At 45.6% G+C, this 265818-nt stretch overlaps 1 protein-coding gene and 1 non-coding gene across 3 annotated transcripts; both read right to left on the reverse strand.

The window, feature by feature from the left end:
* Positions 1-17620: 17620 nt before the first annotated feature.
* KCNQ3 (potassium voltage-gated channel subfamily Q member 3) lies at positions 17621-221229 on the reverse strand. Of its 2 annotated transcripts, none has more exons than XM_054985103.1 (15): positions 220895-221229; positions 58829-58919; positions 56593-56719; positions 54921-55093; positions 52582-52734; positions 50668-50778; positions 49463-49558; positions 46583-46681; positions 45324-45346; positions 26498-26685; positions 25309-25411; positions 23086-23217; positions 21905-22006; positions 19996-20080; positions 17621-18349 (listed from the first exon to the last, which is right to left on the reverse strand). In XM_054985103.1, exons 1-15 carry the CDS (start codon positions 221227-221229, stop codon positions 17621-17623), a joined length of 2547 nt encoding a protein of 848 aa, XP_054841078.1. The 2 variants fall into 2 exon arrangements, with proteins under 2 accessions (XP_054841078.1, XP_054841079.1); XM_054985104.1 differs by lacking the exon at positions 220895-221229 and adding an exon at positions 63605-63627.
* On the reverse strand, positions 33269-33340 carry TRNAA-GGC (transfer RNA alanine (anticodon GGC)). Its single transcript has one exon. It is a non-coding gene; the product is annotated as a tRNA-Ala (tRNA).
* Positions 221230-265818: the final 44589 nt, after the last annotated feature.

A 265818-nucleotide genomic window follows, 5' to 3' on the forward strand; every position in this document is an offset into this window, starting at 1 on the left:
TGACGTAGATATGCGCAGTGTTACAGTTTTTCTTTTTCATTTTTCTCTCAGTACCACTTTGAGTGGTGGTAGGCATAGGATCTTGCAAGCAGGATGCCTCCAGCCACAGTGGGAGGCCTGGCAAGCCTAATAATACAAAGTGGACGTATATCTTTACTTACAGACTTACCTTTAGTTTGTCTTTTCTTTAGAAAAAACTTGATGAAAATGATTGAGAGGTGACATTGAACTCTTTTAAGGCCGGCAAAGAGCTCTAATGCTGTAAATACTAAAGTTCTGGTTTTGTGCAGTAGACAAGACTGACTTCTTCCACATGTAGTGGACATATACACATGCCTCGAATTATTGGAAACAAGGGGTGAGGATTATATCAACCAGGTTGTTAAAACAAATTCCCTACAAACCAAAGACATGACTGCTGAATTATGTACCCAACATCCCTAGAGATCTTCAAATGGTAGCCTTACGCATTATTAATGCTGCCAGATTCATCTTTTCCTGGAAATGGAAGCCAAAGGCATGCCCAAGATTCCATATTTGCTATTGAAAGTAAAAGAGATCCACATTTTGGCAACAACAATAACAACAGCAGCAATAACTCGAGTTATGAAAGGACCAAAAAATTCCAACCCAAACATCTGATGGACTATGATAACATCAAAGAAGAAGAAGAAGCCATCAAGTCACAATCAACTTATGGCTACCCATCAAGGAGTTTTCAAAGCCAAAGATGGGCAGAGGTGGTTTGTCATTGCCTTCTTATACACAGAAACCCTGGTCATTTTTGGCGACCTCCAATCCAAATATTAACCAGGGCCAACCCCACTTAGCTTCCAAGCTCTGTTGAATTCAGGCTGGCCTGGGCTATTTAGGCTACTGGCAAACTCAGTGGCTTACCAAAAAAAATTCAGTATTTTATTCTGACTGGATTCAGTGAGTTATATAGAGGATAGAACTGAAGACAAGTAGAATTAAGATTGTTGATTGTTTATATTGTTTTTATGCTTAAGTGGACAGTAAGTGACGGGTAAATCTTTTGATGATGTACTTATTTGGTAAGTTCACATTCCTTTTCTATGTTTTTTGGCATTGTTGTAATTTGACACATTTTAACTTTTTTTTTTTAAATCAAGTCAGGTCTGATGGGTGCATCATTGTGCCAACATGGAAGATCCTTCAGTAGCAAAGTCCATTTTCCCAGTGTTAGGGAATTTCTATGACTCCTATTCTAAAAGACCTATCTATGAGCATTTATTGGAGTTGACCTGCTGCACAGAAGGCAAAAGTTGCTATTTGTATACTCTGGTTTCTCTTCAGATTGATTATTTGTAGGCAGATTCCTTCCTGGTGCAGTGGTTGAGTAGGGTTAGAAAGCCCTATTGCAAGGACAGTTTCTCTCGTTTTGAGTTTGTACTCAAGGATTTACCTTGGCTAAACACTCTCTCAGGAACACACCCAAGATTCCTTTGTGGCACCAGATATGGAACATCAGGGCTCATTTCGAGGGGGAACACGCAGGAACGCAGTTCCAGCAGTTCCCCAAAGAGGTCACGTCAGGTGGCACTGCCCACCTGACTCTCGGCCATTTTGGGCCTGTTTCAGCCTGGATTGGGGCTGAAACAGCCTGGATTGGGCCTCTGACGGGCGGTGGATCACTCTCCCACTGAGCAGCAGCCTGATCCTGACCATTTTGGGCCCCCTTGGGGCCATTTTCAGCCCCTTTTTGCCATTTTGGGCCCAATTTCGGCCCTGAATGGCCAGGATTGGGTCCAAAACAGCCAGGATAGGTGATGTCAGGGGGTGTGGTATATGCAAATCTGTTATGCTAATGACACACTTCCGGTGATGGCAAGGGGTGTGGCATATGCTAATGAGTTATGCTAATGAGTTCCTCCAGCTCTTTTTCTATGAATTGACCCCTGTGGAACATGTTTATATTACAGAGAGAGTTTACTGTCTTGTCAATCAGACTTGTTTTGTGTCATGTGTCTCCTGAAGAATTTGATTCTGAAGAATTGTTTGTATCTAGTTTTGTATAACAATTTTATCTCTTTTCCGTATACAATCAACTTTGGAAAGTATGTAAGATTCTCTGCTATGGCTGATCTTTACGCATGTGTCGGAGCATGGCACTGCATCTGGGTTTTATTGTAAACAAAGCTCATTAATTCTTTATGGATCACTTTTGGTGTCTTAGTTAATTGTGGGTGACGACTGTTGGGAAACGTAATCTGGAACGCAGAGTACCTTTAAAGAAATTTTTCCTTAACACCCAGCTTACCTGTTTCCTTCCGTCTGGCAAGATCCCTTCCTCATCTCCCTAACTATGAGGACTACTCAAATGGCCCTTTTCACAGCCTGCATCTGCTGAACTGGATGAGGAAAAAAAGATTCTCTATTGCGGACAGATCTTGATTAATTGTGGCTTGAGAGAAGCATCCTTTGCTGAGACATCTAATCGTACCCCCTTGGAGGTTATTGTTCCTATTGACCCTTGCTTAATATTTCATCAATTGGTTTAGAATGAAAGCATCCATAATAATGACCTATCATAAGCCTCTCCATCTGAGGAATAAAGGGTTTCCCCGGGATCCTGTCCAAACTGTTTGATGTTCAGATACGAAGGCAATTTGACTTTCAGCAGGATGTACATAACACATTTGGGGCTTTGCAATTTCAGCTGCACCAAAGTGATTTTCCACTAGATTGTCAGTTTGTTCCGCTCCAGCCAGAATACGAGAAACTTTATAAGGGCAATAATGTCCCATCTCCCCCCTCCCCCAATGGAAGCTAGGTTCAGATGAATCAGGTCAGGCATTTTCTCAGGGATATAGCCTTTGGGCTTTTCTGTGCCCTGGATCAGGAATGTTTCAATCAGAATTGAAATGACAAGGGGAAAATGAAGAAAAGAGTAACACAGAACATCCAAGGTCAGGAGCTCACAAATCATTGTTTGTTTTTTGTACTGCTTTTCTTATTAAAATTCTAGGGAGGGATGAGGTGTGCTATTAAACCAAGTACTTCAGATTTGAAGTGAAATGTGTACCACGTATGCAGTGGGTCAGGAGCCACATGTGGCTCTTTGACATGTCACCTGTAGTTCTTCTGACCACTGTTCCCCAATCTGGCACCTGCCCATGTTTCAAGCAAGTTGGCAAAGCTCTTGCCTTATGGGGCTTCAAGTTGACAGTTGGCTACCAGACCTTCTGCTATAGTGGAAGTCTCCTCCCAGTAGTTTCATTTGCCAACCATGGCAGGAGAAAAATTACAACCCCACCCCCCAAACCAGTGATATCAGCTATGTCGTGAAGTCACTTCTGCAGAAATCCCAGAAGTGACATAGGGTAGCTCTAGGATTTGCCAGAAACTCTATGGTTACTGGTGGGGGTGGAGGACTCTCTGCCCTAAGCTCCTGTTGTCTGCTGCAGCTCCAAAATCCAGTGGGGAAAAATAAAAAATGGTGGCATCACAGACATGATATTTCTGGGGGAAACCTAGAAGTGACAGTGGGTAACTCTAAAAATTGCTGTAAACTCTATGATTTAATAGGACTGTTAGACCCCACTGGTAAGCGGAGAGAGTGGTATAGGCTGGGGAGTGGTGGATGTTCACCTTAGTTGTCATTGCATTAGTGCACACACACATTCAAATGCAAATGTGCCACTGCTGCTCCACTATGTCATCACTTCCAGTACAACCCAGAAGTGATGGCATTTTTGCTACTTTTGAGGACGATTCCTAAATAATCAGGCCCAATGCAACATTTGCTTCCAGGTCACACCAGAAGTGACATTATCAGCTAAGGACACAGGCATCCTTGTGCCCATTTCCCCAGCCTCCTTGCCAGGTTCCTACAAACAATGAAGTACAACTGGACCACAATGTGAATGTTAGAAGTACCAAATGGCAGGCAATCTCCAGGCAGCCTGCATCCTTCCACAAATCAGCAGGCAAAGGCTACAATTCCCAAGAGTTTGCCCACCATTAGTGAGAAACCTAGCAAGCCTATAGTTTTATCATAGAGTTTCTGGCAGTTTCTAGAGGTAACCACCAACACTTCCAGGTTTTCCCTGGAGCTGATGTGATCACACCCACAATGCTGCCCCCGTCATGTCCTTGCCCCCAACCTTCCTATCAGTTGCCAGGCTCACCCTGACAACTCTTGACACAGCAGAACTTTGCCAATCTCAGGAGATGAGACTGAGCTTGACAGATCAAGAATCTAATTCACTATAAGGCAACTTTCTCTGTTCGACCACCTCCTGGATTTTCCTGTCCCCCCAGTGACGGTTCTGTTCAAATCATGACCGTTCCACCCTGCACAGATAACTCTGGTGAGAAACTACAGGATCTCCCTCTCAAATTCAAATTGTCTTCTCAGAAACCACACAGTGCAAAATGGTGCTCATTCTTAGTGGTGTTATTGCACCAATACACTTGTTTAAAAATGAGGCAACTGTTGCTCTGCTACAGTGCAGGTGAGTGGAAAGAAGATGAGAGCCAGTTTGGTGTAGTGGTTAAGAGTGTGGGACTCTAATCCGGAGAGCCGGGTTTGATTCCCCACTCCTCTGCTTGAAGCCAGCTGGGTGACCTTGGGTCAATCACGGCTTTCTCAGAGCTCTCTCAGCCTGGCCCACCTCACAGGGTGATTGTTGTTGTGGGGATAATAATGACATACTTTTAAACCGCTCTGAGTGGGTGTTAAGTTGTCCTGAAGGGCAGTATCTAAATCAAATGTTGTTGTTGTTGTTGTTGTTAATACAGAAAGTATGTATTATAATTGCATGTACAAATTATGGTAATTATTCTGCATTTGATGAGCACAGAGCCACTCCTAGATACTTTCTAAGTGGACATAGTAATGTCCTTCCAAGAGGCGCATGAAGATGCTACTTTGGAGGCGCATGAAGTGTTAGTGTGAGAAAAGGTCCCTAAAAGCCCCTTGTTGGAGTCCACCAACCATTGTTATCTCCACTTATCATTGAACTCACTGTGATAAGAAGACCCATTTGAAAATGAAACTCACTACACTGAGAATAATTGAAATTTCTATTTTATTTATTAAGTGGTGCAGGTTTTTTTTAAAGACAGAACATAAAAAAACAGGTAAGAAGTATTATTTGCATAATATATATATATATATATCTTGAAATAAACATATTAAAATTGTTCAAATGTTAGACAGTGCTGGAATATAAATTACACATACCGTTTAAAAATTACAATAAATAATATTAGAAAGAGCACTAAAGGCCACTTGTATAAAAATTGTGTTCCCTTGTCAGCCGGAATCTGAAAAGCATCTTGGTAGCATGGAGAAATTACTTGAGTGAGCAAGGCACAAACAAGTTATAAAGAACGATAGGCCATAAGCTAGAAAATAAAACACCGGTGATCGTCGGACATGAAGACTCGTTCAAAAGAAATGGATTGCACTTTGCAGCAAGACAGTGGGGTTAACAACTAGGATTCTGATCTGAGAACTTACCCTAGTCAGCGATTAATTCTCAACCGGGGTTATTATACTTTGGATTTAGCGGGGGCTGAAGGGTTAACAGTATTGGCTCCACTCACTGGATGACTTCCACCACTGCAGACAAAGGGCTCTTTAACCCCTTCCAACCCAGTGCAAACAGAAGTCCATTTAGAACGCAAGTCTATTGGAAGAGGCTGCCAGATTTTTAATTTTTGTACTTTGCCTTGCAGTTTTAGGTGCTGTTTAGATCAGGGATGTTCAACTCTTTTGTCATGGGACCCAACTTTGTTTGGTCTTGAGTACTGTGTAAATGATTACAATATGAAAAAAAGTAATACACGATCCAACTGCAAAGAATTGTAAATACTAAGAATTAATACTGATCAAATTGCTATTAATAACTTAATTAGTATTTAATGAATTTAATTAGTATTTAATGAGTTTGTGATCTCTGATATAAAGAACACACTAAAATAATAAGTATCACAGACACCAGGGCTCAGCAAAAGTCATTCTTAAAGTTCACATTTGGTAGGAAGAAGATAAAGATCCCTTTACCTAGATTTCGGCTCTTGCAGTGGTAAGTCTGGGACAAGTTGTTTATATATTTATTCATTTAGGGTACTTATTAGTTGCATTCTGTGAAATGCTCATTAACAGTTTATTACATTTAGTAATCCTTAAGATTGGAGGGGGGTTATGTTCAGGGCTGGATATAGCCCCGGGTATATCTTCAGTCCTCAACACTTGTTCTTGCAAGGGTGTGGCACTGATTCTAATGGGGTTGATCCTACCACTGTTCTACTGAACAGAGTTTTAACACCTTTCTCCAGCTTAAGCTGGGGCGTTAAACTTTGTTCAATAGAACAGTTCAGCCTGGGCTCAATTGGCTCCTAGCTGCTGGCAGCACAAGAGAATGTGATGGGCATAACATACCAATGACCCCATCTATTGCTATTCCACCAGCAACTGGAGTCCACGGCCCCACCTAGGTCTAAGGGGAGCACTGTGGATGCTTGCCTGGGAGCCCAGCAGTAGCAGGTGACAGAAGGAGCTTGCTTGGAGTGACTATCTTTCTGTATAAAAGGCAAGCCGTGTTGGCGACGACACATTTTTTTTCCTGGTGCATCTGTGAAGGAGCACCAAGATAAAAAGTGCATTGTGGCCAATGCAGCTTAAATGGGGAGAAGGCCAGGTGAGCTGGCCCGTCCCTCTGGAGGGCGCCACTGCAGGGGGAGGCCAGATGAGCCAGCCTGTCCGTCTGGAGGGTGCTGCCATGGGGGGGAGGCCAGGCGAGCTGGCCCCATCCCTCTGGAGGGCGCCACTGCAGGGGGGAGGCCAGACGAGCCAGCCCATCCCTCTGGAGGGTGCTGCCATGGGGGGGAGGCCAGGCAAGCTGGTCTGTCCCTCCAAAGGGCCCCCCACAGAGGGGGAGGCCGGGTGAGTTGGTCCATCCCTCTGGAGGGTGCCGCTGCGGCAGGAAGCCCAGCATTTCTGGGTTTTCTAGGGCCCATTTTTTTAAAAAAAACGGGCTCTGTTGCTAGTATACGTATAAGTAGCTACGGTCACAGTTTCAGAGTCTAATACTAAGCATATTTCCCCTGGCTGCATTTACACATCACTGAATATTACACCACTGTGGCAATAGAGCAAATATTCACAACTAGATTATCCTGTGAGGACACGACAATCAAGTTCCAAATGGCTGAGACAGCAACCCAGTTTCCCATGGTGGGTATACACAGCCCTGGAAGGAAGTCTTATTGCAATCAATGGGACTTAGTCCCTAATAAGTTTGCAGAGGCCTTAGAATCTTATTCTCTGTTTGTCTTTACAGTGCTCCTGTTATAAGATGGGTTTGAAAATGCTCTTCATTTGAGAGCCAAGCTACAAGAGACGAATTACACAAGGAGAAGCACGTGAAGGGGGTGGCACTGTTAGCTGGGAAGCTGAGTTTGAAAAGAGTTTGGAAGTCTTTGTCAATTTCCCCTCTCTACAGAGCCAGGTAGATCATGCTCAGAGGGTTTGTTAATTTCCTCTTTGCCTCTGGAAGGCTCTGTCAGTTTCACCTCCCCTTCTAAGAGGCCAAGAGGAAATAAACAAACCCTCTGAGGAGCCATTTTTGCTGCTTTGTAGAGAGGGGAAATTGACAAAGCCTTCCGATCTTTTAAAACTCAGCCTCCCAGCTAATACTGCGATTCCCTTCACGTGCTCCTCCTCGTGTAATTCGTCTCTTGTAGCTTAGCTCTGCGGTAGGCGCTAGAGCTGCCATTGCATTTTACCATATGTGAACCTGGGGGCTAATTTGGAGGGTCTGAAATACATGTTGGTAGGAAGATGAAATAATTTCATCGCTGCTGTGGTATGTCTCCATCCCCTAGTCTTCCAGGGGCTGCCAGTTCTAGGGCGCTTCAAAATATCTTTTGCCATCACCGAATACTGCCAGAACCCAAATTTCAAACAGAATGTGTGAGGTCCTTGTACATATCTGGCCTTGATGGCCAGATAGAAAGGTTTAAATTTCAAGCCTCTTTCCTTGATGTGTTTGTTTTCTACGTGTAGAGATTTCCTCGCAGTAAAAGTATTCAAATACAGATTCCTGCATTTTCTTTTTGAGATGTTTGAGTCCATTTATGCATTAACCAGGAAAAGTGGCTTCAGATATGTGAAGCCACTTTCTTACTAAGAATGGGGTTAACCTCAATCAGGATTGTTCCACTGAGTAGCACTTAGCCCTTTAGTATGTCAACGTTAGAAAATTAAGCATCCCTCAAAAATGAGGCCTTCTTGGATATCTTAATTAAAGAAAAGCATCATTTAATGAGAGAGAAGACAATATGGAGCATTCTTTAAATACGAAGCTCAGATTCGATCAGAATCTTCGGCCTTGTACTGTCTACTCTGTACAGCGGCAACTCCCTGGGGAGTTTTCTTTTTTACTTTGGCTTGATTCAGATGAGCCCCATGGTGCAGAGTGGTAAGCGGCAGTACTGCAGCCCAAGCTCTGCTCATGACCTGAGTTCGATCCTGGCGGAAACTGGATTCAGGTAGCCGGCTCAAGGTTGACTCAGCCTTCCATCCTTCCGAGGTCAGTAAAATGAGCACCCAGTTTCCTGGGGATAATGTGTAGATGACTGGGCAAACCACCCCGTAACAAAAAAAAGTCTGCCAAGAAAACATCATGATGCGATGTCCCCCACATGGATCAGTAATGACTCAGTGCTTGCACAGGGGACTACCTGTACCTTTTAATGAGAGAGAATATGGAGCATTCTTTACATACAGAGCTCAGATTCGATCAGAATCTTTGGCCTTGTGCTGTCTACTCTGTACACTGGCAACTCCCCAGAGAGTTTTCTTTTTTACTTTGGCTTGATTCAGATGTGTGCAAGCCAAGGTTTGACACTATATGAAGGAGACTTGGAAGCCATGGGGCCACCAGCTTCTTTATCCCTACCAGGAGCTACTTGGTAACTTGCTGGATTTCAGCAAGCTCTAGTTAGTCATCCCATCTAACAAAATATAGGTTGTGTCTAAAGATGGGAACTCTGAATCTCAAAAGCTCATACTCTGAAAATCCTCTTGGTCTCTAAGGGGCTACTGGACTCGAATCCTGCTGTTCTATTGCAGACCAACATGGCTACCCACCTAAAAATATAGCTTATATGTATCCTCTGAGTCAGAACTTCAATTCATGTTTTGTCCTGGCTTGAAATCCTGATCTTCTAGGCAAGCATAGTTTGCAGCTTCAGATTTACCAGTTAGCTGAAAACCGAGATGCAGCAAGCTACCAGAGGGAAGGAAGGAGAGCGAATCGAGCCCATTTCTATCCCATAAAGGTAACATCCAATGTTGCAAGTCAGGTTGGAAAATTCCTTGATGCACCTCCTTCTAATGCAAAGATTGCCACTCCTAGAAAATAAAAAGCTCCTGATCTACACTGCTTCCACACAGGGATTTTTCCTCGTGTGGAATGCACAAAGTATCTGCAAGTATTAAAGGGGAATGTTCACATGACATTGAGCTCGTTCTGAACATAACTCGTATGCTTCCTGAGGATTTCCCTTTTAGTTGCGAGGAGGGGAAAAAAACTTGTTTCCCCCTCTCTGGTAGAGCAGTCCAACACAAGATAGAGTTCTTTGACTCTGGGCTGCCAAATTAAAAGATGGCCCATTATCAAGGAAAGAGACGCCATTCAAATTGGGAGATTCTACATAGTTCTGCACTAATTGTGGGGTGGGAGGGCTGATTTTCTTTAAGAAACTTGCTGTTTGGGATGGAAGAGTGAAATCCTCTAGAAAAGCCTTCTTCCTTCAGCAATAGTTTATGTCTTTTTGCAGCCATTGTTTTCTTTCTGCTCCTTTGTTTTTACTTGAAAGGGTATCTTCAGTGCATGATCCCAACCAATCAGGGATCACATTGTGATGGCACAATCAGATTGGTCTATGCGACAGTGTGTCACTGAAGGCAAAAGAAGCCTCCCCCATTACTCTAAACTTGAATGGGAGACAAGAAGGAACATTGCCTCATTGACTAGAGAATCTGGCTGATTCGCCTACCTTGCAGGGGTGTGTTGGCAGTTTCATCACCTACTAGTGCTATTGTCAATCAAGACTTCCACTCCAGTCAAGCTCTGGCTATGCATGATTATCCATGCACATTCCAGCTCACATTGTGACCCAACTAGTTAGCACTGTGTGACTGGATTGTGGCACGGGAGCAAAGGCCCAGCTGCTTTTATAGCAGAGATGCACTTTCGTTCCAACTGCATATGCCACCCTTTACGAAACACAATCACCCACTTTCACAAAGGGATGCAAACAGGTCGTCACAAAGTGCACATTTTTCAGAAGACATAAATGTTCGTGGAGTGCATGCTTTCAGCTCTTTGTGAAGTCCGCACTTGAATGTTTTGATCGCAGCTGACCAGGAGGTGGGTTTGTTTGTGCGGCAAAATTCCCTTCCAGCTCCTAGATAACCGAACAGGAATATCGTTTGGCCATTCCTGCTCTACAGAACGCTTCCCTGTCCTATCACATACGGAATTAATGCTGCTCTCGCAATTGTACCTGATTTCTAAAGTGGCAGTGCAGTTTAGCTGATGTGTAGCTGTATATACAAAGCGTAGCCCAAGATTTATACTTTTTGAAGCCCATTGATGTCTGTTCGGCTGCTCTTCAAGCAAAGCTGAACTCAGTGGCCGGTGCATTGCGGAGGCCATTTTGTGACGATAGTAGCATTCATACGTAGAGATTTCAAGCGGGCTCTACTTGACAGCCGTACCACACAACCCGGCTCTCACTCAGCCTCCTAAATTGTTTTACTGTGTGTTTTTGGCCATGGACAGAAAACAGATTGAAGGAGACTATGATAGCTGCCTCAAAATAGAACAGCCTTAGTGGAGAAATATAACTGTATCCACAAGAGAATGACCTTAAGCTGCCTGAATCGCTTTTTCCATGTGCCTCATCTGCAATTCAAAAAATATATTTTAAATCTGATAATGGTTCTTTTCTGCATTCTGTTCCACCATGTACCGCTGACAAATCCTAGATATAAAGGGATTTCGGTACCACCTGGGCCAATTCCAGACGGCCCCCCGCCTCGTGAAACGTCGCGCGTCGTCGCGCGTCGTCGCGCAGAAAACGCGAAATATCGCGTTTTCTCGCGCGAGTTTTGCGCGACGTCACGCAAAACTCGTGCGAGAAAACGCGATATTTCGCATTTTCTGCGTGACAACGCGCGACATTTCGCGAGGTGGGGGGCCGTCTGGAATCGGCCCTGGTTCCTTGTCCACAGACCATGTACAGATATATTTCAATCAAAAAGGAGGATAAGAGGGACGTCATTCCCCTTGTCATGGTTAAATAAATCCATTTTCCCATTTCCAATTGTCTTCACAAGGACATCACATGAACTTTCATCACACATGATCATATGCTAGCATTTCCCACCATGTTATGGAATGACAAAGGCAGCGTCGTCAAGTTAAAAGCCAAGATGCACAACATTCTTTTATGGTCACAAAGGAAGTATCAGACCAGTATCATGGATCATGATGCCACAGCTGTTCTCAGGAACAGAAATTTGGTTAAATTAAATTAGTCACATTTCTAGGAGGTTGGATCCAGCCAGCTTTTTCACTCAAATCGCACTTAATTCCCCTCCTTACGACACGGCTTGGGTCTGTGCAGATCTCACAGTGCTGGCTTAAGGTTGACTCAGCCTTCCATCCTTCCGAGGTCGGTAAAATGGGTACCCAGTTTCCTGGGGGTAAAGTGTAGATGACTGGGGAAGGCAATGGCAAACCAGCCCATAACAAAAGTCTGCCAAGAAAACGTCATAATGCAACATCCCCCCATGGGTCAGTAATGACTCGGTGCTTGCCCTTTACCTTTACCTACCACATGGCTTGGGTCTGTGCAGATCCTACAGTGCCCAGCATAGCCTTAATGGTTTCGTGGGACCCGTTCTCTTTTTTCACCAGCAAAAAAGCTGTCTGTATCCAGCCTGGGGACTGTACTTAACATGGTGGTTTCTTGTATCTTGTCACATGACAACCATAGTCACAAGTTCAAAGAACATCCCATCCACACTATATATTCCTTCTTTCCATCTTGCGTGAATAGCATAAATATGTGAAACCATTTAGGGACAGCTATTACAATGTTGGTAGCATACCACTAGATGATAGCATATTACCGAGATCGTTCATACCCAGAATGCTTTGCACGGGCAAACCTATGGTAATGATTCTGGGCCATGGGAACACTTTGCCAGTGACCACTGGCGGAAAAGGAGCAGCATCTCATAAGCAACCAATGACTCTGCTGCGATTCCAGCACCTGTCCACAGAGATAGTCTTACGGCTGTGTGCTCAGTCCTCCGTGATTTATGCCTGGTTCAGTCACTTATCAGGATAGTGAGGCAATCTCATTGTTAATTGAACCATGCTCCTTCCCCTTCACAAATATAAGCCCTTTAACTATGACATTTTGTGTACTGAAATCTATGTGCATACAGGCCCAGACATATACCTGTGCATGAGCATGAGCTTGCTAGCATAGATTTTGTGCAAATGCAGTGGGCTGGATCTTCCACATTTTTTGCTTGATGGTGCCCAGTTTCTCTCCTCATTTCAGTCTCCACCACATGGTCCCACCACTGTCTAGGGTTGCCAGGTCCCTTGAGTCCCCCGGCAGAGGACTGGGAACCTGGTACTCACCCTCCACTCTCTCCTGTGTCCCTTCTCGTGCACGTGCATAGCACATGCGCGCTCCCAGCATGCATGATGATGTCACTTCCAGGAAATGACATCATCACATGGGTCAAAGGGCAGCCCGGCGTGCGCTCCTTCACTCGCCAAAGGGCTGAATTGCCCCCAAAGGCCCAATTTGGCTCAAAACAAGCCCATTGCAGGGCGTGTGAGTGCACCATGGCAGGGTGCGGGAGCATGCCATGCAGATGGGGGGCACCCCAGGGGCGCACCTCCTGCTGGCCAGGTAAGTGGGGTGGGGGGGAGGAGGTGGGAATAGGGGATCCCCCACCCTGGGGGAGATTGGCAACCCTACAGCTGACCCTATTTGGTGGTTAAAAAGGGACTCATTCTACCTCTTTTACCAGCAGAAAACGTGGTACGATCCAACCCACAGTTCATACATGCAGGCTCCATCTCGGAGATCTGGAACACCAGATTGTATCCAACCACCTTCACCGGTGGTGGGAAAGGGAGGAGAGAGTGAGAAAAACAAAAAAAAAGCTGTGCTGTGGAAGCTGCGGATCACGGCCCCTGCATGAACAAAAGCCATGTGTGACACGATTGTAATAAGGAGGAGAATGGGGGAAGAGGGAAGGGAAAGTTGGTTGGGCCCAATCCAATGCTTTCCTAGCATAGGGACGGAGTTTGTACAAGCAAACTTCAGACATGCGTAGACTGCATGCTCTCATACTAGTGGTCACATATCCAGACCCAAAGTGGATATCCACACTCAAGGGCCTCTAATAGAACATTCTAATATATGAAACATTATAAAGATTTTGAATTTTTAAAAATATTTTTAGTAATTTAAAGTGACCTTATGCATATAATATTAATAAATACGTAAGTTACAATCTCATACAAAACTACAATTTATTACGATGTCCACTAGAAGATGCAAGGATATGGAATGGAACATTTGAAAGGAAACACGCCAAGTAGCAAAGTTCATTACATCAATATCACAGCTTCTTAGAGAGTTAGAAGAAAGTTCTTTTGTTTATGGGTGCGAAGATGCCTGAGCCTTTTAAATGTTCCGTTGTATATCCTTGCATCTTCTAGTGAACTTTGTAATGAATTGTAGTGTTGTATAAGATTATAACGTACGTATTTATTAATATTATATGCACAAGGTCACTTGAAATTACTAAAAATATTAAAAAATATTCAAAATCTTCATAATGTTCCATATATTAGAATGTTCTGTTAGAGGTCCTTCGGTGTCGATATCCGCTTTTGGTTTGGCTGCTGATACTACGGGAGTTTTTGTTTTTTTCTAGAGATCACATATCGGCAGGGGCTTCTCCTCTTATATTTATAACTGCATCTGGAGAAGGCGACCAGGTGCTCCACGTGGATCCTGTGCAAGAAGGCCTGATTTATTATTCCCGTTAAAAATATTAACTAAAATGAATCAGGGAAAGGGCTTGGCCTCTATGCCCTAACTGTTGGCTCTCCAAGACAACTGGTTGTCCACTGTGTAAAGCAGATTGCTGGAGCAGATGGACCTAGGGCTGTCAACCTTCAGGTGGGGCCCGAAGATCTCCCAGTTACAAATGATATCCAGAGAACAGAGAACAGTTCCCCGGAGGAAAGTGGCAGCTTTGGAGAGTAGTTTCTATTGCATTACATCTCTGCTGAACTCCTTTCCTCTCCCCAAGCTCTGCCCCCAAATATCCAGGAATTTTCCAAGCCGGAGTTGGCAACCCTAGATGAGCCATTGGTCTTTGATCCATAGGGCTTCCAGCACTGCCTTAACAAATGCTGGATAGATTTGGTAGCATTTAACAGAGTCTGAGGATGATGTGATGTCACTTCCAGGTGATCCTCTAGGCTGCCTCCTTTAGTCTCTGTTGTCTTTACTATAGAGACTATGGGAAGTTCCTAGAACATCATTATGTGGAGGCCATATTTTTCTCTTGCTCCTCCATTCCTTAGAGGCAGGAAACTGGGGATAGGGACAGGTAATTTGCCACACCGGCCAAGTCAACAGGAGGCCTACTAATCCAGCAAAGCTCCTCTTACATTCTTAACAAGGTCCTTATGTTACCAATGGAAGGGCACTCTACCACTAAGCAATTTGCAAAACTAGCCAAATACGTGTCTGGACCAGGCATTATCCTCTGCAAGGATGTACAAGACTCCCAGGTAAAGAATAAGCAAACACCAATGCCATTCCCTTACAATGATCATATAAGTGAGCCCCCAAAGGGCCAGGCCACGGGTATAAAAGGAGGAAGGTCACATAACTTTCCCTTGAGGATTTCAAAGTAATTTATACCTCAATGCAATCCTATATGGTGAGGTATAATTAGCCCCATTTTACAGATGGGAAAACTGAGGCACAGAGAAATTAAGCCATTCATTTCTGCCTACTGACCAGAAGAAACTATCAGAAACAAATCATAGGAGATACCAGAGCTGTTATTCCTTTTGTGCGACCCGCTGGTTGAAATCTTGGCACCACTGAAACCCAAAGCAAAACCGTTGCTGGTCACCACAAGAAGAGGGCGCCCCCTCCCCCTTGCTGCGTCCAAGTGGACACCAGTTTGCTTTTTAAATTTTGTTTTGGTAGTAACAGGAGTAGTTGAAAAGTATGGCTCGATTGCAGTTGGCTAATGTTTTCCAGCCAGTCCCATAGGAATCATTTTTTAACAATTAAAATAGGAGATCCTCCAGGCTATTCCATAAAATTCATAGATGAAGTTGAAGTGGATTAAAAATTCCAGGAGACTCAATTGTAAAGAATGGCCAAAAACTATTCTGATTTGCAGGCCATGTCAAAAGAAGGAAATATTGTAGACTGAGAGCCGGACCACATGATACGAATTACACGCGAATGACACGAAAACTTACTTACACATGTTCCAACATTGTTTTCAACTACACGCGCCAGGACTGTAGGACCTCCACCGGACCCGTGTTCACGGTGGCATGGGTTTTCTTCGCGTACCTCCAAGATATCCCATCATGCATCTCCACTTTGCACAGATAGGAAGCGGAAGATATAGGAAATAAGGACGCTCTGCATTGCCGACTTACTGATCATGACTGCATACATGCACCGTTGCAGCTACACTGGAGCAGAAAATTTTGAATGTGTACCTGGACCAGGACACGTGCTCATCAACAGAATGCTGGACACGGGCATTTGGGGTAAGACAGGACTCCTGACACTCGCTCAGTCTCGTGTAATTCGTATCGTGTGGTTTGACTCTCAGACAGAATACACTTCAATATATGCTCAGTTGGACGGCAAGACAAGTGTCACCTATGACAGAGATGCCACTGGGCCCATCTGTGGATCTTCCTTCCTGCTGAAGACCCTTGAGCCCACTGGAATGTCAGAAGAACCTCAGGAACAATATAAGGGGCAACATCGGTGTCTGCAGTAGGAGAGGGGAATCGGTGAAAATCGCCACCCTCTTTTTTTGAAGGCTTAAATGCCCTCAAATCTTTGTGTGGTTGGATACATGCCACGATGCACATGAAAATCCCATTGAAATCAATGGCTCTTAAGAGCACAATGAAGCGTTCAAGTATCATAGAATTCCATGTAATCTAGGGCCAATTCACATTTATGGAGGCAGGACATTTCCCTCAATGGAGCAGGTGTTCCTTATTAGCAGTGTTGAAAATGTGAAGCAGAGAAATGGGCACCCAAATACACAGTAGGTACATGATAGGTGTTCACAGCCAATGGCAACTCTCGGTGTATGACTATGGCAGGTGCTCTAGTATTTGAAGATTCCTGTCTCTGCATCATGCTCGACATATGTTCCCTACATGAAACATAGGTATAAGTGCATCAAGCATGCCGGTGTCCATAAACTGTTTACTATGACTTCAGCCACAGGTGACAGAAGAGCCTCATAACCCAGAAAATGTGTGCATAAAAATTCTATGTAGATCAACGGAACTCAAGAGAAAATGCTTCAGAGCCACTGAGGTCAGTGAGAACGAAGCTCATAGGCGATGGAAGCATTGGCACAAACCAGAGAGCATTAGCCATATCTAAGCCCCACTGAAATACACAAAAATGCTTAAGTCCTATTGAATGCAATGGGATTTCCGTGCATCCACTCTTTATGGCTTAACACACGTAAGTAAATTCAATCAAGGGACATCCAAAATATTCAAGCAAATGAAAGTTTGGGTGAACGGAATTAGTACACATAGGCTGTTTCCACACTATTCATCTTCTTCCGGAATGCTGTGGAACATGGCAAAAAACCTGCGGAAGATAGCGTCTTCTCACGCAAGTTTTGTGCGACATCGTGCAAAACTCGCACGAGAAGATGCTATCTTCTGCGTTTTTTTTCACCACGTTCCACAGCGTGAGAAGAAGGTGAGTAGTGTGGAAACGGCCATAATTAGAACAGCATGGACTGAATGGATAACCAAAGTTTTAGACTCTGGGGAACATCTTTGTAAACATACATATATATTCTGCAAAGGGCATTTGCTCTGGAAACAAGTTTTTGATTTTGCTCTGCTTACAAAAACGTAGCATGTACCACTCGTATGTCTTTGTCCGGCATCGACCCAACTGTCAGTTATGCCGAATAATACCGCTTTCGCTATTTTTTAAAACCACCAAAGAAATTATCTGTACCGTTTAATAGTGTAAAGTCATGCAAAACCATGCTCAAAACTAAGCTGTTTAGTTTTGGCAGCATGAACAAAACCGCATTTAATCAGCCGTATGAAATGGTGCAGAATGACTACCACTAAGACCAGCATGCAGTGCAGCCATTGGTGTGTTTTTTTGTTTTTTGTTTTTGAGCTAGGAAGCTTTGGGCGTATAGTGAGATATACAAAGTTTATGTTTACATTATGAGAAGAAGCCAGCCAGGGACTCCCCACCCCACCCTACCTGGAGAATTTTAAACTGGCTTATTGGAAGGGGTCCATACCGAATCAGAAATCCCATCCCCGGTTGAAGACAGAGGCATAGAGCCACTGGGTGTAAAGGGGTCAGTATCGGTGTCCGTTTCACCCTCTGCTAAATACCTCTTCTCTTTCATCCAACTTGAACCACCATTTGGCCCAAAAGGGAAATCTTCTTTGTCCTGGGAGATGCTGAATCCACTTGGTGAGCGTTCAAGTTCCTCATGGTTGACAGAGAGGAGGGACAATGGGGTATCGCTGTCTCTTGTCAAGCTGGGTTTCTGCCTTGAAGAGAATCTCTCTGTGTGAGGACTACGGAGGTCTCTTGGAGGCGACTGGTAGGAAATGTGAGGGTCAATGAAAGTAAGTATAGGCAACATTGTTGGCCTCTCTGGGTATGACGTTGAGAATGGCGCGGGCGGCAACCTACCAGAGTTTTGATTGGACAAGGGCAATGGAAATGGGCCGCTATTCCGGTCCTGTGTAGAAAAGCCAAAAGGAGTAACTTTGTTCACTGGAACTTGATGGAAGCTTGGAGGCAATTCATGAATGGAAGGCTCAGAGTACTTGTAAAGGATGGATTTCAGTTCAGAATATCTGTTGTCCTCGGCTAGGGATGCAAGATCTTTAGGAGGGCACACCTCTGTGACCTGGACTTGCAGCTGCTCTACGTGTTGCATGTGCATATCGACTAAAAAATCCAGTTTCTTCCCCATGTCGTGAACCTGAAAGTGAACAAGCGTCAGACTGAAGAACGGCGAAGTGTCAAAAGTCCAGTAGCACCTATAAGACTAACAAAATAGTGGTAGGGTAGCTTTGGTTAGGGTAGGGTAGCTTTGGTAGGGTAGCTTTGGTGAGCCATAGCTTACTCCTTCAGATACAGCTAGAATGTGAGTCCATCTGTCCTTATATCTTGGAGAGAGGAGTGATTACAGAAACCAAATGATAATGGCTGATGAACGACAAAAGCCAGGGTGATTGAAAAGGATGCTACTGGACTCTTGCTCTTTTCCACTGCTACAGACAAACTAACACGGCTACCCATCTTGATGTAGGGTCAGTTTTTCAGTCAACAATGCAAACATTTTCTCCAGTAGGGTTTTCACTTTCAAGTTTTACAGCTTCCCATTGGGAAAAATCACAACACAAGTCCTACATCACTCACATCTTACCACTTCTTTGTGGTGAATTTCCATTTCATGGGCTGCAAACTTTTATAAACACCGTACAACATGGCTCCCTAAGGGATGCTCACAAGCAAGGCAAGGTAGAGAAGAGAGTCAGTGTGGCACTGTGGTGGGACTCAGCTCAAGGAGAATTAGATTCAAATCCCCATTTTCCATGAAGCTCACTGGCCAACCTTGAGCTACTTGCTCTCAGGGTGAGCAGCCTCATAGGAATGTGAGGCTATAGTGAAGGAGAGGACAAACATGTATGTTGTCCTGAGCCTTTTCAAGGAAGAGTGGGCTATGTAGAGATGAGAGCCGAATGATAAACTGAACTATCACCCACTTATCTTCAGCATTTGGCTACCAGTTGCATCCCGCCTTCCGAGCATAGCAAGTTCCTAACTGGTTGCGATGGCTCATAGGCATCGATAAAACTGTCTCCGCCTGAATCAGGCAAATCCATTTTAAAGGAATTGCCACAACTGGCTCTTGATCAACTGGTATAGTGGATCAATTAGAATCAACTATACATTAGGAAAGAAGCAGAGCGAGAGGGGGGTGAGGGTGACAAAAGGAACAGAAGTGGAACTTGGCCGAAATTTGGATTCTACACCCAACAGAGTGGCATACTATTGGGATTTTTGCAACTGTCAGATAGCTAGTTAGCAAGTGTCAGATAGCTAGTTAGCATAGAACCACTTAGGCCTCGAGTAAATGTTCCCACCATAGAAATGGGAGTCTTTAGTTCTAATGAAGGAATCTAGGCTAGTCTATTGGATGAACCAGTGTATTGGGGGGCAATTAACTAGGAACATATTCTAAAGTTTTATTGCTCTTTGTTCAGTATCAATCTCTTAAGTTTCTATCTCTAAGCTCCTAGTCTAGCCATCAAGATTTAGCTAGTTAGATATTTGTTATTTTCTTACCAAATGTACCCTTTTTCCTGTTATGTAGTAAAAGTATTTTTCTAGAGCTAAAACTCCAGACGTCTGTCTACTTATTTCCAATGCGCTAATAGCAAACGATGCTACTTTCTTGTCTCTTTTTAATTCTTACCACCAACACAGACCCTGAAGTCAATAGGCTGAATAGAATGGAAATTTAGGATTGCACTGTAGTCAATCCTGACAGAAGCAAATTGTCTGTACAAGGAAGATACACTCCAAAGAAGGCAAAAATGAACAAAATCTGAGAATTCATACCTGTCTTTCGACTCTGACAAATTTCCCCATCATACTTTGGTCTTCGGAATCTACTGTGGATGCTTTGGCTATGTACGGGTCATTCCTGAAAATGAAGAACCATACCCAGTTTAGAGGTACGCAAAAGCTTCCCTATTCTTTCCATGAATATTTCCACCTTACCGATAAGACTATTGCACTTCATGCATAGTAACAATGAGGGAAAGTGGTCCCCAATACACACTAAACAAAGGAGGAAATTCCTAAGAGACCACTAATACAATAATGAAGATTGTCTCAGTATAAATAAATACAATTTATAGGTCAAACCAAGTACAGCGATATTTCCTCCTCTGTTTAGTGTATTGCACTTCATGTCCAAGTGAACTGCAAAGAGACCAGCTGCTGTGGCAAGTCCATCAATCAGACCTAACTAATATGTATCCCCTTCGCTACTGAATGCCAGCGCTTTCAGTGCAGAAGAGTTCATTCCCACACAGTAATTCCCATACTGTATGCTAGGAGATGCTAGTGCGCAGCAATAGACTTGCCAGGGCCCGGAAGCAGATCTATCATTTAAGTCAATAAAAGGCTCATATGAACCAAAGCATTCATCCACATAGGAGGTGGCCCGATGCGCCTGTGCATGATTCACTCTTTGTGCCTCACATCTTTCCAATCAGTCCCCAGTAGGAGTATACGATTCAGAAACGTCTCTGCATCCAACGAGACTGAATAGTTCAATTGCTTTTGAATACAGAGATGGGGGGGAAAGCATGTCCCAATCAACGTCAGATACAGAAACAGGAAAGATGAACAATTTCGAACAAACCTTACCTACTGGAAAAGTAAAGCTTTTCAGGTGCAAGAGCCAAATCTGCTTCCAATGCTAATTCACCAAAGAAGTCAGATTCAGTTATACAAAACCTGGGAGACACTGGACTAGCTATTTGGCTTCTTTTCTGATCTATCCCGCCCTCATCAGCATTCTGCATTAAAACCACAGAATGGCTAGCTATTGTACATCCTTTTACTGTAACTACCACTCTTCATAGTTCTCCACTCAATTGCCCACTGATGTAGCCACATGAGGCTGGGTGTGGAGAAACGCCTTTCTGTTTGTGGAGTTAACTTTCTATGGGCTGCAGAGGGGAGGGGCCAGTTCTGGAGTGGAATGTGATTGGAGGGAGAGCGAGTCAGTTGGTGGAGGGGAGTTGGGAGTTGACAGTTGGTGGCTGGAGAGTGGAGGGAGGGATGGCTCTGAGGGGAGAGGGAGATCTAAGGTAACCCCAGGTATCAAAAGATTGGGCCTGCCCCACACAACATCTAATTAGGGCATGAGGGAGATAGAGGAGGGGTTTCTTTTTAGTTTATATTATTCCTTCCGTTCGCTGTATATTTACCTGTGCATAGTTAGACATTAAATAAATGAGTTTTGGAATTGATGAAGGAAGAAAGCTCTTCTGTTCCACATAGTCCCCCAACTGCTTGGACCCACTAGCAGAGGAGGGAGGTTAGGAGGCTGTCCCACCTAACCAGGACCCCATACAGGGACAGTGGTGGCAGCAACTATCCGGAGACGGGAGACAGCCCCTTCAGGTGCCTGGCCAGAGGCGAAAAGGGAGGGGTAGGCCGAGCGGGGTCTACCAGTGGGAGGAAAGGCCCCGTTTTGCCACACTGGGCAACAGCATTTGAAGATCCAGGAGCTTCCTTCCTTTGGGGAGTTGACAGCCTCCACATCCCTTGCCGTGCAAGAGTTATTAAATCTCTAGATTCCGTCTGGCAATAATGTGTTTTCCCCCAGCTAAGCAGCAATAGAATCCCATAATCAGCACCTGTCACCTTCATCGTGTTGGCATCGCTTGGATGCAAAGAAAGGACAGAAATTTTGATGTCTGTTACCAATGCTCTACAAACAGGATAACATCACCTTGGAGACTGTTGCTGTGAAGGGTAAGAGAACGTCCCTCCCTTTTGAGATTTCTTATGCTTGGGAGTCGATGGTGGCCCAGGAGCAAAAATCATATCGACTCTGAAAGGAAAGAAATTGGACCAGATGAAAGAACATCCATCCAACCATCCATCCATTCATTCCGTTTATAGCTTGCCCCCATCCCAAAAGGGCTTGGGCAACTAACAACAAGCATCACCAAACATCTGACTACAAGGACTTGATCAGGGCTTTTTTTATGGGAAAAGAGGTGGTGGAATTCAGTGAGTTGCCAACACAGGGGGCAACTCTTGGCAGGAGGTCGTGCCCCTGCTACCACAAGCTCCCAGGACTACACAATGACGCCACTTTGGGTCAGCTGGAACAATGGGGGAGTTTAAATTGCCCTTGGTGAAAATGGTCACGTGGCTGGTGGCCCCGCCCCCTGATCTCCAGACAGAGGGGAGTTTAGATTGCCCTCCGCGCCACTCAGGGGGTGGGGCCACCGGCCATGTGACCATTTTCAAGAGGTGCCGGAACTCCATTCCACCGCGTTCCAGCAGAAAAAAAGCCCTGGACTCAATCCAGGAAAAAAAATGACACTGATTTATTATAACTATGATTAGTTTGTGCAACTGCACGGTCTAGTTGGTATCCCAGCGTGCACTGAAGGCGGTACCAGAGGACAAGCCAGAATTGCCCTCAGATGTCCACATGAGAAACAATGGTTAAGATTCTGGTTAATAACACTAACCCAAGTTCAGCCCATGGTTTCTGATCCCCATTTGGCAGTCCCTAAGGAACTGTAGTTAGTGGAGTGGCCTACATTCAGATAACCACATCTGTCATCTATCAATCTAGCCCTCAAAATTTGAAGCGTTCCCCAGCCTAAGGAGAGGTCTTCTGACTTGCGTAGAAAGCCAGCATGTCTAGAGGCCTGAGTGTCAAGAGTCGGATCTAGGAGATTCAGGTTCAACTCCCCGCTCCCACCCCCATCATAGAGGCTTGCTGGGTGATCTTGAGCGAGTCGCTCAAACTCTCAGGTTTTTACGAGGATGAAATGGGAGAATTGTAAGGCGCTTTGGGTCCCCATTGGGGCCACCGGTGATCAGATTCAATGTAAGCTAGCCTCATATGTTCAAACCTCTGTGCAAGTTTAGTCCATGGCACAAGACTTTTACCTTGCTTGAAGGTATTTGATTCTGGAAAGCATGTCCAGGTGTCCCGCTGAATATTGCTCTATCACATCCTTTACATCATAAGGCCTCAAGGTCTCCTTGAATCTCTTCTTATAGAGGCGGAACTGAAGTATCCTGGTGTAAGAAGACAATGTTGATCATTGGGGCTTCCTCAAATGTTCTGGGATCCAGGTTAATTCTTCCAACAGCCTGGCAACTGGTGGGAGTCAAGGGGCAGAGACGTGGGGAGGGGGGCAGGGTGCTGTCTGGCAATGACGTAATGTTACTTCCAGTGAAAACTCAGAAGTGACAACACATCTCTCTGGGAATCACCAGAAACTCTATAGTAAAACCATAGAACATTTCCTAGAGCTGACTGATGTCACCTCTGAGTTTCCCCCAGAAAAGACAGAGCCAACGTCTCTGTCAATTTCACCTCTCTACACAAGGGTAGTTTAGAAAGATATAACCAGCGGAGATCGCTCCTCAGAGGGTTTGTTAATGTCATCTTCGCCTTTGGCTGTGTCTTTTTAAACTACACTTCCCAGCTAACATTGCGTCTCCCTACACTTGAGCGCCCCCGTGTAAGATATCTCATGTAGGGAGACTCTGAGTTATAGTTCTGGATTACATCACCCTTTCTGCTAGGTTCTTCATGTTTAATTGTAATTCCAATTTAATCTGTCCCCTCCCCACCCCACAAACTATTCTCATATTTTGCCTACTGCCTGATTATTCAGTGAGCCTATTCTAAGCGTTTGCTAGCTCAAACACCCATTTGCTACAGAGCCCAGACTGGAGGTGCTGGGTTGATCTTCCACTTTCCATTTAATAACAACAACAACAACAACAACAACAACAATATAACAACAACATTCAATTTATATAACACCCTTCAGGACAACTTAATGCCCACTCAGAGCGGTTTACAAAGTATGTCATTATTATCCTCATGACAATCACCCTGTGAGGTGGGTGGGGCTGAGAGAGCTCTTAAAGAACTGTGACTAGCCCAAGGTCACCCAGCTGGCTTCAAGTGGAGGAGTGGGGAATCAAACCCGGCTCTCCAGATTAGAGTCCCGCACTCTTAACCACTACACCAAACTGAAGGAGGCACCGCCCAAAGGAATCTTGCTCTACTTCCTATTATAAGCCTCCCTCAATCCCTCGCCATGGACCCAGAGGCTTCTGAACCAATGTATCATCTCCTTGCTCCTTTTAGACCCAAAGCCCTATGGAGATTAAGAAAGCCAGACTCCACTTTGTCCAGTGCAGCCTCTGCTTGGAGAAGACGACATTATTTATTTATTTATTTATTTATTCAATTTATATACCGCCCATCCCAGGGGCTCTGGGCGGTGAACAGTTAAAATTGATAAAAACAAAAACTAAAATCAATATACAAATAATAAAACAATTTAACAAGGTGCAGTGGTGGGGAGAACCTTCCCCACCCCAAAGGTGGGAGGCCGACATGGCACCGCCCCCTTCAATCACCAATCACCAAAAGACATCCATATGGTGTCGTAGTCGGAGTGTCAAACTAGGATCTGGAGACCCGGTTTGGAATCCCCATTCTGCCATGGAAGCCTGCTGGGTGACCTTGGGCCAGTCACATTTCTCAAGCTAGCCTATTGCAAGGGGTTTTGGTGAGAGTGAACTGGGAAAAGGAAGCAGCAGCTACTCTGCCTTGAGTGCCAGGTCAGTTGCCACATAATGTGGAGGGCAGCCCATCGCTACTCAGTACTGAATGGCTCACAGCTCAATGCATGAACTTTATGCATTGAAAAGTATTCGGTTGTACCCTACCATGCCTCTCAAACAAGTGAGGGATCTTCCACTAGCAGACAGAGCCCGCCATTATGGTTGAGGTTGGGTGAAACTTCTCTCTTGCACATTTTGACGTAAACTTTTCCACACAGGAAAGTTATCACTTGATGCCGCAGTCGTCCAGTGATGTACATCCTAACATTCACAAGGTTTAACTTTCCTGAGTATTGGAGCCATTTAAAGAACGCTCTGGGATCCTGGGATCCTGGGAATTATGCTTGTTGAGCTTGAACAAATGGGATAAATGAGATTGTGATTTTACTGATTCATTTATTGTAATTTTCTCTGTTGCTGTAACCTGCCCTGAGCCTGCTTGCAGGGAGGGCGGACTATAAATAAAATAAAATAGATGATGATGATGATGCAAAGCAAAATGACACCACACACAACATTTACCTGACAGCTCGGATGACCGCCTTCAGCGTGGGGATCATGTCTTCGATAAGGAGCTCGTTGCTGTACCCTCTGTCTTCTGCCAGAGGATCCCCACTCCCACCATCTAAACGGTGGGGCAACCACCCAAAATCAGAAGAGAACAGAATGTTAATGTCTACTAAATTCTTTTGATATTAGCTTCATAGCAGTGTGTACAATGAGTGTGGCGGTGGAGAGTGCTGTCAAGTCATAGGCGACTTATGGCGACCCCTGCTGGGGTTTTTCATGGCAAGAGACTAACAGAGGTGGGTTGCCATTGCCTGGCTCTGCAACCCTGGTCTTGGTTGGAGGTCTCCCATCCAATTATTAACCAAGGTTGACCCTGCTTAGCAGCTGAGATCTGACAAGGTCAGGCTCACCTGGGCTATCCAGGTCAGGGCATACAATGGGTTTAAGGGGAAGAATTACACCTATAGGCCCTGTAGCTTCTGTCGAGAAGTACTGAAGAAAGTGCAGAGGTCAAGGTGAGACCAGTGGGTGCAATCCTGAGCCTTTCTCCAGGCACTCATTGCACGGTGCACAAGCAGAGCTTGAGTGATTTCTAATGGGAAACTTTATCCCCCAAACATTCTTCAGTCAACAAACACAGAAGTCACCAGCTGCGTAGCCACATTGCACTGCGTTTTGCATTTTCCTTCCTCCTTTGAAAATAATGGGTTGAATGCAACCAGTTTTTCCACTGGAAAAAATGAAAGGAGAGGATCCCCTTTGATCACCAAAAGAGTGGTGCTGGGGACAACAGGTCATGCGTGGACAAAAGCCACAAGTGACGGGGGAAACCTGTAATAAAGGGGGCAATTCGGTGAGGCTGAGAGCGAAAAAGTTGGCTGGATCCAACCCAGTATCTAGGGGTCAAACCAGTATTCAAAGGTGGGACAGAGAGTTGTGCCTGGAACACGTGTCCCACATTTCATTCCAATATTTCAAAACTGAATCTGTATTACAAGCGCAAGGAATGCCGAACGGGCCGATGCTTTAGCCAAAGACCTTACTTCTTTACTGTCACATTTTAAAATCAGAAACTGAACATTCTAAAATTCAACTTTCCATATCAGAACTTTCGCTGAACCTAAAAACCTTGCAGTATTTTATTTTGACTCTAGTCTGCAGGCAACTCAGGAAAGAGAAAGAGAAGTGGAAGAGCATTTACCTTCAGAGGTTTGCCAGAATGCGTATGCTTTCATTCGGAACGCAGTACGAAAACGCTCCCTATTATTCAAGGCAACGCTCTTAGGCTCTTTAGAAGGGCTTTCTTCAATTGCATCTACATTCAGAGGGGTAAATAGCTTTCCTTTAGTATTGGTACCACGAACCCGATCCAAGAGACCCAGCTTTTGGCTAAAAAAATAAGGAAAAGGGATCATTTTTTCCCCCTCATTGAATGTAGACTTATAAGCCAAGCTGTATTTCACAGTCTCTAATGTTATATATACACTGAAGTAAATATATATACACATACCGTGGAGCAGTGATTCTAAAACAGAAAATCTTAAATTTTGCTAATTGGATAAAGCAAAATAATTTGCCAGCGTAGCAATAATTTCTTTGATCTTTTAATTGCCAAGTGAGATTTTGTGCATTGAGGATTATACTGTAATGAAATGTTAGCGCTATACTGTAATGAAATGTTTTAGATAGATGCTTTGGTCAAGGGATAAGGACTATGGACTATACTACAGTGTATAGTAAGTACTATATGTTGCCCTGTATGATCCTGCTATGCAATTTCTGCATCGTTTAATGTGTCCCATTAATACTTATGCTTGGTTTCAGATGTCTGCAATCCAAACCCTTCTGTCCTGTCCACTGGACATCCCATTCCTGTTGATTTAAATCGCCGCACACTGTGTGATCCACCTTGAGTCTCCGTGAGAAAGACAGACATAAAATAAATAAGCTAAGAGATACTAAAAAGAACACGAAGGTCGTTGGGATTTCCAAAGCTCCTGGTGTAGGATCACGTAACCATTGATCCAGGATAGTTGAAGACTGTTGTAGGTCACCAGCAGCAGGCCCAATCACACCAACTTCATTTTTACTCGGATCGGAGGGCTGTACTGAAGGGAGGTAGTCTCAAAGAGATGCTACACTAACAAGTTAGGGACCATAGATTTCACCACTATGTTGCCGTATGTACTATCAGTTGCTTTAAGTACGTGCTCCTATGTATCATCTGTTGCTTTATGTATGACCCTACTGGGTAGCTCTATGTGTTTAACATCAGTCCAAGAATTGCTCACGCTCAATTTCAGCATTTCTTCCACTCTGTATTGGATTTCTGCTAATGTTATGTCTTTGTAAACTTGCATTTATTTACCCTGTGGCATTGTTTATTGAAATGTCCTTGATATTGACTGTGCTAATCTCACTCTATGTAATCCTCCTTGAGTCTCAGTGAGAAAGGCAGACTATAAATGACATAAATAAATAAAATAAATCTACTGAGCATCCCAATAATAATATCAGTGGCTTGGTGGGGGGGGGGTGTCCATCAACAGGAGGCTATAGTACAAAAACAAGGTTACGTGTTCTCTTACTCATTGGTCCCCACCGTGGTTCCTGTGGGCACTATGGTACCCACCGGTGTTTTCCTGGTGCTCACTAGCTTATTTCCTAAAGCATGTCTTCCCCAAAGCCCAATCCTGGCTTTTCACTAGAGTAGAAGATACTTTGAAAAACTATAGAGGCATTGCTTTTGCATCTGCAGGGAACTCCCAAACAACCACATTTGTCATAGGTGTAACTTGCAACCTCCAAAACTTTTGTGGAACCGGCCCCCATTTTGTGATCAGACCCAGCGCCCATGGCAGACACTTGGCTGTTGTACCCTTTACTGCTTCTCAAAATTTTGAAAAAATGCCTACAGGTTCAACAAGGTTGGGGACTCCTGCTCCAAACTGATGAAGGTCCCACCTTGAAGGTCTGAAGCAGCTTCTATCCTGGGCAGCAGTTGATGTGAAGCAGAAGCACGTCCTGGAGTGCCCTGCATGGTAAAGATGGCCCTCGTTTGTGCCTAACCATGCCCCTTGATAGCCTTGGTCATGCCACTGGCGCAAGGAAAGAAGTATCACCCGTGCTTCCCAAAGACATCAACTGATTGAAAAGATTTTTAATTGATACTCTTTTCAATTCTGATTGCCTGATTTTGAGTTGGCCAGTTCCAGAACATTTGTACGCAGACTTCCTCGACTGAGCATACAATTGCACTGTTACTACACACGAATACACATGAAGCTGCCTTATACTGAATCAGACTCCCGGTCCATCAAGGTCAGTATTGTCTACTCAGACTGGCAGCAGCTATCCAGGGTCTCAGGTGGAGGTCTTCCACATCGCCTACTGCCTGGTCCTTTTAACTGGATATGCCAGGGATTGAACCTGGGGCCTTCTGCACGCAAAGCAAAGGCTCTTCCTCTGAGCCACAGCTCCTGCACAGCCAACATTAACCAGATGGATCTTTTGTTCCTCCACCACTCCTGGAGGAGTCAGAACCTGGATACTATATGTTGTACTCACCATGTGGAAAGGAGTTATGTGTAAGCCAGGAAATCACAAAAAGGAAATTGGAAGGCATCCAAGTATGCCCTCTTTGATGGCCATTCCCCCCTCCCCGCCCTGTCAGGAAGTAGGAAAATTAGCTGCTAAGGAAAAATAAGAGGGGATAAAGGGCCAAAGGAAGGCATTTCCTTCATTGGTTGTGTGATTTTTCTCTCCTCCAGCCTGCTGGTGGAGAAGTGTCCAAACTGTCAACTGGGAGGTACTTCTATGGAGTGTTGCCAGGTTCTCATTCTTAAGTACGAGGAACCTCTATTATCTGACAGCCATTGATATCAACCCAAAGGAAACATGAATATTTGAGTTTCTTTTTTGGCAAATTGGGGGTAGAGACAGTGGAGACTGGCTATCTGTGTGGCCTACACAGCAAGGATCTCAAGTGTTACTGAGTAGTCCGGCTATACTGAGCCAGACTTCCGATCTGTCTAGCACAGTACTTTGTACTTCAAGTGGCTCTCCAGCATCTCATACAGCGAAAGGTTTTTCCCAAGCCAGCTATCTGGGATCCTTTCACTGGAGTTGCAAGGGAGGGACCAAACCTAGATGCTTTTAACATGAAAATAGTGTACGTTACCATTAATCCATGGGCCTCCCCCAAGAGATCCCCTTTGTCCGGGGCAGGAGAAATTGCAATTTGCAGTGAAAGCATTCGTTGATTAAACACACAATGCAGTTGGCCAGACTAATATTTTCATAGGGCTTTGTGCTGCATTGATACTTTTCAGGATTGATTGCTGCCGGAATAAACTACCCAGTAGGATTATCTCATCAAGTTTAATGAATCCACTGGTTGCAGCTTTGTTTCTGCTATCCATAACGTGATTCCGGTCCTCTCGTGTCAATGACTTTGGTAGCCCAACACCCCCTCCTGGTGGTGAGGAATTAGTTCTAGTAGAATGCTAAAGGCCTTTGGGAAATACAGAAAAAGTGTACGCCTGAACAGACTCCCAAATGGCCACAGGGAACATATGAGCAAGAGGCATTCTCCTAAATGATGCCGCAATCAGAATGTGTGGTTTTTCTAGATGAGGTGGAATTATTCCCCAATGCAACCAAGGCCATAGTGTATCACAGAGACTCCAAACTAACTGTATGGGCTCAGGCAGAATTAGCTTCATGAGATGCCTAGGGTTAGAGACGTGAAAGGCTAAGAGGAAAAAACAGGGGGAAGTCCCCCTCCCAGGATTTCCCCCCAATTTTCCAAAGAAAAAGTTGGATTTTTTAGGTAGCTCTGGGAAAAAATCTTTTTCTCTTTTGGAACGAGAGATGAGCTTTTCGAGACAATGAGGCTATCGGGGCTCATTTCGAGGGGGAACGCACAGGAACACAGTTCTGGCAGTTCCCCAAAGAGGTCACATGTCAGGTGGCCCCGCCCACTTGACTCTCGGCCATTTTGGGCCCATTTCAGCCTGGATTGGGGCCAAAATGGCTCGGTGGTAGATCACTCTCCCGCTCATCAGCGGCCCGATCCTGACCATTTGGGGGCCTCTTTTCAGCCCCCTTTTGCCATTTTGGGCTCAATTTCGGCCCTGAATGGCGAGGATTGGGTCCAAAACAGCCAGAATAGGTGATGTCAGGGGGTGTGGCATATGCAAATCAGTTATACTAATGACACACTTCCAGTGATAGCAAGAGGCATGGCATATGCTAATGAGTTATGCTAATGAGTTCCTCCAGCTCTTTTTCCACGAAATGAACCCTGGAGGCTACCATACATCTTTAACATCACACAAAACTCATGGCACGAGGGCACATTCATGGCAAGATTTCTGATGTCATAGTGCCACAAAAAAGGAATCATGACGGGGTGACATCAGAAATCGCACCGTGAAGACGCCCTCATACCGTGAGTTTTGCGCGATGTTAGGACGTGTGAAAATGGCCCGATTCTGCTCGGGAAGTGCAGCGTGAAGGTTTTTATGTAAAACTACAACATTAGATTATAATAATCCCAGTAGATATACACAGTATTTCCAAGGATATGGTTCAAATGTGACTCATTTTGTCCACATTGAGTTATAATTTGCATGAGGATACACTATTGAATTGCTCAATTTTTAAACAGTTTAACTTGATATCCAATTATGCTGCAAGTTGATTGTACATGCCTGTTTCTATCCAAGTATCACACTTCCTTTGTTGTTTATAAGACTTGTGTTTCCTATTCTCAATTTTTATGCACTGTTAAATAGCAAAAGCTAAGATATATGTGTTAAGGAAGCCTAGGCTGAGGCAGTTCGCAGCTCTCTCTCTCTCTCTCAGATTGGGTGCATTTATAATTTTGCTTGTGGAAAACTAAACGAAGAAGGAACAGCAACTGATGCAAAGTGTGTCCTGTATATGCCCCTTATTGCATATTGGGACAGACACACCAAAAGGAATTTTGAAGATCCCCCTGACAAAGTCGATGTGAAATGCGTAAGGGTTACTTTATAATTAAATCAAAAAGAGTCCAGTAGCACCTTTAAGACTAACCAATTTTATTGTAGCATAAGCTTTCGAGAATCAAGTTCTCTTCGTCAGATGCCTGATACAGAAACTGGTCAAATATAGAAGAGGAGGGGGGAGGAGGGGAGGAGAGAGAAGATGCAGCAAAGGAATGTTTTGGTTGCATCCTCCCTCTCCCCCCCTAACTGCATCTTCTCTCTCCTCCCCTCCTCTTCTATATTTGACCATTTCTGTACCATGCATCTGACGAAGAGAACTTGATTCTCGAAAGCTTATGCTGCAATAAAATTGGTTAGTCTTAAAGGTGTTACTGGACTCTTTTTGATTTTGCTACCACAGACTAACACGGCTAACTCCTCTGCATTTATAATTAAAGAATTCTTCCCTTTGCACCAAGTGTTGTTCCTTCTTCGTTTTGCCTTGGAGTAGCCCCTCTTCTTCTTCATTGTGGAAATCTTAGGAATTTATACTTTTTGAATTCGTAACTATGCTAAACTGTGATTTGCATGCTGGCGAAGTGATGAACGATGCATTTTATGTCATTAATGCAGTAAAAGAAATATAGGCTTGATAGGAAAAGTACTGTTACATATAGTAATATAGTTTAATTTCCCCACAAGAGTCTGGGTTTTTCTTTCTTTCTTGAAATGTGTTTCCCCATGTCCTCAGAATGTCTGGACATTTCACACCTCTGCCTAGGAGTGTGTGGTAACCCTCAGAGTTCTCCTGAAGCATCGGAGGGGATCGGCAGGGCCGGTGCGTCAATGGAGGCAGGGCCGGCAATCACCTCCAGCGCAGAGGCGCTGGAGGGGGCGCAGGGGCGCGCACTGCGGAGCAACTGAGCGAGAGGGCTGGGAGGACGCACGCACGTTAAGCATTCCCCCCCTATCTAATGCCTGTCACATCACAAACTGGAAAGGAGGGAAAGTGATGTTTGTTTGGGGGGACTGGGGGTGAGGATGGGATGGAACAATGACAGAAGAAAGCAAAGGGGAAGGGAATGGAGAAGCCTGCTGGACGCGAGGGCACCCAAAGACCATTCCATGGTGGGCTGCTGCTGCTCTCTCCCAGGAAGCCCTCATGTTGGGGGTGGGGAGGGGGGGCTTGTGCCTGGAAGAAGGATTTGCGTCTTCAGCAGCTCATTCGAAGCGCACACCCTGAGGCGCAGCTGTTTCTCTAGGTCCTTCCCGCTTTCTCCTTTCCCTTCCTCTTTGATTTCTTGTCATTATTCCGTCCCATCTTTCCAAAAAAAACTTGCATGACCCTCATCTCATTTGGTCCAGCTCTAAGTTGCCCCATGCTGCTGCTGCCGCCGCTAGCATACAGCTGCGGGCCAGGTGCGGCAGGTGGCCAGGGCGGTGCGGGGCAACTGAGCAATCTGGGTGTGCGCATGGAGGCGGCAACAGCCCTGAAGCTGCCCTCGGCCTCAGGCGCCAGAAACTCTGGCGCCGGCCCTGGGGATAGGAGTCCATGTCATGTGCTCCTGCCATTACTAGGTAGCACGATGTTTCTGGATTCCTTAAGCGTAACATTACTACTAGTACTTGGGTGCTATGGACTGTGAACACACAAAGTTCAGCGAGAGGTAGGAAAGATCATTTCCATGGAGTCCCTCGTCCTTCCAAACACAGTCTATGAGGGCCAGGAATTTCCAACTTGTGCAAATTCATGCTGTAGTTGTGGAAGAGCTTGCACAAGAGTGATGGGAAATTCTTGATGATTGCCTTTCCAGCTGCAGCCACAAGGACTCATCCTGTATCATCCCATGTTATCCCCTGCTGGGCTCACAGACACATGAAGCTGCCTTATGCTGAATTAAACCATTGGCCCATCAATGAGTATTCTCAGATTGGCAACAGCTCACCAGGGTCTCAGGCAGAGAGTTCTATCATATCACCTACTACCTTATCTTGTAAACTGGAGATGCCAGGGATTGAACCTGGGAACTTCTGCATGCCAAGCAGATGCTCTGCCATTGAGCCACAGCCCCTCCTGACATTCCACTGTTCTACCTCCCTACAAGTACAAAAACATCACAGTATAGAGCAGGAAGGACTTTTTAAATAATTCCTCCGATAGTCGTCTAGATTTTTACTTACAGACAGGTTCTTTTTTTAACATAAAGGAAACGTTAAAATCATACACCCTCCCAACTGCAGCCTAAAGTGGCATAGTCCATTCCACTCTCTTAGGATGTTACACCATCCTGTTGCAGGTGAAGCTGAGGTCTTTGGTAGGCACAAAGGACAAAGTGAGTCAGTCCAGGGATGCAAGGAGCTTGTCGCAAAGTCAGAAGCAGGCAGCAGTCTGAGTTTCTAAGAAATCAGGTGAGAGTCTGACGGCCCAAGGCAACAGGCAGGAGAGCTTTGATTTCCAGGGAGGTAACAGGTAGAGCACAGAGGGCCGAGCAGGCACGCTTCGGCTCATTCTAGCCAAGACCTGCTCATAGCTTGACAAGGGAGCTATTGTAGCGCAGTGATTAAGTGGCCAAACTGCGAAGCAGCACTCTGCTAGTTCAAATCCCACTACTGCCATGAGCTCAGCAGGCGGCCTTGGGTAAGCCACTCCTCTCATCCCCAGCTCCCCAGCTACATTGTGGGGATAATAATAACACTGACTTTGCTCACTGCTGTAAGTGGGCACTAATCTATCTAGAACAGGGGTATATAAACACATTGTTGCTGCTGCCGTTGTATTATTATGTGTTGTCCAGAGGCCCTCTGCAAGGGGAGTCTGAAGTATCTTGCTTGGTCCAAGCTGAGATCCGGCTAGGTGATACCTGAAGCTGGAATGGAGAATGCAGCCCAGAGGGTGCTATTGGTCTGCATAAGCCCTGCATCCTCTGTGCCTTCTCTACTGTTGCTGGCCGATTAGCACAAGTTGTAAGGCAACGGAGTCAAGCTGGTGCGCTGCAAGGCCTGGTTCGAGTCCCTCTTGTATGCCCTGCCTAGTCCAGATGGGCAAGGCTTATAAGGAGTCCAAAGAACTGTCCTGAAGGACCTGAAGGACATGGATTTTCCCCTATGTTCCTCACTTCCCTTGATCCATGGAACTCTGATGCCTGGAGCCGAGGGACCCACGTGCACCAAAAGCCAGACCTGGGAGGGAGGGGAGAGCTGCTATGGGGAGGAGAATCAAGCAAAATGTTGGGGGGCTCTATTAGAAACTCCAGGCAGAATCTTTCTGGGGAATGGGATCTAAAAGGGTCTCTGTAGGAAGGGCAATGTGGAGTTTGTTGGATATTACCCATGGTCTATCTTAACCATTTTAGATATCTAATGTTTACATTGTGCTCTACAGTGTTTGATGAACTTCACTTACATTCTCTTAGTAACCCTTTGAACAGTACAGAAGATAGAGTGGTATTGTTACTCTTATGTTGCACATGGGGGAAACTGAGACAGAGGAAGAATCGCTTGGCAAAGTCAGGTCCATGCAGTGAGACGGTTAAATCGGGGACTTTGCATCTCACGCATCAGAAGCAGAAACTGTCTGACCTTATGAAAAGCACAGGGATGCTGCTTAAAAAGGGCAGCCCTGATCATGTTCTCATCTTCCACACCTAATAAAATTTACCCATATCCTGATATCATCCTGCTTCTATTTCTCAGCTTCCATCAGGGAATGATTTGGGGTACAAAAAGAGAAATACACTGCATGATAACATCAAAACGTGAGTACATTTCACTACACGTTATTGGAAGGGAGAGAACAAACACGGGGCTGCCTTTTTCATCAGCAACCCTGTGTTTAATATACCATCTAGTCCTGCCCTTACATTACCCCTCCTCTTAATTTTTATAATGTATGTTTTTCAAGGGATATTTCTCTACCACTAATCTGAATATTATTGAGTTTCTCAGAGCAAGATACAGAAAGAAGGGCGGTGGAGACCTTACTTTGGCCTCCAGAGAGTACGTACAACTGAATTTGAAGAAGCTTTCTGAACTATTCATGCAACAGCCAAATGCAATTCTGTCTCAGCATGCAAGCCAGACATTACCCTTTTTGTGATCTAATTACAAAATTCATAACCAAATAACAGTTGGGGGGTGGGGGAATAAAATAAAATGGCAGCATTAAGCCAAATGGCAGAGCAAAGCATGCCTCCTCCCCCATTTTCTAGGCCACCGTCTTTTCAAGGGGAAGGGCAAGGGGGAAGCGATATATCATTGAACAAAAATAAAGCGGCCATATTTGCAGGTTTTGTTTTGCAGCCTTAAAACTGGAAACACAAGATGACCATGCTTGCTCTGATTTTTACTACATTAGCAAAACATACATCTCAACATGGACGTGATCAGCTCCCAATGAGCTGTGCATTACTTTTTAATCAGGTTAGAATGATCAACTAACTAACTAACTAATACAGTATTCTGTGTGCCAGGACAAACTCTAAATAATAATAATATTTGATTTAAATACCGCCCTTCAGGACAACTCAACGCCCACTAAGAATGGTTTACAAAGTGTGTTGTTATTATCCCCACAACAATCACCCTGTGAGGTGGGTGGGGCTGACACAGCTCTGGAAGAGTTTGACTGACCCAAGGTCACTCAGCTGGCTTCAAGTGGAGGAGTGGGCAGGGAATCAAACCTGGCTCTCCAGATTAGAGTCCTGCCGCTCTTAGCCACTACACCAAACTGACTCTCCAGGCCTAAAAACCACACAACTTTATTTGTGAAGATCTGCCTGTTCCTGGGAATGAGGTGGAAGAATGGACCTTATCACTTCAGACTGCAGGTAGAAGATCACATTTTGGAATGTTCCACTCTGTTAAAATCTCTGCGCAAGCAGAAAACCAACACAGTATGCACAGAGAGAGAGAAAGAGTAGATGCTGTGCTCATTTCCAACATGAAGTGGGGGTTTTTTACTCATAGAAGATGAGATTCTGGAGTCTAAAGTGCTGTGATCCATTCTGCCACTGTAGCGTCTGCCAGAATCCCACACCTTTCCTGGAATGAGTAAACCAGGGCTCCATTCCCAAGAGAGGAAAGTTGAGCTTGGACAAACCAGGAAGGGAAAAGAAGAATGAGGGAAGAGAGAATAGTAGATGAAGGAGCAGGGCTGGTGCCCCCGTTGAGGCGGGGGCTGCGGGCACCGCGAGGCTGGAGGGGGTGCTGGAGGGGGTGCTGGGGGCGGAGGCATGCATCTCGTGCCGCCACCGGCCAGCCCTGCACCGCCGCCACCGCACGCCCCTGGGCAGGCACAGCAGCCACGGGCCAGGGACGACAGGCAGCTGGGGCGGCGCGCGGTGCACAGGAGGCCTCCTCGCACCACCCCAGCCACCCGCCGGCAGCACTGCATGATGACATCATCATGTGATGATGTCATCACACAGCCCGGGGCATGTGTGCACACAGTGCGCATGCAAGGCTGGGCTCCGGTACCAGAAACCCTGGCACTGGGGCTGTGAAGGAGGGGCACTAAAGGTAAGCAAGGGGGATGGGTCACAGCTAACTGGGAATGGTTGATCTTTATGCGATTCCTGTTTGGTGGGCATCAGGCTTGTTATCCTAATAAACTTCTCTCGCGTCAAGATATGTGAGCATTACCTGCTCTCGCATATTTCACTGTGAGAAGTATCACACATTGCTCCCTTGACATGTTGCACAAGAAGTATGAAAAGAGGCATCCCTCCTTCTCTTCCTTTGCTAGTGTTGTTTGGGGGCACATGAAGGCACTATAACAGTGACAAAAGATCACCCACAGCTCCTGCTGAATGCCACAACTGCTGCACAGACATCACATAAAGCAATGCCATCCACACACAAAAGTGACATGACATTGCTGCGTCGCTTGGAGCATTCTCTGCAGAGGCCGGATATCTCACGTGTCTTGGGCCCAGGGGACAAATCAGATTAGAAAGGAATCCAGTGCTTGTCAGGTGGATAGGGAAAGAGAATATTTAGGGGCGGGGGGATGAAAGAAAAGAGGTATTGTGGGAGGGGGAAATGTCCTCTCTATGAAGATAGGAAAGGAAAACTTTCCGGAATGATGTATTGAAGTCGGAACTCTTCGCTTTGTCTCTGGCAGAATGTTGGTCATTAGCTGCCACTGGGATTCCAGGGACAGGAAAAATATGCATTATCCCATCAGAATGAGGGTGATTTAATCCCATAATAATCAACAAGAAGAAACAACACTGGGCCACGTAAAACTGAAGGCTTAGGAGGGCATGAACTCTGTAGCCTGCTGCAGTGGCAACAGGGCAGTGAAGGCTTCACTGAAATGCAGCTTTCCTAGTGACTAAGGTTGCCAACTCCTAGAGATTTGGTGTGGGGTGTGAAGCCTGGGGAGGGTGGAATTTGGAGGGAAGGGACCTCAACAGGGTATAATGGTATAGAGTCCACCCTCCAAAGCTGCCATTTCCTTCTGGGGAACTGATCTCCATCGCCTGGAGATAGGCGGTAATTCTGTGAGAATTTCAACCACCACCTGGAAGCTGGCGACACTACTGGTGACACATATTCAAAGGGACTTGGTGTGTGTCCCTAAATAGCGGTAATCTGAGACTACTAAATAGCCTTTCTTTTCTCTGCTGGCCTCAAAATAAGCTGACACAATGGTCCATCTAGCCCAGTACCAGCTGACGGTGGCTTTCCAAGGACTTTGAGCCAAGCCACAAGTGACGCCTGACACAGGTTGGACACTTGTCAGCTTCCCTCAAGTTTTGATGGGAAATGTAGGCATCCTGGTCTTGCAGCTGTAATGGAGAGCCAAGCTGTAAAACCAGGATGCCTACATTTCCCATCAAAACTTGAGGGAAGCTGACAAGTGTCCAACCTGTGTCAGGCGTCACTTGTGGCTTGGCTCTAAGGCTAAGAGTTTTTCCAGATTTCCTTCAGATCCTTTTAAGCCGAGGATAAGGGGGATTGAAGCTGTTATGCCCATACATGTTCTTGCCACAGAACTGGGACACACTAAGTGCTTGACAATCTCCTTCCCTGTTTTTGTTGCCAGCACGTATATAGTGAGTCCTGGAGGGGCTTCCTTCAGCTGGGTGGGTCACAAGTGTGGTAGGCTTGTCCTTCATGGGAACGGTTTTACTGCCTGAACCACAGCTCCTCACAAAGCAAAGGTGCGGCCACATCTTTTCCTCAGCTCCCCACAGCAATTCTGCAGGCCATTCCAAGCAAAGGAGAAGGAAACAGCCATCAAGGAATACAGCATATATCTGATGGGACAGCTTTCCTACATGTCCCAAATTGATGGAATGACGTTGGGAGCAGTCATGAAACTACCAAATTCTGCACATGGGGCGGAGTATGGCTGCCAAGCTCCTGGAAGGGGCAGAGGATCCCCTACACTAAGTTCCTGTTGCCCACCACCAGTTGGAGTGGTGATGTGGAGAAAATAAAAAACTGGGAGGGTCATGAGCATTATGATGTCACTTCCGGGGAAAACCTGGAAGTGACAGCGAATAGCTCTAGGATTCCTAGAGCTACCTGCCAGCGTTTCCTAGAGCTACCTATGACTTCCAGGGTTTCCCCGGAAATGATGGTGACATGCTTATGATACTGCTGTCCCACCATCTCTTTGCTTCAAGCCCTCCCATTGGCCCAGCAATTCTAAGCAGAAGTGGCCATTACATCAGATACAACCTTCATCACATCCGGCCCTCTGCAGTCTAATACTGTGGGCAGAAGATAAACCTACCCTAGTTATTGCACTCAGCTGTTCCCCCTCAAAATAGTGGGTGTCAGTCCTACAAGGGGGACAGGTCTGTATCTAAAAGACAGTATACTGGCTTGCCAAGCAGTTCTGTTTGCAATGTCACCAGGGCCGTTTCCACACGGCTTACCTTGTTCCGGAAAACAGCAAAATCTCACATGAAATCGCGCGAGAAGATGCTGTTATCACGCAAAATCGTACGACAAGACAGTTATCATGTGAGAAGACACGATAACAGCGTCTTCTAGTGAGATTTCGCGCGAGATTTCGCTGTTTTCCGGAACAAGGTAAAATGTGTGGAAACGGCCCAGGTATTGCAGTCTCAAGTAGGTAGGGAGAAAAATTGAGCTTTCCCGTGTCCATGACAGGCCACCATACATCACTGGCTCAGCGGGTCCCCGTTGCGTAATCCCGATGTAGCTCACGTCTTACGTTAAATTTCAGTGTCAATTACCACATTTTGAGCTAGACATTTTTTTTGCCTTGTTATTGCTCTTGCTGTTTTTATCTAGTGGACTACTGTAGTAAAAATTGCCAAAATGAAACAGGGAGAGATTTGCAGGCAAAGGACAGCATGCAGCGTAGAGGAAAGATGCAGCTGTTACTCAGATGTATGTACCTAAGTTTTCGGGTGACGCTTGATCCAAAGAATGCTTCCCTACTAAACATGACATTACTGTAAATTGAAAAAAAGATGGCAACGTGAGTGGTTATTGTTCATTTTTCCGGAATAATCAAAGGTACGGAAACAGTTAGGAGGATTCGCTCCCTTGAGCCACTTTTCTGTTCTCCAGAAGTGAAATATGCTAACATTTTTACAGTTTTGCCATTGCAAATACACGGCTTTTAATAATTATTTTTAGCAATCACAACTAGATAAACAAAAGAACAACTCTAAGCAGACTATATACATAAAAATATCTGGAAGAGATATCATATCAGAGCAGCAGGTACTATACGGCATCGTAAAACAAAAATACCAGATTGTTTCATTAGGATTTTTGTGGGCAACAAGCTACTTCATGCGGTGTCTGAAATCAGAAATGAGCCCTGATAATACCGTCTTTCTGTCCCCATTCCCACTGAAGCCTCATATGACAACATTGCTTAAGAGGAAGAGGAAGCTATCTTCCGGGTCACATGATCGTTTGCAGCACTGATGTCATTGCGAGTTGCTTTCACAGTGACATCACTGCGGCACTGTGACATCACATTTGGCAACTGGTCATGTGACTGTGTTGACTGGCCTTCCAGTCACAGCTGACCAAGTTCACATCTGACCTATTTTGGGAACTTTTTCAAGATGTTGTTAATTGCAAGTTGGGGATGTGAGGTGCAATCCTATGCGGGTTTGCTTGGAAGTAAGCCCCATACATTCAACAGGGCTTATTCCCACACATGTGTGCATAGATCTTATGAGATTTGATTAGTAACAGCTATTAGTTTCAGTCTGATGGTTATCACATGGTAGCTGATGGAAATACATTCACGTGGCCATGATACCAAATAATAACATATAGAATCCATTTAGCATATAGATCACCCTTGCTGTATAATGCTTTCACACTGGTGCTGGGCACCCTGAGAAATGAACACAACTTGCACGGAAATTCCCCATGCCGCATGGGGTGATCCATGGTGTAAGTGTTTTCCTGTATCATGGCTGCCACATAGAGCCATTGTTGTATGGAAGCATTTGCCGTGGCTTCCTCTTGGAGGTCATCACATAAGAAACATCACTTCACTTAGAAAAGGAACCTTATGTGCAACCTCAACTTAAATGCAACTTATGACATGTGGAATAGTCCTTCATTAAGCATGTGACCAACCAGTGAAGCTGAAGTCAGGTCACCCTGCTCCGCAGTATGACTGCCCAATAACAGCTATGTAATATTTCAGCCACTTGCCCTTCTGCCTGGGTCAAAAAATATCTGTGTGTCTAAAGTTGGAAAGAGCTGTATTTGGCTGCAGATGTCACAACCTATGCAGGCCTAGCCTAGATTTGCTCCAACAGCTATAAACTCTCTTGGCCATAAGTAACCATCATTTGATGCTTCATATCAACATTGCCAGGCAACCAGTGGGAGCTTTGGGTGGGGAGGTAGGGACATGGGAGGCCATATCATCCTGTGCTCCATGACGTCACTTCCAGGGGAAAGCCACAGAGTTTCCAGCAATTCCTTGAGCTATCCTAAGTTACTTCCTGTTTGATACTAGAAGTGATGTTGCAACATGTAGAGCCGAAGGAGACAATTTTTCCTGAGACAACAAAATACCTTGAACCAGCCCTGACTCTGTATTATTTGCCTTTGGGAGTGCAGCATGAAATTTGTTTGCCCAAATATTAGGGACACCATCTGAGCAGTGTTGTCTCCTACATTAGGCTCCTGCCTGCTACAGATCCCGAATGCTGGAGATATCAGGTAGGGACTTGTCTATTCAAGAAAACCATTTAGACCTTCAAGAACCTGGTTTCAGGTGGGTAGCCACGTTAGTTGGAAGTAGGAGGACAAAATTTGAGTCCAGTAGCACCTTAAAGACAAACATTTCCCAGGGCATAAGTTTTCATGCATCAAAGTTCACTTCATCTAGGGTTGTCTGGTCCCTATACCCTCCTGTCTGGGGTGGAGGGTGGAAGAGACCTGGCATTTACTTTGTGTCTCTGGTACGGTCCTCCTCCCAGTGCATGTGTGATGACATCACTTCCAGGAGTGATGTCATTGTGCCAGCTGCAGGCAAGCTCCCATGCTTTGCATGGGGCTAATTCTGGCCCATTTGGGGGCCAAAATTGGCACCAGTGAAGCAAGGGAGCATGCTCAGAGCCGATACGATGATGTCACTTCAGCAAGTGACGAGCAGCTGGGAACCCTAACTTTGTCACCTGACATCATAGATCCAGAGGAGTTAGCTGTGTTAGTCTGTAGTAGCAAAATAGAAAAGAGTCCAGTAGCACCTTTAAGACTAACCAACTTTACTGTAGCATAAGCTTTGGAGAACCACAGTTCTCTTCATCAGATGCATGGAGACGAAGAGAACATGCATCTGACAAAGAGAACTGTGATTCTCGAAAGCTTATGCTACAGTAAAGTTGCTAAGTCTTAAAGGTGCTACTGGACTCTTTTCTATTTCACCTGACATCAGATACTGTCTGATGAAATGAGCTTTGGCTCATTTGTCATCACGCAGCAAGCCGGCCCCATTGGTGCAGCGGGTGGCTGGGATGGTGCGTAGAGGCTGCCCGCACTCCCAGTCGGGCATGGCGGGTGGCTGGGGAGGCTCACGTGCATCCTCCCAGCCCTCCCACTCCATTGTTCCGCACGCCACCCCAGACGCCTGCCACACCTGGCCCACGGCTGCTGCACCCGGCCGGGGGCGTGTGTTGGCGGCGGCGGCAGCGGGAGGTGGGAGGTCTGGCAGGCTGCAGCAGCTGCAGGCCAGGCTCGGCAGATGGCCAGGGGCCCCCGCGGGTGGCTTCCCATCCCGCTCAGCCTCCAGCACTGCCTCTGCGAGCTCCGCACTGCACAACCCCACCCCTGGTGCCCCACCCAGAGCCCCCTTCGGCACCTCAGCACTCAAGGGAGGGGCCAGACGTGCCTCAATGGGCGTGCCGGCCCTGAGTTCAGCAGCTCCATGAGTAAATCAGTTTGGACTGCAAGTAAGGTACTGCATGACTGAATGCCTCTTCAGAAGGGGAAAAAATCCTCCTTGCTCATAGAAAACTAGGAGCCAAGGAGAAGGGCCTGTCGTCTAATCTCTTCCCAGACACGCACGTTTTCCATGTTCAAGGAGGACTTTTATCTGGGCAACCTTCAAATAGGTGACGGACACGACAAGTACAATCTAAAGTGATATCCCAGATGTTTCCATGTGGTGAGTGGTTTAGTCAGCGGATGCTACCAGGGTCACGCTATAACAATTAATGTATATTCAAAATAAATATTTATTATACAGTTCACACAGTGATAAAATTTAATTTGAATTACAGATTGATGAGACGCACATCCAGAAATACTGGGAACTTAATATCCACAATAAAACGCCAGTGAAGAGTTTTGTGTGAGTGCAGTTTCCATGTGAAGGGATCCAACGTCGGCTGAATTAATTTCTATCACACCACACAATATCTGAGGTAATATCCTCAGGGCAGAATTGATATATATTGGTTTCTGGGTTTGTTTTTTGTAAAAGTGTGTATTATCGAGCACCGAGGAAGGCCCCTGGGCCGAAACGCTTAAGGTCTTGTGTTTGTCATTTGACATGTTTATCAACTGCATTCGGAAAAGATTACAGCTTATCTAAAGCGTGCTTTGATTTCTTATGTAGCCTGATATTCAAGCCCTATGTATTTAATTTTATTACTGTGTACAATGTATAATAAATATTTATTTTGAATATATTTTGTTATAGCTTGACCCTTGTAGCATCCACAGTATATTTTGGGTTGAGTTTTGGGTCCCCCTCCCCCTTTCTGTGTTCAAGTGGTTCAGTCAGAACAGTAATCTTCAAACCGTGGGTTGGGACCCTCAGGCGGGTTATGAAGTTCCTCTTGCCAGGTAAGCAGTTTCCAGAGGACCACCTTCTTTCCTGCCATTCTTTGTATGTATACTGTAAAGAGTACCCAGACGGAGAGGTGAGCTCTCTCAGCGATGGACAGAATTTCTTGCAAGCACTGATGAATTCAGCGACCCTCTCCTGCCTCTAAAAAAGCTCTCCTTTGCTTCTTTCTCTCCTCTTCCTCTGCCTGTTCTCTCCGTCCGCTATCCACTCCCAGACGTCAAGCTTCTAATGCTCTGTGCCTCTGCGTAACCTCAGAGCCTACCCCAGAGAGCTGATTATTCACAAGTTGGAGGAGGCTAGCATAGGGCAGGAGCCTTAAATGATTGTCAGGCAGTGGCCAAGCCACAAGAAAGAAGAGGAGAGAAAGAAGAGAGAAATTTGGGAGAAGTGTGACTCGGTACTACAAGCATGCACAGAGCAGGGATGGGAATTGGGGGGTGACCAGTAGGAGTGTGCACAGGAAAAAATATTTGGATTTCCCGCTTTGGTATTACTGAAGCAGGAAAAAAATTCGGAATAACCAAATCCCGAATCAATTTCCTGCTTCGTTTTCAGGTATGCAGAACCACTTTGGTATTATTCAGTAAGCTTCAGCCATTGTTTCCAATTGGAAATGCCATTCCTAGCTATCTGGGGGCTGGAGGGGGGCATTTTTTTACCGAATAATACCAAATTTGCTGTGGACCTACTCCTCACTGTCTTCTCACAACCAACCAACTTTCATAAAGACTGGACTTTGGGGGAGGGGGTCATTTTATGGGTCTGAAAGGTGAGTCCCAGATGTGGAAAATTTGACCGTCACTGATTGAGAATATTTTGGACTTCCTAAGAACAGCAATATACAAGTGATACGACATCACTGGATGATATGGGGTCTTTAGTTTTTCTCTGTAAACAATGACAAAATCAATTAGACCTGTTTCTAGGGCTCATCCATTTAAGTGTTTTTAGCACCAGTTAATTCACTAAATCCCACGCAAAGAACGCTTAAGCCTATTCCGATTTCTCAGATCAGAGGCGTTGCTTGGTCTTTTGTGAACAATACATCATCGGGGCACTTTCAGCAACAAGTTAATGCTAATCCTTGATTATCCCATCGAGAGAGTCTGTTTTCTCTCCTCATTAGAAGAAGACACAGAGAATAAACTATGACTGCTGCCGAAATCATTCGTCCCCATCTACAAGCTATCGTCTGCAGACTGTATTTGTCTGCCTCTGACCAAACGTATAATGAATTAATGATATGAAGTAGTGGAGGATGTGAATTACATACCTGGAGCCATCCACTTGCTCTTTCCTTTTGGAAAATTGGAAGCAATAGGAGAGAAAAAGCAAGAAGAAAGGGAGCATGTTAAATTCAGCTAGATCGGGCAGCCAATCATGGGCTGTTCGTCACCTAGCTATGAAAAAGTCTCCATTTGTTCCCTGGAGCTCCTTTCAGACCCCCAACTGGCAACAGAGTTTTCTCATTTGCAAGAGAGATGAGGCCCCTTCAAGTGGCAATTGTAGGGGGATGGTAAAAAGCAGGGTCGGATCTAGGGTTGCCAGCGCCCAGGGCAACCCCAGTCCGGCTTTCACTCTGTGCATCATCACGTAGGGCCCGCAGGCATGCCGACGGTGCGGCAAGCCGGCCGCCCCAGCACACAGTGCGCCGCAGAGCTGGCAGCGGAAGCATGGGTGGCTGAGTGGAGGGCTGGGAGCCCGCCCGCACCATTTGCCTGCCCCGCTGACGGGGCAACGAGCTTGCTGCATGATCCCTGTCCTGCGTGCGCGGCCAGCCAGCCGCCCCATTAGCGGGGCAGGTGGGCAGCCTCCCAGCCCTCTGCTCAGCCGCCCGCGCTGCCACTGCCAGCTCTAGCGTGCTCCCGGTGGCTGGCAGCCACACCCAGCACCCCCTCTTTGGCAGCGCCCAGGGGCAGACTACCCCCCCTGTCCCCCCGTCGATCTGGACCTGGTAAAAAGAAGCCCTTTGTATATTATTGCAACTTGGCTAGGGATCCTGATGGTGTTTTGCCATGTTCTAGATACATGTGTGGACAGGGAGCTAAGTGTGAATTTCCTGTATTGTGCAGGGGGTTGGATTACATGACCCTAGAGGTCCCAAACCTATGATTTTTTATGAAGAATGTGAAGAATGGCTCATTGTTATCTGATTTATTATTGTGTTTTATGTGCTACCTAAAAATCTCAAGGAGAACCAATTTGCTTTTCAGCTTTGGGTATCAAAAAGTTTGGGACCAACCTCAGCAGGCTAAATCTATGCTCCAAAATCTAAGCAATTTTAGGCAAACTTCAGAACTGTGGATTTCACCTATGGAAAACAGGGAGGAGAGGGAGTAGAATGTGATGAGTCTGCATAGCAACTACAGGCACTTCTGAACTAGGGGTGTTGGACCAAGCTACCCACAATGGTGGAATTCCATGACGGGAGATCCAAACATGTAATCTGGCCCTAAAGGCAGCAAGAAGGAAGCATCAGGATTGGGGCAGTGGCACTATGGAAAGGGGATACAGTCTTCCAGGTATGCCATTTCCCCAAACGGAAATTCCTCATCTCCAGGCAGTGTTCCATCAAGACACAATTGACTTGTGGAGACCCCATGAGGTTCCACCCCATCGGATTTTCAAGGCAAGAGGTGAGCAGAGGTCATTTCCCATTGCCTTCCTCTGCATAGCAGCCACGGTCTCACATCCAAATTCCAACCCGACTTAGTTTCCAAACTCTGACAAGATCGGGTTAGTATGGGCTCTTAGGGCTGCTACGATTTCCCCCCTAATCTGGCTGAAATTCAGTTCCCTATATTATGCCTGTCATTTGCACCCACTAAACTTAAAGCAGTTGGGAAGGGGGAGGCATTTGACCTGCGGCACTCCCTGCTGCTCCGTTCTTTCTCTGCAAAGCTGACTCCACCTCGTATCTCCTCCTTCTCAAGTTCTACCTGGAGAAGAGGGAGCTATTGAGCTGCATTAAGCTGGGGATCTTCTCAGGGCAGGAGACTTGCCTGAAATATGGGAATGAGACGATTGATTCATAAAACCTCCAAGTGGCAACGAGGTCCAGCCTGTTAGGATTCGTAGCATAGTACCTCCAGGCAGCCTAAGGAATGAAAAAGAAGTGACACAATCAGAAGGGAGAGCAAGACTGGGGCCCAACAGCACCTTAAAGACCAACTAGGTTTCTAGGGCATGAGCTTTTGAGTGTCAAATCTCCCTTCATCGGATACACAGAGCAGTTTCCCACTCATTCCTCTTAAATTTAGAGTGTTCTATCAAGATTTGGATTCAGTAGCATCTTAAAGACCAACTAGGTTTCCAGGGCGTGAGCTTTCGCGAGTCTCAGTATCTCAGGGGAAAATGGGGCTAGCAGAGGCTGACAAATTACTCCTCTTTGGCAGGGGATGCCAATGCAAATGAATTAATATCCCACTCCCTTGAAACAATTGGAAGGAAGAGGTTGATTTTGCTAGACTTTCACACAAACGTAGTGGGGTTCTCTCTCTTTCTATCTGGGCTTTCATCCAAAAGTTCAAAAGCAAATCAAGGTGCACAAGGTGATTGCCAGATTGGGGGTGGGGGGTGGGAATAAATGAACCTATTACGTTTGTTCCAAGTTAGAGATCAATGAGTGTTCTATTTTGCTACTATATTATTTATTTGTTTCATTTGTACCCTGCCGGTGTCCCCAATCAGAACGCTAAGCAGCTTTCATCGTTCTCCTCTCTTCCATTTTATCCACACAACAACCCCGGAAGGTAGGTTAAGTGGAGCGTGTGGGACTGCCCCAAGGTCACCCAGAATGCTTCCATGGCAGAATGAGGATTCAAACATGGGTTTCCCAGATCCTCGGCTGACATTCTAGCCTTTCACGGCTGTCTGCTGATCTCAGTGAAGTGTGCCTCCTAGAGTATGCTCAGACTTCCTTATTGTTTTGTTTTAAATTTGGCTCGATTTTCAGCATAATTTTTTTTGCATACCTGGGGAATCTCCTGAATACATAAAGAGCCCTTCTTTTTCTGGGTGACAGCCTGTTTCTGCTGCTTTCATAGTTGGCACAGAAGCCAGCCCCTTAACTAGTAAATACAACAATACCTCTAGATCCCTGTAGGAAAAGGCAGCAGTATCTCAGGGGGAAAATGGGGCTAGCAGAGGCTGACAAATTACTCCTCTTTGGCAGGGGACGCCAATGCAAATGAATTAATATCCCACTTTGCGTGCTTCCCGGGCTCAGCAGGCACTGAAAAGGGAGTCCATGGAGTTGTTAAGACGCTGGCACGTGCTCGCAACAATTAAACAAACACAGCTAATTAGCGCTATAGAAGAAAGGTAGAATTAGAATGATTTCCAACTTAATGGTCTTTATTTGTACGTTGCTGAAATTTATATCTTGGCTCAACTGCATGCACTCGCCAGCTAAGATATTACCGGCTACATAATGCCCAGTTGCTTCTGCAGAACTGGGCTACTGCATGCTGATTTTGTGACTGGGGGCTGGTTCTTACGCAGTGTGGTACAGTGTCTGGGCTGTACCACTTCAGGCCACGGATGAGGGAGGGGTCGGGTGATTCCATGTCCTCCCAACCAATCACTCTCTTTACATGGGAAAAAAATGTCAAGGAGGAGGAAGCTAGGCGAGAACTCTCCTTTCTGACACTCCAGGGCCGATGTTTTGCACTCGTGGTATGAATTGGACTTCCACAAGCCTGGGTAGTGAGTTCCCATTGGGGTACTCCCAGCACATGGCAGACCTGGACAGGACTAGAGGGCTTGGTAATTGGTCCTTAGGCATAAAGTTCTCTGTCTTGCAGCCTGGCTCCAGCATGAGCTATCCATGGTGCTGACTCTTGCTGAGGACCATGGACTCCTGCTATGCTTTTTTTAGCATGTTCTTGCAGGTTTTGACCTCAACTAGTTTGCCAGCAGCAAAGGAGTCATCAGGCATGGAGGGGAAAACAAGACTCTTTCCATTAGCAGGATGCTTGCATGCCCTAACCTCTCCCACTATGTTAGAATTCAAATGCATCTATTTGTATGCACGGTGCCATCTCCAATGGGAGCCCTCCAGAAATGTCTGCAGAATGGAGCTCTGACTCTTGGAAGCTTACACATTGAAAATCTTGTTGGTGTCTAAGGTACCACTGGACTCAAATCCTGCTGCTCAAGAAATGTACCATCACTGGGCCACCCTGGTGGTGGTAGAGAGTGTCCTCAAGTCAGAGCTGACATATGGCTGGGGTTTTCATAACAAGAGACTGTCAAAGGTGGGTTGCTGTTGCCTGCCTCTGCACCCTGGTCTTCGTTGGAGGTCTCCCATCCAATAACTAACCAAGGCCAACCCTGCTTAGCTTCTGAGATCTGATGAGATCAGGCTCACCCGGCCTATCCAGGTCAGGGTCTGGGCCACCCTGACCTGTAAGAAATAAGGTGTGCGAACACAAAATGTTCCATCTTCGATCTTGGGAGTTCCATACAAAGAGAGAATGTGACTGTTGCAACGGCAATAGGCCCTTTGTGGCCTCAGACCCTCAACAAATGCCCAGCCTTGCCCATTTCTACAACCACCCCTGCATCAATAATTACATTAACAGCAACAGTGTGGCTGATTAAGGCTGCAATCCTGAACACGTGCCTTTACAAAGGTGCCTCTGTAATCTATGGGATTTCATTCCATACCCATCTATTTTATATGCATCGGTGCTTTTTGAGGCCAATTTTCTTTGAATGCAGAATGGCACTTGATGTTCTGTTATAGCCTTTAATGAACAAAACTATCTGTAAACACGGAAACAGCTTCTACAGGATTGACCCACTGAGCAGTTAGTTCTCATGAATTTCAAAGGGCCTCAGATCAAGTGTCCTTCAAGCAGTAGAGTGTCCAAACCTGTATGAGTTCCGCAGCCGGCTTTCTCCTCTTCTCAAAGTGTTTCTGGCGATGCTGTTCCTGCACTTTCAAAGCCAGCCCTGAACCCAAAATGCCCTGGAAGCAAAAAAGAGAGCAATGGGAAATATCAAAACAGGTGCAAATGCGAGATGATTGGCGGATATGCAGAGGATTCCGGTTTAAATGAAAGTAAAAGCACTCTCCCATCCAACAGGGACCAGCCTTGTATCTGGTGTGGAGGGGAGATGAAACCAAGAGTGGCACATTAAATCCAGTCATGGTGCCCTCCTGGATGTCACAGCCCCCTAAATCCCACCAGTTTCATGCACTAAGGTTGATCTGGGTAGGGATGCGCACAAAAAAATATTTTCGGGTAAATCCGGATACCGAATCAAGAAAAAGTTCGGTATTCCCCAAAGTTCATAGAAATCTGCTATGACTTCATATTTGTGCGCTTTAACTCGTAGTTATCCCTATCCTCCAGCTCCAGTCACAGCTGGAGTTTCCCTTTCCACAAAGAAATGTCTTCCATAATATTTTAACACAGTACAGAGAATTGGTTTGGCAATAGATTCATAGACAGAGGGAGGTATTTCGTCACATAACGAACACACGAATCTGCCTTCTTCTGAAGTAGAACACTGGTCCATCAAGGTCAATATTGTCTATTCTGACTGGCAGATGCTCTCCAGGGTCTCATATCATCAAATATCATCAACTACCTGATGCATTTAACCACACATGGCAGGGATCGAATCTGGGACCTTCTGTATGCAAGGATCTACTACTGAGCCACAGCCCCACCTCATGTACAATTAACCTTGCCACATGACCCTTCCATGCCAATTATCATGCAGCTTTACAACAAGGATTAAATAACTTAATGGAGGACAGTTCTTTCTACAGCTATGATAGATAATGGGACTTTCATGTTCAAAAGCAGGATACCATTAAGTACCAGGCATTGCAATCACTTGAGGGTCATAGTTATGCCTTGCTTGTGAGCTTCCCAAGGCATCTAGCTAAGCTTCAAAGACTTCAAAGCAACACACGCAGGGTTTTCACATTTTCGTAAATCCTTCCTGGGCAGTAGACAAGAGACTATTTATTGCCCTAAGGCCATCCTGTGAGCTTCATACATGGCTTTCCCTCCCTCAAACCTTCCCATTTCCACCACTCCTTATGAGGTCACCAACAGGACTTACGGCTGGAAGAGCGAAAAACGAAACTCCAATGAGAGAAAAAGTCGCTGCTATCAGGCGTCCTTCCCATGTTTTGGGGGTCTTATCGCCATAGCCGATGGTTGCCAGCGTAATCTGCAGGGACAAGGATTGGGACAGTCTATCAGCCAGCAACCCAAATGGACAAAGAGGACGAGAATTTGTACAGCTAGAATCCCACTCCCAGAGACTTTGTCCTTTCCTTTATTCAGATAGTTAGACGGCAGGCTGAAACGCTGCCTCCAGAGCCCTGCTCATGGTGGCCGACGAAATCATTACAATCATAAAATGCTGCATCAAAACCAACTCATGGGAAGAAGCCCTAAAAAACCCATAGCATAAAAAGAATGTTCAGCAGTTCAAAATGAGAGTCATGAAACAGTCCTCAGGCTAGCAGAAGACCATAAAAACGGGGTGTTGGGTTTGGAACCCTTTACTGCAAACCTTGAATAAAAAGAAACAGTTTGATCTGGTATCTAAAGGAACATAAGGTAGGTGCTAGAAGGACTTTAATGGGCATTCTAGAGTAGGGTTGCCAACCTCCAGGAGGGGCCTGGAGATCTCCTGGAATTGCTACTAATATCTCCATATCAGTTCCCCTGGAGAAAATGGCTGCTTACAGGGTGGATTCTATGATCTTACACCCTGCTGAGCTCCTTTTTCTCCCCAAACCTCAATCTCCCTAGGCTCCATCCCTAAATCTGCCGGAATTTCCCAACTGAGGTTGCCAGCTCCAGGTTGGGAAATTCCTGGAGATTTGGGGGGTGGCACCTGGAGAGGGCAGGGTTTCGGGAGGGTACAACATTATAGATTTCATCCTCCAAAGCAGCCATTTTTATGAAGGAGAACTGCTCTGTTGTTTGGAGATGTGATTCCAGGAGAACTCCAGCAACCACATGGAGGCTTGCAACCTCATTCCTAACCTGGAATTGGCGACCCTGTTCTGGAAGCAAGGTGCCATCACTGATAAAGCCCTGTCTCTGATCACACCCACCTCACATTTGCAAGCAGGGAGGGCCACAGAGAGCAGGGCTCTGTAAGAGGATCTCTAGGGACAGACAGGGCAATCCAGACGCCGATGCAATCCTTCACATACCCGAGCCGCAAGCCGTAAAACCAGCACTCTAAACGGTGCCCGAAGATGCCAGGAATCCTTTCAATACTGATAGATAAGACTAATGTCCTCTGTAGGAATCCTTTCAAGGGATGCTCACCTGCAACATTGGCTTTTTATAGCCCCCGATCTCGGCTGTGGAGGACAGGCTTGAGCTATCTCTACGGAGCAGAGTTAAAGAGGCTTAAAAAGAGAAGGGCAAGGGTGAGTCCAAAGGATCCTGGAGGGGGGGTGCTGGAGGGTGGACCAGCGCACCAGGTTCCTGACCCTGTACCCCCAAACCTCACAAAATGGGAACGCTGAGAATGTACATGGTTGCAATGAATCATTATTAACATTATTCAATGAGCTAGCTATTTCCATTTTTTTTTAAAAGAGAGGCGGTGTTGGAGTAGGATCTGGGAGAACCTAGAAGCTCACCACATGACCCACACTCTCAGCCAAGCCTACCTCACAGGGTTGTTGTGGGGATACAATGGAACAGAGGAGAATTATGTAAGCCACCTTGGGTCCCCCCTGGGGAGGGAGGTTGGGTATAAAGGAAGTTAAATAAATAAGTAAATAAATAAACATATAAACAAATAAACAAACAAATAAAAAAACCCTCCAGCAGAAGGGGAAAGACATGGTGGCCATAGGAGGCTTAAGCAAGGAAAGTGCAGGGAAACGTTCATGTTGTTGCCACTGCGAACCCTGCTGCCTTCTCAACATCAGGGAGTGCTATGCAGAGAACCGTCTCTGTTGAGAGGCAGCCCAGACAAGAAAAAAGGGCTGCAGATACTGACCAGTCCCCACCATAGCGCATCAGCATAGGTTTCAAACTCCTTCGTTTCCTTTCCTTCTGCGTCTTTCTCAGGCACGTCCTTTTCCACCAGGTACACCAGGAATGAAGAGAGAATAAGAGTCAGGAATCCAATGTACCAGGCTGTGATGAGCTCCTAAGAATGAAACAGGTGGCCATTAACAGAAGCAAAGAACCCGGATCCATCTTTTGTCGGGACCTCCAAAACATCACCAGACGGATGGGAAGCGAAGAGCCAAAGTAGACGTTACAGTGGCCACGGGTCCAACCTGTGTACACTAACACTGTTTTAGGGAAGTTCGGGGCTGTTGAAGAAATGGCCTGAGAGCCCAATTGGGCTCACGGTACTTGGGAACCAGGAGATCTTGTTCCCTGCATCTTTTAAAGTGCTGAAACAGCATGGCCAGCACTACAACTATTTTGGCTAGTAAAGATGATCTTCCTCCACAAACCAGATCAAAGATCATATCAAATGACCATTTAGGCAGAACGATAGAGGGACCTTCTTACTGAACATATACCAAAAAGGGACAGAGACATAAAACCCCCTGTGAAGAAACTGACTTGCCCTGACCAAAGTTTGCTTTACATTTCAGACCTACCTGACTGGAATCTAAAGGCATTATGGGTAAGGATTGGTAATACTGAGTGAGCTCATTTCCAGAGGCATGCCGAGACTTGCTATATGTGCTTGAAATTGTTATGATGGGTTGTAGACGGAGCCAAGCGTTAGCTTATCTGAACACAGTTTCAATACTCAAGTAAAGCCGGTACAGTGATATTTGGGCGTGACGTAGCTGCAGAATGTCATCATATCTCATTGCCGGGCCGTGCTTGGTCAAGCAGATCTCCCATGTCGCCAGGAAAATGGGATTAAAAAAAATGAGTTGGGATATTCCTTTGTTTGGAGTCAAGGATTTAAAAAACGAGTTTGGGTATGCCTTTTTTTTGGTCGGGGCCCGGTGTGGAGTCCTGTGCTTGGCCCTCTGGACTTGTAACCATGTTTGAAGCTTAAAGACTCTGAGCCAAGCTACAAGAGATGAATTACGCAAGGAGGAGCATGTGAAGGGAGTGGCAATGTTAGCTGGGAAGCTGAGTTTTAAAAGAGATCGGAAGGCTTTGTCAATTTCCCCTCTCTACAGAGCCAGGGAGATCCCTACTCAGAGGGGTTGTTAACTTCCTCTTTGCCTCCAGAAGGCTCTGTCAGTTTCGCCTCCCCTTCTAAGAGGCAAAGAGGAAATTAACAAACCCTCTGAGCAGCAATCTCCCAGGCTCTGTAGAGAGGAAAAATTGACAAAGCCTTCCGATCTCTTTTAAAACTCAGCTTCCCAGCTAACATTGCCACTCCCTTCACACGCGCCTCCTTGTGTAATTCCTCTCTTGTAGCTTGGCTCTCTGCGGCTGAATGTTACATTAGACTGACAGACGTCTCTGCCAAGCATGTTTAAGTTTTACGTTATTTAGCTCTTCGTTATTTTGGCCCAGCAACCCTAACTGCAGTATGCGAATCTGGTCAAGGAAAGCTGCCAGAAATTCTGCAAGCAGCAGATGCCATCCTGTTGACCAATCAAAGGCACAAATACAGGCTTTCAGGATTTATTTCAAGGCTGGAGAATCTAGAGGATTCACAGCAGGAGTCATTTTGTAGAAAAAGAGCTGGAGGAACTCATTAGCATCGCTCATTAGCATAACTCATTAGCATATGCCACACCCCTTGACATCACCAGAAGTGTGTCATTGGCATAACTGATTTGCATATGCCACACCCCCTGGCATCACCTATTCTGGCTGTTTTGGACCCAATCCTGGCCATTCAGGGCCGAAATTGGGCTCAAAATGGCAAAAAAGGGGCCCTAAATGACTGAAAGTGGCCATTTTGGGCCTGGTTTGGGGCCAAAACAGCCCAGATCTCGTCAGTGCTGGGCAGGGGAGGGTTTCCCCGCCCAGCACCGATCCAATCCATCCTGTTTCGGACCCAAACCAGGCTGAAACGGGCCCAAAATGGCTGAGAGTCGGGTGGGCGGGGCCACCTGACATGTGACCTCTTTGGAGAACTGCCAGAACTGCGTTCCTGCGCCTTCCCCCTCGAAATGAGCCCTGATTCACAGTACGGGACAGTCTCAAGGGCTGATTTTACCCGGGCCTATGCTGAGTCCTCAGGAACGTGGCTTCAGTTTCAAGGTCCATCACAAGCAGAACCGCAACACTATTTTCAGTCACCGATCGTTTAGCTCAGCGGGATGCTTCCGTGGCCCTGATGCCCCTTGTGGTGGTATTTTCCTACACTCTGTACTCCTCCCTGCGTTCCCAGTTCTCACGTACTTTGCTGTGCGCACAGATGGCCGAGCCCAAGAGCTTCCAGGTGCCACCTCTCCTGTCCATCCGAAGCATCCGGAGGATCTGAAGGAAACGGAGACTTCTGAGCGATGTTGCTAGGACATTGCCTTGGTTTCCGACGGCCACCACGGGCACAGAGGCGATCAGCACAAAGATATCTGCGAAGCACAGAGAAGAAGGAGATCTCAGAGGTCCTCTGAAACCTGCATGGTAGTAAGTATAGGGGGGAAGAGCTTATATTCTTTCATTCTGAGCATTTTCTGAAGCTTATTTCTTCATGATTTTGTAAGAAAGACTTCTCCAGGGCTTTATGCATTGGAGCATTCCTATAGCCGGTGCCTCTTCCGAACTGTACGGGACTTTCCCTTTCATTAGTGCTCGTGTGTATTTTAAAATGGAAGATGGAGGCGGGAAAGTTGTCATCCAGGTTGGAAAGGTAGAGGCTAAAGGAAGGTCTCCAGGTGCTGTGGTGGTCCCCAACTTACATATTCGTTGGAAGCATGATGTGTCCTGGAGAATGCAACTAATCCTAAAATGTCCCCTATCCAAATGAACTGATTTTTGGATGAACCACTGGACATGCACTAAAACGGTTCAGAGAGAGGTTGCTCAACTTAGCACTCCAGTCTATCTTCAAGGTATATTTACCTGCCCTGTGCTGAGTTTTCACCTGTGGTGGGGTAACTAAGGGTCCCCTTAGGACATTTATGCCTTCATTTCTCCTGGTAAATGAGCTTGGGGGGGGGGTGATTTTTGAGCAAGAAATTACCAGAAGAGAAAGGGTTAAGCAGCATTTTCCCATTCAACCTTCATACCCAGGCGACTTTTGGTTTAAAACAATAACAGTGGAGAGTTTAATCATTTAACACGATGACCCCTAACCTGGTAGCCTTGGGTACCATGGTGTCCACTGATGTATTACATGGTGCCTGCTCATTTCTTCCCCCAAACATCTATTTCCAGAGCAAAGAGCCAGTCCTGGCTTTCCTCTACCACATGGCAGCAAAAAGTGCATTAGGTGACCCCAGAAGGCATTTGAAAATCTCTGCCCATCATAGGAGGGTGTTTGGCATCTCCTAACATTTTGTAATTGGATCCACAGTAGCCATTTTTATGATTAGTAACACCTTCCAATGCAGCCATATTGTGGCGACATTCACTACCCTCTCTCAAAATACCCAAAGTGCCCAGAGGCTAGAAGCCATAAGTAATATTTGAATCCAAGACAATCAAACATGGAGCTGAACTAAATGGTTCCCAGATATGTCATGTTCATATAGGGCTGCCACGCCTCTTGCTATTTTGGGAGGCCTCTCACCAGCAACTTTTGTTGCCCGCCACCAATCCAAGTGGCAGCAGGAGAAAAAAAACACTACGGCCATGACATGTCACTTCTAGGGGAAATCTGAAAGTGACATTGGGTAACTCTAGGCATCGCCAGTAACTCTATGGTTTTAACCACAGGTTTAACCATAGAGTTTCTGGCAATTCCTAGAGTTACCCATCATCACTTCTGGATTTTCCCTGAAAGTGAAGTCATGGCACACAGGACCCCATATTCTCCTGTGTCCTTGCTCTCGAAGCTCCTGCCAGTTGTCAGGCATGGCCTAGCAACTTTGTGTTCATAGTCACCAATGACGCGAGCATTTGTACTTACCCAACATACACAAAGGTTTCCTGGCAAACTTCAACCGCCCTCTCCATCCTTTGTACCGACAGCAGCAGCCCGCAGCCCAGATCCTCAAGGCAAATTCCGCGCCAAAGATGAAAATGGCAAAGGTTTCCTACACAGCACAGGGAAACAAATCATGAGTGTTGTAGTAACCAGAGTGGAACGCTTGTAAGATTCTGAAAGAAATTCTTGAAATAAGCTGCAAGCTGCGTACTGACCAGAGGAGTATCCTGGAAGCATCTACATCAAGGATACGCTACTGGCAGTCTAGGGGGCAAGCTCAGCCTGCAGAGACCTTCTGAGTGGTCACCAACAAGACCCTAGTTACCAGTGATCCACCAGCACCCTGCCCAATCACGCCTTATCCATTTCAGTAAGTTTCTCTTGAACCAACCTGTATGCCTAGGCAGACTTATGATGCATAAAGAGGAAAAAATTAACTAAAATACCTCATGATTCCAAAGCAGCCATTCCCCTAGAAGGCTCCCTGATGCATCTCTGCACGATTCACTGCTCTTGCTTTTGTTCCTGCCAATCAATGTCCAGGAAGTAAGGTGAGCACTTCAGCTGCGTCTCTGCATTGACTGGGATTGGATCATTCGGCAGGTTCTGCACACTGATGCAACGGAGCAACCTGTCCTCTGAAGAGGCTGCCTGTTGTACCTCTGCATGATTTACTGTTCCCAGGTGGCCCCTTTCCAATCAGGATACACAGAGAAATACACTGACTGGCCTGCTTGGAGGACAGCTCTTTTTTCCTTTCTGAAATCAAACCTTTCCGGATGCCAGGGGGAAAAAAGTCTGCTTCCATTATTAATTCAGAACACATGTACCTTTGCTTTCAGGGATTTTGGAAAACCATGGCAGAGACACAAGCCAGATGCTCTTGGAAATTGCCCCAAGGTACGAAGACCAACTGAAGCTCCCTGGATGCTTAGACCAACTGAAGCTCCCTGGATGCTTAGAATCACAGAATCATAGGGTTGGAAGGTACCTCCAGGGTCATCTAGTCCAACCCCCTGCACAATGCAGGAAATTTTCAACTACCACCCCTTCTCCCCTACACACCCAGTGACCCATGCCCAATGGCAAAACACTGTCAGGATCTCTAGCTGAACTGGCCTGGGGGAAATTGTTTCCTGACCCCCAAAGAGGCAATTGGCATTCCAAGTATGAAAGCCTTGAGACAGGCAAGTGGAAATGAGAAACGGAAAGACTTCCAAAAGTTCTGTGGTTTGTCAGCCAGGGAAAAGAGGGGTTTAAAAAGCCTCTGTGCCTAGCTCTTTGTCTTGTTCAGAACTAGTAGCCGGCCATGGAGCTCAGGACATCTAAAAGGCTATCTACCCCCTTCCATTTCACCCCCAGAATTGCCAGGGCCTATCCAATCCAGGTAACTGACCAAATCATTAGGGCAACAGTGATTGAAAGTACAAACAATGTTCCTACATTGAATGATTTCATGGAGGCAGTAGGGAGGCCAGGTCTTCTACTTAGCAGCACACCTCCCGGCCTGGACACCCATTCCTAATCATCCTCTTCAGAGAGCAGGGCAGGAGGGAATGGGCAGGTTTGGCAATCATGCTAATGTCCAATGTCACAAGTTACATTTAACCAGAGCTTTTTTTCTGGGAAAAGAGGTGGTGGAATTCAGGACCGCACAATGATGTCACTTTGGGTCAGCTGGAACAAGGGGGGAGTTTTTTAAAGTTTAAATCAGCCTTGGAGAAAATGGTCACATGGCCGGTGGCCCAGCAATCTAAACTCCCCTCTATCTGGAGATCAGGGGGGTGGGGCCACCGGCCATGTGACCATTTTCAAGAGGTGCCGGAACTCCGTTCCACTGCATTCCAGCTGAAAAAAAGCCCTGCGTTTAACAAAAGACAAGAAACATTACAGGCAAAAAGGGCCAGACGAGTTTGTAGTTTATTTAAGATAGAAAAAACAAGAGATTTGTTATACTATATAATGATTTTTTAAAAAAAACTAAATCAGGTTATTTAACCATCATGCCATGAAAAGCTTCGGCTCCTCATTTCCCCTCATTAAACCTCTAGGAAACAGAAAGGATATTTCCCCCCTCTCCAATTGGCAGCCTTAATCATTTATTAAGCAAATGTTGGGAGCCTGAAACTCTACGCCACAATCAACTAAAACAGCCTCACAACCAATTGCTCCCATTTTCTTTCTTATCCTCTTGCTTTTTCAGTCCTTCTGTACTTACCAATAATAACAACCAGTTTCCTGATACAGTTTCATACTCCTTGAAGGTTGTCAGGACAGCTAAAATCAAGCATCCGAGGACGATCAGAAACCTAGAATGTGATATGTGTGGAAAGCAGAATGTCAGAAGATGTTCTTTCCACGGGCAAGATCCTCGGGATTCTTTTCCTTATAGGGTGTTTTTCAGTGTGTGTATCTGGCAATGAATGGTCCAGAAAGAACAACGGCCCACTGCCCCAAGCCTGCCACAAATCAATGCATCCTGTTGTGTGTTACTTCGGGTCTCTCCATTTGGAAATATTCTATGATGAGAATGAGTCACTTCCAGGTGACAAAGCAAGGAAGAGCTTTGCATATTGGAAGTCACTGGCTCCTTTTTTCCTTTCAGACCATAAACATGCATTGAAAGGCATGGTTTGTCTTTGGCTTACAAACCAACATTCTAAAACGCATTTTAATCCCAGTTTTGAATCTTGGTTTGCAGGCAAGAAGCCAACCACCGTTTGTCAAAGCACCTGCATTTCGAAGGGGGGAATTGGCAGCATACTCGAAAAGGTTAGGGAATTCTTAGGCTTTCTCCCCATCTATACCCCATACAAGTCAAAGGACATAGTCTGGTTTGGCCACATGGAGGCAGCACGTCTCCACCTAAGGAAGACAGAAGGAAGTTTGAGGGCTCTGTCCAGAAGGGTGAAATCCAGAAATGCCAAGAATAGTGGATCTAGCAGAAGTGCAAAGACTATTCTCAGCTCTCATCCCACTGAGCTGCAGAAATATTAGATCTGATGCAAAACGAAATACCTTCAAAAGGTAAGGTTTATGGCTTTTTTAAAAAAGCAAGACTTGGAATGGCCCTTCATTATTGTCTGGAATACACGTTATGATAGCCGTGTAAAAACTCTGCACGCCACTCGTGTTGCAGGTCATCGTATCATACCCTTAACACACAGGGTTTCTATAACGGTGCAAAGGGATCAGGGGGGAAACACTCAGTCCAGAAGTTTGGGTAATTCTTTGACCTCTCGGCCAGATGTCCAAAAAAAAAAATTTAATATAAAAGTCAGCAAAAATGATCTGGTTAACCAACGATCTTTTTATATAAAAAAGACTGAAATGTAAATATAAATAATACATGAAATCCGTCAGCTCATTCTCCATACAAAACCCAAGAAAACATGTATTTCGGACACATTCAAGAAACAGCAGACTTTGGGGTGAGGGGGAAATGAAACATGCGTCAGCTGAAATTATTAACCTTCTTATTGTAGTTTTAGGGTTGCCAGCTGAGGGTTGGGGAAATTCCTACAAATTTAGGGGCGAAGCCTGGAAAGATGAGGAACTTCAGCAGAGTATAATTCCATACAGTCCTCCCTGCAAAGCAGCCATTTTCTCCAGGAGAACTGATCTCTTTCATCTGGAGATCAGTTGCAATCCCAGGAGATCTCCAGGCCTCACCTGGCAGTTGGCAACCCTAGATAGCATACAAGCCCCCCCCCCATCTTATGCTTACAACTACCTTGTATGATAGAGTAGTCTAAGAGCAAGTTGGACAGGGGTGCAGGAGGAAGACTACGTTTTGCGAGGGTTACCCCTCTGCCACCATGGCCTTACTGTGCTACTCTCTAGTCCCAGATTTCTTGTGAGGTGAGAACACTTGATGGATATCAGTGTGCGGATTTCAGGCGGCAGAGCAAGCAGAAAGCCAAAAGGCACCACAGGCAATCAGAAACAGATTGGCTTTTGTCTCTCTCCAAAAAAAGCAGCAGCGTTCTTGCAGTTATAGTTGTCAACTCCAGGTTGGGGAATTCCTGGAGATTTGGAGGTGAAACCTGGAGACGGTGGGGTTTGCAGAGGGGAGGGACCTCAGTGGGGTATAATACCATCGAGTTCACCCTCCAAAGCAGTCGTTTTCTCCAGCGGGACTGAGCTCTGTAGTCTGGGAATTAGTTGTAACTCTGGATGATCTCCAGGCACAACCTGGAATTCAGCAGGCCTGCTTGCAGCTACAATGCTCCCCCCACCCCAGCTCCAACCTGCTGCTTCTTGTCCCTACCACCTCCAAAACCTCAACATGTCTTGTCCTTCACTGGCTAAATTCAAACAATCTCTTCAGTCTGCCTGTCATTCCCTAGCTCAAACCTATTTTCAGTTCCTTGGTTCCTTGACTTATCACTGGACTGGTTCAGACATGCAAACCTGCAGCATCAAGTGATAACCTGCATGTATGAAGGAGTCAATACCTACCCAAAAACTCAAAACAGAGACTGAGTATCACCTTAGACAGATCAGGTTGGATCCAGCCAGCCCTTTCACTCAATCTCACCCATGCTCACATTTACAATATTTATACAATATTTTCGAGTGAAGCACTTCATATACGGTAGCTGCGGTCCAGTGGTGTGTAGGGAAAAACACAAACGGAATTCACATGGTTCCAGCTGTGCAAGATCTTCTGCAGTAGCTAACATTCTGCTTCATGTTTCGTAGAGCCCCAAAACTGCTTGTAGAACATGTTGCACAAGTGGAAAAATGACTCAGGGGTACACCACATTTAACTTAGTTTAAGGGGCCAATGAAAGTCTTTTTCTTCCACAAATCCATTTGGGCAAGGATCACAGTGCACAGGGAATTTTTTTCAGTTGATGCACGCCAATATAACAACAATCCTGTAAGGTTGGTCAATATTACTATGGCCCCGGCTAGCTTGATTGCGTCGGATCTCGGAATCTAAGCAGTCAGCCCTGGCTAGGACTTGGATGGGAGACCACAAAGGAAGTCCAGGCAGGCAACGGTAAACCACCTCTGTGTGTTTCTTGCCTTGAAAACAATACAAGGACACTATTCGTCGGCAATGACTTGACAGCACTTCACACACACATTCTTCATATAGCCATTGGAAGGGAGAAGGTTTGGGGAGTGAGAGGCAGTCTAAGGCCACCTAGCAAATTCATGACAAAAACAAGTTTTAAAAGGGAGCCTTCCCAATTCATAACTTCGTCTCGTAGCCGCTATGATACCTCTCATACTAAATTATTGCTTGTTTTCGCATGTGAGTGATGAACTGCAGATGTAAAGCAAACAAATCGCACCTTTCCCCAAGGCGAATGTTGGGCTTGGGATGCACTGGCCCTTCTCGTCATCAGAAGTCTGATTTAACACTTGAGCATTAACGCGCTATGTCTTGTACCCACGGTTTTAATAAAATCCCTTCCATTCCATTTGCCGTAAGCAATTAATCAGCATCAGTAAAAAGTCAGGGCACCCATCCATAAACAAGCAATCGTTTACAGGAAGTCGGAAGCTGAAATCTTTGCAGGAGGCTATCGGTCTTCTCCAGAGCTGCTTTAATTATTTTCCTGAAAGATTTCGGTAACAATGATTTTCGACATAACAAATGACGCTTCCATTCTACTGAATGGCACGTTAATATCTCAGATTGTGTTGTCCCTGTTTAAACTTGACATTTCCAAATGCAGACAGTTTTATCAAACTTCCAGCAGGGACTATGATTACCACATGGCAGGCGGCTTTATTACAATGCCATCCTAACCAGACTTATACGCTTCTAAGCATGGTGACTTCAACAGACTTAGAAGAAAATAACTCTGCTTAGGATGGCACCGTTCATGGTGTTAAATTTCCACTAAATCAAGTCTGCAGCTTCCGGGCAACATGCAGTTTGGAATGCTGAGAGAGACAGAGCGAATAAAGTCAACGGCTCACCAACAGGTAAATTAGCATAGCATCTCTCGCTGGCTCAGTTCAGACATAATGTGGGACTATGGATTAACTAAAACAAATACAGCGAATGTAATTGTCTGAATGGGGCCACTCCACTAACTATGATCGGTTGTGCATGTGTTACATGTGATCAAGTTGCTTTGGATTTAGGACAATCCTATACATGAAAGATCTCCAAAACGTCCTACCATTAACAGTAGAGATGGGCATGAACCAAAATATGAACCAACGTTTGGCACGAATCGGGCCAATTCGTGGTTCACGAACCAGCAGCTCGTCAGAGCCCATTTCTGATGAACCGCCACGAACTTTAGGCTGGATCGTTTGGTTCCTTTTTTGGTTCGTCACAGCAGACAGCCTGGCACCGATCAATCAGTTTCCTAGGCAACAGGGGATAGACTTCCTGCAGACCTTCTGCTGACCTGGAAGTGGCCTTCTGCAGGCCCGGAAATGTTTTGCTGACCCGGATGTGACATTTTCACGAACCAAACAAACAGGTTCACAGACCAGGGCAGGTTCGTGAAAGTTCGTGGTTCGTGAAATGCGATGAACCACGAACCGCATGGTTTGTTGTTTTCCGGTTCGTGCCCATCTCTATTTAAGAGATTTGCTCAGATCTTGCAAACTGGAAGATGTGGCTTCTCTTATTGAGTCAAGCCATCTCATGTTGGGTCTTCCTCTTTTCCTACTGCCTTCCACCTTTCTTAGCATTGTTGACTTTTCCAGAAACTCTTGTCTTCTCATGATGGGACCAAAGTATGATAGCCTGTTTCATCACTTTAGCTTCTACAGAGAAATCAGGCTTGATCTAGAAACCTACTTATTTATCTCTTTGGCTGTCCATGGTATCGTAAAATTCTCCTCCAGCACCACATTTCAAATAAATCCATTTCCTTCCTGTCAGCTTTCTCCATTGTCCCATTTTCATCAGTTAAGCTCCATGAAATCAGGATCTGTGGCTATAGTCTGCACTGCAGTTGGTTTATTAAATGCAGCTAGTCTTAACTACAGTTTTGTGTGACATGCAAAGGTAGACATTGTGGCGTAATCTGGCTTCATATCCTGGTGCTGTCCTCATGGACTTTTCCAGTGTGTTTTTCACTTGCTATGGTGTGAACATAATTAAGGGAGCTCAGTTTTATAAACAGTAGATCGGCTCTCTACTAATTGAGAAACTTTTGCCAACTATGGACAGCGTGGAGACTTTTTTTGTCCTTGCAAGTTACTGAATTGGCTGAGACACAAGTAATTTACTTTTGATTAAGTCTGTATAGAGTTGTTGCTTAGTCTTTTTTGTTTTTGTCTGAGCTTCACACTAAGTAAAAATCTTTTAAAAATAACTTTACTTAATAACAGTTCCAGTTCTGAGGAGACTGTCTTTATGAGTATTACTGACGGCGAGACTCTCTGAGGAAGATCTGACGGAAACGGGAGCAGAGCTCGGCGTTCTGTTAGCAGCTCCCCTTGGAATATAACTGATTAGCTTTATTTACAGCCTGGCTTTACTCACGACTAATCCAGTAGCTTATTGTACTACTCTGTTTACCTATTTCTTTTACTGTTCAGCCCTACTCATGATTCAGTCCCTTGTGTGAGGCTATTGTTTCAGCACAGCCCCAGCCAGTGAGATTTTTTTATATTATTGCCATTATATTATACATATTGTGAATTGGGTGCTTTTCTAAAGACGTCTGTATTGTTTGTGGTACAGAATTGTAATATCACCAGTGTGCATTTGTGTTAGTGTATAATTAATACTTAGCGGATTCATTCACAGATATAAATATATAATTTGAGATTCAATTGTTCTGTTTGTTATTCTTGATCTTACTGCAGTGTTACTTTTGTTTCTGCTACTGTTTATACTGCCTCCCCCCCTTTTTCCCCCTCCCCAGCAAGAGACGCTTGGCTCAAGTGAAGGCAATGAAACCAGCCAACCAGGATGCGAGTGATCATTCACGAGTGGAATCTTCATTTCGTATATTAATTAATCATGATAAAAAACAAACCAGGGGTTTGTGCTATGTCTCAGCCAGGCAGTTGTCAGTCCTCTGTATTATATTTACTTGTTTTAAAAATTTATTTACTTCCTTCATTTATACCCCACTTTTCGCCCTGATGAAGATCCAAAGTGGCTTACAACAGTGTCCCGATATCCATTTTATCGCCAAAACAACCCTGTGAGACAAACTAGGATGAGAGTGTGCGCTAGGCCCAAAGTCACCCACCCAACTGGAGGCCTGACAACAGGGTATATAGGCGAAGGCTCTGAGGTTGCTTCCTGGAACTATTTATTATAGTACTACTCAGGGCTCATTTTGAGGGGGAACGCGCAGGAACGCAGTTCTGGCAGTTCCCCAAAGGGGTCACATGTCAGGTGGCCCCACCCACCTGACTCTCGGCCATTTGGGCCTGTTTCGGCCTAGATTGGGCCAAAACGGCCCGTATCAGGCCTCTGACAGGTGGTGGATCACTCTCCTGCTCGGTAGTGGCCTGATCCTAACCATTTTGGGCCCCTTTTTGCCATTTTGGGCCCAATTTTGGCCCTGAATGGCCAGGATTGGGTCCAAAACAGACAGGATAGGTGATGTCATGGGTGTGGCATATGCAAGTCAGTTATGCCAATGACACACTTCTGGTGATGTCAAGGGGCATAGCATATGCTAATGAGTTATGCTAATGAGTTCCTCCAGCTCTTTTTCTATGAAATGACCCCTGCTACTACTACTATTACTACTGCTACTACTACTACAATCACCTTGTGCTTATATACCATCCTTCAGGACAACTTAAGACCCACACAGAGCAGTTTACAAAGAATGTAACTATTATCCTCACGACAAAACACCCTGTGAGGTGGGTGGGGCTGAGAGAGCTCTGGAAGAGCTGTGACTGACCCAAGGTCACCCAGCTGGCTTCAAGGGGAGGAGTGAGGAATCAAACCTGGCTCTCCAGATTAGAGTCCTGCCACTCTTAACCACTATAATTCAGAGGTCTGCTTCAGAGGCTTCAGAGGTCTACTGCCTCTGGATGTGGAGGTCCCCTTTATTCACCGTGGCTAGTAGCCACTGATGCAACTGTTGCATGCCAATGTGTGGGTGATGACTTTGCTCAGGGTTTAAATATTAAGATGCTTGGGCGTATTTGCATTCTCTTCTCTGGCTTTCTCAAACATCACGTTGAGAGAAGGGATGTCTGAGGGATACCGAATCACAAGCTCTTCCAAGCTGGAAATTCGAGCTGAGCAATACATTCTGAATCATCTCACATGAGGAGGAAACAGCTCACACTCTGTCCCCTTGCCATGTTGTAGCAGGAATGACAGTCGCCATATGGGGTTTGGTTCACCAGAAAAATGATAAGGGGACCCGAGTGCTGTGAAGTCACAAAGTACAGAATGATAACCTCCGCTGCAAAACACAATGTATTTTATAAATGCCAGCAATTTCCTTGTTGCTGCTACTATGGCTGGGGAGGAGAAGAGCGGACATGTTGCTAGGCCTCTTGAGAACGAAGAAAAGGGGAGAAACATTCTCAGCTTTCGCTACCAGCTTGGAAAGGGAAGATGCTCTGGTTAAGATTTCACAACATGCACGTGGGTGTCCAGAAGGAGGGGGGAATTCCCTTGTTAGAAGAATCTCTGCAGGCCAATTCCAAAACCAAGATATAACAAAAATCAGAAAAACAACAATTGGGATATAAACTTTTAAAAGATGATACGTAGCTGCCCCTTCAACCGTCTGATGGAACAAGCAGGTTTTTTATTGGATTGGCAGCTCCAGGTTGGGAAATTCCTAGAGATTTGGGAGTAAAGCCTGGGGAGCTCAGCAGCGATATGATGCCACAGAATTCACTCTTTGACAAATTGGAACGTGCGCAGACGAGAGTAACCAGGATGATCAGGGACCTGGGGATCAAACCCTGTGAGGAAAGACTGAAGGATGTGGGGATGTTCGGTTTGGAGAAGTGGCGGTGCAGGGGAGACATGATTGCTCTCTTTAAGTATTGAAAACGCTATCACTTAGAGGAGGGAAGGGAGCTGCTGCTGCTGGCAACAGAGGATAGGATTCGAAACAATGAGTTTAATCTATAGGAGAGGAGGTACCAGCTGGACACCAAGAAAAACTTCTTCACATTAGGCGTAGCTCAGCAGTGGAATCAGCTGCTTTGTCAGGGATGCTTTAGGCTGTTCCTGCATTGGCAGGGAGTTGGAGTAGATGGTCTGTACGGCCCCTTCTAACTCTATGGTTCTATGGTTCTATAATTCTATGAAGCTGCCATTTTCTCCAGGGGAACTGAGCTCTGTAGTTGGGAGATCAGTTACAATTCTGGAAGAACTGCAGGCCCCACTCGGAGGTTGGCAATCCTAGTTTTTTACCATCCTTACACAACTTAAAAAGAATGTTGCTTGGTCAGGATGAGGCTGCCTCCAATTGAGTTGGACCACAAATCTATCCAGGCCATTCTTGATTACTCTAAGTAACAGCAGCTCTCCAGAATCTCAGACAGAGCTCTTTCACATAATCTATTCCCTGATCCTTTTAACTGGAGATGCCGGAGATTGAACCTGGAACCTTCCCTCTGCATAGCAAGCAGTTGCTCTACCATGAAGCCACAGCCCCAGCCCTTAGAACTGCTTTCTATGGAATCAAACTGCTGGTCTTGTCTACTCTGAAAGGCAACAGCTCTCCAGGGTCTCCAACTGAGGTTTTTCATATCACCATCTACCTGATCCTTTAAACAGGAGACACCAGGGACTGAACTTGGGACCCTATGTATGTAAAAGATATGCTCAACCACTTATTCACACACACACATGCACCAGCTGCCTTGGCATACAGCAGTATGTCAGATGATTGGCCTATCAAGGCCAATATTGTCTGCTTTGATTGGCAGAAGCTGTCCAAGGGTTCCCAGGTAGAGATCTTTCACAACACTTCCTACCTGACCCTTTTAACTGCAGGTGTCAGGGGCTGAGCCTAGGATCTTCAGTATGCAAAATGGATGCTGTACCACTGAGCCATGGTCCCTGACATACAGCAGCGTGTCAGATGATTGGCCTATCAAGGCCAATATTGTCTGCTTTGATTGGCAGAAGCTGTCCAAGGGTTCCCAGGTAGAGATCTTTCATAACGCTTCCTACCTGACCCTTTTAACTGCGGGTGTCAGGGGCTGAGCCGAGGACCTTCAGTATGCAAAATGGATGCTGTACCACTGAGCCACGGTCCCTCATTAATCTATGGCTCCATCTTCTTTAGCTTTGCCTTTGATGAATACATCTAAAGAAGAGCACGAAGTACAGAGTTTAAAATGACCTCACTGCCCCACTGTGTTTCCACGGTAGATGTACAAGGCTTTCTCAGTAGAAGAGGCCTTGTTAAAATGGTGCCTTGGAGGTAGAAAGTTCGAACCGCTGGATTAAATCTTGTGTCAGACTCAGCTCTCGGCAAAACATCAACCAGCAATTAATTGAAAGCACTTTATCTGTCCTTCCCGACCCTGAGATGATTGCTGCGTAGGAAAATCACGACGGATGAAATAGCTCTTAGACGTTCAAAGAAACCCTATGCCAACCGAGTTCATGTGGGAGTTGAAGGGTTCGGTAGCCTCAGCACGCTGGCGATCTGCTCGAGACAAGCTCTTCGGAAGAGACACTCGGATCTTAAGGAAGAACAGGATGTACTGCAGTTGAGACACAGCAGTGGGTGTTTCTCTATGGCTCAGTTTTAACCCAATCTGTCGGAGTTTTTGTTACTGTCATTCGTTGCACGGAGAAGCCGCTCCTCAAGAAAAAGGAAGATAAAAGTCTCCTTTTAAACATGACGAACCAGTATTTCTCTCCATCTCTCTCTGTCTAGTATGTTTTATCCTACCTTCCCCTCCAAGGAGATCAGGGCTGTGTACCTGGCTGTTTCCCACACTTGCGAGGTTTTTTTTCACACCAACCCTGTGGAGTAGTTAGGCTGAGAGACCCTCTACGCAAGGCATCCGACATGTGAAGAACACGTGTCAGGAGATGCAATGGTAGCCAGGAAGGGTAGTTTAAAAAGACAGAGCTGGAGGCAGGGCAAAGCCTTTGCTATACACTGGAGCTGTGGGAAGGGGATGTGAAATGCCAGGAGGGAAACTTCAGCCCATTATAACCTCTCCAGGTCTAAGCTTGGCTCTAGAAGGTAGTTCCAGCCCATTTCCATTCCTCCTTGCTCTTTGGTTGCAATCTCACAGTTTTAGGCGGGAGGGGTGAAATTGACAGAGCCTTTGGCGAGGCAAAGATGAAATTAACAAACCTTCTGGGGAGCAATCTCTTCCGGCTCTGTCTTTTTAAACTATGCGCCCCAGCTAACATTGCATCTCCCAACGCTTGACTATCATGCATGTAGAGATCTGAGAGAGACTCACTGGCCCAAGATCACCCCATAAGCTTCAAGGAAGAGTGGATATCTATATATCTGGGGACTGGCATATACAGGGCTGGTTCCAGATTTTGGGGAGCCCAGGCTTTGAGTTCCCACAACCTCCTCTGCCCAGCATTAGGCCTTCTGCTTGTGTCCTCCTTCCCTCCCACCCACCTGCATTCCACATTCCTTTGACCTTCCCCTGCCCATCTGAGTGTACTTCCACTGCCCATGCTCACAGCTGCCTGTACTGCCTTCAGTCCTTCTCCTGTAACACTAAGCAATGCATATAGCTGGAATCACAGGTAGTGGCGCACAGGCAAGCGAATGGGTAAGTGGGGTAACCACCAGCACTGGGCCCTGCCAGGAACCCTCCACTGGGGCAACTGACCCATCTCAGAGAATGCTGGAACCAGCTATTTCTGTATAGACATTTTCAACCTGATCTCATCAGATCTTGGGAGCTAAGCAGGGTCAGCCCTGGCCAGCACTTGGATGGGAGACCACCAAGGAAGTCGAGGGTCCCCATGCAGAGGCAAACAATGGCAAACTACCACTGAATATCTCTTGCCTTGAAACCCCTTATGGGTTGCCATAAGTCAGCTGCCAATTGATGGCCAATTCTTTGTTTTAAATTCAGAAAGGGATTTAGCAGACATAAGGTAGGAATGGGGAACGTACAGTGAAAATTACAGTGATTTATACCACACACCACACCTTGACGAAGGGTTGTGCTTTTATTGATTGAAATATTCAGCTCCCATCTCTCTAAATATATTTGAAGTGGCAACTGTATAGTAACTGTATAGTAAAACCGACTGTATAGTAACTGTATAGTAAAACTAACTGTACAGCAAATGAACAGTAAAAACAAGGAAACATGGAATAAATATAGGAAAGAGACAGATAAAGCAATAGAACAGGAGAGGATCTTAAAACTTCCTTAAGACAGCATTAGATGAGCTGCTAATACTACAATACTACAGTAACTACAGCATAGGATTGCTAAAGACACCTGCAGAGAATCTAAAAAGCTTGAGAAAATAAAAACATCGTCAACTGGTACCTAAAAGAGAATAGATTTAGTGGCCAGAGCAAAGCCGTGACATTGTCAACTGGCACCTAAAAGAGAACAGTTTTAGTGGCCGGAGAACAGCTGTGAGAAGCAGAGTTGCCAACGAGCCTGGAGAAAAACAGTCCTGTTCCTTTCACGGTGGTTTAATGGGTAGAAATGGTAAAGATTTAGTGGCATGGAAATAAATAACATCCCATTGAACCTTGATGAAAGGGACAGGATATTTTTCTCCAGACTGGTGATGCTATAGAGTTCCTGCACTTAGGCACCACCACCAAAAAGACCCTGCCTCTACTGCTCGTTCTCCTAGCTTCACAATATGTTCCTCTGGTGGCAGCTGTTTCGAAGCGGGAACCAACTGCTAACCACAAGTCTTACTGGGCAAAGGCCTTGCCCACTTACCTGAAACCTGGGGCAGGTGCCACAAATGGGAAGGATGCTCAGAAGAGCCACAGGTGACATGTCAAAGACAGCAGATGCGGCTCCTGAGCCACCGAGTATCACTGGCATAAAGTACGATCCTTAAGACAGTGCACCTTTGCACTATGGTTGTTGTGGGTTTTCCGGGCTGTATTGCCGTGGTCTTGGCATTGTAGTTCCTGACGTTTCGCCAGCAGCTGTGGCTGGCATCTTCAGAGGTGTAGCACCAAAAGACAGAGATCTCTCAGTGTCACTCTCAGGACACTGAGAGATCTCTGTCTTTTGGTGCTACACCTCTGAAGATGCCAGCCACAGCTGCTGGCGAAACGTCAGGAACTACAATGCCAAGACCACGGCAATACAGCCCAGAAAACCCACAACAACCATCGTTCTCCGGCCGTGAAAGCCTTCGACAATACACCTTTGCACTGTTTTTCAGACATACAAATGGCTTGAAGGAAAAGCCTTGCTTTAATATATCTTAAAGAATCAGCCCTTAGAGTGCTTCAAGTGAAGTACACACAGAAGACTTTGTAGGAAAAACATCATATAGCTTTTCCGTGACAGCTCCAGCTGTTGTTTGTAAAACTACTGCACTTTTCTTTCCCCCAGAGCCAGGGCAAGACGCAAACTCTAAGCCTATGATTCATGCCAATTACTCATCTACGTTTCTCCAGGCCATGGGCCATATTGTGATGTCACCCTTTAGAGGGCAGGGAAAAATTAAATCTAGCTTTTTCTTGGCATGATGTGATGGATGGTAATCTTGTAAGCGCCTGCTGAGGCAAGAAAATCTGATTTGTATTTCATGGGCTCCTGCCCAATTTGCAGACTTCTGGCCATCGATAATTTAAGTCCAGCCAATGAGTTCACAACTTTTTAACAAGCTCTGAGGCTTTCCCTACAATTTAGCCATTTGCAAAGGTGATGCCGAAAGAGATCTTTGGATGCCGGATGCCGGTGGCGTTTTATTTCGCTGTTACAGCCAGGTGGTGGTTGCTTTTTTGGGAAACAAAAAAGAAATCATTAGCTTTTGCAAAGAGAGAATTAGATTCTGTCTGAATTCTCCCATTTGGTCTAAACACCATTATCACATCTCTGTTGAAGAGCACTCAAGGAACAATTTGCCTCTATCAGCAGATGGAGCAACTATAAATTTCACGGCCTCCAAGCACATTACCCTCAACCCTGCGTAGGAGAGGTGGCTCTGAAAACACAGGGTAGCAGATATTTTTGGCTGTGCGGAATTAACAGAGCCCCAAAGGGGTAGGCCACCGTCTGGTTGACAGCGATTCCATAGACTTGCAGTGTATCAAGGCTTCAGGATTTTAGTTCAATGTATAGGCAGGGTACTCTTCAAAGGAGATACATTGTGGGTTGGCCCCACGCTCTGAGGATAGAATCTGACAATAGATTCCAAACAGCATTTCATTTGCCTCTGTTGGCAATTCTGATTTCATACAAACATTTTTTTTCCAAATACTGCCTGCATGAATTAGCTTTTTTAATTTGGCTCAAATTGGTCTATGATGCAAATGGAGAGCTATGACATCAAGACGGTATGTTCAAGGTTTCACATAGGACAGAAATAGCATGAAGGACTCAAACGAGACTCTTTATAGCATCTCTTATGAGAAAAACTGTTCCTGAACTGTACTACTGTAGATAGAGTAACCAGGAAGTGGCAACTCTATCTAGAGTTGGCAGCCAGCAGGAGGTCTGTGGGGAAAGCATCAGCTGCAGCATCATGTCATTTCTGGTAAATAAACTCAAGTGACATAGGGTAGCTCTAGGAATTGCCAAAATTTCTATGGTAAAACCATAGAGTTTCTAGCAATTCCTAGAGCTACCTATGTCGTTTAAGTTTTTTTTACCCAAAGTGACGTGGCACCACGTGTGATGCTGTGAGGGTTTTTTTTTTTTAATTCTCCTTCTGTCACTCAGAGTTGTGGTGGACAATAGGAATGGGAGGGCAGACAATCCTCCATCAGGAGAATGAGACCTCTATCTCCAAGTCAAACATGGGGGATGTCATGAGTCAGCCTCACCTTGACGTGCACCAGCCTCACTCTGCCACCCTGCCACTCGTGCTAGAGTCCTCAGAGGACGAAGAACTGGAAGAGCTAGCAGGGTCTACTCTGGAGCCAGCCGTAGCTCCAGAGGAAACCCAGGAGGAGCAGCCAGGAACCTCTGGGGAGGCTGTTGTAAAGGAAGACTCCCACAGAGCTAAGGAGAAACCTGAGCTAGCTGAGAGAAGGAAGAACAAGGCAAAGGCAGCTGTGTGGGAAAGACGGAGAAGTGCTCATTTACAGGCAAAACAAAGGGCAAGGCTATCAGAGGAAGAGGCAACACCTGCACCTAGTTAAGATGAACATAAAAGGCAGATGCTGGGCAATACCCAGTGTGGAAGCAACTTTGCTCATCACTCCCTGCTGCCTGTAGCTCTGTACCTGGCCTTGCACCTTGCCTTGCACGGAAAGGACTTATCGGACTCTGGCCTCAGCCTGCCTCCTGGACTCTCCCTTCTGCCTGCTCCCTTATCTGATGGACTTATCGGACTCTGACCACAGCCTGTCTCCTGGACTCTCCCTTTTGCCTGCTCCCCTGTCTGACTGGTTCTTTGGCCCTGCCCTTTGGCTGAACTCTTGAACTCCCTGCACCTGCTCTACCGGGGTGCCACCTGCCTGCCTGGTGCCTGGGACAGGCGCTCTCACCTCAGACACAACAGGGGAACTAAATGTTTCCTGAATAATAAACTCCCTATACATAAAAAAATCCTAGACACCAAAAAAGACTCTAGCAAGATCCTGACATGCTAGTTCTCAATGCATACAAATGATTTGTTTTCCTCCAAAGAATACTTTTAATTCTAAAATATGTTTCTTCGTTGGCACACTGAAGTCCAAGAGCTGTTCTATCAGCTGATGAGGTGTGCATCTAGGCAGCATTTGCGACAGAAGTTGAGGGAAGGGGAGCAGAAGGTCTCTCATACCATGCTGGAATTTGAAGAAGATGACTGTTGAGTGAGAACCCTTGCCTGAAGGCCCGGGGTTGCTCTCCCTACGTGAGCTGGCAAGATGATTGATGGTGGCCTGATCATTACACTATTTCTCCCTACCCTTATCCTAGATCTGCCATAAAGACAGGAGAAAACACAATACCAGGACAACAGTGCTAGGGAACTGGAGGAACTCAACATGGAACGGCGCTTTTCATCAGGACTCCTGTGTTTCATTTCAGAGTTGTTGTTGGGTTTTTTGGTAACATCTAATTCCTTATTGAATCTCTGTGAGAAGACGGGAAAGAATTCTAAATAAAGCAGCATGCTCTAAAATGTGATCGCTAAATTGCTAAACCATCAGAAACAAAGAAGGGGATAAAAAAGGAGCCCAGCTTGTTTGCATGTATCAGGATCTAGGCAATTATCAAGATCTTGGTAAACAGTATGCTAAAATGCTGTGATAAGTTTGCACCTAACTCTTCATCTTACTTTTTAGAAATGCTTGGACAGTTGTCCAGCTGTTATCTCCCTTAGGGGCAGACACACTCATTTGATATCTGCTTTTCCCAGCTGTTTCACAGCCTGTGCTCACAGGTCAGTCTTTTCAGCTTTGGATGCAACCATGTAGAAAACACAACACAAATAGCATATGAAGTTCCCTCATACTGATTCAGACCGTTGGTTTATTAAAGCTAGTACTGTCTACTAAGACGGGCAGTGGCTCTCCGGGGTCTCAGGTGGAGATCTTTCATATCATCTACTACCTGATCCCTTTTAAATGGGGATGCCAAGAACTGCCCCTTGGATCTTCTGCACTCCAAGCAGATGCTCTGCCACTACGGGTCAGAAGCAGGAACGCCGTGAACGAAACAACAAGGAAGACCAGGAAAAGGACCACTCGCAAGAGGTCAGCACATATCCAAAGGAACAGTCTCCATTCTTGGGAAGAGGGCTGCTTATACCGTTGTAGAGGCATACGGGCTCGGAGAGTATGCTCAACCCAGTTTTTTTGTAGCAAACAATAAAGGCAATCCCCGGTAGGAACTAGCGCAAAAGAAGTGGAAAGACCACCCGGGAATATCAAAACAATAAGGGTGCATTCGCTAAGAACAATACTAAAGTATATTTAAAGTGACAGTGCTCCATATGATTCCATAAGTAAGGTCCAATAAATATAATTACAATAATACAGTTCATACAAAATACTTCTCAAAGACTATACCAGGGGACTAACAGCCCCGTTCCAAATGATTCTAGGAACAAGGACAAGAACTCCGAGTTCATAAATGAGGTAAGTCTGTAGTGCAAATATCTCAAAAAAGTTTATTTTCTTTTATGTTGCAGGTGTCTTCCTGTTTCTCAATTGGAGATCCTTCAAGGTGGTAGCCCTAGCTGGGGCCGGCTAAACGGCAGATTTCGTCACATGGACTTCCTCGGGGGCTGTAAAGGACCACCATGATCAATTTCATTATTTCACCGAACCCGGAGGGTGACGCAGATCCAATAAATCTCTTTGGCATTCTGCCATCTCCAATAATCCCAGCCTACATTAAACTCTTAATAGTTCTTCGCTATTGCAGAACATTTATGCGCACACTTCTGAATGCTGCCCCTTCAGCAGTTTTACATGGGAGATACCATAATATACCCTATTCAGATAGACTATGCAAATGCAACATGGAAAAGGTCAATTCTTTTCCCCATATAATACTAGAATGCCCTCGATATAGTTCCTATCGTGAACTGTGGATTACTCCAGTCTTAAATAAACTACCCCCTTTGGGTAGTTTAGTCCCTTATTTGCTGGTGGGTAGAGACCCAAGGATCACATTGGCTTTGGCCAAGTATCTCTCCTCCTTATTTTCCTTAAAGAAATAAAGACTCCGTATCCACTGCTCCAGATCATTGGATCAAAGGAGCTTGAAAGGAAAGGAATTGGTGTCTCCGTTCTTGGGAAGAGGGATGCTTACACAGCTGTAGAGGCATGCATGAGCGTGCAGAGTGGAATCCCAGCCAAACTGATGGCTGGTCTCTGTCTTTTCTTCTCTTCCTATCCTTACTTATTGGGGGGAAGGCTGTGTGTGGCTTAGAACAGGGATATTTGCATGTGGGCAGCACATTTGCAGCCTGTCCAGCCCTTCCCATGGAAATGGTAGGCATCCTGTCTGCAGCCCTGGAAGAGGGTCGCTCAGAACACATGGCTCTTTTGGGGATGCCCTGTTCTTGGGTCTTTCCTCCAGGGGTTGTTGGCAAGCGGTCTCCCACCATAGCAGGAGACCTGGCAAACCTGGTTGTATCCTTCTTTCCAATGATCCTCCCTTTTAAATCATCACCAAAAGGGGGCTGCCCTTTGCAATCCTGATGAAACTTGACACAAAAAGTCCTCCCACCTTTGTAAAGTCAAATCCGCACAGATTGAATGTGATCTCAGACTATGAAAAAGTATTGCATTTTAGGTGCTATCAAGCTTCTATTTGTTTTCTGACCTTCGGTGGCTCTTTTTCCATCACATGCTCGCCTGTCTGAAGTTCCCTCAAGTGTACTGAATACTAAAGAGATTTCCAAGCCCCCAAACAGTCCTCTTTCTCTTGAATCATTTATTTCAGCTATTTTCAAGCTGTACCTTCAAACAAAAACTGAGCCCATGTAGGTCAAAGGTCCAGTCTGGCTCTACGTGAGCTCCAAAATAGGTCAGATTCATTTTGATTCTGAGACAGTGATGTATATTTTAAAGTTTTCTGTTGAAGTTATGAGATTCATGCCCTACAAGCTCTGGACATTTTTGTCTTTCTCTTACAGTATAGGATCGATTACTGCCAGCTGAGAAAAACTTGCCTTGTGGTGCATGCATATTCAATTTCCAGTTAAAACCAGAAAGGCCAGTTTGATCAAGACCCGATGCATGGATTAATAATTGCCATCAATGGTTAGTCAGGAATCCAGCTCCTTTTGTGAGCACTCAGCTCCTTACCAAAGGTCTGTCTAACAATCTTGGTTTCCATATTTTCTCAGGGACAAATTAAGAGGAGCTGGTGGAATCCTGCAACTGGAGATCCAGAAGTATAATTTGGTCCTAAGAAACAACCACAAGAAAGATGGCCCAGTCTGAATCAGGGTGACGATGAGTAAGTGGGGTAAATTCTTCCCTGCTTCCTGACCACTACAATTGCCAACCAGCAATGGGCACTCAGCAGGAGACTGGGAGGGGCAAAAACATGGAGGGGTGCCATCATGTCAATAGCATCGCATCATTTCTGGGTTGAACTTGGAAGTGACATCAGTCCACTCTAGGATTCCGCAGAAACTCTGTGGTTTAAGTATTGCATTTTAGGTGCTATTAAACCTGTATTTGATTTTACCATGGATTTTCCGCTGAATCCTAGAGCAGCATGACATCACTTCTGGGTTCTCCCCAGAAATGACATTATGTCATCAATGTAACAGTGATTTCCCCCTTATTTTCCCCCCTGCCTGCCTACTGAATGGTGACAGGAGTCAGGGGGCTGCTGGCTGGAGGTCTCCCACCATAGCGGAAGACCCAATGGTGTGATGTTGCTTTTCAGGGAAAATGCAGAAGTGACATCAGTCCCCTTAAGGAATTACCAGAAATGTATGGTTTTACCATAGAAATTCTGGTGATTCCTAGAAAGGGCTGACATCACTTCTGGGTTTTCCTCAGACATGTTGTAATGATGTCATCAATAGCACCTCCATGTTCCCGCCCCCTTCCTTCTCCCATTGGTTGCAATTCACCAATTCACCTGGAGGTCCCATTACAGAATTCCAGCCCTGTGCAAAATTTAGCCCTTCAGAAATAGTATTCTGAAAGCTGTAACAGACATGGAAAGAGTCCACAAAATGCAAATTACAGGCCAGTGTAGCTTCCATGTGCCTTGGGGCCATATCACAAAGAAAGAGGAGGTCTGACCCTTCAACCTTCCAACTCCCCAGATTAGTAGTTAGCATTTTAAAAGAAAAGAGGCATATCCTTTAAAAAGACAACTTTCCCCCTTTAAAATGCTAGTAATGGATCAAGGAACATTGCCTTTTGCATTCTATAGAGGGTAGGAGATGTGTGATCTTTCTGTACTCCACTTGAATCCCGTGAGAATGTGACACAGCATCCTGAGTGTGCAAAAAACTTGCCCTCTTCTGAAATAGAAGCAAGGAAGACATTGATCTGTAAAAATGCTCAAGGCAAGCAAACAGCCATTCTGCAATAGAAAAAATCCATACCCAGGCCGTCTGCAGTTCTGCCTGGAACCCCTGGAAGAATTGGGGGGGCGGGGGTAGGGACCAGTGCACCAGCATTATGCCAGGGTGCAACACTGCTTTTGCCAAAATCGTGGAAGTGGTGTCATGATGTCAGGGGTGATACTCTAGGTTTTGCCAAAATTCTCTGGTTAAACAAGGGTTTGGGGCAAAACTTGTTGCCCCTAACACCATGATATCACTTCGGGTTTTCGCCCATTTCCCCCATGCCAGCTTTTGAGGCACCAGTAGGCACCAGATGAAATATCTGGGAGGTGTCCTGACATAGTGGAAGACCTGGCATTCCCAACTCCACACAAAAGCAGAAAAAAGACACTGTGTAAGATTGGACACATAATTCATCATCCCAAGGATAATACTTTAACTTTAAAAAAAAACCCTTCTAACCCCTATGACTATGATAGTATGTTTGCTGCGAAGAATTCCAGTGGTCTCAGGAGCAAGCCTTCTACAAGAGCCAGAACATCTTCTTTCTCTTCCCATTGCAAAGTGAAAGTAAAATGCATTTTCCAGAACCGTTTCAGAATCAGTGATGAACTGGGCTGCCAGGCTAAAATCTGGAAGTGGTAAGGGGTAGCTCTAGGAATCACCCAATGCTCTGTGGTTATTGCCCTGTCCCCATTTCACTATCTCAGCCCTTCCAGTGGTGATGAAAGCACCCACAAATCTAAACAAATCAGCCTTCCTCTTTGCGGCCTTTGGATATCAGTGGAAGTTTTTTAGTCTTATTTCTTGTTCATCAGACTTCTTGTTCGTTAAACTAGAGTAGGGGTGTTATGCAGCAGGGAATTTATTTTCCAAAATTTAGGTATAGTTGTTGGTTCCTCTTATCCTCTTTTTCTCTTCCCAGAGCAGGATTTCTCTTTAACTTCTCTTTCATTTCACTTCGAAGAGAAATCAAGACATCCTTTTGTATCTTCAGCTCTTGTCGTTTTTTTATGTTATATATCCCAGGGTGGTGTTCTAGCAGGAAAATAAGAGGACTTGGGAAGACATGGCCTGCCTCTGAGTAGAGTGAAATTCTGCAATTTTGTAGAACTTCATTTCCTGCCCCTCTTCTCTTGAAATTTCTATTTGAGCAAAAAGGAATTGATTAGAAACTGACTTCAAATTCCTAAAAAGAGGAAAAGAAAAGGATTGTTGGATTTCAAGAGAAAACTTGGTAGATTGGAATTAAGAGAATTTCTCTTAACAGTTCTAGGTAGGAGTACAAAAAGGAAGGTGTTCCTACTGACATAACAAGAACACAACACACAGAAATGAACACAGATTAAAATGAAGGAACCTAAGGTTGCCAGGTCTCCCTGTCCTCCCAACGGGAGGCAAAGGATCCAGCAACTATGTGCACGCTCCCAGGCCCACGTGATGATGTCACTTCCGAGAAGTGATGTCATTGCGCGGGGTGCAGCCACCCCCGGGAGCACTTCTGTGCTCTGTGACAGCCTGATCCAGGCTGATTAGGGCCTGAATCAGCCCAGATTGGGCCTGAATCAGCCTGGATTGACCTGGAACAGGCTGCTGCAGTGTGCAGGAATGCTCTGACGCTCCAGAAGATAGGGAAGAAATTTTGGCTGGCATGTCCTCTATTATGAAAGATCCGGAGAGTTCTCCTAAGGATGATTGGGACTCTTTAAAATTTCTCAAATGCAAAAAGGTTAAATTTGAACTGCATGCGGCCACCCTGTTTGATTATTTACAGGCTTCACGAATACCACGAGGCTTGAGGATCCAAAAGCCCCCAGGCATGTTTGGGTTTGATGAAGGTTTTAAATCAGACTGGGCAGCTATTCTAAATAAGTGCAGCTTGGATTTGATGTTGCTTATAGTTAGAAGGAGTAAGAAGGAGTGCGCAGAGCTTACCAAAGATATAGAGAAGATGACGGAGGCGATCCAGACGCCTTTACCTTCCTCAGAATTTGAGGCACGACTTAAGGAAATAGAACAGGAAGTCAAAGCGTTTGAAGCCCGTACCAGGGAAATTAAAATCAAGAAATATAAGAGGGACACCCTTGATTATGCCAACAATAGGGTATATTATTGGTGGGACAACTCGAATACTAACAAAGATACTCAACGCAGGGTGACCTGGGCAGAACCGATTAGATCCTTTTCGGACTTAGAGACATCGGGACTCTCTGATAGTTCAGGAGATGAGGGTCCTAGTGGACGTCATCTCCGGAGTAGAACTATATATTCCAACAGCAGGCAGCCTTTTTTGGGCAAAGGCAAGAGGAGAGGTTTCCACAAACCGAGATAAATAATGCCCCCAGGAGGCCCTTGCTTCCCCCGCTGGCCAGGTAAGCGGGGACAGGTAGGTGGAGGGTGAGGGTGGGGGATTCCCCACCCCCAGCGAGGGACTGGCAACCCTAGGTCTCCCACTATGGAGGAAGACCTCTTTCAGACACCCTTCTCTTCCTGCTGCTATTTGTTTGGACAGGAAATGAAAAACATTGGTGGCATCATATGCAACACGACATCACTTCCAGGTAAAACCCAAAAGTGACATCACGTCACTGTACAAATCGCCAGAAGCTCTAGGGTATTACCATGCTTAGAGCAATGAGAGTAATTCCTAGAGAGATTCACAGTGAAATTCTAATTGGAGTTACTCCAGTCTAAGTCCACTGAAATCAATGGACTTAGATTGGAGTAACTCTGCTTAGGATTTCACTGTCAGACAGGGATTCTTAAAGAGACATGACATCACTTCTGGGTTCCCTTGGAAGTGATGTCACAGAACACACAATGCTGGTACCCCTCCCCCACTGTCCTCGCCCCCCATCTCCTTGCAGTTGCCAGTCACTGACTGGCAACTCTAATTTAGAAAACACATTTTGCAACTGTCTCTGCATATCCCTACTTTTGTTCCAAACTTTCTCATTTTGTCTTTCGTAACTGATTCCAACCTGGCACTTGAACATCAGCTGGCCGTTTTAGTTTTCAAAAACCTTGACAAAGTGTTCCCGGGATAATTCTCCTCAATGGAAGGCCATGACATCTGGCTTTCGTTGGCAGTTCTACATCCAATGAGCTTTGTGAGCTGGGATTTCTTGTGTTAGAAAGACTGAAACGTTCGCCAGCTTGTCTGGGCAGAAAGAAACTTTGTTAATTAGCAGGTGGGAATTGCTCAGAGAGACCTAAGCCGGGAGGTGTTAAAAGTGAATTATTAATATGCAGAAAAATCGGTGGCAGTTATGTCCCATGTGGGACATAGACAGCCCCATGTCAGAGTTAATTGCCTCTGTTAATTACAGACAGAGTGTTTATGATGTTGATTTATTCTTCCAGCTTGGCCCCTGCAATATTGACAAATAATTTCTGTGGTGCGGGACAGGAAGCGGAGACTTCCCCTCAGGACTAATTACCTCACAGCCGTTAGGCCTTCCAGAGAATTTCTGCCACAGCACCGATCAATCCACAGATGTCAGTAGGCCCTAAAGCAGAGTTCCCAACTATCCTGCAATTTAAAATGGCTTTAGAAATTTCCCAAGCAATTCTGTCCCTTAGTTCGAAAGTCTGCCTTCTGACAGGGCCAGAAGAGTTTGGTCAAATATTTTTAAAGCTTTCACATGATTAGAATAAGAGAAAATACAGACTTTAATATCAGCATACTGGATATTATACAAATGACAAACTAGAGTTGTGGGGGGGCACAGGGGAAAATGGCCCTGTGCTGGTGGCACAACATCACTTCCAGCAAATACTGGAAGAGACATAATGTCATCTGTGTGATGTTTATGTGACACTCTAGGATTTAGGCAAAATTCTATGGTAAAAGCCTCGAGGAACTCATAGAGTTGCCAGCTTCCTGGCAACAAGATGTCACTTCCTGGTATAGCCCAGCACCATTTAAAAAAAATCATCCCACTGGCCTTCAGCAAGCTGACCAGCAACAAATAAGGTCTTCCTAGTCTTCTTACAGAAAACCCAAATTAGTCCATTGTTATTGTGAAGAAATGAAATAGAAATAGGAGACCTTGCTAATCCCTAGAAACAGCTTACAAAATCTGAAACAGAGATCATATATATTTAAAATTTTGCAAGTAAATTAGGGCTAGGAAAATTTGCTTGGGAACCTTTCCTTGAATTCACAGCATTTGTCAAAACACTTTCAACAACACCAGCAAGAGATGCATCTTTGACCCAGGTAGTTGTCAAGCTTTTTAAAAATGTATCTTTCCAGTACCAAACAAGTTAAAAAGCTAGTGATTTTTCCCTTCTAAGCAGATATCTTATAAGAGGGAAGGAGCCATGACTCATTGGTAGAGCATCTGCTTTGTATGCGGAAGGTCCTGAGTTCAGTCCCCGACATCTCCATTTGAAAGGATCAGGGAGCCAGTGACGTAAGAGACCTCAGCCTGGGACCTTGAAGAGCTGCTACCAGTGAGAGTAGATTATATGGCGCTCAAGAGATCGGTGATTCCACAGAAGGCAGCTTCATGTTAGTTCAAACCCTGATTTGAGAGCTCTGTACAGTGTGACTCCTGGGTCAATTCCTTTTGTACCTTCTGTGGTATTCGGTGCCTTTTGTCCTTTCCTAGGATTGGTCATTTTCCTCTTCTCAAGCACTACATTCCCCCACAGCTTTGTGAGTTCAAGGGAAACTCCCCCTCTTCAGCATGACAGAATCCTGTTTTACTGAGGACTAATATTTTGACTGAGACAGGTACAGTCGAATTGGCCATGATACAGTAAGTACCATCTTAAGATAATAAGAGGTTAAGTGTTCGCAAAAAAGAAGTGGTTGTGTCTTGAGACTCTCAAACTTTGGACGATTGTCATGTGGGGCTCGGAAGGCCGGTAGGCACAGCGACTGAGGGCCAAATGAGACATGACAAGAATCACGAGTCTCTGTCAAAATTAATACAAGTGTGTGCACAGCCATGATTCAGATTGAGGCTTCGCTAGAAGACAAAGTGGGTACTTGAAATTGGACTCATGCAGCAGTTTTAAGCAGGGAAGCTAAAACTACTAATGGTACAGGTTCCAGGTTGCAATTACCTATTTTGTACACTTTAAAAAAAAATCCCAGCCTCAACAGGTTTTAATGCCAGAGTCCATCCTCCAACCTAGCCATTTTCTCCAGGGGAAGTGATCTCTGTAGTATAGAGATCAGCTATAATTCTGGGAGATCTCCAGGCAACCCTGCTCCCATACTCCTTTAATCTTCAAACCAACCTAGGGCTGCGAGATAAGCACAGGCAACCAACAGGAGTTGTAGAGGTTAGGGATATGCAAAACAGGCCTTGCAGCACGCAGCGTCACTTCTGGCATGAACCTGGAAGTGACATCATGGCACCGTCGCAACACTATAGGATTCTACCCAAACTCTTATGTTTTACCATAGAGTTTGGGTGCAATCCTAGAGGGTTACAACATCACTTCTGAGTTTGTAGTAAAAGTGATGTTGCGGCATTGCTATGGTGCCTATTCCCTCCTCCCACGCCATTTTCTCCTCATTGATCTACCAAGTGGGGGCTCTAGGACAGGACATCTCCTGCTACAGCAAGAGTCCCGGCAGTGGCTCCCCTACACCACTTCTGTGAGGTAGGTTAAGTTGAGATGGACCAAGATGATCCTTTAGCCAAGAGGAAAGGGTGTAAGTATTTTAATAAATAAATAAATACTGAGCTTCATAGCCATGTAGGGATTTGAATCTGGTCTCTCGGATCCTGATCCAACACACTAACCATTACACCACACTGTAAATCATGCAAAACTGAGCAGAGCTTCTTCCCTCCCCACATGAATCTGATCCGAATCACAGCCGCTGATGTGTCGAATTTACCGAAGGATATCCATGATAAGTTTTGGCTCTGAAAGAGAGGATGAGATTGGGTCTAGGGAACTGCAAGAGAGACGAAACATCTCTGCCCACCAGTCAGGCATGAAACATGACTCCCCTCAGCACTCCGACAGTCTAATCACATTTACTAATTGCCCCACTGGCTTATGTATAATCAATCTTGAAATAAATAAGGCCTTCCTGAAAAGAGGTACACGCAAAAATAGATACTCTATCGAACGCTGGATCGACTGTGTTCTTGCAGTGCTGTTGACCAGAAGATAACAACGAGGACTCCAATTCCCATTCATGAACACAACCCTGAACAGAACTACTGAATAGCAAATTCAATTCCCAGTCTGTCAGCAGGGAGCTGGTCGCCGCCAATTAGAATTGTCCGTAAAATTCCACCCAACGGCAATCAATATCCCAAGGGAGATTTCATCTCCCCAAATGTTTTTTTTTTAAAAAAAGGTTGTTCCAGGTATTTGAAGAAGGGAGCTTTGATTCTTGAAAGCTTATACCCTGAAACTCTTGTTGGTCTCTAAGGTGCTACTGGACTCAAATCCTGCTTTAAAAAGGCTTTAACTGCTATTAGATTAGAAGATGGCAAAGCAAAACCATTGACAACTCTCACTTTTGTAAAGCTTGTGCACATCTTTGCATAGTGTTTTCACGTGGCCTTGTTTTTTTCTTCTTTTCATATGTGCTATACCAAGGACAAAATAGAAAAGAGTCCAGTAGCACCTTTAAGACTAACCAACTTTATTGTAGCATAAGCTTTCGGGAATCACAGTTCTCTTCGTCAGATGCGTCTTTCCATGTCTCTCCCTCCCTTTCCTTCTTTCTTTCCATGTCTTTCATATTTTCAATAAAAATGTTGGGGTTGCCAGGTCTGACTCAGAAAATATCTGGGGACCTTGGGGGAGAAGCCTAGCAAGGATGTGATGTCACTTTTGTGATGTCACTTCCAAGTCAAAGGTCAGGTGATAGCTCTACCCCTTCCAATGATGTCATTTCCAGCATACTGCACCAAAACCCCACCCCTTCCTGTGATGTCACTTTCAGGACACTCCCCCAAACCCACCTCCTCATCTGAAGTCACTTCAATGCATCATGTCTTGCGGCTCTCAAACATCTGATATTCATTCTATGTGGCTCTTACATTAAGTGAGTTTGGCCACCCCTGATCTATCCTTATATCTTATATGCATCTGATGAAGAGAACTGTGGTTCTCGAAGGCTTATGCAGCAGTAAAGTTGATTAGTCTTAAAGGTGCTGCTGGACTCTTTTCTATTTTGCTACTACAGACTAACATGGCTAACTCCTCTGGATCCACACCAAGGACAGACTTCTCTGCAACCTAATCCATTCTGTCTCACTCTTTAGAGAAGACAACGGATGGCTCTGATATATACAGACAGTGTGGTGTAGCGGTCTGAGTGCCCGACTAGGATCTGGGAGGCCCAAGTTGGAATCTGAACTCTGCCATGGAAGCTTGCTGGGTGACTTTGGGCCAGTCACACAGTCTCGGCCTAACCTACCTCACAAGAGCGTTGTCAGGTTAAAATGAAGAGGAGAATGATGCAAGCCACTTGAAGGTTCTCTTGGGGAGAAAGGTGGGGTGTAAATGAAACAGACAGACAGATGGATGGACCAATGGACCGACTGACAAGACAAAATTCTTGCCCCCCAAGATACAAGCAGATAGGACTGTTTTATTCATTTAAATACTTCTACCCTGCTTTTCAGCCCACTGGGGACCCGAAAAGGCTTATGGCACCAATCTCCCGTCCTCCATTTTCTTCTCAGAACAACCCTGCGAGACAGGTTAGACTGAAAGAGAAATACAGAGTGAGTGGCCCACAGTGATCTGACATGGAGATTCAAATCTGGGTCTCCTCAATATTAGTCTCGCTCTCCCACCACTACACCATGGTGGCTCTCCAGCCATACGTCTGTAGTAAAGAACGTCTGCCCAGACAAAAGGCCAAGCCATCAATCCTGCCAAAGACTCATACTTTTAAGGCTGCCGTCTTTTTTGAATACTGACCAGTAGATTGCGAGATCTTCTGCTGTAGTGGGATACCTTCCACCGGCAACCTCTGCTTTCTGCCATTGCTCTGTCGGCTGGCAGGAGAAAAATAAATTTAAAAATGTCCACAGGTGCAATGGCATGACATCACTTCAGAGGGTGAACCCAGAAGTGATGTCACACAGCTCTAGGAATCATCAGAAACACTATAGTTTTTACCATAGAGTTTGTGGTGATTCCTAGAATGGCATGACATCACTTCCATGTCTTCCCTAGAAGTGATGTCATGCCATCATGCTGACTGTGCCCCCGTCATCTTCTGACAGGTGCCAACCATTGGTTTGCAACCCTACCTACCAGGGTGTAAGCCCCATTGAATAAAGCTGAATTGTATAGTGGTTAGAGAGCCAGATTAGGACCAGGGAGTTCAAACCTGTGATCATGCATGAAGCTCGTTGGGGGACTTTGACCCAGTTGCTCTCTAACATGCCTCATAGGGTTCCTGTGAGGACAAAATAGGAAGAAGCCGTGCCCAGTACTCTGAGAAGAGCAGGATTAATATCACATTCATGGTATGTTATTTACAGAATTCACTAGATACTTCCTTTATGAATCATTCTTATAGCAACATACAGATTACTTTAGCAAATAATGATGTATTTCCAAGGGAATTAGACAGATTCGTGGAGGAGAGGTCCAGCAGTGGCTATAGCTATGATGACTAAAGGGAATCTCTATAAGCAATAAATCTGAATATCAGTCCTAGGAAACTCAGGCATCATAAAATGAAGGTCTTGGCCACTTTGCCCTGTTTCTTGGCTGATGTATGAAACAGGATGATGGATTAGATGGCTCACTCATCTCTGATCCAACAGATCTCTTCTTGTGGTCTCTTTGCAGATGCAGCATGCTGACTAAGAGAGGCTGGCAACTGGTAGGAGATTGTGGGCAGAGAAATGAGGGCTATACAACATCATCTGTGTTGCTACCTCACTTTGGGGGGAAACCCAGAAGAGATGTAGGGTAGCTCTAGGAATCACCAGAAACTCTATGGTAGAAAAACCACAGAGTTTCCAGAGATTCCTAGAGCTATCCCATGTCACTCTCAGGTTCCCCCTGGAAGTGATGTAGTGGTGCAGAAGATGCTAATGGGTTTTTATATCTCCCACACACACACATACACACTGTCATTTGGAGCTGCTGGTGGCAGCTGGAGTTGGGGGCAAGGAATCTGACCCCTACACTAGGGGAATGGCAAGTCTAGGCTGAGGCAAGGCTTGAATCAAGAGCTTCCTAACTTGAAATATTATCCCACAGAGAACACTGCCAGTCTCTTAGCTAGCGTTTATAATCAGTCAGTGATAAATAAATAACTCAACCCATCTACAAGGCTTCAAGGTGGATAACCATGTTTGTAGCTGTAGTCTGCATTTTACCTCAGAAGGACATCTTACTGAATTCAATAGGCCTGCAGCCTTTAAAAGATAGGTTAAAAATACATAGCTTTAGGACAGACAAGTCTTTAAACATGGATTTGTACTTGACCTGAAGCTGTTTAAATAAGATTTTTCTCTTAAAATATCCAGCAACGGGGAAAGCGACATATGCAGCTAGTTAAAGCTAATGAGTTAAGAGGGTCAGGTTTGGGGCAGAAAAATAAAGCCTTTAGTCTTAGATGAAGTTTCCCTACTGTCTCTCTGTTCTCATCCCCATATTTTCAGACTATATTTTCCTTTACATTAATCATGTTTAGACAAGATAATGATTGGCTTCAGTTGTCTGATGATTATAACAAATTCTATTTGCCTCATCATAATTGCCGTAACAACAGAAATGTTGGTATAACTAGCTATAATGACAGCCAATAAGGGGTAGGAGATGGATTGCTGGGGTTGTGAACTGAAGAGACCTGGGTTCAAATCTGCCCAGACATATCCACAAGATGCCTTTAGGCCAATTGCCGTTGAGCTAGCCTACTCTAAAGTGTTGTTGTGAGAGTAATCCCCAAACAGATTGTCCTTTGGCTTCCCAGTCGTCTGGGCCTGGCAGGGAATTCCCTGACTCCATCCCCAACCGCATGACCTTGAAAAATTGAAGAGCAGGAGATAAAAGGGCCTCCCTGGTGACACTCTAGGAATTTCCCCTAGTCTCTACGGTCTTTACCACAGAGATATGGGGACATTCCTACAGTGTCATCCAGAAGTCGCCCCACAATCTTCCCAAGCTCCACCCTCCCCCAACAATCTCCCGGTATTTGCCTAAGCACTATTGAGAACTGTCCTAGGAAGAAGGGTGGATATAATTATAGCCTCCATGTGGAGAGGGAGGGCTATAAATGGAATAAATGAATGTATAAAATGAACTCCACCCCACCAAGTCTGTTGCTTGTTGCCCGGTTTAGCAATCCTACCCCAACATACTGAGTAGTTTGACAATGAAACCAGTCATTAATAATAATAATAACAATAACATTTGATTTATGTACCGCCCTTCAGGACAACTTAATGCCCACTCAGAGCAGTTTACAAAGTCTGTTACTATTATCCCCACAACAAAACACCCTGTGGGCTGAGTGGGGCTGAGAGAGCTGTGACTGACCCAAGGTCACCCAGCTGGCTTCAGGTGGAGGAGTGGGGAATCAAACCCGGCTCTCCAGATTAGAGTCCTGCGCTCTTAACCACTACACCAAACTGGCTCTCCAAACTCTCCACCAAACTGGAGGCCTTAAAAAAAAAAGAGAGAGACTTGTGGTTCCCCTTTTTTGATATTTTTTTTATTTATGATGCTCATTATAAAAGGTTGATGCTTTGCCAATTGCAATGTGTCAGATTCCGTCTGGCTCTAAAAATCTGCAGAGGAATTTGGCTAAGTGATACTAGGCTAGTGTGCAGTTTGAAGCTATCATTATCCCATTTCGGCTACATTTATAAATTGCCATTCTTTTGCTCCTAAAGCTCTGAGACACAGCATTTCCGGCAGATATAAACAGATCAGCTGTAGCTTTGCACGAAACTTAAGGGAGATTTGCAGAATCAGACAAGCAGAAGCCAACTTCTATCGTTTAGCAGAACATCTGCTGTCCCTCTTCCAAAAAAAATTATAAAACAGCCTGCGAGATTAAAGGAGGGCTGGCCATCAGCTATGCTAACAACAGTTGTTCAAGAAGTAACATCGAAGAAGACTTATTGGCTTCAGTAGGGCCCACAGAGGTAGATTTCAGTGTGCAGAACCATCTAGGAGTGGCCAGCCAGGCTGGGGCGCCCGGAAGTGGGACTGGTAGATGACATCACTTCCAGTATAGACATCATCATGCTGAACAGGAGAGAATATGAAAAATAAAATGGTTAGTGCTGCCCCCCCTCAGGGTCTGGTATTATTCCGGACCCCATGTGGCAACCCCTATACATGGCTAGTGTATATGTGTGAGAGAAAACAATAAACTTACACTCAGAGCCTTGGCTTAGGTTTAGAAAAGGAATGAGAGTTCTTGATTGTAGGAACACCATACTCTGAAAGGAAAGAGCATAGATCCCTGTGCAGCTATCTGTAGTCTAAAGATGGCACTGGATAGGAGGACAAGTCCTATATCCATTCTACAAGATGGTAAGGAGAGAAGGTTGTGGAGATTGAGACAAGGAGAGGAAGAAGAGGAGCCATGACAATAGGGTTGCCAGGTCCCCCGACCCCCTGGGCAGGAGATTGGAGGCCTGGAACCTACCTTATGGTTTCTCCTTCTGGAAAGTGACATCATCGTGCAGGTCACCTGCTGCCCTGGGAGCCCTCCTGTGCTCTCCAAGGGGCTGAATTGGCTGAATCGGGCTGCTGTAGAGCACGGCAGCGATCCTGCACTCCGCAGCGGTCCAATTCAGGTCAGATTTGGGCTGTTGCAGCACACGGGAGTGCGCTACACAGCCTGGGAGTGCATCACGCCACCCAAGAGTGTGCTGTGCCACCTGGGAGCACACCCTGGAAGGTGTGTCCCTCCCATAGCTGAGCAGGTAAGCAGGGACGGGGGTGGAGGCTGGGAGTGGGGAATCCCTGGCCCCCGGTGGGGGACTGGCATCCCTACATGAGGAGGAAGTCCTGAGATTAGCAATCTACACATCAAATGATAGCTCAGGACAGTAAAGAATAAACAGATTCCTGACTGCTCTATAATTCAAACTTTCTGGTTTGTCCCCCTCTGAAACTTGAAGAAGGGAAAGTGTTAGTCTTTCTCTTCTAACAACAACGTTGACAGCACCCTCCACATCTGTTTGCTCACATTCGAGTTCACCGTGAAATTGACCAAGGCCGAACAACTCACACATGGGGAGTTTACATTTGTGTCGTGCCTCGCTTAACCTGGACTGCTTCTGAGGCAAAGCCACTATGGCACATTGTTTTGCCTAAATCAAGACTCATTCATTTCAATGGCGGAGGTAGCTCCACCCACACTGTAATAGCATACGAAGTTGTTCTCTCCATTGAAATGAATGGGAAAGCTGTTATGTGTAAAAAACTCCATGTGATACAACGGACACTATCAGTTTTATTCTCCGTATCTTCCATACTAAAACTCTCTGCACGTGTGCTGATTTTTTCCCCTTAACATTCTGAAGAGACATTGGTCCCTTCTCCATTATAACAGTAGCTTAGATCAATGCATTTGAGGAAGGGGGGAAAAAAACTTTCCATGAAATCTTTTTCTTTCTTTCCCCAGTTAGAATCAAGATAATTGCTGGGCAGGGAGCAGAAAGAGAGTGGAAATTTACTGAAGAAATGTATGCAGCTATCTAAGAGCGCGCTTGATCCCAAAGGAGAGGAGGTTGATGTGTAAAACAAAAAAGTGCTCCGTACGGAACATGAAGATCAGCCAGCAGCAAGAGCTGAGAAAGGATTTTGCTTTGGAAAAATGAAACCTTCACTACCAGCAGGGGATTTTATGACTTGCTATGGCACATTAAGTGTTGCCTTGACTCCTTTCCAATTTGGAAAGGATCCTCGAGTACAATCTAACGGGGAAAGGAGGCAAGAGAATGAGCGCCATTAGAGGATGCTCAGATTTGGGAGAGGGAAAGAAAAATGGGATTCTGTTGCGGACCAAAGGGCCAGAATTCCTCAAAGTGGTTTGCGAAGGCTCTCACAATGTTTCTGTGTCCATTCCTCTGGTGTGGCTTGCTAGGAGTCAGTCTAAAGGAATCTCTTATCACCAAATATCTCTGGGCTTTCAACCTGCTTTTCTGGGGAAGATGGCCTTACCCTGGAGATAGAACAATGGCAATGCTGGTTGTGTCCATGGAAACCATTGTATGTAAGGACACAGGTTGTACCTCAGTGGCAGAGCATCTGCACAACATAGACAGAAGCCCAGGTTCCGTCCCCTGCATTTCCATTTGAAGGATCTCATCTTTTTATTTGTTTACGAAATGTCTATGTCATCTCTCCAAAAACCTGCCCAAGGTGGCCCACAAAGTAAAACCTATCCAATAAAAAATATAACAATGGCATAAGAATAACCAGTAAGCAAAGCATATAAATAACATTCCGCAGCCTTAAACAATACTCAGAAGATGATATTCCTCTGGCTACAAGTGACTCTAAAAGCCATTAAAGAAGATGGAAAAGGTAAAAGGTAAAGGTAGTCCCCTGTGCAAGCACCGAGTCATTACTGACCCATGGGGGGATGTCGCATCATGACGTTTTCTTGGCTGACTTTTTACGGGGTGGTTTGCCATGGCCTTCCCCAGTCATCTACACTTTCCCCCCAGGAAACTCGGTACTCATTTTACTGATCCCGGAAGGATGGAAGGCTGAGTCAACCTTGAGCCGGCTACCTGAACCTGGCTTCCGCCGGGATTGAACTCAGGTCATGGGCAGAGGATTCCAATGCCCACGCAGCGTGAAGCTCACTGGGTGACCTTGAGGCAAGCACGTTCTCACTGCCTCGCCAACTTCTCAGGGTTGTTGTAGGTATAAAATAGAAGGGGGGATAACTGAGTGTTCAGCTCTGATCTCCTTGGAGAAAGGGCAGGATGGAAATACGATAAGCAGGCGCTGTATTAAAAATTTCCCTCTAGGTGACTTTTGCCAATCTTCAGGTTTTTATTCAGAGCTTGTTCACATGACTTCCCTTCTCTGTGCTTGTTTACTATAGAGCTGGTAACTAGATGCTGGATGTGTGAATTGACTCCATTGGAAAGTGCTGTGTACACAGTAATACGAAAATCCGTCCCCCGTGATTGTCCATTCAGACATTAGTCATCACTTGATAAACATGCATATGTGAACTGCCTTCAACGCCCCCCCTTGACCTCCTGCAAAGAAAAAGAGGATAAAATATGCTGTTTCTTGAGCACCGTAACAAGAAGCAAGACTACAGTGCCCCTTCCCTTTACCGTCCCGATGCAAATACAGCTTCAGATAATTTTCTCAGCTCTGACTGCTGGGGATAACAGCAGGAGCTTGAAAATAATGAGTACAGTCATGAGGCAAGGTGAAGACGCTACTTCATCTTGGAGGGTTTTTTTTGTGTTAAATTATGAAAGTCTCTCTCTGTACAAGAATTCCATTAACCCCCTACTGACAGCCCCAGAAGAGATGTAAAACAAAGATCTGAAACACAAAGATGAAAGTTGGAAGATACCATTTTGCCTACAATGTATCTTTTCTCAGGTTAGGAGCATGCAATCTTTGGCATGACACATAAAGTTGCCAGGTTCCCATACCCTCTGGGGAACGGGGAGACCGGGCACTTACTTGGACTCTTCTGAGTCATCTCTTCCAGGAGTGATGTCATCGTGCAGACCCCAGAAGTGCTCCCAGGATTCGTACCGGGCTGATTTGAGCCCACAACTGGGTTGAATCGGCTGGTGCAAAGCCCAAGAGCATTCCTGGGACCGGTGCTATGATGTCACCTCTGGGAGTGTCATTGTTGTGCCACGTTGAGAACGCATCCCAGGAGGCCTGTTCCCGCGGCGTTTCCCCTGCAGACCAGGTGAGTGGTGGGAGCTGGGGATCCCTCACTCCTACTGGAGGAACGGCAACCCTAACGACACAGGAGACTGTTGCCCCAGATAGTTTTCCCCATAGGTAATAATGGCCATATAAACCTGATCTGTCTAAGCTGAATCAAAGTCTTTTCCAGAGTTTGGAAATCCCAGATTTTTGAGAGAATCCCTGAATCCTGGATCCAGATTTCCTGGAATATTTTTTTGGAGCACATCACTAGTTGCCCACTCAAGAACTCTGGTGGATTATCTTGCTGAACAAGAAGTGGTACCAGAAAATCTATACTTTCGAGATCTGAATTTTTTTTTTTATGTCTGGGAATTCCCTAAATGCCTGTCCAATGTTTATTTGACAACAAGGAGAGCCTGAAGAGATTCAGTAGGTCATACAGGTTGCTTATTTTGTTATTGTCTGTTTTCTATCGTGCAGGTATTAATGTTGACACCAAGGGTTTTTTTCTGGGAAAAGAGGTGGCGGAACTCTCAAGAGGGAAATGAGGAAGAAACACATGGGATTCTCTGAAATAATATTATTTTCGAGCACTATTGCCAAGTATTTTCAAGAGGTGCCGGAACTCCATTCCACCATGTTTCCCTTGAAAAAAATCCCTGGTTGACACCATGTTGTACAATTTTTATTAATAAATTATTTGCATTTTATTAAAAAAAACTCTATGCAACTCAGAAGTTTGCCTGCCTGCCCTAGTGACAGAAATCCTTTCTGCCGACGTTGCAGCTTCAACCCTTTGGATCATCAATGGCAACCACAGCCTTCTGAGCAGTCAAGTGAAAGTTGAACGGCACAGCTTACTGTACAGTCAGCAGGCTCATAATGATCGGTTAATGGCCCATGCAACACAATGCCAGGTCATTTTAGCAGATTTCCCCTGCCCCCAGATCTCGAGAGAGTGAAACATGAAAAGCAGAAAGCAGATTTCACTTTCCATCTACAGCGCCGATACAAATTCTAGCGGGGCAGCTGAGTTAGTCTGACGTAGCGAAATGCAAAGTTCATCTTGTGGCACTTTAAACAGACAAACAGATTTACTGAAAACATAACCTTTCGTAGGCAAGAGCCCACTTCATCAGATGCTATCAGTCTGTCTGATTCCATAGGGATCTTCCAATATAATACGTTGATAATATTTCCCACCCCTCTCTGGACTTGAAAACATTCTGTGTTTGAACACGCTCTCTCGCATGGAGAGGAGACTCACAAAATATCCCCACCTTTCCTTCAAGGAGCTCCAGCTGGCATGCAGGATTTCCCCTTTTCAGCCTCACAACAACCTTGCAAGAAAGGTCGGGCTGAGTGCTGGCAATCAGCCCAAGAAACATCATCTGGTGATCTAAATAGAGTGGGGATTTGAACTCAGAGCTCCCTAGACCCCAAGCCACATTGACATCATATATAAATCCTACTGCACGATTATGCATTTAATTGCTAACACGTGCCTGATTTTTCACAGAACAAACAGGGGAGGGGTATTCTAAAATGGCTGTTATTTGGAAATATTAGTGAAACGTTAGTGATGTCACAAAGGACTCAGATGGAAAATTCCCTGCCTAGCAGATGCTGTTACTGGAACTGGTCTCTTTGCAATAAAATGATTTGTGGGGGGAATCAGCAAGCAAGGAGAATGTCTGTGCAAGAGGCCGGTAACTGCAGGGATCTATCACCAACTTCTATGGGGTCCCCTTCCTTATAACACACAAGGCTGGTGCTTAACATCAAACAACAACTTTTATTAAAGAACAAAACTGCATGCACATACACTCAAAATTACGAGGGGTAAAATAATTACACACACACACGCAGAGTCCTAGGAAGCATAGCCAGAAGGTGGGAACAGAGAGAGGGAGCAAATATATCTACCTATCTGATGAGCAGGGAAGTACGCGGAGGGAAAGCTTCAAACATCCAGCGTTCTCGGCCAAGAGAGCGAGAGGCTTAGGGCAAACCTCAAGGGAAGAGCGCTTCTGGAAGCGTGTACGAAGAGAGAGAGGCTTAGGGAAGCGACCCTAAGGGAGCAGCCTGGAAGCTTGCACGATTTGAATGAGGCCAGGGCCCTACCTTTATAGGTAAAATGTGCCGTGAGGTGGGAGAGCCCACCTAGCCATTAGAACAAAAGCTCCAATGGTCAGTTCCTGGGTTTGACAAAAGGTTTGATCGCCTTGATCGGTAGCTGCCAGGGTGTGTGAAAGCAAATGCAAAACATGTTCTAGCGCTGCACAAAAGGGATAGTTTGTTAGTGAATTCCACTGGAGCTAAGTTGATGGATTTTAGGTGGGGACTGTACTTTCCCAGGAACAGCTTATGAATGTCATTTGATTAGCTCCTCAATCAAGGACAGGAGATCTCATCACGGAAGAAGGGAAAGGAATGTGTTAAGTGGGGATCACTCTGCGAGACCTTTGTTGCACTGGCCACCTATGGGGCTGGGGGGACTGCAAATCCAATCACCTCTTAATCACTCCACATTCCTGTGCGGCATTCCATGCATGCCAGGTTCTCCCGGGCGGGACTCAGCAACTGTTGGGAGGCCCTCTGGTGGCAATACAGCTTCCATTTTAAATCCAGAGGCCTGGCGATGTTTAATATCACAAGCAGCCATATTAAAAATGGCTATTAAAATGGCCGAGGACGGGTCGACCATTTACAATGCCTCTAGCCATAATAATTCGATGTGACATAACGAGGTGGATCATATTATCCTGTAAGTGGCTCTTCTTCCAACTTAAGTAGTTCTTTCTCCAACAGAAGAGCCACTTAAGTTGGAAGAAAGCTCTTTAGACTGTAGAAAGACCTCAAAATTGAGGAAAAAACAACAACAAAGAGTATAAATATTTGGATGGACAGATGGATGGATGGACAAATGGACAAATGAGTTTCTCTATATGAGACATCTGACTGGTGAAGAATACATGGTGGGAGAGGTAATGTTAGCCAGGAAGGGTAGTTTAAAAAGACAGAGCTGGCAGCCGGGCAAAGACTTTGCTATAAACTGAAGCTGTGTGAAGGGGTTGTAAATGTCAGAAGAGAAACTTCAGCCCATTAGAACCTCTCCAGGTCCAAGCCTGGCTCTGGAAGGCAGCTTCAGCCCATTTCCATTCCCTGCTGCCCTCTGTTTATGATCCCACACAGTTTTAGACTGGAGATGAAACTGACAGAACCTTTGGGGAAGAGAAGATGAAATTAACAAACCCTCTGAGGAGCAATCTCCACTGGCTCTGTCTTTTTAAACTACGCTTCCTAGCTAACATTGCATCTCCTTACACTTGACGAACATGAGCGGAGACATCTCATGTAAAGAGACTCTCAGTGGAGTGGTAGGATAGGGTTAGAATCGACCACCACGTTTCAGTGAAAGGTCAATGCCCCTGAATTATTAAAACATTCATATCCCACATCTTCCTCTAAAATAGGGTTGCCAATCTTCAGGTAGCGCCTGGAGAGCTCCCAGAATTACAGCTCATCGCTTGATAACAGAGATCTGTTCCCCCATAGAAAATGGCTGCTTTGGTGGGTGGACTCTATGGCATTAAAACCTGCTGAGCCCCAACCACCCCCTAAATCCCACCCTCTCCAGCCTCTATCCTGAAAATCTCCAGGTATTTCCCAACCCAGAGCTGCCAACCAAAAAGGAGGGATAGTTACACAGTATATGCATCATTATAAAACCTACTAAAAGCAATAGGACTAACACAACTGTAACAAGACTAACAGGACTAACAGTAAGACTAACCACAAACCTGATTACAATACAGCCCTACCAACTGCGATATATATCCCTACAACATATAAATCCTACAGTAACGGTTATCACCTAATTCAGCATGAAGCCCTCTGAAGCCAGGTCGATTTGCAATCTTTCCTACACAGTTTTGCCAACTCTGGATTGGGAAATCTCTGGCTATTTGGGGTTGGAGAGGATGATGTTGCAATTCTCCAACAAAAAGGAGTTATAAGAATGTCTCTCTCCAATACAGAAGAGCACCGTGGCACAGAGTGGTAAGCTGCAGTACTGCAGCCCAAGCTCTGCTCACGAGTCGTGACCTGAGTTCAATCCCGGCAGAAGATGGGTTCAGGTAGCCGGCTCAAGATTGGCTCAGCCTTCCATCCTTCCGAGGTCAGTAAAGTGAGTGCCCAGTTTCCTGGGGGTAAAGTCCAGATGACTGGGGAAGGCAACGGCAAACCACCCTGTAAAAAGTCTGCCGTGAAAACATCGTGATGCGACATCCCCCCCATGGGTCAGTAATGACTCGGTGCTTGCACAGGGGACTACCTTTACCTTTACCTACCTCCAATACAGATTAAGAAAAGATCTCCTGGATTGCTTATACCGAAGCAGATAAAAAAGGCATCCCAAAAGGCAGGTGTATTTGGTCACGGAAAAAGCATGCGTATCAGCCCACCCAAAGTAGCTTTTTGCAATTAAAGTAGGGCTGCCAATTCCAGGTTGGAAGATTTTGATGTAGAGTCTAGGCAGAGTGGGCTTTGGGGAAGGGGGGAACTTTAGAAGGGTATAATGCCATAGAGTCTACCCTCCAAAGCAGCCTTTTATTCCAGGGAAACTGATTTCTGTAGTCTGGCGATCAGTTCTGTAGTTCTGGGAGATCGTCAGACCCCACCTGGAGGTTGACAGCGTTAAACTGAAACTTTTATCAGGATATGCAGTCTCCAACATCTCATATTGCTTGGCCGTTGAGTGAATTATAGGCTGATTCCACACACGTTGGATAATGCACTTTCAATGCACTTTATCAATCGTTTGAGGTGGGTTTTTTGTTCCGCACACGAAAAAATCCGTTCCAAATGATCTATAAAGAGGATTGGAAGTGCATTATCCAACGTGTGTGGAATCACTCATAGATCACTGAAACCAAACAGTGTCTGTGTAACTCCCTGTAGAACTAGTTGGTTTAGCTCAGTAAGGGCTGAATCAGTGTACGGAGTTCAGCAACAGAGGCAAAGGCTGGCTATTGGAGTGCTTGATAAAATTCTCTGGGCTCGTATATACGATAATCAGAGAACTTTGTATGTGGAAGTTATTTAGTACAAGGGGGTAAATTTAGTTTAGCTGGTATTATTGTAGTAATTCTATTGTTATTGCAGGGCTCTTCTCTTTTCAGCTGCAGATTGCAATCTGGTTAGCCCTGTTGTCCAGCTTGTTGGAACTGAATTGTTTTGAAAGAGAAGTGGAGAAGAAGAATCCTGCACCTTGGTAGACCTCAGAAGTGGGACTTAACTCACTCCAACGTGTTGCAAGCAAGAGCTAGTCATTTAATTGAATTCAGAGAGCTTGTATCTTGCATCTTCTGCTCACTGCTGTATTTATGTGTCTTGAGACATCTGTTTTGTTACATTGTTCTGTACGGTGGCATCTCTGACCTGGATAGCCCAGGTAAGCCTGATCTTGTCAGATCTCAGTAACTAAGCAGGGTTGGCCTTGTTTAGTAACTGGATTGGAGATCTCCAGCGGAGACCAGGGTTGCAGAGTCAGGCACTGGCAAACCACCTCTGTCAGTCTCTTGCCATGAAAACCCTAGTTGGGATTGCTGTATGTCAGCTATGACTTGAGGGTACTTCTCTCTGTATGGTGGAAAGGCTGAGTTAAAGAGAGTTTTATTTTATATCAATTTGCCTTGCAAGTTTTGTTCCTGAGTTAGCAAAGTCGGAGGTCCACCGCAGCTGCAAAGCTATTCCTCAACAACCTCTGAATGTGCAGCCCAATGCAATCCACGGCAAGGCCTTATTGCTGTGCTGATTGAATGATGCAGGGCCAGTGGCATCCCTTCCTCCAGAAGATGTCCCCTGAACCTGATCCAGCGGTTACTGCTGGTGCAGAATGCGGTGGCGCGGGTCATCACAGGAATACCGATGCGTGAGCATATAACACTGGTATTGCGTCAGCTGCACTGGTTACTGGTGGAGTACCGAATCAGGTTCAACATTTTGGTATTAACCTATAAAGCCCTATGCGGACTGGGACCGGCGTATCTGTGGGACCACCTCTCCCCATATGAACCTCAGAGGACTCTTCGCTCTAGTGATAAACATCTGCTAAGGGTCCCTGGTCCCAAGGAGGCCCGCCTGGCATTGACCAGGGCCAGGGCCTTCTCGGTCCTGGCCCCAGCCTGGTGGAACGCTCTGTCTAATGAGACTAGGGCCCCGGCAGGATTTGTTATCCTTTCGCCAGGCCTGCAAGACGGAGCTGTTCCACCAGGCGTATGGGCGGTGCTAGGCGGAGCCCCCGGCTGGTAGATTGCAGAATATGCCCTCCCTACTATCAGTACCTCCATCTAGCAAACAGTCCCCAGTAGGATGCTCTAGAGATGGGTGAAGGTCGGTCAGTTGGCTGCTGTGCCATTATGAGAGAGAGAGAGAGAGAGAGAGAGAGAGAGAGAGAGTGTGTTGTAACTGTGTCACTCTGACTGTTTTTTGGTTTTAACCGGTATCAATTATTTAATGTGTTTTCATTGGATATGGTTGTACTTCACCCTGAGCCTCCTGGTGTGGGGAGGGTGGAATATAAATCAAATAAATAAATAAATAAGTTTCCTATCTATTCCTCTGAAATGCAAAGGTTGAGAACAAATACAAGGGGAAAAAATGTCTTTTGCAAGTTTTGAGCAGGTGGGAAAAGCTTCTGTCGGCTGCCCCTGGGGAACGAAGGCCTGCTAAGTCCTCTTTTGAAAGCTCGGTAATGCAAAGCTTTTGATGAGCAGGAGGCAGATGTTGCGCACTTCGGAATCCATCCAGTGGCATCGCTTGGTCCTGAAAACAGCCGCAAAGCAACACAAGCGGAGGAATGAGATGAGCCCCTGGACTGGCTCCCTGCCAACCAGACTGCAGAAGATTTAATGAGGGGGAAATGCTAATAATAATTTAGCTATTGCATCTGGCTTTGGAGAAAAACTCAGCCGGGGGTCATCTTCTAAGAACATCAGAGACTTGCTAGACGAGACCAAACTTCAATTCTGTTGGCAAAGCCACGGACAAGCCTGGACGAGCTGCAGGTTTACTGGCTTGATCCTATGGACCTGTTCCACTAAATGTGGCAACCGTCTCTTGGCACAAGAAAACTTCATCCCATGAAATGGGGAAAGCACCACCAATAGCATAAGAGATCTGCCAGCTCCAACCCACTGAAATATATATTGCCAGCTGTCCAGCTGATGCAGATGCAAGGCTCATTTCGAGGGGGAATGCACTGGAACACGGTTCCGGCAGTTCTCCAAAGAGGTCACTTGTCTGGTCGCCCTGCCCACCTGATTTTTGGCCATTCTCGGCCCGTTTTGGCCTGGATTGGGCCCAAAATGGCAATTTTGGGCCATTTGGGGCCCAATTTCAGCCCTGAATGGCCAGGATTGGGTCCAAAACAGCCAGGATAGGTGATGTCAGGAGGTGTGGCATATGCAAATCAGTTATGCTAATGAGACTCCCGATGATGTCAAGGGGCATGACATATGCTAGTGAGTTATGCTAATGAGTTATGCTAATGAGTTCCTGCAGCTCTTTTTCCACAAAATGACCCCTGTGCAGATGTAATTTAGCTAAGGTTGTTAAGAGATATTCTCTTAATTCCTCTTTACCCAGTTTCTCGCTGAAATTGAACAAAGCTTTTCTTTCCCTCTTTTTAGGAATTTAGAGTCAGTTTCTAATCAATCCCTTTTTGGATCAAAGAAATGTGAAGAGAGAAAGGGCAGGAGATTCTGCAAAATTTCAGAATTTCACTCTGTAGATGCTCAGAGGCAGAAGTCTTCCCAAACGTTCCTATCTTCCTGCTAGAACATCACCTTGATGTGTGTAACATGAAACAACATAGTGTAAGGTCAATAATGGTCCACACAAAGAGACATCCAATAAGCACAGTGTAGCGTACATATTCAGTCAATATGACTAGACTTCAAATGAGCAATGTGTAACCCTAAGGTTACCAAAATCCGAATGAGCATGGCATATTAGGCATGATATAGAGTGTGGACATAATGAAGGAAAATGGTGTTACATCAATAGAACAAAGGGTGATAGGGGCGGCAAATTGATGATATGCCAGTAACACCAGTTCAAATCTTATACCCTGTTATCTACTGCTGCCTCCAAATACTAGCCTACTTTAGAGGGCTGTTGTAAAGATTGACCTATAATAAAAAATATGGAGCATTTTAAAAACCAGAAGTGTGACACAGATGTTACATTAAATACATGTCCTTTGCAGAATAGCCATCCAGTACAGGTAAGAAATTTGGGGAAGTTAGGCGATACTGGATTTTTAAACGAGGGTTTATGAGCGGATAGTTAGGTTCTGAAGGATGTCTGTTTTCTGCTCTTTGTCTTTTGTGATTTAGGTATTTTTTTTTTACTTATTTTAAATTTTGTAAACTTTCTTGGTCCATACAGGCAAAGCTATAATAGAAATCATTTAAGTAGGTACATTCAAATAAAAGAAGTGCAATTACTCTGTTCAGTGTCTCCGCTGACGTTATAATCTACAGCTGACTTGTATGTAGGGTTGCCAAGCCACCGGTGGGAGGGTTGGCAGTAGAGATATGGTGGTAGACAGCATCATGAGCAAGGTTTGACCATAGAGTTTTCAGCGATTCCTGGAGCTACTTTTCATCACTTTGAGCTTTACCTGGAAGTGACATTGTGACATCATAGCTGATGTCTTCCACACACACCCCATTTCCGTGCCCCCAACCCTCCAACTAGTCACTAGTAACCAGGTCCTTAAAACCAGCATGACAAAACCAGTAGGTGCAAGCTCATTTTCAACTCATGCGCTCACGGCAAAATGAATACAATGATGTGAAAGTCAGAACTCGCTTTTTTCCTACACAGGCTTCAGTTACCTGGAGTAACTAATGGCGACTGAAGGGTAGAACATGAGCTTTAAAAAGAAATGAAACCTTTCTCTCTGTGTGAACCAGGCTTAATTGAGAGCAATTTGCCCAAGGAAGGGCACACTTCCTGGGGGAGGAAGCCGAGGCCCAGTAAGAATATCTTCAAATTAAGCATGATTGAGAGTTGAACATATTGGAATCTGAGCTCCAAAAAGAAGAGAGGGAAGGGAAGCAGGTACGACTGACTGAGCTGTATAGTTTGAAACTGGTGAGACAAAAACTACAGAATGGGTAACTATTCAGCTGCCTTCCTGCAGTTCAACAATGTGCAAGTCAAACCAAATGAGATACAAGCACCAGCTCTCTTGCCATCTAGGGTTGCCAGCTCCAAGTTGGGAAATTCCTGGAGATTCTAGGGGTGGATCCTGGAGAGGGCGGGGTCTGTGGAGGGAAGGGACTTCAGCGAGGTATAATGCCCTAGAGCCTGCCTTCCAAGGCAGCCATTTTCTCCAGGGGAATTGATCTCTGTGGCCTGGAGATCAGTTGTAATTCGAGGAGGTCTCCAGCTACTATCTGGAGGCTGACTACCCTACTTAACAAATCACCTGAGTGACTTCTTGGGGTGGCACCGTGTGTGTGTGTGTGTGGGGAGGGTGCCAATGCACCATATTCCAGACCAATGGTGACACAGGAGGCAACAGGCATTGACTCCTGCACCCAGCCAGTGGAATCACGGGAGAGGGCAATGAAGGTACCATGCCAAGGCTAATATAATAACTTGAGCAAGCTTTGTGAGGTACCAGGAGAGTTCACAGCGACAATTTGACGAAGAGAGCTGTGGTTCTCTGTGCATCTGACAAACAGAGCTGTGGTTCTTGAAAGCTTATGCCTCAATAAAGTTGGTTAGTCTTAAAGGTGCTACTGGATTTTTTACTATTTTGCAACTACAGACTAACACGGCTAACTCCTCTGGATCTACGACCACAGCGGCAATGAATGCAGAATAGAGAATTCCTTACTATGTGGAAGAAGTCCCACGGTCAGACCAAGGAGCAGCAGAACATTTAGTTAGGCTCTCCACTTCATCGATCTCTCATTTGCTGAGGCACTGCATCCAGACATCACAGCAAACTGAAGCTTGATCAAACTGGGAAGTGTTTGATCCAGGGCATTTAAAAATGCAATCAAATCAAATATGTGCAATTCTCAAACAATATTTGTGCAGTTCAAGTTTTGCACATGCAGTGTTTATGGAAGCTGATGTAAGACATGGCAGATAACAAAGTGAAGACTTTTTCAGGCAGGTAGCCATGTTGGTCTGCAGTAGAACCGCAGGAGTTGAGTCTAGTAGAACCTCAGGGCCAAGCTACACATGACGAATGACACTTGAACGGCAAGTGGATTGAGTGGAGGGCAAGTGAACAGGGAGAAATACACTTGCCGTTCAAGTGTCATTCGTCATGTGTAGCTTGGCCCTCAGAGACCAATAAGATTTTCAGGGTATAAGCTTTTGAGAAAGCAAGAAAGTAAAAACGGAAGTCCAGGTTCCTCTTGGACACCAGATCTTGACCAAGCATATCTATTTCTTCTCTCCATACCAAAGACACTTTCCATAGTCTCCACTGCTAAACTCCAGATGATGGCCGTTGCCACACGGCTTACCTTGTTCTGGAAAACAGTGAACATCTCGCACGAAATCGCGTGAGAAGACGCTGTTATTGAGGAATATGGATTTGAAGAAAGAGACTCTGTGTCTTTAACATTATTGCGCGAAATCGTGCAAGAAGACACTATTATCACACGAGAAGACACGATTCTCACAAGATTCCACACAAGATTTCGCTGTTTTCCGAAACAAGGTAAGCCGTGTGGAAACGGCCAACATCAGTGAGGGCAAATTCCCAGCTCTGAGGATTTTCTCTCAAATGATGTAGGCATCTTTCAGCACAGTCTTATGTTGAGTACCACAGTAATTCCACATATGACTTTGCTGTAAATGTCATGGATCATGAATCTAGGCAACATAAAATGTTCCTTGCGGGCAAGAAAACTGTAAAGGTATGTTGAAGCCAAGTGTGCAGAATGCACACAAATTGCAATCACATACTATTGTGCAGTTAGGCTTGCCAAGCCTCCCGCTGTGGTGGGACACCTCCTACCAGCAAGCCTTGTTGCCTGCTGCCACTCTGAGTAGTGGCAGGAGAAAAATAAAATAACAGTGATGTGACTGATGTCACTATGTACTTCCGAGGACAATCTTGAATTGACAAAGGGTCACTCTAGGAATCACATTCACCACTCTATGATTTTACCATATAGTTTCCAGTGATTCCTAGAGCAACTTTTCGTCACTTCCAGTTTGTACCTGGAAGTGAGGTAGCAATGTCGCCGATGTCACTGAGGGCAAAGCTACAAGTGACGAATGACACTTGAACGGCAAGTGGATTGAGTGGAGGGCAAGTGAACAGGGAGAAATACACTTGCTGTTCAAGTGTCATTTGTCACTTGTAGCTTGGCCCTCTGGCAGCTGATACTGCTGTTATATGTACGCAACTCAATATGCATTTCAGATTTTTCATTTTTTAAAGTCATGACTTGAGAAGGGAGGTGTAAGGGGCACATGTGAGCAGAATGAAGAAGCTGAGTTCATGCATTCCAATAAGAAACTTTGGAGTTTGTCATGTCTGAATACAGGCTCGTTGTCTGTGAGATTCAAGCCAACATGCGTGAACTCTCAGAATCCCAGTACCTGATCCTCCTGCTCCCACCATTCAATCTAAAATGATGACAACGATGATAACTGTGCTTATATACCAATCTCCTAGACAGATTAGTGCCAAAATGGAGTAGCCCATTCTTGGTGCCTCAGCTTCTGAAGTTCAACACCTTCTCTCCAAATTGCAGCCCGAACAGAGGACAAAATCCTTTTTTTGTACACAGCACAAACATATGCTGAGGCTGCAGAGAAGGGAGACCATTGAATCTTTTCTGCGGAGAATAGCATTTAACCAAAAGTACGTCACTGGCTGGTGCAGACGGCCCACACAGAAGTAATCAGAAGAAATTAAGGAAATTGCCGGTAGCACCATCAGGAAGATGTCTTGACAGTGCGAGTGGATGGGTCGCAGATGGTCTTTATCATTAGGAAGGTTTGGAAATTAAGTTAGGCCAAGTCTTCCTGAAGGAGGGGCAGGAAGAAAACATCAAGTGTAGACCAGAAGTGGTAATTAGGAGTGGATACTTTCTGAAGAGCGGCTGTTTATCCCTCCCCAATTGCTATGGCAACATCATCCCGCTCCTGAATTCCTTGCCCTGGATCCTCTTCACACTGTCTCAATTGATTACCCTCTTTTGTCTCCCTGTCCATTTATTCTCTTTACGCTCTGCTCAAGCTAATGCAAAGACTAAGAGTGCCACGGATTTTGTCACGGATGTGTTTGACAGTTGAACTTACATTAAACGGTGACAATCGAATGCGAGCTGATCACCCTGTCTGTTCAGTTTGTGCCAAATAACTCGGGTTTGTACTGTGGGTTTTTTTTTATCACCAACAACACATGCACGAAAATATTCCGCATCCAAACAAATTGGCAGCCATTTATGTTAAGGACAACTTAAACCAAGGGTGCGCAACATGGTGCCTGTGGGTGCCACGGCAACCGGCAACACTGTTTCTAGAGCCTGCCAAGTCTTTTTAGAGAGTGGCCGGGGCCAAATTGCAGTTTTGCCCAGGAAAATTTAGAGATTTAATCAGCTGTGCAGATTTTTTTAAAAAACGTTGCTTCAGCAGCAGTTGCTACCACAGTACAAGGATCTTCACTGTGTTACTGAAGGTAAGTTGTGGCAGCCATTTTGTGGCTGGCCCCGCCTCCTGCAGCAGCCATTTTGTAGCTACACCCAGCACACTCAGAATTCCAAAGGTGCCTTCAGGCTCAAAAAATACTGGGGACCTCGGACTTAGACGGACACCTAGTGGTCAGAAGTAAGTTTGTTTCTATACAGCAATTATTTGTGACTGATTTATATGGCTTGTGATCAATTTGATGGTGGAGAATGCCCTCAGGTCATAGTTGAGTTATGTGGGTGACCACTGGTGGGTTTTTAAGGCTAAACACTAACAGGTGGTTTGTCATTGCCTGCCTATGCATAACAACCCTGCTCTTCTTTGGAGATCTCCCATCCAATTACTAACTAAAGCCGGCCCTGCTTAGCTTCTGAGATTTGAAGTGTTAAAAAAATCTCCTGATAACTGTCTTTTTGGGAATTTGATGGACTAAATTTATATGACTTCTAATTCATGTCTTCTGCAAATTGTTTAAAGGGCCTGACAAGTTCTTCATACTCAGATTTGTAGAAAGATCTGTCCTGTCAGTTCATGGCTCTAGTCTCTGGACTGAAGTATCCACAGATCTGGCCATGCTGAGACTGAGGGCCAAGCTACAAATGATGAATGACACAGGTTGGACACTTGTCAGCTTCCCTCAAGTTTTGATGGGAAATGTAGGCATACTGGTCTTGCAGTTTGGCTCTCCGACTGCTGTCCAATGGACTTTTCAACTGTCACTTGTCTAACATTCTGCCAAGCTGCCTACATTTCCCATCAAAACTTGAGGGAAGCTGACAAGAGTCCAACCTGTGTCATTCATCACTTGTAGTTTGGCCCTTAGATATATTGATAGGGATGACATTAACATGTAATACTGATGCTTGCTAGGGAGGGCTGCATTCAGGCATGATGGAGGTGTGTCCGCCTGTTTCCTAACCTTTCTCTGATGGCCTCAATTATGGCATCAGACGTTGGAGCTGGTTCCAGGCTGAAAGGAGGCTACCTGGCTACCTCCTCCAGAGATCACACTTGTGGCATCTGGAAACTGGAGGAAAGGGGCTCCCAGCTGGGGCTGTTTTCAGGCATGATGAAGAGTCTCTGGCTGCTTCCGCTTCTCTGGTTTTGGGGTAGGAGCTACTGGGAACTGACCTCAAGGTTCTCAGACCAGGAGCCGTGCTGAACCACATGGCAGGCCTCTGAGGCAGGGCATATGACCAGTTGTAGGAAGTATGAAGCAGTCTCCAAGAGGCTCCACCCCATGGACTGGGCCCGTTGGCTCCCCACCGCAGAGACTGTTCTCAAAGCCCAAGGGCAGATGGGGATTCCTGCCAGGGGCAGACTGACCATTTAACTGGCAAGGAGATTTCCTGGAGGACCACTGCCCTAAAGAGCCACTGGTGACCAGGAGCAAGCCCCTGAAATTCTGCCTGAGCCTCAGGGGCCATTTGGCCAAGACCCTTCATCAGTCACAGCAGTTGGTGTCAGCTCATTAACTGTCTCCTCCTGCCCTGCTTCTAGTTTGGGGGATGATGCAATGGGTACGTTCATGCTCATTGTCAGCCCCAATGTGCTGAGTGGCACTGCAGTTCTGGATTGCACGTTGACTTGCTCCAGAGCTGTTTTCTGTTCCCAATTAGCTCCCAATTCCTGTCCAGTCACCAGTTTTACTACTGGTCCTGATCTTCCGGCCTGTCTTCTAATTTATGAGCCTTGCCTTTTCCTCTTACCTATTCGCTCTGATTGCGTTGACCTACAGCTGCCAAGCCCCCAACAGGGGCAGAGGATCTGCCGCCCCGAGCTCCTTTTGCCTGCATGGCTCCAGTTTGAATTTGCAAAACAGGAGCATTGCAAATATGACATCACTTCCCGTGGGTAGCTCTAGTAATTGTTGGAAACTCTGTGGTTTTACCATAGAGTTTCCAGCAATTCCTAGAGCTACCTATTGTCACTTCTGGGTTTTCCTCAAAAGTGGTATCATCACAGTTGCAATGCTGCCGCCACCACCTCACCTCTGCCAGTTACCAGGCTTAGCTTGGCAACTCTACATGAACTGCTGAAACCCTTTTTGACCTTGCTCCAAGTCTCGCTTTTCCCATCCCTGGCTCTACCTAACTACAACCCCAGCCTTGACAACACGGCATACTGCTCACATGTGGTACAGCTGGCCTATCATCCACTTAGAAGTCACAGTGTCTCTCAGGACACACCCAATATTGTTCTGTGGTTGTGTGTTGGAGAGGAAGATTAGCAATGGAAAGCAAGGCACCTTTTGTATAAGCATGTCTTTTATTTTACTGAAAACTCCCTGCTGAACTACCCAAGGATATCTCAGAACATGGATTCGAAGTCATCGTCATCATCTCATATTTGGTATATCTGAAGGATTGCTCACAAGGGTAAATGTGCATTCAACGGTGTATGAGATGCCATATATAATACCCAGGGCTGGCGCCACCATTGAGATGGTGAGGTGGGCGCCACAGGCGCCAGGGCGCTGGAGGGGGCACCGGAGGGGGTGCCGGGGGCAGAGGCGTGCACCATGGAGCTGGCGTGCCTGACCCGTGGCTGCTACAGCCAGTCAGCCCCGCGCTGCTACCGCTACCGCTGCCGCCACCACCGCCACATGCCCCCGGCCAGATGCAGCAACCATGAGCCAGGCACGGCAGGTGTCCGGGGTGGTGTGCAGAGTGCAGGCAGCCTCACATGCCACCCCAGCCACCTGCCGGCCAATGGTCCCGGCTTTGCTGCATGATGACGTCATCACATGATGACGTCATCACACAGTCCGGGGGGGGCGCGCACACACACATGGGGATTGCCGCGGGCACCAGAAACCCTGGCGCCGGCAGTGATGATACCTGCCTGAAATCAAACTAATCCAGAGATGCCGATTCTGAATTTTCACACTCCCACGTGTCTCAGATCTACAATCAAAATCTGAATGGACAGGTAGGAAAATTCTGCACACTTGAAACATCTTTGGCTAATATTTATTCTTGTTCTACTGCGAGCACACCTTTATGAATAAGACACAGACATCAGGGCATATCCTTGTTAGCTTAGAAGATAATCTCACAAAAGAAATCTTCAGACAAGAGAATCTACTCCTTCGGGGGAAAAGGTTAAAAAAATCCACCCCGCTTTATACCTTGAAAACTCCTGCGACAGTACGACACTAGGCTATCGTGTGCTTCGCTGGCAGGCTCCCAGGAGGAGATTAGGTAATCTGTCTGCTCAATATTTCATTAGCTGTAAATTTCTAGCATTCCCCTTTGAATGTGCTGGGAATTGCAGTTTCGGGTATTAAAAAAATATGTTGACCTGTTAAATAAGCCATTTAGAGTGTTTTATTACAAATCCCATAAAATGGGTTGGCAGGAGGGGCGAAAATGTCAGTGGAACAAAGACTCTCAGGGACTCTAAATCTCCAAAGTGGAGCCATCTCGGCAAGGTGAGGGACAAAGAGATAAAACAGGTTTTTGTGTAGTCTTGGTCCAATTTTGCTAAGATTCTCCACGTTAGTTTTTCTGCCTCCCCCCCCACCCCCATAATAATATGGGGTAGTCAGAAAAATGAATATGGGGCCTACGTGAAGTAGAAATGCTTCCCAAATTCCTCTATCATATCAGGAATCTAATACTGTCTTTATTTGCATGTCCCCAAACCTGCAGCTCCTATGTCCTCCGCTCCACAAACACATACTATTGGTACATGTTATTCTCCAGTGCTCTTTTTATCTGGTGCCACGCTGGGACCTTCTACATCCTATATTAGTCCAACTTTCAGAGTTTTCTGATGATTTTAAGGTTCAGTTTCAGGTTCAGTTTTCAGGTTCAGTAAGGTTCAGTTCTATTTGTCTTCCCACAGCACAGGTAATATAAATAGGGAACCAAGCCAACAACTCTCAAAAACAGAGTAGGATCTAGCCAGCTTTTCTGCTGGAGAATAAAAGAGGAGAGGCCCCCTTTGACCACCCAGAAATGCTCTTCTGGGGACCATGAGATCTGCATTATAAAAGCCATGTGGAATGTAGTAAGGAGAGGAACCGGGGTAAACTGAATGGGAAAAGCTGGCTTGAACCGACACATTGACTTGCTTTGATTCAGGAAAGGAACTATTTTGGGGAGAAATAGTATTGCACACAGGCTGATGCATATTTGGAGGACTGTCTCTTCCTGCATTGTGAGGCTCACCTGGGTTGTCCTACACAGTAAACACGATATGCGAGGTAGAAGGACTTCTCTATGCAGAGCAGGTTTGGCATTTGCCTGCCCAAGGTGGGTAAACCCCTGCCTGTGGCCCCAATCCTCTGCCTTTTAAAAATTGAGTAGGAGAAAGAATGGCCAGAAAAAGACCCATATTGTGACACTCTAGGAATTTACCCTATCTCTATGGACTTTACCACAGAGATTGAAGGAATCCCTAGAACATTGCTATAGAAGTGTCACTACATCCTCCCCAAATGCCATATTCCCCAGACACTACCTTCAAAACCTCCCAGCATTTGCCAAGACAGCGATGGCAACTCTAACCAGGGGATTCGTGCAGTTGCACATGACTGGGTGGATCAGGACCACGAATTTTTCTGTGTCATTTACCATGGGTGGTTCTCACTCTCAGATCCCTGAGAAGTTTCTCTCCTATGTCCAAACAAATTTCCTCTGCAGAAGTCACTAGGACACCGTCCGGTAGACACTCGCCTCTTGTTCCTGAACCAAGAGGCTCTGCCTCTGGCACAGTGTCTAGTGCCTGGGACAGCCTGTTTGTGCTACTGAATGCATTAACAGTCCCATTGCGAAGTCTCCTTGCAAGCACAAGCCAGGCTGCCAAAACATGCTTCAGCTAATGCACAGGTCAGAAATAAAGCTTCCCGTTTGACCCAGAAAATGCCATACTAATAGGATCACGTTGATAGTGCTGATCATATTTTTAAATTGTCTGATTCTCCAAAGGTCTGATCAGTCCATGTCTCTATGATAACATAGTGCAGGACAGCAATCTTCCTTCCTTCCTTCCTCCCTTCTTTCTTTCTTTGGCTGAATCCACACACCCGCGGAGCATCCCGGCGTTGCGCTAAACGTTCGCTAAACACCCAGAAGTGTAGCTTCTTTCTAGCACGATTTCTGAATCACGCTAGAAAGATGCTACACTTCCGGGTGTTTAGGGAACATTTAGCGCAACGCCGGGATGCTCCGCGGGTGTGTGGATTCAGCCTTTCTTTCTTTCCTGTCCAATCCCTCTTTTTCTTTTTCTTTCTTTCCCTTCCCTGCCTCCCTCCCTCCCTTCCTAAAAACAAGGATTGCCAAGCATTTCTACACATGCAAGTGGAAGCATTTTCACCAATTCCCCCCTTATGTAGCTAGGGTTGGCAAACTCCCCTGCGGGTTCAATTCTCCTGGAATTACAACTGATCTCTAGACTACAGAGATCAGTTCCCCTGGATGAAATGGCATAACTCGGAGGGTGGACTCTATGGTATCACATCGCCACAAAGGCTTCCTCCCCAAACTCCACTTTTCCTGGTTCCCATATCTCCAGGCCTTTCTCAACTGGGAGTTGTCAACTCTTCCAGAAGCAGACCTTCACCCTTATGCTGTTCCCAGGGATTCCCTTTTGTGGGCATTTTGAGCAGCAGCAGGAGTGGAAAGGTGGCTGATGGAAATCCTTCCAGCAGTGGAGGAGTTTGATTGGATCCAAATAGGGTTTCCATCCTCCAAGTGGGGGCTGGAGCTCTCCTGGAATGACAACTGACCTCCGGACTAGTGATCAGTTGCCCTGGAGCACTTCAGTGGATGGATTCTGTCGCCACATTCACTCTGAGCTCTCTCCCCTCCCCAAATTCTTCTCTCCTCCCCAGGCTCCATCCTGAAATCTTGAAGAATTTCCCAACTTGGAGTCGGCAACCCTAGATCCAAGCTGAAATTCCTAGCTTTCATGGCTGTGCTCAGCTTGAAAATCCATGCCCAATGAATTTTCATTACCTAGCAATGGGCTAAGTAAAGACTGGCAAATAACTGTGTCCTCTCCGTTTGGAATCTCTCCAGGTCCCATGCCTAGCCAAAGCCCCGAGTAAAGCCAAAATACACTAGGGATTAAGTGGTATTTCATGCAACTGGATTTACTTCACAGTAAACATGGTTAGCAGCATGAGACAGTTGATTCAAAACAAGGGCACTCACCCAAGTCTGTTTGATTCATATAACTTGACCACATTTGACATTTTTTGGCATAAAGTATAGATAATTTTTTTTCAAGCGGATAGAAACACTTCTCTTTGGAATGTTGGATCCAGTATATGTGAACTGCAAGCTACAATGGTGTTAGAAATTTAATCCGGAGATATGCCCAGATAACAACAACAACAACATTCAATTTATATACCGCCCTTCAGGACAACTTAATGCCCACTCAGAGCCGTTTACAAAGTATGTCATTATTATCCCCACAACAAAACACCCTGTGAGGTGGGTGGGTTAAAATATTGCTGCCTGAATTTGTATCATGGGTTTATGTTCCCGCTCATTCCCTGTGGTTGTTCAGGGACAAAATTGGACTCTCTATCCCACCACTACCTCTTCTGACTGATAGTAGTTTTCTAGTGTTTTTTCCCCTGCCTTGCCATTCAGGACTGACCCTAGAATACTTTACATTAAAAGAACAGATTCCATACATTCACCTTCATCCTCTAAACAATCAGCAACTCTGTTCAGCCCCAACTCTGATGGTCCCAAGAAATTTAAGAAAATGTTTTAAAGCTTATTTCTATAATAAAGTAAGATCCAGAATACCAAATCTCTCACTTGCAGGGGTGATCACGGACACACACTTGAGCTAATAAACTGACAGTAAACCCAAAGTAAACACATTCTTCTAACCGAGTGCAAGAAGTTAAATGTATAACCTCCGAAGGCTTGTTTTGTTGAGATTTCTCAGCATGACTTAACCATAACATTTCTGTATTGTGAAATTCTATTTCCCTTATCAACAAGGTTTTAGCATTCCTTGAAAAACAAGTACACTTACTTGTCAAAATGCCTCTCACTGCCCTCACCCTCAGTTGCCCTCAGTTGCCTTGTGATGACATAGGTAGCTAAAATCATATTGCTTGTGTCAACCCATCTGACCTATTTGCATTCAGTGATGCACATAGTGTTTTTGTTACATCAACTCATTCACTATGTGATCCCTGATTGGTTGGAACCATATTTATTTATTTATTTCCCATTTTCTTTCCCCCTCATGGGGACTCAAAGCAGCTCACATCATTCCCCTCTCCTCCAATTTCATCCTCACAACAACCTACTGAGGTAGGTTAGGCTGAACGTGTGTAATTGGTCCAAGGTCACCCAGAAAGCTTTCCATTGTGGAATAGAGATTTGAACCCAGGCATTCTTGCTTTGTTCCTTGTCTGACACTCTAACCGCTATACATGGCTGGCTCTCATTGACTGACAATCCAAAGAAGAGTTAAATCCTCCCAACTCCACTGAAGTCAATGGACTTAGGAGGACATAAGCCTGCTTAGGACTGCACTGTAACACAGGAATGAGGAACCAACGACAGCCAGGTTACTGCTTGTGGCAAACGTCAGAAGACTTAGGGCGAAACTACAAGTGACGAATGACACAGGTTGGACACTTGTTAGACAAGTTTTGATGGGAAATGTGGGCAGCTTAGCGGAATGTTGGACAAGAGACAGTTGAAAAGTCCATTGGACAGCAGTCGGAGAGCCAAGCTGTAAGACCAGGACACCGACATTTCCCATCAAAACTTGAAGGAACTGACAAGTATCCAACCTGTGTCATTCATCACTTGTAGCTTGGCCCTTAGAGCCAAGCTACAAGTGACGAATTACACTTGAATGGCAAGTGAACAGACTCACGTGTATTCCTCCCTGTTCACTTGCCATTCACTTGCACTCCACCTGATCACTATGTGGTCAAGTGGAGAGCAAGTGAATGGTAAGTGAACAGGGAGGAATACACGTGAGTCTGTTCACTTGCCATTCTAGTGTAATTCGTCACTTGTGGCTTGGCTCATAGTTATTTAACTTAGATAAAGCTGGGGGTGGGGGGAATATTATTCCACCTGCATCACTAGTTTTAATTTAAGCAGTAGAACTTGTGAATATTCAGCCCAGCCACCAATATGATATCTATCTTGTTCTGAATGGCAAATGAATTGAGAGTTGGGAAGTGAATTAACTTAGTTCAGCGAAGCTATTAAACAGCAGACACATTTAATCAACTTGCCAGGGGCATAGCCAGTTTTTCCTGTGTCTAACATACTGAGAGCGCACTTGGAATACTAAATAGGCTTTACGCACAATGTTGGCATTATAAAGACAACCATTATCCAATTCTGACACGCCGGAACCTCCAGGAAGGGTGATAGAGATTTGGACTGTTAACAGGAGAGAGATCTGTTGAATCAGAAGTTACAGCCAGGCATGTAGTTCTTAATCTTTTGTGTCTTACATTGCCCCAACTGCTCTGTCAAAGATCCTGGACCCCGCCATGATAGAAACTAAAAGCCCACTTTCCCCGGGAAGAACATTTTTATGTTTATAGGTTGCAATGAAGAAATCAGAAGAAAACTGAGACTCAGAAGAGCAACTGTGAGGGAGCTGGATAAGATCCCTAAAGATAAAGATGTCTCCCTGAAAACCCAAGATCAAGGTGATCCAGACTATGGTATTTCCCATTACTATGTATGGATGTGAAAGTTGGACAGTGAAGAAAGCTGACGGGAAGAAAATGCATTCATTGAAATGTAGTGCTGGAGGAGAGTTTTGCGGATACCCTGGACAGCCAAAAAGACAAATAAGTGGGTCAAATCAAGTCTGAATCAAATAAGCAGATCAAATAGGATTGCCAATATGGCCGTATCTATGTGTGTTATGTGCCGTCAAGTCGCCTCCAACCCATAGCAACCCTAGGAATGAAAGATCTCCAAAACGTCCCATCATCAACAGACCTACTCAGATCCTACAAACTGGAGGAGGTGGCTTCCTTTGTTGAGTCAAGCCATTTCATTTTAAGTCTTCCTCTTTTCCTATTGCCTTCCACTTTTCCACTTACCACAGATAGCCAAAAGGACGAATAAGTGGTGCTGGAGGAGATCAAATCAAGGCTAGATCAAATCAAGGCTGAATTCTCCGTAGAAGCTACAATGACAAAACTAAGGCTGTTGTACTTTGGTCACATCATGAGAAGACAAGATTCTCTGGAAAAGTCAATAATGCTAGGAAAAGTGGAAGGTGGTAGGAAAAGAGGAAGACGTAAAACAAGATGGCTTGACTCCGTAAAGGAAGCCACGTCCTCCAGTTTACAGGATCTGAGCAAGTCTGTTAAAGATTGGATGTTTTGGAGGTCTTTCATTCATAGGGTTGCCATAGGTTGGAAGCAACTTGGTGGCATGTCACACACACAAAGGCATTCTGTTATGATACTTATTGTTTATAGTAAGTTTTAAGGACATCAAAAATTGCAGGAGCACAGGGTATATTCCCTGGTAGCAAGGGTCAAAAGGACGAGGCACATCAAAGACACCTGTTGGTTGGTAGAGGAAACTGGAAAGCTTAAAGGTAGTTTCAGGTGGGTAGCCATGTTGGTGTGTAGTAGAAGAGCAAGATTCCAATCCAGTAGCACTTTAGAGACCAACTTGTTTTCCAGGGTGTCCTAGAAATCTGGTTGATCTCTAAGGTGCTACTGGACCTGAATCTTGGAATCACCGAGTGTCCAAGATTACTACTAGCATGCCAGAAGGTCACAGATGGACAATTCATAGCAGCTAGGGTCAGCAGAAGATGGCACATCATATTTGCAAGTGATGGGGATGGAGGGACAGTGTTTAGCAACTGTTATGAAAAATCTTCTTCTGCATCCCATCGATACCAACAGAGAATCACTGCTGCAGACCACTACAGCAAGGGCAATCAGAAACACCCCAGGGTGAGGGGCAGAATCAGGACACGGGATGTTTTCAGCATAGTATAAATGGTTTTACTATTCCCTTTATGTTTATCAGGCTTCAGTCCTGAGGCAGGATCATCTTCTGCTATGAGGCTCCAAACCTTCCCTACCAGACTTCAGCCCCAATCAGCCAGGCACCACTTTTTAACGCCCCAATTCTACCCTCTGAGTTTCAGGATTTCAACTCATCCAACCTGCCAAACACAACTAGCAGGTCACTTTGGAAACAGATGGGACTTTCAAAAGCAGGCTGTGATATGGCACGGAGGGAGCTCTTTGGATCTTGATGTCTACTTCCGAGGCCCAGGGGGGGGGAGGAAGACTTAATTTGGATTGTAATCTGTATTTTGCAAGGTCAACCACTCCATCAATATCTTACAAAGTTTTAATTTTTTAATAATGGCAGTATGAAGGGAAAGCATTATTTGTAGTGTAGTGTTGTTATATGCTGCTGTTTTTTTTTCTTTCCTTCCCCTGCCCCCCTTCTTTCCCTCTGTATTGTTAGTTAATGTAGGTAATAAAAAAATAAAAATAAATTCAAAATGTCTACTTTACCACTGTAGTATCCTATTTTTGTTTTTTGGAAGATGCTGTGTTAAAATCGAATTCGTGTAAATGGCATTGCTCTTCTTCAGGTTTCAGCTTCTCCTCTACAAATTAATTTTCAGTTGGGAAGGGTTGCTTTTTGTTTGCAGTGTACAACCACGCCAATGCATGCACGTGAACACTAAGGTACCCTGCAATGCACCACTGTTAATAATGTATTGTGTCGATTCTGGTTGACCTCCACAGTATACCTGACAGCTGATTGGCATCTTCAGAGGCCCTTCTCCGTGTATCCCCACATACCAAATCAAGGAGGGGGTGCCCAGAGGCAGGGCCTTCTCTGTAGTGGTACCTGTATTGTGGAACTCCCTGACTGGCTCTCTCAGTCACCTGCTTTTGCTGGGCTGGCCAAGGCTAGCAAAACAGAAAGGCTGCAATTCCGAAAGTGGCCACTGTGTGGAATGGTGCTGTGGCTCCCAGCTCCGGCTTACTTGTGGCTGCAGTGATACAGGAAGTAATAAGCCGGGCCCTTGATCCCAAAGCCTTGGTTTGTGGCACACAGACTCAACACTCTACATTACTGCAAGGTAAAGAAATAAAAGTAGTAGATAGTAGATGTTGAAGGGAAATGCATAAAGAGTGGGAAGAGTGGGGTGTGGTTGGCGAAGTGGTCCTTGGCAGGAGAACAGAGGTTTTAGAAGCATGTTACTATTTTCGTCTATAAAATATTGAAGAGTAAGCTGGGGCACTCACTGCCACGTCAGGCTGCACACGGCCATGCACACTTAGTCATGCTAACTTTTGCTGCATGGTTTCCGACGGCAAATAGGATCCAATCTGGCAGTTACCCTGATTTCCTCTTTCCGAAAAATAATTATTCGCTTCTACAAACAAATCTGCCTAACCAGGAAGTCAAGAAAAACTGTGCTGCCCAGTTGTGACTTAGCAGAAAGGATCCAAAATTTCTTCTGCAGTCCAATAAAGAGGCTTTTCTTGCAGAACCAGCCAAGGTTCCTAAGGTCTTCCTGTGAGCCGCCAGAAGTATCAGCCAAGAGAGCATCCGTTCTAAGAGAGATTATTCACTGCTCTGTAAAGACTTGGTGCTTTACGCCTCTCAGATTTATGAGGCAGACAGATCTAAAACGTTAGCTGTGTTCTCATAAAATCTTTATTTTCAAAAAGGTTTTCTACTTCCATGCCAGTCTATAGGTTAGCAGGTTTCTTGGTTCTGTCTTTGAGAATGGAGACTTGTTAAAATCCTTCATCAGTCCTGGCCTGGGCAAGTGACGTCATTTTAGGCCTCTTCACGTATCTGCCAAACCAAGTAAACTTGGTACCCAGAGGAACTATGGAATCTCACCTGTCTGCCCTTCTCACTTGTAGCTGTACCTCATTTTCCCATATCTGATGCATCATCTTCAACTGATGGGACCCATACATGCCTCAGCCTAATGTGGGTCGCGCCCCCATCACGATGCTCATTTATTTTAAGGGAGGGGGAAGAAGGTATGGGAAAGAGAAGATGACAACGTATTATCTGGGATGTTATCTTTAATGACTGCTTAGGTGAGGGGAAATCAGCAACTGCCAGAAGCCAGTGTGGTGAAATGGTTAGAGTGTCAGACTAGCATCTGGGAGACCCAGGTTTGTTTCCCTACTCTGCCATGGAAGCTCACTGGATAACCTTGGACCTGTCATATTCTCTCAGCCTAACCTACCTCACAAGGTTGTTGTGAGGATAAAATAGAGGACAGGAGCCACTTTGGGTCCCCATTAGGGAGGAAGGCAGGGGGCAGATGAAGTAAATAAACAAACAAACATCAACATTCTTCCCTTTGTATTATTGTTAAGAGTAATTTGCTGAGTTCTGATTGAGAAGAGAGGCAGGGTTTTTTTTCAGAGTTGAAATCAATAGGAGGATCCAAAATGTAGGAGGCCCCAAAATATTTCTCCATACTGCCTAAAAATCTGATTTTTCACCTTTGACCTTCAGCGCAGTGTCCAACAGCAAGTCTATTTACTTTTGAAACAAATCGGCATTTGTGGTTATTAATAAATTTATCATAATGAAATGCTATAGACTATCGTATATAATGCGTGTATTACTTTGATGTTCTATTTACGTAAATATGCGATTTTATATAGTGACTGCATTTAGGTGGGTTGTAGGTAAAGGTCAAGGCAGACTTTTTACAGGGTGATATATTGTCGAAGGCTTTCATGGCTGGAGAACGATGGTTGTTGTGGATTTTCCAGGCTGTAGAGCCGGGCTGTATAGCCGGGCTATACAGCCTGGAAACTACAATGGCAAAACCATGGCTATACAGCCTGGAAAATCCACAACAACCATTTTTACAGGGTGGTTTGCCATTGCCTTCCCCAGTCATCTATACTTTACCTCCAGGAAACTGGGTACTCATTTTACCGACTACGGAAGGATGGAAGGCTGAGCCAACCTTGAGACAGCTACCTGAACCCTGCTTCTGCCAGGATTGAACTCAGGTCATGAGCAGAGCTTGGACTGCAGTACTGTAGCTTACCAGTCTGTGCCACGGGGTTCCTAGGGTTGTAGGTAGGATTATCAAATACAAGTTTGGGAATTCCTGGAGATTTGAGGGTGGAGCCTGAGCGTTGGGGAGGAGAGAGATCTCAGCTGGGTACAACGCCATAGAGTCTACCCTCCAAAGCAGCCACTTTATCCAAGTGGCTCTGTAGTCTGGAGATCAGTTGTAATACTGGAAGATCTCCAGGCTGCACCTGAAGGTTGGCATCCCTAGGTGCAGGACGATGCTCCCAAGAGCATGTTTTGCCCTGGGTTACCCCAGTATGGCCCAGGCATAAACTGGGACCTCTGTGCAGGATAAAAGGGAGTCTTGGAGTATTTTAAAAACAAACCTAGCCCTAGCCTGGTGGAATACTCTGTCTAAGGAGACCAGGGCCCGGCAGGATTTATTGTCTTTTTGCCGGGCCTATAAGACAGTGCTGTTCCACCAGGCATATGGTTGCTGCTAGGCGGAGCCCCCTTCCCCCATCCAGTCGAGCATGGTCTGTGCCCTCCCCACTAGCGACATCCTCCATCTGTTGAGCTCCACTGTAAATGCTCTGGTGAAGGTGAAAGGGAGGTGCCTTGTGTGTGCGTATAGTGCATTTTATTATGCCCTGAATATACATATACATATACATATACATATACATATACATATACATATACATATATATGTATGTATGTATGTATTTTAAATGTTAGGATGTTTATATATTTATAATTTTAAACTGTGTAAATTGTTAGATATATTTTAAATGTATGTAAATTGTAATCCGCCCTGAGCCTGCTGAGGGGGGAATATAAATCTAATAAATTAAATTAAACAAACAAAAAAAAGTCTTTATTCTAGCATACGATTCCACGGACAAAGGAACTTACGTTACAATAAAAGTTTTTGCTTTTAAGATGCTACAACACTCCCGTTTATTTCTGCGGCACCAAACTCACACAGCTACTTCTCTAGAATTATCTGCATAGGACTGCATTGCAATAAATGGAGCAATTTACTGGTATCAAAGGAGGGCAAGAGAGATAAAAAGAGATCGTAAGTAAATTAAGAAAATGATTCTTGCTTAGTCTGTTTAACCAGCTTTTGTAATAATCAGCGTGTCTGATAAAAATCTATATGGAAAGACTGCTAGCCCATACGGGAGAAATGGTGACTTTGAACTGCCTTTTAGTAAATTGTTTCCCAGGTTAGGACATAGGTTAACAGCCAGGCAGGAGGTTCTGTTTCAATGAGCTCAGCAAAATGTATCATTACCGCCAAATCTGACCTATTTCAGTCAATAATCCATTAATGTACAGAAAAAAACCACAATGAACGTATGGCTCTATATCAGATGCGACTTCCCCCCTCCCAAACTACCTGCTAGGGGATTATTATGTTTCCTGGGAAGTCAAACAAACCCAGTTGAAAAAAGTGGTTACTAGTAAGCCAAGTCTTCCTAAAGGTCATAAATTTCTGAATGGACTGTTGCTAGGTTCCATAATTTAGTTTAAATTCCCCCCAAAAGATTGGTCCAGTGATACATCAGTGCTGGTTCTCATCTGAACATTGAATTTCCTTCTCAAGCTGTGTAGATTCCAACACAGAAATGACACAGGGCCAAGCTACACATGACGAATGACACTTGAACGGCAAGTGTATTTCTCCCTGTTCACTTGCCCTCCACTCAATCCACTTGCCGTTCAAGTGTCATTCGTCATGTGTAGCTTGGCCCACAGTCTCTGTTTGTCACAGGTGGACCATCCCAAGATGTAGGAGTCCGGACGGGACAGAAAAGCATTGTTGGATAAATGAAATGAAATCCTGCCCTCAAGTCATAGTTGACATATGGCGACCCCTGGTGGGCAAAGCAGGCAAAGCTCTACAACCCACCAAATGTATGGGATGAAGAACACTGCTCAAGAGCTCTTAATGACCTGCTTAGACTTTCCTGAGGTAATGTCTGCTGTCTTGGCTCCCTTATTTATGCGTCACTGCAGATTATTTATGAACTAAGCAACCCTGGTTCTCCCAAAATAATTAACTCATTTGCTTACTTACAGAACTGAACCGCCAGACGGTGTGAGAAGTTCAACTATTTGTGATTGTTAACACTGCGTGAGCATCAGAAAAAGAGTCACGTGGTTCCCCATTTCACACCAAACAAGATTAAGTACAGCCTGCCTGGCAGCTAACTGTTTTGGTAGAATTTTACTCGTCAACAAGATTGTCCATCTGTTGCTCCTCTTTTCATTCAGACCTTCAGAGTGCTCGAATCTCAGACTGACTTGGACCGAGTACTTTATTCCTATACAAACAGCCTTGGATACTGCAAGAACTGCAAGAGGACTGCAATAAAAGAATGGTGTCCATAGTGAAACACAATCACAGGAGTCCACAACATGGTGCCCATGGGCACCATGTCGCCCACCAACGTCTTTCCTGATACCTGCTGAGCATTTTTAGAAAGTGAGTGGGAACAGGTGGGGGTTTTGCCCAGCAGGGTTTCTAATTGGCCATTGGATTATGATGGACAGGACTGGCTCCAGCTCCACCTCTCCTGGGAAACAGCCAATGAAAGCTGGTGGGCCAGCAACAGTTGAAAGTCCGTTGGAAGGCAGTTACTGGAGAGGAAAGGCTTTGAGGCTGCTAAAGAAAGGCAGCAGAGAGATAGCTGGCTGTTAATCTGTTCTGTTGCAGAGACCTGATGGGCTGGGCAGATTTTTTCAAAGTTGCTTTGGCAGCAGCTGACACTACAGCATAAGGATCTTCACTGTGTGGTTGGAGGTGTGCGCAAGAAAATACTTTAAACAATATGATTTGAGTCCGGTGGCATCTTAAGAGACCAACAAGATTTTCAGAAGATTCAAAGCTCCCTTTTTCAGATTCGCCCCACCACCACCTGGAGTTGGCAACCCTGTGTGAGTGAGCCACCACTGGCTGGTAAAAACATGCAGCTACCTTACACTGAATCAGACCATTGATCTACCAAGGTTAGTATTGTTTACTTGGATGGGCAGTAGTTTTCAAGTGTCTCAGAGTCTCTACACAAGACATCTTATATGAGGATGAGGTAGTTTAAAAAGACAGAGCTGGCAGAGATCGCTCCTCAGAGGGTTTGTTAATTTCATCTTTGACAGAGCCTTGGGGGAAGCGAAGATAAAATTAACAAACCCTCTGAGGAGCGATCTTTGTCGGCTTTGTGTAGAGAGGTGAAATTTAAACTGTGCTTCCTGGCTAACACTGCATCTCCTTACACTTGAGCGTCCTTGTGTAAGATGTCTTGTGTAGAGAGAATCTCAGTTAAAAATCTTTCACATCACCTCCACCCTGATTCTTCTTCACAGAGATGAGTGGACCTGGGACCTTCTGCATGCAAAGCAGAGACTCCACCACTGAGTCATAGCTAGACATGGGCATAAACAGAAAAAAACCCGAACATAGTGTTCGTTGTTCATTGCCATCCACGAACAACGAACAACAGTGACAAACATGATCCTGTTCACGAACATGTTTGTTGTTCATTGTTCGTGGGGGCCAGCAGGCTCTCCTCCAGCCATCAAGATCCCTACCGCACCATTCCCAGAAACCCTACCTGAACAGGCAGCAGGAAAGGTACCAATAATAAATAATAGCTTGGCCCAGAGCCAGGCAGCAGCCCTGGAACCTGAAGTGGTAGATCCCTATCCCACCACACACAAAGAAAATTCAAGCTCCAATGCACTCACCCTGTCTATCTAACAGCAGTTGTCTCTCCCTGAAAGCCAGAGCTGGGAGCCCCCCTCTCACCTGGTCTTTTCCTCTTGTAACAAATTTGGAGCTCCAGTCCACACTTGGAGCTAAATTGGTCTTAGATTGGGGTTTCCAGGGCAACAGACATAGTTCAGACAATCCCTGCCTAAGTTGCCAAGGGAACTGATTGCAGGTGCCCGGACTGTGTGGCTTGACGAACAGCAACGAACAGCAACAAGCAAGGCTTGCAACGACCACCTGTTCATTTAGAATGGGGCCTTGCGAACAGCTTGTTTGCGAACAGCAGATTGGGCTGTTGGTGGGGTTTTTTAGTTCATATTGCTGTTCGTGCCCATCTCTAGTCACAGCTGCACCCCTCCCCAGTTGCATATGAAGTCATTTCTTTCATCCTGCTCTTCTCTTTAGTCAAAAGGTTATTCCAAGTTATGAACGTGCAACAACAGCAGGCAAAGACAACTGAAGGGTAAATATGCAGTGCACTGACTCCAGCACCTCTCTCACCTTTGACTCTGTAGAAAAACAGAACTTTGTTACCCATCTCCAGCCTTTGTATCCCAGCCAAGAACAGAGAAGGTCCTTTTAAACATAAATAAAAGGCAACCTACACCTGTTCTTACAATGAAAGGACAGAACACATTAAAATGAAGAACGGATGCACATCAGGAAGGTACCAAGGCAAAGATTCTTTTGATAGTACACTGTCAAACAATGCTTTATTTATTCTGTGAAACCATCATGCATAATAATGTAGGGTTTTTTTTAAAAGGAGCGCTTGGAATTTTTAATTTATCTTTAACCGTTTCAATAGTGATTGATTACTAGATGTGGGTCATGGAACAGGCAGAATCAAAGAACGGGTCTTCGTTGAATAGAGCTCACAATTGCCCAATCAGAGAGCAAATCACGTTGTGGATTCATTAGTGAACTACTTTAAAGCATTTGTCTAATCTGCCTAATAGAAATGAGTCAAACAATCATGTCCCAGGCATGCAAAAGGAGCTGAGAGAAGACGAGACAGGATTGGCTGGGCTGTTACTGATGTCACAGTAACATGAGATATGTAAAAGCTGAGTCTGGGGGGAGATTTTCACCTTTTCCCATGTCACTTTACAAGTTTGGGCCACTGCTATCCTCAAAAGCAGATGTGATGGTTTTTTTGTAAAGAAGGGTCAAATCGTTATTGCACTTTGCATGCACATTATTAATAGTATATAGGGTTGTCAAATCTGGGTTGGAAAATTCCTGGAGATTTGGTGGGTGGAGCCTGGAGTGGGTGGAGTTTAGGGAAAGTTGGGGAGAGACCTCAACTGGATATAATGCCATAAAGTCCATCTTCATGGCAGCCATTTTCTCCAGAGAAACTGGTCTCTGTCACCTGGAAATCAATTGTAATTCTGGGAGATCTCCAGCCACCTCATGGATAAGACCATATTATTCAGAAGGCTGACTAAGCCGAAGCCTAGGTCAGGGCCATACTATCCATAAGGCTGACTAGGCCGAAGCCTAGGTCAGGGCTGTATTATTCATAAGGCTGACTAGGCAGAAGCCTGGGTCAGGGCCGTATTATCCATAAGGCTGACTAAGCCGAAGCCTAGGTCAGGGCCGTATTATCCGTAAGGCTGACTAGGTTGAAGCCTAGATCAGGGCTGTATTATTCATAAGGCTGACTAGGCAGAAGCCTGGGTCAGGGCCGTATTATCCGTAAGGCTGACTAGGTCGAAGCCTAGGAGCCCCGCAGGGACTAGGGGCCCATCAATTTTTTTTTTGCTGAGGCACACCCCACATAAATTACAATAATTTGATTCATATAACCTCTATTAATAAGGTAATTAACTGCTTCCTTACTGAAGCGAAACAAATTGTCTCTTATAACAATTATCCATAAATTATGTATTTTTAATAAATAATACAAAATTTACTCACTTCAAAATATTACAGTATTGAACAAGTATACCCCCAAAATGAAGAGTTCTGCTCGCGCAATAAAAATATTTTTAAAATTGTGAATAGAATTCTTCAGGAGACCCTCAAAATGGATATAAAGCTATGTACTGTGGTCTAGTACCTACTGTACCAAGGTCAGGCTGTCAGGTGTAGTGATTGCTGGAGGGGGCCCGAAATACCTAAGGAGGCCAACCATGGGTTAATATGGCCCTGCTCCTGGAGGCTGGCAACCCTAACAGCACGGCATTTATGTTCCCCAATCAAAAACAAAAACAGCCATACAAATAGCAATAGTCATCGCTGCAGGCCACATGGCAGATGTGAGGACTTTTTAATGTGCAAATTGGCCCTCTGATGTCTTTAAAAGTGGTGGATCGTTTTCCTGGTCTATTAGTGGCTATTAACTATAATGGCTAAAGGGAAGCTCAGAGGCAATGCATGTCTGAGCACCTGTTCATAAGGATCAACAGCAGGAGAAGGTCGCTTCAGTCCTTGTAATTTTCCCTAGGAGCATCTAATTAAGGATGCCAACCTCCAGGTCATGGCTGGAGCTCTCCCAGAGTTAGAACTGATCTCCAGGCCACAGAGATAGGTTCTTCTGGAGAAAATGGCTGCTTTGGAGGGTGGACTCTATGGCTTAATACCCCACTGAGCTCCCTCCCTTCCCCAAACCTCACTCTCTCCAACTGCACCCCTCAAATCTCCAGGAATTTCCCAAACTGGAGCTGGCAACCCCATATCTACTTGGCTTCTATGAGAAACAGGATGCAGGAATAGATGGACCTCTTGTTTGAGCCAACAGAACTTATATTGCGTGTTATCCCTCTAACAGGCAAGCCCAGTGCACTGCTGTGGGGGCTACCCACCCCGGGCTGCAAAGCTCTTGAAGAATCCCTGAATAGTTACAAGGTTTATCTCCCAGCATCGCAACAGATCGTGACTCATAAGCTCCAACAGCAGTCTGTGCAGCTTACAGGCCAACACCCTTTGTATCTTCCATGAAACTCAGTTGATTCTCTCTCACCCCATAATTGGCTGTTTTCTTTTGCTCAAGCACTTCAAACTGCCCCCCCCCCCCAACAATTTGCAAGTTAAGGGTATACTTCCATTCCCCCCCCATGCTCTTCTGCATATATCTTACTAAATCTTAAATTCTATTATGGACTAGTATTTTAACTTATTGAAATAGGAGACAGTCGAATCTGCCGTGATAAATGCAATCTTAATATCTGTATAGGGACAAGAGTTAGCAAAAAATAAAATGGTTGTGAGTATCTTGAGGCTCTCCAACTTCAACAAGATTATCCTTGGGGGCCTGCAAGGTCAGTAAGCCTGGCTACCCCTGGAACACAGAAATTGCCAAATCCAAATGCCCGTTTTGTCTCCAATATAGAATTTCGTATTAGAGGAGGAATGGACTTTAACCCAATTCTTGTCTAGCAGAAGGTGAGGAATACAGATGGTTTTTTTTTTTAAATCACATTTATGCAGCTGTGTTTCGTTCCTGTTTCGTTCCCGCTGCTTGTGTTTTGATTCTCGCTCATTTCAGTCCCCCGCAATATAAGGTATTTCATTTGCACAACACAAACCTCAGCACACATTTGCAGCTCAGCAACGTGCCGTTTCTGCAAAGCAGATCTCTCACACTGAATAGTTCTCACCTTTTTAATCACAAGATGCCAATGCTTCTCGAGAAGTCAGCTCCGGCTCATGCCTCAGTGTGTCTGTCAAGGCTAGATCCAAAGATTGGTTGCCACTGGCGGAAGGAAGAGGGAAAATTCTGCTACTTTCCCCCTCCTATTGCAGACCCCCACATTGCTGATCATGGTGTCCCTTCAGCCCTGGGCTGCAGTAGGTGGGGGAACAGGGAAAGTTCTATTCTATTCTATTCTATTCTATTCTACCTGTAGAACTTGTGATCCATCTCCTTGGCTCAGTTCAAATATTGGGCAAAACCAAAGGTAATATTAGTGAGATTGTCTGAATGCGAACCACTTCCCTAACTAGTACGAGTCTGTCACACCATGGTCTGAAGCCAGATCTGAAGTTTATTTACTAACCACTGTTAGTTGTTTACTAAGAGTTTTGCATAATGGGTGAGTGCAGACATCCTGGCTTGTTCCACAGCAATGCTCTCCGAGAGTATATGGAAAAGGCAATGAAACCAGTATTTGCCAATAGTTCACCAAGACTGGTACAATCGTCTGTGAGCTGAATACTGGTTTCATAAGTTAGCCACAGCAGATTTGACTAGTTTCATAAGCTAGCCATTGGTTGATTTATATACTGCCTTTCAGGACAACTTAATGCCCATTCAGAGAGGTTTACAAAGTGTGTTATTATTATCCTCACGACAATCGCCCTGTGAGGTAGGTGGAGCTGAGAGAGCTCAAAGAGAGCTGTGACTGACCCAAGGTCACCCAGCTGGCTTTAAGCGGAGGAGTGGGGAATCAAACCTGGTTCTCCAGATTAGAGTCTCACCACTCTTAAACACTACACCAAATTGGCTCTCAAATAAACCTAGGAAGGTTTTCCATCGCAATTGTCCTCAAAGCTGCTCAGAGCAGTGTATGTTGTTCTCTTGCCCTTCAATTTGCTCTCACAACAAGCCTGTGAGGGAGCTTAAGTTGAGAGAAAATAGCCTCTGGTCATCCTGTCAGATTCATGGCTGATGGGGGAATCTGACCCTGCATCTCCCAGTTTCTAGCCTAATAATCCCAACACCACATTGACTCTCCCAGCAGTGATGTCCCTGCCTTTGGATGCAACTTAGTTATTGGCTTGGGCAATTCCTGGAGATTTGGGGGCCGTTTGGGGAAGGGCACATTTTATGGACAAGAGTCAGTTCAGCAGGGAGTTGATGCCACAAAGTCCACCCTCCAAAGCTCCCTCCAGGGAAATTTATTATCTGCAATCGGGAGATCAGTTATCATCCCAAGAGGACTCCAGGCCTCACCTGGAGGTTGGTAACCGTAGGATGTCTCCCTTACTCAGCTAGGATGACACAATTGTGATAAAACCTGTGATTCTTCTACTGTGACGCGCTCGTTCCCTTGGTGATGAGTTAAGCTCGGCTACTGCATCTTGGCGTGTGTCAGTCAGTGGGACAGGAGAAGCAGAATCTCATGGCAGCAGCTGGGGTCTTCTCAAGAGGAAGTGGAGATTGAGAAAGCCGAATGGGGAATATCCAAAGAAAAATAACTTCCTGAGCCAACTCTTGCGGCAAATGATACAAAACAAAACCATAAGAACCAACAAAGCTACGATCGCGGTTTCGAAACAGCGGCCCAGGTGAGCAATGAAGAGCTCTCTTCCAGATTCACTGGACAGACAACTACACTTCAGGAGGGTCAAACCTCGAATAGCGATGCAGCTCAAACGGATGTGGAAAGATTTCAATAATAGATGGGATAACTATGACCCAAACAGTAGCATGCTCTTTTTAAATTGTAAAAATAAATTGCAGGACAGACTGGTGGAAGGCGAAATAAAAAAGGTATGAACCAGAATTTGTAGATTCTGCAGGAGTTTGGAACCTAATAGACAACGTGAGTATTACAAAATCTCTAAATCCCCCCCCCCTTCTTTGTACCACCCTGTAAATAATGTTTGGCATGACTTCACCATTGTAGGAAGTGTGTGCGAGCGCGAGTGTGTGCATGTAACAGAGACTTCACCAAGCAAGAAAATGGGGTTGGATCCAGCCAACTTTTCGCTCAATCTCTTCCTCTGCTTACTGCAGATTCTTTCCAATATGGCTTTTCTCCATGCAGGTCCCACAATCCCATTTTTGGGGTGGTCAAAGGGGGACATCCTCCCACTTTTCTCACTAGCAGAAAAACCTGACTAGCTCCAACCCAATACACTAATCCCGCAAATGCACAAACTTGCAGAGGAAAATGTAGACAAACTGCAACAATAAAACAAACCTTCATTTTTAGGAATGGCTCTCTGTGTTATCAAGAAAGGCAGTTTATAACGAGTTTAATAATACAACAAACCCATCACATGAAGGAAATTCCGATGAGAGATAAGAGGATAATTTATTCCGACGCTTCCAGAAATGGTGATGAAGTCCCCAAATGCCAACATAATATTATGCTCTCCGAAAGCTGGCAACCTTAGGAGCATCAAATATTTGATCCACTGATCTTAGCGATGCCCTAAGGATTACCTGGGAGGATCAGGGGGAGACGGCAGGAAAAAAAACGAAGTGACATCATGATGTTGGCGGTGATGCTCTAGGATTCGTCACAATTTTATGGTTAAACTATAGAGTGTGGGCAGAATTTTAGAACTGGAGCGGACCCCAGCCCAGGCTTCTAACATGGAGCCAGCTGTTAGCTTGACAGAATCTTCCAAAGGCCGTCACAAAATTAAGTTTCGTTTCTTGAGGGCTAGAATTCACCCCCACTTGTGAAGGAAACCAGATAGAGTCATAAAATAGCTACTAACTGGAAAAGGGTCTCTTGGCCTTCTTCACATGTAAATTGTAATAGGACAAGCAGATAAGCACCGGGGTTGTTGCCATCTCTGGGAGGAACAAAGTGACCCAGGAGAGGGGGGGGGGGACTGGCGAAGTGTGAAAATTCCTTTTGTAATTTATAACTGTAGTTAGGATGCATATCAAGAAAGCTGTCCATCTCCAAGAAGGGAATGTCCTGATGCCTTCCAACATCTCCACATCAGAAATACGTTTGAAGAACAAAGTTTGACGCAATTGATGAGGTTGTCAAACTGGGCATTCCTTTGATGTTTCTCTATAAAAAAGGGAAGCACAGGGTACTGGGTACCTTCCTCTTGCTAGGACACATAGACCTGTCAGGTCCTGTGGCCTGCAACGGGGGTGGGTGGGTGGGTCACAAGAGCTCTTGATTGGGGAAAAGGATACTGTAGTTATCTTGTAGTTTATAGTGTCTTGCATGCTTACTTGTGTATCTGTATCTATCTCTTGAGTGTCTAGTGTCTGGTGGGGACCGGCCCCAGGACTGGTGCCTTGCCCCACCGCCTTGTTATTCTCTTTTGCCTTTTTAATAAAGCTTCCAGACTTGGTTAAGAACTTTTCTGTGCTGAGTACATCACTCCTAGCAAGAACTTTAGATCCGTGCTAGGGACACTGCTCCACGTGGAGTATTCTGAGCATGTGGAGCAGCAAAAATTGGGGGATAGGGTTGCCAGCCTCCAGGTGGTAACTGGAGAGCTCCTGGAATTACAACTGTTCTCCAGGCAACAGAGACCAGTTCCCCTGGAGAAAATGGCTGCTCTGAAGGGTGAACTCCATGACATCATAACCCATGGGAGCCCCTCCCTGACCCAAACCCCACCCTCTCCAGGCTCCACCCTGCAAATCTCCAAGAATTTCCTAACCTGGGCCTGGCAACCCTATTGTGGGGGGGACACCACCCATGCTATTGTGACACAGGAAATGGCTGGAAAAGGGAGGGAGGAGCCCCTCCTTCCCCTGTAGGGGCATTCCAAGGCCGTTTGGGCTCTCCTTCATTTTTTAACAGCCATTTACTTTTTAGCTGCTGTACGGCTGCAGAAACTTGAGTTGGGTCTGAGGAACCCAGACTCAATGCTTTAAAATGTGCATGTCTAGAGAGACCCTTGGGGTCTCTACTGAACTTGACTCAATGGGACTTGCTCCCAAGAAAACATTATTGGGATTGCATTGTAAATCTGCAGTCCTTTGCACACGAGGGAATAAACTGAACGCAGAGAGATTTACCTCAGGCAAGTCCTCTTCTTCTCGCCATGCCCCATGGCTGTTCCCAAAGAGCTTTGGACAACAATTGAACTGGCTATTTGAATTATTCGTCCAAACCCATGAAGACACGACAGCTTGACTATGTATAAAGCACAGTTTCGGAGCGGTAAAATATTATTCTACAAGCTTACTGCATCAAAGGTAATTTCCCCCTTCATCTGCGCCCTAGATATGAGGAAGGACTCGGCAGGGAGAGCTGTCACTCTATGATGCATGACTCAAGAACTTTCTCCATCCATCTTCCCAAGGTGGTTACTCAATTGTCACCCAGCTTGAATCCATCTTGTCAGATTTAGTATCAAAAACGGATTTTTTTTAGAGACAGAATGTGGATAAAGATTTCCATACACTTTCTCCCAAACGAATCCACGTTCTGTTCCAAGAATCAAAGCTGCAATATTTATAATATTGCTACAGAATTTTTTTAAAAAGATAGAGAAATAGAGCCATTTCTCATCCAAGGAGGGATGTGACCGAAATGGGTCAGCACTGATATACGAGGATTGGTGCAAAAGAGTTTTATGCCTTATTCTCCCTGTTCATTGCACCCTATATTCGTTTGCTTATTTATTTAGAATATGAATATACTCATCTTTCTCCTGAGAATCTTAGTGCCCAAGTCAGGTAACAATACAGGATGATATAGAAATAATTTGATAAAGAAACATCAAAATAACATGTATAAAAACATTAAAAGACCATCTAAAAACACTTGTAAGGTATGCACCATTTGAAAGGCTCAGGAAACTTCCCAAACTCTCTGAAATAACTCAGTTTTACAGCCTCACTAGAAAGGCAGGAGGGTAGGAGCCCTATTGCCAACCCCACTTTGGCAAATGCCAGGCAATTTGGAGTGCGGTGCCTGGGGAGGGTAGACCTTGGAGGCAGTATCACTTTCTTTGTGCCCCTCTAGGAATGCTCCCAATCTTTATGGTCTTTACCATAGAATTCAAGATAATGCCTATAGTGTCATCATTGACACCGCTGCCCCACCTTTTTCTCCCACTGCTAAAATTAACAAGGGCAGGGGACTGAAGGTGGGAATGGGAAATCACCTGCTGCCATTCGGCCAAATGCCCTAAAGAGCTTCCCGGCTTCTTCCACAGGCATGGGGCAATCAGTGAAAAAGCCCGAATGCAAACTATTGTTAAACATGCCAAATAAAGGGGTACCAACAGTAGACCTTGCGGGGAAGAATGAAACTACTGCATGAGATAGAGTTGAGGAATTTCTGAAGATTCTGGAGGGGGAACCTGGGGAAGGTGGGGTTCGGGGAGGGGGAAAACCACGGTGTGGTATAATATCATAGAGTCTACTCTCCAAAGCAGCCATGTTCTTCAGGAGAGCTGATCTCTGCCATCTGGAGATTGCTTGTAATTCCAAGAAATCTCTAGGCCTAGCATGGGTACATGGATGCTCTACTCACTGTCCCTTCTTCTCTGCAGAGGCCACTGTGTATGTACTGCCTGTGCATTCCAACGAAGGCCCACTCAGGTTTTCCCAACTGGTGTAGGATAGCAGCTAGAGTTGCCAGGTCCATGTTGAAAAATTCCTGGAGATTTGGGGGGTGAAGCTAGGGAGGACAGGGTTCGGGGAGGGCTCTCAGCGGGGTATAACGCCATGGAATCCACCTTCCAATCACCCATTTTCTCCAAAGGACCTGATTTTTGTCACCTGGAGATCACTTGTAATTCCGGGAGATCTCCAGTCACCATCTGGAGGCTGGCAATTCTAATAGCAGCTAAGGGTCTGGGGAGGAGGCTCTGGATCTTGTCCACTGGAAGTACCACTGCAAGTAATTACTGAGTGTTTTGCAGTAAGAGAAAATCTACATGGTTCGCTTGCTTCTGTGTTTTCAGTGGCTACTCCTTTTTCCAGGCAATAGTCCATAAACCAGGCTTTTCTACTATAGCCCAGCGGCATGTACTCTTGAGTACTCTGGAACTCTAGAATTAACTTGAGAACCAGTGTGGAGTATTTACACTGTCGGACCAGGATCTAGGAGACCCAAGTTCGAATCCCCGCTCTGCCATGGAAGCTTGCTGGCTGATCATGTACCTGTCACTCACTCTCACCATAACTTACCACACAGGCTTGTTGTCATGATAATAAAATGGAAGACAGAAGAATGATGTTGTAAGCAGCTCTGGGTCCCCATCGAGTAGCCAAGTGGGTTTAAATAGCTAAATAAAATAAATGTCACCAAGCATCTTCATAGTTACGGAGCGCATGAGCTCAGCTGTCTAGGAAAAATTACCGTATAACTGAAGGCAGCGGAGGGGGGGAAATCTATTCAACGTGAATTCCCGTAGCTGGCAATAAATTTCCATCTATGTCCATCCAGCTAGCTCACCTACGACAAGATTAGTGTTTTCAAATGTTGGTTCTAGTCACTCACAGCTGAGAAATAGGTTTTGACATTGTACTCGGAGCTGATACTCTATTAGGAAACGGTACATAGCCATTGGGGATCCGGCCCAGCATTCTTAATGCTCCAAGATTAAAGCCACATGCTGTTTGTTGATACAACCTAATATTGACTCTGGCTCTGATAATAATAAAAAGCTGGAATATCTTGCCATTTCCTAGGGAAATAGTCGAAATGACATAATTCATGTGGGCACTGAAAAGTATTAAACTGCATAATGGCGTAACCCACGGAGTGTTACATTTCTATTTGATAACCATAAATATACTTTCTGAACAGAATGACTCCAATCAGTGGTTTTCAAAGTTTCTCCCTTTAAAGAACTCTTTCCGTATCACTTCTTCTGCCAGCAAATCAGCCATCAAGCCCCTCTGCGGTGTTCAGGATTCTGGGGGAAATTGTAAGATACACATCGGGCTATTGTGACAGACCTTATCAGAGCATCTCACGTGAACTGGGAGTGAATTGATTGAGAAGGGCCACACAGTATCTGTTTAGTCATTTATCTTCCCCAGAGCTGTGAGGGTGAGACTAGGGGAATAAAACCTGGGAAGCACTGGTCCCAAAAGTCTGCTGAGCTGGACAAGTTATGTAATTTGCTTTCAGATAATGTTTAGGATTACCAGGCCTCCTCCTATGGGGATATGGCTCAGGGGAGGGAGAATTTTTTTTAATACCGTGACATCATCTGTGCTGCTACATTACTGTCATGGAAAACCAGCGACGCAGGGTAGCTCTAGGAATTGCTGGTAACTCTATGGTAAACTGAGTTTTCCCCCAAAGTGACATATAAGTGATGCTATGCCCCTCATGTTCCCCAACCCTTCCACTAGTAGATGATGCTTAAGTTGGATTTGAGTGGTACAGAGGATGGCAGAGAGAGAATCAATGTGAATTCTGTGTTGAGCAGCAGCAACACTGGTTTTCAACATTCAACATTCACATATAAAATGCTAAAGGTGGGAAATTCCACTTTTCATATCCAAACATGTAGGCAACTGGTAGCTGAATTTTGCTTCATCTTATTTCCACGATGCTTCAACCACTCCCACCTTATTTATTTTATTTATTTATTTATTCAATTTATATACCACCCATCCCCAGGGGCTCTGGGCGGTGAACAGTTAAAATCGATAAAAACAAAAACTAAAATCAATATACAAATAATAAAACAAATTAACAAAGTGCAGTGGTGCACCTCCTGCTTACTTCTAGTATCAAGCTAGAAGCAGCCTTCCTATAGCAAGAGCGGTAGGGTTGGGGAGAGATCAGCTCCCCTTACAACTTTTGGTGTAAAAGCTGGACCCTGCCCATTTTCGACATTAATGTGGTAGACTTGTGAGCAATGAAGAAGGGGGGGGGGCACGCCAAGGCAAAACAAAGACAGACAATTGGTGCAGAGGAAAGAATAAACTTTAATAGTTGTACAACCCCTATGTGTTTCACATGCAGCTTCATCAGGGGGAATCTTCCAGATTCTTCTTAGTTCCGTTCCCAGAACTAAACAGTATATACGGAAACGGAACTAAAAAGAATCTGGAAGATTCCGCATAGGGATTGTACAGCTATTGAAGATTCTTTTTCTTCTGCACCAATTGTCTCTTTATCTAGCCTTGTGAACAAACCTACATAGCTGGTCTCCTCAAGGGTAAGGGCAAGAGTGGTGGTGAACCAACCCTCTCTTGTGGCTGCCCATTGCAGAGAAAGATCGGCAGAGGTGAGCCGTCTGCCTTCTGAGCTGACCTTCTCATTGAGGGACACTTGAAAGCAGGGCTTTTTTTCAGCAGGAACGCGGTCGAACGGAGTTCCAGCACCTCTTGAAAATACTCAGCAACAGTGCGTGAAAATAACATTATTTCAAAGAATCCCATGTGTTTCTTCCTCATTTCCCTCTTGAGAGTTCCGCCACCTCTTTTCCCAGAAAAAAAACACTGCTTGAGAGTTTGCATAAATCCATATCTTCGATCATCAAGCTCTGATTGTGATGCTCATAACCTCTGCTCAGCAGTAAACTCATCCAAGTCCTGCTTATAAAAGGTGGGTATATTAACTTCGCTGTCAATTACGTTGGTTGCATGTGAAATGCAGCAAGGTTAGGAATCATGGATTTTTACTAATCAAGGGATGGTTAAATTAATCCAAACTGGCATTGTAGTTATGAAAACACCAAGCATCAAAGGCTGAATCTGTGAATGCAACTCCAGCAGAAGTCTTTCACTTACTGAATCATTACTTCGGATTATACAACCATATCAATGTGGGCTAGACAAAACCATATGGGAATGGCCCTTGGCCCCTTTACTTGCCAATAGGGGGACGGCTCCAGAGCAAGTTAATCAAATGACCACAGGAGACGCAAACTCAGCCCACGTTTTTGCACGGCCTAATTCACCACCTTCATTTGCATACTGCTTTAACTTAGTAGCTTCACAGCAGCTAGAAAATTAAACCCCAGAGTACAATCCGATGTAGCAAAGATGTGCAGTTGCCACCACCTCTATTGTTTGTGAGAAGCCGAGCCTAAGATGGACACATACAATGCCCACCTGCCTGCCCTCCCCTTTCTAGAGCCTGTTGTATTTTTTCCCACAAGGGCTTTGTTGCTAGTTTTATATAACAAACCATGAAGTCTCTTGTTCACCGAATTAACTCATTTTCCCCCTCTAATTTAGTGCACATCCAGTGTGGTTTTTGTCATTTAACATTATCTCGTCAGCAGATGACTTTGGAAAACAAGAAAATGTCTGCAGTAGCACTCATTGGTGAGCCAGGGTTCAGGGGAAGTGGGAAAACAAACAAACAAAAACATGGTAAGGCAGACTTTCACCCTCAAAGTGTAACAGGCACTTAAGGAGCATATCAACTCTTGACAAAAAGAGGAATTTTCTGTCGACAAATCCAGTCTTGCATTTAACAAATTCCGTGACTTCCCGAGTTGCTGGGCAGTTATATGAAAGCGTAACAAATTCATCCACCCACTAGAGAACACCAGATGTGAAAAGTATGATAATCATCGAGTGTTTCTAGGGTTGCTAACCTCCAGGTGGAGCCTGGAGATCTCCTAGAATTACAACTGACCTCCAGATGACAGCAGTTAAGTTTCCCTGGAAAGAATTTTTAAATGGTTGAATTCAGTTCTAAAATGGTGTTGGTGTCCATGGGTTGGACCCGTAGATGCTATAATGTCTAGTTACACCATTAAAATGTTTTCATGTTGAAAAATATACACACAACAACTCTTTTCATTCTTTGAACTACACTTAATATGGAAATTGGTGGCCCTGTTAATCCACGCCCCTGTAACTTCAAGACTAGACTACTACAATGCATGCTGCATGGGGCTGCCCTTGAATGCGACCCAAAAACTTCAGTTAGTACAGAACATAGCTGCTTATCTACTGAGTGGAGGCTGGAGGTGGGATCATATAGTTCCCATCCAAAAATACCTTTGTTGGCTATCTGGGACTGTTTCCAGGTATACTTTGGATGCTGGTTCATACCTATAAAGCTCTTTATAGCCTGAGACCCACAAACCCAAAGGACTGACTCCCCCAGTATGAGCCTGTGTGCCCACTTAGAACTCTCTCCTAGTATTCCGATCCCTGAAGTCCACCAGATCTGCCATAGCTCAAGCACAGTCAGCATAATACTCACAAAATAGGTGTAATAGGCGTATTTCTACTGGCCCCAACTAGCAGTTGGGTTGTGGTATGTTGTATCACCTTAAGTTTCTGAGTAGTCTTTAAGAGTAGCCCACATCGAGCACATTACAGTAGTCTAGTCTCGCAGTTACTGCGGTGTCATTCAGTGTGGTCAGGTTAGCTAAACTGAAGAATAGTTTTAATTTAGAAATCAAGTGCAAATGGAATAAATGGACTCTTGGCTACTTCTCTAACTTCCTTCTCCAACAAAACAGGGGGATCCATCTGTGATGGACAGGACTGGTTCCAAATCCACCTCTCCTGGGAAACAGCCAATGAGAGCAGGCGGAATGCTAGGCTAATGACAGTTGAAAGTCCGTTGGAAGGCAGTTAGGAGATAGAAAGTTTTTTGGAAACTGCTAAGGGAGGCAGCAGGGATATTGTTGGCTGTTGAAACACTGCAATCATTCCCTGTTTAACCACAATAGATCTATATGTTTGTTTTAAAAAAATCACTCCTGTGTGCCATGTTGCAAATAAAATTTATTCTCGTCTCTGATTTAACCTTGTCTGGCTTGACGTTGTTGGCTATGGGCAAGTAAGACACACACACACACACAAACCTCAGAAACTCTGGTCATGACAATAGGCCAATAAATTTAAGTTAAATGGTGGCAGCGTGTATTAGGGAAGGCTTGTGGTGGGTGGTGGCGTGTAAGGGGGTCATATCATCCTTGCTTCCGAATTCCTCACTTAGTCAGACAAAGATAATGAAACTCCATCAGAGGTTGGGAAGGCCATGCCCTCTAAAGTCTCAGCCTTCCTGACCAGCATCACCTCCGTCTTGTCAAGATTAGGCTTTAGCTTGTTGACCTTTCATTATTTGACCATCGTGTTGGTCACTGACCCATAACTGAGACATCAGATAACAATAAACACAACAGAGTTCATTCTTAATCATAACCCAAAACTCCAAATCAGCTTTACCAAAGTTTGTATACTTATATTAAACTGTACTGGAGTTAATGTTGATCCCTGCAGGACACCAGAAAAAACATACCAAGCTTGTGCATTGCTCTCCCCAACAACCACCACCATAAGGCAAGACTTCATACTCTCACCTCCAGCTCCAGCCTCCTGAGGGGGGGATGGAGTTTCAGGAGGGAGTTACATCACTTCCAGGTGAGACTCTAGGAATTTCCCCTATTCTCTTTGGTAAAGGCCATAAAGACTAGAGGAAATTCCTAGAGTGTCACCATAGAATTCATCTCTTCCCTTTCCCCCACATACATTTTTTCTCCAGCTCATCAAATTATTGAAGGCTGGGGGCTGAAGGTAGGGTTGGTCTGCCCACTGCCAGTAGACACATGGCAAGCTTACACTAAATGCTTTAATAAAATCAAATGATTAACCATGTCAAAGGACAGAGACAAATCCAACAGCAGCAAGAGTGATGCTCAACCTTTAGGTCACCCATCAAAGTCTCAAGGGTCATCTTAGCCAGGCCTGAAGCCAGACTAAAAGGGTCAAGAGCTGACGTGCCCCTGGAGTTTCTCTGAGACCACACTCTTAATCATTTTCCCACATAATGGCAGGTTAGAAATGGGTCTTCACTCTTCAGCTCACCATGTCATCTAAATCTAGGCTTTATCAGCAGAGGATGAATAATCTGTTTTCAGAGCCCTTGGAAAGAAACCCTGATTTAATGAGCCATTCAAATTTTCCATTATAGGTTCATATATTTTCTCTTTCCAAGCTTGAATCAAAGATCGAATTTAGAAGCAGTGGTCTTCACCCCAAGAACCCTGTCAACATTTCGGGAGTAGGATGGCCAACTCTGGGCGGGGAAATTCATGGAGATTTGGGAGAGGAGCTTGTGGAAGGCAGGTTCTGGGAAGGGCAGGGATGTGATGCGTATGGTCCGCCCTGTGAAGTTGTTGTTTTCTCCAGGGGAGCTGATCTCTGTATTCTGGAGATCAATTGTCAATCCAGGAGAACTCCAGCCTCCACCCAAAGGTTGGCAACCCTATAAGAGTATAATGCCATAGAGCCCACCCTCCAAAGCAGCAATAGAGTTACAAGGAAAATGAGAAGCAGAGGTGGTTTGCCATTGCCTTCCTCTGCAGAGTTTTCCTTGGTGGTCCCCCATCCAAGTGTTGACTCTGCTTAGCTTCCAAGATCTGATGAGATCGGGCTATAACATACCATTCCTCATCCTGGGTACAACAAAGCATATCCAGCCTATGCTTTTTTCATGTATACAGCTAGAAACAACCTGCGCTAAACCCATGTTAGATATCATGTCCATGAAGTTCTGAGCCAAACCAGACACTCTGCGTGGTTATCGAAGCCCCCAAGATCAAGCAATCTGGGCTCCCCAAAAACCAGCCAGAGGCCACTTCTGCCAGTTCAGGCAGGACTTCTACTGGCATGCTCGGCAGACAGTACGTTAGAAGGACACCCATTCTGTCCTTGGAACCTAACACAAGAAATATACAATCAATGCTGGAGATAATTTGGACAGGGCAAAGGAAAAGTTTCACAGGCTATTACGGTTGCCTTATCCCCCAACCCATGTTCTACTTTATCGTTCATGTTATATAACAAAACCCGTTGGAGTCATTTGGGAAAGAAAAACAACTCACTGTGCCCCATTCATGAGTCTGTCAAGCAAAACAAGCCAACGAAACATTTTTAAAGGTATTGTTGAACAGTGCAACTATACTCCTTGTTAATGACATTACTCAGCTCCAAGGTCAGAGTGGAAGCAAAAGATGAATCCCACATAGCCTCACCTCTAAAGATGGGATGAAGAATAGATGAGGATAGAACACATGGTGAGAGGCGGTCCTGTTGATATGCTGGTCCCAGTCCGCTAAGGGCCTTGAAGGTCAAAACCCAAACCTTGAACCTGATTTGGAATTCCAGTGCAGCTGGCACAAGATTGGTGCTATATGTGACTGGAAACAAGTCCCGGGCAAAACTCACGCCACTGCATTCTGGACCACTTGCAACCTCCAGAGCAGGCCCAAGGTCAGCCAAGCATAGAGTGAGTTGCAGTAATCTAACCAGGAGGTGACCATTGCATGGATCACTGTAGCTAGGTCAGTAGGGTTACCAGGCCCTTTCAACCTCCCAGCGGGGGACTGGCTCCTTGCACTTACCTGTGGTGGTGGGAGTTGCGTGCATAGCACATGCACGTGCTCCTGCAAGCATGATGATGTCACTCTGGTAAGTGATGTCATCACGCAGCCCCTGGAGCGCACATACACTCCGTAGGGGCTCGGATTGGGGCCACTGCGGAGCACAGGAGTGCTCCTGCACTCCACAGCAGCCCAAAATGGACTTGATCCACACCAAAATGTGCCCCAAACTAGCCCAATTTGGGCCCAAATGAGTGCGTTTTGGGCCACTGTGGAGGGCCAGAGCGCTCCCGCGGTCTGCAGCGGCCCTGATCTAGGCCCAAATGGGCCCAATCCAGGCAGCTGATGCACATGGGCACATGCAGCGCCACAGGGGAGCACACACAGAAGGTGTACGCCCCCCGCTGGCCAGGTAAGTGGGGGCGGGGTGTGGGGGGCGGGGGATGCCCCACCCCCGCCGGGGGTCTGGCATCCAAATAGGTCGGAGATTGAAAGGTAGGGAGCAAGTTCCCTGTTCTGGTAAAGAGAGAAAAACACTGACTTGGGCCTCCACTGATAAGGAGGCACCCAGGATTACACCCCAGCTCCTCACCATCCCTACAGGTGTAAGTGGCACCCCATCAAGTCACATGATTTATATGAGAGTAGTTTATTCATTATGCTTTTATAAAAAATGACCTAGATTATGTGTTTAGATTTTATGAAATATGATGATTGCAATAGTGGGTGATTATAGAGGTATGATTTAGAAGATTGTATGGTTGCCGTTTGTGTGTTATGTGTTTGAGTTTATTAATTAAAAAAGCCTAGTTGAAAAAGGTGAACTATAAATAGGGTATATTGTCGAAGGCTTTCACGGCCGGAGAACGATGGCTGTTGTGGATTTTCCGGGCTGTATAGCCGTGGTCTTGGGTAAATAATAATCAATATGAACAGAAATCTAATAAGTAACTCAATATGAAGAGAATAAGCAATATGAAGAGAAATCTAATAAGCAACGCTCTAGGACTAGGTAAAGGTAGTCCCCTGTGCAAGCACTGAGTCATTACTGACCCATGGGGGCACGTCACATCACGACGTTTTCTTGACAGACTTTTTACTGGGTGGTTTGCCATTGCCTTCCCCAGCCATCTGCACTTTACCCCCAGGATACTGGGTACTCATTTTACCAACCTCGGAAGGATGGAAGGGTGAGTCAACCCTGAGCCGGCTACCTGAACCAGGCTTCCGCCAGGTTCGAACTCAGGCCGTGAGCAGAGTTTGGATTGCAGTACTGCATCTTACCACTCTGCGCCACAGGGCTCCAGTATCTTAACCGCTCTAGGACTAGGATTAAAGAATTCAGAATAAGCAGTGCCTATTCCTGAAGGTTAGAACTTCCTGACAGTTAGAGCGGTCCCTCAGTGGAAGAGGCTACCTTGGGAGGTGGTGGGCTCTTTGGAGGTTTTTAAACAGAGGCTAGATGACCATCTGACAGCAATGCTGGTTCTGTGAACCCAGGCAGATCATGAGAGGGAGGGCAGAAAGGGTTACATTAGTACTTCGTTCTTGTGGCCCCTTCTTACAGGCCCAGGGTAATACCGATCGCCACTTTAGGGTCAGGTAGCGATCTTCCCCAGGCCAGTTTGGCTAGGAATCCTAACAGTGTTCTGCCATTTTTTGGGCATGGAGCAGAGGTCACTGGGGTGGGGGAGGTAGTTGTGCATTTCCTGCATTGTGCAGGGGGTTGGACTAGATGACCCTGGAGGTCCCTTCCAACCCTATGATTCTAAGCATGATACAGAGTGCTGATATAATGAAGAATAATGGCATTATATTACTACGAAACAATGCATCAATGACAGTAATATCATGTGCAGCAAAGTGGTAATACGTCCTATACATACCGGTCCAGTCTGCAGCCCTTTATCCTTTATAGAGCACCTTCCCGATCCATTCTGTAATAGTATAGCTCTATTACCTGCAGTGCTTTCTCTATCCCTGAAAAAACCACCTACGCCTGGGTCTCTTCTGCAAGTCAGCAGATACCAGCAGCACCTTAATTGTGCTCCAGCTCTTTCTCGCTGTTCTAAAAATAGCCTTCTTTATAGCCAGATGTCAAAGATTAATTGCATTTGCAGAAATGGAGAAACCTAGAAACAACTTCAAAGGCTGACGGAGGAAAACACACTTCAAGAGGTTCCCTCCTATACATGTCATCAGTCAAGCAAGTAGGACCAATTAAAGGGATAAAAAATATCTTTAAAAACGTGATGGATTTGGCAGCGAAAATTCCTTCTCAAAGCTGTTGTAATTTCGGTGCAGTGCTTAAAAAAGGAAGTGTAATGCGCAGAAAAAGGACAGAAAGTCCATTGCTATTTATATTCTTCAAAACATTGTGCTCTGCTTCCCCAAAGGCAAATAGCTACTGCATTCTTCTTCCAAGGAGGTCAGGACACCAAGCGTGGCTTTCCTCCTCTTCCTCATTTTTTCTTACAACAACCCTACCAGGTAGGTTAAACTAAGAGAAAAATGGCCTGTCCTAAGGTGACCCAGAGAGCTTTTATGGCTAAGTAAGGATTTAAACTCTGATTTGCAATCAGAGGCCATAACTATAGCCACAACACAACACTGGCTAATAATAATAGCTTATGAGCTGGGAGGTCTATGAAGACTCACAGGTGGGGCAGGAATAAAAATTTGGGATATTTTCTCTCTAAAGGGAGGGGATTAGATTGCAAGAAAACAGATATGACCCAATAATTGCCCTCTTGCAATCTAGTGTTTTAGTGGGTTTTTTGTGTGTAAGAGCCAAGCTACAAGTGACGCCTGACACAGGTTGGACACTTGCCAGCTTCCCTCAAGTTTTGATGGGAAATGCAGGCATCCTGGTCTTGCAGCTGTAATGGAGAGCCAAGCTGTAAAACCAGGACACCTACATTTCCCATCAAAACTTGAGGTAAGCTGACTTCCGGTTTGGGATTCATGGAGGTCTAACGCAGCTCCATTTGCGGAGCTGACCGGACTGCCGTTTTAACCGGCCGGAGGGGTGAAAATAACCCGCGGCCGACTGCTCTCAGGCGGGGAGCAGGCAAAGAACGCTCAAGACCCTAGGGTGAGCTAGATCTCGGACGAGGGGGGGCTCTACTCAAGGAGTCTCCCCCCCGATCCTTGAGGTCCCACCTTGCGACGGGTCGGCTATAATCTCTGCGGCAGTTTTGGGGCCAATTCGGCTGGCATAAGACCTACATACCCAAGCTTCGATCGGGGAGGGAAGTCGAGAGGAGAATTTAAGATCGAAACAGCGATTACAACCCGAGAAAGTTGAAGAGAAGGTAAAGATCGCTATCTCTTGAAACGGGACAGATTGATAAAAACAGAGAGGAAAGAAAGTAGATTTTTAAACTGCAACAGACTAGTGAAAAGGAGGTGAAGACTCGGCAGGAGTTGTATTTTAAAAGAGACTAAATTTAAAGAAGTTATTGCAAAAATCGGACTATTGTTTTGAATACCTGTGGTTTTGGAGCTGTGGGAAAAAGACACCATCGCGAGACCTGCTGTGGGAAGACGTGAGACAGGAAGTGCGTAACAACAATAGAGTGGCTGGAGGGAAGCGGCCCTTGCCGACGGACAGGAAGTAGGGAATCGCCATTTTTGAAAGGGGAAGGGTCGCGGCTTCAGCGGAAGAGGAAGTAGGCCATCTTGGATTACAATAACATAGAGAAACCATAGAGAAAAGACGCCCGACATTTTGGATACAAAAAAATTAATTTTGGCAAAGATTGGGACATTTGAAAAAAAGGAAAACGTTTAAATATACGCCACGGAGCTAAGGAAGAGAGCAGATTCGTGGGAGCGAGCTAAAGCAAGCCCCACGATGTCGAAAAAAGAGTGGCAATCGGCAATAGAAAATTTGGACAAAAAACTTATAGACATGATGAAAGAACTTAAGGACACGAAATTGGAGCTTATTAAAGAGGTCAAAGAAGTTACACAGACAGTAAAGTCGGAGCTGTCAGAAGTGAAAAAAGGCGTGGAAACGATTAGTAGTGAATTACAAGGAACGCAGCAGAGAGTTAAAACAGTAGAAGACGCGATGGAGAATTTAATAGACACGCAACAAACAGAGATGAGACTGGTGAAGGGGAGGATGTCAGTTGCAGAAACTAAACACATGGAGAAGCAGCTTCGTTTTCGTGGTCTGCCAGAAGTGGAAGGGAAGTCAGCGCAAGAACAGATGACTGAGGTGTTGGCTGATTACCTGGGGAAGGAGGAGGAGGAAATTGTGGCTATCCTAGATGTGGCGTACCGTGTGAACTCGAGAATTGCAACCCAGAGGAAACTACCAAGGGATGTGATTGTGCAGTTTACAACTAGAAACATGAAAGAGAGGATTGTGACAAAACAATTTCAAGATCCATTGGAGATTGATGGCAAGACGATTATCATAATGAAGGAACTGCCCAGATCAGTGTTACTGGACAGGAAAAAATATAGAGTGCTAATTCAGACTTTGAAGGACATGAATATCAGATACAGATGGGAGTTACCGGAAGGAGTGTCCTTTGAGTTTGGAGGGGCAAAAAAACGCATCAGATCTGAGCGGGAGATGGAGAGATTTATCAAGGACAATGAAAAAGACTTACCAACAAAACCATGAATATGGAGTGTAATGTATTATCTTGGAATGTAAATGGACTAAACTCACCGAATAAGAGGAAAAATATTTTTCATTGGCTACTAAAACAAAAATGTGATATTGTTTGTTTGCAGGAGACCCATATTAGAAAACAGGATGTAAAATATTTAAAATCTGGAAAATTGGGCAAAGAATTTGTAGCGGCCTCTAACAAGAAAAAAAGAGGAGTGGTGTTGTACATAAAAGAGGAGCTGCAGCCAAAATTTGTTATGAGAGATGTTGAAGCTAGATTTGTAGCAGTGGAATGTAATTGGAATTTAAAGAGAGTGTTGGTAGTCGGACTTTATGCACCTAACGGTGCAAAGGAAAGCTTCTTTGAGGATTTAAGGAAGCATTTGGACGATCTTGTATATGACCAGATAATTCTTGCTGGAGATTTCAATGGAGTGACAGATTTGGAACTAGACAAAAAGACTACAACAGCACAAAAGAAAAGAGGACTATTGCCAAAGCTTTTTTTTGAGTTGATTCAACAAGAGACTCTCGAAGACGTATGGAGGAGAGAATATCCTAAAACCAAACAGTTTACTTTTTATTCTGCAAGGCATCTTACATTATCAAGAATTGATATGATCTGGGCCTCAAAGGACTTAGCGTTATGGACTAAGGAGGTAGAAATAATGCCGATGGTAGGCTCAGATCACAATCCAATTATGTGGAAATTTGGAAAAAGGAGAAAAAGGAAAGCCTGGAGAATAAATGAGGACTTGTTACAGGAAAGTGAGAATATGGAAATATTGAGAAGAGAGACAAAGTTTTTTATACAATACAACGTGAATAAAGAAGTACCAACCAGTAAAGTTTGGGACGCGTACAAGGCGGTTGTAAGGGGCATACTAATGGACTTAAATGGCAGAGCAAGGAAAAAGAAGGAGGAGAAAAGACAAGAGATTGAGGAGAAAATAAAGGCCAAAGAAGTACAGTTAAAAAAGAGACCAGGGAAAAAGAAAATACATCAGGAAATCAAAATTCTTCAAGAACAGTTAACAGCAATGAGTAATAAAGAATTGGAGTGGAACCTTAAAAGACTGAATCAAAAAGCTTTTGAGGGTGCTAATAAACCCGGGAAATATTTGGCATGGCAATTGAAGAAGAAAAGGGAAAAGAAAATAATAAATAAAATCTGTGAAGAAAATAAAACGTACCTGGAGCAGGCCACCATTAGTAGAGCCTTTTATAAATTCTATGCTAAGCTGTATAATAAAAAAGAAGTAACCAAAGAATCAATAGCATCATATTTGGAGAAAACCAAACTTCCAGAGATCTCGGAAGCTTGGAGAAATAAGTTGAACAGTGAAGTAACTGATGAGGAAATAAGTAAGGCAATACAATCCGCAAATCTAGGAAAGGCGCCAGGGCCAGATGGACTTACGGCTAAATTTTATAAGACAATGGCCAACGAACTGGCACCATTCCTAAAAGAGGTGATGAACGGAGTTTTTAGGGATCAAAGAATTCCAGACACTTGGAGTGAAGCGAATATATCATTGATCCCAAAAGAGGGCCAAGATCTGACTAACGTGAAAAATTACAGGCCTATATCATTACTTAACAATGATTATAAAATTTTTGCGAAGATATTGGCGGAGAGACTGAAGGGGTGGCTCTCGGAAGTCATAGAGGAAGAACAAGCAGGTTTTTTGCCGGACAGACAAATAAGAGACAATTTAAGGACAGTGATCAATGCTATTGAATACTATGACAAGCGTTGTGATAAAGAGGTTGGTTTCTTCTTTGTAGACGCTGAAAAAGCGTTTGACAATTTAAACTGGGATTTTTTGTTTGCCACTATGGAAAAGCTACAACTGGGAGAAAGATTCATCAGAGCAATTAAAGAAATTTATAGAGACCAGACTGCAGCAATTGTAGTGAATGATGAACTGACCAAGAAATTGACGATTAGTAAAGGAACAAGACAAGGTTGCCCGTTATCTCCATTGTTGTTCATTTTAGTATTGGAGATTCTGATGATACAAATACGACAAGATGAGGAAATACGAGGAATAAAAATAAAGGATTATTCATACAAGGTTAGAGCATTTGCAGATGACATAATGTTAATTGTAGAAGATCCATTGGAGAACATGCCAAAAGTGATAGATAAGATCAAGGAGTTTGGTGACTTGGCAGGTTTCTTCATTAACAAAAAGAAGTCAAAGATATTATGCAAAAACATGACTAAGCAGAAACAACAATTGTTAATGGAAACAACGGACTGTGAAGTAACTAGTAAGGTGAAATATTTGGGAGTTGAGCTGACTGCAAAAAATATAGATTTGTTCAAGAATAATTATGAAAAATTATGGACTCAGATAGAGAGAGACTTGATCAAATGGAATAGACTGAATTTGTCATGGTTGGGCAGGATTGCAGCAGTTAAGATGAATGTGTTACCAAGAGTAATGTTTTTGCTATAGACAATACCAATCATCAGAGACTCTAAACAATTTGAAAAATGGCAGAGGAAAATATCAGATTTTGTTTGGGCAGGCAAGAAGCCTCGAGTGAAAGTAAAAGTTCTACAAGATGCAAAGGAAAGAGGCGGAATGCAACTGCCCAACCTGAGACTTTATCATGATGCAATCTGCCTAGTTTGGTTAAAAGAGTGGATGACATTAAAGAATAAGAAACTATTAGCCCTAGAGGGATATAAAAAATTTTTTGGATGGCACGCATACCTATGGCATGACAAAGTAAAGGTCAACTCGATGTTCCTGCATCATTTTGTAAGGAGAAGTTTATATACAATCTGGAAGAAGTACAGAATTTACCTACAAGAAGGAACCCCCTTGTGGGTGGTTCCATATGAGGTGATAGATCCGAGAGCTGTTGATAATGAACAACAATGTTTAACGTACAAAGAAATAACTAAAACTGAAGTATCTAAACTTAGAATAAAGACGCAGGAGGAACTATCACCTAACTATGATTGGTTCCAGTACAGACAGATTAGAGACTTATACAATTCGGACTCTGCAAAAGGGGGCATACGAACAGAGAACTCGGAACTAGAGCAGACCCTTCTTAAAGAAGACAAGAAAAGAATATCCAAGGTATACCAAGTACTGTTGAAATGGTACACTGAGGATGAGATAGTTAAAACACAGATGGTGAAATGGGCTATAAATTTCAACAAAGAAATAACAATGGAGGCATGGGAATACTTGTGGAAAACTACAATGAAGATAACGACATGTATTAATATTAAAGAGAACATTTTCAAAATGATTTATCGTTGGTACATGACACCAAAGAAGATTGCGCTAGGGAACTTGAACACTTCTAATAAATGCTGGAAATGTAGGAAGCATGAGGGCTCCCTCTATCATATGTGGTGGTCGTGTGAGGTAGCTAGGCAGTTCTGGGGGGAAATAATAAGAGAAATGAGTGAAATTTTACAGTTTCAAATAAATAAGAACCCAGAACTCCTGCTGCTAAACTTGGGAATGGAGGGAATTCCAGCCCATCATAGGACGTTGATATTTTATATGACTGCAGCAGCTAGACTTTTGTATGCGCAGAAATGGAAAGTACAAGAAGTGCCAACTATTGAAGATTGGATCTACAAATTGCTGTATATGGCTGAAATGGATAAGATGACAAGAAAACTGAGAGATCTGGACTCAGGGCAGTTTAACACAGACTGGGAGAAGCTGAAACAATATCTGGAGAAGAAGTGGGAGGTGGGAGGAAAACTGTGGCAGTTTGAGAACTACTGAAGTACAATAAAAGCATAAAAGAGAGGGGTGACTTTACCGGGGGAGGAAGAGAAATGTGAAATTATAAGCAGTTAGATTAATTAATTGATTGAGATATATATAGATATGTAAAGGTTAATTGATAGAATATTGATAGAGAATAATTAACGGTTTAAACATGAGGATTGAGTAATTAACAATAATTTTTTTTTTACTTGATAAGACTTATATGCACCAAACTGAATGTATAGAAGAGTTAAAACGACTGACTATGTGATGAGTTATATAGAAATACTATAAAAAGAAGAAATGATTAATATATAGAGAACAAATCAAATTGTTTGATTTAAATGTGGGAAATTTTTATGGTTTATGATATATAGAAATATTCAAAACTGGAAAATGGGATAAATTGTTTATCTAAAGAAGTATAGTTTGGATGTATAATAAGCAAAAGAGTTAAAGATGTACTGCTTAATATAATGGAGAATATATATTTGTTTTAGACAGAGGAAGTTAATAGAAGTAAGGGAAAAGGGACAGAGGGTGGGAAAGCTGTTGGAAGTCAACAAAAGGGGGGGAAAGGGAGGGGGTTAGAAACGAAAAATTAGGGGAAAATTGAATGTAATGTAATGTAAAAATATTAATGTTCTAACCCAATAAAAAATTTTTTAAAAAAAAAAAAAAACTTGAGGTAAGCTGACAAGTGTCCAACCTGTGTAAGGCGTCACTTGTAGCTTGGCTCTGAGTCAACCAGTTATTCCAGCAATAGATGAGAGAATTTGACCCAAGATTACCTAGTGAACTACATGGCTGAGAGGCAATTCGAATCTGGACTTTCCATGTCCTAGTACAACATGCTAACCACACAACACCATACTGTGGTAAACACGTTGCTTCCTACCCTTGGGTTTTTTCCTGCATGTCACTTAGGGAATGTAGGGAAATGTCATGAATTAATATCCTCAAGAATTGTACCTTCTTTGCTGTGTCTCCTTCTTCTCTAAGGGCCAAGCTACACATGACTAATGACACTTGAATGGCAAGTGTATTTCTCCCTGTTCACTTGCCCTCCACTCAATCCACTTGCCGTTCAAGTGTCATTCGTCATGTTTAGCTTGGCCCTAAGAATCTACACAGGTTGGACACTTGTCAGCTTCCCTCAAGTTTTGATGGGAAATGTAGGCATCCTGGTCTTGCAGCTGTAATGGAGAGCCAAGCTGTAAAACCAGGACGCCTACATTTCCCATGAAAACTTGAGGTAAGCTGACAAGTGTCCAACCTGTGTAAAGCGTCACTTGTAGCTTGGCTCTAAGTTTCCAGCATGAATACTTGTCAGAGATGCTTTAGGCTGATCCTACACTGGGCAGGGGGTTGGACTAGTTGGTCTGTATAGCCCCTTCCAACTCTATGATTCGATGATGTTGGGAAAATAGTTAATAAATAAACTAGAAGAAAACGAACAATGACCTGGAGTACTTAACAGCATACAGACAGGTTAAGGTTGCCTGGTCCCATTACACTCCTGGCTGGAGGCGGGGGGTGGGGGGAACCTGGTACTCACCTTGAGGAAATCTTCGTGTGCGTTCTCCTGACAGTGGCACAATGATGCCACTTCCGGGAATGATGTCACTGCGCAGGCCGTGGTAGTGCACAAATCGGCCCGAAGCAAAGCACAGGAGCACGATGATGCCACTCCTGGGTGGATAGGTGGGGGGTCCCCCACCCCCACCAGAGGAGAATCAACCTTAGGACAGGTGCCAGATTTTTTCCCTTGTGCCTCCCATGTAGCCCCCCCCCCCAAAAAAAGAGCTCTTATCATTATTTCTTTAGGCACTTTGTGGAAAAAACCCTCAACCAGTGAGGAGCTCACCATCTTCTGTAATTCTGTATGTGACAGACAGATGGATTGTCAAGATGGAAAATAAACGCAGGGGCGGTTCGAATGGGCACTGAAATCCTATTACGCATTGCAGTCGCACAACGTCTGAGAAGGACTCCAGGGAGCAATCGAGAAGGTGGGTTACCCCGCGGCTGATTTATATCCCTGGCCAGACCCTCTATTCTGAGATTCTGTTCTGTTTACTGTGTTCACCGCTGCAGACGTGAGCTATATATAGTTCCGTACAGCAGGGATACCCCTGCTATTATGGCTGGATTTACGATCATCCATGAAAAGTTAATTCATCTTCAACTTTGCTTATAGAGCAGGGGGAAGCAGGTTCTGAATAATTCATCTTGATGTGCTCATCCCAGCCTTCCAGAGGGCCGGACAACCTGGGAAAACATCACATCACTAACAGCAGGAGGTCTGGCTAGATGCAAAAGGCCATTTCAAGGTCACCTGAAGCGGCGGCTATACAGCTACCAGAGCACTTCACCTGGCTGCCTTTGAAAACTGAAAGGAAATGGTCAAGAGAGAAGCATCAAGCCAGTGCCAGGTGGAGACGTTATTATCCAATGAATGCCCAGTCAAATGACTAGAGTGGTCAACCTCCAAGTGGAGCCGGGAGTAGGGTTGCTAGGCTGAGCCTGGCTAACGGCAGAAAGGTTGAGGACAGAGACATGGGGAGGCAGAGTTACATGTTTGACAATGTTTTCCTGGAACATGGTAGGGAACTCTAGGAATCACCGGAAACTCTATGGTTTTCCCCAGAAATGACATTGTCATGCTCTGCGTCGCCACCTTTTTATTTTTCTCCAGCAATGGTGGGCGTCAGGAGGTACGGGTAGGAAATCCCACACCTTGACAAGGGGCTTAGCAGCCCTAATCAGATCTCCCAGAATTACTACTGATCTCCAGACTACAGAGTTCAGTTCCCCTGGAGGAAATGGCTTTGGAGGGTGGACTCTATGGCATTATACCCCACCAAGGTCCCTCTCCTCCCCAAACTCTACCTCACCAAGCTCTATCCTCAAATGGCCAGGATTTTCTAGCCCTAGAAATGACTCTACACTGTTTAATCACTATTTTTCTGATTGACATATACATTGGATAATACAGAAAATAATCTGTGCATTTTAAGGCTTTCCTTGTATTTATGTATAACAGTTTTAAGAAATGCTGTATTATTATTAGTTACAGAGGGACATGCACGTAACCCTTGGCCATGATTTGGAACGGATCCTTTAAAAACGGAGTCATTTGGATTACTTTGGCCACAGGAAGGGCTGCCGGGTCCCCTTACTCTCCTGAAGGGAGAGGGGGAACCCGGGACTTACCCTGGTTTTGCTCCTGGCATGCTCCTCACACAAAGCAAGGGAGTGTGCTTTGGGCCATTGTGTGCGTGATTTGGGCCATTTGGGGCCCAAATCAACCCACTGTGAAGTGCGGGAGCACTCTAGGGGCGCCGCAAAGACATCATCATGCAGAAGTGCACCTGGGAGGCCTGTTTCCTGCCCACCAGCCAGGTAAGAGGGGGTGACAGTGAAAGGTAGGAACAGGGGGATCCCCAGCCCACACCGGGGGAATGGGGTCCCTAGCCAGAGGCCTGAAATTTACTTAATTTTAGGAAGGCTTCAAGACTTCAAGCATGGTTGAGATGCTATCAGGACTGTGATGGGCCCAAAGGCCTCCTTACAACTAGCCCCCCTCCCAGAACTGGGCCTGTCCCTTCTGCTCCTACAATACTCAGCTCTAAAGCAGTACCGATTAGGTGGGTTTACCAGCCTCCCGGTGGGGCCTGCCGTTCTCCTGGCATTAGTGACGTAGCGTGGGTTGAGTGTGCCCTGGGCAAGGTATCGTACCTTGGGTTTTGCTCTCCTGGGCCCACACAATGACATCATTTCTGGTGATATCATCACGCAGGGCATGGCCACCACCACCCCTCCACCACAGCATCCTGTGCCATTGCTGCCCTGCTGGGAAGATGTCTACCGACCTGCCCATCCCACAGCTCACCTCCAGAATCACTCCTGGAGCCACCGCATGGGGGCCCAGTCCGCATGCCTCCTCTGGTGCTGGGGGTCAGTACGGGGGGCTCTGGGCGGCTCGTGAGGCAGCGAGGGCTGGGGGCTGGTACCTCATTGGCTTTCCCACCACAGTGGAGGTCCAGGGAGGAGGCGAGGTGAGGCCCAGCCCGGGCTGCCTCTGCGCAGCATGGAGGAAGAAAGCAATGGCAGGCACACATCCCACCGATGACCAGCTCCACCACCGGCTGGGCCCGCCCCCCTCCAGTGTCAGTTGAGAGGCTGGGAAAAGAAGCCCCACCTCCCGCGACGGCCACCATTGGGCAGGAAAGAGGGAGAACAATAGGCAGCTGGGAAATGGAGGGTGAGGCAAAAGGGGGGGAAAGGAGTGCATGCTGAGGCACAAATGGGAGCAGGGTGAGGGCAGGGAGCACAGCTGCGTCACTGATCCGCATCTCTGGCCTTGTCAGTGGGGTGAGAGGGATGAATCATGAGGACAAGGGCTGACCCCGCCCCCTTTCTTCAAGGGAGGATTTGCCTTAGGCTAGCCCGCTTGGCAAGAGGGAATTGGGAGGAGTCGCCTGCCTGCCAGCTACCCAAGATGTTTCCCTGCTTGCAAGGGATGAGGAAGGCCAGCTCGGCACCCAATGAGCCTGTTGCCCCATTGGCATGCAGGCAGTGTGGGCTAGTTCCCTAAAGGCATGGTACAGTCTCTTGCGCCCCTATGAATTTTGTGCCTGGGGCAACTGCCCTTCTGCCCCCTCCCCATGCTACACCACTGCCTGGCATTACAGACTTCAGAGATCAGTTCCCGTGGATGAAATGACAGCTTCATACTCTAGAACTGCATGGCAATACATCCCTGCTCAGCTTCCTCCTGTCACCAAACTCTTCCTCCTTCCTGCATTGACCTCAAATCTAGCTGGCAACGTCACAAGCTGGTCACATGGAATAGTGTGAATGCCTGTGTCCTCCTTAGACTCTGCATCCTTTCTGATAAGGATGGAAACTTGACTCTGCCTCCAAAAAGTAACACAAAGTCAAAACAGTAGAGAGAATCCAGTACTTGCTGTCAACACTGGGAATAGGAGGGCGTTTTCAACCTCCACCCCATTTAGATTACAGTCTTGCAGAATGCCCCAAATCCATCAGTGTCACTTTGGATCTGATCTATGTGTCATCAAGTCACAACTGACTTAGGGCAATCCCGGCAAGGGGTTATCAAGGAAAATAAAAATCAGGGTGGTTTGCCATTTTGAGGGTTACCAGTCCCCTGGTCGGAGCAGAGGATCCCTGCTCCCAGCCTCTGCCTCCCCTCCCGATCTCACACATTCCTTTACAATCGAGCCCTGATGGTTTTCTTTTTCATTATATTTTTTATTTGGGAATTTCTTTGAAAAATGGTACCCTTTCCTAGAATTTATAGGAAAAAATGGTAAGTTGAAAAACTCTATTCCAAATAGTCTTAAAATTATTGCTATATATAAAACTGTTATACTATCCTAACTATACCTATTGTTAACCTCCATCCTATTGTTTGTTATTTGTTATTAACTTGAATTCTTGATATTGCTGTTTGGTTTTTATATAATTGTTATCTCTTGGAAAACTCAATAAATAATATATATATATTAAAAAGAGAGAAATAATCTTGTGTGTTCCATTAACCTTCTGCTAAGGAGATTGTTACACAGCATCAGCTTCTTTTTTTCTAAATTTTGATTTATTCTTTTTGCCTCTTACGAGCATTATTAACAATTTCAATTAATGTTGTTGTTGTTGTCTTCTGTTTCATTTTATATTACTTGTACACATTTGTCTCGGAAGAGGAAATACTTGCCAAAATGTATCGGGTGTTTGCACTTTTATAAAGTCTCAGTCTTGTATCACTTTGAGACTGGCCTTTTCGAATCTCAGATGCCACATACGAAGTTGAGCTAGGTCTTTGTTGGGCTATGCTTCTGGCTTTCTCGCTATTTCACTGCTTTGTTATTTGGAAAGGGGTAGGAAAAGAGAGAAGGGAAATCCCAGCACAGCCAATTCATTGGAATCAATATTCTGCTTGGCAGAAAGTCATGCATCAGAGGAACTCAAGGGAAAATCAAAGGGCAGAAAAAAGAGCAAGAAATGGTGAGCTTGTTTACAGGGTTGCCAACCTCCAGATGGAGCCTGGAGATCTCCCAGAATTGAAACTGATCTCCGGACTACAGAGATCAGTTTCCCTGGAGAAAATGGCTGCTTTGGAGGGTGGAGTCTATTATTATATTATACTCTGCTGAGAACCTGCCTTCCCAAATCCCATCCTTCCCAGCTTCCATCCCTAAATCTCTAGGAAATTCCCAATACGGAGCTGGCAGTCCTATGTTAGCATGAATCAGGGGTGTTGCACATCAAACACGTATGAAAATGATCATAAGCCACAGAAAACTGAACAACATTTTGTGCATGTTGCCTATGCATTTAATAGCTGAGTGAGAAGACAGAGTTTAAATGGAAAGACGTGTGAGATGCCATTAGTTTATGGAAAGATGGCCACCAAAAGATGGCTTTTTTAAAACAGTTAAAATTTTATTTATTATATAAGATTTTATTTATTATATAAGATTTTTAGTCCGCCCTCCCCACCAGACAGGCTCAGGGTGGAGTACAACATTTCAATTTACATAAATAACAGTTAAAAACAGATAAAACCATTCATAATTCATAAGGGAAGAGAATGACCAGAACGATGAAGCGACTAGAAATCAAGCACTGTAAGGAAAGGTTGAAAGAACTGGGTGGGTTTAGCCTGGAAAAAAAGAAGAGGAAGAGTAGGCGTGATTGACATCTTCAGATATCTGAAGGGCGGCCATATTGAAGACAGAACAGACTTCCTCCCTCTTGCTCCAGTGACATCAATCGATGTCATGATGCTGTAAGAAGTCACTGAAACTCTGTGCTTTTAACATAAGAGATTGGGGAAATTTCTAGAGTGTTGTGATGTGACTTCCTGCTAAAGCCCAGAAAACCCGGAAGTGACATCACAATATCAATTGAACCTTCCCCTCCCCCTGCCCTGCCTCTTAAATCGCTGGTGGGGTTGAGACCTGGTAACCCTAACTGACCATGCCATTGGCCTAAATGATCTCCAAGGCCCATTCCAAACCTCCAAGTCCATTGGAAATATAACTCTGACTGTGAATGCCGGGAATAAATTGGAAGGGAAGATCATCACGCCCACATGCTGGTTATGAGCCCTCAACAGGGTCTGGATAGGTGTGAACAGAATGATGGACTCACCAGAACATTGACTTGTTCTTCATGGTATGTTCTTGCTAATATGTTTTGTGCTTATTCTGGGAAAACTAGGGTTGCCAGGTCCAGGTTAGGAAATCCCTGATTTTGGGGTGGAGCTTAGAGAGGGCGGGGTTTGGGGAGGAGAGAGGTCTCAGTGGTGTATAACGCCATAGAGTTCACCCTTCAGAGCAGCCATTTTCTCCAGGGGAACTGGTCTCTGTTGCCTGGAGATCAGCTGTAATTCCAGGAGATCTCCAGCTGCTACCTGGAGGCTGGCATCCCTAGAGAAAACCTGGTCATTCGAATGCACATGGGCCACTCCTCATTGATGAGCTTGGTCATTTAAACTCAGATGTGTTGCAAACCCAAATTCAAAATGCAAGAGATGAGTTGGCCTTGAAAAGAGTTCGTCCTGGCCATTTTTGCTTGAAAAGGGGGCCTTGAAGATCAGCCACTACTGCCTTGTTCCCTGTGTCGCCAGACCAGAGGAGGGAACGACAGCTACTTTGAGCTGGGCATCATTACTACAGCCCAGAAGTTTCCTGGTCCTGGAAATCAAGGCATTCCAGAGAGCGAATGTTCTGGGCAACATAGATGAGAAAGCCTACTCCTACCTCAACCAGCCAGCAGTAAGTGAGTAAACGAAGGAACGAAGGAACGAATGAATGGAGGGTGGGAGGGAGGGAAGGAAGCCAGTTAAATGCCTTATCATTGATTTCCCAAGTTCAAATGAAGCACTTAAATACTAAAGAGTCCAGTAGCACCTTTAAGACAAACTATCTTTACTGTAGCATAAGCTTTCAAGTATCACAGTTCCCTTTGTCAGATGCATGGAGGGTAAGAAGAAACTGGTCAGATATACAGGTGGAAAGGGGAGTAGATGCAATCAGTAGCTTCTGATAATGGGATCAGTTTGCTTCTGATAATGAAATCAGTTACTTCTGATAGAGATAGCCATTCATGGTCCCTATTCAATCCAAGCCTGACTGAGTCAAATTTACATATGAATTCCAATTCAGCAGCTTCCCGTTGGATTCTGGTTTTGAAAGGTTTCTGTTGAACTATGGTGACCTTTAAGTCCTTGATGGGATGTCCCGATATATTGAAGTGTTCTCCCACTGGTTTCTGGATGTTGCCATTTTTAATACCAGAATTTTTTGTCCATTTATTCTTTTGCGCAGAGGTTGGCTGGTTTGTCCAATGTACAGAGCAGGTTTGTCCACCTATATATCTGACCAGTTTCTTCTTACCCTCCAAGCACCTGACGAAGAGAACTGTGATTTTCGAAAGCTTATGTTACAGTAAAGTTGGTTAGTCTTAAAGGTGCTATTTTCTATTTTGCTACTGCAGACTAACACGGCTAACTTCTCAGGATCTATGACCACTTAAATACTGTTCCTCTTCCACGCCACACTAGGGCTGCTTTCACACACGTCAGGTAATACACATTCAATGAACTTTAGCAGTCATTTGCAACTAGTTTTTCCTCGGCGAAACAGAAAAATCCACTTGCAAAAGATAGCTAAACTGCATAGGAAGTGCATTGAAAGTTCATCGTCCAACGTATGTGAAAGCAGTCTAGATGGGGTTAATACAAAAAGCGCTGAAACTACCCCGAGTCTTTCCACGAAACCACATTTCGTTATGGCAGTTGTGATTTATGGGGCTGGCCATTCGTGCTAGTCTCTCAATTTCGCTGAGCATGGGAAGGTTTCATAACATTATTGAGTGCACAGAATTCGCGGCAAAGATGCTGCGACTGCCATAATTGAGTTACTGGGCTTGCTGTTTTGCTTTTGCGCCTCGCGGCTCACAGCTCCACAGGCTGTGTTTGGTTCCGGAATGGCCGTTAAAGCCATCTTTCATTTGTCTCTCAACTCAAAATGCCACTTGGGAAGCCGTTATGGAATTCTACTAAGATAAGTCAGCTTTATTTGGTCAAGCCCAGACAAGCAAGACTGCTGTGGTTCGAAACGACCTTCAAGCTCCACCACAACTGCATCTCCTCTGCAATTTGAGGTATCTTCAGGTTTTGCTAGCAACCGAAGTAACCAATGACACTAGAGGAGACACCAATGGCAAAGCTAGGAGGTGCCGCTAAGAAATTAAGTTTGAGTTCCCTTTCACATTTCGAAGTAGAATGTAAAATTCCCAACATACACAGAGATACTTCCTTGGGGGAATTTTTAAATCACGCGCCCATAACTTCCCCTTCTGGCAAAGGAGAACAAATGGGTGCTTCATCCTTCCTGCACCCATCAGTTTCGCCTTTCAAGCCTGCCCACAGCTTAGTTTCTTTCCAGCTGATTTCTGGTTACAATGACATATTTCAGGTTTTACGGATGTACTATTCATACGCTCGGTCTTGGGCAAAAAGAAAGCTAACAACGAAAGGAAACAATTTTCCCCAGGCCAGTTTGGCTAGGGATCCTGACAGTGTTTTGCCATCTTCTGGGCATGGAGCAGGAGTCACTAGGGGTGTGTGGGGGGAAGGGGAGGTAGTTGTGAATTTCCTGCATTGTGCGGAGGGTTGGACTAGATGACCCTGGGGGTACCTTCCAACTAGGGTTGCCAGTCTCCTGCTGGGGGCAGGGGATCCCCGTTCCCACCCTCCATCCCTGCTTACCCGGCTGGCTGGGTGGAATGTGCCTCACCCGGCTCTGGCCCAAATCAGCTCAATTTGGCCCCCTGGGGTCTGCAGGAGCACTCCTAGGGCAGCCCGCAGCCTACACATCTTTGTGCAGGCCGGGAGCATGTGCAGATGTACACTTTGTGTGCAGCCAGAGAAGACAAGGTAGATGCTGGGCCTCCCACCTCCCACCCAGAGGATAGGGGACCCTGGCAATCCTACTTCCAACTCTTTGATTCTATGAATGAAGCAGGAGAATTAGTAAGATGAAGCGCGCACTCCTCCCTCCCCCAAATCTCTCTTGCTAATATACACCCCCCCCCAGACACACACACTGCATTAGCATTCCAAGACAAATACAAGCATTCAAAGGCTGTCTTTTCCTTGGACCATGCACTTCCCACTCATTTATTTACTTCACTTCATTTACTTATTTCATTTACTTATTTCATTTATTTGAATGAAATCCTGCCCTCAAGTCATAGTTGACTCATGGCGACCCCTGGTGGGGTTTTCAAGGCAAGAGACTAACAGAGGTGGTTTGCCATTGCCTGCCTCTGCAACCCTGGGCTTCATTGGAGGTCTCCCATCCAATTAATAATCAAGGCCAACCATGCTTAGTTTCTGAAATCTGACGAGAACAGGCTCTCCTGGGCTATCCAGGTCAGGGAATTTACTTTATTATTTATTTATATATACCCTGCCTCTCTCCCCAAAGCAGTTTACAACATTCTCCTCTCCAGGGCTTTTTTTCTGGGAAAAGAGGTGGTGGAACTCAGTGGGTTGCCCTCGGAGAAAACGGTCACATGGCTGGTGGCCCCACCCCCTGATCTCCAGACAGAGGGGAGTTTAGATTGCCCTACGCGCCGCTCAGCGGCGCAGAGGACACTCTAAACTCCCCTCTGTCTGGAGATCAGGGGGCGGGGCCACCAGCCATGTGACCGTTTTCAAGAGGTTCCGGAACTCCGTTGCCCCGCGTTCCTGCTGAAAAAAAGCCCTGCTCCTCTCCATCATTTTATTCTCACAACAATTCTGCAAGGTAAGTTAGGCTGAGAGTGTAAGACTGGCCCAAGGTCACCCAGTAAATTTCCATGACAGAGTGAGATTTCGAATCAGGGTCTTCCAGATCCTGGTCTCACCATCTAACCACTACTCCCCACTACCCCAGTCTTCGGCATTGGTAGTGTATCAGCTAAAAGGAGAGGACTTGTACCGGCTAGATGCCTTCTGTCTCCTCTCCAAATTTGGACCTAAACAAGAGCTCAATAAAGAGGAGAGAAAGGCTGCCCATCTTCTGTTTAGCAAAAGTCCAGGGCACTCTACCTTCAGAAGCAGATCTTTGGAGACTGAAAAGTCTATGGGAGCCACCCATGGGACTCCCTTTGAATGAAACTGCCACACAACATGGTGTGTATACGCACCTAAGCATGGACAACCAAGAGCCACTCAGATCAGGAAGGGTATCCATGGAACCCACTGCCTCCCCATGCCAAGTGAACTTCACAGTGGCCTGTGCACAAAATGTCCATGCACTGCATTGTGCTGAATGATAAATTCAACTGGAGACCCTGCACACCTCCCAGGCATGGGGTTTGGGTTGCAGATATGAAGATTTTCTAGGATTGCCAACAGGAACAAAAATGGAGAGCTGAGTGACGTTGCACGATGTCTTGTCACTTCCAGTTTTACTTGGAAGTGCCGTTAAAATGCTCTTGGAATTCCGTGGTCTCTATGGCAAGTAAAGGTGAAGGTAGTCCCCTGTGCAAGCACCGAATCATTACTGACCCATGGGGGGACGTCGCATCACGACATTTTCTTGGCAGACTTTTTACGGGGTGGTTTGCCATTGCCTTCCCCAGTCATCTACACTTTACCCCTAGGAAACTGGGTACTTATTTTACCAACCTCGGAAGGATGGAAGGCTGAGCCCTACTTTGAGCTGGCTACCTGAACCCATCTTCCGCCAGGATCGAACTCAGATCATGAGCAGAGCTTGGTCTGCAGTACTGCAGCTTAACACTCTGCACCACAGGTCTCTATGGTAAAAACCACAGCAATTTGAGGGATTCCTAGATTGTCATGCTATCACTTTCCAGCCCCCATTTTCGCTCCTACCGGAGCAAAGAGTAATGGTGAAGAGCCATGGTGGGCAATCTGGTAAGTCTAGGGTTTTCTCACCTAGAAGAAGGGATTCCAACATCCATGTGGAGCCTGGAGATATCCCAGACTTACAAGTGATCTCCAAATTTCAAAGACCAATTTCTCTGGAATAAAACGGTTGCTTTGGAGGGGGGACTTTGATACCCTGCTAAGGTCCCTCCATCCCCAAACCCTAGACTCCCCAGACTCTATCCCCAAATTCAAGGAAGTTCCAACTCAGAGTCAGCGATCCAACCCAGAAAAGGAATCTTGGACCTCTGGATTTGAGCACTGTCGTCCACTTGTATCTGACCTTGAAGAGCAGACCTTGAATTAAGCTAAATATTATAACTAGTTTTTAATGAAAAAAATAAGGAACACTCACTATTTCCTCTGCAGGGGGGTTATGCAAACACACATCTCATTCTCAGCTAAATGCATGACACAATCAAGAACATTTCTAAGTGCACAATCTTCTCAGCTGAATTCAAGTCTAAGCACGGTTGCTATTTACCCAAGGCAGAAGTAATTCTGTATAGCCAGTGTGGTTTTTTGGAAGCTGCAGATCTAATTAATCTCCTGGCAGAATTTTAAAAGTCGCCTTCCCGTTCTGCATACTCAAATCCTCCAGCATCTGCTGTGCAAATCTTTCCCCGCGTTTGTTGTCCTCTTGGCTAATGCAACTTCTTTCAGGAAGACTTACAGGGAAATCCATTGAAGGTATAAGCGTACAAAGTTACTTAACTAGTCCCACCTGCTCAAACATTCCCATGTGGGGCAGAATGACCGCGAGATACCCGCAAGCGTGGGTTTCCAAATTTGCCTTTGCCAATGTCAATTAAATCTGAGGATGGCCGTCTTGAAAAGAGATTAGAGAGGCAGATGTCAGGACTACTTGAACCTACTCGCACCCACCAATTCCTACCTGCAGTCGAGCAGTTTACCCCCTTACAGAAGTACCAAAAAGCATTGCTGAGCTGAACAAAGCTGCCACGTGGGCTCAATATGGGAAAGACAGCTTCCTGTCATGGCAACATATTCATCAGGTTTTATCTTTCTCCCTCTCCTCCCATTCTCTGAGAGCCAAGCTACAAGTGATGCCTGACACAGGTTGGACACTTGTCAGCTTCCCTCAAGTGTTGATGGAAAATGTAGGCATCCTGGTCTTACAGCTGTAATGGAGAGCCAAGCTGTAAAACCAGGACGCCTACATTTCCCATCAAAACTTGAGGTAAGCTGACAAGTGTCCGACCTGTGTAAGGCGTCACTTGTAGCTTGGCTCTGAGTCAACCAGTTATTCCAGCAATAGATGAGAGAATTTGACCCAAGATTACCTAGTGAACTTCATGGCTGAGAGGCAATTCGAATCTGGACTTTCCATGTCCTAGTACAACATGCTAACCACACAACACCATACTGCGGTAAACACGTTGCTTCCTACCCTTGGTTTTTTTCCTGCATGTCACTTAGGGAATGTAGGGAAATGTCATGAATTAATATCCTCAAGAATTGTACCTTCTTTGCTGTGTCTCCTTCTTCTCTAAGAATCTACTTCCGCCGCATGATGTGACATCATTATGTTGTGAATTTCTTTAGCAACAGCAATTATACAGGCACGGGCACAGAATTTTATAGTATGGGGATGGTGCCGTTAGAAATAGCAGGCGATGAGCATGTCTGCGGAGAACTCAAGGTAAGGAGAGCATTTTCAGCTTTGTATCTTTTGCCCCGCTGTAAGGATAAGAGACTTGAGTGACACATAAAGGGAAGCGACTGAAGCATTTGTTTTCTGAGCTTCCCGGATAACTGTCTGGTGAGATGACAGCAAATAGACAAGATAAGGTAACTTGTGATTAATTAGTCTTTTGGCTTTGAAACTCGGAGCAAATTTACTTGATGGGCACGGAGGAGGAAATCTTCAGTGCTTAACAGATGCCAGGGCTATTTTCGTATCCACAGTTGCAGTGGATTCCAGCTGATGTTTATCTCTCCCATTAAAATCAAGCCTCAGTTTATGCTCCAATGAATTGTCTGCTGAAGGAAGAAGCAATTCTACTGATCTAGGACTGGAGGAGATGAGAAATACAGGCTGCTCTCTGCGTCGCTGGCCTTCTTTTTCTCTCCCGAGAGTGAAAACAGCCTGTTTGCCATTTCTGTTTTCTACCTTTGACAACATCTGCCACTGATCTAACAGGTGAGTCCCAGTTGTGAATACACTTGAAGAAGACCATTCTGAGGCTCGGACTTGCAAACAGACTATGGGACCTAAGAAGTGCCTCCAGGGCAAGAGGAAGAAATTCAGAATGTATGGGTTGGTTAAAGGTATAGGGGGCATTTTAAGTCTATGAAGTGGATCCTACCACTACCCTACCAGTCCACTGAGCAACAATTATTTTTGTGTGTATTTAAATTACAACAACAACAACTTTTGATTTATATTCCACCCTTTTTGTGTGTATTTAAATAACAACAACAACTTTTGATTTATATGCCGCTCTTCAGGACAACTTAAATGTCACACTCAGAGTGGTTTACCAAGGGTGTTATTATTATCCTCATGGCAATCACTCTGTAAGGTGGGTGGGGCTGACAGAGCTCCGAGAAGCTGTGACTGTCCCAGGGTCACCCAGCTGGCTTCAAGTGGAGGAGTGAGGAATCAAACCCAGCTCTCCAGATTAGAGTCCTGCCGCTCTAGTCCAAGAAGCATTTCTCTAACTTAAGTAGATCTTCCATTGGAGGAAGAGCCATTTGAAATTAAAGGAAAGTTCCTTGGGCTGGAGGAAGGCTGCTTAGAAGATGGTTGGATCCACCCCAATCATTTAGGCCTGACAAAAAAAACTCTTGATCAGCCACAGGTAACATGAACACATTAAGTTGCCTTATACAGAATCAGACTATGGGTCAATCAAGGATAGTACTGACAGCTCTGACTGACAGCATCTCTACAGGATCTCAGGTCTTTCACATCATCTACTATCTAATCTTTTTAGCTGGAGATGTCAGAAATTGAACCCAGGACCTCCTACATGCCAAGTAGATGGTCTATCACTGAGCCACAGACACATCCCTCCACACCTGCCCTGCCTACAACATTGTCTGCCAAGAGTGGCTCAAAACTGAAATGTTCAAGCCTTCAGCTACCCCTCACCAACATCAAGCATCTCACTGCCCCAGGCTCCTCTCTCTCTCTCTCTCCTCATTTTCGTTCTCTTAAAGTCACAGCAATACAGCTATGGTAGCCATATGCCTTCTGGCATTCCCGCAGCTGCTGGGAGGCCAAAAACATGAAAAAAAATGCTAGTAGTGATAGCATGATGTCAATTCCAGGAAAAACCCAGAAGTGACATCACACCTGTCTAAGAATTGCCAGAAACGTTATGGTTTTATCATAGGGTTTCTAGCAATTCCTAGAGCTACCCCACCACACTTCTGGTTTTCCAGAAACACCAGTGATGTCACTGACAATGCATGCCCCCATCTCTCCACTCCTAACCCTCCCACCAGTTGCCAGGCTCAGCCTCTATGGCACATACAGTAGTCTTGTTCACAAGTGATGTGTGAGTGGAAGAGTGGAGAGGGAACGTCCAGGACCAAGAATCATTCAGGCTCGTTCACGTAGCAGAAGCCAATGTGTGAATTAGACAGATGCAAACAACACAAACCAAACAGGAATGTAAGTTGTTCAAAGGGTATGAACTAAATAACTTAATTACAGTGAATGTCTATTAAAGATGGGTTATCATCCCAGGGGCTTCTTGTTCTTTGATCTTGGCACGTGGCTCTCTATTCCATCCTCTCTCCAAGGAACTCATGTTGGCATACATGGTTCTCATCTCCTGCGTTTTAAACTTACAACTAGGGGTGTGCATCTAGAAAGTTTCCATTTCAGTTCTAGGGTTCCAAAACAATCCCGTTTCATTACCATCTTGTTCTGGATGGGCCAGTCCCAACTTGGAACTGATCCATTTGGGTTTATTCCTGTTTTGGTTTATTGTGTGGGCTTTAGCCGCACATGCTCAAACGAATGCTGTTCTTTTCAGGGTGGGTGGGTAAATGAGGTTCTGGGGCAGCTGTTTTCATGCTTAACCAAAACCAGCAATCAACCATTAGCTCCCCTTCTAGTCTAAATGACTGATCCACAAAGTTTTTCCTCAAGCATAATAACACACTCACAACAGACCCATAGAAAGTGAGTGTCGGTGGGTAGAGCAGCAGCAGCGGGGCATTCCCAAGGAGGAGAGCGCTCCAACAAGTGCAAAAACCTCCTGTTTCATGTTTTCTTTTTTCTTTTTCTATAGTCCTAATAACTTATTACCCTGACCTGGATAGCCCAGTTAAGCCTGACCTTGTCAGATCTCAGAAGCTAAACAGGGTTGTATTGGTTAATAATTGGATGAGAGGCCTTCAAAGAAGGCCCGGATTGCAGAGAGGTGGCAAACAACCTCTCTTAGTCCCTTGCCATGAAAACAGCATCAGGGGTCACCGTAAGTCAACTCTGACTTGAGGGCAATCTCTACCACAATAACTTACTACCTTTACATTCTGCTATTGCCTGTTAGTTTAATGTTTCCTTGTGCTTTGCTCCCACAATGAGGAGCAAATTCAAATCCTTCCTTTAGCTGCTCAGCATTCCCCTGCAAAACAGGGCATTCTCTCTGCCAGTCTTCTCCATCACTTAAGTGTATGGAGGCAAGCAGAATCACTGACTTACTCCCCGCCCAAAAAAATAGATCTAAGTTTTCTTTTTCCTGTGGAGGCAGGCAGGATTGTTTTTGAAAGAGAGGAGTTACATGTTTGCCAACTGACTCAGAAAAAGAGACAGTTCTGAAAAATTATGGAAGCAATCCTGAACAGGTGTACTCAGATGTAAGTCCCATGTTATTCAATAGTTCTTACTCTCAAGAAAGTGTCTTTCAAATGGCAGCCTATGACTGAACTCTCCCTTTCAAACATTTTCAAAGTTGATAGGAAGGGAAGGGAGGGGGCTCCCCTTGCAAGGACCTGATTGGCAGGTGGGGGGAATGCACCCAAGAGCACTGGTCTCATTCCCTCTTCCTGCCAACAGAGTTATTGAATAACATAAGCCCTCTCTCCTCTTGAGTTCTGATTGGTGCCGTTCAGGAAAATAAGGTGCTGCACTGCTCTGCAAGGAGAGCCTTCCCAGTTCCGAAGAAATGAAACAAAATAAAATACACAGACTTTTTAGTGGGAGGGACTCACAAGGCCTTTTTTCTGGGAAAAGAGGTGGTGGAACTCAGTAGGTTGCCAGCACACGGGGCAACTCCTCTCAGGAGGTAGTGCCCCTGATACCACATACGTACACACGAAGCACACGTGCACTCCCAGGACTGCACAATGACATCACTTCCAGGAAGTGACGTCATCGGTCAGGGACAGCCACCCCCAGAAGCACTCCCACAAGGGGGAGTTTAAAACACCCTTTGCGCTGCTTGCAATCTAAGCTCTCCCCTTGCTCCAGCTGACTGGTGCCAGTCAGCTGGTGCAAGGGAGGGTTAAAGTTTAAATCCCTCCACGCTGCTCCCACTCCTTACTGGAACAAGGAGCAAGGTGCTTCCTTCACCCGGTGTGAGAGGGGTGAGGGAATTCCCTCATCCCTCTGGCATCAGATGAAGTGGGCTTTTTTCAGTGAACTGATCTCTGTCTGGAGAACAGGGGGCAGGCCTACTGTCCACGTGACCATTTTCAAGAGGTGCCAGAACCCCGTTCTACCACGTTCTTGCTGAAAAAAAGCCCTGCTCATTTCAATTTAGTTTCCCGATTTTGGTTCAGTGTTCCAGAAGCTGCTTTAACGAGCGGAATCAGCAAGTTTCATACGTAATTTTGGCTCATTTTTTTCCATTATGCACACCCTTACACCTCAGTGACAAGCCTTGGGCCATCTGGTAAGCTGCACAGCAAGTGGCGATTTGAATTTGGATCTCCTCAGTTCCAGGCCAAACCTGTATCCACAATGCCATGCTGATGTAAAGACCAAGTATATCTTGGAGCAGCTCTGCCACCTGCTCTGGACTCAGCTCTCCCTCCACCTGCAATGGTTCTCTGCAGCCCAGGGACCCACCGCCGTGCTTGACTCACCCACTACATCAGGATAGGTCATGGGCAAGTGAACACCAGGTGGGCAGCAGCAACCAACTGCCTACAAGAGCATTCTGGGTGGTGTGACCATGCCACCTGAGCACAGGGCGGCCATGTGGTACAGGCACGAGATGGCCATATGGCTGCAGCATGGGCCTCCCTCGAGGCCAACAGGAGACATGCACAACAGCCCATTCACTGGCTTGCAGCTCATGATGCTCAGGACATCGAGAATGGTTACACCTGGCCTTTCCCTGCCTTTGGAATGGATAGAGATGCCATGTCAAGGGACAGCAGACTTGGAGTCCAGCCCAGCCTAAAACTCTGATTGCCCCACAAGACACAGAGGGCAGGGCTGGCCGCAGGAGGGAGCAGGGCTTGCCCCATATAGGGCTACACCTTCTGGCATTAGGATTGGCCAGTCCCTTGGAAGTGGGGATAGAGGCTGAGGATAAAAAGAGGGCTCCTCACTCAGGCTGGGGAGGAGGCACTGCGCCTCAGGCCCCAGGTACAGGTGTGTATGAGAGAGAGAAAAGTGCCCCGGCACCTCTCCAGGGAGGTGGCCAAAGTCCTGAGTGGTGCAACCCCGCCCTGCCCCTCCTTATCTGAGGCCTGAAGGAGCCCTCCCAGAGAAGAGGCAACAAGATGGCAGACGGCCAGGGACTGAGTGCTGAGACACGACCCCCCCCCCCCGGCTGCCAGACAAATTCTTCTTCTTCCTAAGCAGTTGCATAGAATAAAATCCATAAATTCCCCCTTGTTTTATATGATTGGTGTTTGTTTGTTTTTCGGCGCTCATTTGGCTGTCCCAATCAACTTCTTTGTAGGCTTCTAGCACTTCAGCACTTTGAGTTGATGTCCGCAAAGAAAACCCATTGATTTTTTTTTTTTTTTAGGATGACCCACATGGGGAATGATGGCAGCTGCCAAATCGGTCTCTAAATCAATGTTTACCTGGGCTGATGTTAATCGCGCGTGGTGTAATTGAGTCTCCCCAAGCGGCCAGCCAGCAGCCTCCTCGCTCTCAATCCGAGGACCTGCAGGTGGCTGTTATTTACTGCTGTGCTGGCACTTGAGAAAACGGGGTGAGGAAAGACTGTCCCACATTGAAATGCTTAGGTAATTGGGGGGAAAGCGCTGGAAGGCAGCAAGCACCGAGGGGGCTGCTCCAAGGCAGCAGCTGAGAAAAATTGCCTCGCATCTCTAGTGAGTGCCACGCAGAGCCCTGATTTAGAACCGACAGTTAAATTAAGACCTGTGGCCAGAAGAGATGGATGTTGTTCTTTGCATATCATGAAGGGCAGAGGGATCCCAGGCCTTCAAATTTGTGTAATGTAGTGGCACTGCCTGATTCAGAAAAGTAGATGGTTAGGAGGCTGGCATGGTTGAGTAGCTGCGCAAAAAAATTCAATGGATTAATTCAGCATTGGGTGTGCGCCGATAGTCAATCAGCCCACACCAGACCTGGTCCCAGGTTGCCAGGTCTCCCGCTATGACAGGAGCTGTTCTTGCTGTTTCTTGGAGAGGCAATGGCAGAAAAATAAACAAAAAAATCACCGTCAGGCCAATGACGTGATGTCACTTATGGGGAACACCCAGAAGAGACATCATGTCTCTCTAGGAATCACCAGATGCTCTATGGTGAAAACCTTAAGAGTGTCTGGTGATTCCTAGAGATGCATGAGATCACTTCTAGGTCTTCCCTGGAAGTGACATCACACTCCCATGTCTCAGACTCCCATCAGTTGCAACCCCTACCCTGTTCACATGTGACAGCGAATGCACAAAAACCTGCATTTAAGTGCATTCACCTGTTTGTAAGAAAGTGCCTATGCACATTCCCTTTGCAAATGAAACCAAGGACCAGTCCCTGGATAAATGTGGCATTTAATCAAATGTTCAACTGCATATGTGTTGTAAGCAACTTGAGAATTACTTAACGTATGTCTAAAGAACAATCAAGGGCTTTTCCGTACACTCGACATATTTTTGATTTTCTTAGCAATCGATCACCAAACACTGGAACCAGTTTGGGTACGATTCTTCTGCACCTGTATCTTCTCCTTGCATTTTTACAGTTGTGGAGTCAATTTATTTTGTTCCGCACATGCCTTAAATAATCAGGATTTTGAAGTGAGGATGCTGTAGCCATCGGCGGCATCATAACACCTTCCCTTTTTTATTTTTTGTGAATGCTTATAACATTGTATCGAGAGAAGGGCTGGATTTTTTAGAAATTATCAAAAATAAACACATGGGCAAGTCTTTGCATGGAGAAGCCTAAAAGGGGAGCACCTCCACCACACATACCTAATCCCCCCCTTCCAGCAACCCAAACCAGAGAGCTCCACCCAGGGAGACCTTGAGCCAGAAGACAGAGGCTGCCACCAGCAGGACGAACCGATCTCAGTCGAAAAGGAGCCTGGAGCGGCAGAGGCTACGTTCTTTTCAAACAGTACTACTTTTTTTGGTGCCAGAAATGGCTACCCCCACCTCCCCCGGGCTTCTCCATTTTTTTAAAATCATAATTTTCATAGTGTTATATTGACCCACCATTGTCACAATAGAGGCAGCAGATTCTCAGAATTCCCAGCGTTCATTAAAATAAAAGTCAGTCTTTAGCCCGTTTCCTTGCAGAGAATCACAGAAATATAGAATCATAGGGTTGAAAGGGACCTCTAGGGTCATCTAGTCCAACCCCAGAGAATGAAGGGAAAAGGCATACCTCCAGAATAAAATGAGCTAGAGGCTCCTTATTTTTTAAAAAAAATGGAAGCTGAGAATTTAGAAGATCTGCTGCATCTTTTGTTAAAATGGTAGGTCGATATAGGAATATGAAAACAACAATTAGCAAACAGAACATAAAACTAGGAGGGGGGAAAGGAAAGTGGGAGAAAGGAATGGTTTGATGATGATGATGATGATGATGTATATCCAATCATTGAAAAGTGAGCTGGAGGTGAGTGGGTGGGACAAAGAAGACCAAAAGAAACATTCCACATGAGGAAAAAGATTGATTCAGAATTGGATTCTGGAAAAAGATCAGGGTAAAAGTGGTCTCAAAAGAAGCCAGAAAAAAAATGAAGAAAAACCGGAAGAAAAAAAAAGAAGTGAAAACTTAAGGCAAAAAAATGTGTGCAGAAATCAGGGGACAAACTGAAGCAGTATGAGGCTAGAACTAAAGGGGGAAAAGTGTAGAAACCCGCCCAAGTTTACACTGTACACAGGCTATACATGCATTATTGAGTTGCCAGCCTCCAGATGGTGTCTGGAGATCCCCCGGAATTATAACTGATCTCCAGCCAACAGAGATCAGTTCCCCTGGAGAAAAAGGCTGCTTTGGAGGGTGGACTCTATAGTATTAGGCCATGCTGAGGCCCCTCCCCTCCCCAAACCCCACCCTCTCCAGGCTCCACCCCCAAAATCTCTAGGAATTTCCCGACCCAGAGCTGGCAACCTTAATGCATTCACAGTAACTTGTGAACAGGGCTACTGTGTGTACCACATCAGCAACTAGTTGAATATGCACAAATTATTGTCGAGGCTTCACTCTGGATGTATACAGGCTTGATGTCTTTAACTGATCATGATGGGATTGAAAGGAAAGAGAGAGAAATGCTTCTCCTCTCTTAGTTCCATATTCAGCAACGTTAGAAACTAACTAGCATAGGATCAGGAATGACCAAAAAAGTCCTTCTGAACAGAACATGTAACTACCTAACAGAAGTCTTGAACACAAGATATATTGCATTATTACAAAGACAGCGTGGCTCACAATGATACCTAAGAAAAAAGGCTGATTCCGCACACGTTGGATAATGCACTTTCAATGCACATTATCAATCGTTTGAGGTGGATTTTTTGTTCCACACACAAAAAAATCCATTCCAAATGATCTATAAAGAGGATTGGAAGTGCATTATCCAATGTATGCGGAATCACTCAGTAGTATCTAGATTGAATGTCTAGTTAAATTACTAGTTCAGATTTATTTACTTATTTCTTCATCTTTCTTTTTAAAACCAACACCTAAGGAGGCTAACTAATACAAAACATCCCAGTAAAATACAAGTATCAAATAATCAATCATTTAGTAGATGGCAACAGGTTCGAGAACGATCAAACTAAGTCCTTCCACATACCGCATGTATTTAGCGGATGGAAATCAATACCACGTGATATGCAGTAGCTTAGATGGTAGTAAGAGGATCAAAAAAATAACCAAACATAGTTTTTCTGCACCCAGCACATAATTAGTTTATGAAACAAGACAGGACGTAGGCTGCTAGCTTCAATTATTTTTTTCCCCAAAGGCATAGAAAAAGGAGAAAAGGAGTTTGAGAATTTAGAAGAGTTAGAAACACCTTCGGCTATCAATTCAGATCACTTGAATGCAGCCAGAGAAAGAGAGAGAGAGGTTTGCTTTTATTTATTTAGCTGATGAACAAGTAGTTCCTTTGGGAGACAGATAATGCTCCCATACTGTCTTATACTGAATCAGACCATTTGTCTATATAGCCCAGAACCTTCTTCTCTGATTGGCAGCGTTTCTCTACGGTATTCTAAAGGGGAATGTCAGATATTGAACCCAGGACTTTCCCCGCGCAAAGCAGCAGCGTCTCTATCACTGAGATATCCCACCTCCGCTATCAGCATCTATGCTTGTTTCCCATCTGCTCACCATGGTCCTTTTTTGTAAACATAACACACAAGATTTTCAAGGTATAAGCTTAAAAACCAAGCTTCTACACTGAAAATCTTTTTGGTGCCACTGGATTCAAATCCTACAAATCTTTGGCACAATCTATTGCTCATCAGATGTTACATCCAGGCACACTCAGAGCTAGGGTTGCCAGGTCCAGGTTGGGAAATTCCTGGAGATTTTGGGGATGGAGCCTGGATAGGATGGGGTTTCAGTGGGGTAGAGTTCACCCTTCAAAGCAGCCATTTTCTCCAGGGAAACTGGTCTCTGTTCCCTGGAAATCAGTTGTAATTCTGGGAGATCTCCAGCTACCTCCTGGAGGCTGGAAACCCTGCCCAGAGCCCAGCAACCACTAGGGTTGCCAGGCCCCCTCAACCTCCCGGCGGGGAATTGGGGCCTGGCGCTTACCTGTGGGTGGGGTGCACATGCGCAAAGTGCGCGCTCCCACAAGCGCAATGACGTCACTTCCGGGAAGTGATTTCATCACGAGGCCCCTGGGAGTGTGCCCACACTTCACAGGGGCCCAGGTTGGGGGCACTGTGGAGCACAGAAGTGCTCCTGCCCTCCACAGCAACCCAAAACGTGCCCATTTCAGCCTAGATCGGGCTCGTTTCAGGCCCGTTTTGGCCTGGATCAGGCCCATTTTGAACCACTGCAGAGCACGGGAGTGCTCCTGCGCTCTACAGCGGCCCCAAACAGGCCCAATCGAGGCCAAAACAGGCCCAATCCAGGCTCCTACGTATGTTAACTCTGGCAACCACACATATCGATATAACAATAGAACCGTGAAATCGAACTACATATATAACGATAAGCAGTAAACTGATTTCAGTACAAAGCCCGCTGATGTATCAATGGTTCTACAGTAATTGGGTATGTGAATGTTTACTGTAACCCCCAGAGTCCAGCGGGCCAGGTTCAGTTTCTAGAGATACGTCAACAAATTCAAAATGTAAATCCAATTTCTTTAAATATAACACAACTATGCAAACATTCCTAAAGTTATCAATACTGGGTCACTAACCAGTGACCCCAGAGTAGAGTCCTACTCACAAACCACTCGGTAGAGGGCGCAGGCAGTTGTGTGGGTTTGGCTGGAACCACATCCCAAATATCCAGAAGGCCTCGCAACAGCAGGACTCTTTTTGTGAAGATGCTGTATGAATCCTGTAGCTTGCTTGTTGCCCTAGGAGCAGTTCCCCTTTCCTCCTGGCAAGACGAAGTAGAGCAACTCTGTACTAGGGTACTGATCTCAAGAAGTCAATGAAGTGTTCAGCTGCCAGCAATTCCTTCTCTCTGCTCTTTTCTTGCTTCTTCAGCTCTTCCCATCTACTGCTGTTCTCCCAGGGAGAAGGGTTTGATTCTTCCCAGCTAGCAGTTTCAGCTCTGTGACCTTAGATTCAAAGCTTGGATAAAAGTTTTGCCTTCCAAAGAATACTAGCTTCAGCACTACTCTCTCCCTTCCACTCTTTTCAGCTAGCCTAGTCCTGCATTATACCACCTCTCAAAGTCATGGTGGCCTTTTCCAACACATGCCCCATGAGCCTTTGCTAAACATGCAAATTAATACAAACCTAGATACAAATCAGTTATCTGCTAGTCTGGTCTGCTAGTCTGGTCTATCTATGTATCTGCAGTCTATTCATCAGACCTAGGTCCTAGACCCCAAACCCTTTTTTCAGTACAGGCTTACATTAAAGTCTATTAATAGCTTTTGGAATACAAGTGAATTTTGTAATGAAATCAGTTTACTGCTTCTAGTTCTTACCATTATATAAGTAGTTATGAGATTTCATGGTTGTACTGTTATATTTACATAGAGTTTTCCCCATGATTACCTTTTTTGTTCACAACCACACATATCAAGCAGGGTTATGCAGTGAATGGGTTTCCAGAATGTATGGATGTAACGTCCAAAAAGAAACTTCTCTTTACCTGGAAAATGATTTAAAGGCTTTCCTAGTACTTTAGGAAATGAGGAACAGGAAATGGTATTATCGGGACTGATTAAAACTCACACATTAATCTCCAATTTATTTCATCCCAGCTTTCTAGAGATTGCACAGCCAAGAAGCCACATCTACAGAGAAGCAAGTCAGGCAGGCATGCTAGAATATAGTGGCTCTAAATTAGCCTTATCTCCATTCATAGGCACAACCCCAGGGGGGATTGTTGATGGCCCAGTCTAATTGCACATTTACCTCCTGGCAAAGGCCAGCGGTCCCAACTGCCACATCGGAGAATCAGGCAATCGCTCAACATATGTTGTCGTGTTCGCTCGGCACAACAGCCCGAGCCTCGATTTAATCTCTTGCCAGCTCGCTTGCACAGTATGTCATTGAAAGCCCCGTGGACCGGAATAGGGAGGATTCGGCGGCGCACAAGAAATGCTGCCCAATTGTAAGAGGTAACAATGTTGAAAACACAAGCGCCCTGTTCACATCTCACAGTGGACACATGCACAATTTGCGTGGAAAATGAAATCCCGCCCTCATGTCATAGCTGACTTATGGCGACTCCGGTAGGGGTTTCCATGGCAAGAGACTAACAGAGGTGGATTGCCATTGCCTGCCTCTGTAACCCTGGTCTTCGTTGGAGCTCTCCCGTCCAATTACTAGCTGAGGCCAACCCTGCTTAGCTTCTAAGATCTGATGAGATCAGGCTCTCCTGGGTGCCCAGTTCATAAGACAATGCATCCACTTGGACTGAATCGAGACAAAGGCTTCCTGTCTCATTACCAGTGCTGATTTCTCCACACCCACTACCCCTCTGCGTACTCCACCCTGTTCAATCACGCCTGCCTTTGTCATTCACCAGCTATTATCATTTGGCTTCTGTAATCACTGCACTCTCCAAGATATTGAAAGCCAGTTTGGTGTAGTGGTGAAGAGCGCAGGACTCTAATCTGGAGAACCGGTTTTGATTCCCCACTCCTCCCTGTGAAGCCAGCTGGGTGATCTTGGGTCAGTCACAGCTCTCTCTGAACTCTCTCAGCCCCACCCATCTCACAGGGTGTTTTGTTGTGGGGATAATAATAACATATTTTGTAAACTGCTCTGAGTGGGTGTTAAGTCATCCTGAAGGGCAGTATATAAATTGAATGTATTATTGTTGTTGTTGTTACTGTTATATAAGGACAAATGGACTCACATTCTAGCTGTATCTGAAGAAGCGAGCTGTGGCTCACGAAAGCTCATACTCTACCACTAATTTTGTTAGTCTTATAGCTGCTACTGGACTCTTGCCCTGTTCATAAGTTACAGTGTATGTACTGTACATACAGTCAACGTACACTGTAGGCTTGGTTTTTCTTTATACGTGGATCTCATAACTTATGTTACTTCAACATATGTACAGCTGAATGAGTGACGTACTTACATTTATCTGGGTACTAGTCCCTGGTTTCATTTATCAAGTGAACACATTAGCTGTTTCTAACGAACAGATGTAGAACGGTACTACACATGATGTCATTTTCTGGCACAATGGGGGAGCTGTGGGTTATGCTGAGGCTGTGTGTGTGTGTGTGTGTGTGTGTGTGTGTGTGTGTGTGCGCGCGCGCGCGCGCGCCATCAAGTCACAATTGACTTATGGCATCCCCAACAAGGTGCTTCCAAGGCAAATGAGAAGTAGAGGCGGTTTCCATTGCTTTCCTCTACAGAGTCTTCCTTGGTGGTTACAGGGGCGGCGCGCCTATTGAGGCCAGGTAGGCGGTGGCCGCAGGCGCGGGGCGCCGGAGGGAGCGCTGGAAGAGGCGTGGGGGGCGAGAGCGCGCCCCCCAAAGTAGAAGCCTCCTATTCCTCCCACCCTGCGCCGCCGCCGCCACCAGCACAAGCCCCCGGCCGGGCGCAGCCACCGCGGGCAGGCATCTGCTGCGGCGAAGGCAACCGAGCAGGAGAGCTCGGAGGCCGCCCGACGCAGCGATCGGGCCGGCGGAGGCACGTGCACTCCCGTGATGACGTCACGCATGACATCATCACGCAGGCAGGTGCACGCGTGCTCATGCGCGCGGGGGCGCTTGGCCGGCCAGCCGCGAGCACGGCAAACCCTAGCTCCGCCCCTGGGTGGTTACCCATCCAAATACCAACAACAGATGGGCACGAACCTGAATACGAACCAAAAATCCCACAAACCAGCCCAGTTCGTGGTTCACGAACCCGTGGTTCGTGGAAGCTCGTTTCCACAAACTTCCATGAACTGGTCTACTGGTTCGTTTGGTTTGTTTTAAAACAGCAATGCCCCTTTCCGTGCTGCTGCAAAGCGGCAGGGAAAGGGGCATTTAAACCCATGGATCAGCTGCTTGTCAGGGAGATCCCCGACAAGCAGCTGATCATTTAAACAGTGGGGCTTGGCTGGCTGCTGATCATTTAAACAGTGAGGCTTGGAACTCCCGACCAGCCAGCCAAGCCCCACCCGCAGTTTAAATGGCCACTTCCCTGCTGCTGGGAGCGGCCATTTAAACAGCACCTGTTTAAAAGATCAGCCACTTGTTGGGGATCTCCCCGACAAACAGCTGAACAAGGGCGCCTTTCTGGCTGCTAAGTGGCCAGAAAGGGGCATTTAAACCCAATGAACCTCGAACCACGAACTGGTTCATGAACTTGCTCCAGTTCATGAGAGTTCGCGGTTCCTGGTTCATGAAAATGCCATGAACCATGAAACACACGGTTCAGTTTTTTTGTGGTTTGTGCCCATGTCTAGTACCGACCCTGCTTAGCTTCCAAGATCTGATGAGATCGGGCTATACCATGCCACCTTCCTTCCCAACCCTACACAGTACTGTACTTAAATGAGCAAGTCTATTGAGCTTGTTTATATACATATTTGCAGACTGGATTCTATTTCATCTGATTCATGAAGTGCCATCTTCAGTTGACAGATTATATACATCACATTTGCGCTGATACAAAAAAATTGTAAAAGATGAGGCTAAAGGATCAGAAAATGTAGCTTCTGTCACATTTCAGGCAGAATAAAAAGATATAGAAGTGTGACCTATTCGCAGCAGAAACGACAGAGTACAATACTGTCTTATTAGGTTTGCTATGCTAATTGAACCCCTCAGGCAGGCAAGAAGCCCATGGTTACAATTAAGTCCAAATAGATTCAAATTGCTGATAAATTCAACTTCAGCAGTTTCACGCTGGAGTTTCTTTGAAAAAATTTTTTCTCAAAGGATGGTGATTTGGAGGTCAGAAGCAGCAGCGGGGAGAGTGAAAAGTTCACCTGCTGGCATCAGAGTGCTACCAGTTTTAATGCCATGATAAATCTGTTAGTCTTTAAAGTGCCGCAAGATTTTCTGTCGCTTTTGCTACAACTGTGGCTACCCAGCTAGAATTTGCTCTTACTGAGAGCCAGTTTGGTGTAGTGGTTAAGAGCGGCAGGACTCTAATCTGGAGAGCTGAGTTTGATTCCCCACTCCTCCGCTTGAAGCCAGCTGGGTGACCTTGGGCCAGTCACAGCTGTCTCAGAGCTCTCTCAGCCCCACCCACCTCACAGGGTGACTGTCATGAGGATAATAATAACACACTTTGTAAACTGCTCTGAGTGGGCGTTAAGTTGTCCTGAAGGGCGATATAGAAATCAGATGTTGTTGTTGTTGTTACTATTATTGTTGAAAGCAAAGCAAAAGAAGCACACTCCTGATCCAAATTACCAGCAGTAGACAAAATGGAGTTGTATGGTGCTGGAGAGTGCCCTCAAGTCATAGCTGACTTATGGTGACCCCTGGCAGGGTTTTCTTGGCAAGGGACTCACAGAGATGGTTTGCCATTGCCTGCCTCTGCAACTCTGGTCTTCGTTGGAGGTCTCCGATCCAATTACTAACCAAGGTTGACCCTGCTTAGCTTCTGAGATCTGACGAGATCGGGCTAGCCAGGGCTATCACGACAAAATAAATCAATTTTTGTTTGTTCTGAATGCAAGTTGCCTTTGTGCAGACTTTTCCTTTGGCGAGGGATGAGAGGGGATAGGAATGCTATGAGGCCACAGAAGACGGTAAGACTGAAGATTCAAGTCAAAGGGTTGGAGTGTGGGAGACCCAGGTTCGAATCCCCACTCTGCCACGGAAACATGCTGGGTGATCTTGGGCCAGGCACACACACTCTACCTAACTTGCCTCTCGAAGTTGTTACAAGGATTAAATGGAGGAGTGGTAGACAATATAAGCTGCTCTGGGTCCCCACTGGGGTCTGGGGAGGAAGGTAGGGCACAGATGAAGTTAATAAATACAATCAATATGCAGAGTTACACTGTTCTAAATGTGAGGACCGGATGTTGTTCCTTTCCTCAGGTTTCAGGGGGGGACAAACCAAAGAGAAAGACAGAAAGGTCAGGGCATTTATTTACCGTTTACTATTCTGACTATCCTTTGATGTGTAGATTGCTGTTCTCAGGACTTCCTCCTCATGATTCTTCTTCTCATCCTCTCTTTGTCACACAACTATCTCTTCTCTCCATCTTGCACCATAGATGCAGGACTTGTACTGCAATCCATGCCCATCCTTAGACTAGAAAGGGACACAGAAATTTCTTTCTCCTCTTTCCTATCAGAGTATGGAGTTCCTATAATAAGGAATTCCTATTTCGTTTCTAAATCTAAGCCAAGTGTAAGTTTGTTATTTTCTCTCACACACTGGCACCAGCCAGCATAAAAGCTCTAATCACCCATTGCACTTACTCTGCAATTGATATTACTCCGCTAAAGGCCCAAATATGGATTCCTTTAAATGGGCTTCTGGGGCCAACCTATTGCTCCCACTTTTAATACTTAATGCACTGAAGTCGGTAGACTGTAACTCTGTTTAGAACTGAATTGTGAGATCTCTGATAATAGTTCCTTCCAGGGGATGTTGGTAAATGCATTGCAAGGGATCTTGATGTAATTGAATTACTGAGGCGTGGGAGGAGGGGAGAAGTGTTGTAGCTTAGGACTTCAAAGGGAGCATTGACCTGAACGATGATGTTACAGGCTCATACAAGGAAACCTTTAGCAGTATTGGCTGAATAACAAGAAAAAGGCACAAGTATACAAATAGCATCTAGGTCCCAGAAGAGCTGCAGAAAACATGCATGGTGAGGGTCCTAAGGGACTACAACAGAACACTAGCAAAAGTTTATCGCACACAGCTGGAATCTGTGGAAATTAAGAGATTCCAAAGACATGACACCAGGCAATCTATCCATCCAGCATCCAGACTCCTGCAAACATCCTGGAGATGGAGCCGATAATTAGGAGGGAAATCTACTTCATATAGGATTGCCAACCTCAAGGTGTGGCCTGGAGATCTCCCAGAATTACAACTGATCTCCAGACTTCAGAGATCAGTTCCCCTGGAGAAAATGGCTGGTTTGGAAGGTGGACTCTCTGACATTATACTTCCCTGAGATCCCCTTCCTTAAATTCCACCCTCCCCAGACACTGTCTCCAAATCTTCAAGGATTTACAAAACCAGAGCTGGTAACCCTAAATGCAATCCTAAAAAGAGCTATGCCCTTCTTTAATCAATGGGCTTAAAAGGGTGTAACTCTGTTTAGGAATGCACTGTTAATGTCCACTGAAAATCAGAAAAGGGGAGGTGTATTTTGTTTATGGTATGTATTATCCTGTTCTTATTGCATTTCTATTTCTTTGTTTGTTTGTTGATATCATTTATGGTCTGCCTTTCTCACTGAGTCTCGAAGCAGATTACACAGAGTGAGTTAGTACATTCAATTTCAAAGTCATTTCAATAGACAATGTAATAGGACATATAAATTTGCAAAGATTTAAAATCAACAGAAATTGAATACACAGAGTTGAAGAAATGCTGAAACAGACCATTAGCAATTCTGAACAACATAGAACTACCCAGCAAGATCATACTTACAGCAACAAAGATAGTAGTACATAGTAGTAAAATCTATGGTCCCTATGTCTTTACTCATGCGTCTCTCTGAGGCAACTTCCTTACAGTACAGGCCTCCTATCTGAGTAAAAAAGCTCTCTTGAATAATTCAGTTTTGCCGTTTGCAGAAAACCAAGGAAGTGTGAGCTTTCCTGACGTCTTCAGGTGGGCTGTTCCATAAAGTGGGTGCCATCAAAGACAATGTATGTGGATGGGCAGCTGTTGATTTTGCCCATGTGGTAATCCTTGTCAGGGTTCATTTTGAGGGGGAACGCACAGGAACGCAGTTCCAGCAGTTCCCCAAAGAGGTCACATGTCAGGTGGCCCCGCCCACCTGACTCTCCGCCATTTTGGGCCCGTTTCAGCCTGGATTGGGGCCAAACAGCCCAGATTGGGCCTCTGATGGGTGGTGGATCACTCTCCCACTCAGCAGCAGCCCGATCCTGACCATTTTGGGCCCCTTTTGGCCATTTTCAGCCCATTTTTGCCATTTTGGGCCCAATTTTGGGCCTGGATGGTCAGGATTGGGTCCAAGACAGCCAGGATAGGTGATGCCAGGGGGTGTGGCATATGCAAATCAGTTATGCTAATGACACACTTCCGATGATGTCAAGGGGCGTGGCATATGCTAATGAGTGATGCTAATAAGTTATGCTAATGAGTTCCTCCAGCTCTTTTTCTACGAAATCACCCCCGATCCTTGTTATCTAGTTTTACTGCCCTGTTACATGTATTATACTATTTTATTGCATTGTTAACTAATTTTGTAATCCTGCTTTACTGCCCTGTTGAATGTATTATTGTTTGATTTCTTTAAAAAAATAATCCATCTTGACGCTCAGCACCAAAAGTGGACAAGATATGTAATTAAAATAATAATAATAATAATAATAATAATAATAATAATAATAATAATAATAATAATGGATACATTGTCCTAGTCCCTACCTCCTGCAGACATGAGGAGTTTACTCAACTGGAACTTTCCTGCCTTCCCCCAGACTCGGCCTCAATCCCCTGTAAAGTCACTGCTGAGGATCAGGAGATATCTGAGAACAATGTGCCAGGTGGCATAAGGTCATAATGCAGCATTAGACAAAATCACCCCAACCCTCACTCTCTTGCAAGCTTTGCTTTTGTTCATAGAGTCTGCTGAAGGTTGCCAGGCCCGGCCTGTCAACCAGCAGAAGAATTTGGGAGGATGGGGATATGGGGAATGGACATCACCGATGGTGTGACATCACTAGGAATCACCAGAAAATCTATGATAAAACAATAAAGTTTTTGGTGATCCCTAGAGAGGCATGATGTCACTTCCAGGTTTCCCTGGAAGTGATGTCACACTGTTGCTGCCACTGATTTTTAAAAAAATTATCCTTCAGCAACAGGAGTGCCGGCGAGCAATGCCTGCTGGGGACAAGAGATCTTCTACCCCTAGAGGGCAACACTTTTGCAAGAATGAGGGGATACTTGTTTCCAATTCCCTTTTCAAGATGGTCTCTTCCATGCACCATGGAATAGTATTCTTCAGCCCCTTCCCACCCCACAGCGGCAGCTTTAGGGAGGCCAGGGAGGTGCCAAAGGAATAGGACAGTGGGAAAGATCATCGCCACAAATGCCCTCCATTTGCAAGAGTTTGGAACCAATCCAGATCATTTACTTTAAAGCTCTGAGTATTAGAACAAATGTGGCCGTATGAACTAGTGTTTTCTGCTTCAGTGGAAACTGATCTCCTTTTGACCTAACATGAAAAGTGGTTTTTAAAAACTCTACGCTAAAATGAAAAAAAAAATGGGGAAAAATATAATCTGCGATACAATTTGCTTCTATTAGTATAATCTCCGTCATTCCATTTCTTCTCTTGGCAAACCAAAATTACCACTTAAAACATTAACAAAGGGGGGGAACCAGTTAAGTCTCTCCTTATATTTTTAAAGAGGAAAGGAAAACAAATGCCCCAATCTGTTTTCACTTAAAAGCTCTTTAACTGCTGCAAACATTCTATTAAAATCCCCTGCAGGCCAATTATGGGTAGTTCTTTCCCATGACTGCTTATCTACGAAGCATTGGAAGAAGAGGCAGGAAAAGATATACCCGTTGGACATAACAGCTATGAACTGGAGGCTCACGGGAATTCCATAAGCACATATCAGGTTTCTAGGAAGATTTCGGATCTTTTTTCTTTCCAAACTGTGTTCTGGAGAACCCTGGAGTGCCTTGGAAGCTTTTCAGAAGGCAGCTGACAGCCAAGCTACAAGTGACACCTTACACAGGTTGGACACTTGTCAGCTTCCCTCAAGTTTTCATGGGAAATGTAGGCGTCCTGGTTTTACAGCTTGGCTTTCCATTACAGCTGCAAGACCAGGATGCCTACATTTCCCATCAAAACTTGAGGGAAGCTGACAAGTGTCCAACCTGTGCCAGGCATCACTTGTAGCTTGGCTCTGTGTCATGGGGAACAAAAATCACTAAAACCCAGCTTTCCAACTATTCTGTACAGGCCACTACCATAGTAATTTGGTATATATTCTAGCATGCTGGCCAGGCCCAGTAGGTCCAGCCAATGCTTCCCACCACCAGTTGATTGGGCACCCCAGAACATCTTCCAAACACACTCAGAGGAAGGGTGTTTGGAAGATATTCCGCCTTAACTTGAAGGAAGATTACTTACGCCGGAAGAAGGCTTAGAAGTTTCGTTGACTATAGTAGTAAGAAATCCCCCCCACCAGTAGGGTTGCCAACTCAGAAAATTCCTGGATATTTGGGGGTGATGCCTGGAGAGCAGGGGTCATTTTGTAGAAAAAGAGCTGGAGGAACTCATTAGCATAACTCATTAGCATATGCCACACCCCTTGGCATCACTGGAAGTGTGTCATTAGCGTAACTGATTTGCATGTGCCACACCCCCTGACATCACCTATCCTGGCTTTTTTGGACCCAATCCCGGCCATTCAGGGCCGAAATTGGGCCCAAAATGGCAAAAGGGGGCTGAAAATGGCCGAAAGGGGCCCAAAATGGTCAGGATCGGGCCACTGCTGAGCGGGAGAGTGATCCACCACCCGTCAGAGGCCCAATCCGGGCCGTTTTGGCCCCAATCCAGGCCGAAACGGGCCCAAAATGGCTGAGAGTCAGGTGGGCGGGGCCACCTGACATGTGACCTCTTTGGGGAACTGCCGGAACTGCGTTCCTGCGCGTTCCCCCTCGAAATGAGCCCTGCTGGAGAGGGTGAAGATTGGGAAAGCAATGAAACTCATTAAGAATGTAGATTCTATAGCGTCCATCCTTGGACAAAATGAAATACTTCTTTTTACAAAAGGGTTGTCAGGTCCCCCAGAGCCCAAACTGGGGAACTGGAGAGGTTGGGGGGACGTGCACCTTAGGAGTACTTATCTCGCACACGTGCTCTCCCAAGCACTTTCTTGTCGCTCCGGGAATGACACCATTCTTGGAGTGACAAGGAAATAACCACCCATTTTATTAACAGTTAAAGGGGGAGAAAATATTAAATGCTGAAGATCGAGCCTGAATCCTCCCTAGAAACTAAAATGACAAAACTGAGGCCATCGTACTTTGGTCACATCATGAGAAGACAAGATTCTCTGGAAAAGTCAATAATGCAAGGAAAAGTGGAAGGCAGTAGGAAAAGAGGAAGACCTAAAACGAGATGGCTTGACTCAATAAAGGAAGCCATGTCCTCCAGTTTGCAGGATCTAAGCAAGTCTGTTAATGATAGGATGTTTTGGAGGTCTTTCATTCATAAGTCGCCATAGGTTGGAGGTGACTTGACAGCACATAACACACACACACAAGTCTGGGCCTATCCTGAGAACCTCTAATTTAAAATAAGTTTCTAGCCCTCATGACTTTGAAGATGTGGGCGACAGATGGTGAAAAACACCTGCTGAAATCTCAAAAGCAGCGGTTTGAAAAGAATCTAGTGAGTGGCACATCAGTGTGCGGTGTATTATTCCTCCCCACAATTAGCAAAAGCCTGAATAAATTATGTAAAAATAGCAACATGCAATAAATGAATAATTGCATAGTTGATACCAGCCATAGAATGCCGCTTTTCCTGGCACAAACTGTAGACTGTCCAGATGTGGAACTCTTTTTTTTTTAACACAATATCCACCTAGTCTTGGACGCAATGCTCCTTATTTGAAAATGGTTCTGGTTTAGGATAACGCCAGGCAAATCCAAAAAGTATGTTCATTCTGAAACTACATATAGTATCGTAATGGTTCTAGCTCGGCGCATTTTGGTACCTGGAACAGAAAATCCAAACAGTACTTTATCTCCCCCCAGCCCCACACCCCGAACACACATTTCATGGAGTTAATAGTAAACGAGATTATTGACATTTTCTCTCCTTGTACATGAAGAACACTGTTGATCATTTGAATGTGTCAAAATCTGTCAAGTGATGCTGATGGTCACACCCTGCCTAAATTGATAGATAGATGTGGGCTTAACCAAGTTATTTCAGCTTAAAGCACACTTCTTATTATTTTACTCCATTTATATGCCACCCTTCTCTCCAATGGAGACCCAAAGTGGCTTACATCATTCTCTTCTTCTCCATTCATCCTCATATCAACCCTGTGAGGTAGGCTACACTGAGAATGTATGACCAGCTCAAGCCTCCCCCCTCCCCCAGCCCCAGCAAGCTTCTGTGACTGAGTGAGAATTTGAACCTGGGACTCCCAGTTCTATTCCAACTGCTACTTCATACAGGCTTTCTTACCCAACAATGCCTCTGTAAAGGCTGCAAACTTTCAAACTTTTCTCTCTACCCTTCCCTTTAACATACATGTGATGCGCAGCAATTCTCAGGTTATTTATCTCCATTCCTTGAAAAGCTTCGGCTGCCCATTTCTGCATATTAAACCTCTGTTCTAGGGACAGAACTTTTTGTTTCTCAGCCCGCTGGCAACCTTCCTTCCACCGTGGGGATCGACCGTACCTGAGACTGCCTTTCTACTTTGGAACTGCAGAGTCTGAGGTCCTTCTGGCCGTATTTAGCTCAGGTGTTTCTTTTTTTTTTTTCTCCCCAAGGTTCTTCCGAGAAAGAGCCGTCAATGTAAACATACCCATAAACTACAACGTTCTGGAAAGCATTTGGTCTCTCGTGCCAGGTCTGGCTTCGAACCGTTCCCGTGCGCGAAAGGGAAGAGGTTTCTGGCACACATTACAGTCCTGGATTTATTGTTCACTCCATTCTTGGCTGGCTGCTTTGCCCCCAGTTCTGGATCACGCAGGTGTATCCACTGACCTGTCAGGCAACTATCAGAAGGGACTACAGCTGAATACCCATATACAGGCTTACTGGTCACTGCTGAAGCGACTCCCAATTTGGGAACATTCTTATCTATCCATTTCTCATCGTGTCCCTTCCTTGAAAGAACTCAGCATGCCACATGTCATCTCCATTGACTCCATTTCATTCTCACAACAATCCTACGAGGTAGGTTAGGCTGAGAGAGTATGACTGGCCAAAGTAGAGTTGCCAGCTCTGGGTTGGGAAATTCCTAGAGATTTGGAGGTAGAGCCTGGGGAGGGCGGGGTATAATGCCATAGAGACCATGTCTACCTTCTGAGGCAGCCTTTTTCTCCAGGGGAATTGCTTGGAGATCAATTCCAGGAGATCTCCAGCCACCACCTGGAGACTGGCAACCCTAGCGGTTTTTACATTGCTTTTCTTCTCCTCCTGTTTCTCCAGAGCCGTATTAACCCATAGCCGGGCCCCTAGGCTTTCAGGTATTTTGGTCCCCCTCCAGCATTTCAATCTTTCACCCCACTACAGCTGACAGCCTGACCACGGTACGGTACGTACTAGACCACACTACATAACCCTATATCCACTTTGAGGGTCTCGTGAAGAATTCTATTCACAATTTTTTAATATATTTTTATTGCGCGAGTAGAACTCTTCTGGAAAGCACATTTTGGGGGTATACTTGTTCAATACTGTAATATTTTGAAAAGAATAATTTTTTTGTTATTTATTAAAATATATAATATACAGATAATTGTTTTACTATAAGAGACAATTTGTTTCACTTCAATAAGGAAGCAGTTAAGTATCTTATTAATAGAGGTTATATAAGAGAATTAATTAATTGTAATTTATGTGGGGGTGTGCCTCAGCAAAAATATTGACGGGCCCCTAGTCCTTGCGGGGCCCCTAGGCTTCGGCCTAGTCCGCCTTATGAATAATACGGCCAGGGCTTTTTTTCAGCAGGAACGCGGTGGAACGGAGTTCCGGAACCTCTTGAAAATGGTCACATGGCTGGTGGCCCCGCCCCCTGATCTCCAGAAAGAGGGGAGTTTAGATTGCCCTCTGCGCTGCCACGCAGAGGGCAATCTAAACTCCCCTCTGTCTGGAGATCAGGGGGCGGGGCCACCGGCCATGTGACCATTTTCTCCGAGGGCAACCCATGGAGTTCCACCACCTCTTTTCCCAGAAAAAAAGCCCTGAATACGGCCTTGAGTTTATCCTCACACCAACCCTGTGAAGTAGGTTACGCTGAGAGTGTGTGGCCAGCTCAAGGTTCCCCAGAAAGTTTCATGAGAGAATGGGGGTTCGAACCCGTGTCTCTCAGATATTCATCTGGCATGCGGACCACTCTCTATACATCTAACACCGCCTTTCTCTTTTCATCAGGGATCGTTGCCCAAGTGCCGCAGGTGCACACGCTCTAACATATTAACAAAGGCCCCTTCTTGGCTTGCTGTATTCATTTACGGGCGTCTGAAGCGGCGATGCTGCAAGCTTTGTATTTGGATCTTTGTATTTGGAGAAGCGGGAGAGAAATTCTTTAAACAAGTCAAATGACGCACGTCGCTAAGCCATTTCCTTTCTCAAAGGGTGTTTAATAGACTGTTTAAATCTCACAGTAGTTCTGGTTATAATTACTATAGAATGGCTCCAGTTCAAACACATTCAGTCATAATGACTGCCAGGAGAGGCGGTTATGACAGCAGGAGAAGAACGGGAAGCAAACAAGTAGAAACCACCACCACCCCATACATGTTGAAGAACCAAGATTGCTGTTGGGGGGGTGATAAAATACTTCTTCATCCACCTGCTCAGATGGGCTTGCTGGCACACCTGCCAATTCCGGTTGGCACGCCAGCCGCATCTCATGGAGAAAAATGGATTTACTTCATTTATGCCCCACTTTTCTCCCAGTGAAGAAACTTCTCCAAAGTGCCTCACTGCATTCTTCCTGCTCTCCTTTCATCCTCATGATAACCCTGCAAGGTAGGCTAGACTGGGAGTGTGAGACTGGCCTGAGGTCACCGCTTGAACTTCCGGAGCGGGGGTTCAAATCTGGGCCTCCCATATCTCCTGAGAGCCAAGCTACAAGTGACGCCTGGCACAGGTTGGACACTTGTCAGCTTCCTTCAAGTTTTGATGTAGGCGTCCGGTCTTGCAGCTTGGCTCTCCATTTAATTGAAGTTTGCAGAGCGGCAGTCGATGGGAGGGAGAACATGCGGTTGGGAGGGGAGTGCAGGCGTCAAGGTCTTTCCAGGAGCCCCCCTTCCCCTCTGCTAGGTGTGTGGGGGCGGTTTCTGTAAACTTCAATTAAATAGAGAGCCAAGCTGTAAGACCAGGACGCCTACATTTCCCATCATAACTTGAGGGAAGCTGACAAGTGTCCAACCTGTGTCAGGCGTCACTTGTAGCTTGGCTCTGAGATTTCAATGGATCTCTGGACTACAGGAGAAAATGGCTGTTTTGGGGGGTAAACTGTGGCCGAGCTTCCTCCCCTCTATAAACGCTCTGTATTGTGTGCTGATCCTCTGAGAGTATGTAAAGTTGCATACTGGGGGCCTGTTTAGCTGGGAGTTGCTTATCTTACAGGTGCCTGCTGTGATGTCTACTTTCATTTTCACAGCCGCTTCAGAATGTGTCCTTGAGTGCCGGCTTCTTCCTGGGAACTGAAAATAACTTCATCTCTCCTACAGTTCCCTCCCTCCAACCTTACACACATCACTTCTGCCAATACCCTTGTCTGTGTTTGCTGATACTGATGGATCTCAAAGTAACTTTAACTCATACGCTGGGGTGTGTGCAGCGGAGTACTATGGGAATCTAACTGCCAGAACCTGACACAAACAGAGGTGGTTTGCCATTGCCTGCCTCTGCAACCCTGGACTTCTTTGGAGGTCTCCCATCCAATTACTAACCAAGGCCGACCCTGCTTAGCTTCCAGGATCTGACAAGATCAGGCTTGCCTGGACTATCCAAGTCACGGCCTGTTGACTGTAGATCCACTGAAGTTCTGGGAACTCTCCAGGCCCCATTTAGCCCCATTTGGAGGCTGGCGATCCTACAAATGACCCTCCCTTGGGGTTTTCCTTGGAAGTGACTTCTCCATGTTGACAAAGCCAGCTGTTTCCCCCAGCTGCCACATGGAGCAGCAATGGGCAATGATTAGGGTTGCCAGGTCCAGGGTGGGAAATCCCTGGAGATTTGGGAGGGGGTGCAGCTTGGAGAGGGCAGGGTTTGGGGAGGGGAAGGGCCTCAGAATGGTATAATGCCGTAGAGTCCACCCTCCAAAGTAGCCATTTTCTCCTGGGGAACTGATCTCTGTCACCTGGAGATCAGCTGTAATTCCGGGAGATCTCCAGCTGCCACCTGGAGGCTGGCAACCCTAGCAAAGATAGCTTCAGGTGGGGGATTCCCAGGTCCCACTGCAGGTTTGGTAGCTCTGCACACCCGGTCCCTTTCTCTGCTGAATGTATCGTACAGCAGAAAGCTAAACCGGAGGTGCATAAAACCAAAAAAGCAATCCTTGGTGGAGGGTGGGATTTAAAATGCAACAGACAGATGACCGTCTAGTATTATTTTGGGTTTCTATCTGCTTGAAACCGGTGAGGTAATATAATAAGCATTATCTGTTTCCATGGGAATTGGAAATAAAGTCTAATACTGATCAAGTTTATGAATGTTTAATTCTGAGGCTCAAATGTCTCCTGGAGAAAACGGCAAGATTTCTCGTCTACTGATAGAGCAGGGGGATTGATCTTTACTTTGTTGACGGCTAATTTTGCATTGGGAAGGTACGTCTTTAACAGCATGTTGCTTAATGCGCAAGGTCAATCAATATTGCTGTTCAGAATAATTCCATCTGATGTATAACAGAATGGAAAGAGATAATGCATTATCTCTTTCTAAAGTGTAAGAAGGGAATGGTTTTTATACTGTCCTTGCTTATTAGAATCAGTTATACTCACACAGGAAAACAACAACAATAAAAGTATGCTTATATTCTTCTGGCAGATTAGTGCCACGCTCATAGCAGTGAACTAAGTCAGTATTGTTATTATCCCCACAATACAACTGGGGAGCTGGGCCTGAGAGGAGTATCTTACCCAAAGCCACCTGCTTAGGTCATGGTAGTAGTGGAATTTGAACTGGCAGATTGCTGATTTGCAACCCAACCACTTATGCTACAGCAGCTCCCTTATAATAATAACAGTGCTTATATATAACCCTTGTGGACAGATCAGTGCCAAACAGAGCAGTGAACAAAGTCAGTGTTATTATTATCCCCACAATACAGCTGGGGAGCTGGGCCAAGAAGAGTGGCTTAGCTATGCCACCTGTTGAGCTCATGGAAGTAGTGGGATTTGAACCAGCAGAGTGCTGATGCACAGCCCTACCACTTCACCACTATGCTACAGCAGCTCATAATATTAACTATACTTATATACTGCTCTTCTAGACATATTAGTGCCCCACTCAGAGCAGTAAACAAAGTCAGTGTTATTATTATCTCTACAAGACTGTTGGGAAGCTGGGGCTGAGAGGAGTGGCTGATACAAGGTCACCTGCAGAGCTGATGGCAGTAGTGGGATTTGAACTAGCAGAGAGCTGATTCACAGCCCAACCACTTAACAACTATGCTACAAAACAATCCCCCCTTTCTTATCCAGGCTGGGTACCCCCAGATTTCTAATTAGGATAGGGGGAGTCAACAAAACACTAATGAAATATGACAAGACGTATTTGCAAAAGACAAGGTTGCCATCTCAGAATGCTTCTAAATGAGCTGCAGTCTTGTAGGCAGTTCAGCCCCAGTGATCAAACCACGGGATTTAAATTATACACAGCATTACATCATTCTAGTTGTGTACAATCTTGTGTTGGGTTGAGGATATGGTTGCCAACCTCCAGGTGGGGCCTAGAGCACCCCCCCCCCATATTATAACAGATCTCCAGACTACAAAATTCAGTTCCCCTGGAGAACTCAGCTGCTTTGGAGGGTGGACTTATGTAATTATACTCTGCTGAAGTTCTTCCTCTCCCCAAACCCCGTCCTCTGCAGGCTCCACTCCCAAATCTACAGGAATTTCCCAACTCATCAAAAAAGTAGAAATAGCCAGAAGTTCTGGTATTATGCCAAACTCCAGGTGGGCCTGGAGATCTCCTGGAATTACTGGAGATTTGGGAGATGGAGTCTGGAGAAGGCAGGGTTTGGCGAGGGAAATCACCTCAGCATGGTATAATTCCATAGAGTCCACCCTCCAAAGCAGACATTTTCTCTAGGGGAACTGATCTCTGTGGCCTGGAGATCAGTTGTAATTCCAGGAGATCTCCAGCCACCACCTGGAGTCTGGCAACCCTAATTACTACTGATTTCCAAATGAAAGAGATCTGTTCCCCTGGAGAAAATGGTCACTTTGGAGAGTGGACTATATGGAATTATAATCTGCTGAGGTCCCTCCCTTCCCTAAACACCGCCCAAATCTCCAAAAATCTCCCAACCTGGAGTTGGCACCCCTATAGAAGCTACGACACACCAGCCCCAGGTCCAAGCAGCAGGTGCTAGAGTCAGCCACAGAGAATGTGCTGTCACTGGAAATACAAAAGGACACACAAAAGGATACAGAGCAGGAGAGTGTAACCTTGAAAATAGCAGCACCAGGAGAAAAAAAATCACATACGCTCGAAAGTCACAAATGTCAGTATTCAGCGAATCCTGCAGGAGCGCATAATGTAATGTGACAGCAAAATATAGTTGGGGAACCAGGGAATTAATAAGCAAAGGTGTTCTATTGCACAGCGGTGTTCTGGAAGAATATACTGCCGCGTGATTGTTTTGGGTGTCTCTAGAACAAGAGTAGGGGCAGACTAGACGTGGTTCACAGGGAGGCAGAATAAAAGGTCTTGGACGCTGTTTATGTAGTTAAAAGGGAGGGGAGGAAGAAAGAAGTTGCTTCTTTCGGTTCTAGCTAGGCATTTGCCATGTGGCAAATTGGGGCCTTTCCTCCCACTGGTAGACCCCGCTTTGCCTACCCCTCTTTTTGCCTAGCCAAGCACCTGAAGGGGCAGTCTCCCTTTCCTGTCTCCGGGTAGTTGCTGCCACCACCGTCCCTGTATGGGGCTCCGGTTAGGCGGGACAGCCTCTTAACCTCCCTCTGGTTACGTCCCTTTGTATTCCTTGACCTCTCTCTCCCCTCCTAGCGGACCCAAGAGGTTGGGGACCTATGTGGAACAGATGGTCTTCATTCCTTCATTAATCAATAAAATTTATTTAAGATTATAACTCCACCCAGACAAGTATGCAGTGAACGGGAAACAATACGTAAGAAAAAAACAACACCCCTAATCTCTCTCCTTCTCTATACTCATGCCCTAGCTGGATGTTGTATAGGGCAGGCACGATACTTTGTTACCTGGAGTTTAACTCAGGGCCAAGCTACAAGTGACGAATGACACTTGAATGGCAAGTGAACAGACTCACGTGTATTCCTCCCTGTTCACTTGCACTCCACTACATGATCAAGTGGAGCACAAGTGAACAGGGAGGAATACATGCGAGTCTGTTCATTTGCCATTCAAGTGTCATTCCTCACTTGTAGCTTGGCTCTCAAACCTACATCTCCCCTCAGAGCCATTCCCTCTCTCTCTTCAGCCAACTGTCAACTTCCAACCCACCTCCACCAACTGACTCGCTCTCTCTCCAATCAAATTCCATTCCAGAACTGGCCCCTCCCTCCTGCAGCACCTAGAAAGTTAAATTCACCAACAGAATGGTGGCTGATTCCGCACACGTTGGATAATGCACTTTCAATGCACTTTATCAATCGTTTGAGGTGGATTTTTTGTTCCGCACACGAAAAAATCCATTCCAAATGATCTATAAAGAGGATTGGAAGTGCATTATCCAACCTATACGGAATCACTTGGTGTTTCTCCACATGCCGTGTGTCTCACTTGCATTAGAGCGGGGGAACATGTCATTGTGGTGGTGGAGATCTGCCCTCTTCCCTTCCAGCAGCGTGGTTTAGTGATCGGAAAGTTGGACTAGGATCTGGGAAATAAGAGATCAAGTCTTTGCTCTGCCATGACTTTCAGTGGGTGAACTAAGAACAGCCTCTCTCAGACTTACCTGCCTCACAGACTGTTGTGAGAATAAAATAGCAACAACAACCACCATTTTGGTGTAATGGTTAAGAGCAGTAGAACTCTTATCAGGAGAACTGGGAGATTCCCGACTCCTCCGCTTGAAGCCAGCTGGGTGACCTTGGGTAAGTCACAGCTCTTTGGAGCTCTCTCAGCCCCACCCACCTCACAGGTTATGTTATTGTGGGGATAATAATAGCACACTAACACCCGCTCTGAGTGGGTGTTAAGTTGTCCTGAAGGGCGGTATATAAATCTAATGTTGTTGTTGTTGTTGTTGTTATAGCCTCTCTCTCTCTCAGACTAACCTACCTCACAGATTGTTGTGAGAATAAAAGGAACTGAAAACCCCATTTTGCTTCATTGGCTTGGAGCACATTATAGGGAAGCGTCCTCAACATATAAATATGACAGAAATTCTGCGCAAGTGTTGAAAATGCAGAGTAGAACATCTGAAGCATATGAAACTAACCTACAGTGGACATAAGAACGTAAGAAGAGCCCTGCCGGATCAGGCTAGCATTCTATCTAATCCGACATCCCAGCTCACACAGTGGTTCTTTGCAGATCTTCTATTTAAAGTGATTAATACTTCAGATTCTCCTTGTTAAAATTTATCCTTGCCAGAAGGAATTTGGGGGTGTAATGCAGGGACGGATTTAGGGTTGCCGGCGCCTAGAGCAACCCTAGTCTGACCTCTCTCTCGTGCTCCCAGTGCTGCGTGATGACATCACTTCTGTGACATCATCACACACGGCGGAGTATGCCGCCCGCGCTGTGCGCTGGCGGAGGCAGTGTGCGGGGCAGGGAAGCCGCCCGCGCCATTCACCTCCCTGCATGACAGGGGGCAAGCCTGCCACCCCCTGTCCTACGGGGCAGGCGAAAGGCAGTGCAGGGGGCTGGGAGGCTGCCCGCACTGCCACTTGCACACTCCCGGCAGCTGGCAGCTGCTCCCAGTGCCCCCTCCCTGGCGGCACCAGGGGCAGACTACCCCCTGCCCCCCCCCTCGATCCAGCCCTGGTGTAATGTGACTGCGTCTTTCTTTGCCGCATACAGTGTGACAGACAGGAATGTAAGAATCATCTTGCCAAATCAAAGCAACGGTCCATTTTGTCTCCAGCACTGATCGAGGCAGATTCTTCTGGGAAACTTGCAAGCAAGTCACGGTAGTGGTGATTGTATGGTTGACAACTGGCCAGTTTTCCACTTTCATGAATACCCTCCCTCTTTTTTTGCAGTTGCCAGATCATGTTTCCTTGAGATTAGGGAGCAAATAGGACAGAGGCTCATTTTTAACTGTTCGGTGTCTTTTAAGGCAAAGGAAGGTGTGCTGCTGCACTTTTAAAACCTGTGAAGCTCTAGGCTTGCAACCCATTTTAACAGTGACATTTTGGAGAAATGTGACATCACTTCCAAGTGACGCTCTAGGAACTTGCCCAATCTCTATGGTTTTTGTCAAAGAGATTAGGTAAAATCCTTCAGTGGCATGGAGGATGTGATGTCACTTCCATATGGAGTACTGATGGACAGGATGTCATGTCTGGCCAAGCACTCTAAAAGCATTTTCATAAATAAAAAATACTTTTTCCAAGAGTTGGCAACCCTAGCGATAATCATTCCTTAGTATCTTTCCTCCACTATCTAGTGATCAGAGGTATGCTGGCTACATTCAGACATCACAAACTAGCCACTGTTTGTGATGAAAATGAGTCAGAAGGTTCTCAGATTTGCACGCTTCCTCCTGCATTCTCACACTATGCCAGGATGGTAGAATTTTGGGTTCAGTAGCAACCACAATGTGCAGTGATGTCTAATTTCAAGCACTTTAAGAACATGGCAGTTTGTTTCTTCCCTACAAAAAATGTAATTGAAGCACTACCAGTAACAGTGGTAGTGGACAGTGCCATCAAGTCATTGCTAACTTATGGCAACCCCTGGTGGGGTTTTCATGACAAGAGACTAACAAAGAGGTGGTTTGCCCTTGCCTGCCTCTGCAACCCTGATCTTCACTGGAGGTCTCCCATCCAATTACTAACCAAGGCCAACCTTGCTCAGCTTCTGAGGGCCAAGCTACACATGACGAATGACACTTGAACGGCAAGTGGATTGAGTGGAGGGCAAGTGAACAGGGAGAAATACACTTGCCGTTCAAGTGTCATTCGTCATGTGTAGCTTGGCCCTGTGATCTGATGATATCAGGCTCACCTGGGCTATCCAGGTGATGGCACCCAATAACAGACAGGATTATAAACCAGGACTGAACCATTTGTAGGCAAAAAAGAAGCCACTATTTGTTAAATGACTGAGTTAGGTGTCAAACCAGTATTTATTAAGGCCTTTCTGTCCCACTTTTCTCCCAGACATGCAACACTGCCAAAGAAACAAATCAGGAATATTTATTAACAAGCATTTCCTCAAGGGTTTATCATGGTAGCATCTCGGTAATTGTGCCTGTCAAAAATCGTATGTTCGCTCCTCAGCTCTCCGCATGCCTGATCTCAGGTGGTAGGTTGCACATCATGAGATCACTTCTCTTTGCCTTCATGTTATGCATCCCCAGAACACAGAAGGCGGACAGGATTTGGAAACGGGAACTTGAGAGAGGCGCTTTGCCCCAAAAAGGAAGCACTGTGCACAAACAGCCAAGGAGAACCACCACATTGTCAACACTGCTCTGCTTGGAATCCTTGCAGGTACTCCCCTTTGTGATACATACACCAAAATGGATGCTCTACTTCTCCAACTAGGCATCGTGACTAAAGGGAACCTCCGCATTCAGAGGCAGTAAAACTCTGAGTGCCAGGAGGCAATTTCAGAGGAAGGTCATGGCCTCTGTGCCCTGTTGTTGGCCTTCCAGAGTAGAATCACAGGATCACAGGGTTGGAAAGGACCTCCAGGGTCATCTAGTCCTACCCCCTGCATAATGCAGGAAATTCACAACTACTTCCCCCTCCCCCCCCCCCACACACACACCCTCAGTGACCCCTGCTCCATTCCCAGAATATAGCAAAACACCGTTAGGATCCCTATCCAAACTGGCTTGGGGAAAACTGCTACCTGACTCCAAAGTGGTGATTGGCCTTACCCTGGGCATGTAAGAAGGGGCCATGAGAACTATGCACTGATGCAACCCTTCCTGCCCTCCCTCTCATGATCTGCCTGGGTTCACAAAATCGGCATTGCTGTCAGATGGCCATCTAGCCTCTGCTTGAAAACCTCCAAAGGAGAGCCCACCTCCTCCCGAGAGAGCCTGTTCCTCTGAGGGACTGCTCTGTCAGGAAATTCCTCCTAGTGTTCAGCCAAAAACTCTTTTAATTTCAACCTGTTCATTCTGGTCCGACCAGAACCAGTTGGTTACTTGAAGGTTATCCTATCACCCCTCAGTCGTCTCCTCTCCAGGGTAAACATACTGAGGCCCGCCAACCTTTCCTCATAGGACTTGGTCTCCAGACGTCTCTCCATCTTTGTTGCCCTCCTCTGGACACATTCCAGCTTGTATATATCCTCCTGGAAGTAACTGGGTGGCCACTGTGTGAGACAGGATGCTGGACTGGATGAACCACTAGACTGATGCAGCAGGGCTCTTCTTATGTTCTTACTATGTCCATCTTGTCCATTATAATAGTAATCATGGTACAGTGGTTTGTGTGCAGAATAAAACATGGGTTCAAATCTCCCCGGGGGAGCTTTGGCCATTCCACCTTCTGTCAACCTAACCAACCTCACAAGGGTTTTGTTTGTTTGTTTGTTTGTTTAAATTTAGAAAAAGAAATAAGAATATAGCAATTAAAAGTGCATAGAACCTTATACAAAGGTTACATCAAAAGGTGTATATATATATATATATATATATATATATATATATATATATATATATATATATATATATATAATATATGATACTTTTGCTCCTACTTCAATTCTATTTTCTAGAAAAAAGAGAAAAGTGAGCTATAATACTTCAAAATATATTTCATATTATGTTAAAAAACTATTTAATGCTTTTAATTACTCATTTCATTATTCAACTTAACTGCCAGTCTATTTTGATATATGAATCATATTAATTGTAATTAGTTGTAAATGACAAAGTGTATAAGCTTCAAAATTAATTTTCCCCTCCTTCACCACTGTGATACATCTAAATAAAATATTTGCAAGGTATCTCTAAAAATTATCCCATAATGGAATTCCAAACATTTTACTTTCAACATGTTCTCAACCTTCAAAATTTGGTGTCTTAAATTGTTGATTTGATGGTCTTATTTATTTTTATATATTTTCATATATGCCAGATCTTCTAAATTGCCTGTTATATAACTCATCCAACATACTAAAAAAGAGAGAAAAGTTAAGAAACAAAATCCACAGAAATAATTATTTAGATCACCATTAATGGTAAAAAACAGCAAATAGACTCAGAATGTATCTTCACTTCCGTGATCCTCAAGACATCTCAACAAACAGACCCTCCTGGGTCATAATCACTTTGCACCTTCTTGTAATCTCCGCAAAAGCCCTACGTATAGCTTTGAAACATTTTTTTAAAACTCCCCTTCCTCATTTCCAAGCAAATAGTCCAAAGCAATACATAGGGTCGTTTTGATGACAGAATAGAGAAAGGGAGAATCACATCTCCCGACCTGATCTTCTTGAGAGTGAGGATGGAATAAAACAAAATCGGGAAAGAAACTGATGCCTGGAGAGCAGGGGTCATTTAGTAGAAAAAGAGCTGGAGGAACTCATTAGCATATGCCATTCCCCATGCCATCACCGGAAGTGTGTCATTAGTACAACTGATTTGCATATGCCACACCCCCTGACATGACCTATCCTGGCTGTTTTGGACCCAATCCTGGCCATTCAGGGCCGAAATTGGGCCCCAAATGGCAAAAAGGGGCTGAAAATGGCTGAAAAGGGGCCCCAAATGGTCAGGATCAGGCTGCTGATGAGCGGGAGAATGATCCACCACCCGTCAGAGGCCTGATCCAGGCCGAAACGGGCCCAAAATAGCCGAGAGTCAGGTGGGCGGGGCAACCTGCCATGTAACTTCTTTGGGGAACTGCCAGAACTGTGTTCCTGTGCGTTCCCCTTCGAAATGAGCCCTGACTGTAAGGGATGCCTCACCGTGCATGCGATTGCCGCAATGGGAAAAACACAACTTTATTTATATGCTTCGTTTATTTCCTGCCTTCTCCGCAATGGGGTGGGGATCCAAAGCAGCTCACCTCATTTTGCCAGTGGAGTATCGGATCAGGTTCAAGGTCTTGGTATTGACCTATAAGGCCCTGTGCAGACTGGGGCCAGCATCCCTGAGGGACCGTCTCTCCCTGTAAATTCCCCAGAGGACCCTCCGATCAGGAGAAAAGAAATTGTTATCAGTCCCTGGCTCCAAGGAGGCCCACTTGGCCTTGACTAGAGCCAGAGCTTTCTCAGTCCTGGCTCCTACCTGGTGGAACGCTCTGTCTACCGAGACCAGGGCCCGGCGGGATCTACTATCTTTCCGCCGGGCCTGTAAGACAAGAGTTGTTCCACCAGGCTTATGGCTGAGGCTGGGCCTCCGCTGGCTGGAGGATACAACATCTACTCCCCTCCCTATGAAAGCTGCCCACCAGTGTTTTTAAGCTGCTGCTATGTTCAACTGTACTGTTGCACTATTCGTAATTAACTGTATTGCCACCATCAAGAAAAAGAGTGCTATTTTTTTATAGTTTTGTATGATGCTTTTAAATGTTTCATATGGAATGTTTTAATTGCTGTTATCCACCCTGAGCCTGCTTGAGGGGAGGGCAGAATACAAATACGATAAAATAAGTAAATAAAAATAAATAAAATTTTCTTCTCTTCCACTTTCTCCTCACAACAACCCTGTGAGGTAGGAAAGGCTGAGAGTGCAGTCACCCAACGAGTTTCTGAGGCAAACCACTCAACTCCTTTTCCTGCAGATGGTAAAATCAGGCATGAGAGAAGAGCACCAGGGGGTTGTTTGTGTGGCTGACTGGCTTTCCTGAAGTTCTACTATGTACACACACAGAGACTCTCCTCCTTCCGATTAAGAACTTTTTGTTCCTTGTGAAGTAACAAGTAAAGTGAAATATTTGGGAGTCGAATTAACTGCAAAGAACATAGATCTATTCAAAAACAATTATGAAAAACTATGGACTCAGATAGAGAGAGACTTGATTAAATGGAATAGATTGAATTTGTCGTGGTTGGGTAGGATTGCAGCAGTTAAGATGAATGTGTTACCAAGAGTAATGTTTTTGCTACAGACAATACCAATCATCAGAGACTCCAAACAATTTGAAAAATGGCAGAGGAAAATATCAGATTTTGTTTGGGCAGGCAAGAAGCCTCGAGTGAAAGTGAAAGTTTTACAAGATGCAAAGGAAAGAGGCGGAATGCAACTGCCCAATCTGAGACTTTATCATGATGCAATCTGCCTAGTTTGGTTGAAAGAATGGATGACATTAAAGAACAAGAAACTATTAGCCCTAGAGGGATATAAAAAAATATTTGGATGGCACGCATATTTATGGCATGACAAAGTAAAGGTCAACTCGATGTTCCTGCATCACTTTGTTCGGAGAAGTCTATACATAATCTGGAAGAAGTACAGAATTTATCTACAAGAAGGAACCCCTTTGTGGGTGGTTCCATATGAGGTGATAGACCCGAGAGCTGTTGATAATGAACAACAATGTTTAACGTATAAAGAAATAACTAAAACTGAAGCATCCAAACTTAGAATAAAGACACAAGAGGAACTATCACCTAACTACGATTGGTTCCAGTATAGACAGATCAGAGACTTATATAATTCGGACTCTGTAAAGGGAGGTATACGAATAGAGAATTCGGAACTAGAGCAGACCCTTCTTAAAGAAGATAAGAAAAGAATATCCAAGGTATACCAAGTACTGTTGAAGTGGTATACCGAGGATGAGATAGTTAAAACACAAATGGTGAAATGGGCTATAAACTTTAATAAAGAAATAACAATGGAGGCATGGGAATACTTGTGGAAAACTACAATGAAGACAACGACATGTATTAATATCAAAGAGAACATTTATAAAATGATCTATCGTTGGTACATGACACCAAAGAAGATTGCGCTAGGGAATTTGAATACTTCTAATAAATGCTGGAAATGTAAGAAGCATGAGGGCTCCCTCTATCATATGTGGTGGTCGTGTGAGGTAGCCAGGCAGTACTGGGGGGAAATAATAAGAGAAATGAGTGAAATTTTACAATTTCAAATTAATAAGAACCCAGAACTCCTGCTACTGAACTTGGGAATGGAGGGAATTCCAGCCCAACACAGGACGTTGATATTTTATATGACAGCAGCAGCTAGACTTTTGTATGCGCAAAAATGGAAAGTACAAGAAGTGCCAACTATGGAAGATTGGACTTACAAATTGCTGTATATGGCTGAAATGGACAAGATGACAAGAAAATTGAGAGATCTGGACTCAGGGCAGTTCAACACAGACTGGGAGAAGCTGAAACAATACCTGGAGAAGAAATGGGAGGTGGGAGGAAAACTGTGGCAGTTTGAGAACTACTGAAGTATTGAAGTAGAGGGGGGAGACTTTACCGGGGGGAGAAGAGATAAATGTGAATTAATAAGCAGTCAGATTAATAGATTGACATATATATAGCTATATGTAGGTTAACAAACAGAACATAGAGAAAATAATTAATTATAAGGACTAAATATAAGGAGCGATTAACTAACAATATTTTCTTTTTTTTCTGACAAGTTTTGTACCAAACTGAATGTCTGAAGATATAGATGGGTCAAATTGATTGACTACGTGAGGAGAGATATATAGAACTATTATAAAAAGATAGAATGAGTAATATATATAGAGAATAAGTCAAATTGTTTGATATAAACGAATGTATGATCTATATGGTTTATGATATATAGAAATACCTGAAATTGAAAAATTGGGATAAATTGTTTATCTAAGATAGAAACAAAGGCTTACAGTTTGGGCATATAATGTTAAAAATAGTTAAGGATGTACTGCTTAGAATAATGGAGAATATATATTTGTTTTAGATAGAGGAAGCTAATAAAAGTAAGGGAAAGGGGACAAAGGGTTGGAAAGCTGTTGGAAGTCAACAAAAAGGGGGGGGGGGAAAGGGAGGGGGTTAGAGATGAAAAAATTGGGGAAAATTGAATGTAAATGTGGAAATAATGGATTCTAACCCAATAAAAATTTTTCAAAAAAAAAAAAAGAACTTTTTGTTCCTGCAAAGTTCATTCAGATCTCAGTGCTTGTTGCCATAGCAAGGGAATTGTGGGTGCTATGTTGCAAGTTATCAGCTCTAGAATGGAACAACGCTGCTTTGTAGACTAGAATCTTGTATCTTAGGACCGCATGGCCATCAAAGTGAATGGTAGCCACTGGAAAGGATGTCATGTACGGGGCCTACCTAGTATGTATCAACCACATGCAGGCAGAGCCATGCACAAGATTAAGCTTTTTTGCCACTGTAAAGCACCTTAAATGTGGGTTCACAGAGACAGAAAGAATCAAATGCGCAAATGAAGGCTATGCAATGAGGCAATAGTACCTGTGAAAAGGGTCTCCAAATTACAATGGTCACAAACTGAAAATGAGTCAGCAGTCTGACACAAGGGCAAGAAGAGCTCATATTAAGAAAAGAAGCAGGCTTGCCAACTTACTTGCTATAGCGGGCAGTCTCTGGCCACTGTTTCCTGCCCTCTATAACTGCTTGAATGGGTATGTGTGTCATATATGTGCTGACATCACTTCCAGCAAAAACCTGGAAGTGACATCACTGATGTCCTATGAATTCCCTGATCTAAAGATTTTGCCAATTTAGAGATTTTGCAAATCTAGAGATTTAACCAATCTAGAGATCAGCGAAATATTAGAATGTCAGTGACGTCGCTTCTGGGTTTTTGCCTAAAGTGCCATCAACACGATCACAACACCTAGTTTCTTCAGGCCCTGTCCCCCAAAGTCTCTTGGGGGTTACAGGTATGTGCCTGGAAACCTTAAACAGAAGCAGAGTCCAGGACTTGAGAATAGTAATTCCACTAGTCAGACTTCATCTGGACTACTGTGGCCTAGAAAATTTCGACTATGAGCTGAGGTAACTAGATGCATTTAGCCAGGAGAAGTCTGAGGGGAGACACAGTTGTACTACCTGAAGTCTCCAGGTGACAAAAAAAGATGTTATGGGAGGGCAGATTTCACCTGAACAAACTTCCTAATTGTAAGAACAGTTCAACAACGGAAGAACCAATGGCGAAGAGGGGTGGCTTGGCCATCCCATCCAACTTTGCTCAGAGTCACAAGATAAAACTGGTGACGGGAACTATGTATGGCAGCCTGAGCGACTTCAAGGAAGACTGGAATAAAATCTGATCAGCACAATTGATACTTGGTGAGTCACAGTTATATTACATTAGAGGACTGATATGCGTGGCAGACAAAAACCCAAAGAGACTGTTAATTGTATTTCTCTGCGTGGACTTGTAGGGACAAGACTTGGAACACAACATCATAAAGTTATCTCAGAAGCTGGAATCTCGGGAACGAAACACAGCCAGCTTGCTAAGTGGATAATTCGAGGGGTGGGGGGGAGACACTAAGACAGCGAGAGAGACCAGACATACTCTTGGCTCTGTATTGTTTATATTGGTTTGTGGGTCAGAATTAAGTTTGCAGAAATGATGGGGGAAAGCACAAAGGAGATAGAGCCAGACAGTTTGTTTAAGTGATAAGAATGACCACCAAGAATGAAAAAATCCGCTTAAGGAAATAACAGACAATATAAGACTTCCACTGATTGCATTCGGAATCTTCTTTTTCTTGGATCCCAGTTCCTGTAGACCGCTCACTTTTCACATGGAACAGTAAAAGAAGTGAAAGACCAGGGAAGAAACAAGAAAAACCGGGGTGAATCTTTCCCCCAAAAGATTCCTCCACCCCGATTTTATTCTATAGAACAGCTGGAATCTGGAAGAGGGAAATCTTCTCGACTAATTTCTCTTTAAGAATAAGCAACATGGTTTTTAAACGACAAAGGTTTTAAAAAATTATTTTCAGCTGACCTGTACTGTTTGATGTAGTGGACAAGAGTGTGGGTTTGATTCCCCACTCCTCCATTTGAAGCCAGCTGAGTGACCTTTGGCTAGGGACTCTAATCTGGAGAGCCGGGTTTGATTCCCCACTCCTCCACTTGAAGCCAGCTGGGTGACCTTGGGTCAGTCGCAGCTCCCCCAGAGCTCTCTCAACCCCACCCACCACAGAGGGTGATTATTGTTGTGGGAATAATTATGACATACTTTGTAAACTGCTCTGAGTGGGTGTTAAGTTGTCCTAAAGGGCGGTATATAAATCGAATGTTGTTATTATTATTACTCTCCAAAAAACATTTTCTAATAAATAGGAAAGACAATCCACACTCTTTAAGTCATTACAATTCCTGCAGAATAACCCCCTACTTCAGATTGCATGCAAACCAGATGTTCCATCATTGAGCCATGGTCCTATCAAAGACATGCTCTTTAGGATCATTTAACTTCCAGATGAAGCATATCCCATTTTGAGGAACAGCCTCCTGTATCTGTTTTTTTCCTTTTCCCATACGTATTTTTACTTCTGAGAGCATATTCCATTTCATTTAATATCTGCATGCTATCAGAGGAGCCATAATAACCACTTGGGGGGGAATGGTGTATAAGCACCCTAAGCAAATAATAAAACAGTGAAAAATGGGACCCTCCATCCTCAGGGGCCCTGACCTGAATAGCCCAGATGAGCCCAATCTTGTCAGATTTCAGAAGCAAAGCCTTGGTTAGTAATAGGATGGGAGACCTCCAACGAAGACCACGGTTGCAAAGGCAGGCAATGGCAAACCACCTCTTGCCATGAAAACCCTACCAGGAGGCACCATAAGTCAGCTATGACTTGAAGGCACTCTCCACCACCACCATTCTTTGGGAGGGGTTGTGGTTCAGTGACAAAGACAATATTCTGCACAATAATAATAATATTTGATTTATATACCGCCCTTCAGGAAAACTTAATGCCCACTCAGAGCGGTTTACAAAGTATGCCATTATTATCCCCACAACAAAACACCCTGTGAGGTGGGTGGGGCTGAGAGAGCTCTGAGAGAGCTGTGACTGACCCAAGGTCACCCAGCCGGCTTTGAGTGGAGGAGTGGGGAATCAAACCCAGCTCTCCAGATTAGAGTCCCGCACTCTTAACCACTACACCAAACTGGCTCTCATACAGGTTGAATCCCTGGCATCTAGGGCAGGGAATTATTTCTCTCTACCTGAGACTTTGGAGAGGATGCTACAAGTTGAAAGCGGCAATAGTAAGGTAGGGAGATCAACAGTCTGACTTGGTCTACGGCAGTGTCCCATGATCAAGTCATTCATCTATAATGGAAGCAATGCTTTCTTTCAAAACAAGCGTGAATTTCACAGGCCTTCCAGTCTGAATCTCCTTTCCTCGATTCTACTTCTGCCTTGTCAGGGAAATTTACCCTCCAGCCTTCCCTTTTTACACCAGCTTCTTTCTCTTAATAATAATAATAATAACAACAACAACAACATTCGATTTATATATCTCCCTTCAGGACAACTTAATGCCCACTCAGAGCAGTTTACAAAGTATGTTATTATTATCCCCACAACAACAAACACCCTGTGAGGTGGGTGGGGCTGAGAGAGCTCCGAGAAGCTGTGACTGACCCAAGGTCACCCAGCTGGCTTCAAGCGGAGGAGTGGGGAATCAAACCCGGCTCTCCAGATTAGAGTCCCACGCTCTTAACCACTACACCAAACCGGCTCTCTTAATGCCATATGATTCCCGTTAACAGTTTTCGACCTTTGAGTCTAGTAGCACCTTAAGAACCGACGTTTTCCAAGGTATAAGCTTTCAAGAGTCAAAGCTCACTTTGTCACAAAGTGAGCTTTGACTCATGAAAGTTTATACCATGAAAAACGTCCGTCTTTGAGGTGCCACTGGACTTGAATTTCGTTCTACTACTACAGACTAACACGGGCTACCCACCTAAAACATCTTTCCATATTATTTTTGCATCCTTTGCATAGAAACGGTGTGAAAATGGTATGACGGAAACAAGAGAATCGTTGACAGCATGAAAATGAAATGAACCAAAACCACCAACAGTGACAACGTGAAAATGAAAAGAAATGAAAGCAACCGTGTCGACTCATCTCTCGTTGTCTTCTTATAAATATACTCCCGGGCCAAAGTATCTGCTTGAATGGGACGGTGAAGGTCAGCTGTAATGTCATTTAGAATATCAGACATTACAAAAAGGCACCACTGCGTGCTTTCTCGCTCATTAGTCCCACCAACTGCACACGCTCCAGCTGTGCAATGCAACAGGGCATCAAGGACACATCTGGATTGGTGTCGGCTGTTGATATCCATGGAAAGAATAGGCACAATCTGTACCACATCTGACACTGTTTGAGCTATGCTTCCACGTTTCCTCATGCAAAATCTGGCACTTCATTAAAGAGGAACTAGGTTTTGGCACAAGTGGACTGGGCTGAACTGTTCCGCCTGTCCTTCTTCACTTTTGCGATTTTTCTTCTTTTCTTTTTCTCTCTTTCATTCCTTCTTCCTCTCCTCCCTCTTTTCATCTTTCTTTCCTTCTTCCCTCCCTTTTCTTCCTTTCCCCTCCCCTCCCCTCCCTTCTTTTCATACTTTCCTCCCTTCTGTCCCCTTCAATCCTTTTCTTCATTCCTTACTTTCCTCTTTTCTTTCCTTACTCTTGTGTTCCTTCCTTTCCTCCCTTTTCTTCTTTCCTTCTCTCTTGTCTTTCTTTCTCCTTCCCTCCCTTTTCTTCCTTCTTTTAACCTCCCCTCCCTTCTTCCTTCCTTCCTTTGACATTGTGCCAGTGCCATTTTCAGATGTTAAAAATACCAGAATTTGCACATTTTGCAATACCATCTTGAATGGTTCAAACCGAGAGGGAGAGAGATGGCACACTCTGTCCCATTTATTCTGACAAGTCCAGATGCAGATTTATCTTCCTCTAGAGTCTGCTGTTCCACGGGAAGGCAGCTGCATTTAGGAAATTTGCAAAGAAAAGACTATTTCTGGGACAGCAACTCAGCAGGACTTTCTTCGCAGTAAACTTGTTTGGGACGAGGCTGAACCAGCGACGAGGAGTGATGGTGCAAACACTCCCCAAGTGCATTTGTGTTGTTGTGGATTGTTTCACAACTGTGGAGCTCCTTTTCCATGTACACTCACCAATGCCTGATCCTAAGCATCTGTTGGAAGTACTGTACGCTCTGCTTTTGTTGAGTGGGCTTTTGATATTGGCAATTTTAGAAAGGCCCTGACCTGGCCAGCCCAGGTGAGCCTGATCTTGTCAGATCTCAGAAGCTAAGCAGTGTCAGCCTTGGTTAGTAATTGGATGGGAGACCTCCAACGAAGACCAGGGCTGCAGGGGCAGGCAATGGCAAACCACCTCTGATAGTCTCTTGCCATGGAAATTCTAGCAGGGATTGCATTTTTAATCCCACCCTCCCCCAAGGATTGCATTTTGGCTTTACAAACCTCCAGTTTATCTTTCTGCTATACGATAAGATTAAGCTGAGAAAGGGATACGGAGTGCAGAGCTACCAAGCCTGGAGCAGGGGACCCCGGCTACAAGCTGTCGTTTCAAGCAGCAGCTGGGGAGAACTGCTGGGTTTGTCAGAGTGGAGATGTCACTTCCAAGGAAAGGCCAGAGGGAGAGTCGTTTGTATGGTCGCCAGCCTCCAAATGGAGACAGATGGAGGCTGAAGATTTCCCAGAATTTCAGTGGATCTCTAGTCAACAGGCCCTGGATAGTCCAGGCAATCCCAGTCTTATCAGTGTTGGAATAGGCAACTCAGCCTGCCTTTGGACACTGGGGGGGTGCTGCATGTCTCTTTGCATGTAATGTATAAGTCTAGCAATCTGCCACTCTCTTGTCTAAGGCAGGAACGCCAACTGACTCCTCCTCTCTTGCCTCTGTGCCTCTTGGGAGATTTCACACCTTCCCTCATGGTCGTGCAAAGAGAAAAGATGTAAAGCCACCATGCTCCTTATGGAGCCCTTCTTTTTGTCCACAGACCCACTTCCAGCCTCGCTGCCTAGTTTCAGGCCGTGGCATTAGAATAGGGAATATAACTCTTTAGATTAGGATCTTTCCCTTCTTATTACCAAAAGATATTGCTATGGAAGAAATCTGCTACAATAAAGTGTAAGTTCTATCTTTCTATGAATTTTGTCTGAGGATTAATTAATGCACGTTTGTAAGGGTTTAAACGCTTCTGACTAAATTGCTCTGCTATGTTACACTGCTAAGTTACTAAACTAAACTAAAACTAAATATATAAATACATAATCCCAACGATCAGATCCCAGTTAGTATTGGATAGGAGATCTCCAATGAAGATGGGGGTGGGGGGTATGCAGAGGCAGGCAATGGTGAACCACCATTAGTCTCTTGCCTTGAAAACCCTAGCTGGGATCGTTATAAGTCAGCTACGAGTTGATGGCGCTCTTCACCACCATCACCAATTAAGGGAGGGGAATGGTAACATCTGTAACACTGTATGTGAAATACATAAGCAGAACTCAAGAGAGAGGAAGTAGTCCAGCCACTGTATCCTCAGCTTTCCCAATTAGAAAGGATTTCAGGTAGCTGGGTTGCAGAAACCAGGGTCGAATCCACATTACTCATTCTAAGTCGCATGTTCCCCGCATTCCCCACGCAATCCTGAGTGCCGGTCACATTACCTCATTAAACAGATGCATTTCATTCGCATTTCTCCCGAATATGTGGTCACAGGTTTTCAACGGGAGTTTCACGGTGGCCGTGAACGGGCCAATGCACAATTTACGCGTTTTTTTTAAAAACCACCCCCCTTCCTGTCTCTCCGGCCGTTCCGAGAGTTCCTATTGGCTGATTCAACTTGCAAGTGCTCCGTAGTCTGCAAAAGACTGTTTTTGACTTCATAGCATTGGATGTATTGATTATGCTGTTTCTGAATCAAATCTGGTAGTTTGAAAAATCATTTTGGGGTGAATCCATCCTCAGAACGGACTTGCGAAACTTCCTTTTTAACTGTTTATTTTATTTTATATTACTGTAATATCAAAATTATGAAATATCAAAATAATGACACTCCAAGGAAGTGAAACTTCAGTAAAATTCAGGCACTGAACTGTCCTGCATAGGAAATGCCCACGAAAGCTTCCCACATGCTTCCAAATTTCCAAAAAAGAAACAAGAGAGAGCCACCAGTGCTGTCAGTGGGGGAAAGAGAGGCATCATTATCTTCAATGATGTTTCTTTATAAGGCAAGATCGAAATAACGGAAAAGTGCACTAAAAAAATTTTTTTTAAAATGGGCGGGGAAAAAAGGTCCCGCCCAAAAAAGCGGTTTTCGAGCGGCCGTGTGACCAGAGGGATGCGCGAGAAAGACGGATTGGAAGCAGGAATGTGAACGAAGAGGAAAAAATCATGGATTGGAGGCAAACGGAAGATATCCGATAAACATGCGGGTAATGGGTGAATGTGGATTCGACCCTGTTCTGGAGACTGTAGGTTGCTATTCGCAGTTGGGTTAAACACTGTTGCTGGATCAAAGCCCGAACTCACTGTAAAGCCATTTTATTGTGATCATCAAGGTTTGAGTCCAGTAGTATCTTCAAGACCAACAAGATTTTTAAGGGAACTTCAACTCTTGAAAGCTTATATCCTGAAAATCTTGTTGGCCTTTAAGGGTGCCACTGGACTCGAGTCTTGTTCTACTGCAGGCCAACATGGCTAACCACCTGAAACTATCTTTATTGTGATCATGTGGTCAAAACAAAGGTCTTTATTAAAACCAACTAGTAAACTGTGTGAGCTTTCAAATTACACAAAACCCCTTCTCAAGGAGCACATAAAACAATGCAAAAAAAATTAATCTGGTCTTATGATGTTGCTAGTAGAGGGCTCAATAAACTCAGGCTAAGACCGGAGTTTTCTCTAAAAGATTACACAGAGGGAGTTTAAAAAGCCATGAGGGGATGTCTCATTCAAAAATATAAAAGCATTTTTCAGAATCTATCTCAGGATGCTGAGAGACAACAGAAAAAGAAAACATGGCTGTCTTGATGATGATGATAAAAACATTCAATTTATATACTACCCTTCAAGATGACTTAACACTCACTGAGAGTGGTTTACAACGTATGTTATTATTATCCCCACAACAAAACACCCTGTGAGGTGGGTGGGGCTGAGAGAGCTCAGAGAGAGCTGTGACTGACCCAAGGTCACCCAGCTGGCTTCAACTGGAGGAGTGGGGAATCAAACCCTGTTCTCCAGGGTTAGAGTCCCGCGCTCTTAACCACTACACCAAACTGGCTCTCCAGTTATGAGCAGGTTTATTTTTTGAAAACATTTTGGGTACAGAGTCCATAAAATCCCAATTGGGTAGCAATAGTTATTGGTCAGAAGGATACAGCAGTGTTGAGTAGTGGTTAGAAAGTCAGACTAAAATCTGGAAGTCCCAGGTTCTAATCCTAACCCCCACCCCCAGGCAAGTCTCGTACTCTCAGCCTAACCTCTCTCATAGGGTTGCCATGAAGACAACTTGGAGGCAAAGAGAACAATGTGGGTCCCTGTGGGGAGAAAGGTAGGGTACTAAATAAATAAATTGGTACATACTTTATCTGAGGGCAGTGGTAAACCATTAGAAATCCACCTCATTGACATAGAAGAACAGTGTGGACTCCACAACTCTTTCTCTTGGGGGATCACTAGAGAATAACATGAGATGTTTTCGGACTGTCTGCTCTGACCCCCAAGCGCAGCAATGGCGGCAATTCTCTGGCCGCTTCCCCAGTTTGCAGCAAAGATTTAATAGCAGAAAGCATGCGGTGAGGTCTCAAATTACCAAGACTTCATTATTTTTACAAAGTAGGCTGCCGAATATTTATTAGTGCATCATGCAGTATTAGCATCAATAATTAAAACTGAACGAAGCACACGAGAGCCGGTAGGGCCTCTGCTAATGCAGCATCATTGCGCGGAGGGTAGCTGCAGCTAGAACCAGGGGTGAAGTTCCATTACGGCTGAGAACAGCAGGATTTGAGTCCAGTGGAATCTTAGAGAGAACAGGATTTTCAGAGTGTAAGCTTTCAAGAGTCAGAGCTCCTTTCTTCAGACTAGAGATGGGCACAAACAGCAAGACGAACAAAAAAAAACCCACGAACAGCCCAATCTGCTGTTCGTGAACAAGCTGTTTGTGCGGCCCCGTTCTAAATGAACAGGCGGTTGTTGCAAGCCTCGTTCGTTGCTGTTCGTCAAGCCAGACAGTCTGGCACCTGCAATCAATTCCCTTGGCAACTTAGACAGGAATTGTCTGAACTCTGTCTGAACTCTTGCTGTTGCCCTGGAAACCCCAATCTAAGCCCAATTTAGCTTGATAGGCAGGTCTTCCTTTTAAGTGTGGAGCTCCAAATTTGTTACAAGGGAGCAAAGACCAGGGGGGAGGGAAGCTCCTAGCTCTGGCTAGTCTTTGCAGACAGTGGAGAGGGAGAGAGACAGCTGCTGTTGGCATTTATTACTGGTACCTTTCCTGGTGCCCGCTCAGGTCAGGTTTCTGGGAGTGGTGCAGTAGGGATCTTGACCAAACTTGGATGATGGCTGGAGGAGAGCCTGCTGGCCCCCACGAACATCCAACCACGAACATGTTCGTGAACAGGTCATGCTCGTAAGTGTTCGTGAGTCCCTGTTCGTGGATGGCAACAAACAACTAACATCATGTTCATTTTTTTTTCGTTCGTGCCCATCTCTACTTCAGACACAAGACTGGGCGTAAGTCCGGCCCATATCCCATGTGCCAGAAGTAGACTGTCTGTGCTCCCTCAGGGGCACTTCACTGCCAAAGTTACGCACACCTGTACCAGTTTTTAACATTGGAAAAGGAAGGGATATGACAATGAAATATGGTAATCATCTTCTTGTTATTTTCCCTATTCTAGCAGCTAATTACCTTCCACGGGATGGATCCAGAGCTACATAGAGAAAGCTGTAGATAGTTTTGGATCTTTTTTGTATATTCCTGCTCCCAGCAGTTTCTCAACCCAGAGAACAGTAGGATTTGAGTCCAGTGGCACCTTAGAGACCAATAAGATTTTAAGAGTAAAAACTAAGCAGGGTCAGCCTTGGTAATGGGATGGGAGATCTCCAACAAAGACCAGGGTTGCAGAGGCAGGCAATGGCAAACCTCCTCTGCCATGAAAACCCCACCGGGGTCACCATAAGTCAGCTATAACTTGAGGGCACTCTCCATCACCAAGCTTTTGAGAGTCTGAGCTCCCTTCTTCAGACACCCTCGGACTCTCAAAAGCTTACCTCCAGAACATCTTGTTGGTTTTTAAGTTGCCACTGGACTAAAATTCTGCTGTTCTACTGCATACCACCATGGCTACCCCCTACATTCGACCCAGAAAAAGTGTGTTGGCAGGCAGTAGCGGGAAGTAGAGAAGTGAAGAAATTGCCTTCTAGCCTCTTGGACACATAAAGCTGAATCAGACCCTTAGTCCATCAAGGTCAGCAACAACGCTCCAGGATTTCAGACTGAGGTCTTTCATATCGATGTATTGTCGATGCACTGCGACACTGAGATCTCTCTCTCTTTTGGTGCTACACCTCTGAAGATGCCAGCCACAGCTGCTGGTGAAACATCAGGAACTACAATGCCAAGACCACGGCAATACAGCCCAGAAAACCCACAACAACCGTCTTTCATATCGTCCGCTATCTGATCCTTTTCACTGGAGATGCTAGGGATCGAACCTGGGACCTTCTGCATGCCAAGCAAATGCATTGTTCAGATTTTTCTACCCATCTTCGTTGCATTGTTTGTTGTATGTATGATACCATTCTACTAAATGCATCATACCGTTATAGCGATCAGCTTGCTAATTTATGCAATCCAGTTTAATTCCAACTGTTAGTTGAATGTCTTATACTGCTCATGAAACTGTTTATTTGTATGTAATCTGCCGCAAGTCTCAGCAAGAAAGGGGGACTATAAAGAAAATTAAACAAATAAATAAATGCAGCTTTAATACCTTAGGAAAACTAAATCCTGTAATGTGCATGCATTAAAGCAAATCAACATATGTTAAAGTCAGTAAGTTTGTTGATGAATGGAAACCCTTCACAGACTATTTATATGAAATAGATAACGATTTGATGATTTATGGATTAAGGGATTTTGACATTAAAAAAATCTTAGAGAATGTGTAGATTTGACATGATATAAATATTTGTTTTGGAGAAAAACAGAAACTTTTTAGTTTAGATGGTTTGTTTTTGTTGTTTTATTTCTGTATTATGTATGTTTTGGTATGTTTAGTTGTTTTCGTTTGTTTTATTAGTGTATGTGTAATTGTAGTTTTTAAGGTTTGTTTTAATTATATAAAACTTCTAATTAAAAAAAGCAAATCAGCATATGTTGGATAACATCCTTTTCTGCCAATCATGGGCAGAAAGCTAGACGAAAGGCTGCCATCTGCTGAAAAGGCTTTGCAGCCCCCTTTTCTCATTCTTTTATATTGCCACACATTCACCACACACATTGAATCCTGTTTCTGCCAACTTCAGGACTAGTAACTTGCTCATCTTTTTATTTAAAAAATCCTGGAATTAAGCATTTTTAGAATCCCAAATTTTGCATCGAATTTCACACTTGCACGGGGGGATTGCAGAATGGAAAACGACACGGAGCCCCGCCGAACGCTTCCCTTTTCAGAAGGCAGAGTGGCAGAGAAACAACCTCCTCCATTATCTGCTCTACAGATGAGTCACCTTCACTGTTCCAAATCACGTCTCGTTTTTATTCATTCTGCTTTTAACTTCCAGTCCCCGTTTTCTTTTTCTTCCCGTCAGTTGCAAAAACAGAGCTCTTCATGGCGTCTGATACAGACGCTCTTCCCTGCTTTTGACAACCTGATGAGAAAGACGGGGCGTGGTAAGAAACACACTTTTAATACCAATAAATAAATGCACAGTTGCTAGTAATGTGCCTTGAATTACCCCACCGTGGGGTTTTCATGCCAGCGTGACTCTCGGGGCCACGATCAGGAGCCACCTGGGAATCGGAGGGGGGAGTCTGGAAAGGAGGCTTCTTCCTGAGCTTTCTGAAGTCACTGTAGCAAAATCTCTTTTACATCACATCAATGGGGAAGGGGCTTAGGGGTGATTCCGTGGCTCAGTGGTAAAGCTTTTGCTTGGCATGCAGGAGATTTCAGGTTCAATTCCCAGAACAAAGAACCAGGTAGCAGGTGATGTGGAAGACCTCATGCTGAGACCCTGGACAAGTCAAAGGAGACAAGATGGATAGGGATAGACCAATGGTTGGACTCAGACGAAGGCAACTTCATGGTTAGATTTTCGTGGTAGACCATCTTGGTTTGTACGCAGGTCCCAGTGTCTGTTAGACTAGACCATATTGACCTTAATAAACCAGTATTCCAACTCAGTGTAAGGCAACTTCCATGTGATGGACACCAGACCTACTTCCGCTGCCTTGTGGGTAACATGTGTGAATGTTGTTGTATCTCACGGAGAAGGTGGAAAACCAAATATGGTGAACAAAGGCAGAGGTCATCTGCTTCTCATCTCATTATTAGTACCAATGACATCCTGAGATTTAACACATGGCAGGTAGGACTGAAAAGTCTCTTGGTTTCACGTGAATCTTCAAATTTCTTCTCAAGGTTCTGTAGGCAGGACTAAAATCTTTGGGTGGTAGGTGAGGATCTCCATACCTTGGTCTCTCTATATACATTTATATCCCACACTTCTACCAAACTTTTCAGGGCGGCATCCACGAAACTCCCCCTCCAGTTGTATCTCACAATAGTACTCGGTATTAGATTAGGCTGAAAGAGCTGCTGTAGCACAGCGGTGAAGTAGTGGGATTGTGAATCAGCACTTTGCAGGTTCAGCTCCCACTACTTCCATGAGCTCAGCAGGTGGCCTTGGGTAAGTCTCTCCTCTCAGCCCCAGCTCCTCAGCTGCATTGTGGGGATAATGGCACTGACTTTATTCAGCGCTCTGAGTGGGGCACTAATCTGTCTAGAAAGTTGATGTATAAGCTGAGTTATTATTATGTACTGCGGTAGCACAGCGATTAAGTGGCTGGGCTGTGAATCAGCACTCCACTGGTTCAAATCCCACGACTGCCACGAACTCAGCTGGTGGCATAGCTAAGCCACTCCTCTTGGCCCAGCTCCACAGCTGAATTGTGGGGGTAATAACAACACTGACTTTGTTCACTGCACTGTGTGTGGCACTAATCTTTCTGTAAGGGTTGTATATAAGCACACTGTTGTTGTTGTTGTTAGAATGAATGGCCCAAAGTCATCCTTTGCAACTCATTGAAGATTTAAACCTAGACCTTCCTAGTCCCAGTCCAGCATTATAACCACTACACTATATTACCTGTTTTCTCTTTGGTCAAAGTGCTTCTGCTTTTTAGACTCCGGTTGTCTCTAACCACCTCTGAAGCACTTGGTACAGTCTGCACTCCCCTGGCATACCAGATGCTACTTGCGCTCCTGCCAGGAAGCACAGGCTCCACCCCTCATCCACCAGGCTCACCCCTGATTGGCTAGGCCATGCTTCTTGGCTTAGCCAATCATGCTCCATTCTCTGTGTCTGAAACAGTCTGAATATCCAAGTTGCTATACTGTGAACAGTATTCTTGATTTAGATGCCTAAATATGTTTTTATCAATAGTGGGGTAGAGCCAACCAGCCTTCAAGTAGCCTTCCTCCAGGCTAAGGAAACTTCCTGTGACTTAAGTGGTTTTTCCTCTAACTGGAGAGCCAGTTTGGTGTAGTGGTTAAGAGCGTGGGACTCTAATCTGGAGAGCCAGGTTTGATTCCCCACTCCTCCGCTTGAAGCCAGCTAGGTGACCTTGGGTCTGTCACAGCTCTCAGCCCCACCCACCTCACAGGGTGTTTTGTTGTGGGGATAATAATGACATACTTTGTAAACCGCTCTGAGTGGGCATTAAGATGTCCTAAAGAGCGGTATATAAATCAAATGTTGTTGTTGGTGGTGTTGTTATTATAACTCAAAGCCCCTTAAATTGGAAGAAGTCTTGAAACTTGAGCCAAAAGTATAAATATTTTAATGAATGAATGAACGTTGATCAGCGGAGTGGTAGGATGGGGTAGAATCCACTCTGCTATATTTGGAGTGTAATTGTAATCCAGTAATAGAAATATTGGCATGAACTTTTCGGTGTAATACTTTTTATTTCAAAATGTATTATTTTTATTTCAAGCTATCTTTTGAGAGGGGTCACAAAAAGGTCCTGTGGTAGATTTGGATTTGCCCCGACTCATTTCAAGAAACTGTTTCTTATATATTGCAGAAAAATATACCCAATCTGCCAGGGAAGCTTGCTGGTTGACATTGGGCCAGTCATTCTTTCTCAGCATAACCTACCTCACAGGGTTGTTTTGAAGATGAAACAAAAGGAGAGCAAGACTCTCTGTTCTCAGCCTCCTGGAAGAAGGGCAGGAAAAAAATAAAGACAGACAGATGGAAAAGAAGTGGTGAACCACAGCTGCAAAAAACCACTTTAATTCTATCCATTAGTGGTGGTGGAGAGTGCCTTCAAGTCATAGCTGACTCACAGCGACCCCTGGTGGGGTTTTCATGGCAAAAGACTAACAGAGGTGGTTTGCCATTGCCTGCCTCTGCAGCCCTGGTCTTTGTTGGAGGTCTCCCATCCAATTACCAACCAAGGCCAACCCTGCTTAGCTTCTGAAATCTGCTGAGAGCGGAACCACAAGTGACACCTGACACAGGTTGGACTCTTGTCAGCTTCCCTCCAGTTTTGATGGGGAATGTAGGCAGCTTGGCGGAATGTTGGACAAGTGACAGTTGAAAAGTCCATTGGACAGCAGACGGAGAGCCAAGCGGCAAGACCAGGACGCCTACATTTCCCATCAAAACTTGAGGGAAGCTTACAAGTGTCCAACCTGTGTCAGGTGTCACTTGTGGTTCCGCTCTGAGATTAGGCTCACCTGGTCTATCAAGGTCAGGGCTAATTCTACACATTACAAGGACAGTATATTCTAATACAATACTTGTAATGTACTGACATGTACCTGGTATTTTTGTACTGTCTCACAATTTCTTCTTTATTTTTGAAATCTGTCATACCTAGATAGGGTATGAATGCAAAATAAAAATAAAAATAAAGTCTGTGAATGTGCGGAGATATACAGACATTTCTTTGGAGCCCTCCCCTTGTGTGGGACACACAACCCCGCACTTCTGAATAACAGTAGGCCTTTCCTTGATGCTCATCACACAACCAGATTCTATCTAGATCTCCAGCACGGACAGTTGTCAGCATGTTGGCCTGGAAAGGAGAGGCCAGCAGCAGTGAGATGCAGAGGTTCAAGAGGCCTGAGATGTCGCTGCACATCTGGCACAACGGCAGACATCTCTGCCAGCAGCAAACCCGGAAGGGGCAAAGCAAGAGGACACGATAAAAAGACCACGGGGCTCTGTTCTGCACCTGGCTGGGGCTAACACGTGGAAGGCTCTGTCTACTTGGTAAGGATGTGAAAATACCCCCAGGACAGCAGAATCTCTGAACATTGTGCTTGCTCAGTTCCTAAAACGGGTATTACCTGACTCAGCGCACAGCAGAAAAAAAGCCCACAGAAGGGAGCCGAGACACGTTTATTTAACCAAGACGGCAATACTTTGCAAGCCAGGAATATCACTTGATGTTAATCGCTGATACTATTAAGCCATTTTATGGGCAATAAAAACCTCTGGCACAAAGGCATTCCGGTAGCTTCATCGAGACCCCCCGACCTTATTTATTTTTAATTAGCGCCCTGTTGTTCAGTTCAAAACCCTTAAATAACCCACATTCAGGTTGCTTTAGGGAATGCTTGTTCCCCTAATTCTTCCCCTCGTTTTGATGTAATTTCCTCTCTTCTTACGTCAATAGAGCAAACTGGGATACAACCACAGGACGCCCCATGCGACTGAAATAATGCAAGAATTGGACTCAAGCCACAGCTGATTACTTCCACACATACCCTTTGGAGAAACCACAATTAAATTGCCTCAAGCAGGGAACGCAGTACAGCAATATCCCTATTCACTTGGCTGTTGGGGTACAGATGAGTCCATGCGTCCTTGCATAGAAATGCTAGTGCCCGCATGCTCTAGAGGAATTATTTCTAATCATCAAGCCCGTACCATCTTCCCCAATGATTCAGCAAGGTGCACCGAAAGCGCTTAACTAACCAACAGCCCCAAATCATGCAAACGGAACAGCAAGCGCGCCGAGCGATCAAGGAAGCATGCAATATGGAGGAAGAAAGAAAGGGCCTCTTAAAAAATGAATTACTCGGTGATTGTCTGGTTGCAGGCAGGCCATTTGAAAGCGGCCACTGTTCCAGCAACTTGCTTTTTCCAAGTATGAATTGAGTTCTTTCTGAGAAAACAAAAAACTACTGGAAGGCAGCATCAGTTCCATCCTATATGTACTAACTCCTATTAATAATACATTGTCCCTTGTGTGTCATGAAAACGTTTTACGAGCAAGCGAGAGAACAGATATACTTTGATCGCTTGGGACAGTTTAGGTTATAATACCAAGTCACAGAGTGACACAGATGAGAGTGGGTATCCAACGGCACTGTACATGTGGTGGTGGAGAGTGCCATCAAGTCATAGCAACCCCTAGTGGGGTTGTCATGGCAACAGACTAACAGAGATGGTTTGCCGTTGCCTGCCTCTGCAGCCCTGGTCTTTGCTGGAGGTCTCGTGGACATGTGTAAATAAAGAAAGTGACTCTGTTAAGTGTCTAGTGGTATCTCATCCAAAGACAACCAAACCCAGAAACTGCTGCCCCAGAAGAAACTGAGGGCCAAGCTACACATGACGAAAGACACTTGCCTGGCAAGTGGATTGAGTGGAGGGCAAGTGAACAGGGAGAAATACACTTGCCATTCAAGTGTCATTTGTCACTTGTAGCTTGGCCCTGAGAGCATAATCATCAAATACTGAGGTTCTGTTGACATTTTAGATCAGGACAGTATAAGCCCTTCTTTGCTGCAATGCATGGAATTTGATGCTGTAAAGCACAGGGGAAGGGTTGCAGCTCGGAGGTACAGTTTTTCCTTTGCACGCAACAGGTCTCAAGTTCAATCCCCGATATCTCTAATTAAAATGATCAGGCCACAGGTGACACAAAATACCCCTGGAGAGCTGCCGCAATACTGACGTCAACAGACTAACGGTCTGGCTCCCTATAAGATAGCTGTATGTGTCCATCTTAGTGAGAGGCATTCTTGGCTTTTAAAAGTGGTTTTAAAGATGGATCTCAGAATAGCCACATTAGCTATAGGTGGCCAAATGGAACCTCCATGGTTAGAGGCAGTGTACCTCTGCAAAGCAGGTGCTGGGACCAAAGAGTAAGGGAGGACTGCTGGTTTCATACCCTGCCTGTAATTGCCCCTGAAACCTCTTCCCAGCAACTGACAGTTTATGGACTACACAGATCCGCCTGCTCGAGTGAGCCCTCTCTTAATATTTTAATGCATTCATTTAATAGTTCAGAAATAGTTTGTTCCTCTGTGACCCCTCCCCTCATGTGTTCATACACACTCCGGGCCCCAAGGGATCAGGCGGACTACTGCCGTTCAAAACTCTCAAGGCTATTGGGACGTGAAAATGTCGCTTGTAAAACAATCAGCATACGCTCGAACCATCAAATCCATGAAAGATCCTTCAAAGATACTCTGCTAAAGTAATGCTTATCTCAAGCCACGGAATGCTCTCCCAAACAGGAATGGCTTTCGTTGCCACCAGATAGATGTTCATGCACACTGGATTCATTTCAGCAAGGGCTAGACTCCACATGTAATCTAGTTTCAATTCGATTTGATTGTTCGGTTCCCAACCAAGGACCCTTTTGGGGAGCTGTGGAGCGTGATTTCGGCATGCTTTCTCTCAAATAAGCCTTACTGTGTTCAAGGGGGCTCTTTCCCCGGAGAGTGCACCTAAGACGGCAGCCTGACTTCTTCTACACAAGGCTTAGAGAGATCAACATATTTGCAGACACTAAAATTCCTACAGCCATTCAGGTGAGAAATCGTAGCAGCAATACAGTTATTCCCAAACTGGGGAGCAATCACTGAATGTTTCCCTATTTTTCTTCTCTGCTGTGTAACTTCATACTGAATCTACACACTCAACAGGCAGTTACAAACTGAGGTGTTTAAGCAACCAGTAAAATTATCAGGCTAGGATGTGGGAGACCCAGGTTCGAATTCCCACTCAGTCATGGAAACTTGCTGGTTGACCTTCGGTCTAACCGAACCATTGCTGAGAGACTAATCTAGAAGGGGGGGGGGGGGGAAACGATGCAATAAGCTACTTTGGGTTTCCACAGCTGAGAAAAATGGGGTATTTATAATAAAATAAAATCTGCAAATCCAGCTAAGCTATTTAGGAGACATGCTTAGTAGAGTCCTTTTTCGGCTGGTTTTGAGATTATGGTAGGATGAGGAAGAACCCGAGGAGTTTTAGGCTTTTCCTAGTAGCCTCTACAATAACAATATTGCAGTAACAAAACCAGGATCGCAGTTCTCCAAGCCACCTTATTGTTAGTTTCATGTTGACCTCAGCTGCAGCAGAGAGACGGTACGGTAGGATAGCTGACGGTACGGTAGGATAGCGGTAGGATCCCCTTATCATATGAGCCCTGAAAAGGGTGCCAGATACTCGTTTGCAGAATTGCCAGCATTTACTAGAATTTCCACATAAAGATCAACTGGTAGCAGATCTATGATATCTTCTGCTCCCCAATCCAGACCGATATAATATCTGGATGAGCAGCAGCAATTATGAAACTAAGCGCCTTATGAATACCTTGCTAAGTACTGCCAAGAAAAGGAATAATCTTATCAGATCCTATATGTAGTACCAAAGTAGTTATTTATTCCCCACTTTTTCTTACAGAATTATTTTACATGGATAAATTTCAGACCACATTAAGATTTTCTCTTTTGCTCATAAGGAGCCTATACAAAAGGTAGAAAACGCAGATTTCAACACAATCGTGTTGAGCACAAAACTTGCCTTTCCCCTACTGTTTTCGATATTTGGTAAAGGTTCCCCCAAACACACGTTTTGTCTCCTCCTCCAAGGAAGTCTGTCTAGGTCACTAATAATAAGGGCATCTCCCATATTTGATTCGTTTTGTTTCCCAGGGACTACAGTTGTCTTCAGCAAGCCTGTTTCCTAACACCATCGCCTTGACTCTCTGCCCTCCAGTAAAACCCCGAAGCTTAGAAGGATAGTCTTGTCAATTTTACCAACACTGTTTTTTCTTACAAAAGGGCATATTTGTGTAAGCCTGAGCGAGATCTCATACAACTGGCAAGGCTTATCTCCAATCTAGGCAGTTTCACCTGAAACGACAGAGGGTACATCGTGGAAGATCTACGGGTTCTTTCTTCCAATGCTTTTCTCATTTTTTAATTTTATTTCATTTATATCCCTCCTTTCTTCCCAACGGGGACCCATAGCAGCCTACACAATTCTCTCCCATTTTTTCCTCACAACAACCCTGTGAGGTAGGTTAGGCTAAGAGCATGCAACTGGCCCTAGGGTCACTCAGCGAGCTTCTGTGGCAGGTCCTAATCCGTCACTCTAGCCACTACACTGCACACCCCAAACCGTTACCTGTTTCACTTAAAACAAGTGGTAGGGGCACAGTGATTAAAATGACAGGTGAGCGCACGGCTAATGCAGAAAGAGGGGGCGCTACATGCTTTCAGACTGTCCCTAACCAACTCACAACTGGATTGCATCCATTGAGTTGCAGGACATTATAGGTAGGCATCTGGGCAGACTAACAGAGGGAGTGTCTTGCCCTGCCATTTTAAATGGGAAAAGCAGAAGTTGGGAGTGGTGGCTGAATGTTAAGCAATGTGGGATAATATTCTCGAACTATCACAAAAGCGCTTGAAAATCCAGGTGTGGTTTCAAGTCCGAAGAGCTCAGCTTCGCTTGTGTGTGGTTCCCCAGTGGTCTCCCTTCGGCTCCCAAACTTGCCCTGCTTCCCTCCAGCCAAAGACATTCCACAAACCTTTCAAGCCATCCTCTACACTGAAGACCTTGCTTAGAAGAAGTCCTTATTATAAGCAACCCATAACTGTAAGATTATAAGCAATCTTCGAGCAACCCATAACTAACCCAAAGAGCTTCCAATACTGGCACTGAACTCCGTGGGGGCACAGTTCCTGGACTACTTCGAAGTTCCAGCTCTTTCCAACAGATTTGAGCACGGGATATTTCCCAATTGACTGTGCCCATCAAGACTGTGGCTAATTCCACACCCATTGGATAATACACTTTCAATGCTCTTTAGCGATCATTTGGAACTGGGTTTTTGTGTGTGGAACAAAAAAATCCACTTCCAAAGTATTGCTAAAATGCACTGAAAGTGCATTATCCAACGTGTGTGGAAACAGCCTGTGAGACAGCCGAACAGCTTGCTCTTTTGGTAATTCTGCTGAAAGCACCTTAAGTCAGAAGTAAGTTCCATTTTATTCCATGGTGCTTACTCCCAGGAAAGCACTTACTCCCATGACTGCACCCCCCTCTCGTACAAAAGCTCTCGCCTTCACAAACTGGTCAATCCTCAAAAGTGCCATAATGCCTATGGGTGATCATGTCTCATTTCTCCTGCCAGTTCATTTCATTGTACTGCAAAATCTATTCCGTTCTCTCCCTAAAAGAAACAGCGCCTGTAGAGTTAAGAGTGCAGTAGCACCTTTAAGACTAACCAACTTTACTGTAGCGTAAGCTTTCGAGAACCACAGGTCTCTTTGTCAGATGCAGACTAACACGGCTAACTCCTCTGGATCTGTAAGAGTAAGAAACCTGTTTTCATTCTCAAGGCATGGATGCTACAGCGATAAGCGATGCTCAGGAATTCTTGGGATCTTTTGAAATCAATGCTTTTGCTTTTAGATTAAGCTAAACAAGGACAAAACCAAAGACGATTATCCCTTAGCACTGTACTTAAGAGGCGCCTCCATGGACAGATGCAGTGTACCTCTGAACACCAGGTTTGCGCTCTCATTGTGAGCTTCCTGGCCTTGTTGGAAACAAGATGCAAGACTAGACAGACCCTGGTATAATCCACCATAACAATTCTTCCATTTTGTCACAGCTCCCCCTTTTCTGAAAGCTTATTTATCTGCATATTTAAACACAGACCTAAATTTTAGTGGCTAGCTACGCTCCGAGTGCTTTTAAAAATAAAGCTTCCATAATTCATTGTGGCTGCATCTTTGGAGCCCGGATTAGATAGCATTTGCTTTATATAATACTTTTATAAAGACCCCCACAGAACTGAGGGGTGGGGGAAGAGATTTGTTTTGTTTCAAAAGATACAGGAAAACACTGTTTTTTAAAAAAAATTAGTCACGTCACTCCCAGAGAAATTCCCAGTGCATTTCCTTTTTGTTGACTGCTACTTTGCAAAACGCATCTGCCTCGACTAGAATCATAAAGCTGCTCTGCCGGATCGTCAAACACCGCCGTTTCTATGGCAAAATCCCCACAACACCTTGAGCATTTCAGACTTTCAGGAAAACATGTTGGCTTCCATGTGACCAAGATAACATGACGTTATCATATTCTTCCCATCTTCTGCCTGCAAATTTCTCCAGGGCTCGTCTTTTGGAAAGAAAAGAAAGCCACGCTCTACCATTGCAAAGGGCACCGATCCATCACCCTGCCATGAAGCAAAAAGAGGGGCGGGCGGCCCAGGGCTGCAACCACCAGCGCCAGATAGCCCCTAATTTGGTACAGCAGGCCACCACCGAAAGCAAATCTTTACAGGCTTTCCTCTAATTTCTTCATGCACCTTTTCACAACCCTGATTTCAGCCAGGCAAGAATTCATCCGCTCCGTGTTTCTGCGGCTGACAACCACTTTGAACTATCTCCAAGGCACCTTTAGTATGAGGTCCTTGTGAATTAGGCGCATTAAGTGAAATTGACCCAGCCTTCCCATGGGGCAGATTCACACATTACGGGTTTTCGAGTGTCACACCTGCACAAGGCGAAGATCTGCAGGCGCGTGTGCCACACAGGCACACTCAGAGAGCCAAGCATGGGTGCGCATTCCGTGGCACAGGCAAGGTGCCCGCCACCCACCCACCCCCAACCAGCTTTCCTCTCCATTTCCGTACCAGCCCTGCCAGGGCGCCTCTGCCAACTGGAGGGCTGCCCCAGCCCGCCCATGGGCACCAGCCTTCCACTCGTGCCAACCTCTTGGCTGGCAACCCCTCCGCACACACACCCCCCCCCCGGAGACCAGTCCTCCCTCGCTCAACCACGGAGATGCCAAGCTGGCAGGGCAGCCAGCGACTCACACGAAGGCGTGATAGAGCAGCGCCCAGCCCCGCGGCCTCTCCAGGGCGTCGTAGATCAAAGTTTGGACCCGGCGGTACTTGACGTTGTTCCTCTTGACGGGTCGGCTCAGGGGGGTCTTGGCCAGCAGCCCGATGCCCTGCACGGCCCGGCGGGCCCCCTCTTCCTTGCCCGCCCGCTCCAGCAGCAGGGCCCCATCCTTGTCGGCCCCGCTGCCCAGCGCCAAGGAGCCCTGCTCCAGGTCCTTCTTCTCCTCCAGCTCGCCGCCCCCGCCCCCGTCACCAGCCCCCGGGCACGCCGCTGCCCCCGCGGCCGCCTTCCTGGATTTCAGCCCCATCTTCCTCCACGGCTGCTCTTCGCCCGGTGCTCAGAGGGCGGCGCGGGTGCAGGGCCGGCAGCCGCGGGGAGCCCAATGCCATGGTCCGTGCCCGCCCGCCAATGTCGCGGCAGAGATTCGCCCCTTGCAGGGCACGGAGCGCCGGGAGAGAGGCGAGGCGAGGCGAGGACGGGCCGGCGAATCACATCCTCGGTCAGGCCATCCTCCTCTCGCGGAGCCGCCGCCGCTCAGCAGCCCCGGGGCGGCCGCCTGGCACACCTGGCCCCTCCGGGCAGCGCTACCATGGCGGGCTCGGCGGGACGCGGCAGCCCTGCTCGCCTCGCCCGGCTCCTGCCTCTGGTGCCAGCCGGTCCCCGGCGCGCCGCTCCTGGCCAGCCTCGCCTCACCGTCGGGCGTGGCCCATTGTACGGACGGGCAGGCAGCGAATCGCAGCCGCGGCTCCGCCTCCTCCTCTGCCTGGGCTCAGGCCAGGCGGCGCGCAGCCCGGGCGCAGTTGGCTGCTGCCGGCGCGCAGAGGAGGAAAAGGGGGTTTGCGCCGCCGTTACCATTGCATTGCACTGCACCGCATTGCAATTGCCAGTCGGTGCAAACGCCCCCCCCCCCAAGGATTTCCCCAGCAACCAGGCGGGGGGTCGACCTCGCTCTCTGTCTCTCTGCCCAGGCCAGGGCGCAATTGCGGGATCTGAGGCTGCCCGGCGTGCGCGCACAGGAGGAAAGGGGCTTTGCTTTGCAATTGCATCGCCTTGCAAGTGCAATTGCCAATCGGCGCGAAAAAGAAAAGCAGGGATTTCCCCAGCAACCGGGTGGGGGTCTCTGTCTCTCTGCCCAACCCAGGGCGTAATTGCCGGCTATGAGGCTTCCAGCCATGCATAGATGCTTTGCAGTTACCAAAAAAACCCTTCAATGATTTCCCCAGCAACCGGGTGGGGGGTCTCTGCCCAACCCAGGACGTAATTGCCAGCTATGAGGCTTCCAGCCATGCACAGGAGCTTTGCAATTGTCACGAGGTGCCAAAAAAAAAAAAAACCCACCCTTCAAGGATTTCCCCAGCAACCAGGCGGTGGTCTCGCTCTTTCTGCCCAGCCCAGGGCGCAATTCCGAGCTGCGAGGCTTGCACAGGCGGAAAGGGGCTTTGCTTTGCGGTTGCATTGAATTGCAATTGCAAATGCCAATCGGTGCAAAAAAGAAAAGCCGGGATTTCCCGAGCTACCAGGCGGGGGTCTCTCTATCGCTCTCTCTCTGTGCCCAGCCCAGGGATTTCCTCTCTCCAGCAGAGGCCGACAACCCGGGCATCTCTCACCGTGCCAGCCTGACCGGGTTGGGGACGCTCCCGAGCTGCAGGGGGATTCCCGGTCGCTTTTCTGCTGGGAGAACCGGGGTGGGTTGGGGGTGAAGCCGGGGTGGGGGGAGAAAGGAGGCTGAGGGCGGAATAGATTTCTGCCTCTGCTGCTTCTCTCCCTCTCCCCCACCCTGGCCGTCCCTCTAGCAAGCATCCTTCCAAACCTGATCCAAACTTGGAAACAGAAGCTGTCAGCAGGTGGCGCTGTCACATTTGGCGGCTATAGGGACTCCCCGATCATTTCTAAAATGATGCTACGGCGGTGGGGAGTCCGGCCCCTAAGCAGCTGGCGCCCCCAGAAGGAAGAAATCAGCATCTTTGTTTAGGGTTGCCAACTCCAGCTGGTGAAATTCTTGGAGATTTGGGGGTGGAGGGCAGGATTTGAGGAGGGGAAGGACCTCAGTTGGGTGTAATGCCATAGAGTCCAAAACAGCCATTTCCTCTAAAGGAAATTACCTCTGGGAAGCTATTGAATTGGAATCCATATGTAGATTTCATTCAGTCAGACTTGGATTGAATAGAGACTCTGGATGGTTATCTCATTACCAAAAGTAACTGCCTTCAAGCATTCTATTCCGATTCTGCCATGGAGGGGAGGGGTCACACCCAGCCTGGATTGTGCATTCCACCTCTTTCATGACTTCGGCAACTGATTTGCATTTACATGGCCCTCCCTGCACCCTCTTCCCCCTCCCCTCACCACCTGTACATCTCTGGCCAGTGTCTTCATACCCTCCATGCATCTGACAAAGAGAGCTGTGGTTCTCAAAAGCTAATGCTACAATAAAGTTGGTTAGTCTTAAAGGTGCTACTGGACTCTACTATTTTGGAGACAAGTGGCAATTCTGGGGGAGCTCCAGGCCTCACCGGGAGATTGGCAAACGTATATGCCTTGTGCAGCACTCCCAAAAGATGAGCTACATGGCCAGTTTAGAAACCAGGTCTTGACAACCAGCTCCTGTTCTAATCCGTGAGAGCTAATGTAGTGTAGTGGTTAGAGTCGAACTAGGATCAGAGAATCAGCTTTGAACCCCCACCTTCCGTGAAGCTCACTGGATGACCTTTGGCTAGTCACTCTCAGCCTAACCTACCTTACAGGGTTGTTGTAAGGATAACATAGAGGAGGAAAGATATAACGTACTGGTGGGATAAAACTCAATAACTGAATATTCTTCAACTGGAAGCTCTCATTGCAGCCAAATCAAAGATGGCCCTGCCTTAGCTACAGAAAGGAATGGAATGTATTAGATTTTTTTTTTCTAGAAAATGATCTTGCATATTTTTCCACACCTGGGGGTCAAGGGAGGGGGCATATCTGCATGTGCAGTAGAGGGGTTGGAGCATGTGCAGAGTGCCTTTTAATTTTTGCTGGTTAAACACAACTGCTGCAACCAACCTCCTCAACATAGACACACACTGCGAGGCTTGAGCTCATGGTTCCTGGAATGTGGCTTTGGGACAATCTTGAGTCCTATCACCTCCCGACCAAATACAGACAGCCCTCACATTTCTTGCATGGGGGGGGGAGGGTTGGATGACCTCATGGTACTTTAAAGTCTAACACATTTTTATTTCAGCACCAACGTTTGTTTTTCATGAACCCACTTCTTCAGTTGTACCTGTGAAAGCTTTTGCTGGAATAAAATTGTGTTAGTCTTTGTCACAAAGGGTGCCTGATGGTAAAAGAACTTCCCATGAACGCAAGAAAGCTGCCTTTTACCGAGTCAGAACTTTGGTCAGTACTGACGGTTCTAACTAGCAGGAGCTCTCCAAGGTCACATGACCTGTTGCAAACACTCTTGCAGTGAGCCACAGCCCCTCCCCATAAACACCCCTTACAGCAGGAGTCTCCAACACGGTGCCCAGGGGCACCGTGGCATCTGCCGACATCTATCAAGTGCGTTCCGACAGTGGGTGGAGCCAGATGGAGCTTTTGATGGGTCATGGGAGATCTGATTGGCTACGCTGATAAAGCAAAATTGCTTCTGCCACAAGTGTTGGTTTTAGTCTCTCACTCCTCTTTCCCAGTGTATTTTTAAAATTACCACTCTTTCCCCATGCGCTTGGACTTCCTCCGAGCGTGTGCATGGCTCCACCTCCCGCAGCAGCCATTTTGTGGTTGTATCCACCACTCTGTGTCAGAATTCCAAAGGTACTCACAGGCTTTAAAAGGCTGGGGACCCCTGCCTTGGAGTCTTTTCACACATCTATTAAAAATACACATTAACTTACTGCTTTCCCAAAGAGTGAACAATGCAGTTTACATTTTTGAAGTGCCACCAAACCTATGCTTGGAAAATATGTGTATTATACACTCACTGGAGAGCTAAAATTGGTTGTTGAACGTGAGCAAGCCCAGCTTCGTTATGTGTAATGTGTGAAGCAGCAGCCTGAATGACCGGAGCTTGTCAGAGCTTGGAAGCTAAGCAGGGTCAGCCGTGGTGAGTGCTTGGATGGGAGACCACAAAGGAAGTTCAGGGCTGCGTGCAGAGGAAGGCAAAATGGCAAACCACCTCTGATCGTCTCTTGCCTGGATGAGGTCGCTATGAGTCAGTTGTGACTTGACAGCACTCGATGATATATTATTATTATAATGTGGGAAACAGCATTATGCATAATAGCCTTTCACTCATAACAGCCTCATTACCCCCCCCCAAATATGTTTGGTGGCTCTTGTACATTCAGCATTACACATTACTGTCCCAGTGAGGTAGCTTCTTGAAACGGCCTCTGTGCACGTTCAGAGAACTGGAGAGGCGCTAGGGTTACACTTGTCAGGTCCTCCGGAGCCCAAACTGGGGGACTGGGGTGGTTGGAGGGGGCACGCGCATCATAGGTACTTACTTCATGCGTGCGCACAGCATGCATGCTCTCCTGAGCACTTCTCTGTTGCATCGGAAATGACGTCATTCCTAGTGTGAAAGGGAAGTGAAGGCCACTGCGTGAAGGCCACTGCCCAAGGGCCTTCACTTCCTTGTCACGCCGGGAATGACGTCGTTCCCCGTGCAACAAGGAAGTGCTCCACAGTGCTGGAGCGTGCTGCAGGGCTCCTGGCCCATTCCCTGTGTCTTCCCCCACACACCACTGGCCAGGTGAGTGCTGTCGGGGGACAGAGGCTGGGAGTAGGGGTATCCCCCACCCCCACAGGAGGAATGAAATCCCTAACTTGGGTGCATAGGACAAGACATGGGCAATCTGCTGTCCCTTACTGGTCTTGCATCTCCCGTCTACTGAGCCAGGAGTAAGCAACAGCACAACCTGGGAGAGCCCAGTGGGACCGCGGGCCATCCACTGTCTGGGCCAGAGCCAAGCCTATGAGTCCTCCTGTTGCAGTCCAGCTGGCTGAGCCATGGACAGCACCCATGCTACAAGCTGGCCATTCATGCCACACTAAAGCACACTCCAAGGGTCAGATCCAGCCAGCTTTTTCACTCCATCTCAGCCAATTGCCCTCTTTACTCCACCTAGGGATCCCAGGTCTTCTGGTGAGGGCAGGGGATCCCCCCCACTCCCACCTTACTCCCCCCCCACCACTCACCAGGCCAGCAAGGGGGAAAGGCAGGGGAACAGGCCTCCTATGCTCCCTGGGCGGCACAACAATGTCACTCCCAGGAGCGATGTCACTGCTCCACCCTAAGAGTGCTCCTGTGGTTTGCAACAGGCTGATTTGGTCCTCAGAGACAAAGGATACGGTGAGTGCTGGGTAGGGGTGCCATTCCCCCACCTGAGGCGGGGGATCCCCAGCTCCCACCCTTCCCCCCACGCCTATTTACTTGGCCAGTGGGGGAGCGCACTGCCCAAGGCACCCCCTGGGCGGCATAGTGCGCCTGCTGGCAGCGCAATCCACTCCCATGCCCACAGTGGCCCAAATCGTAGTCCACAGCAGGCCCGTTTCGGGCCCCACAGTGGGCCATTCAGCCTCTCGGGGAGCACAGGGAGCATCCTTTGACCCATGGGGCTGCCCTTTGGCCTGCATGATGATGTCACTTCCTGGAAGTGATGCCATCATGGAAGCCAGAAGTGCGCGCGTGCGGAGAAACAACCCGAGGAACCCAGCAAGGTATGTGCCAGGCTCCCTGTCTCCCGCCATGGGACTCAAGGGACCTGGTAACCTCAGTGCCGGGTCCCCCGACCCTTGCTGGGAGGCTAAGGGGGCCTGGCAACCCTAACTCCGCCACCACCATCCTGTTCCACATGGCTTTTGCCAATGCAGTTTCCACAACCCCCAGAATTACCTTTTGGAGTGGTCAAAAGGGACCCCCTCCTTCCTTTTCCAACAGCTGAAATGCTGCTTGGGTCCAACCCCAAGCCCTTTATTCCAGCCAGCCATTAGTCTCTTTTAAAAATTAACACTTTTATTAGTCTTTTTCCAAAATCACAGCAAAACAAAAACGAGTTGGATCATACCTAATATTCCTACCTGCACAAGGGGGGATTTTAGTTGATTCCCACCCCCCACCCCCCATGGCAGACCTTCAGTTCTGCCAAGCTATTCCTGAGGAGTTTCCCATCTCTAAGGAGCAGCATCTTGGAGGGGATATTTTAGATACAGCGGAAGGGGAGGAAGGGAAGTTGAACTTCCGCAGATGGAAATCCTTCCATTCACAGAAACTGTAGGGGGAGCCAAGCTTGGATAACCATCTTTAAACGAGAGAGAGAGAGAGAGAGAGAGAGAGAGAGAGAGAGATTTTTTAAAGTGAGAATACAGAATACAATAGCATAGGACTCACGCAATGATTCAACTATCACAGTAAATAAATATATCTAATTCTTGACATGGCCATACTTGTTGATACTTAAATCCAGAGAATGGAGCCATGAACAGGTAAGGCCAATCTTTCTAGGAACCAGGAAAAGCCCTTGGTTTACAGAAACATCTGGGGGAAAAAACATAGAGGACACAGCGACTGTAGGTTTAAGAAACTCAATGATCATCATGGTGGTTGCATGGCAGCCTTGATTTCTGTCAATAAAAGGCAGGGGGAGGGGGGAGGCCTCTTTCTAGGCCTATCTTGGCCTTTGAAGGAGGACTTGTTTGGGACAGGCCCAGACCACTGGGCAACTAGATACCACACAACTGGGCAGCTAGATACCACACAACTTGCATGAGTCAGCCAGGACTGCCTGTTCAACAGCAGCCGCCCCCCGGAAGCCAATGTGGTGAAGTGGTTAGAGTTTCAGAAAAGGGTCTGGGAGACGAAGGTTCAGTTCCCCACTCTTCTGTGGAAGTTCACCGGGTCTCCTGGAGCCAGTTACTCTTTCTCAGTTCAGCCTACCCTCCAGGGTTGTTGTGAGGATAAAAAGGAGAGATGAATGATTGTAAGCTGCTTTGAGCCCCCATGGCAGGGAACAGTGCAATCGAAATGAAGTAACTAATAAATATAGCTGATGGGAGGGGCAGATAAAAGATGGGTTGGTGGGTGAATATGAAGGAGGAAAAGGTGAGGGTGTAGGTGTGGAAAGAAGAAACAGTGTACAGAGCACAGTGAGATAATCCTCACAATTCTTTGTGGGTTCCCCACTGTGCAATTGGGTCTGGCCCAGCTGCTGGCCACACACAACTGGAGCATAATTTTCCTGGGGAGAGACTGCCAGGGGAGAGAAAGAGGGAAAGTTGAAGACGGGTAGAAGGCAGATAAATGTAGGGTGGCTGGTGGGTGGGGAAGGAGAGAAGAAAGTAGGAAAAGGAGAGAGGCTATGAGGCTTACAGAGAAGGAAAAGAGGAAGTAGCAGGGGAGGAGAAAATGAGAGGCCCTCCGCGAGTCAATGTGGGTCCCTCACTCAAAGTACCTCCATCCAACCCAAGGATTTCTGTCAAGCTAAAGGCCGAAGGGCCAGCCAAATCACCATTTACAAACGAAAGATATGAGAGCCGTTCCGCAGCCCTCCTCCCACCCTCTGCCCCACCCCCCCAGCCATATAATCTGGTTTTCCAAGGCTTGTTGCTCATTTTCATTCCAACGCTAATTTCTCCGTTCGCTCCAACTCCCAGATTCGACTATCCCAATTGTTGATCTTCAGTGAGTTGGCAGTCTTCCATTTGCTTTGCTATTTCCAGAATGAGCAGAGTGACAATTAAGTCTTTATCATGTACATTTTTCACATCGTCTGTAAACAAGCCAGACAAAGCCAGTTTCAGAGCGGGAGATATTTTTAACCTAACAATCACGTTTATTTGTTCCAGTGCCTGTTCCCAGAAGGTAGAACCACCACACATGGCAGAAAGTTCCTTGTAAGGCATCCTTCGGGATGGATATTCTAAGATTATACCTCTACACTTACAGTGCCATCCTAAACAAAGTTACACCCTTCTAAGCTCATTAAAATCAATGGGTTTAGAATGATGTAACTCTCTTTAGGACTGTATTGTTTATGTTGTTCAAAATCATATAACTTTATTCCGTTATCAATGCATAAACATATTTTAACTACTCCTGGTACTAGCAATCAGGGTGGTGGCAGATATTGATCTATTCCAGGGGTCCCCAACATGGCGTCTGCCGATACTTTTCCTGGTGCCCACCAAGTGTTTTTAGAAAGTGGGCAGGACCGTGAGATTTGGCCCAGCAACATTTCTGATTGGCCTCTGGAGATCTGATTGGCTGTGCAGATTTTTTTTAAAAAAAAAACGTTGCTTTGGAATTGTCACCACAAGAGAATGATTTTCACTGTGTAACTGAAGGTAAGCTGCGGAAACCATCCAAGTTCGATCGACTTCTGTTGGGACTTCTTCTTCACATCACCGCATTCCACAATTTCCACAAGCGTGTTGCCACTGAGCCAGGGTCCACCCCTTATTGCATAGTTTTGTAGAGTTAAGATTTTTAATATTCCTTTTATTATAAGGGTTTATAATCTTTCATACTTTCATATAGACAGGGTTTTTTTCTGGGAAAAGAGGTGGCGGAACTCTCAGGAAGGAAATGATGAAGAAACATATGGGATTCTTTGAAATCATATTATTTTCAAGCACTATTGCTGAGTATTTTCAAGAGGTGCCGGAACTCCGTTCCCCCACATTCCCCCTGAAAAAAAGCCCTGCATATAGATATTCTTAGAATGAATTAATAGTGCTTGCAACCCCCCACCCTTTCTCTCTTTCATTGTTCCATCTTTGCTGAAAGTTGCTTCGGAACAGCATAACTGGCCGAAAATGTTTCTCTTTTCTCAGTTGCCTAGGGAACGTAGATAAGGCCACACATTCTTTAGGCGATTGTCTCATGAGAAGGGAGAAATAGATACAAGAAGAGCACATTCACTCCCCATATCTATAACTTTTGATTCTAAAGTTTGGAAGTCAGCAAAAATGAGAAATTCAAGTCATCAATAGGTAGTGACCAAATAAGGGGAATGAAAAGGTTACATTGATCGCGAGACTAGTTAGAGAACTGAGAAGTAGCCAGTTGAAAGAACTGTAGAGATCAGATGTATGTCATCATGACCAATTGCAAATTAATCAGCAGGCAGTTCCTTTTGTACTGAAAATATGTCTTTAAAACTGCTTGTAAGCGTTATGTTCGTGGGTGTACTTATGGCTCCTTTGAAAGCTGGGTGCCCATATTGCAATTTTCAATACAATCATTGAAAGAAGCACTTGTCTGTCTCCTCCTTTTGCTCTGAAGAATCTGGGTAAGGTCAGAAGGGCATTTTTTGTGTTACAGTTTTCAACAAATATTCATAGAAATGGATTGGGTTGCCAGGTAATAAACAGCGTTCCTTGGGCTGTGCCGTTCCGCATTCTTGTATAATGCTGGTGTCAAACAAATGTCTTTAATGGTCAAAAGGATAGATTACAAATGAAAAAAGAAAACTATCGAGAGCTGTTGATCTGCAATTGATGGATGGTCCATACATTGCCAGCTACATCTGCTGGCTGCCAGATGGCAAAGCACGTTGTGGGCTTTTGGGTGCAGGCAGCCAGTCATTCATTTGGCTTATCAAAATAACAAATGGCAGCACCGGCGCCAAAAAATATGATCTTATTACAGTTTCACAGTTTCAGTCACAGGTGTCTCCAGCAAAAAGGAGCAGGTAATACATGATGTGAAAGACGTCCACCTGAACTGCAGAAGAGCTACTGTCGTCTGAGAAGACAGGACTGATTTTTAGGCCAAAGGTCTGATGCTTTGAGCCAAGAGGAAAGGGGGAATGGGTGTATAAAATGCTGTCAAGTCACAGCCGGCTTATGGCGACCCCATAGGGTTTTCAAGGCAAGAGACAAACAGAAGCAGTTTGCCATCGCCTGCATAGCGACGCGGGCCTTCCTTTCTGGTCTCCCATCCAAGTACCAACTGGGGCCAACTCTACGTAGCTTCCAAGAACTGATGATAATTTGTGTGTATGTGTGTAACATTTAAATGGCACACAAACAGGGAGGATGGCTAATAAGAATTAGTAAGGGAACACCAAACCAAACAAAAAGTCTTCACCCGCTGGCAGAAGATAACGAGAGAGAGAGAGAGAAGAATCTCTCTGGGGAGGGAATTTAAAAGTTTCGGCAGCATGACCAAGAAGGATCTTTCTCAAGTTGTCACCATTTTGCCTAGGATGGCCAGAGTGAAGATGAGCAACAGTCGGGTTAGGTTCATATGGGAGTAGCCATTCTTAAGGTATGCCTTGGTAACCTCCAGAGTAATTAAAGGCATACACTCTGCCATTGGAAGTGGTCATGAAAGTTCAGTTTGCAGCTGCCCATTTTAAGGAGTGAACCTGAGGCTGCTTTCGACGTTATCATAAACCATGGTTTATAACCTGTGATCAAACAGCAGTTGGTTGTGAATACAGACACTCAACAAACTGGGGTTTGTTGGTTGCCACCAAACCAGGATGTCAGTCTTGAGTAGACATGGGCACGAACAGCATTACGAACAGAAAAAACCAACGAACAGCCTAATCTGCTGTTCTTGAACAAGCTGTTCGTGAGGGCCCATCCTAAACAAACAGGTTGTCATTGCAAGCCTCGTTCATTGCCTTGGGCAGCCGTTCAGCAAGCCAGACAGTCTGGCACCTGCTGCAATCAATCCCCTTGGCAACCGGAGGCAGGGAAGGACTGAACTCTGTCTGAACTCCTTCTGGCTTTCCTTCTGGCTTTAACCCTTCAAAGTACTTCCAGCAAAGAGTCCCGTTTCTGCCGCTGTGAAGAGAAAATGACGGCCAATGGGGAGACCCATGGATCATGCCTTTCCCAGGGTGCAATCTCTCTGAAAGTTGGGGGGGGGGTCTTCAGAGGACAGTGATGACTATGTCCCCTGCAAATTTGGTGGGTATTGGACATTGGGAAGGTCAGTTTGTGGGGTGTTTAAAGGGCCCAGCCCCTTGGCAGGAAAGGACCCTTTAAACTATCAGCTGGCAGGTGGCAGCGGGGAATCCCTGGGAACAGTTCACGTCCGTCCATGTTCGTTGTTCATTGTTCGTGGATGTCACCGAACGACAAACAGGGTGTTGGGGGGGGGGTTTTTCCATTCGTGCCCATATCTAGTCTTGAGTATGCAGCTGCTTTGTTAATTAATTGTGATTTGTTCACATGCCACATTTTGTTGAGCCACAGACATAATCTAGGGGACATATCCTCCCTGCTGGAAGGCAACAGAAGGGCAAGAAGCAGACAAGTCATGCTTGACATACCATTCGTTTTTATTTGCTGCCCTGTTATTTACTGCTGCGTGTTCTTTTAACTGGTTGTAATTCTAATCATTAATCACCAGCTTGTGTTGAAATGTCTTTTTGCTGTTTTTATTGATAGAAAGTTTGGAAAGTCATTTGGAAAACCTGTTTGGGCTGTGCGACATAGATAGATAGATAGATAGATAGATAGATAGATAGATAGATAGATAGATAGATAGATAGATAGATAGATAGATAGATAGATAGATAGATAGATAGATAGATAGATAGACATCATAAATAAGGGCCAAGCTAGAAGTGATGAATTACACTTGAATGGCAAGTAAACAGACTCACATGTATTCCTCCTTGTTCCCTTGTGCTCCACATAGTGATCGAGTGGAGCACAAGTGAACAGGGAGGAATACATGTGAGTCTGTTCACTTGCCATTCAAGTGTAATTCATCACTTCTAGCTTGGCCCTCAATCTATCAGTCTCTGCTTGAGTCACTGCTGTGATGGGCCTCCTTCCAATCAGGCTATGCAGAACGCTGACTCATGCAGAAACACAAAGACATTCTTTAACCTTTCAGAGTCAGAAGGGAAACTTTTGCAGGTTATAAGAATGGTTGGTCTTTCCATTTTGAACTGGGTTGGGCCATTGGCCTCTGGGCTGGGCACAGTACTGGCTTCTGGTTGGTAATGTCTCTCCAGGGTTAAGCCAGGGATTGAACCTTGGGTGGGCAGGGGAGGGTGGGGATGTGCGCTGCAGCCAGAAGGGGACTACTGAGTTATGGATATCATCACCAGTCAAGTGGGAAGGATGAACAATTTATTGGAAGCTAGTTGCAGTGAGATTCAGTGGGGGCAAAAATGTATTAGACATTGCAGAGTGGGATCTGGCGAGGGGGCAAGCATCCACATCTGCCTGTTTCTTCTTCTCCAGATGGCTCCTTCCGTCGCAACGGCTGAATGTTGTTTCCTTCCTTGTTTTCAGCCACTGCTTTTAAATGCACACCTCCCACCAGGAGGGCAGGGAAGCCATCTGGCCACAGATGCTTCTGTATTGGTCCCTGACCGGACTTGAAACAAGTAGATTGACAGGAAGAAAAACCATTTGATGTGTGCTGTGAGTGTGTCCAGCGCTCTACGGTGCAGGAATTTTGTTTGGTGGAATTGCACCATGACTGGATGGTTTTGGTGAGGGTTGGCATCCTCATAAGAACCAGAAAGCAAGGAGGGCACCGCATAGCTGAATTTGCCTCGAGAGCTCCACCGCCCCATGGCAATTTAGAATTCTTCTAAATGCAACTTTAATTTGTCTTTGGTAGAGATATTCCAGCTGCTTGTCTCAGTCCCTTCAGAAAAGGCAAAATGGGGTATTTCCAGGCTGAGCCTGACAACTACTGGGGGGGTTGAGGGGGCATGGTGGGGGGCAACATCACAAGCGTGATGACACCAGTTCTGGGGAAAACCTGGAAGCGAGGGCAGTAACTGTAGGAATCGCTGGAAACTCTTTGGTAAAAACATAGAGTTTCTTGTGATCCCTAGAGCTACCCTCCATCACATTTGGGCTTCCCCCAGAAGTTACATCCTCACACTTGTGACACTGGAGAGTTAAAAAAAAAAAACCTGTGGCAGAGAGCAACCGGAGCTTGAAGTTGGGAGGCAAAGTGGTTAAGTGGACAGGATGCAAATCAGCAGTCTGCTGGTTCAAGTCCCAATACTGCCATGAGCTCAGGAGGCAGCCTTGGATAAGCCGCTCCTCTCATATTATGGGAATAATAATAATAACTTTCAATTTATATATCACCCTTCAGGACAACTTAAGTCCACACTCAGAGCGGTTTACAAAGTATGTTATTATTATCCCCACAACAATCACCCTGTGAGGTGGGTGGGCCTGAGAGAGCTCTGAGAAAGCTGTGACTGACCCAAGGTCACCCAGTTGGCTTCAAGCAGTGAAGTGGGGAATGAAACCTGGCTCTCCGGATCAGAGTCCTGCCGCTCTTAACCACTACTGATTTTGTTCACTGCTCTAGAACAGCGATATATAAGCACAGTTGTTGTTGTTGTTGTTAAGTATCTTCACTGGCTGCATTTCCATGTTGAGGAGAGTCCACTTGGCAGTATGCTAGATGTGAAAAGGCCACCGTGGAAGTGGCCCCAACCTTTTAGTCCAACCTCTATGCTTACTGTCTAGGAACATTCACAGCACCCATATAAGTACAGGGTGCAACTAAAACTCTTCAGATATGGAAGCAAGAATTTCTTTACCCCTGACATTTGGACATAGGAGATTGTTCGCAATTCCTTCCAGTATACCTCCTCTTGATAATTTCTTGTTTGGGCAAGTATTGATCCTTCACAGCTCTTTTATATATCAACAAATTTATTAGTTTCATTTCTTGCTGGTAGCTCATAGCGGCAAGGGAAGGCACGGAGTTCATTTTTTCTATTCAATGACTCATTATTCTTCTGGCCTCTTCACAATAGCTAGGAAAATGAAACAATCATTCCCGGGATGATAAAAAGGAGATTATCCTTACCTTTAAATTCAATTGAAACTTAAGAGAATTGATAGCTTCTCTCTCTGGCGTCATCTTCTAGAAAACTGTTGTGATTTTAGTTTTTCCTTTTTTTTAACTTCATGATCTGAAGTGAGGTCTTGGAGAGGCAGATGTTTTGAACTGTGACTTCCAAAGTAGTTAGGTAAAGGTAGTCCCCTGTGTACTGACCCATGGGGGGACATCACATCACGACGTTTTCTTGGCAGACTTTTGTTACAGGGTGGTTTGCTATTACCTTCCCCAGCCATCTACACTTTACCCCCAGGAAACTCATTTACCACCCTCAGAAGGATGGAGGGCTGAGTCGACCTTGAGCCGGCTATCTGAACCCAGCTTCCGCCAGGATCGAACTCCGGTCGTGAGCAGAGTTTGGGCTGCAGTACTGCAGCTTACCGCTCTGTGCCACGGGGCTCTCTTGCGTCACAGGGCTCTTTTCCAAAGTAGTTATTAGCACAATATTTCCAAACTCGAACACCCCGTTGCTTTAGGAATCACCAAATGTCATGAAGTGTGGAACTTTTAGATTGGATAACTGCAATGTGGTCTACATGGGGCAGTCCTTGATGGCTGTCCAGAAGCTACAGAATGCTGAGGACAGAACATTAACCAGAGCGGGTCAAAGGGACCGTATCACTCCAGTCTTGTTCCACCTATGCTGGCCCCCAGTTTGCTTCTGGGCCCAGTGTTTTGTTTTAATGTTTGCTGGCTTGGGGAGCCTGAATTGGGTGAAAAGGTGGTTCAGAAACATTTTAAATCAATCTATCGATCAATGTATTCATACCCATCTATCACAGCTTCCTTTTACTGAACCAGACCATTGGTGTATCAAGGTAATTACTGTCAACTGTAACAGACAGCAGCTCTCTAGGGTCTTGGGTAGAAGTATTTAATAATATAATAATAATATTTGATTTATATATCACCCTTCGGGACAACTTAACACCCACTCAGAGCGGTTTACAAAGTATGGTGTTATTATCTTCATGACAATCACTCTGTGGGCTGAGTGGGGCTGAGAGAGCTCTGAGAGAGCTGTGACTGACCCAAGGTCACCCAGCTGGCTTCAAGTGGAGAAGTGGGGAATCAAACCCGATTCTCCAGATTAGAGTCCTGCCGCTCTTAACCACTACACCAAACTGGTGGTGGGGATGTTTGTGTCAGGGGTGGGATTACGGGCAGTGGGAAGTGTGTTATTATTATCCTCAAGACAATCACACTGTGAAGTGGGTAGGGCTGAGAGAGCTCTGAGAGAGCTGCGACTAACCCGAGGGCTTCAGAACTGGGGAATCAAACCTGGCTCTCCAGATTAGAGTCCTGCTGCTCTTAACCACTGCACCAAACTGGCTGTCATTTCACTTTACCTATACTACCTGATGTTTTCACCTGGAGATGACAGTGATTGAGCCTGGGGCCTTCTGCTTGCCAAGCAGATGCTCTACCCCTGAAAATCCTCCGTGAAGATGCCTTATGATAGACTTAAGATCTCTCACCTTCTCAGCTATACGAAGAGAGCCTTAACAGAGGCATCTTCCATGGTTGATCCACAGCTCCCCAATTGTCTTCTCCTAGGGACATGCTTATGCCTGATACGATTTGTTTAAATACATGAAGTTCATCATGGCTCTTGGCCCCACTGTTACCCAAACAGGAGGTCTCCTTAATTGGTTGGGGGAATGAGCATTAAGGAGGCAAGCAAAAGCGGGTAACTAGGAATCTTCACCAATATTTATGAGGATTTTCCCCTTAACGAACTGTCAGGCAGATGTTCGACCGGAAATGGGTTTATTATTATTAATGAGAAATAAAAAGGGCTGTAACACAAATACACACAGCACACATATGAAGCTAACTAAGAAAATCAGGGAGGAAAACGGGAGAAAGCAGTTTAGGGAGGGCGATAATTACCAGTGTTGAAGACAGAGGTCCATGGAGACAGCAGCAAAACGACCAGCATTTCATGGAGAAGGGAAGAAGCCCAAATGAAATTTGGGGTGTACGGTGGGTCCCAACACACTCACACAGAGCACATGACTGGGGAGCCCATAGGGCAAAACGTTCCCTGGGGCAAGCTTGACATCTTTGTCCCCAAACATTGGCTTAATGGCGGTCTCCAAAGGTGAATAAAGGAGTTGGGAGAGGTCTGATGGTTCCTATAGGTGAGAATATCAGGTAAGCTGAATAGCTTTGATTAGGGTAAATGGGTGAGGGGAGGTATAGGACGGCATTGATGAACTTCGACATGGGTTTTCTCAGGAAGCCTCATTATCTCTGCATCTCTTTGGGGTGCAGAAGGGCAGTCAGTCAGTCAACTGCCTCTGAGTCATGATCTGGTAGTTTTCCAGGTTCCTGCCCAGTTGTCATGCATTCTGCCTTGGGCCATGCAGTGCCTTGGACTTAGGGCATAGAAGGAAGTGGTTTATGATATTCCATCAATAAACTGCCCTCTCAGCATGAAGAGGGGGTCTGACTGCTAACACCATCCCAAACCACTATATGCTTGAGGTCATGTATATACCCAGCCTACTGTGCATACCCAAATGGATGTAGATTATACATATATTTGCTTTTGTTATGAGCCTGGGCCTAGTGAGGCCTAGTGGCTCTGGGGAAGCCTGCACTAAAGTGACGGCAGGGCCTATATTTCCCAGGTTCCCTTTGGCCCCTGTGATTGGGTAAGGGGATTCTGAGGGGAAAATTGCACCAACAGGAAAGTAGGGGGATGGTACCTGAGAGAAGGGATAAGCGGTTGTTGGTTCATCAAAGTCGCTATTGTCTACTCAGACTGGCAGCGGCTCTCTGAGGTCTCAGGAGGAAGTCTTTCACATCTACTACTATCTGATTCTTTTAACTGGACATGCTGAGTATTGAACTTCGGACCTTCTGCATGCAAACCAGATGCTCTACCACAGAACCACCACCGCTCCCCTTCATACATACCCTTTCTAAGACCTATCTACTTGATGCAGTTGCTTATGCTTGAAGGACATTATACTCCCCACTTTTGAAGGAGTTCCTCTGACCCTCGCAGACATGATTAAAAGCCTAGGAGTTATGTTGGATCCAGTGCTACTACTAGAACAAGTTAAAGCAGCTGCAAAAAATGCCATTTACAACTTCACTGTAGCTTGGAAGATGGCTTCTGACCTTGACATGGCGGACCTGGCCACCTGGATCCATGCTATGGTAACATCAAGTATTGAAATGCACTATGCATAAGTCTCCCATCCAAATTAATTAGGAGACTCCAATTGGTACAAAATGCTGTGGCGCGACTGCTATCAGGAGTGAGCAGGAGCATGAACATCACCCCCATTCTGCATTCACTCCATTGGCTACCTATCAGCTATTGTGCTCCATTCAAGGTATTGGTTATCACATACAAAGCTCTTTACGGCCTTGGCCCAGCGTACCTATGGGACTGCGTCCCTTCTGTCAGGCCTGGCTAGGGGATTTTCTCAGACTCTCCGCTTCATCCAACACAGTTGTATGAGTTACAGGTCTTAGACTACTTCCTAGAAGTGCACTCGTACTTAATGCCAAAAGCAAAGTCTTCCCAGACAGGTTATACCCCCGTCCCCTCCCCCCAGTTCAAACAACAGTCAGTTGACGTTGGCACAGAGCTGTGAAGCATGGAAGTCCTGGAAGAGATGCAGAGCCGAGTTTCCCAAGGTCAGCTGGTTCCCAGATGCTGTTCCAGCTGTACTGATAACACTGCTTAACCCAAGCAAAGTGTAGCCAAGATACAGTGAAGGAAAGAAAGCAACTACACTACTACCCATCCTCCCCCAGTAGCGTTACATTCACAGGTATGGCAGGCAGGCTGGTTTGCCTGCCTGACACCTTCCTATGTTCCTGCACGGCAGCTTTGCTCACCTGAACAAGGTCGCTGCAGGTGCCACCCTGACATGGGCAGAATCAACAGCAGCCCGTACATGGGCATTCCACAGGCCCCTACCCCGTGGAATGGCCTACCTGAGGTGGTCAGGAGAGCCCCCACTCTCCTAGCTTTCCACAAATGATGCCTTATGTATTACCTGTTGTCTTAAATATGTGTTCCTATGCTTCATGTGGTCTAATGTCAGTCTTAATATTACTTACTAGCCACAAAGCCCGTTGTGGGGAAAAATACAACGGGCTCTAGAAAGGAGAAAGCGGGCAGGAGGGCATTGCCTCCTCTTCCATGACTGATCCCAGCCGGATGAAGGCAGGGGTGTGGGCATGGCCACCTCCTCTGCACCTGATCCCAGCTGGGTGAAGAAGGGATGGGCATTGCCTCCTACTCTGCGCCTGATTCTGGCTGGGTGAAGTTGAGGGGGGGGCATTGCTGCCTGCTCCGTGCCGGAGTACAGCAGGTTGGACAGGGGAGGGGCGGGCATTGTCACCTTCTCCCTGCTTGATCCCGGCCGGGTGAAGTTGGGGGCAGGCATTACCTCCTGCTCTGCACCTGATCCAGGCTGGGTGAAGAGGGATGGGCATTGCCACCTGCTCTGCACCTGATCCCTGCTGGGTGAAGGCAGGGGGCAGGCATTGCCACCTGCTCTGCACCTGATCCCGGCCTGGGCTTCCTGCCGTGGTGCACTCTCTGGAGGTCTTGCTGCTTTATCTGGGCTTTCCTCCACAGCAGCGCCCTCTGGTGGCCCACTAGGGTGGGAAGTGAGTTGTCTTGAATACGCTTAGCCTTTTATATAGTAGGATGTTCTGTTTCAGCATTTCTTCAACTCTGTATTGGATTCTTGCTAATGCTATGTAAAATTGTGTTTATTCACCCTATGGCATTGTTTATGGAAATGTCCTTGAAATTGCCTGTACTAATCTCACACTGTGTAATTTGCCTTGAGTCTCAGTGAGAAAGGCGGACTATAAATAAAATAAAATAAAATAAAATAAAATAAAATAAAATAAAATAAAATAAAATAAAATAAAATAAATGCTTTAGCAGAAGAGGGGAGAAGGAACCAGAGATACCCAAAGGCAGAGGTTGGCTGGGTCTGGCAGTCCACCAGGGCACAGACCCATTAAGACACTGATAGACCAAATGCCAGCATTACATGCAGTATATGCCTTCTCCCACCTGTCTGGGTCCAACGCCAACTAAAAGTATGCCCAGTATTCTCCGTGATTGTGCAAAAGTTCTACACCACAACGCTTTGCAGTGTGCAATCTCCATCAATATCCAGCTCCATTCTATTCTTCTAACTATGGGTTCCTCCTAGATATGTTGCTTGAGAGGTCTAAAAAACTGGATCTAGGTCTATGAATAGATCTTAAGTACTAAAACTTCTGTTTTGAGAAACTAGGACAGCTAGAACGCAGACTGCAAATCATAGGTCTACACTGTTCCTTTAGGATTCTTGCTATCTCCTGTCCTTATCTAGCTTAATTTCCTGCCTTGACTTACAGGGCCAGAGTAGGTTTAGCTCATATACCCATCTTTGTCTTTACACCCAACCCTTTGAAGCAGGTTAGTAGGAATAAAATATGACGGCCTGTTCATATAATCAAGCAGAGTAGCCCATAAACTATTGATTCATGGTGGGATTACTGGTACGACAAGTCATGTTCTAGAAAAGTTATGTCTAAGAGTTAAGAGCGGTGCGTGATACTACATAGCCACTATTTTTCCTCTTTGGAATGCAGATCAAACACTCATTGAATCAACTCGGAGACATCCATTGACCCCAGAGGGACTGGAATTTATATGCTGGACCTGTTAATGATTATATATGGCAGACCTCCCAAGAATTGTGTTGGATATTCCAAATGATATCTGCTGTGACATTCACAGTGCTCTGGAGATAGATCAAAACAGGGTGTGATTTACAACCGCAGGAGCATCCTCCCATGGTCATTTGTATCGCAGTAAATTTGTTCAGATGGACATTTCGTTGACACGTGGCTCCTTCTGAAAAGGGCTGTTCTCTTCCATCCTGGGAAAACATATTACTGCACACACACAAACAAATATATATTTTATTTTTATTTATTTATTATTTTATCGTATTTGTATTCCGCCCTCCCCACAACCAGGCTCAGGGCGGATAACAGCATTAAGAACATTTAAAACATTCCATATAAAACATTTAAAAGCATCATACAAAAATATAAAAAATAGCAGTACTCTTTTTTCTGATGGTGGCAATACAGTTAATAACAAATAGTGCAACAGTACAGTTGAACATAGCAGCAGCTTAAGAACAGTGGTGGGCAGCTTTCACAGGGAGGGGGATAGATGTTGTATCTAGCCAGCGGAGGCCCAGCCTCAGCCATAAGCCTGGCGGAACAACTCTGTCTTACAGGCCCGGCGGAAAGATAGTAGATCCCGCTGGGCCCTGGTCTTGGTAGACAGAGTGTTCCACCAGGTAGGAGCCAGGACTGAGAAAGCTCTGGCTCTAGTTGAGGCCAGGCGGGCCTCCTTGGAGCCAGGGACTGATAACAATTTCTTTCCTCCCAATTGGAGCGTCCTCTGGGGAATATACGGTGAGAGACGGTATCTCAGGTACGCTGGCCCCAGTCCGCACAGGGACTTATAGGTCAATACCAAGAACTTGAACCGGATCCGATACTCCACTGGCAACCAATGCAGCTCGCGCAATATTGGTGTAATATGCACCCTAGCTGGTGCTTTCATAATGATGTGCGCCGCTGCATTTTGCACCAGCTGTAATCTTCGGGTCAGGCTCAAGGGTAGGCCCGCGTAGAGTGAGTTACAGTAATCTAACATAGAGATGACTGTTGCCTGGATCAGTGGATATACTCAAGGTACGGATCCAATTTAGGATTTGAGGGAGCTTTTGCAAAAGAAAAAAAAATCTTTAGTAGGCCCATTTATTCCCCAAGTAGCCTAGGAGTCTGGAGATGCTACGCCTACGGCTATAGCAAGAGGTCTCCTTAGGGATCCCAGGTGCCCACCGGCGGAAGGCAATCTCCTGGCGGTTTAACTGCTTGCTGGTGGGAGGTTTTTGACCGCCTAGAGATCACCCGCCACTGGCAGGCACCCCAAGAACATGCAGCGTGCGCACGCTCTCAGCGGACACAAAAATGCCACTTTTGGAAGTGACGTCATTGCACCAGCCGCAGGAGTGATCCCATGCATCATTTGGGGCTGAAATTGGCTCAAAACTGGCCAATTCTCAAAGAATTAGCCCTGTGTAGAGCACAGGAGCACTCCCGTGGCTGGCATGATAACATCACTTTCAGGGAGGGAAAGCCCAGAAAATAAACACACAGGAGAAATGAGGTCAGTGCCAGGTACCCTTCCCTCTCACTGGGAGAGTATAGAGACCGGGCAACCCTAGGCCTCCTCGCATCTCAACTCACTACCTGTTGGCACCTCAGGTACGAGGGGAGAGGGGGGGAGCAGCACATGTCAGAGTCGCGCTGGCATGCTTATTTCACTTCTGATAAAAACAGAAGTGACATAGTGGATGCTCTAGCATTTTACAAAACAAACCCTCTATGATAAAACCATAGAATTTCTGTGAATGAATCTAAAGACATCACTTCCTGTTTTTACCAGAAGTGACATCAGTGACCCCCCCTCCCCCTGTTCCTCCCGGATGGCCATTTGTGGCCTGGCAACTTTACAAGGCTCTACTGTGCAGTTTGAAGAACACCTGAGAATCCTCTGCCCACATGGCCTACGCAAGCCCAACCTACACAACATGTCCTACACAAGCATCTGACGAAGAGAACTGTGATTCTCGAAAGCTTACGCTACAGTAAAGTTGGTTAATCTTAAAGGTGCTACTGGACTCTTTTCGATTTTGCTACTACAGACTAACGCGGCTAACTCCTCTGGATCTACAAGCCCAACCATTGGCTAAATACCATTTTGATCTGACAGTTATCCAAATTTGGCATCTGTTGTTTTTCACTTGAAGGCAATATGAAGCCTGGATACTATAACCGAGTCCCTTTTCGCACTTACGGTTTAAACCGCCATTTATGAGCATTCATCCCGATCGCAGTGGCTTCGGCATTGCACCTGTTCATTTCACACTGTCCACTGCAATTTCGATTTGGTGTCTGTGCTTCATTTCAAAACCTTGGTGCAATTTTGGGCTTTTGGGGCCTTGCAATTCACGTCACACTTTTTTTAAAAAAATTCAGCATGCGTAGTAACGTTGCAGTGTTGGAACCCTTCCCCCCTTTTTGCTGATTGGGCTGTCCCCTGCCCACCAGAGAGGCAATTGGTGGCAGAGTTCTGGGGGAAAACATGTACCACTCTCATTTTTTTAAATCAAGCCAGGAAAGGGTTAAAATGCTGCCGATTAATCTCCTCCCAGGAAACAGATGCTTGTTTCCAAAGGGCTGTGAAAAATGCTTGGGGTTTTTCCCCGTCTTTGGCAAAGTCTGAAACATGCCTGGGAGGAAGGAGAAAGCAGCTATTTAACACTTTCCTTGATTTTAAAGCCAGGAAGAAAGTGCAGGAACATTACAACATTGCAACCCATTCTTGTCTTTAAAAAAAAAAAGAATGTGTGTGCATACCCTAAGGGAGGAAGGAGAAAGCAGCTATTTAACACTTTCCTTGATTTTAAAGCTAGCAGGGAATTAGCAGCAAGCTTAGGAATCATCCCTGGCTTTTGAAAAAAAATAAAACAGCATGCATACCGGGAGGAAGGAAACCAACGAAGAAGCAGCCTTATGACCCTCAGCTCGCTTTACTAAAAAAAATGGTGGACAAGGAGTTCAGAGAGCTGAGGAGGGTGGGAGTGGTTAATTCTGCACAAACCAATCAGCTCCCAGGGAAACGGAGAGGGGGGAGAGAGAAGCAAAAAGGAGGCAAAAGTGTTCACATTAGCAAAATGCGGGCCAGCTGCCAGTCGGCAGCGAACTTAAAAAAACATCGGGGTATGTCCACAGGGGGAAAAATCGGGGATACAGCGGACAAAAAGCGGGACTGCATCCCATGACTGCTTTTAAGTGTGAAAACCTTGCAAACATGGTATGTGGAACAGGTACAAACGCGCTCTAAAAACCGAGTGCAAAATGTAGTGGAAAGGATATCCAAATTCTCCACACTATGATTTCTCCCAGAGTTGGCAACTGTAGCATTGCTAGGGTTCTCGGCTCTAGGTTGGGAAATTTGGGGAGATTTGGGGAGTGGCTCCTGGAGAGGGTGGGGTTTGGGGAGAGGACAGTCCTCAGCAGGGTATAATGCCATAGAGTCCATACTCCAAAGCAGCCGTTTTCTCCAGAGAAACTGATCTCTGTGGCCTGGAAATCAGCTGTAATTCTGGGAGATCTCCAGCTACCACCTAGAGGACGCCGGATTTGACTGTGTTGACTGTATTTTTGATGGTGCTGTAAATTGTATACTATTAATTAATTTTGCTGTATGGTGGTAGCATCTTGCCCCTGAAGAGGTTGTCGAGACAAAACAGCGGATTCAAGCCGGCGCTGCGTGTAGGGCAGTGCGGGTCTGCTTTGTGCACGCCGTCTTCACCAGCTCCTCCTGAAATAGAATACGCAATTCATTATACTGAATATTTATGTGACTGACTACTTACCTAACTGGAAGCTTACCTGTGGGATGACTTCTTGTTTTGTTGCACCAATGTATGTATTTATCGGATGGTTCTTTATATATATTGACTTTTCTGTATATTTCTGATTTGAGTTGAATTTTTTGTAATACAATATGTAGGATTGACTTCATTATATTTCTTGATCTGTATTATACCCCACTCGTGTGGTTTCACCCTTTATATCTTACTCTCAGACAACAGGGCTATCGTGCATATATGGAGGATCAGAGGTAGCGTATGAACCTGACCTGGATGGTTGGCAGGTTTGGGAAGGGGCTTATCCTTAGGCCATATGTGGGTAAATCCACAATGCCGTAAGTTATGAGATTAGCATGTGTGGTAAAGTAATTAATTGTACAGGAGATTCTGGAATTAAGCCTTGAAGAACCTATCCGTGGCAAACGCTTCGGTGCCCTCTTTGTGAGTCTCTTTAGGGATAGCTTTCTGTTGTGGGCCGTTAAATAGCAAAGGCAATATGGAGAAAGACAATTTGTACTGTTGACCAGTCAGGACTCGATTTATCCAGGGGAGGGACCCACATATAAATGAGCTGATCGCTGCCCTCAAGACAGAATTTAGATGGAGGTTGAGGTCAAAGTCTTTTGCATATGTATCATGCTCTGCAAAGCAGGTTCATTATCTTTGCAATAATGTTCCACATTTCTCTGAGCAAGTCTACCTGCTCATTTTCCCCCTCCAGATCTGAGAGAGGCAGAAGAGGCACCATCGGAAAGCTGGGAGAGACAGCAAGGTAATACATTTCATTTGGGGAACCTCAAATGGCAGCAAGACTCCCTTTTCCCTCAACAGTCCCATTCTCTCAATGCAAGATTAAAGCCACTCTCTCCCCTATTTGCATGTTTGAACATTCCAACTTCATAAAAGCCCCCTTAGTTACCCGGAAAATCCTCCAGTATTGCCCTAACCAGTACTGTTATTGTTGGTCAGCCGTGGGATTTATCTGGTTCTGCAGCTCGCTCAGCAGTGCCAGCCTAAGGGCCTCTCTAGATGTGCTAGGGTTGCCAGCCTCCAGGTGGTGGCTGGAGATCTCCCGGAATTCCAACTGATCAGAAATCAGTTCCCCTGGAGAAACTGTCTGCTTTGGAGGTGGCCTCTGTGGCATTATACCATTCTGAGGTCCCTCCCCTTCCCAAACCCCACCCTCTCCAGGCTCCCCGCCCCCAAATCTCCAGGTATTTCCCAGCCTGGACCTGGCAACCCTAAGACGTGCAGATTTTTTAAGAGTTTGGTCTGGGTCCCCCAGTCCAAACTTGGGTTTCCACAGCCATGAAAAGAAATGAAATTGTGACTTCAAATCATAGCTGACTTATGATGACCCCTGGTGGGGTTTTCAGGGCAAGAGACTAACAGAGGCTGTTTGCCATTGCCTGTCTCTGCAACCTTCGTCTTCCCTGAAGGTCTCCCATCCAACTACTAACCGGGGCTGACCCTGCTTAGCTTCTGAGATCTGAGGAGGTCGGGCTCTCCTGGGCTACAGTAAATGGCTGTTAAAAAATAAAGCCCAAACGGCCCCAGAATATCAGCATGAGGGGAAGCAAGGGCTCCTCTCTCTCCTCAAGCTGTTTCCCTGTATCACAATAGCACAAAGAGAGTTTCCCCACTCCCTGTTTTTACTGCTCCATGTGCAGAGAATACTCCACGTGGAACAGAAAAAACAGGGGAAACACCTCTCTCCCCTGCAATTTTGACCTGTTTAGCTTGTTCCTGAGATCTTTTCCACAGAACGGTTCATGTCTTGGGGGGGATAGGGTTCAGAAATATCAGCTTTTTGTCATAATATTAACTGGAAAGTCACTGAGATCATAAACTAGGCAAAACTGATGTGATCAGCATTTTCTGGGTGTTCCGATAGTGGGCCAAATATTCCTTCGGACAGAAAAGCTGTATTGTTCGTGTCGTCTGCATGCATTCGGTGTTAACCTCGGTTGGATTTGTGCATGGAGCAATGAACTTGTGAGAAACTGTGAACTGCTTCTTCAACCAAACGGAGAGCGCTGAGGTTATTTGTGAAAAAACAAAGAGGGCTTTTGGTAGTCTAGGTCAGCCATTTCCCTCCCAATTGAACGGCCATTATGGCCTGAGAAATAAGCACCACACAATGTTTAGAGAACAGTCTGTCCCACAGCACAGTAGATGTACATCTTTCCTTGTTTCTTCCTGTGACTTTCAGCACAGAACTGCTAATGCCTCTATGAGATTTCACACCCTTCCCACTCGCCCACCTTGCTGTCTCCAGCAGTCAAGTTTTTTCAGGAGGTGTTAATACATTTTTGCAGTCAAGCGGAACTTCAACAGGACTGAGCTACTGACACAAAGGGTTAAATCTGCATCTCTGTCAGATGCGTTTTTGCTTTTTGAACAGGCACAAGTTTACTGAGTTGAGCCAGTGCTGGAGAAAAGCAAGCGAAACAAAGATGTTTGGAAAGAAATCCTTCCCAATCCAAAAGGAAATAAAGAACAAGAGAAGAAATGCAAACATCACTTGAGCAGCCAAAGCACGAGGAATCAACACCGGGCCCTGAACAGTGTTTTCATAATTCTCCTCTGCAATCTCACGGTCAAATATTTGCAGGTATATTCAATCAAGGTCTGCCGAATATTCAACAAATACTGGATACTGGCACGGAATATTTGATTGTAGTGTTTGTAAATCAACTGTGTTTGATATCTGCTGCGCAACAAAAATGGGCATTTGGAATCTCAGTAATCAGAATCAAAGCTCAATATGTCCTGTGGATTAACCTCTAGGACAGCTAATTCAGATCCCAGACTTGCAGTTCCAAATGAATTAGGCCAAATTTGACTATTTTATTGATGGCGCTAAAAGATCTGTGGCTGCATTCTTTGTGCTCTTTTCTTGCACCATCTGGTATTCCCATTCCCCAGGGATGGTGAGTGACAGGAAAGGAGCAATGAGACAAGAGATGGACTCAGCAGACATGTGCCTGACAGGCACAATGTCCAACCAGAACAATTATCCTATGTTTCCACCATACAATATAATTTCTATGTACAGCATTTCTCCAACTCTCCATGCAGGCTTGCTGGAGTGGGGAGGGCCTTCAGGTTAAATTGCTAGGGGAGCTCTTTGCTAGAGCCATTCCAGCTGATTGCAAGAGGAGGAAAATGTTTTGATTATATCCACGGGTTAAGCAGGGAGAAGAGAGAGGCAGTCCGCCTGCCAAAGTGTGAAATACCAAGCATTGAATGATTCAAAGCATGTGCTCTCCCACTGTACTAATGGGACAATCATTTGGTTAGGCCAGGTCTGCAAGGCTGAGCGTTTGCCAAGGCTTATGGTCCAGCAGAGGTCCCACCAGCAATAGGAGACAGGTGGGATATTCCCCCCGCAAAGTTGCTGCAAAGTCTTGGGAGTTTGGAGGGCAATCTTCCATGTCACACTGAGAACAGTGCAAGAAGGAGGGTGTGTGGCTTTCTCATGCTCCTAATTCCAGACGGATAGTCTCATACACAGCAGCTGCAGGGAACCACATTGTAAAGGGGCCCAATTTGACTCCAGACTGCAATACGGGAGGAGGAGGAACCTGAGGCACCATCGTGTTACGTTTGAAGCTGCACATGGAGCAATATCCCAGTCCTCAGATGGTGGCCAGTCCTGCTCTAGGCTACTCTTTATGCCACTTAACAACCTTGTTATGTTCAATGGCGACGAGGCTACTATATGCTCAAAAATGGAAGAATTCGATATTGCCCACAATAGAGGAACGGACTGTCAAGATAATGGAGTTAGTTGAGATGGCTAAAGTTACTGCTTTGATTAGAGAGAAGACATTATCTGTATTTATTAAAAAATTGGAAACCGCTTATTGACTTTTTGTGCGAAACTGAAAAAAATGAACTGATGATTTGTGCAAGAGTCTAGTAGCACTGATAAGGCTAACAAAATTTGTGGTAGGGTATGAGCTTTCATGAGCCACAGCTCACTTCTTCAGGTACAGCTAGAATGTGAGTCCATCAAGATAAAAGGACAGACGGACTCACATTCTAGCTATATCTGAAGAAGTGAGCTGTGGCTCACGAGAGTTCATACCTACCACAAATGTCGTTAGTCGTATAGGCGCTACTGGACTCTTGCTCTTTTCTACTGCTAGAGACAGACTAACACAGCTGCCCATCTTGATCTGTCTCTGATTATTTGTGGCTTTGAAGAGTAGGAGGAAAAATTAGAAGGGCCATTACATGTCTTTACCCTTGTGCAAAATTGCACAAAACTCATGGAACAACGGTTTCTTAATGGTGCAATTTCCGACGTCACCCCATCATGACTCCATTTCGTGGCACGATGATGTCAGAAATCTCACCATGAAGACGCCATGCATCTATTTATTTATTTATTTATTTTATATTTGATTTATATTCCGCCCTTCCCACATCAGCGGGCTCAGGGCGGATGACATCATACATTATAAAAAACGTGAACATTTCAGCTTTAAAACCAATAGACAATAATATATAATTTAAAATCTAAAATACTGAGTACAAAAAGCAGCAGAACGGAAACAATGCATATAATCCATCATCCAGCCACCCCTAAAAGAATATCACAAAGGCTCGGGTGGTAGCTGTTTCCTGATAGGGAGGGGCGATCCCCTCTATTCAACCAGTGGGGGGCCCTGCCCAGCATCAACCATACGCCTGGCGGAACAGCTCTGTCTTACAGGCCCGGCGAAAGGATAGCAAGTCCTGCCGGGCCCTGGTCTCATCAGGCAGAGCGTTCTACCAGGTTGGAGCCAGGACCGAAAAGGCCCTGGCTCTGGTCGACGCTAGGCAGGCGTGAGTTTTGTGCGAGTTCTGTGAGTTTTGTGCGATTTTGCATGAGGGTAAAGATGTGTGCAAGTGGCCAAGCTTTATTTTGATAATAAGAGTACAAGTGTAAATTTAGTAATTATGCTGATATTTGTTGTGGAGAAAATCAAATATTTTTCCTACAATTTCTTTTCCTTCCTTCCTTCCTTCCTTCCTTCCTTCCTTCCTTCCTTCTGATTCCTGTTTTTTCTTATTTTTTAAAAAATTGTATCTGTTTTAAAAAACTTTCAATAAAATTTATGTATATGAACCTCGTCATGTTCAACCTCAGAGCAGCAGCACGGGGTGGTTAAAATGAGGACTATTTTAGTACCTTTATTTGGTACTTTTCTGTCCTGCCATTTCTCCAAGGAGCTCAGGGTGGGACACATCATTCTCTCACCCTCCATGCCCCCCCTCACAACAACCCTGCAAAGTAGGTTATGTTGACTAGCTAGAGGTCACTCAGAAAGATTGTGGCCTGTGACGGTGCTGTTTGTTCGTCTTTGCAGAAGGAAAGGCACAAACTGTACCAGATTCCTCACTGCATCCAGGGAAGTGCAATAAAACGGGCTTCGATACTTAGATCAGAAGAGGCGCCTGTGGCACAGCATGAGAGCCTGGAAACAAGGCCGCCTCAGAGGGGTTTCTCTGCCGCCTCTGTCACCTTCTGGTACACAAGGCTTAGAATGGCAAGAGGGAAAACAGCGTAGGAGGCAAGAGGAATGTCTCAAGCAGGAAGGCAGCTTCTCTGATCTTCCTGAGAGAAACCTTTCCCTTGTGTGGCAACTTCTTGCCCTCTCTTATGCACAGGCAAATAGCCCAGGTGAGCCAGATCTCATCAGATCTCAGAAGCTAAGCAGGGTCAGCCTTGGTGAGTAATTGGATGGGAGACCTCCAGCGAAGGCCAGGGTTGCAGAGGCAGGCAATGGCAAACCACTTTTGTTAGTCTCTTGCCATGAAAACTCCCCCGGGGTCACCATAAATCAGCTATGACTTGAGGGCACTCTCCGCCTCCTCATACACAAGCAAGCAGCATTAGATTCTTGTGGGATTGCCAATTTTGGATTGTGAAATTCCTGGAGATTTGAGTGTAGAACCTGGGGCATCACTTGGGGAGGGGTATAATGTCGTAAAGTCCAGCCTCCTAATAGGGTTGCCAGGTCCCTATGCCCTCCCAATGGGAGGGGGGATCTGGCGCTTACCTCATGCCATCCGCGTGCTGTCCTTTGCTTCCGGCGCTTGCATGATGACGTCACTTCTGGGAAGTGACATCATCTTGCTGGTCACGGGTGTACTCCCACGCTTTGTACGGGATTAATTCTGGTCCATTTGGGGCCTAATTTGGCCCCGACAAAGTGCAGGAGCATGCCTGTAGCCGACACAATGACAACACTTCAGGAAGTGACATCGTCATGCCCCAGTGGGAGCACGCCTGGTGCACAGTTTCCAAGTTGCCTGATGGTGGTGGGCAATCTCCAGGGGGCTTGCCATTTGAGCAAACCACTGGGAGATTTCCCACCATCAGCGCGCAACTGGGAACCCTACCTCCAAAGATGGTGTTTTCTCCAGGGGAAATGATCTCTGTCATCTGGAGATCAGTTGTAATGCCAGCCTAGACCTTGCCATGGGGCTGCTGAGGGGCCAGTTCTTTGGTTCTGTGCCCACGGAAGCAAAGTGTGCGTGGAGGGGGATTTACAATCTGTATGGATATTTTACAAACATCTGGTGCAAAGACCAATGTAATTCTTAACACTATACCGTCCACCTTTCCACACAGGAAAACAGACTTTATTTGTTATCTGCGCGTACCGCTTTTCTCACAAATTGTCTCCCAAAGGGATTATCAAGAAGCGGGCAGATCCTGCTCTTTGGGTGACAATGGTAAGATGTACAGGGGAAGGAGAGGGGAGAGGAATCAGTTTGAGCAGCACGCATTTAGACTGAGAAGCAAGCAGCTGCCTCTGTCATAGCACAACACTTGGCTTGCAGCTGCCCAACACTCCCGCTCCACCCCATGGCAGCCATTTCGTTTGTTTTGTGATTGCCCTCATTCCTGTAGCAGCCATTTTGTTTGTTTTGTGATCTCCCTCATTCCTATGGCAGCCATTTTGTGGGGGTCCCTTTTTCAAAATTCCAACAGGGCTCACAGGCACAATAAGGCTGGGAACACCTGGGCTGAATCCACACTGTCTTACCTTTCGCTTTTCTCTCGCAATGATTGTGTTATTTTCTATTCTACAATCACCCAGTGGTCGTTCACACTCCTGCCCAAATAGCGACTGCATGGCACTATCATTTGTGCACATTACTGTGAGAAATGAGGGATATAGGGTGGAGCGAGACCGAGCTTCACCAATGATGAGGCAACGCTGCCTCCTCACCCCTTCTTCTCCCGCCGCTGCCTCCTCCCAACCGGTTCTAAACTTCCAACTTCTCCCCAGCGATCCAACATGGCAGGGAGAAGGGAAGAGTGAGGGGCACAGGCTGAGGAGGGGAGGGCGGTGCTGGAAGCTCCGCCGCTGGCCGGGGCACTCAGTTGAGCGCTCAGCCAAGGGGCCCATCCGCACCGCCACCGCCTTTGCCCTCCTTTCCCTACACCTACTCCTCTACTTGAGGACAGATGGACAGTGTTGCACAATGGCATTTCCCCAACTCTCTGCTCCAAAATATTCCCACCCCCATACCTTCTGGCAACCCTCGATCAAAGTGACAGGCCTGTCCTACAGCACTTATGCCTCTGGCCAGTGGTAGAGGTTGGAGAGTTGTTCCACTCCTTTCCGCAGCTTCAGGACAACTGGCCAATGGTTCAGAGTTCTTTCAAGCAAACAGGGAAGAAGGTTTTTTCATGGTCAGTGGTTGAAGCTAGACAGTGTTTGCCTTTCTCTGGTGTGCCTTTACACACCAGAATTAGTCTCTCTTCTTGTCTAGTCTGGTTCAGTGGGAAATCACAATAATCTCTCTTTTCATTCTGGTCTAAAGCAGGGACCCCCAACCCTGTCGAGCCTGTGAACAATTTAGGAATTTTGAGAAAGGTTAGTGTGTAGGGCTGCTAAGCCCCCACTCAGGGCATGGGACCCTCACACCCCAAGTTCTTGTTGCCTTCTGCTGCTCTAAGCATTGTCCAGGGAATTGAAAAACCACTCACTGGCGTCCAAAGCTTGATGACATCACTTCTGGGGAACTCTTGGAAGTGACGGCAGTAACTCTAGGAATCGCTGGAAACTCTATGATAAAAGCATAGTTTCCAGCATTTCTAAGAGCTTCCACCATTGCTTCAGGAAATGATGTCATCCTCTCACCGTGCCAGCCTCCCACCATGTCCCTGTCCCCAGCCCAAACCTAGCAGTAGCATGTGTGCCATGCTGATTTGGGAAGCAGTACCAATCTCAAGATGGCTGTTGTGGCTGGAAAGGAACTAATTACAAAATGGTGGGAAGGTTCTGAGCCAATATCTTCCTATGATGGCAGAGCTATTGGTGCTTCATGAAGACACAGGAGATCTTGAGATATTTTCAAGCACCTCCTATTCCAGTGAGGTGGAGGACTACCAAGATTGGAAGAAACGAGTGGGATCCAGGAAACACACTGGTGTGCGCCACATTGCTCATGGGTGCCCCATTGGGTATCACTAGTCTAAAGTGTGCAGTTCTGGGCACACTTACTGGACTAAGGCCCACACTTACTAGGATATCTACCAGAGAGAACAGCACTCATCTCTGGTAAACAAGGACCATCAGCATATCTGCAGTCTCTTGACATTTTGGAGCTAATATTTTTAAGCATACAAGAATAAGTGTTCCTTCTTCTCCCTCCCCTCTCCCCAACAGCAATTACGCCAAGGGTTCCATATGCTGAGATATAAGCCTATTAATTTCTAGAAATGGCATTTAGATGCTTGGCAGAGACCCTGGCATAATTTTTTTTTAAAAAAATGTAATAGCTTAATAGCTTCACTGCTGTTTCCTTTAGACGTCACACACTGATCGGAGAACTCACAGCCACTTCTTTCCCCACTTGGTTTTAAGCCATCGTTCAAATCAAGCAGATTTCAGACATAAAGCTCCTTTTCATTCAAGGTTTGTATGAAATGTACACAAGAATCAAGAAATTAAGAGACTGAAAGAATTGAGCAGGTGTTCAAATGCACCAAGTATATTATGTTTAGTCTGCCAAAGATAAGATTAACCAAGGGAGGGGTGGGGGGGGAATACAGAGATGGTTTTCAAATATCTCAAAGAAACTGAGAAAGAGAACTTGTCTTTGTATGATATATCCAACACAAGATATCTGCTGAAGAGAGGGCGTGATCCAATTCCTTGACAGTAGGGACTGAACTAGGATTGCCAATTCCGGGTTGGGAAATTCCTGGAGATTTGGAAGCGGAGCCAGGGGAGGGCAGATTTAGGGGAGGTGAAGGGGCTCAGCTAGGGTTGTCAGGTCCCCCAGAGCCCAATCCGGGGACGAGCGCATTGGCAGGACTTACCATGCACGTGTGTGCAGCACGTGTGCACTCCCAAGCACACTAGATTGGGGGACAATTTTTATCAAATCAGCCCCATGTGGGAGCTTCACTTCCTTGTCGCACCGGAAATAATAATAAAGAGAATACAGAAAGAAAGAAGGAATTGTATAACATAGTTGGGTGAATAAGAGAGTCTGTCTATATGAGACACCTTGGGGCATGCTGGTCAAGCGTAATTCATCCAGTCAAATCTGGACAGCATTCTGCCTTCCATTTTGGAAAAAGGGAAATGCAAAGCTGCTATTTTCTCCAGGGGAGCTGGTTCCTGTAGTTTGTAGATCAATTGTAATTCTGGGAGATCTCCAACCACCACCTGGAGTTGGTAACTCTTGGAGGAACTCCTCCATACAGAAGGCAGCTTTGTGGATTTCCCCACCACCAGTGAATTAACCTGGACTCATCTAGGTCCATTAAGAGAAAACACTTAAACAATATGTTAGAGCAAACTTTTCCTTGGTTCCTTGGTTATGTCCATCAACACAAAAAGTAGGTTACCTCATCTTTATGCTAAACCTGTATTCGCGGGTACAGGACATTGGCAGGATTTTCTGCTCAGTAGTTTACACTAGAGATGGACACACACCGAAATACAAACCACAGTTCATCACAGACAGGGCTGTTTTTTGGTTTGTGACCCGGTGGTTCGTCGGAGCTCATTTCTGACAAACCGTAACAAATTGCTACGATTTTTAGAGCAGTTCGTATGGCTCGTTTTTCAGTTTGTCACTGTAGACAGCCTAGTGCCGATCAATCTGTTTCCGTGGACCTTCTTCAGCCCCGGAAGTGATGAACCGACAAACCAAACGAACCGGTTCATGAACTGGACAAGTTCATGGCGGTTCGTGGTTTGTGAAACACGAACCGCAACGAACCACCATTTTCCCAGTTCATGCCCGCCTCTAGTTTACACTGTAGTTCCCACATCCCCATCTTTTCTACGGCTCATCCAACTCCTCTGAGCTTCTGGGTCATGACTTTCCTATCCAATGGAGAAATAGCAGCAACTACTACCTCAGAGAGAGATGGTCTTCCTACACAGAGAAGAATATTCTTATATGTGGCGCTAAGTGCCATCCCCTGGCTTAGGTTCCCTTCCCACAGGCCAGGGATCAGCAATGTTCTTAATTAAAGGGCTACTTAAAATTCTGAACATAAGATCAACAATGAGCCAGTCTAAGAAACATTGTTTGCATAGCTGAAACTATACAACTTTTTTACTAATCATTTAATAATCCATAACGTTTCTGCAGCCCAAATGCTGGATGTTGGGAGTCTTGTACCAGGAAGTGGTGCATAGGGCTGCCAAGTCCCCTTACCCTCCTGGTGGGAGGGGGAACCTGGCACTCACGGTTGGGGACGTCTTTGCACACGTGTGCTCCTGGGGTGGTGCGATGACATCACTTCAGGAAGGGACATCATCATGCAGGGGCCTGAAATGCTCCCGCATTTCCCAGCAGGCCGATTTGGGCCCTGAATGGGCCCGATTCAGCCTCATTTGGGGCCCAAAGCAGCCCACGGCAAATCATGGGAGCGCTCCTGGGGTGGCACGATGACGTCACTCCCAGAAGTATGCCCAGGAAGCCAATTCCTCCACCTCCCCCCCCCCCACTGACCAGATGAGTGTTAGCTGGGGGTAGAGGGTGGGGGCAAGGGACCCCCACCCCCACCAGGGACCTGAAATCCCTAGTAAACTTGAGGTCTCATGCACAGGAGCACTCTGCATCCTGCATATCTTACTGCACTGGCATTGATTTGTGTATAATTTTCACTTGGATTACTCTGTCTCGTGGCGCAGAGTAGTAAGCGGCAGTACTGCAGCCCAAGCTCTGATCACGACCTGAGTTCGATCCTGGTGGAAGCCGGATTCAGATATCTGGCTCAAGGTTGACTCAGCCGTCCATCCTTCCGAGGTTGGTAAAATGAGTACCCAGTTTCCTGGGGGTAAAGTGTAGATGACTTGGGAAGGCAACGGCAAACCACCCCGTAACAAAAGTCTGCCTAGAAAACATCATGATGTGACGTCCCCCCATGGGTCAGTAATGACTCAGTGCTTGCACAGGGGACTACCTTTACATTACCTACTGGTAACTATTGACCACTTTCATTTCCCTTCTTGCAAATCATCTCTAAAAGTCCTTTCCCATAATAATCTTTGCCTTCCAGAGCCCACCACCCACCCCCGCCACCACTCACCTGGCTAGCAGGGGGTAGGGGGATAGAGCAGGAACAGGGGGAGACAGGCTGGGGTGCCAATGACTGCATTTGGATGGAGTTCTAGAAACATCAATATGTCTAATCAGGGCTCATTTTGAGGGGGAACATGCAGGACTGCAGTTCTGGCAGTTCCCCAAAGAGGTCACATGTCAGGTGGCCCCACCCACCTGACTCTTGGCCATTTTGGGCCTGTTTTGGCCTGGATTGGGGCCAAAATGGTCCAGATTGTCCCTCTGTCGGGTGGTGCATCACTCTCCTGCTCAGCAGCGGTCTGATCCTGACCATTTTAGGCCCCTTTCTTGCCATTTTCAGCCCCTTTTTGCCATTTTGGGCCCAATTTCGGCCCTGAATGGTCAAGATTGGGTCCAAAACAGCCAGGATAGGTGATGTCAGGGGGTGTGGCATATGCAAATCAGTTATGCTAACAACACACTTCTGGTGATATCGAGGGGTGTGGCATATGCTAGTGAGTTATGCTAATAAGTTCCTCCAGCTCTTTTTCTATGAAATGACCCCTGTATCTAATTCTCAGCCCAGCCAAATCTGTGGATCCTTAAATCTGAAGACTGGAGCCATGAACAGACAAGGCAGATCTTTCTACAGCGGCACTCGCCTTGATGTGCCATCCCCTTTGCATAATGGACCTTTCCTCTCACTGCTTTAAGTCAGGAGAGGGGGGAAGTTCACTTCAGTTCATTCAGCTTAACAGCCCATAGGCCATACACTCCAACAAAGTTTAAGAATTAAAAATAACAGTTAAAGAAAAGGCTGCCACGTCTACAATACAGCTTTTACAAAGGCTACTCAGTAATAGTCTTAATTTTGAGGCGTCAGGAATGTTCGAATGCCTCAGCAGCCATTTTTTAAAGAATCTCTCAGGCTACTTGGTGCTTTGGACAGTGAAAGAAGGTGTGGGATAGCGAGTCAACCTCAGCCAAAAGGCAGTTGCAGAAGCATTGATCCGAAGGTATCCTGAGGAAGCGGCCCCAGCAATGTGTTGTCACGGGCAGCCATGCATGACCGCTTCAGTTTTGGGACTATCAGCATCCTGAGGTAATGAGGCGAGTCAAACTGGGTAGGATATTTAATTCCCGTGTAGAGGGGGGAGCATTTTCGTGCTGTGTCCTTTAGAAGGGAGTCCCAGTCCTGCTTAAGCAGCTTCTCTATAAGTAGTTCTTGTCTTTTCCCAGTTAAAGCTCTTTGGTCCCATAAAGAACCTGATAAATAAATAGTTATGTAAGCCCCAGAAACCTAATTAAAGAATTCCATGTTTGGGCTGTTAGCAGAGTCTATCGTTCGGCATAGGAAACATGAGTATAGGTAGTTGTGAGCTTGTTCTTCTGGCTGATGTGTATGCAGGAGAGAAAATAATAAATCATATGCTTGCTTTATATTAGAAAAGAAATGAGAGTTCTTTATTGTAGGAGCTCCATACTCTGATAGGAGAGGAGGAGAGGCAGATCCTAACTATCTATCTAGTCTAAGGATGGACATGGATGCTAGGACAAGGCCTGCATCCATGCTGCCAAGACGGAGGGAGGAGAAGGAGAGAGGTGTTGCCTGGAACAATGCCAGGAAGAGAAGAGGTGAGAGAGAGGAAGTCAGGAGGAGGAAATCCTGAGAATACCAACCTACATATCAAAGGACAGTCAGAACAGTAAACCATAAATAGTATACAGAGTGCCCTGACTTGTCTATCTTTCTAACTCTTTGGTTTGTCCTCCTCTGAAACCTGAGGAGAGAGACAGCCCTGAATCCTTCTCTTCCAACAAAACTCTTGGGGCATTCCGTGCAAGGATGCGCTCTTCCTTCCGATGCCCCAGAACTGCCCCCAAGCAGTAAAAAGGGTCCCAGATGAAGGATTAGGTCAATGCCATAAAAGATTTTGCAGCCAGCGTGGAAGGCATGTCACGCCTGCCACACAAGCTGCTCTGGGAAGCCGCACTTGAGAATGTAGGTCTTCTTAATTAAAAATAAAGCAACGGCACACACTTCTCCCTCCCCACCTGGGAGTCTGAAATAGCATCAGGGACCCAAGCGGAATACATTGAGGGTGTTAGCCAGACTGAACTGCTTTCATCAAGCAGTAAGACACATTAGTAGCAGGAACTGTCGAATTAGCATTCGAGAGCATCAAAAGAGACCTCTTTTATCCAGCCCAACTCAACATGCAGAGCAATTTTTTTTAAAAAAAGATGTCACTGCTTTAAGAACCAGATGCAAATCTTAGCCCTGACCTACACACCTTTCGCCGTGCCCTTAAGACGTTATTATTCCAACAAGCGGGGCTGGCCTAAATGTGTTTTAACTGAACTGTCCTGTTTTGAGTTAAATTATTTAATATGTTTATTTTATATTCTTAGTGTTTTATATTTGTATGTTTTACTTTTGCTGTATACCGCCCTGAGTCCTTCGGGAGATGGGCGGTATAAAAATTCAATTAAAGTAAAGTAAAGTAAAGTAAAAGCCCGGCACAGAGCTCTGGGAGACACGCTTTTGCATAATACAGCATGGTCTATTTAGAAGAGATGTGTTAGTTTGTATTGTCAATATCCAAGGTACATACCATCCCATAAGGAGATTGTTGTTGGTGTGTGTGTGTGTGTGTGTGTGAAAAGGGGGAGGGGAGGCTTCTGGTGGCTGTTTAACTTCTTTTGCTAGCCCCACAACGTTGTACAAAATAAGCAAAGAAATATCTCAGATTGCATCTCTTACATTTCATAGCCTTTCCCCCCACACGTCACAATTTTATTTTTCCTTTCCTCTCTGCCCAGTATTTCATGCATCCAACAAAGGAGGTTCCAGACCCCAAAAGCTTATGTTTCGATAATTCTGCTATGCCTAAAGCCTCATGTTTGCTGATTTTTGCTGCGCAAGATAAACATAGTCTCCTCTAAGAATATGGAAGCATCGTAGCGGACCTGTCTTTCTGCTATACACAATTTCCATTTCGTCTGCAAGGAGAAAAGGGTTTTTTCAACCGCAGCACATGTGAATCTGAAGACAAGGTTCTGGTTTGCACAAAATGAAGTTTATTTATTGATTTGATTTGATTTGATTTGATTTATACCCCGCCCTCCCCACAAATGGCCTCAGGGCGGCTCACAACATCCATACAATACAATAAATTAATCATAAAAACTGTAAAATCAGTAGCAATCTTAAAACAGTCATTAAAATAGTCCAGGTGCCTTATATATAAGCTACTTAGATAAACAATTGGGAGTCCGCAGATGGGCCATAACGTATGGGCATTCCTAAGGGCCAGGCTGTATCAGATGCAGAGATTGTGAGTGTGAGAACGAAGCTACAAGTGACGAATTACACTTGCCTGGCAAGTGAACAGACTCACGTGTATTCCTCCCTGTTCACTTGCACTCCACTTGATCAAGTGGAGTGCAAGTGAACGGCAAGTGAACAGGGAGGAATACACGTGAGTCTGTTCACTTGCCAGGCAAGTGTAGTTCGTCACTTGTAGCTTGGCTCTGAGTCTCTCTGCAGGTATTTATTTAAAGTAGCCTTTTGTGTGTATGGATCATACTGGGACTGTCAGAGAAGGGCTACTTTAACCAGATGTAAACAGCCTCCCGGAGTGGCTGCCCTTGCAGAAGGAATAACACTTTGTGTCCACATGTGATCTAAATCCAAAGAAAACAGCACTGCGTGAAAGAGCGAACCTGCCCCCTCCTTGTACCGTGGCTCCAATCCAATTTGGACCCACAGAGGGCTAGTTTTAACTTTGAAAAAGGACTTGTATGAGGGTCTGATCACAGATCTCTCCTTTGCCTTAGAGAAAAGGGACTAGTTTGAAAACTTGTCAAGGTCACAGAATCTCCCAGCACTCAGCTCAGTCATTTCCTGAGAACACGGTTGGCCCGAGGCATCTCTGAGCCTTAGGCATAATATTAAAATGGGTGGTCTCTTGGGATTTCTTCCCAGGGCTTGGAGTTCATCTGCAATCTTCTTTCGTTTTCTGAATTGCAGTAAGCTTTCCCTTCAAACATGTACATACACACTCTCTTGCACTTTTAGGGGCTGGAGGTGGTGACAAAACAGCAGGGCCGGATCAAGGGGAGCGGGGTGGGGGAAGTCTGCCCCCGGCGCAGCCAAAGAGGGGGCGCCGGACACAGCTCCCAGCTGCCGGGAGTGCACCGGAGGCAGCGTGGTTGGCTGAGCGGCTGCCCGTGCCATTCGCTTGCCCAGCAAGACACAGGGAGCGCGCGGCAAGCTGGCCGCCCCCTCACCCGGGCAGGCGAATGACATGGAGAGCTGGGAGGCTGCCCGCGCTACTCACTTGCCCCGCTGAGGGGGCGGACAGTTTGCCACGCACTCCCTGTGTCCTGCTGGGCAAGCGAATGACACGGGTGGCCGCTCAGCCCTCCGTGCCATTTGCCTGCCCGGCTGAGGGGGTGGCCAGCTTGCCACGCGCTCCCTGTCCTGCTGGGCAAGCGAGTGGCATGGAGGGCTGGGAGGCCACCCGCGCCATTCACCTGCCCCGCAGGACAGGGAGCGTGTGCGGCAAGCTGGCAGCCCCCTCAGTGGGGCAGGCGAGTGGCGCGGGTGGCCTCCCAGTCGCCGTTGCTGCTGCTGCTCCACTGACGTCATCACACGTGGGGGACATGTGCGCATGCAAAGGCAGCCAAACTGCGCTTGTTCCCAGCGCTGGGAACACTAGATCCGGCACTGCAAAACAGAACTGTCTGGATATCTTCTATGAGGAGGCAATAGTCTCTTCTGCTCACTGGAGTAACTGAAATGGGGTCTTGAATGTGGCCCCAACCAAGACGGCTGTTTAGGATGGCCCAGCAACCAATAGCCAGACATCTTGCAGCTTAACAGGACATGAAAAGAGAGGAAGGCCTTTTCCCTCAACCTGCTTGGCCTAAAGCAGCCATTTTCTCCAGCCTAATGGATCTTTGTTGCCTAGAAATCAGGTGTAATTCCGGGAGAAACCTAGGCTCCTACTAGAGGTTCGCAACCATGAGTCTCTGTGCACAAGACATCTGACATGTGAAGAACATGTGTTGGGAGATGCAATGTTAGCCAGGAAGCAGGGCAAAAGCCAGCAGCAGGGCAAAAGCTTTGCTATACACTGGAGCTGTGTGAAGGGGCTGTGAAATACCAGAAGGGAAACCCATTATGATCCCATTATAACCTCTCCAGGTCCAAGCCCGGCTCTGGAAGACAGCTGCAGTCCATCTCCATTCCTTGTCTTCCCTCTGGTTGTGATCCCACACTGTTTTAGACTGGAAAGGTGAAACTGACAGAGCCTTCGGTGAGGTGAAGATAAAGTTAACAAGCCCTTTGAGGAGTGATCTCCGTCAGATCTGTCTTTTTAAACTATGCTTCCAGCTCAACGTTGCATCTCCCTATACTTGACAGTCACGTGCCGAGGTGTCTTGTGTAGAGAGACTCCATAATTCTGCTGGTGAGGGAAGGAGAGACTGGGAAGACCCATCCATTGGCATACTTTTATTAATTTGTATTTGATAATGGACACATTTCACAAGTTTTTTCCATTTCTTACAAACTGCCCCATGCTCTTTGGAGTAGAAATGCAGAGATGGTAGAAAGCTGCTAAATAAATTCATAATAAATCATTAACTGTAAAGCGAGTCCTAGGTGATGCTCCGTCCCCTCCGCGCCTTTACTCAGACGGTATCTTTTGCTAATTTGTTCTCGTTAGCTTCATTAATCAAACCCTGCAGCTCGATCACCATGGCTATTTTTAGGAAGTGAAGTCATCTTGGGATTACAATTACCATTTAACATAAAAATCACGTACATTTCCTAGATGGAAAAAAAACCCCTCACTTTTTAAAAAATGACATGCCATATTTCTGCGTTACCCTTTCAAGGGCAAACTGAGTGGGTTTCAGTTACCTCATTCACCATAAGCAATAAATCTGGTGGGAGATTTTAGAACGGCTCCTAGCTGTGGGGTTGTTGGAAAACACCATCAATCATTTCTCATTGACCTTTATTCACGCTGGCTATGAGAAGACTCATCGTACAGACACCACTGTTTTTTAAGATCACCCAAATTTATAGGATGCTTTATTTATTTGGATTTATTTCTATCTCCGTCTCATAAAAAAAGAGCTCGATTTCATGTTAATGTAATTTATGTTGATCTGTGTTCCACACTTTAGGGAAAGAAGAGACAAAACTTCCAAGTTGCATAACTTTTTCTGTCTAAGTTCTCCGGATCACTGTCAGAATTTTACATGTAAAAGCCAGGGTTCACAAACGGGGCCCCCGTGAAGAATCATTGTGGGGAGGGGTAAACAATTTGGAAATCTCTCATTCCCCAGCCCACAAAATGCAGTCTCTTGAGATTGCTGTCTTAAACTGGAACATACAACTCATATTTGGAAATATGCAGAGTCACCAAATAATATATTTTGAACAGATACAAATATTTCTGTATTTGAAACTTATAGTTTAGAGATCCGGAATAATCCCTAATATTGTTTCTGTAGAAAGCACGCTATGCTGCTTGCAAGAGAAGGAAAGTGAACCCTGGTCAGACAGCCTGGCCTGGCCACTTGAGAAAGGAAACCCAACATACCCCAGACAGCCTGGCACCAAGGGTGCTGGGGGCACTGTGCCCCTGATTGGTCTTGCCAGAAAGAGGACATGGCAGAGGCAGGGGTGGAGACATCTGTGTAGGAGCCCTGTAAGCTGAAAGAGACCAACCCTTGGCTTACTGGACTGAGAAGGGGTCAGTTTGGGGAGTATGGCCAATGTAGTAGCGGGAGCGATGTCTTGCCCACCAACTAGTGTGCCCAGCGAGCAGGTGTTCACACCAGCAGGGGACTTTGTCAGTCCACACCACTCAGGCCAGTAACCTGGGTCTGTGAAAAAGACTCGTTTTCCTTCAGGTGAACCTAGTTTTGAATAAGTGAATGGCATACTCCATACCATACAGAATATTCTCATTTGTTTGTTTGTTTGTCTGTCATTTATAGCCCACCTTTCTCACTGAGACTCAAGGCGGATTACACAGTGTGAGATTAGTACAGTCAATTTCAAGGTCATTTCCATAAAGAATGCCGGAGAGTAAACACAAGTTTACATAGCATTCGTAGGAATCCAATACATAGTTGAAGTTGGGGAGCCAGTTTGGTGTAGTGGTTAAGAGCGCAGGACTCTAATCTGGAGAACCTGGTTTGATTCCTCACTCCTCCATTTGAAGCCAGCTGGGTGACCTTGGATCACTCACAGCTCTCTCAGAGCTCTCTCAGCTTCACCCACCTCGCAGGATACTTTATTGTGGGGATACTGAAAACATACTTTGTAAACTGCTCTGAGTGGGTGTTAAGTCATCCTGAAGGGCAGTATATAAATCGAATGTTGTTGTTGTTGTTGTTACTAAGAAAAGCTAAAACAGAACATAGGCAATTCTAGGGCTGACATTAGGAGCACATATTTAAAATAACAGATAGCATGTAAGGCAACATAGTGGTGAAGTCTATGGTCCTTAACCCATTAGCAAAGCATCTGAGAGCCCCTCCCTACAAAACAAGAGCCTTTTTGAATAATTCGGTTGTGCATTGTTTGCGGAAAGCTAGGAGAGTGGGGGCTAAGAGAGTATGCCATGCTTCAGTCTGCTGCCTCATTCAGCTGCCCCTTCCCTTCTTGCAAGTGCTACTCCAGGACTGCTCACTCCCTCAACTATGCTGTATGCAACTGCAATGGGTAGATCCCACCTGCCCAGCACTGTCTGTCTGCTGCCCCAGTCTGCCTGCCAGGGCTGCCCAGGGTGTTTGCCCATTGCCCAGCACCAGCTGTCCTCTGCTCCATTGTGCCCTGCCCAATGCTGCCCTGGTAGTATTTGCACTTTGCAAGGCTCACGCACAGATTGCAGTCATTTCCTAATGTATGGCACTGCTGCCTGGCAATAGTGGCTGTTGCCACATCAGCTCAAGTCTTTGGGGCTGGCACAGGCGCTGGAAAAGAGTCAGAGGGCTTTGGGAAACCTTTTACAAAGCGTTTTGCCATTTAGTGTGTTTTTCAAAACTGGAAAATGGCTATTCCTATTGATTTGAATGGACTTCTGGATATTCAGAAATGCTGGGTTTTCTAAATTCTGAATTCCAAATCTGAATGGTTCCAATTTTGGTGCTAGTACACATTACGAGCCCTAAGGCTAGAAAAGGAATGCACTACTTAACAGCTAGGAGCCTCGTGGCGCAGAGTGGTAAGCGGCAGTACTGCAGCCCAAGCTCTGCTCACGACCTGAGTTTGATCCTGGCAGAAGGTGGGTTCAGGCGGCCAGCTCAGGGTTGACTCAGCCTTCCATCCTTCCGAAGTCGGTAAAATGAGTACCCAGTTTCCTGGGGGTAAAGTGTAGATGACTGGGGAAGGCAATGGCAAACCACCCCGCAACAAAAGTCTGTCAAAAAAAGTTGTGATGCAACGTCCCCCCATCAGTAATGACTCGGTGCTTGCACAGGGGACTACCTTTACATTTACCTAATTAACAGCTACATAGGCCAGAAGAATGGACTTTGATTGGAATTAAGTCTTCATATTTATGGATTTTGTCTGCCTTGAATTCCAACCCAAACCGTGTGTGTGTGTGTTGTTTTGTTTTCTGGAGGAACATACGTTATAGAATCATAAGGTTGGAAGGTACCTCTAGGGTCATCTAGTCCAGCCCTCTGCACAATGCAGGAAATTCACAACTACCTCCCCCCACACACACCCCCAGCGACCCCTGCTCCATGCCCAGAAGATGGCAAAACTACGAATTTTTCCTCTAATGGTTCACTTTCCAGGCCTCCTAGTCCTTGGCACTTTCTTTCTCAAACCTAGTTTGGCTGGGTATGATCCCCCCAAAAAGAATGAAGCCCAAGTGTGTTCGCAAGTTATCTGAGTGGAAGGATGTGTGTTTTTGAGAATCTTGCCCGCCATCACAGCCATTTTCCTCCTGTTGCCCCTCATGGCCACCATGTCCCCTGCTGTGCCACTGAAGAACATTTAAAAAATTCAGTAACTGCTATTTCAGTTTAGTGCAAGGATGTTATAACAGTTACTACAAGCGGCTCGTTCCTCTGAATCCCCAGCTCTTAAGCAAAAAGGGCTGTAGCCCTTTTTGCTTTGCATTTTTTGAAAAATGGAAGCTGGGAATTCAGAGAAGGAACTAATGTACATGGCGACAGACTGTTATTGCACAATAGTGAAATAGCAAGTACCATTTTTTTAAAAAAAGCTCTCCAGTACAGTGACAGGGAGGACTGCAAGGGAAATGGCAGCTGTCAGAGGAAAGAGCACACAAAACTCCTGTGGAGAAGCTTCCCTGGCGACCTGAATGCCCCTGCTGCATTTGTGGCATTGACGATGGGGAAACAAAGCATCCTTGTTGCATGGATGTAGCCTGAGTGGGTTGCATTGTGAGCGTGTAATACATCACCAGCCCCGCCCCCTTGACATCATCAGGCCTTGCCCTATGAACCTCAGGCATGGAGATGTTGGGGATTCAGCAACCTTTAGCACTGAAACAGGTATAACTAAGATCACATACCTTATTATACTCGTAACATGCAAATGGCAGGTGCCGACCTGGTGACTTCTCAGTGTCTTTACACTGCCCGCTTCTCAGCCCTCTTTAAACAGAGTATGGCAAGCAGCACGTATTCCCTTCGGCACTCTCAAGGGCACCGTAGTTCTTGGAAGAACTTGAGAACCAGAGTGGTTGCAACCGTTCTGGGTGCCACTTCATGCTGCAGAGTCAGCAGGCCAAAGCTGCTTCCCCCTATACTACAGCAGGGATGCCAACTCTGGGTTGGGTAACCCCTGGAGATTTGAGGGTGGAGCCCGGGTAGTGTGAGGTTTGGGAGGGGGCGGTGCTCAGTGGAATATAATGGCATAGAGTCCACCTTCCAAAGGAGCCATTTTCTCCAGGGGAACTGATCTGGAGAGCAGTTGTAATTCCAGATCTCCAGGCCCCAGCTGGAAGTTGGAAACCATACACTC

This window comes from Eublepharis macularius, chromosome 7 (assembly GCF_028583425.1).
Source record: "Eublepharis macularius isolate TG4126 chromosome 7, MPM_Emac_v1.0, whole genome shotgun sequence".
NCBI lineage: Eukaryota > Metazoa > Chordata > Lepidosauria > Squamata > Eublepharidae > Eublepharis > Eublepharis macularius.

Coding starts and splice junctions, on each gene's coding strand:
- KCNQ3 (XM_054985103.1), bottom strand. CDS start 221,229: ATGGGGCTGAAATCCAGGAAGGCGGCCGCGGGGGCAGCGGCGTGCCCG. Junction 56,720..58,828: donor GAAACTGGTTGTTATTATTG/GTAAGTACAGAA, acceptor TGTGCTGTGTAG/GAAACCTTTGCCATTTTCAT. Junction 18,350..19,995: donor TTGTCAGAGTCGAAAGACAG/GTATGAATTCTC, acceptor GTTCACTTTCAG/GTTCACGACATGGGGAAGAA.